Source organism: Nerophis lumbriciformis, linkage group LG32, assembly GCF_033978685.3.
Source record: "Nerophis lumbriciformis linkage group LG32, RoL_Nlum_v2.1, whole genome shotgun sequence".
Taxonomy (NCBI): Eukaryota; Metazoa; Chordata; class Actinopteri; order Syngnathiformes; family Syngnathidae; genus Nerophis; species Nerophis lumbriciformis.
The window spans coordinates 5,219,390-5,471,242 of NC_084579.2; the positions used below are offsets into that span (position 1 = coordinate 5,219,390).

General features: G+C 42.3%; 7 protein-coding genes across 13 annotated transcripts; 1 reads left to right on the forward strand and 6 right to left on the reverse strand.

Annotated features, from left to right (window-relative positions):
* Window positions 1-1,458: 1,458 nt before the first annotated feature.
* On the reverse strand, window positions 1,459-11,595 carry septin5b (septin 5b). 2 transcript variants are annotated; one of them, XM_061926678.2, is made up of 10 exons: window positions 11,509-11,595; window positions 11,306-11,392; window positions 9,183-9,306; window positions 5,475-5,609; window positions 2,395-2,512; window positions 2,224-2,319; window positions 2,072-2,168; window positions 1,870-2,005; window positions 1,717-1,813; window positions 1,459-1,648 (listed from the first exon to the last, which is right to left on the reverse strand). In XM_061926678.2, exons 1-10 carry the CDS (start codon window positions 11,516-11,518, stop codon window positions 1,586-1,588), a joined length of 963 nt encoding a protein of 320 aa, XP_061782662.2. In that variant the 5' UTR covers window positions 11,519-11,595; the 3' UTR covers window positions 1,459-1,585. The 2 variants fall into 2 exon arrangements, with proteins under 2 accessions (XP_061782662.2, XP_072768204.1); XM_072912103.1 differs by having other exon boundaries at window positions 1,870-2,168.
* A 39,805-nt stretch (window positions 11,596-51,400) lies between these two features.
* cldn5b (claudin 5b) lies at window positions 51,401-52,263 on the forward strand. Its single transcript, XM_061926933.1, has one exon. It carries the CDS (start codon window positions 51,462-51,464, stop codon window positions 52,080-52,082), a length of 621 nt encoding a protein of 206 aa, XP_061782917.1. The 5' UTR covers window positions 51,401-51,461; the 3' UTR covers window positions 52,083-52,263.
* On the reverse strand, window positions 52,223-67,762 carry acads (acyl-CoA dehydrogenase short chain). Of its 2 annotated transcripts, XM_061926931.2 has the most exons (10): window positions 67,502-67,762; window positions 63,601-63,761; window positions 63,356-63,505; window positions 63,175-63,286; window positions 59,083-59,234; window positions 58,841-59,011; window positions 58,633-58,770; window positions 52,971-53,066; window positions 52,855-52,911; window positions 52,223-52,763 (listed from the first exon to the last, which is right to left on the reverse strand). In XM_061926931.2, exons 1-10 carry the CDS (start codon window positions 67,527-67,529, stop codon window positions 52,611-52,613), a joined length of 1,218 nt encoding a protein of 405 aa, XP_061782915.1. In that variant the 5' UTR covers window positions 67,530-67,762; the 3' UTR covers window positions 52,223-52,610. The 2 variants fall into 2 exon arrangements, with proteins under 2 accessions (XP_061782915.1, XP_061782916.1); XM_061926932.1 differs by lacking the exon at window positions 67,502-67,762 and having other exon boundaries at window positions 63,356-63,521; window positions 63,601-63,747.
* A 1,884-nt stretch (window positions 67,763-69,646) lies between these two features.
* On the reverse strand, window positions 69,647-101,060 carry sez6l (seizure related 6 homolog (mouse)-like). Of its 3 annotated transcripts, none has more exons than XM_061926688.1 (17): window positions 100,867-101,060; window positions 91,505-91,759; window positions 91,292-91,431; window positions 88,044-88,239; window positions 84,997-85,182; window positions 84,761-84,932; window positions 84,529-84,695; window positions 84,252-84,446; window positions 83,998-84,136; window positions 81,706-81,902; window positions 74,608-74,802; window positions 74,340-74,531; window positions 72,389-72,583; window positions 72,280-72,315; window positions 72,108-72,222; window positions 71,937-72,042; window positions 69,647-70,201 (listed from the first exon to the last, which is right to left on the reverse strand). In XM_061926688.1, exons 1-17 carry the CDS (start codon window positions 100,946-100,948, stop codon window positions 70,172-70,174), a joined length of 2,598 nt encoding a protein of 865 aa, XP_061782672.1. In that variant the 5' UTR covers window positions 100,949-101,060; the 3' UTR covers window positions 69,647-70,171. The 3 variants fall into 3 exon arrangements, with proteins under 3 accessions (XP_061782672.1, XP_061782673.1, XP_061782671.1); XM_061926689.1 differs by having other exon boundaries at window positions 91,292-91,428; window positions 91,505-91,762; XM_061926687.1 differs by having other exon boundaries at window positions 91,505-91,762.
* Window positions 101,061-104,643: 3,583 nt separating this feature from the next.
* Window positions 104,644-152,091, reverse strand: LOC133574521 (unconventional myosin-XVIIIb-like). The gene is made up of 44 exons (XM_061926677.2): window positions 152,005-152,091; window positions 151,803-151,950; window positions 142,508-142,683; window positions 137,682-137,828; window positions 137,052-137,604; window positions 136,876-136,988; window positions 123,725-123,892; window positions 123,448-123,658; window positions 120,712-120,854; window positions 120,546-120,646; window positions 120,413-120,476; window positions 120,198-120,342; window positions 119,933-120,103; window positions 119,766-119,858; window positions 117,431-117,621; window positions 117,278-117,358; window positions 117,073-117,193; window positions 116,869-117,016; window positions 116,624-116,807; window positions 116,402-116,555; window positions 116,224-116,333; window positions 116,083-116,148; window positions 115,880-116,008; window positions 115,671-115,814; window positions 115,511-115,600; window positions 115,318-115,437; window positions 115,149-115,254; window positions 112,632-112,756; window positions 112,395-112,549; window positions 112,188-112,311; window positions 111,933-112,133; window positions 111,751-111,861; window positions 111,543-111,647; window positions 111,314-111,475; window positions 111,145-111,258; window positions 110,964-111,080; window positions 110,813-110,896; window positions 110,616-110,753; window positions 110,349-110,534; window positions 110,070-110,203; window positions 109,939-109,980; window positions 109,571-109,732; window positions 108,612-109,502; window positions 104,644-104,725 (listed from the first exon to the last, which is right to left on the reverse strand). Exons 1-43 carry the CDS (start codon window positions 152,089-152,091, stop codon window positions 108,623-108,625), a joined length of 6,804 nt encoding a protein of 2,267 aa, XP_061782661.1. The 3' UTR covers window positions 104,644-104,725; window positions 108,612-108,622.
* On the reverse strand, window positions 151,280-229,286 carry grk3 (G protein-coupled receptor kinase 3). 2 transcript variants are annotated; one of them, XM_061927358.2, is made up of 22 exons: window positions 227,921-229,286; window positions 220,106-220,182; window positions 181,331-181,404; window positions 181,131-181,232; window positions 175,919-175,993; window positions 175,787-175,848; window positions 175,673-175,724; window positions 175,513-175,604; window positions 175,335-175,434; window positions 175,173-175,251; window positions 171,513-171,643; window positions 166,835-166,929; window positions 160,276-160,383; window positions 160,013-160,079; window positions 155,678-155,778; window positions 155,503-155,569; window positions 155,330-155,425; window positions 155,105-155,267; window positions 154,885-155,021; window positions 154,692-154,730; window positions 152,605-152,718; window positions 151,280-152,521 (listed from the first exon to the last, which is right to left on the reverse strand). In XM_061927358.2, exons 1-22 carry the CDS (start codon window positions 228,031-228,033, stop codon window positions 152,360-152,362), a joined length of 2,106 nt encoding a protein of 701 aa, XP_061783342.1. In that variant the 5' UTR covers window positions 228,034-229,286; the 3' UTR covers window positions 151,280-152,359. The 2 variants fall into 2 exon arrangements, with proteins under 2 accessions (XP_061783342.1, XP_061783343.1); XM_061927359.2 differs by lacking the exon at window positions 154,692-154,730 and having other exon boundaries at window positions 227,921-229,285.
* Window positions 229,287-243,701: 14,415 nt separating this feature from the next.
* cryba4 (crystallin, beta A4) lies at window positions 243,702-247,488 on the reverse strand. 2 transcript variants are annotated; one of them, XM_061926816.1, is made up of 6 exons: window positions 247,375-247,488; window positions 247,133-247,176; window positions 246,927-247,045; window positions 244,189-244,330; window positions 243,972-244,114; window positions 243,702-243,903 (listed from the first exon to the last, which is right to left on the reverse strand). In XM_061926816.1, exons 2-6 carry the CDS (start codon window positions 247,169-247,171, stop codon window positions 243,756-243,758), a joined length of 591 nt encoding a protein of 196 aa, XP_061782800.1. In that variant the 5' UTR covers window positions 247,172-247,176; window positions 247,375-247,488; the 3' UTR covers window positions 243,702-243,755. The 2 variants fall into 2 exon arrangements, with proteins under 2 accessions (XP_061782800.1, XP_061782801.1); XM_061926817.2 differs by lacking the exon at window positions 247,375-247,488 and adding an exon at window positions 247,290-247,366.
* Between the last annotated feature and the right edge of the window lie 4,365 nt (window positions 247,489-251,853).

Sequence of the window (251,853 nt, forward strand, 5' to 3'; positions counted from 1 at the left end):
ACTACTCCGGTTTTCCCGTAATTAGTACGGTTTTCATCAACCTATTCCGGGTTACGGTTGCAGTGATAAAAAATACGGTTTTTCATTAATTATTTTTTTTAATTTTTTTTAAAGTTTTATTCACGAAATCGCGTAACAACAATGACAATCGACACTGCTTCCCGTAACTTCCTATCGAGCCATTCCGGATGCCATGCGCGAGGCTATTTATAGCACCGCTGCCAAGCAGTTGCCATTGTTTCCAAACGAGCGAACGATCATGGAATCAGCCGGAGAAAAATCGCAAACGAGTCTTAAACCGAAAAGAAAACTGCAGTCATTCCGTGAAGAATATTCAAAAGCCTATCCGGGAATAATTATCCGTTCCAAAAAGGGTGAAAACTACGCGAATTGCACCTTGTGCAGACAAGATTTTTCGATCGGACACGGAGGAATTAGCGATGTAAAAGACCACGTTGGGACAAAAAAACACAAGTCTAATGCCGTTGCTAGCGATACAAGTGGAAAACTTTCAACGTTTTTCGTCGCCCAAACAGATTCTTTGGATGTAATAAATGCCCAAGTTTTATTTACGGAGGCAATAATTGAGCATGAACTTCCAATCGCACTGGCATGATCACATCAATCTGATAGAATAAATTTGGATTTTAGCCAAAAAAAGGTAATGACACCAATGTTATCTATTGGAATTGTTTAGTACTGTTATACTGTTAAAAGTGTTTATACTATTTATGCTTTCAAGTCCAAGTTGAAGAAATCTTTGTAATTCCATGCTATTGACAGGACTATTAATTTTAATGAAGTTAGCTTACCATGTTTACAGTATGATAATTGTGATAGAAATGTGAATTTTAGGCACAGAATATTTTTTACAATTGAACAAGGCAGTAGATTATACAAGCTTGGACAGAAAGTTAATAATGACACCAATTTTTTTTTTAATGGAATTGTTTAGTACTGTTTTACCATTTGTTTACTGTAAAAAGTGTTTATACTGTTTATACTTTCAATTAACAAATTGAAGTCTTGTGAAAGGTTGACAGGATAACTGGCATTAACTGTCAAAATAATTTCAAACTATTGAAGTTAGCTTACAGAATAAACATGTCAATCAACCCATATGATTTTTGCTGTAATATTTTTGTTCTGAAAAGTCACTGTGACTGATAGAAAAGTGATGGTTTTAGCAACATTTTAACCTGTCGGAATGCTAATAATCATTTTGCGTCGGGGGGTGAAGGAACCCCCCACCAGGACTTTGTCCTGGACCTACCGGGTCCTTCGGCCCCTGGACCCTGGCTACTAGGTTTTTCTGATTTCAAAAGTTGGCAGGTATGCAATAGTACGTTCATGTTAAATCTTACTTGTGAAAAGTAATCCCCCCGATTCCTATTTTCAACAGTCCACTCATTTGAGCAGGAAAAGGCTGAACACCATCTTTGTTTTCTACCTGTCAACTGTCAGTTTAGGCTCCTCATCACCACTTCAAGATGGCGGCCCAATTTCTCGCATCACAGCAGCCAATGCTGCGTCCACTTGTAAGATGTCTGTGGTTTTACTGGGTGGTGTTGCTGGAGGTCAGAGGTCAGAGGTCCTGCTCGTGCATCTGCTGCTGCATCTTCTGAAGCATCTGCTGCATCCTCCTCAGCTGCACACAGCGAGCGCACCTGTTAGCGTCTCCGTCCATCCAACGCAAAAAAACCTCCCGTCACTCACCTGCTCGTCCTTCTTCTGGATGGCTTTGTCCGTCTCCGGGTCCAACGTGGCCGACGACGGGAGGGGGCTCTCCGCCCGCCGCTCCGCCGCCATCTTGCTGCAACGTGACCGAGCGTCAGCACGTCGAGCGGGCACTTCTCCCCGCCTGCTCACCTGCTCATGTTGCTGATGCGGCGTTCTCTGAAGGTCTCGTAGTGGAGGTCGGAGGTCAGGTCCTTCAGGTCATGCATGTGCGTCTGGATCAACATGCTCCTCAGCTGGACGAAGTCGCAGTGACGCGGGTTCTCCACTGCACAACAAACACGCCATGTCAATACGGGGGGCGGTCCTGGGTAATGTGTGGGCGTGGTCTGACCCTCCACGAAGCCCCAGGGGTACGTCCTCCCTCGTAGCCGCTGACCTTTGACCTCCACCATGGTGTTGCTGCCAATCACGGCGAAGGGCATGCTGTCCTACACACACACACAGGGTCAAAGGTGAAAGGTGATATTGAGGGCCGGGGCTCACCTTCAGGTCTTTCTGCCTGGAGTCGTCGCCGTCGTCCGAGTCGCCGTGGAGGAACTGGTAGACTCTGACGTCGTGCGCGTCCATCTCGTCCCTCAGCTGCGCTCGGGACAAAACCTCACATTAGCGTGCTAATGCGAGCGCGGGTCAGAGGACGGCGGCGGCGGCGCTCACCTTGCCCTTGAGCGCTTTGGTCTCGCTCGGCGTGAGGACGTCGGCCTTGGCGATCAGGGGGACCACGCTGACCTTCTCCTGCAGCGCCCTCATGAACGCCACGTCCACCGGGCGCAGCCTGCGGGACCGCCGCCACGTCACCCGAGGAAGAAGAAGTGGACGATCGTCGTCGAATTAAAGAAATACATCGGAAACATGACCCGAGCATTTCACTGCACCGTGTTTCATGAAAATATGGACGAGCTGCAGATGGTGTATTTGACAAAGAAACAGCTGAAAGGAGACACCGTGGAAGTACCACATTATTATTATAATAATACTCAAACTGTGGTATGTGTACCACCAGTGGTACGCCAAAAAAAAGCACCTGATTAAAGTACAGTGTTTTATTTTCCTATATTCAAACACAGTGTTACTGTTCAAACTGTGTGTAATGTTACAGTGGCCAAAATATCTAATAAACTTCCATCCATCCATCCATCTTCTTCCGCTTATCCGAGGTCGGGTCGCGGGGGCAGCAGCCTAAGCAGGGAAGCCCAGACTTCCCTCTCCCCAGCCACTTCGTCCAGCTCTTCCTGTGGGACCCCGAGGCGTTCCCAGGCCAGCCGGGAGACATAGTCTTCCCAACGTGTCCTGGGTCTTTCCCACGGCCTCCTACCGGTCGGACGTGCCCTAAACACCTCCCTAGGGAGGCGTTCGGGTGGCATCCTGACCAGATGCCCGAACCACCTCATCTGGCTCCTCTCGATGTGGAGGAGCAGCGGCTTTACTTTGAGCTCCTCCCGGATGGCAGAGCTTCTCACCCTATCTCTAAGGGAGAGCCCCGCCACCCGGCGGAGGAAACTCATTTCGGCCGCTTGTACCCGTGATCTTGTCCTTTCGGTCATAACCCAAAGCTCATGACCATAGGTGAGGATGGGAACGTAGATCGACCGGTAAATTGAGAGCTTTGCCTTCCGGCTCAGCTCCTTCTTCACCACAACGGATCGATACAGCGTCCGCATTACTGAAGACGCCGCACCGATCCGCCTGTCGATCTCACCATCCACTCTTCCCTCACTCGTGAACAAGACTCCGAGGTACTTAAACTCCTCTAATAAACTTGTTAAATAAAACTTCTGCCTTGTTTTTAATGAATACTTAGGCCTACTATGCTACTGTACTTTAATGGTGGTACTTGGAGAGGTACGTTTTTTTAAACATATTTGAGGATTAGAGTTAAAGTTAAAGTACCAATGATTGTCACACACACACTAGGTGTGGCGAAATGATTCTCTGCATTTAACCCATCACCCTTGTTCACCCCCTGGGAGGTGAGAGAAGCAGTGAGCAGCAGCGGTGGCCGCGCCCGGGAATAATTTTTGGTGATTTAACCCCCAATTCCAAACCCTTGATGCTGAGTGCCAAGCAGGGAGGTAATGGCTCCCATTTTTATAGTCTTTGGTACGACTCGGCCGAAGTTTGAACTCACGACCTACCCATCTCAGGGCGGACACTCTAACCAATAGGCCACTCAGTAGTTGTTTTATACAATATTATTATCTAAAAGTGTGTTTTTTATTTTTAAAAGGCAATGCTACATGTTGAAATTGTGTTGAGAATTTTTTTTTTTGTGGGTGGAGGAAGCACAAATTAAATTGATTCAAATTAATTTCAATGGGAATTGTTGATTTGAGATACAAGTGCTTTGAGGTAAGAGCCCCGTCACAGAACCATTTAAGCTCGTAAGTAGAGTAAGTATACTCATACTTGCCAACCTTGAGACCTCCAATTTCGGGAGGTGGGGGGTGGGTGCAGGGACGTGGTTGGGGGCGTGGTTAAGAGGGGAGGAGTATATTTACAGCTAGAATTCACCAAGTCAAGTATTTCATATATATATATATATATATATATATATATATATATATATATATATATATATATATATATATATATATATAAATATCCCCGCGACCCCGAAGGGAATAAGCGGTAGTAAATGGATGGATATATATATATATATATATATATATATATATATATATATATATATATATATATATATATATATATATATATATATATATATATATATATATAAAAGAAATAATTGACTTTCAGTGAATTCTAGCTATATATATATATATATATATATATATATATATATATATATATATATATATATATATATATATATATATATATATATAAATAAATAAAAGAAATACTTGAATTTCAGTGTTCATTTATTTACACATATACACACACACATAACACTCATCTACTCATTGTTGAGTTAAGGGTTCAATTGTCCATCCTTGTTCTATTCTCTGTCACTATCTTTCTAACCATGCTGAACACCCTCTCTGATGATGCATTGCTGTGTGGCACGCACAAAAGTGCTTTCATCAAATGCACTAGATGGCAGTATTGTCCTGTTTAAGAGTGTCACAACATTGCTGTTTACGGCAGACGAACTGCTTTACTGTAGACGTTCTTTATATTGTGGGAAAGCGAACTCAGGTCCGCATGGAGCTGGAGGGGGCGTGGCCTCCAGCTCCGCCTGAATTTCGGGAGATTTTCGGGAGAAACTTTGTCCTGGGAGGTTTTCGGGAGAGGCGCTGAATTTCGGGAGTCTCCCGGAAAATCCGGGAGGGTTGGCAAGTATGAGTATACTATGCACATAAATATGGTTTCTCGTTTGCCTTGTCAAAGTTGTTTATGATTTAGCATTTTCATTTTGACAACACAAAGTTTAGAACAAGCGTTATAATTCATGAAAAGTGTAAACACTGACATCTAGTGGTTAAAGATGACATCACAACAATCAATTCCCATGTAAGGAATTCCCCCAGAGAAAAAATATACTTGTCCAAATTCCAATACCTCCATTTTTTAAGAATTTGTTTAAATGTTAAAATAATATCTAAACGGGAGACATTTATCCACGAAAATATGAATAAGCTGCAGGTGGTGTGTTTGACGGAAGAAGCAGCTGAAAGGAGACGCCGCGCAAGTACCACTCTCGCGGCGCAAAAGATGTGCATTGTTATTCTAAAGCGTCTCCACGGCGACGCAAAAGCGAGGTGTGAGGTCGTTACCCGTGTCCGAAAGGAGGCAGGAAGTAGAGGCAGCAGTTCACGCGGTTGTCTTCAATCTTCTTCCTGTTCACGCCGCTCTCGTCACGGAAATACTGCTCGAACTGCTTGTCCACGTACTCGCACACCGGCTTCCAGCTACACACACACACACACACACACACGCACACACATTATACTAACAGTGCACACACGTTATCATGTGCTTGCATAATAAGTTAAAGGTAATAGCACCCCCTGTTGCCAGTAAACATCACTACAGGCTGACCTTATCTTACCTTACCTTACATCAGCGTTTCTCAAAGTGTGGGGCGCGCCCCACTGGTGGGGAATAGAGACATGACAGGTGGGGCGCGAGGAACGGCAGGAAATTTCACTTTAAATTTTTTTTTTTAATTATTATATTCTTAGATTATTTTTTTTACTATGCTTTCATTTTCTATACACACTGTAAATCACTTTGTGATTCTGTCTGTGAAATCCGCTATATAAATAAATGGAAATTACCGGTACTTATTTTTACTGTAGGCTTTATATTTCTCGGTACGAGCGAAAGTTTGACAGACATAGCAACAGTAACTAATGGGGGCGGGGCTAAGCGGAACAAACTTTCGCGCGGATGGGTAGCAGGCTAATGTGCTAATTACACAAATATATACATTTGTGACTCGCACCTCAAAGGTCGTCGAGCCAGAGCCAGCGCCTGCAGAGAAACAAAAATGTGACGGGCACACACTGTGTCATTCACCGGGAAGCACTCGCGTCAAGGCAGCTCAGCCCCGAACTCAATGAGGTTTTAACAGATGTTGTGAGCGCGGTAAATTTGATCAAAACACGACCACTGAAAGTGCGACTGTTCTCTGCACTGTGTGAGGAAATGGGAGCTGATCATACAGCCGTGCTGTTTCACAGTGAAGCAAGGTGGCTCTCCTGGGGCAAAGTGCTGTCACTTGCCCTGTCTTGCCAAATGCATAGCTCCTCCTTTTTTTTTTGCAAAGATTGCAAAGTGGCACTTTTATTGTATTTATTATTGAACTTGATGCAAGTTATTTGATTTATTAGTGAACTTGATGTAAGTTATAACACTTTTTTTGATTTATTATTGAACTTGATGCAAATTATAACACATTTTTGATTTATTATTGAACTTGATGCAAGTTATAACACTTTTGTTTTATTTATTATTGAACTTGATGCAAGTTAACACTTTTTTGATTTATTATTGAACTTGATGCAAGTTATAACACTTTTTTTGATTTATTATTGAACTTGATGCAAGTTATAACACTTTTGTTTTATTTATTATTGAACTTGATGCAAGTTATAACACTTTTTTTGATTTATTATTGAACTTGATGCAAGTTATAACACTTTTTTTTATTATTTATTATTGAACTTGATGCAAGTTATAACACTTTTTTTGATTTATTATTGAACTTGATGCAAGTTATAACACTTTTTTTTAATTATTATTGAACTTGATGCAAGTTATAACACTTTTGTTTTATTTATTATTGAACTTGATGCAAGTTATAACACTTTTTTTGATTTATTATTGAACTTGATGCAAGTTATTTGATTTATTATTGAACTTGATGCAAGTTATAACACTTTTTTTTATTTATTATTGAACGTGATGCAAGTTATAACACTTTTTGATTTACTATTGAACTTGATGCAAGTTATAACACTTTTTTTTTTTATTATTGAACTTGATGCAAGTTATAACCCTTTTTTGATTTATTATTGAACTTGATGCAAGTTATAACACTTTTTTTTATTTATTATTGAACTTGATGCAAGTTATAACACTTTTGTTTTATTTATTATTGAACTTGATGGAAGTTATTTTATTTATTATTGAACTTGATGCAAGTTATACCACAGCTGCACAGTTATTTTATTTATTATTGAACTTGATGTTATTTTATGTTATTGAGTTTGAATGTATACAACTTGATGTTCAATAAATTTGAAAACGTTAAAGCTTGGCATTAGCGCTCTGTTGGGGCGATGGGGGCAGGTGGGGCTCGAAAACTCCCCCTTGTCCAAAGTGGGGGATGACAAAAAAAGTTTGAGAACCACTGCCTTACATACATGCATAGACAAATGTAATGGGACACATCCAGTAAATGTCAAATAAAACCTGTCTTTTTGGCAACTAAGAAGTATTTTTGGCCACGGAAGAGTCGCCTTTCTATTCATCTACTGACAGGAGATTGTATGTCCCAATACTTTTGTCAAGGGGTGCCCAAAGTGAGGCCCGGGGGCCAAATTTGGCCCGCCGAGTCATTTGATTTGACCCCCCAAATGTAATACAAATTCCCACTGACCTTTTAAGCTGACTAGGAGTGTCCCCATCTGATATTGATATCACATTTCGGCCCATAATCATCATTAAAAAACAAGTATCAAACTACAACTAAACTTTACAATAAAAGTTTAACTACAAGCAGTCCTGCAGCGTGTTCACTTGTGCAAAGCTGGGCAGACAGTAAACATCTAAATGTCCTCCAATATGCACATAATGTTGGTCCTTTCTGGTATTTTACAGGTAAACATGGTAGGTAGTGACGGAGGCAGATAATTAGATATATCCATATTTGTGTGTTACTTCTTTTAAACCATAGTCACAGTACAAAACAGCTAGTGTCCTTTATTTGTTATCTTTTGGTTGTCTGCAAATTTGTGCCTACTTTTGAGATCTTCTCTGCTTCTCGTCTAAAACCGACTTTAGATAATAAACAAAAGGGTCCTGGAGTGAGCTGGGAGAAAGGGGGAGTAGTAATAAATCATTTCTCTTATCTTTCCCTTTGCCCAGCTGTGGAGAAAGGGACAAGGAGGGTGGGGGCAAGAGAGACGAGATAAAAGAAGAAGTTTTGCCGTATGAAAAGCTAGACCAATTTAGCTGTGCGAGTGAGCGCTTCTGTACGGGATTTGGTCTCAAGTTTATTTCCAAAGGCTTTGGAAATAAAATTACAAAATACCTATTCTGTCTCTGGTGGTTCTTCTACTCGGCTTTACGTGTCATAAAAGAGCTTGGGAGTGACCAGCAACTTGAATTCCCTGGGAGGAACAACCGGTCAAACGCAACAGTAGCTACGCAACAGCTAAGCACACAATAGCACACAAGCTAGATGTACGTGACAAGTGTCCTTACTAGGACAATATAGTAGTCTAAACAGCACATTTGTCAACATAAACAACTATTAAATATTTATCTTTGCACATACAAAGTCTCCAAGGCAGAAGCGTATTGAAAAGTATCCAGTAACAAACGTGTCCGCATCATTCAGTTTACTCTGCCATGAGCTCAATTTAATCACTTTTTGTGATCATTAAGACAGATTGCAGACGGTCAATAATAGGTTACTGTTTTTCCTGCTGATGTTGGGTCGGATCAATGTCAGTATCGTATCGGAAATGAAAAAGTTTGCTAGCTGGTTGCCATCCATCATTGTTATTGCTACTAAATATAGCAACTTTTGGCCTATTTCATGCTTAAAATTGCTGCACATTTTCACTTTGGCCCTTGGAGGCCAAAGGTTTGGTCCTGGTGGCTCCTGCAGCAACACGCTAATTAAAGTAGCATTAGTTTTAACCTGCTCGCCGGGGGGTGTGGCTTGCAGAATATTGTCCACTGTACATCCTACTGTACGTCATGCATATCTCCCGCCGGTAAACATGTGTCACATGCACGACCGCACGCACCAGTCAGTGTTGTTGACGGCGTCGCCAAAGCCTGGCGTGTCCACGATGGTGAGCCTCAGCTTCACGCCTTCCTCCTCGATGTCCACCGTGTGCTTGGTGATGTTCACCGTCTGATGGATGCGCTCTGCACACACACACAATATTTAAAATCGAAATAGTTCAAATCATCACAAAAAATTATTAAATTGAGCTTATGACAGACTAAACTGAATGATGCGGACACGTTTGTTACTGCACACTTTTTAATACATTTTCTGCCTTGGAGACTTTGTGCGTGCAAAGATAAATATTTAATAGTTGTTTGTATTGACAAATGTGCTGTTTAGACTACTATATTGTCCAAGTAAGGACCCTTGTTACGTACATTAGCTGTTGTGTAGCTGCTAGAGATGCGCGGATAGGCAATTATTTCATCCGCAACCGCATCAGAAAGTCGTCAACCATCCGCCATCCACCCGATGTAACATTTGATCAGAACCGCACCCGCCCGTTGTTATATATCTAATATAGACGATGCAAGGCATTAGTGAGGTTATAAAGCTTTTGCCTGTTAAAGAAAGGAGACTGATCCAATGCAGCACAGACATTCGCGTGCCACGCTGTCACGACCCAGACGCACACCAGTGCGCAATCATATGGGAGCCGCGCTGAGCGCACCTCCAAGCGCGTCTCGCTGCCGGCGACGGCCGGGTATGGGCCCGACGCTCCAGCGCCATCCATTTTCAGGGCTAGTTGATTCGGCAGGTGGGTTGTTACACACTCCTTAGCGGGTTCCGACTTCCATGGCCACCGTCCTGCTGTCTATATCAACCAGGGTGAGCCCGACCCCTTTCGTGAGCGCACTGCGCGCGGAGTGACCCCTGTTACGCGCCCCCGGCAACAGGGGTGGCGGGCAGGTAAGCTGCGCGGGCAGGTAAGCTGCGCGGGCGGAGCGCGCGGAGTGACCCCTGTTACGAGCCCCCGGCCACGGGGGTTGCGGGCAGGTAAGCTGCTTACCTGCTGCGCGTGACGCCGGCCGCGGCGAAGGCGGACGAGGCGGGGTGTCGGTGCGGTGGGCGCGGTGGTGACCCTGGACGTGCGTCGGGCCCTTCTCGCGGATCGCCTCAGCTACGGCTCCCGGTGGGGCCCTCTCGGGGGAAGGGGCCTCGGTCCCGGACCCCGGCGAGGCGTCCCTTCTCCGCTCCGTAAAAGTGTCCATCTCTTTTTTTTTTTTCTTCTGTTGTGGCATATGCTGCAGGTGCCTGCTCGTTTTTCGTATGTGGGTAACAACATTTAACTATGTATATATATTTCCAAATTGGTTTAACTGCCACCCGCAAAAAAATAAATAAAAAAAAAAAAATAATAAAAAAAAAAAAATCTAATTAATCCGCCCGACCCGACCCGCGCGCGGATAAAAAAATGTTTTTTTTTTTATTTCATCCGCCCGATCCGCGGATAATCCGCGGACTCCGCGGTTGTGCCCGCAATTCGGGCATCTCTAACACACACACAATATTTTAAATCGAAAAAAGTTCAAATCATCACAAAAAATTATTAAATTGAGCTTATGACTGACTAAACTGAATTATGCGGACACGTTTGTTACTGCATACTTTTTAATATATTTTCTGCCTTGGAGACTTTGTATGTGCAAAAATAAATATTTAATAGTTGTTTATATTGACAAATGTGCTGTTTAGACTACTATTTTGTCCAAGTAAGGACCCTTGTTACGTACATCTAGCTTGTGTGCTATTGTGTGCTTAGCTGTTGTGTAGCTGCCTACCATGTTTACCTGTAAAATACCAGAAAAGACCAACATTATGTGCATATTGGAGTACATTTATATGTTTACTGTCTGCCCAGCTTTGCACAAGTGAACATGCTGCAGGACAGTTTGTAGTCAAACTTTTATTGTAAAGTTTAGATGCAAGCCGATACTCATTTTTTAGTGATGATTATGGACCAAAATGTGATATCAATATCAGATGGGGTTACTTAGTCTGCTTAAAAGGTCAATGGGAATATATATTACATTTGGGAGGTCAAATCAAACGACTAGACGGGCCAAATTTGGGCGCCCCTTGACGAAAAGTATTGGGACAGTGACAGTAGTTCAAATCATGAAGTTATGGACTCACCTTCAGCATTGAGAAGTTTTCTGTCTTTGTGAAGATCAGTGAGGAACAAACTGTTAACCAGTGTGGATTTACCAAGACCTGATTCACCTAAAAAAAACACACACACACGCACACACGCACACGCACACACACACACACACGCACACACACGGAGGAGGAGGCGTATTAAAGGAGAACACTGAGTGGACAAGAAGAAGACTCACCAGCCACCATGAGTGTGAAGTCAAATCCTTTCTTCACAAATTTCCTGTTCAGCTGTTTGGGTAACGAGGCAAAACCTACATACTCTTTTTCCTACAAAAACACACACACACACACACACACACACACACATTAATATTACTGTATATTATTTATATCATTATTATATTGAGTACCGGTATATTGTTTAAATGACACAGTATCAAATAATGTCATAAATTACATGTGTAGTTATAAATATTACTGTATATAATTTATTTTACCATTATATTGAGTAGATTATTTGAAAAAAATACAGTATCAAATAATGTCAAAAAAATTACATAATGTATATATAGTATTTAAATAACACAGTATTAAATAATGTCATAAATTACATATTTATACTGTAGTTTTAAATATCAATTTATATTTGTATTATATTGAGTAAATTATTTGAATAGTACAGTATTAAATAATGTCATAAATTACATATTTATACTGCAGTTATAAATATTACTATATATCATTTATGTTATCATTATATTAAGTAGATAATTCAAATAATACAGTATGACATATGTCAAAAATTACATATTTATACTGCAGTTATAAATATTACTATATATCATTTATGTTATCATTATATTAAGTAGATAATTCAAATAATACAGTATGACATATGTCAAAAATTACATATTTATACTGCAGTTATAAATATTACTATATATCATTTATTTTATCATTATATTAAGTAGATAATTCAAATAATACAGTATGACATATGTCAAAAATTATATATTTATAATGTAGTCATAAATATTGATGTATATGTTAGCGCCGTGCATGGCAGCTCCCGCCATCAGTGTGTGAATGTGTGTGTGTGTGAATGGGTGAATGTGGAAATAGTGTCAAAGCGCTTTGAGTTCCTTAAAAAGGTAGAAAAGTGCTATACAAGTACGACCCATTTACCATTCACCATATAATTTATATCAATAATATATTGAGTATAATATTCATATAACACAGTATGAAATAATGTCATAATTTACATATTTATACTGTAGTTATAAATATAATTTTATATTATTATTATATTGAGTAAAATATTTGAATAATACAGTATTCAATAATGTCATAAATTACATATTTATATTGCAGTTATAAATATTACGGTATATAATTTATTTGATCATTATATTAAGTACATCATTCAAATAATACAGTATGACATAATGTCCAAAATTACATATTTATAATGTAGTTATAAATATTGATGTATATAATTTATATTATTATATTAAGTACATAATTTAAATAACACAGTATAAAATAATGTCATAAATTACATATTTATACTGTAGTCATAAATATTACTCAATACAATTATGACATTGTTATCAATTATTTAAATAACACAGTATCAAAGAATGTAAAAAATTACATATTTATACTGAAGTCATAAATATTACTGTTTATAATTTATTTTACCATTATAATGAGTAGATTACTTAAAAAATACAGTATCAAATAATGTCAAAAATTACATATTTAAGTTATAAATATTGATGTATATAATTTATATTATTATATGTTGAGAAGGTTATATAAATAACAGTATGAAATAATGTCATAAATTACATGTGTACTGTAGTTATAAATATTGATTCATATTATTATATTGAGTACAATTTTGAATAATACAGTGTTAAATAATGTCATAAATTACATATTTATACTGTAGTCATAAATATTACTCAATATATTTTTATTACAATTGAAATAACACAGTATCAAAGAATGTCATATATTACATTTTTATAAGTCATAAATATTACTCAATATAAGGTATGTTATTGTTAGAGATTTGAATAAAACAGTATCAAAGAATGTCAAAAATGACATACTTATACTGTAGGTACAAATATTGCCGCATATATTTCATATTGAGTAGATTATTTAAATAATACAGTATCAAATAATGTCAAAAATTGCATATTTAAGTTATAAATATTAATTTATATCCTTTATATTATTGTATTGAGTATATTTAAATAACACAGTATGAAATGTCATCAATTACATGTGTACTGTAGATATAAATATTCATTTATATTATTATATTGAGTACAATTTTGAATAATACAGTATTAAATAATGTCATAAATTACATATTTATAGTGTAGTCATTACAATTTAAATAACAGTATCAAAGAATGTCATATATTACATTTTTATAAGTCATAAATATTACTCAATATAAGGTATGTTATTGTTAGAGATTTGAATAAAACAGTATCAAAGAATGTCAAAAATTACATACTTATACTGTAGGTACAAATATTGCCGCATATATTTCATACTGAGTAGATTATTTAAATAATACAGTATTAAATGTCAAAAATTGCATATTTAAGTTATAAATATTAATTTATATTATTGTATTGAGTAAATTATTTGAATAATACAGTATTAAATAATGTCAAAAATTACATATTTAAGTTATAAATATGGATGTATATAATTTATATTATTATATATTGAGAAGGTTATATAAATAACAGTATGAAATAATGTCATAAATTACATGTGTACTGTAGTTATAAATATTGATTCATATTATTATATTGAGTAAAATTTTGAATAATACAATGTTAAATAATGTCATAAATTACATATTTATACTGTAGCCAAAAATATTACTCAATATATTTTTATTACAATTTAAATAACACAGTATCAAAGAATGTCATATATTACATTTTTATAAGTCATAAATATTACTCAATATAAGGTATGTTATTGTTATAGATTTGAATGAATAAAAAAATGACATACTTATACTGTAGGTACAAATATTGCCGCATATATTTCATATTGAGTAGATTATTTAAATAATACAGTATCAAATAATGTCAAAAATTGCATATTTAAGTTATAAATATTAATTTGTATAATTTATATTATTGTATTGAGTATATTTAAATAACACAGTATGAAATGTCATAAATTACATGTGTACTGTAGATATAAATATTCATTTATATTATTATATTGAGTAAATTATTTGAATAATACAGTATTAAATAATGTCAAAAATTACATATTTAAGTTATAAATATTGATGTATATAATTTATATTATTATATATTGAGAAGGTTATATAAATAACAGTATGAAATAATGTCATAAATTACATGTGTACTGTAGTTATAAATATTGATTCATATTATTATATTGAGTACAATTTTTAATAATACAGTGTCAAATATTGTCATAAATTACATATTTATACTGTAGTCAAAAATATTACTCAATATATTTTTATTACAATTTAAATAACACAGTATCAAAGAATGTCATATATTACATTTTTCCATCCATCCATCCATCCATCCATCTTCTTCCGCTTATCCGAGGTCGGGTCGCGGGGGCAGCAGCCTAAGCAGGGAAGCCCAGACTTCCCTCTCCCCAGCCACTTCGTCCAGCTCCTCCCGGGGGATCCCGAGGCGTTCCCAGGCCAGCCGGGAGACATAGTCTTCCCAGCGTGTCCTGGGTCTTCCCCGTGGCCTCCTACCGGTCGGACGTGCCCTAAACACCTCCCTAGGGAGGCGATCGGGTGGCATCCTGACCAGATGCCCGAACCACCTCATCTGGCTCCTCTCCATGTGGAGGAGCAGCGGCTTTACTTTGAGCTCCCCCGGATGACAGAGCTTCTCACCCTATCTCTAAGGGAGAGCCCTGCCACCCGGCGTAGGAAACTCATTTCGGCCGCTTGTACCCGTGATCTTGTCCTTTCGGTCATAACCCAAAGCTCATGACCATAGGTGAGGATGGGAACGTAGATCGACCGGTAAATTGAGAGCTATGCCTTCCGGCTCAGCTCCTTCTTCACCACAACGGATCGATACAGCGTCCGCATTACTGAAGATGCCGCACCGATCTGCCTGTCGATCTCACGATCCACTCTTCCCTCACTCGTGAACAAGACTCCGAGGTACTTGAACTCCTCCACTTGGGGCAGGGTCTCCTCCCCAACCCGAAGATGGCATTCCACCCTTTTCCGGGCGAGAACCATGGACTCGGACTTGGAGGTGCTGATTCTCATCCCAGTCGCTTCACACTCGGCTGCGAACCGATCCAGCGAGAGCTGAAGATCCTGGCCAGATGAAGCCATCAGGACCACATCATCTGCAAATAGCAGAGACCTAATCCTGCAGCCACCAAACCAGATCCCCTCAACGCCTTGACTGCGCCTAGATTTTCTGTCTATAAAAGTTATGAACAGAATGGGTGACAAAGGGCAGCCTTGGCGGAGTCCAACCCTCACTGGAAACGTGTCCGACTTACTGCCGGCAATGCGGACCAAGCTCTGACACTGATCATACAGGGAGCGGACCGCCAAAATCAGACAGTCCGATACCCCATACTCTCTGAGCACTCCCCACAGGACTTCCCGAGGGACACGGTCGAATGCCTTCTCCAAGTCCACAAAACACATGTAGACTGGTTGGGCAAACTCCCATGCACCCTCAAGGACCCTGCCGAGAGTATAGAGCTGGTCCACAGTTCCACGACCAGGACGAAAACCACACTGTTCCTCCTGAATCCGAGGTTCGACTATCCGGCGTAGCCTCCTCTCCAGTACACCTGAATAGACCTTACCGGGAAGGCTGAGGAGTGTGATCCCACGATAGTTAGAACACACCCTCCGGTTCCCCTTCTTAAAGAGAGGAACCACCACCCCGGTCTGCCAATCCAGAGGTACCGCCCCCGATGTCCACGCGATGCTGCAGAGTCTTGTCAACCAAGACAGCCCCACAGCATCCAGAGCCTTAAGGAACTCCGGGCAGATCTCATCCACCCCCGGGGCCTTGCCACCGAGGAGCTTTTTAACTACCTCAGCAACCTCAGCCCCAGAAATAGAAGAGCCCACCACAGACTCCCCAGGCACTGCTTCCTCATAGGAAGACGTGTTGGTGGGATTGAGGAGGTCTTCGAAGTATTCCCTCCACCGATCCACAACATCCGCAGTCGAGGTCAGCAGAACACCATCCTCACCATACACGGTGTTGATAGTGCACTGCTTCCCCTTCCTGAGGCGGCGGATGGTGGTCCAGAATCGAAAATTACATTTTTATAAGTCACAAATATTACTCAATATAAGGTATGTTATTGTTATAGATTTGAATAAAACAGTATCAAAGAATGTCAAAAAAACATACTTATACTGTAGGTACAAATATTGCCGCGTATATTTCATATTGAGTAGATTATTTAAATAATACAGTATCAAATAATGTCAAAAATTGCATATTTAAGTTATAAATATAAATTTATATTATTGTATTGAGTATATTTAAATAACACAGTATGAAATGTCATAAATTACATGTGTACTGTAGATATAAATATTCATTTATATTATTATATTGAGTAAGTTATTTGAATAATACAGTATTAAATAATGTCATAAATTACATATTTACACTGTAGTTATAAATATTACTCTATATAAATCATATTGAGTAAAATATTTAAATAACAAATATTTTTATACTGCAGTTATAAGTATTACTGTATATCATTCATATTGAGTACATTATTTAAATAACAAATATTGTCATTACTTACATATTTATACCGCAGTTATAACATGTTCGAGTGTTCCTAATTCATAAGCGTGACATACATCCAAATAAAGAGAGAAAAGAGAATTGTTCCCATCATGCATTGCAACAGCCTGAAGGGGAAAGTTTCTTGTTTGGATTATATATTGACTTTACTCTTTTTGTGTGCACACCCACTCTCACACACACACACACACACACACACACACACACACACACACACACACACACACACACACACACACACACACACACACACACACACACAAAGGATATACTGTAGTTGTGGGATGCTGGCGTCTAAATTTTTTATATTTTTTTATATTTTATAGATGTTTTTGAAATATTTTTTGTATCATATAAACGAAATGTTTGCTGACATGCTAACAGTGAGGATGCAAAACTAAGAAGAGAGCCAACATGTCTGCTATAGACGATGAAGACATATTTCTAATGGAGGAAACAAAGACGTTTGCACATTTTAAACACGAATAATGACACGCTCACACGGTCTTTACCTCAGTGTCTTGTTGGCCGGAACATTCAGTGACGTCAGCAGAAGACGTGAGAGGGGAAACAAAGAAGAGAAGCATCACAAAGGGGTCAATCACAGGTGGGGGGGAGGGGGAGGGCGTCTCACCTGTGCGCTGCACGTGGCTCCTCGTGCACCGGTTTGCCGCCATGCTGTGCGAGAACGACGGGGGGAAAGACGTGCGGGTGCGTGTGCTTCAACGCGCGCGCACGCGTCCCGTAAAGGTGCTGAAGAAAAGGTGACAAACAGGCGTGCAGGAATCAGACAGAAGCGGCCGTGATTTCCGCCACTGATGGGTCTTTGTGTGTGTGTGGGTGCACTTCTGATTCACACCAGCAGGGGGCGCCACCGTGACGCGTGAACATGATTTCCCATCAAATGGTTTCAAAAGTAAAATAAGTCAATCAGTAAGAGATCCGTCTTAAGTCCAATCATATTATATTATATTCACATGTGAATAATGCTGTATAATAGACTGTATTTATATTATTCACATGTGAATAATGCTGTATAATAGACTGTATTTATGTTATTCACATGTGAATAATGCTGTATAATAGACTGTATTTATGTTATTCACATGTGAATAATGCTGTATAATAGACTGTATTTGTTATTCACATGTGACTAATGCTGTATAATGGACTGTATTTATATTATTCACATGTGAATAATGCTGTATAATAGACTGTATTTGTTATTCACATGTGAATAATGCTGTATAATAGACTGTATTTATTTTATTCACATGTGAATAATGCTGTATAATAGACTGTATTTATGTTATTCACATGTGAATAATGCTGTATAATAGACTGTATTTATGTTATTCACATGTGAATAATGCTGTATAATAGACTGTATTTATGTTATTCACATGTGAATAATGCTGTATAATAGACTGTATTTATATTATATTCACATGTGAATAATGCTGTATAATAGACTGTATTTATATTATTCACATGTGAATAATGCTGTATAATAGACTGTATTTATATTATTCACATGTGAATAATGCTGTATAATAGACTGTATTTATGTTATTCACATGTGAAAAATGTTGTATAATACTGTATTTATGTTATTCACATGTGAAAAATGCTGTATAATAGACTGTATGTTATTCACATGTGAAAAATGCTGTATAATAGACTGTATTTGTTATTCACATGTGAATAATGTTGTATAAGACTATTTATGTTATTCACATGTGAATAATGCTGTATAATAGACTGTATTTGTTATTCACATGTGAATAATACTGTATAAGACTATGTTATTCACATGTGAATAATGCTGTATAATAGACTGTATTTGTTATTCACATGTGAATAATGCTGTATAATAGACTTTATTTATATTATTCACATGTGCATAATGCTGTGTAATAGACTATATTATTCACATGTGAATAATGCTGTATAATAGACTGTATTTGTTATTCACATGTGAATAATGCTGTATAATAGACTGTATTTGTTATTCACATGTGAATAATGCTGTATAATAGAATGTATTTATGTTATTCACATGTGAATAATGCTGTATAATGGACTGTATTTATATTATTCACATGTGAATAATGCTGTATAATAGACTATATTATTCACACGTTAATAATGCTGTATAATAGACTGCATTTATATTATTCACATGTGAATAATGCTGTATAATGGACTGTATTTCTATTATTCACATGTGAATAATGCTGTATAATAGACTGTATTTATGTTATTCACATGTGAATAATGCTGTATAATAGACTGTATTTATGTTATTCACATGTGAATAATGCTGTATAATGGACTGTATTTATATTATTCACATGTGAATAATGTTGTATAATAGACTGTATTTATATTATTTACATGTGAATAATGCTGTATAATAGACTATTTACATTATTCACATGTAAATAAAGCTGTATAATAGACTGTATTTATGTTATTCACATGTGAATAATGCTGTATAATAGACTGTATTTATGTTATTCACATGTGAATAATGCAGTATAATAGACTGTATTTATGTTATTCACATGTGAATAATGCTGTATAATATTGTATTTATGTTATTCACATGTGAATAATGCTGTATAATAGACTGTATTTATATTATTCACATGTGAATAATGCTGTATAATGGACTGTATTTCTATTATTCACATGTGAATAATGCTGTATAATAGACTGTATGTATGTTATTCACATGTGAATAATGCTGTATAATGGACTGTATTTATATTATTCACATGTGAATAATGCTGTATAATGGACTGTATTTATGTTATTCACATGTGAATAATGCTGTATAATGGACTGTATTTATATTATTCACATGTGGATAATGCTGTATAATAGACTGTATTTATGTTATTCACATGTGAATAATGCTGTATAATAGACTGTATTTATATTATTCACATGTGAATAATGCTGTATAATAGACTGTATTTATGTTATTCACATGTGAATACTGCTGTATAACAGACTGTATTTGTTATTCACATGTGAATAATGCTGTATAATAGACTGTATTTATATTAGTCACATGTGAATAATGCTGTATAATAGACTGTATTTATTTTATTAACATGTGAATAATGCTGTATAAGACTGTATTTATATTATTCACATGTGAATAATGCTGTATAATAGACTGTATTTATATTATTCACATGTGAATAATGCTGTATAATAGACTGTATTTATATTATTCACATGTGAATAATGGTGTATAATAGACTGTATTTATATTATTCACATGTGAATAATGCTGTATAATAGACTATTTGTTATTCACATGTGAATAATGCTGTATAAGACTATTTATGTTATTCACATGTGAATAATGCTGTATAATAGACTGTATTTGTTATTCACATGTGAATAATGCTGTATAATAGACTGTATTTATATTATTCACATGTGAATAATGCTGTATAATAGACTGTATTTATATTATTCACATGTGAATAATGCTGTATAATAGACTGTATTTATGTTATTCACATGTGAATAATGCTGTATAATAGACTGCATTTATGTTATTCACATGTGAATAATGCTGTATAATAGACTGTATTTATATTATTCACATGTGAATAATGCTGTATAATAGACTGTATTTATATTATTCACATGTGAATAATGCTGTGTAATAGACTATTTCTATTATTCACATGTGAATAATGCTGTATAATAGACTGTATTTATGTTATTCACATGTGAATAATGCTGTATAATAGACTGTATTTATATTATTCACATGTAAGTAATGCTGTATAATATTGTATTTATATTATTCACATGTGAATAATGCTGTATAATAGACTGTATTTATATTATTCACATGTGAATAATGCTGTATAGTAGACTGTATTTATATTATTCACATGTGAATGATGTTGTATAATAGACTATTTATATTATTCACATGTGAATAATGCGGTATAATAGATTATATTATTCACATGTGAATAATGCTGTATAATAGACTGTATTTATATTATTCACACGTGAATAATGCTGTATAATAGACTATATTATTCACATGTGAATAATACTGTATAATAGACTATATTATTCACATGTGAATAATGCTGTATAATAGACTATTTATATTATTCATATGTGAATAATGCTGTATAATAGACTGTATTTATGTTATTCACATGTGAAAAATGCTGTATAATAGACTGTATTTATGTTATTCACATGTGAAAAATGCTGTATAATAGACTTTATTTATGTTATTCACATGTGAAAAATGCTGTATAATAGACTGTATTTATGTTATTCACATGTGAAAAATGCTGTATAATAGACTTTATTTATGTTATTCACATGTGAAAAATGCTGTATAATAGACTGTATTTATGTTATTCACATGTGAATAATGCTGTATAATAGACTGCATTTATGTTATTCACATGTGAATAATGCTGTATAATAGACTGTATTTATATTATTCACATGTGAATAATGCTGTATAATAGACTGTATTTATATTATTCACATGTGAATAATGCTGTGTAATAGACTATTTCTATTATTCACATGTGAATAATGCTGTATAATAGACTGTATTTATGTTATTCACATGTGAATAATGCTGTATAATAGACTGTATTTATATTATTCACATGTAAGTAATGCTGTATAATATTGTATTTATATTATTCACATGTGAATAATGCTGTATAATAGACTGTATTTATATTATTCACATGTGAATAATGCTGTATAGTAGACTGTATTTATATTATTCACATGTGAATGATGTTGTATAATAGACTATTTATATTATTCACATGTGAATAATGCGGTATAATAGATTATATTATTCACATGTGAATAATGCTGTATAATAGACTGTATTTATATTATTCACACGTGAATAATGCTGTATAATAGACTATATTATTCACATGTGAATAATACTGTATAATAGACTATATTATTCACATGTGAATAATGCTGTATAATAGACTATTTATATTATTCATATGTGAATAATGCTGTATAATAGACTGTATTTATGTTATTCACATGTGAAAAATGCTGTATAATAGACTGTATTTATGTTATTCACATGTGAAAAATGCTGTATAATAGACTTTATTTATGTTATTCACATGTGAAAAATGCTGTATAATAGACTGTATTTATGTTATTCACATGTGAAAAATGCTGTATAATAGACTTTATTTATGTTATTCACATGTGAAAAATGCTGTATAATAGACTGTATTTATGTTATTCACATGTGAATAATGCTGTATAGGACTGTATTTACGTATGTTATTAAAGAATACCTAAGTGTTTATAGTCTATTGTGAGCGAACTGTGGTGCTGAATTTCCCCCAGGGATCAATAAAGTACTTTCTATTCTATTCTATTCGGTTAACGTGGTACGGCGACTTCATCCTCACCTGTGATGACGTCACACACTATGCACCTGATTGGCTGCCTGACAGAGAGAAAGCAATGAGCGAAAACAGAAGGATTTGCTGCTATCTACGACATTACCAGCAATGTATTCAATTCACGTGAGCGTCAACATGAAGTAGCGTTATATAGAGCAGTGTTTTTCAACCTTTTTTGAGCCAAGGCACATTTATTGCGTTGAACAAATGCGGAGGCACACCACCAGCAGAAATCATTAAAAAACTAAACTCAGTTGACAGTAAAAAATCGTTGTCTCAATTGTTGGATATGACTTTAAAGCATAACCAAGCATGCATCAATATAGCTCTTGTCTCAAAGTAGGTGTACTGTCACCACCTGTCACATCACACCCTGACTTATTTGGACTTTTTTGATGTTTTCCTGTGTGTAGTGTTTTACTTCTTGTCTTGCGCTCCTATTTTGGTGGCTTTTCCTGTTTTTTTTGGTATTTTCCTGTAGCAGTTTCAAGTCTTCCTTTGAGCGATATTTCCCGCATCTACTTTGTTTTAGCAATCAAGACTATTTCAGTTGTTTTTATCCTTTGTGGGGACATTGTTGATTGTCATGTCATGTTCGGATGTACATTGTGGACGCCGTCTTTGCTCCACAGTAAGTCTTTGCTGTCGTCCAGCATTCTGTTTTTGTTTACTTTGTAGCCGGTTCAGTTTTAGTTTCGTTCTGCATAGCCTTCCCTAAGCTTCAATGCCTTTTCTTAGGGGCACTCACCTTTTGTTTATTTTTGGTTTAAGCATTAAACACATTTTTACCTGCACACTGCCTCCCGCTGTTTCCTACATCTACAAAGCAATTAGCTACCGGCTGCCACCTACTGATATGGAAGAGTATTACACGGTTACTCTGCCGAGCTCTAGACAGCACAGACACTCAACAACAACACATCATTTGCAGACTATAATTACTGCTTTGCAAAAAATATTTTGAACCCAAATAGGTGAAATTAGATCATCTCTCACTATGCCGGAGTGTAATGTAGACTAAATTATACTACTAAGATGTTTATTTGAAATATAGTCTCTTCGTGTGGAATAGGAGCGAACGCCATGCTAGCTGCTAGGCTAACACCATGCTAGCTGCTAGGCATATGCATACCTGCCAACTTTTGAAATCAGAAAAACCTAGTAGCCAGGGTCCAAGGGCCGCAGGCCCCGGTAGGTCCAGGACAAAGTCCTGGTGGAGGGTTCAGGGCTTCGCCCCCCGACGCAAAATGATTATTAGCATTCAGACAGGTTAAAATGTTGCTAAAACCATCACTTTTCTATCAGTCACAGTGACTTTTCAAAACAAAAATATTACAGCAAAAATCATATGGGTTGATTGGCATGTTTATTCTGTAAGCTAACTTCAATAGTTTGAAATTATTTTGACAGTTAATGCCAGTTATCCTGTCAACCTTTCACAAGACTTCAATTTGTTAATTGAAAGTATAAACAGTATAAACACTTTTTACAGTAAACAAATGGTAAAACAGTACTAAACAATTCCATTAAAAACAAAATTGGTGTCATTATTAACTTTCTGTCCAAGCTTGTATAATCTACTGCCTTGTTCAATTGTAGAAAATATTCTGTGCCTAAAATTCACATTTCTATCACAATTATCATACTGTAAACATGGTAAGCTAACTTCATTAAAATTAATAGTCCTGTCAATAGCATGGAATTACAATTCAAATGTAGTTTTTTTGTAAGCCTTTCAAAAGAATTCAAAATATGAAAAATTAATGAAAATTAATTTAAGCCATCAGACACTTGAAAAGTGGCACATCACATCTCTAATGTAATCATTTTAACTTTTCAACAGAAATAGCACTGCAAAAATATTAAGGACATACTTCTGTATTTTGGTAGTTATGCTGTCAACATTTAACAAGATTTCTTCAACTTGGACTTGAAAGCATAAATAGTATAAACACTTTTAACTGTATGTCGTGCTGTGAAATACAGCCGACAGGATTGCGCACCAAACACGAAGCAAGGCCAAAGTGCATGCATGGTGCAGGAGAACAAAGGACTTCTTTCATTTAAGGTTTGTGATAAACCATCAAACTCATTCGTTAAAAGGACTCTATAGTAATATAAAGCGAATTTTTCTGGACATTATTATGCAAGAAAAGTTTATTTTTGGGACCGCGATCACCGCGTAATGATTTTTAAAGGTTGCATTACAAACATTTAACTGTCCCATGTGATCAGCCAGTGCGATTGGAAATCCATGCTCAATTACTGCCTCCGTAAATAAAACTTCCGCATTTATCACATCCAAAGAATCTGTTTGGGCGACGAAAAACGTTGAAAGTTTTCCACTTGTATCGCTAGCAACGGCATTAGACTTGTGTTTTTTTGTCCCAAACGTGGTCTTTTACATCGCTAATTCCTCCGTGTCCGATCGAAAAATCTTGTCTGCACAAGGCGCAATTCGCGTAGTTTTCACCCTTTTTTTTTTTTAATTAATGAAAAACCGTATTTTTTATCACTGCAACCGTAACCCGGAATAGGTTGATGAAAACCGTACGAATTACGGGAAAACCGGAGTAGTTGGCAGGTATGCATATGTCCCCTGAATGTAAATATTCAGTCTTTGCATGTCAAAATGGATATTTTGCGAGTAACAAAAGTGAGCTGTAACACACTGACCTTTGTGTGTGTGTACATGGAGGTGGTGGGAAGGAGGAAGGCACACAATGGCCGCCACATGTTGAGGTGGTGGGAAGGAGGAAGGCACACAATGGCCACCTACATGTGCTGGCTGTTGATCTATGGACTGATATGGCGGACGACGACATGGTGCGTTTGTTGTTGTTGTTGTTGTTTTGCTGCCGGGACAACAAGGACTCATAAAAAAAAACACAATGGATGAGTCTGCCATCGCCCTTCTTGTGCCAACAGGAAGCCGTGCGTCACACACAGGAAGTGGAAGTCCGAGCACAGAGGAGATAAGACAGGAAAAGAGAAATCAAATGAAGTCTGTGCTGATGTAAGCAAGTTGAACAGGAAGTTGTTCCTGCAATCGCACCAATCTTTGAACTTTGATTTCAAATTATCATGATTATATTTGTATATTGCTTTTAGAGATCAGAGAGGGAGAGAAGTGGTCAGACACTCTTGTCAACATGTACTTGCATCAACACAGAGACTTAAGAGGCTCTGGGTTGATGTCCCCCACATGTCACCTACGTGGACCGTGGGATGGACAAGAACCCAGAGCGCAAAGATCTTCCCCTTTTTTTTAAAACAGGGAACTTTCCTAAGGTCAGGGCGTGCTGCTGTTTAACTTGGATAGCGACTCCCTAATCCCGTCTAACTTCTTCTTTTTGGCCCAAAGTGTTTCGGCCTTGCTCCACTTCCTGTTATGCACCTCTTCTTTCCTCACGTTAGATTTTTAAGGATGGTTGAGTCAATCGAAAGGTCAGACAAAAACCTGGTATAAGATCAGTCAGCTTCATTTGCAGCTGCTAGACTTTTGACAAGAACAAGAAAGTTTGATCATATTACGCCTATACTGTATATACCTTATATACATATATATACACATATATCCATCCATCCATCTTCTTCCGCTTATCCGAGGTCGGGTCGCGGGGGCAGCAGCTTAAGCAGGGAAGCCCAGACTTCCCTCTCCCCAGCCACTTCGTCCAGCTCCTCCCGGGGGATCCCGAGGCGTTCCCAGGCCAGCCGGGAGAGATGGTCTTCCCAGCGTGTCCTGGGTCTTCCCCGTGGCCTCCTACCGGTCGGACGTGCCCGAAACACCTTCCTAGGGAGGCGTTCGGGTGGCATCCTGACCAGATGCTCGAACCACCTCATCTGGCTCCTCTCGATGTGGAGGAGCAGCGGCTTTACTTTGAGCTCCCCCCGGATGGCAGAGCTTCTCACCCTATCTCTAAGGGAGAGCCCCGCCACTCGGCGGAGGAAACTCATTTGGGCCGCTTGTACCCGTGATCTTGTCCTTTCGGTCATGACCCAAAGCTCATGACCATAGGTGAGGATGGGAACGTAGATCGACCGGTAAATCGAGAGCTTTGCCTTCCAGCTCAGCTCCTTCTTCACCACAACGGATCGATACAGCGTCCGCATTACTGAAGACGCCGCACCGATCCGCCTGTCGATCTCACGATCCACTCTTCCCCCACTCGTGAACAAGACTCCGAGGTACTTGAACTCCTCCACTTGGGGCAAGATCTCCTCCCCAACCCGGAGATGGCACTCCACCCTTTTCCGGGAGAGAACCATGGACTCGGACTTGGAGGTGCTGATTCCCATCCCAGTCGCTTCACACTCGGCTGCGAACCGATCCAGTGAGAGCTGAAGATCTTGGCCGGAGGAGGCCATCAGGACCACATCATCTGCAAAAAGCAGAGACCTAATCCTGCAGCCACCAAACCTGATCCCCTCAACGCCCTGACTGCGCCTAGAAATTCTGTCCATAAAGGTTATGAACAGAATCGGTGACAAAGGGCAGCCTTGGCGGAGTCCAACCCTCACTGGAAACGTGTCCGACTTACTACCGGCAATGCGGACCAAGCTCTGACACTGATTATACAGGGAGCGAACTGCCACAATAAGACAGTCCGTTACCCCATACTCTCTGAGCACTCCCCACAGGACTTCCCGGGGTACACGGTCGAATGCCTTCTCCAAGTCCACAAAGCACATGTAGACTGGTTGGGCAAACTCCCATGCACCCTCAAGGACCCTGCCGAGAGTATAGAGCTGGTCCACAGTTCCACGACCAGGACGAAAACCACACTGTTGCTCCTGAATCCGAGGTTCGACTATCCGGCGTAGCCTCCTCTCCAGTACACCTGAATAGACCTTACCGGGAAGGCTGAGGAGTGTGATCCCACGATAGTTGGAACACACCCTCCGGTTCCCCTTCTTAAAGAGAGGAACCACCACCCCGGTCTGCCAGTGCAGAGGTACTGCCCCCGATGTCCACGCGATGTTGCAGAGTATGTGTATATATATATATACACATATATATACATATATATACATATGTATATATGCAGGCGCACCTGCACTGGCTTCCTGTGCACTTACGATGTGACTTTAAGGTTTTACTATTTACGTATAAAATACTACACGGTCTAGCTCAGGGGTCGGCAAGCCGCGGCTCCGGAGCCGCACGGGCTCTTTGATCACTTTGATGCGGCTCAGCAGCTTACTTGCTGAACCCCCCAATTTTCCCGTGAGACTTCCGGATTTCGGTGCCTCTCGCGGAAACATTCACCGATTTTCACCTTTACAGTTATAATAAGGGCGTGCCATGATGGCACAACATTTGGCGCCCTCTACAATCTGTATTGACAGCGTGCCAGCTCAACACTTGTTATACAATATACATCTTCAAGGCATACTTGGTCAACAGCCACACAGGTTACACTGACGGTGACCATATAAAAACTTTAATACTCTTTACTAATAATGCGCCACACTTTGAACCAAACCCAAACAAGAATGACAAACACATTTCGGGAGAACATCTGCACCTTAACACAACATAAACACAACAGAACAAACACCCAGAATCCCATGCAGCCCTGACTCTTCCGGGCTACATTATACCATACCATACCATACCAACTTTATTTATAAAGCCCTTTAAAAACAAGCACAGTTGAAAAACAAAGGGCTGTACACCACAAAGAAATAGAGGCAAAGGACAGACTAAAAAAATAACATTTAAAACAGAAATAAAAATACACAATTTAAAAAGCAAATATAAATTACCCTAAGAACAGTTTGTTAGATAAAAACAGTTTAAAAGTTAAAAACAGTTCAAAAAGTTAAAAGCTAAAAAGAGTTCAAAGTCTCATGCTGGGTTAAAAGCCAGTGAATAAAAATGGGTTTTAAGAAGGGTCTTGAAAATAGCCAAAGAAGGGGCCTGTCTCACATGGAGAGGGAGATCATTCCAGAGTTTGGGACCCGCAACAGAAAAAGCTCTGTTGCGGGTCACCCCTGCTACCATCAAACCCCGCCCCCACCCCAACCCTGCTCCCTCACACATCTGTGCGTCCGTTGAGGTGGGCGGGGTTTGGTAGCGGGATGGGGGTGGGTGTATAATGTATCCCGGAAGAGTTAGGGCTGCATGGGATTCTGGGTATTTGTCCTGTTGTGTTTATGTTGTGTTATGGTGCAGATGTTCTCCCGAAATGTGTTTGTCATTCTTGTTTGGTGTGGGTTCAGTGTGGCGCATTATTAGTAAGAGTGTTAACGTTTTTTTTTATACCGCCACCTTCAGTGTGACCTGTGTGGTTGTTGACCAAGTATGCCTTGCTGTCACCCACATGAGCAAGCGGAAGCCCCATACAACGTGTGGCTGATCAGCCACGCTGGTTGTAGTGGGTGCTGTTTGCTGTACCATTACTGCACGTGCCGTTCATTTAAAACCCGCGTGCCGCAACAATTCCATATAAAGGTGTGGGCCGCGTGTCTGAGACCCCTGGATTATACATAGCACAAAGCAAAAAAAAAAACTTTGTATGCAGTGTTATTTCATTTAAAATTTCCAAAAAATTTTGCGGCTCCTATTGTTTTCTATAATTTATGAGACTGGTCAAAATGGCTCTTTGACTGGTAAAGGTTGCCGACCCCTGGTCTAGCTCCATCCTATCTTGCTGAGTGTATTGTACCACATGTCCCGGCAAGAAATCTGCGTTCAAAGAAGTGTTTGAGTTTATTTGAAACATGCATGCGTCACAATTTCCAGTTTCTCTATTCAACATGTTCGAAAAGGAGTAGGAAGAAACAGAGTTTATTTAATCCAATCCCTTTTGCTTTACATAGCCGTTGCTGACACTTGTTCACTGCCTGTTCTCAATGTATTTTACAATATACTCCATAAGTAATAACATTAAGTTATATTTCATATGGTGAGATTGAAAATGAATGGATGGATGAAATAAATTCAGAATGTTTATCATGGTTGTAAACACTCAGTTGGAAGAGTTTCTTGAATTGGATCATATTAGTACTAGGGCTGCGAATCTTTGGGTGTCTTACGATTCCATTCAATATCGATTCTTGGGGTCACGATTCGATTCAAAATCGATTTTTTTCGATTCAACGCGATTCTCGATTCAAAAACGACATTTTTCCGATTCAAAAGGATTCTCTATTCATTCAATACATATGATTTCAGCAGGATCTACCCCAGTCTGCTGACATGCAAGCAGAGTAAAAAGCTTTTATAATTGTAAAGGACAATGTTTTATCAACTGATTGCAATAATGTACATTTGTTTCGTCTATTAAATGAACCAAAAATATGACTTATTTTATCTTTGTGAAAATATTGGACACAGTGTGTTGTCAAGCTTATGAGATGCGATGCAAGTGTAAGCCACTGTGACACTATTGTTCTTTTTTTTTTTATAAATGTCTAATGATAATGTCAATGAGGGATTTTTAATCACTGCTATGTTGAAATTGTTACTAATATTGATATTGTTGTTGATAATTAGGGCCCGCATGGCCCATTGCAAAAGGACTCCCGAAGGGAGTCCTTATGCAATGGGACATAAGGACCTATTGTATTTGTAAGGTTTTATTCTTTATTCTTTATTCTTCCGCCGCCACATTAAACTGTAATTTGACCCACTTAACATGCTTCAAAACTCACCATATTTGACCCACACATCAGGACCTGTGAAAATTGCCTTTTTTAAAAAAAAAAAAAACCAAACCACAAAACTCAAAATTGCGCTCTAGCGCCCCCTAGGAAAAAAAAAAAACTAGACTGCCTGTAACTCCCACTAGGAAGGTCGGAGAGACATGAAACAAAAACCTCTATGTAGGTCTGACTTAGACTTACATTTCATACATTGTTGGGCTAAAATCAACAGGAAGTTGGCAATTCCCCCTTCAAGACAAAAAAGTACTAAAAACAGTAACTTTTCCCTCTTTGAGCTGTAATTTGACCCCCTTAACACGCTTCAAAACTCACCAAACTGAACGCACACATCAGGACTGGCAGAATTTGCGATCTAATAAAAAAAAAAACCTAACCCCAAATTTAAAAATTGCGCTCTAGAGCAATTTTTGAATAAAACGGAGAAAAAACTGCTCCTCGGAAGAACAAAATGACAAAACTGCCTGTAACTCCCACTGGGAAGGTCGGAGAGACATGAAACAAAAACCTCTATGTAGGTCTCACTTAGACCTACATTTCATAAATTGACAACCCCCAGCAAAAATCAACAGGAAGTTTGCTATTCCCCCTTCAAAACAATTTTTTTGTAAAAACCGGTCACCTTCCTTCAAAAACGAACTCCTCTGAGCGCGTTTGTCGTTTCGCCTTCAAACTAACACAGGAGAGAGATTGAACCCTTGTGATTACAATGACAGAAGCACTTTTTTTCTAACTGCTCCGGTTTTGATTTTATGACCCTTCAAAGACCCGCTGCGCTGATGCTGCTGCGCTGCTGTTTTTTTAAGATGACTGCTTAAAAGCAGGAAGCACCAACGTGCCCACACAATGCAGACAAGGTAGGTACACTAGACAAAAGTCTTGGGACACTTCACACTAAAAGTAGACAAAAGTATTGGGACACTTAGGACTATCACTGGACAAAAGTATTGGGACAGTTAGGACTAGCACCTGCCAAATACGCGGGCCCGACCAATGCTGCTTGCAGCTTTAATATTCATTTTGTTTCACTACTTTTGGTTTGTTTTGTGTCATGTTTGTGTCTCCTCTCCATACTTGCCAACCTTGAGACCTCCGATTTCGGGAGGTGGGGGTGGGGGGCGGGGGGCGTGGTTAATATATATATATATATATATATAAATATATATATATATATATAAGAAATACTTGACTTTCAGTGAATTCTAGATATATATATATATTTGTTTTATTATATATATTATATATATATATATATAAATAAATAAAAGAAATACTTGAATTTCAGTGTTCATTTATTTACACATATACACACACATAACACTCCTCCACTCATTGTTGAGTTAAGGGTTGAATTGTCCATCCTTGTTCTATTCTCTGTCACTATTTCAGAACTCACACATTATACAAATATACATTATAAAATCAATAAGAAAACGGGAGCTCTAATTTGGGAGTCTGAATTAGGATCAGAAGTTCCTATATAAACATTGCGCACTCACGTCGCCATTTTGTATTGATTACTGCAGCCGTGCACTGGATTCATTCACAAATACAAACTACAACTCACAAACACTTTAGAGTTAGGCTCCACCATCAGAATGTGTACTTAAACTTATAAAGATCACATGGATATTATTCAGTGAGTTGATTCACCAAAACTAACCTGTTATACAGGAGGAAAACGCACACAGGACGTTTCAATTGTTCACAGACTGGTCGCGCTCATCAGAATGACAAGACACTTCCGGTCTGCAGGTGATAGCATTCAATTGGGAAGAAACGCCCTACTGCCCCCTACTGACCAATGTGAATACTGATAAATGTGGAATGACAGCTCCAAAAACGAATTCAAACCACAAAATAAAATAAATAAATCAACACAAAAATGTGACACATTATGGGTGGGTCACATATGCATGTACAGTAGATGGCAGTATTGTCCTGTTTAAAAGTGTCACAACATTGCTGTTTACGGGAGACAAACTGCTTTACGGTAGACGAAAACTTGACTGCTGTTGTTGTGTGTTGTTACCGCGCTTGGAGGACGTTAATGAAACTGCCTAACAATAAACCCACATAAGAAACCAAGAGCTCGCCCATGATCATTCTACAGTTATAACGTGATTGGGCAAGCATGCTGTTTATATTGTGGGAAAGCAGACGTGAGAACAGGCTGTCAACACGTCACTCAGGTCCGCATGGAGTTGGAGGGGGCATGGCCTCCAGCTCCGCCTGAATTTTGGGAGATTTTCGGGAGAAAATTTGTCCCGGGAGGTTTTCGGGAGAGGCGCTGAATTTCGGGAGTCTCCCGGAAAATCCGGGAGGGTTGGCAAGTATGCTCCTCTCAATTGCTCTGTTTATTGCAGTTCTGAGTGTTGCTGGGTCGGGTTTGGTTTTGGAATTGGATTGCATTGTTATGGTATTGCTGTGTATTGTTTTGTTGGATTGATTACTTAAAAAAAAAAAAAATCAAAAAAAAAAAAAATCGATTTTTTAAAAATGAGAATCGATTCTGAATCGCACAACGTAAGAATCTCGATTCGAATTCGAATCGATTTTTTCCCACACCTCTAGTTAGTACATTGTTTGATTTCTTTGCTTAATCCATTCCATAATTTAATTCCACACACTGAAGGTCTTAAGTGTTGTACGTGCGTTAGAGATGCGTGGATAGGCAATTTATTTCATCCGCAACCGCATCAGAAAGTCGTCAACCATCCGCCATCCACCCGATGTAACGTTTGATCAGAACTGCACCCGCCCGCCATCCGCCCGCCCGATCTAATATAGATGATGCAAGGCATTAGTGAGCCTGCCAACTACTCCGGTTTTCCCGTAATTCTTACGGTTTTCATCAACCTATTCAGGGTTACGGTTGCAGTGATAAAAAATACGGTTTTTCATTAATTTAAAAAAAAAAAAGGGTGAAAACTACGCGAATTGCACCTTGTGCAGACAAGATTTTTCGATCGGACACGGAGGAATTAGCGATGTAAAAGACCACGTTGGGACAAAAAAACACAAGTCTAATGCCGTTGCTAGCGATACAAGTGGAAAACTTTCAACGTTTTTCTTCGCCCAAACAGATTCTTTGGATGTGATAAATGCCGAAGTTTTATTTACGGAGGCAATAATTGAGCATGGATTTCCGATCGCACTGGCTGATCACATGGGACAGTTAAATGTTTGTAATGCAACCTTTAAAAATCATTACGCGGTGATCGCGGTCCCAAAAATAAACTTTTCTTGCATGATAATGTCCAAAAAAATTCGCTTTATATTACTATAGAGTCCTTTTAACGAATGAGTTTGATGGTTTATCACAAACCTTAAATGAAAGAAGTCCTTTGTTCTCCTGCACCATGGCCTTGCTTCGTGTTTGGTGCGCAAGCTTTATAACCTCACTGAGGTTATAAAGCTTTTGCCTGTTAAAGAAAGGAGACTGATCCAATGCAGCACAGACTTTCGCGTGCCACGCTGTCACGACCCAGACGCACACCAGTGCGCAATCATATGGGAGCCGCGCTGAGCGCACCTCCAAGCGCGTCTCGCTGCCGGCGACGCCCGGGTATGAGCCCGACGCTCCAGCGCCATCCATTTTCAGGGCTAGTTGATTCGGCAGGTGGGTTGTTCCACACTCCTTAGCGGGTTCCGACTTCCATGGCCACCGTCCTGCTCTCTATATCAACCAGGGTGAGCCCCACCCCTTTCGTGAGCGCACTGCGCGCGGAGTGACCCCTGTTACGAGCCCCCGGCCACGGGGGTGGCGGGCAGGTAAGCTGCTTACCTGCTGCGCGTGACGCCGGCCGCGGCGAAGGCGGACGAGGCGGGGTGTCGGTGCGGTGGGCGCGGTGGTGACCCTGGACGTGCGTCGGGCCCTTCTCGCGGATCGCCTCAACTACGGCTCCCGGTGGGGCCCTCTCGGGGGAAGGGGCCTCGTCCCTTCTCCGCTCCGTAAAAGTGTCCATCTCTTTTCTTTTTTTTTCTTCTGTTGTGGCATATGCTGCAGGTGCCTGCTCGTTTTTCGTATGTGGGTAACAACATTTAACTATGTATGTATATTTCCAAATTGGTTTAACTGCCACCCGCAAAAAAAAAAAAAAAAAAAAATCTAATCAATCCGCCCGACCCGACCCGCGCGCGGATAAAATCTTATTTTTTTTAATTTCATCCGCACGGTTGTGTCCGCAAACCGCGCATCTCTAACGTGCGTGCAAATGTTTGAATTTACATTTTTCTCTCAGATGAGAATAATTGTTATATATTCTTGGGTAGCAGGTTATAGTTTACTTTGTGTATAATTTGAGCTGTTTGACCGAGGAGATATCATTACATGTTATGTACATCATAGAAAGAAAATATGACCCCTTTAAAAGCAATCTTAAGTGGTAGCAAGTGTCATGTGACTTGATTTAGGAGGACACGTAGTGATGGGGAAGAGGACAATGACAGGACGTGAGGACAGGACATCCTGACTTCCTGTCTGTTAACACCTGCAGCGACACACACACACACACACACACACACACACACACACACACACACACACACACACACACACACACACACACACACACACACACACACACACATTCTTGTATTTTCTACCTTCTTGAGACCTCAGAAAAATGCCTAGTATTATAATAAAAGTCGGAATTTTGCTCAACGCACGTCAAAATTTTACCAGAAAAACTGAACATTTGTGCGATATTATGACAAAAGTTGGAATTTTACTCCATAACAGTCGCACATTTACAAGAAAAGCTTCACATTTTGGCAATTTAATGAAAAGAGTCCACATTTGACTTGACAAGTCACAATTTTAATAGAAAACTTTAAAAATGTTGGCAATATTATAATAAGAATCGGTATTTTACTTGGCAAAATTATGACAAAAGTCATAATTTTACTCCAAAAATGTCACTATTTTACAAGAACAACAAAAACAATTGGCAATATTGTGATAAAAGTCGGAATTTGCATTAAAATAAATTATAATTTTACATTAAAAAGTAATCATTTTACGAGAAAATATTGCAATAATCCAGAAAGAGAAAGAATATGAGAAATTGTTCCCAATTTTATAAGAAAAAAAGTCGACAGTGAGAAAATTTGATTTTAGTTATTTTTTTAAATTTTTTGTTTGTATTTGGTTTTTAATCTTCATTATTTACTTGAAGTTATTACAGTATGTCTCTAAATACATATTTATTTTAATTAATTTTGGCCAAAGGGGGTTGCATTTCAATTTCTTACACACACTTGTTATTACATATGTTGGCCAGAGGGGGAGCACTTCAAATTTCTTTACACACACTTGTTATTTCATATGTTGACCAGAGGGGGAGCACTTCAACTTTTTTTCATGCACACTTGTTATTTCAAATGTTGACCAGAGGGGGAGCACTTTTAAAAGCGACACACAGTCAATTTGAAAAATCCCTCCTTTTTTGGGACCACCCTCATTTTGATATATTTCACCACCAGGGGGTGCAAATGAGACATTCTCTACTAGATGCAATGCTTTTCCGTATCGGGACCATGATTTATGTTCTAACTTGTTCACCGCTCCTCATATGGAAGGTAGTTTTCCTTGTTGATGTCTCGAGAAGGGTAGAAACACACACACACACACACACACACACACACACACACTCTTGTATTTTCTACCTTCTTGAGACCTCAGAAAAATGCCTAGTATTATAATAAAAGTCGGAATTTTGCTCAACGCACGTCAAAATTTTACCAGAAAAACTGAACATTTGTGCGATATTATGACAAAAGTTGGAATTTTACTCAATAACAGTCGCACATTTACAAGAAAAGCTTCACATTTTGGCAATTTAATGAAAAGAGTCCACATTTTACTTGACAAGTCACAATTTTATAAGAAAACTTGAAAAATGTTGGCAATATTATAATAAGAATCGGTATTTTACTTGGCAAAATGATGACAAAAGTCATAATTTTACTCCAAAAATGTCACTATTTTACAAGAACAACAAAAACAATTGGCAATATTGTGATAAAAGTCGGAATTTGCATTAAAAAAATATATAATTTTACATTAAAAAGTAATCATTTTACGAGAAAATATTGCAATAATTCAGAAAGAGAAAGAATATGAGAAATTGTTCCCAATTTTATAAGAAAAAAGTCGACACAGTGAGAAAATTTGATTTTAGTTATTTTTTTAAATTTTTTGTTTGTATTTGGTTTTTAATCTTCATTATTTACTTGAAGTTATTACAGTATGTCTCTAAATACATATTTATTTTAATTAATTTTGGCCAAAGGGGGGCGCATTTCAATTTCTTACACACACTTGTTATTACATATGTTTGCCAGAGGGGGAGCACTTCAAATTTCTTTACACACACTTGTTATTTCATATGTTGACCAGAGGGAGCACTTCAACTTTTTTTCACGCACACTTGTTATTTCATATGTTGACCAGAGGGGGAGCACTTTTAAAAGCGACACACAGTCAATTTGAAAAATCCCTTCCATTTTTGGGACCACCCTCATTTTGATATATTTCACCACCAGGGGGTGCAAATGAGACATTCTCTACTAGATGCAATGCTTTTCCGTATCGGGGCCATGATTTATGTTCTAACTTGTTCACCGCTCCTCATATGGAAGGTAGTTTTCCTTGTTGATGTCTCGAGAAGGGTAGAAATACAAGAACACACACACACACACACACACACACACACACACACACACACACACACACACACACACACACACACACACTTGTATTTTCTACCTTCTTGAGACCTCAGAAAAATGCCTAGTATTATAATAAAAGTCGGAATTTTGCTCAACGCACGTCAAAATTTTACCAGAAAAACTGAACATTTGTGCGATATTATGACAAAAGTTGGAATTGTACTCAATAACAGTCGCACATTTACAAGAAAAGCTTCACATTTTGGCAATTTAATGAAAAGAGTCCACATTTTACTTGACAAGTCACAATTTTATAAGAAAACTTTAAAAATGTTGGCAATATTATAATAAGAATCGGTATTTTACTTGGCAAAATGATGACAAAAGTCATCATTTTACTCCAAAAATGTCACTATTTTACAAGAACAACAAAAACAATTGGCAATATTGTGATAAAAGTCGGAATTTGCATTAAAAAAAATTATAATTTTACATTAAAAAGTAATCATTTTACGAGAAAATATTGCAATAATTCAGAAAGAGAAAGAATATGAGAAATTGTTCCCAATTTTATAAGAAAAAAGTCGACACATAGTGAGAAAATTTGATTTTAGTTATTTTTTTGTTTTTTTTTGTTTGTATTTGGTTTTTAATCTTCATTATTTACTTGAAGTTATTACAGTATGTCTCTAAATACATATTTATTTTAATTCATTTTGGCCAAAGGGGGCGCATTTCAATTTCTTACACACACTTGTTATTACATATGTTGGCCAGAGGGGGAGCACTTCAAATTTCTTTACACACACTTGTTATTTCATATGTTGACCAGAGGGAGCACTTCAACTTTTTTTTCACGCACACTTGTTATTTCATATGTTGACCAGAGGGGGGAGCACTTTTAAAAGCGACACACAGTCAATTTGAAAAATCCCTCCTTTTTTGGGACCACCCTCATTTTGATATATTTCACCACCAGGGGGTGCAAATGAGACATTCTCTACTAGATGCAATGCTTTTCCGTATCGGGACCATGATTGATGTTCTAACTTGTTCACCGCTCCTCATATGGAAGGTAGTTTTCCTTGTTGATGTCTCGAGAAGGGTAGAAATACAAGAACACACACACACACACACACACACACACACACACACACACACACACACACACACACACACACACACACACACACACACACACACATTCTTGTATTTTCTACCTTCTTGAGACCTCAGAAAAATGCCTAGTATTATAATAAAAGTCGGAATTTTGCTCAACGCACGTCAAAATTTTACCAGAAAAACTGAACATTTGTGCGATATTATGACAAAAGTTGGAATTTTACTCAATAACAGTCGCACATTTACAAGAAAAGCTTCACATTTTGGCAATTTAATGAAAAAAGAGTCCACATTTTACTTGACAAGTCACAATTTTATAAGAAAACTTTAAAAATGTTGGCAATATTATAATAAGAATCGGTATTTTACTTGGCAAAATGATGACAAAAGTCATAATTTTACTCCAAAAATGTCACTATTTTACAAGAACAACAAAAACAATTGGCAATATTGTGATAAAAGTCGGAATTTGCATTAAAAAAAATTATAATTTTACATTAAAAAGTAATCATTTTACGAGAAAATATTGCAATAATTCAGAAAGAGAAAGAATATGAAAAATTGTTCCCAATTTTATAAGAAAAAAGTCAACACACAGTGAGAAAATTTGATTTTAGTTATTTTTTTTAAATTTTTTTGTTTGTATTTGGTTTTTAATCTTCATTATTTACTTGAAGTTATTACAGTATGTCTCTAAATACATATTTATTTTAATTAATTTTGGCCAAAGGGGGGCGCATTTCAATTTCTTACACACACTTGTTATTACATATGTTGGCCAGAGGGGGAGCACTTCAAATTTCTTTACACACACTTGTTATTTCATATGTTGACCCGAGGGAGCACTTCAACTTTTTTTTCACGCACACTTGTTATTTCATATGTTGACCAGAGGGGGAACACTTTTAAAAGCGACACACAGTCAATTTGAAAAATCCCTTCCATTTTTGGGACCACCCTCATTTTGATATATTTCACCACCAGGGGGTGCAAATGAGACATTCTCTACTAGATGCAATGCTTTTCCGTATCGGGACCATGATTTATGTTCTAACTTGTTCACCGCTCCTCATATGGAAGGTAGTTTTCCTTGTTGATGTCTCGAGAAGGGTAGAAATACAAGAACGAACACACACACACGCACACACACATTCTTGTATTTTCTACCTTCTTGAGACCTCAGAAAAATGCCTAGTATTATAACAAAAGTCGGAATTTTGCTCAACGCACGTCAAAATTTTACCAGAAAAACTGAACATTTGTGCGATATTATGACAAAAGTTGGAATTTTACTCAATAACAGTCGCACATTTACAAGAAAAGCTTCACATTTTGGCAATTTAATGAAAAGAGTCCACATTTTACTTGACAAGTCACAATTTTATAAGAAAACTTGAAAAATGTTGGCAATATTATAATAAGAATCGGTATTTTACTTGGCAAAATTATGACAAAAGTCATAATTTTACTCCAAAAATGTCACTATTTTACAAGAACAACAAAAACAATTGGCAATATTGTGATAAAAGTCGGAATTTGCATTAAAAAAAATTATAATTTTACATTAAAAAGTAATCATTTTACGAGAAAATATTGCAATAATTCAGAAAGAGAAAGAATATGAGAAATTGTTCCCAATTTTATAAGAAAAAAGTCGACAGTGAGAAAATTTGATTTTAGTTATTTTTTAAATTTTTTTGTTTGTATTTGGTTTTTAATCTTCATTATTTACTTGAAGTTATTACAGTATGTCTCTAAATACATATTTATTTTAATTAATTTTGGCCAAAGGGGGGCGCATTTCAATTTCTTACACACACTTGTTATTACATATGTTGGCCAGAGGGGGAGCACTTCAAATTTCTTTACACACACTTGTTATTTCATATGTTGACCAGAGGGAGCACTTCAACTTTTTTTTCACGCACACTTGTTATTTCATATGTTGACCAGAGGGGGAGCACTTTTAAAAGCGACACACAGTCAATTTGAAAAATCCCTCCTTTTTTGGGACCACCCTCATTTTGATATATTTCACCACCAGAGGGTGCAAATGAGACATTCTCTACTAGATGCAATGCTTTTCCGTATCGGGACCATGATTTATGTTCTAACTTGTTCACCGCTCCTCATATGGAAGGTAGTTTTCCTTGTTGATGTCTCGAGAAGGGTAGAAATACAAGAACACACACACACACACACCTCTGATTTGGACTAAAATATAACACTTAAATACAATAATTGCAGTAACAGACGTTAAATGGTCACATTACTGGTGATGATGAATAAGTGAGATGACACATGGTGACCATGATGCGGAGAGAAGGAAACACCTGCACGCGCACTTTGGCTGACATTCGCCTCTGACGTCAGGATGCATTTACTTTGTGCGTAAACAACACACGTCTTTCTACATTGTATCAGTTAGCGTGAATATTTTTACAGCATTAAAATACTTGTTTGATTGGCAGCATCTAATCCATCACATAAAACCAACTTTAGCCAAAAACGTCTACTAGTTCGCCATCTAGAAGCCCCCCATTAGCAGTGATTAGCGCAGGTGTGGTCGCACACATGCCGATGAAGAGATTAAGTGTCATTAAGAAAGTCCAAGAACAGAAACAGGAAATGTTGATTACACTTCTTTGTTGGCAGGAAGTGGTGACTTTGCAAAATAAAAGTTGTAACAAGACTGAAGCTGGACTTACTTCCAACATGGGACGCCTTGTGAGAGTGTACACCGACAACACAGCAAATGAAAGGAAAGGTTCTAGAACAGGGGTGTCCGAGGTGCGGCCCGGGGGCCACAGTTGGTTTTCTACACATCTTAAAGCAGCGTTTCTCAAAGTGTGGGGAATAGAGACATGACAGGTGGGGCGCGAGGAACGGGAGGAAATTTCACTTAAAATGTTTTTTTTAATTATTATATTCTTAGATTTTTTTTTTTTTTTTTACTATGCTTTCACTTTGTGATTCTGTCTATGAAATCCGCTATATAAATAAATGGAAATTACCGGTACTTATTTTTACTGTAGGCTTTAAATTTCTCGGTAGGAGCGAAAGTTTGACAGACATAGCAACAGTAACTAATGGGGGCGGGGCTAAGCGGAACAAACTTTCGCGCGGATGGGTAGCAGGCTAATGTGTGGACCACAATTACACAAATATATACATTTGTGACTCGCACCTCAAAGGTCGTCGAGCCAGAGCCAGCGCCTGCAGAGAAACAAAAATGTGACGGGCACACACTGTGTCATTCACCGGGAAGCACTCGCGTCAAGGCAGCTCAGCCCCGAACTCAATGAGGTTTTAACAGATGTTGTGAGCGCGGTAAATTTGATCAAAACACGACCACTTAAAGCGCGACTGTTCTCTGCACTGTGTGAGGAAATGGGAGCTGATCATACAGCCGTGCTGTTTCACAGTGAAGCAAGGTGGCTCTCCCGGGGGAAAGTGCTGTCACTTGCCCTGTCTTGCCAAATGCATAGCTCCTCCTTTTTTTTTTTTGCAGAGATTGCAAAGTGGCACTTTTATTTTATTTATTATTGAACTTGATGCAAGTTATTTGATTTATTATTGAACTTGATGCAAGTTCTAACACTTTTATTTGATTTATTATTGAACTTGATGCAAGTTATAACACATTTTTGATTTATTATTGAACTTGATGCAAGTTATAACACTTTTGTTTTATTTATTATTGAACTTGATGCAAGTTATAACACTTTTTTGATTTATTATTGAACTTGATGCAAGTTATAACACTTTTTTTGATTTATTATTGAACTTGATGCAAGTTATTTGATTTATATTGAACTTGATGCAAGTTATAACACTTTTTTGATTTATTATTGAACTTGATGCAAGTTATAACACTTTTGTTTTATTTATTATTGAACTTGATGCAAGTTATTTGATTTATTATTGAAGTTGATGCAAGTTATAACACTTTTATTTAATTTATTATTGAAGTTGATGCAAGTTATAACACTTTTATTTGATTTATTATTGAACTTGATGCAAGTTATAACACTTTTTTTGATTTATTATTGAACTTGATGCAAGTTATAACACTTTTTTGATTTATTATTGAACTTGATGAAAGTTATAACACTTTTATTTGATTTTTTATTGAACTTGATGGAAGTTATAGCACTTTTTTGATTTATTATTGAACGTGATGCAAGTTAACACTTTTTTTTATTTATTATTGAACTTGATGCAAGTTATAACTTTTTTTGATTTATTATTGAACTTGATGCAAGTTATTTGATTTATTATTGAAGTTGATGCAAGTTATAACACTTTTATTTAATTTATTATTGAAGTTGATGCAAGTTATAACACTTTTATTTGATTTATTATTGAACTTGATGCAAGTTATAACACTTTTTTTGATTTATTATTGAACGTGATGCAAGTTATAACACTTTTTTTTTTTTATTATTGAACTTGATGCAAGTTATAACTTTTTGATTTATTATTGAACTTGATGCAAGTTATAACACTTTTTTTGATTTATTATTGAACGTGATGCAAGTTATAACACTTTTTTTGATTTATTATTGAACTTGATGCAAGTTATACCACAGCTGCACAGTTATTTTATTTATTATTGAACTTGATGCAAGTTATACCACAGCTGCACAGTTATTTTATTTATTATTGAACTTGATGTTATTTTATGTTATTGAGTTTGAATGTATACAACTTGATGTTCAATAAATTTGAAAATGTTAAAGCTTGGCATTAGCGCTCTGTTGGGGCGATGGGGGCAGGTGGGGCTTGAAAACTCCCCCTTGTCCAAAGTGGGTGATGACAAAAAAAGTTTGAGAACCACTGTCCTAAAGCCTTCAAAAAATGTAGTTGTAAAGATTTAGTAAAGAATAAACAAATGTAATATTGATTTACGCATTCACACATAATATTCTACACCAAAACACATTTATTATTTTCTTCTGTCATTTTGACAGAGCACTCAGTTTTAATCCAATCGGAACCAAATATCCCAGATTACCAGGAACTTCAGGTTTTTCCAGGACATTTTTTCCAATTGGAAATGAATGGGCCAATTCAAACTAGTACAACTCTCCCCTGATTCTAACTGTTCCACATTCAAGACATTTCCTCCATCCTGGAGATTCGAACTACCATTTTTCTAATTTAAAAAAAATTCCAGGAATTTCCAACACTATTTCTCCACTTTTTTTTCTCTTTTGTCTTCTCTTTCTACATTTTTCAACCATTCAAAACATTCCACTTGGTCGGGACATCGCACGTAACCATTTTGTTTGTCATAAAAATTCCCGGTTTCCCCAAAATTCCAGGAATTCCAAAATACCAACATTTCTCAACCGATTGTAAAAATTCCAACCCATTCATGTCATCTAGGAGAATTGTGATATTATCTATATTTTTTTTAATCCCCGTTTTTCCCGAAATCCTTACATTTCCACGAAATTCGCATTTAAATAAATGTTCTACTACTCCCAAATTTCTGACCGGATTCAAACGCTTCCAACATCCACACACTCCTTCCATCCTAAACATTAAAAAAAAAAAAATTATTTCCCAGTTCCAAAAAATTCCCAGATTAGCCGGAATTACCAGAAATGTTCCCCCATTCAAAATTGAATATGCCAATTTTTAACCCAGCACAATTCTCACCTGATTCGAACCGTTCCACATTCATTCTACATTTATGTTGCACGATTGCACCAAGAAAAATTCCTAGTTTGTGAACCCGTTCTCAAACAATGGCAATAAAACTATTCTGATTCTGAAGACATTTCATCCATCCTGGACATTCGAACTACCAGTTTCCAAATTCCAAAAAATTCCAGGAATTCCCAGATTTTCAAAACCCTATTTCTACACTTTTTTTTCTTCTTTTGGCTTCTCTTTATACATTTTTCAACCATTCCACTTGTTTAGGGCATCGCACGTACCCATTTTGTTTGTCGTAAAAATTCCCCTTTTCCCCAAAATTCCAGGAATTCCAAAATACCAATTGTTGCGTTAACTACATCAACATTTCTCAACCGATTGCAAAATTTACAACACCAACCCAATCATATCATCTAGGACAGGGGTCGGCAACCCGCGGCTCTAGAGCCGCATGCGGCTCTTTAGCGCCGCCCTAGTGGCTCTCTGGAGCTTTTTCAGAAATGTATGAAAAATGGAAAAAGATTAGGGGGAAAAAATCTATTTTTTGTTTTAATATGGTTTCTGTAGGAGGACAAACATGACACAAACCTCCCTAATTGTTATAAAGCACAATGTTTATATTAAACATGCTTCACTGATTCGAGTATTTGGCGAGCGCCGCTTTGTCCTACTAATTTTGGCGGTCCTTGAACTCACAGTAGTTTGTATACATGTATAACTTTCTCCGACTTTCTAGGACGTGTTTTATGCCACTTCTTTTTCCGTCTCATTTTGTCCACCAAACTTTTAAGGTTGTGCATGAAAGGTGAGTTTTGTTGATGTTATTGACTTGTGTGGAGTGCTAATCAGACATATTTGGTCACTGCATGACTGCAAGCTAATCGATGCTAACATGCTATTTAGGCTAGCTATATGTACATATTGCATCATAATGCCTCATTTGTAGGTATATTTGAGGTCATTTAGTTTCCTTTAAGTCATCTTAATTCAATTTATATCTCATGACACACTATCTGTATGTAATATGGCTTTTAATTTTTTGCGGCTCCAGACAGATTTTTTTTTTGTATTTTTGGTCCAATATGGCTCTTTCAACAATTTGGGTTGCCGACCCCTGATCTAGGACAATTGTGATAATATCCATATATATATATATATATATATATATATATATATATATATATACACACACACACACACACACACAGGTAAAAGCCAGTAAATTAGAATATTTTGAAAAACTAGATTTATTTCAGTAATTGCATTCAAAAGGTGTAACTTGTACATTATATTTATTCATTGCACACAGACTGATGCATTCAAATGTTTATTTCATTTAATTTTGATGATTTGAAGTGGCAACAAATGAAAATCCAAAATTCCGTGTGTCACAAAATTAGAATATTACTTAAGGCTAATACAAAAAAGGGATTTTTAGAAATGTTGGCCAACTGAAAAGTATGAAAATGAAAAATATGAGCATGTACAATACTCAATACTTGGTTGGAGCTCCTTTTGCCTCAATTACTGCGTTAATGCGGCATGGCATGGAGTCGATGAGTTTCTGGCACTGCTCAGGTGTTATGAGAGCCCAGGTTGCTCTGATAGTGGCCTTCAACTCTTCTGCGTTTTTGGGTCTGGCATTCTGCATCTTCCTTTTCACAATACCCCACAGATTTTCTATGGGGCTAAGGTCAGGGGAGTTGGCGGGCCAATTTAGAACAGAAATACCATGGTCCGTAAACCAGGCACGGGTAGATTTTGCGCTGTGTGCAGGCGCCAAGTCCTGTTGGAACTTGAAATCTCCATCTCCATAGAGCAGGTCAGCAGCAGGAAGCATGAAGTGCTCTAAAACTTGCTGGTAGACGGCTGCGTTGACCCTGGATCTCATGAAACAGAGTGGACCGACACCAGCAGATGACATGGCACCCCAAACCATCACTGATGGTGGAAACTTTACACTAGACTTCAGGCAACGTGGATCCTGTGCCTCTCCTGTCTTCCTCCAGACTCTGGGACCTCGATTTCCAAAGGAAATGCAAAATTTGCATGGTTGGGTGATGGTTTGGGGTGCCATGTCATCTGCTGGTGTCGGTCCACTCTGTTCCCTGAGATCCAGGGTCAACGCAGCCGTCTACCAGCAAGTTTTAGAGCACTTCATGCTTCCTGCTGCTGACCTGCTCTATGGAGATGGAGATTTCAAGTTCCAACAGGACTTGGCGCCTGCACACAGCGCAAAATCTACCCGTGCCTGGTTTACGGACCATGGTATTTCTGTTCTAAATTGGCCCGCCAACTCCCCTGACCTTAGCCCCATAGAAAATCTGTGGGGTATTGTGAAAAGGAAGATGCAGAATGCCAGACCCAAAAACGCAGAAGAGTTGAAGGCCACTATCAGAGCAACCTGGGCTCTCATAACACCTGAGCAGTGCCAGAAACTCATCGACTCCATGCCACGCCGCATTAACGCAGTAATTGAGGCAAAAGGAGCTCCAACCAAGTATTGAGTATTGTACATGCTCATATTTTTCATTTTCATACTTTTCAGTTGGCCAACATTTCTAAAAATCCCTTTTTTGTATTAGCCTTAAGTAATATTCTAATTTTGTGACACACGGAATTTTGGATTTTCATTTGTTGCCACTTCAAATCATCAAAATTAAATGAAATAAACATTTGAATGCATCAGTCTGTGTGCAATGAATAAATATAATGTACAAGTTACACCTTTTGAATGCAATTACTGAAATAAATCAAGTTTTTCAAAATATTCTAATTTACTGGCTTTTACCTGTATATATATATATATATATATATATATATATATTTTTTTTTTTTAAATCCCCGGTTTTCCCGAAATTCTCAAATTTCCAGGAAATTCCCATTTAAATGAATGAGGATTTTTAAAGTTCTACAACTTTCAAATTTCTGACCGGATTCAAACATTTCCAACATCCACACACTCCATCCATCCTAAACATAAAAAAAAAACGTATTTCCCAGTTCCAAAAATTCCCAGATTACCCGGAATTACCAGAAACGTTCCCCCATTGAAAATTGAATGTGCCAATTTTTAACCTAGCACAATTCTCACCTGATTCTAACCGTTCCACACTCAAGACATTTCATCCATCCTATACATTCGAACTACCATTTTCCAAATTCCAAAAAATTCCAGGAATTCCCAAATACAGCTCTTTGTGATTTTATCTGTGAAAAGCGCTTTATAAATAAAATGTACTTACTTACGCAAGACAATTCAATATCCTTTATGTACAGTTGTACAAAATTACGAGAAAGCAAATAAAATTAAAGCTGCAAGCAGCGTTGTTCGGGCCCGCGTATTTGGCAGGTGCTAGTCCTAAGTGTCCCAATACTTTTGTCTACTTTCAGTCTGAAGTGTCCCAAGACTTTTGTCTAGTGTACCTACCTTGTCTGCATTGTGTGGGCACGTTGGTGCTTCCTGCTTTTGAGCAGCCATCTTAAAAAAACAGCACCGCAGGAGCATCAGTGCAGCGGGTCTTTGAAGGGTCATAAAATCAAAACCGGAGCAGGTATCACAACTCTTTCACCAACTTTTAATCAGAAGGGTTCAATCTCTCTCCTGTGTTAGTTTGAAGCCGAAACAACAAACGCGCTCAGAGGAGATAATGTTTGAAGAAAGGTGACGGGTTTTTACAAAAATGTTGTGTTGAAGGGGGAATAGCAAACTTCCTGTATATTTTTGCTGGGGGTTGTCAATTTATGAAATGTAGGTCTAAGTGAGACCTACGGAGAGGTTTTCGTTTCATGTCTCTCCGACCTTCCCAGTGGGAGTTACAGGCAGTTTTGTCAGAGTTTTCATCCGAGGAGCAGTTCTTTGTGCGTTTTATTAAAAAATTGCTGTAGAGCAGAATTTTTAGATTTGGGGTTAGGTTTTTTAATTAGATCACAGTTTTAGCCAGTCCTGATGTGTGTGTTCAGTTTGGTGAGTTTTGAAGCATGTTAAAAGGGTCAAATTACAGCTCAAAGAGGCAAAAGTGACTGTTTTTAGTACTTTTTTGTCTTGAAGGGGGAATTGCCAACTTCCTGTTGATTTTAGCCCGAGGATATACAATTGTGAAATGTAGATCTAAGTCAGACCTACATAAAGGTTTTTGTTTCATGTCTCTCCGACCTTCCTAGTGGGAGTTACAGGCAGCGTAGTCTTTTCTTCTTCCTAGGGGGCGCTAGAGCGCAATTTTGAGTTTTGGGGTTTGGTTTTTTTATTAAAAGGCAATTTTCGCAGGTCCTGATGTGTGGGTCAAATATGGTGAGTTTTGAAGCATGTTAAGTGGGTCAAATTAGTGCTCAAAGAGGCGGCGGAAGAAGAAAGAAAGAATAATAAAACCTTAGAATAACAATAGGTCCTTATGTCCCATTGCATAAGGACTCCCGAAGGGAGTCCTTATGCAATGGGCCATTGCGGGCCCTAATAAAACCTTAGAATAACAGTAGGTCCTTATGTCCCATTGCGGGCCCTAATGATAAAAAAATCAAGTCATCATAAAATGATCTAATTTGCTCTCTTACCTAGAACACTAGACTAAGATGTACACTAGGGGTGCCGACAGGAAGGCGAGAAACACTTTTTATTTCAACAGACTCTCGCGCCGTACCTGCCGTCAAAACTCTAAAGACCTACTGCACAGTTCCTATTTTCACAATAAAAGCCCTGCTTTATCCTGCCTTCACTAACAAAATAAGAATCTCAGAACGCTAGCAGGCTACAGAGTTTGCCTGCCAATGTATTTCTTGTAAAGTATATGAAAAGGGACAAATAAGATGCCACTTTCATGTGGTATTGGACAGAAAGGAGGACTTTATTTCTCCTCCATTTGAAAATGTGGACGTTATCATCACTACTGTCTGATTACAATCAATGCGAGTCATCAGAATCAGGTAATACACCAACTTATATTCTTGTCTTCATGAAAGAAATTAATCTATATGTGTTAAACATGCTTGTATTATCATTAAACACCTTTAACTTGTTAACAAAAACCTCTCTTTCAGGTAATAAATATAAAAGATATACAGTATATGAATGAGGTAGATCCCCTCCACTTGGCATACTTGCCAACCCTCCCGAATTTCAGTGCCTCTCCTGAAAATCTCCCGGGACAACCATTCTCCCGATTTCCAGCCGGACTTAAGGCACGCCCCCTCCAGGTCCGTGCGGACCTGAGTGAGGACAGCCTGTCGTCATTGATTGATTGATTGAGACTTGTATTAGTAGATTGCACAGTACAGTACATATTCCGTACAATTGACCACTAAATGGTAACACCCCAATAAGTTTTTACACTTGTTTAAGTCGGGGTCCACTTAAATCAATTCACGTCCGCCCTGGCCAACCAAAAAGTAACCACAGCACACTACACCGTGTAGTGTGCTGTGGTTACTTTTTGGTTGGCCAACGGTTTACTTTGTATTGCGCACCCTCACGGCAAGTGTGGGAGTCGGTTCTGAAGTATGAAGTAAAGAGACGTAACTTCGTCACCTCGCCTGGTTATTGACTCTAACCCAGAATATTACACTGCCCATACCTATGCTCCTTCGAAGGCTGTGCTACTGGCTGCAAAGCATTGCACTTTCAAATACAACAATGACTAGAAGAGTGTTGTGTGTGTATATGTGTAAATAAATGAACATTGAAATTCAAGTATTTATTTTATATATATATATATATATATATATATGTATGTGTGGGGAAAAAAATCACAAGACTATTTCATCTCTACAGGCCTGTTTCATGAGGGGGGGTTCCCTCAATCATCAGGAGATTTTAAGTTTTTCTTTCAAGCATAGGTTGCATCTTTTATTACCACTATTGTAAGGTGTGCTGGATGCAAGAATTTGCCATGTTATTGAATATTCAACAAATTCTTGCATTCAATAACATGGCAAATTCTTGCATCCAGCACACCTTACAATAGTGGTAATAAAAGATGCAACCTATGCTTGAAAGAAAAACTGTTTATTATTTACCGTCCAGACCTGTCATCCCTCAACAAGCGCAGCGAAATTGTAACAGCATGCCGCCACAGACGGAAACACCTCCTAGGTAACACATGAGCCAATCACCACGCCCCTACACCAGCCTGTACCCACCCACTCTGTGCCCTATATAATCCATGGTATGTGAATGCTCCCATTAAAATCTCCTGATGATTGAGGGAACCCCCCCTCATGAAACAGGCCTGTAGAGATGAAATAGTCTTGTGATTTTTTTTCCCCACACATACATATATTGCGCTCTACTACGGTATCGAGCACTATTTTTTGGATAACCTTATTAAGACATATATATATATATATATATATATATATATATATAATAAAATACATATATATATATATATTTTTTTTTTTTAAATTATATATATACATATAAATATTTATTTTATTTATATGTATATATATATATAATAATAAAATACATATATATATATATGCATTTTATTATATATATATATATATATATATATATATGGGCTTCATGGTGGCAGAGGGGTTAGTGCATTTGCCTCACAATACGAAGGTCCTGAGTAGTCTTGGGTTCAATCCCGGGCTCGGGATCTTTCTGTGTGGAGTTTGCATGTTCTCCCCGTGACTGCGTGGGTTCCCTCCGGGTACTCCGGCTTCCTCCCACCTCCAAAGACATGCACCTGGGGATAAGTTGATTGGCAACACTAAATTGGCCCTAGTGTGTGGATGTGAGTGTGAATGTTGTCTGTCTATCTGTGTTGGCCCTGCGATGAGCTGGCGACTTGTCCAGGGTGTACCCCGCCTTCCGCCCGATTGTAGCTGAGATAGGCTCCAGCGCCCCCCCAAAAGGGAATAAGCGGTAGAAAATGGATGGATGGATGGATATATATATACATATAAATAAAATAAATACTTGACTTTCAGTGAATTCTAGCTATATATATATATATATATATATATATACACACACACACATATATACAGTATATAGCTAGAATTCACTGAAAGTCAAGTATTTATTTTATTTATACACATATATATATATATATATATATATAAGAAATACTTGAATTTTAGTGAATTCTAGCTATAAATATACTCCTCCCCCCCCTCCAAATCTCCCGAATTTGGAGGTCTCTAGGTTGGCAAGTATGCCACTTGGTCAATTGAAAAAAAGCTCGCCTGCAGAAAAAGAGTGGGCACCCCTGATATCGATGTTTTGTTGTCCTAGTTTAGCATATACTGACCTACGTTGTACTGGTTTTAGTATCTTTAATGTAAAAAATGGTCCTCATATCCTTCAATTGTTCTGTGTGAAGTCCTGTTGTAGAAGTTGTGACAATGTTGTGTTGTTTAAATGTGTCATAGTGCAATGGATGTTGCCTTGAAAAAAAAAAAAAAAAGAATGTTTCTTCAGCTGGACTGACAGGAAGCTGACGTTTCCCGTAGAAGCCCCGCCTCCCAGCAACATTATCAGATTACAGCACTAAAGTATTTGCCTTAATTGATGTTCTGAAATGATGACTAAAGTCGTGCACATAGACTCAGGAGGCGGACACAAACCCCCCCCTCATGGAGACAAAGAGATACTTCACTCTGATTGGTCCAAAGCGTGGCTGAGAGGCGTTGGCACGAGTCCTTAAAAGCGGCGTGCGGGCGGAGCGCATGCAAGGCTTCCACGCAGCGCCGTCCACAGAGGAGCCTCCACAGGAACATCACATCACAGCAGCGGCGACGGCGAAGATGCTGGCGGCTATCTTGGAGCCGCTGGGCCTGGGCCTGTGCACGTGGGGCTCAATGCTGGTGATGGTGGCGTGCGTGCTGCCCACGTGGAAAGTGACAGCCTTCTTGGACTCCAACATCGTGGTGGCGCAGACCATGTGGGACGGTCTGTGGATGTCGTGCGTGGTCCAGTCCACGGGTCAGATGCAGTGCAAGGTGCACGACTCCATGCTGAGTCTGCCGCGCGACCTGCAGACGGCCCGCGCCCTGACGGTGGTCTCGGTCGTGCTGGGCGTGCTGGCGCTGGCCGCCACGTTGGCGGGGGCGCAGTGCACCAACTGCATCCGCCAGGAGGTGCTCAAGGCCCGCGCCGTGTACGCCGGCGGCCTCGTCTACGTCGTCAGCGGCGTGCTCGTTCTGGTTCCGCTCTGCTGGATGGCCGGCAACATCATCACGGACTTCCACGATCCCAAGGTGCCTCCCTCCAAGAAGAGGGAGATCGGGGCCGCCATCTACATTGGCTGGGCCGCCGCCGCGCTCCTCCTGCTGGGGGGCGGACTCCTCTGCTGCTCTTTTGGCCGTGCGGCAAGAAACCCTTACCCCGTCGAGTACACACACAGCGAGAAGAAGCTCTATGTGTGAACCAAAACTGAACCAGAACCAACATTATTTTCAACTCATCAATACTCCTATTCATCGATGACTTGTGTGGACACTTGATTAGGTACACCCTCTAATGATTTTTACCTGTATGAAATGTAAATATGCAAATGAGGATCCACTTTTTGATGTTTTTGTACTTTTATAAAGCTCTTTAAATAAATGTTGACTGTTTATTTATTCAAATGACATCACTCGTCAAGTCCTTATCAGAACAATCAGGAAGTCTATAAGGACCCAACCCCCCCCCCCCTTGGGGCCTCGCACGTTCACCTCACTGATAAGAAGTGTTAAACATTCAAATATGTACACACACACACACACACACTGAAAATGGTCATGTGACATCCAAGGTCACCCCTGTTGCCAGGAGATTGAACATAAAGTGAAAGTCTGGAGGGGGTAAAAAAAAAAAAAAAAAAGGCACAGTAAGTGAACTCACGACCGCCATGATGTCTGCTGAGGGCGTAGCACTTCCTGTTGGGGGTCCAGCCAAGTGACAGTCGGGGTCTACACTTGGTACTCCTTGAGCAGCTGCCCCGCTATGACCAGTCTTTGGATCTCGCTGGTGCCCTCGTAGATCTCGGTGATGCGAGCGTCGCGATAGTGGCGCTCAGCTGGCATGTCCGTCACGTAACCCATCCCCCCCAGAACCTGGATGGCCTGAAGTGTGACCCACAAGACAAAACATTAGGAATGATTCTAACGACATTAAAAAAAAGGGGGGCGGGGGGGTCTGCCTCTGGCGCCTCACCTGGTGAGAGCAGAACGTGGCGGCCTCGGAGGCGGCGAGCTTGGCCATGGCTGCTTCCTGGAGAGGAGTTTTATTGTGAAAGGGTTGCCGATAGGTGGTAGGCGGGTGGATTATACCTTGGTGAAGGGTCTTTTAGCATCGCGAAGGAGAGAAGCTTTCCACGTGAGGAGGCGGGCGCTCTCAACGGCCACGGCCATGTCGGCGATCTTGAACTAAACAAGCAAAGAGCTGTGTGAAGTAACACTCACACGCCACTTGGAGGTAACTGGATGACAATACGTTGTTTAAAGTAGGGCTGCAACAACTAATCGATTGAATTGATTAAAATCGATTATCAAAATAGCTGGCGATTAATTTAGTCATCGATTCGTTGGATCTACTTTATCATTTTTTAATTTATTTTTTTATGAACCTTTATTTATAAACTGCAACATTTACAAACAGCTGAGAAACAATAACCAAAATTAAAGCTGCAAGCAGCATTGGTTGGGCCCGCGTATTTGGCAGGTGCTAGTCCTAAGTGTCCCAATACTTTTGTCAAGTTTTAGTCCCAAGTGTCCCAATACTTTTGTCCAGTGTAAGTGTCCCAATACTTTTGTCCAGTGGTAGTCCTAAATTTCCCAATACTGTTGTCTACTTTTAGTCGTAAGTGTCCCAATACTTTTGTCAAGTTGTAGTCCCAAGTGTCCCAATACTTTTGTCCAGTTTTCGGCTTAAGTGTCCCAATACTTTTGTCCAGTGATAGTCATAACTGTCCCAAGACTTTTGTCTAGTGTACCTACCTAGTCTGCATTGTGTGGGCACGCTGGTGCATCCTGCTTTTAAGCAGCCATCTTAAAAAAACAGCAGCGCAGCAGCATCAGCGGTTCTTTGAAGGGTCATAAAATCAAAACCGGAGCAGGTATCAAAACTCTTTCGCCAACTTTTAATCAGAAGGGTTCAATCTCTCTCCTGTGTTAGTTTGAAGCTGAAACAACAAACGCGCTCAGAGGAGATAATGTTTGAAGAAAGGTGACCGGTTTTTACAAAAATTTTGTTTTGAAGGGGGAATAGCAAACTTCCTGTTGATTTTTGCTGGGGGTTGTCAATTTATGAAATGCAGTTCTAAGTGAGACCGACATAGAGGTTTTTGTTTCATGTCTCTCCGACCTTCCCAGTGGGAGTTACAGGCAGTTTTGTCATTTTTTTCTTCCGAGGAGCAGTTTTTTCTGCGTTTTATTCAAAAATTGCGGTAGAGCGCAATTTTGAGATTTGGGGTTAGGTTTTTTTATTAGATCGCAATTTTTGCCAGTCCTGATGTGTGCGTTCAGTTTGGTGAGTTTTGAAGCATGTTAAGGGGGTCAAATTACAGATCAAAGAGGCAAAAGTGACTGTTTTTAGTACTTTTTTGTCTTGAAGGGGGAATTGCCAACTTCCTGTTGATTTTAGCCCGAGAATGTACTATTATAAAATCTAGGTCTGAGTCAGACCTACATAGAGGTTTTTGTTTCATGTCTCTCCGACCTTCCTAGTGGGAGTTACAGGCAGTCTAGTTTTTTTTTTTTTCCTAGGGGGCGCTAGAGCGCAATTTTGAGTTTTATGGTTCATTTTTTTTTTTTTAAAGGCAATTTTCGCAGGTCCTGATGTGTGGGTCAAATATGGTGAGTTTTGAAGCATGTTAAGTGGGTCAAATTACAGTTTAATGTGGCGGCGGAAGAATAAAGACTAAAGAATAATAAAACCTTACAAATTCAATAGGTCCTTATGTCCCATTGCATAAGGAGTCCTTATACAATGGGCCATGCGGGCCCTAATAAGTATGGTGCCAGTATGCTGGTTTTTCCCCGATAAAATACTGGAAAGGATAGAAATGTAGTTTGTCTCTTTTATTCGATTATTAATCGAAGTAATAATCGACAGATTAATCGATGATCAAATGAGTTGTTAGTTGCAGCCCTAGTTTAAAGTGTAACATGTCAGCTACTATGGCAATAGTATGCTAACTATTATTAACTTATGTATGACAATATTAGCAACATGATTTACCTTTATAGTTTAGCAACTTGACAATAACAACGCCGGAAATGTGTCCCGTGAAAAAGCGTCCGACCGGAACTCTAATAACTAAAAGGCGGTATAGCTCGGTTGGTAGAGTGGCCGTGCCAGCAACTTGAGGGTTGCAGGTTCAATCCCCACTTCTGCCATCCTAGTCACTGTCGTTGTGTCCTTAGGCAAGACACTTTACCCACCTGCTCCCAGTGCCACCCACACTGCTTTAAATGTAACTTAGGTATTAGGTTTCACTATGTAAAAGCGCTTTGAGTCACTAGAGAAAAGCGCTATATAAATATAATTCACTTCACTAAAGTTACTTGGGTGAATAATGTAAACTCACTACACCGGTATGTTTTAGTGCTTTCATGGTGAGTTTACTGACAGATATAAGTAAGAACTTTACACTACTTTATATTAGAAATGGCAACAGCAGAGGATGAATGCCCCATAACAAGAAGATAGAGAAAAAGAAGAAGCTTATCGACTACGGCGTCGGCACGGACTACACGCAGATTTTCAAGACTTATGCAGATCCCAAATACAGATCAGCGGGTACCAGAAGGTAAGAAAAGTTGCTTTTGCGTAATATTGCAAAACAAAACGCCATGTTATGTTTGTTGTCTTCTCCCTGCCTTCTCTATTGGTTTTTTCAGTTTCTTCCACAGTCTTTTGTCCCCAACGAGGCACACCTGCTGCTAATCATCTCCTGGTAGTATTTAAGTGCGTCTCCACCAGCTGGTCCCCGCCGGTTATTGTTCCTGAACTCAGCTCTGACATGTGCTACCTTGATTCTGCTTCCCTGGTATGTTGCCTTCGCATATTTCTGTTATATTGACTTTGTTGTGTTTTTGTTTTCCTAGCCACCTTGTTTTAGAGGACTAGTTTTTGCCACGCTGTGTGCGTCCTGACCTTCGCTCCGCCAACCTCTGAAAGAGACTACTTTTATTATATTTCCCATGGTGTGCACTTTGCCCCATCACCCTTAGTTACCATTTTGGACTTATTAAATATTTTCATTTGTTATCGCTTCCCTTGCCTCCATTCTCTGCATCCCGGGGTCCACCCTTGAACTCTATCTTAACACGCCAGATAATAAGTCTTACCTTATACACACACCATAATAATACTCCTATGTTGAAGCACAGTACAATCCATCAAGCGGTGCAGCTTCACAGCTTACCGAAGTCATACTAAAACATTTTGAGCGCCGTGTGTAATGTACTATATTTTCAATGGAACATATAACATTTTCGTGTTGTTTACTTAAGTCACATTGCAGTCTACACGTATCTCTTATGTGTGACTGCCATCTACTGGTCACACTTATTACACCATGTACCAAATAAAATTGCTATGAGGTCAATAAGCACAACCAAAATGATTCCGTACATAAGGACTACAAGGCGCACTGTTGATTTTTGAGAAAAACAAAGGATTTTAGGTGCGCCTTATAGTCCGAAAAATTTGGTAGATAGGAAGGCAAGACTTTGATTTAAAATTTTCGGGACTTCTGCACATCCCAAATACACATAAGCAGGTACCAAAAAGTGAGAAAAGTTGGTTTTGCATAATAGGGTCCCTTTAAATTGACTCGGCAGCACCACCTGTCGTTGCAAAGTGCGAATTACTGGTGCTCTAAGTGCAAGCGTGTGACTCTATAGAAGTTTTTTTTTGTTTTTTTACTTGCAAAACATTTTTTTATTAAATGAAATTGTTTTTATACTTGCGAATAGGGATGTCCGATAATATCGGACTGCCGATATTATCGCCCGTTAAATGCTTTAAAATTTTAATATTGGAAATTATCGGTATCTGTTTCAAAATTAGCGGTATCGGTTTCAAAAAGTAAAATGTATGACTTTTTAAAACGCCGCCGTGTACACGGACGTAGGTAGAAGTAAAGAGCGCCAATAAACCTTAAAAGGCACTTCCTTTGCGTGCCGGCCCAATCACATAATATCTACGGCTTTTCACACACACAAGTGAATGCAAGTCATACTTGGTCAACAGCCATACAGGTCACACTGAGGGTGGCCGTATAAACAACTTTAACACTGTTACAAATATGCGCAACACTGTGAACCCACACCAAACAAGAATGACTAACACATTTCGGGAAAACAGCCGCACCGTAACACAACAGAAACACAACAGAACAAATACCGTATTTTCCGCACCATAAGCCGCCCTGGGTTATAAGCCGCGCCTTCAATGAACGGCATATTTCAAAACTTTGTCCACCTATAAGCCGCCCCGTGTTATAAGCCGCATCTAACTGCGCTAAAGGGAATGTCAAAAAAACAGTCAGATAGGTCAGTCAAACTTTAATAATATATTAAAAACCAGCGTGATGTGGGCGCGCATGGAGTCGTATAGCAACATGGACGGAGCTGCTGAAAAAAGCCACCCGGCCTCTTCGCGTAAACTTACCTTAACCACTCGCTCATCTTTTCTTCATCCAGCCATCCCTTCGAGTTAGCTTTTATGATGACGCCGGCTGGAAAGGTCTCTTTTGGCAAGGTCTTCCTTTTGAATATCACCATGGGTGGAAGTTTCTGGCCATTAGCATGGCAAGCTAGAACCACAGTGAAGGACGACTTCTCATTCCCTGTGGTGCGAATATTCACCGTACGTGCTCCCGTTGTATCCACAGTGCGGTTCACAGGAATATCAAAAGTCAGTGGAACCTCGTCCATGTTGATAATGTTCTCTGGCCGGATCTTTTTTTCAGCTATCTTGTTTTTACAATATGCACGGAAAGTAGCCAGCTTTTCTTGAAAGTCTTTAGGCAGTTGCTGTGAAATAGTAGTCCGTGTGTGGATGGAGAGATTGCGTCTTTTCATGAACCGGATCCCTGTCGCTTAGTAGGAGCCATTTTGTGGTCTTTACAGATGTAAACACACAAAGGAAATGAAACGTACGGTATATCCGCGCGCTTTTTCTTCTTCTACGGGGGCGGGTGGTTGCTTACAGTAGAAGAAGAAGCGCTTCCTCTTCTATGGGGGCGGGTGCTTACCTTGGCGGTTGCTTGCCGTAGAAGAAGAAGCGCTTCCTGTTCTACGGGGAAAAAAGATGGCGGCTGTTTACCGTAGTTGCGAGACCTAAACTTTATGAAAATGAATCTTAATATTAATCCATATATAAAGCGCACCGGGTTATAAGCCGCACTGTCAGCTTTTGAGTAAATTTGTGGTTTTTAGGTGCGGCTAATAGTGCGGAAAATACGGTACCCAGAACCTCTTGCAGCACTAACTCTTCCGGGACGCTACAATATACAACCCCCCCTTCCCCCCCAACCTCAACCTCTTCATGCTCTCTCAGGGAGAGCATGTCCCAAATTCCAAGCTGCTGTTTTGAGGCATGTTAAAAAAAAGAATGCACTTTGTGACTTCGATAATAAATATGGCAGTGCCATGTTGGCATTTTCTTCCATAACTTGAGTTGATTTATTTTGGAAAACCTTGTTACATTGTTTAATGCATCCAGCGGGGCATCACAACAGAATTAGGCATAATAATGTGTTAATTCTACGACTGTATATATTGGTATCGGTTGATATCGGAATTGGTAATTAAGATTTGGACAATATCGGAATATCGGATATGGGCAAAAAAGCCATTATCGGACATCTCTACTTGTGAGTAAAAACATTTGTGTGTGTTTGGCAGTAATTTCACTACATGGTGATTCACTTTGGCTCAAGCTACAAAGGTCAGCATCACACGGAGCGCCGACGCGTGTCACCTGGATGGCTTGCAGCTTTCCGATGGGCGCTCCGAAAGCGCTGCGTTTGTGTGCGTAGTCTGCGGCGCAGTCCAGCGACGCCTGAGCGATGCCGAGCGCCTGAGCGGCAATGCCGATGCGTCCGCTGTCCAACGTTTGCTGAAGGGACGAAACGTCATATTCTAGCATGCGTTTGTCGAAGAGTGACGGGGGGAGAGCGGGTCCTTACCATGGCGATTTTGAAGCCGGCGCCGCGAGGACCCAGCATGTGGTCGAGCGGGATTCTGCAGTCCTCCAGGATGATGTTGGCGGTGGACGAGGCCTTGATGCCCAGCTTGTCCTCCTTCTTCCCCAGCGAGAGGCCCGGGTGGGGCATGGGGATCAGGAAGGCACTGATGCCCTGTGGGTCCATTCAGGAGACCAAAATCAGACTACAGTTAGACCATATTTCTGCAAGAGGGGACAGCATGCCTTGTGTTTGAGCTTCTTGTCGGTGGTGGCGAAGACGACGGTGGCCGAGGCGTCCCAGCTGTTGGTGATCCACGCTTTGGTCCCGTTCAGGACCCACTCGTCCCCGTCCTGATGGGCCACGGTGGATGCGGCGCCCGCGTCGCTGCCGTTCCCTTTGAGACATGAGAGTCAGGAATTGTGATGCTGTAATCCTCCGACATCAGCCTACAGCAGTGATTCTCAAACCGTGTGGTACGCCGGCTCCATCTAGTGCAGGGATGTCAAACTGAGGGCCACATCATAGTTAGAGCTGCCATCAGAGGGCCGCTTGTACTAACTAACATGATTTTTTTCCCCCCATGCATTTAAATAATAAATGTTTTTTTTCATATACACTGTATAAACATCTGGTGGTGACTTGTCCAGGTTGTACCCGCGCAGAGGTGGGTAGAGTAGCCAGAAATTGTACTCAAGTAAGAGTACTGTTACTTTAGAGATTTATTACTCAAGTAAAAGTAAGGAGTAGTCACCCAAATATTTACTTGAGTAAAAGTAAAAAGTATGTTGTAAAAAAACTACTCAAGTACTGAGTAACTGATGAGTAACATACACACACATATCATATATATATATATATATATATATACACACACACACACACACACACACACACATATACATATGTATATATATACACACACACATATATATATATATATTTATATATATACATACATTGATATATACAATATATAATTTATATATATTTTTTGCCGTTTTTGTTTACATGTTAATAGTGTTTTAATGAATATACATGCATGTTTAACACATATAGATTCCTTTCTTTCATGAAGACAAGAATATAAGTTGGTGTATTACCTGATTCTGATGACTTGCATTGATTGGAATCAGACAGTAGTGATGACAAACGTCCACGTTTTCAAATGGAAGAGAAAAAAAGTTCCTCCTTTCTGTCTAATACCACATGAAAGTGGTTGGTTTTTGGCATCTTATATGTCCAGCTTCCATATTCGTTTTTATACACTTTACAAGAAATACATTGGCGGCAAACTCCGTAGCTTGCTAGCTTGTTTGCGCAGGCTTTCGGAGACTCTTATTTTGAAAGCGCAGGCGCGATGGAGCGGCACTTTTATTGTGAAGACAGGAACTGTGCAGTCAGCCTATAGGCTTTTGACGGGGTGTTCGGTTGAAATAAAAATGGTCTTTTTTCCTTCACACTTTTGATTGATTGATTGGAACTTGTATTAGTAGATTGCACAGTACAGTACATATTCCGTACAATTGACCACTAAATGGTAACACCCCAATAAGTTTTTCAACTTGTTTAAGTCAGGTCATGTGACCCCTGGCTCTGTTTGATTGGTCCAACGTCACCAGTGACTGCATCTGATTGGTGGAACGGAGTGAACGTCACCAGTGACTGTATTTGTTGAAACGCAGGCACTACGAAGGTCTGTCTGACAGACCAAAACAAACAAAGCGTGCATTAACAGATCGATAAAAATTAGTAGCGAGCTGAATGTAGATAAAAGTAGCGGAGTAAAAGTAGCGTTTCTTCTCTATAAATATACTCAAGTAAAAGTAAAAGTATGTCGCATTAAAACTACTCTTAGAAGTACAATTTATCCCAAAAGTTACTCAAGTAGATGTAACGGAGTAAATGTAGCGCGTTACTACCCACCTCTGTACCCGCCTACCGCTCATGTGCAGCTGGGATAGGCTCCAGCAACCTCCGTGACCCTGAAAGGGACATGCTGTAGAAAATGGACGGATGGATAAAAATCTGTCCATTTTAAAGTAAAAAACTGACATTTAACTTATTTTTTTTACAACATAAAGTAATACAGTAAATGGAAGAGTACAAATGGGGTTTCTTTTTACGGTGTGTGGTTTTTTTTTGGTTTTTTTACAACATAGTGTAAATACAAAAACAGTAGCACTGTTTTTTTTTTTAATTCTGGCATCTGATCTGCCATTTTTTTTTTACTTTACTTTAACCTCTTAAGGCACAAGGTGTTGTTTTTTTTTACATGCTTTTTTTAATTTATCTTTGCTATTTGGGCTTATTGGACCCTAATTAGAATAAAAACTAAGAAATCATCTTTTGATAACGTGTACTTCATGTTTAGTGACATGCTAATTCTTATTTTTACACTTCTTTTTCCAAATTCCATTGTATGTTATACTCTTCTGACACCACCAGATGGCAGTATAAGTGTCCACATAAGACCCCAATTCAGTAGTGTACACAATTTTGGAAATAAGAGCTAAAAAGGTGCTGTCCACGCATGTGGCCACTAAGCCTTTAATAATTCCATTTACAGTAAGACACTGTAAAAACAACCATAGATTTTACGGTGTATATATATATATATATATATATATATATATTAGAGATGCGCGGTTTGCGGACACAACCGCGGAGTCCGCGGAGTCCGCGGAGTCCGCGGATTATCCGCGGTTCGGGCGGTTGAAATAAAAAAAATTAGATTTTATCCGCGGGTCGGGTCGGGCGGTTGAAATAAAAAAAAATTTGATTTTAAATAGATTCAGGCGGGTGGCAGTTAAACCAATTGGGAAATATATATACATAGTTAAATGTTGTTACCCACATACGAAAAACGAGCAGGCACCTGCAGCATATGCCACAACAGAAGAAGAAAAAAAAAAGAGAGATGGACACTTTTACGGAGCGGAGAAGGGACGCCTCGCCGGGGTCCGGGACTGAGGCCCCTTCCCCCGAGAGGGCCCCACCGGGAGCCGTAGCCGAGGTGATCCGCGAGAAGGGCCCGACGCACGTCCAGGGTCACCACCGCGCCCACCGCACCGACACCCCGCCTCGTCCGCCTTCGCCGCGGCCGGCGTCACGCGCAGCAGGTAAGCAGCTTACCTGCCCGCCACCGGCTCGTAACAGGGGTCACTCGATCCGCGCGCTCCGCCCGCGCAGCTTACCTGCCGCGACGAGTAGGATGGCCCCCGCGGTGCGCGAAGCCTCGGGCGCGAGCCCGGGGGGAGCCGCCGCGGGTGGAGGGACATCGCACCTCCACGCGCTTGGAGGTGCGCTCAGTGCGGCTCCCAGATGATTGCGAACTGGTGTGCGTCTGGGCCGTGACAGCGTGGCACGCATTGAATGTCTCTGCTGTAATTGGATCAGTCTCCTTTCTTTAACAGGCAAAAGCTTTATAACCTCACTAATGCCTTGCATCGTCTATATTAGATATATAACAACGGGCGGGTGCGGGCGGATGCGGTTTGATTAAATGTTAGATCGGGTGGATGGCGGATGGTTGACGACTTTTGTGATGCGGTTGCGGATGAAATAATTGCCTATCCGCGCATCTCTAATATATATATACACATATATACACACACATATATATATATATGCACACACACACACACACACACACACACACACACACACACACACACACACACACACACACACACACACACACACACACACACACACACACACACACACACACACACACACACACACACACACACACACACACACACACACACAGAAAAATGTAATGGATAACGTGCCTTGAAATCATAAATCAAGCAAAGTATTTGTTTGTTTGTATTTTGAAAAAAAAATGTTTGGAAAGCATGATAATATGATATTTGTTGCAGTGTTGGATACTACTGAAATTGAAAAGGTATGCAATCTAATTTTTTCTATCAAAATGGAAAAACCAAATCCATTTATAGGAAGATATAAGGTACTTTACTGACGCCAATTTTTTTCAGGTCTCCGCGGGCCACGTAAAATGATGTGGCGGGCCAGCTGTGGCCCCCGGCTGGGCCTTGAGTTTGACACAGGTGATCTTGTGGTACACCAAATAACCACTTAATAGTCAAACACAGTGTTACTGTTCAAACTTTGTGGCAAAAAATATTAAAGACTTGTTAAATAAAATGTCTGCCTTGTTTTAATGAATACTTAGGCCTACTATGCAAGTGTATTTTAATCTTGGTCATTATGGTGGTACTTGGAGGGCCAATTGTTTTCTGAAGCAGTACTTGGTGACAAAAGTTTGAGAATCACTGCTCTAGGGGACGGCCAAAGCCACCTCACCATACCTGGTTCACTCAGAGAGAAACAGCCCACTTTTTCTCCGCTGGTGAAAGGTGTGATCCATTTGTGTTTCTGTTCTTCAGTACCGAACTTGAGGACGGGTCCCAGGTAGAGAGACTGAAGAGGAAACACACAAGAGATACAGTAACGACGTCACTCGTCCCAAGCGAACAGAAAGCGACTCACGTTGTTGACAGAAACCACCACTCCAGTGCTGGCGCAGCCCCGGCTGATCTCCTCCATGGCGACGCTGTAAGCCAGGTAGTCCATCCCGGCTCCGCCCAGCTCCTCAGGGACCTCCATGGCCATCACCCCCATGGCTCCCAGCTCTAAAATCTGCATGTCAAGAACACTGATGACCCAGAGTTGAACACACCCTGCGTTGCTCGGCTAGTTAGCACAACAGAGGCTCAGTAGGCAGAAGTGTGCACCTGTTTGGCGGGGTAGAACTGCTCCTTGTCCAGCTTGGAGGCGATGGGGGTCAGCTCTCGGTCAGCAAAGTCTCTGCATGTCTGTCTGAGGATCTGATGGGTCTCCGGCAGCTCGGCCAGCTGCGACACACCCCGACAGCCCCTCAGACAACGGCCCAGAGCTGAGGACCAAATCAAATATTAGCTCTTAGGCTTGCTGCGTGAAGACCACATCAAACATTACGACATTATGACATCAGAGGTTCAGCTGTCTTTCAGAAGAAAAACATAAGAACGAGTTTAAAAAGTAGATGCTTGGATGATTCCTTAAAATGTTCCAGTTCCATTCACACATTTAAAAAAGATGGATGGATGGATGGATGGATAGATATTTATTGTCATTGCACAAGTACAACGAAACTTTGTTTTCAGCACAAACCCGTTCAAGATTAGACAAACAAACAGTGTACAGGGTTACAGAACAGGAACGCTGATGGGTCGCCACAAGGCAATCTAGACTGGGCTCCTAAGGGGGCCCAGTCTGGAGTGGGACAAAACCTCCATAGCAAAGCACATATACATACATATTACAACATACATCTCGAGATATCTAGCAACAGAGGGAAGGGAGTGCGGGGTAATGGTGGTAGGCCGCAGCCCTCGGCGCTGACCATCCTTTCATCACCCCTACGGGATTTGTGTCGAGGGCGTTGGGTTGGGGGGGAGGGGTATGTTTGGCGTATGTTTTTTTGGATGCATGTTTGTGTGTAAGCCTACAGTGTCTCCCCGTTCCGCGGCCTTGATCTTGCGCAGCCAATAAGTCCAAAGTCAACAACAACAGGTGTGTGTGTGTCCATGAGAGACAAGAAGGGAGTTTGTTGTGTCTTTGCCACACTGTCCTTCGGGAGAGTCTCGAAGCCAGGGAAACAATCCAAGTTAGAATGTTTTGTATACGAGTGAAAATAACATTTGCTTTTCACTCTAAATTGTCTATGACTGGTCCTAAAAAATCCTGTGGGGCAGACACACTTTAAGACCAATGTCTTGGAAAAAATATATCACTCTTGAATCAACACAGTAGTTAATAATATGATTAATGTTAATTACACACTAAATGTGGGATAGAAATAATAATGGAAGTATAATTGTTTGTATATAGTATATAATTGGTACAAAGATTTAACTAACACGTGTACAAGGATATTTCAACATGTCTTTACTGTGTATATAATTGAACAATGTTTATGTTGTGTACAAGGTGTATTTATAATATGTTGTGCAAAGGAAATTTCATAATTTTTGGAAGCTCATCTTGTAGGGCTGCGAATCTTTGGGTGTCCCACGATTCGATTCAATATCGATTCTTGGGGGTCACGATTCGATTATAAATCGATTTTTTTCGATACAGCGTGATTCTCGATTCAAAAAACGATATTCTTCCGATTCAAAAGGATTCTCTATTTATTCAATACATAGGATTTCAGCAGGATCTACCCCAGTCTGCTGACATGCAAGCAGAGTAGTAGATTTTTGTAAAAAGCTTTTATAATTGTAAAGGACAATGTTTTATCAACTGATTGCAATAATGTAAATTTGTTTTAACTATTAAATGAACCAAAAATATGACTTATTTTATCTTTGTGAAAATATTGGACACAGTGTGTTGTCAAGCTTATGAGATGCGATGCAAGTGTAAGTCACTGTGACACTATTGTTCTTTTTTTTTTATAAATGTCTAATGATAATGTCAATGAGGGATTTTTAATCACTGCTATGTTGAAATTGTTACTAATATTGATACTGTTGTTGATAATATTCATTTTTGTTTCACTACTTTTGGATTGTTCTGTGTCGTGTTTGTGTCTCCTCTCAATTGCTCTGTTTATTGCAGTTCTGAGTGTTGCTGGGTCGGGTTTGGTTTTGGAATTTGATTGCATTGTTATGGTATTACTGTGTATTGTTTTGTTGGATTGATTAATAAAAAAAATAAAAAAATAAAAATAAAAATAAAAAAACAAGAAAAAATCGATTTTTGAAAAATGAGAATCGATACTGAATCGCAGAGGTGGGTAGTAACGCGCTACATTTACTCCGTTACATCTACTTGAGTAACTTTTGGGATAAATTGTACTTCTAAGAGTAGTTTTAATGCAACATACTTTTACTTTTATTTAAGTATATTTATAGAGAAGGAACGCTACTTTTACTCCGCTACTTTTATCTACATTCAGCTCGCTACTCCCTACTAATTTTTATCGATCTGTTAATGCACGCTTTGTTTGTTTTGGTCTGTCAGACAGACCTTCAAAGTGCCTGCCTTACTGGTGACGTTTCACTTCGTTCCACCAATCAGATGCAGTCACTGGTGACGTGGGACCAATCAAACAGAGACAGTTGGTCACATGACCTGACTTAAACAAGTTGAAAAACTTATTGGGGTGTTACCATTTAGTGGTCAATTGTACGGAATATGTACTGTACTGTGCAATCTAATAATAAAAGTTCCAATCAATCAATCAAAAGTGTGAAGGAAAAAATATCCTTTTTTTATTTCAACCGTACATCCCGTCAAAAGCCTCAAGACTGACCGCACATGAGGACGTTCCTGTCTTCACAATAAAAGTGCCGCTCCATCGCGCCTGCGCTTTCAAAACAAGAGTCTCTGAAAGCCAGCGCAAACAAGCCAGCAAGCTACGGAGTTTGACGCCAATATATTTCTTGTAAAGTGTATAAAAACGAATATGGGAGCTGGACAAATAGGATGCCAAAAACCCACCACTTTCATGTGGTATTAGACAGAAAGGAGGAACTTTTCTTCTCCTCCATTTGAAAACGTGGACATTATCATCACTACTGTCTGATTCCAATCAATGCAAGTCATCAGAATCAGGTAATACACCAACTTATATTCTAGTCTTCATGAAAGAAAGGAATCTATATGTTAAACATGCATGTATATTCATTAAAACACCTTTAACATGTAAACAAAAACAGCAAAATAAATACATATAAATGATATACTGTATATATCAATGTATATGTATATATATATATATATGTGTGTGTGTGTGTGTGTATGTTACTCATCAGTTACTCAGTACTTGAGTAGTTTTTTCACAACATACTTTTTACTTTTACTCAAGTAAATATTTGGGTGACTACTCCTTACTTTTACTTGAGTAATAAATCTCTAAAGTAACAGTACTCTTACTTGAGTACAATTTCTGGCTACTCTACCCACCTCTGGTGAATCGTACAACGTGAGAATGGCGATTTGAATTTGAATCGATTTTTTTCCCACACCATCTTGTATTTGACATTGTTTATAGCGTTAGGCGCAATAAGTGTTCAACTTCAGCCTAAACCCTTTCAGTCTGCAACATTTTCAATTTATGAACGTACAACTTTTTGTTTATGTAAAACTTTTTGTTTATTTTGTTGACCACTGACCGAAGAAATAATCAACTAAAATAATAAACTAAACATAAGCTCACAAGCTAGCTGCATGCTAAGTAGGTGAAAGGTCGACCTCAGTTAATTTCGTCTCATAATTCAACTGAATGATCACAAATGAAACGTATGGAATCCTGCTACATAACCGGCTTTATTTTTTTTACACTTTTCACTAAAAACAGCTTATTTCTTTGATTTACCTCTACTTAGCTAACCTCGCTTAGGTGACTAACATGTCAACTAAACAAGACACAAATCACCTAGCGTGTTAAAATGAAATCTTTCGATGAGTTTAATTATTATAGTTAGGGATGTCAAAGCTTAAAAACATTAGCGAGGCTAACTTAACTGCACCGGCTAGCTAGGCTAACTGACTGTTTGGCGCAAACACAACCAGCAAGCAGCTCACGTCCGCGGGCAAAAGACGTTTTATTATTAATTTGATATACTTTTTGTCAAAAGTGCTCACCTTTCCTTGCAGTAAAAAGAGCAGCCATGGTTGATGTTCTCTCTGCTCAGTTAGCAGGTTACTTGTCGTGCAGCACGATGCTGCCTTCAGGAACCGTCAGATTTATTCCAAACGATAAACGCGCACCGACAAGTTTAAGTTTAACATGTTTGGCTGCGGCGTGAATTGTTAATAATTGCTAAAATGGTGGCCGTACGTCAATTTTAGATACAACTTTGGTCAAGCTGCACTATATGGGTTGATTATTATCATTTCCATTCGGGAATACTCGGAAAAGTTACGCATCTTTGGACGTGAAGGCAACACGTGACCTACGTTTTTTTTACGGTGGTGACGTTATCACGTTGAACGCTCTATTAAACTTTTGCTTGCTTGCTTAAAAAATATATTTTAACATGAAATGTTTTTTAGGTTGCATGTTTTAATACGTTGGTAATTGTTTATTTGTGAATTATAACGATAAAAATATGATTACACAATTTAAGATACCGGAAACAGAATCTTCCGGATGTTGTTTTTTGTCTTTAATTTAAATTTTTGGCGTTTGAATTTTGTAAAGTGACTCAAATAACGCTGACAGTTTCATTGAATAAAAAATTGTGGGCAAAATGTGTGTTTTAGAATTCCGTGTGTAAAAAAATTCATCGCAGAAAATGCTTTGCTTTAAAACTCAAGACTCATTTCCGGTATATCAAGAATGAATTGGGTTTTATCGCACCAAATATTTTTGCACTGAACTTTTAAACACTAATATTTTCTGCACTTAATTTTTTTAATACACATTTTTTTATCCTGAATTTTAAAACAGTGTCTTTTGACAAACTCAATTAATTAAAACACAAATATAATAAATTAATATAAATAAAAAATTGTATTCAATGAAATTGTTTGCTATTCAAACGCAAAAAAAAAAACAGTTACATAAAGCTCCTCTTAATTGTACAATAGTTACTTCCTTCTTTTTTTTTAAAACCTTTATTTATACATTTCAACATTTGAGAAATAATAATCAAATCTACTTCCTGTCACAGGGGCGTGGTGTTGTGTGACGTCACAACTTGTATACATAATAGAGATGCGCGGTTTGCGGGCACAACCGCGGAGTCCGCGGATTATCCGCGGATCGGGCGGATGAAATTTAAAAAAAATTAGATTTTATCCGCGGGTCGGGTCGGGTCGGGTGGTTGAAATAAAAAAAAATTTGATTTTAAATAGATTCAGGCGGGTGGCAGTTAAACCAATTCGGAAATATATATACATAGTTAAATGTTGTTACCCACATACGAAAAACGAGCAGGCACCTGCTGCATATGCCACAACAGAAGAAAAAAAAAAAGAGAGATGGACACTTTTACGGAGCGGAGAAGTGACGCCTCGCCGGGGTCCGGGACCGAGGCCCCTTCCCCCGAGAGGGCCCCACCGGGAGCCGTAGCTGAGGCGATCTGCGAGAAGGGCCCGACGCACGTCCAGGGTCACCACCGCCTCGTCCGCCTTCGCCGCGGCCGGCGTCACGCGCAGCAGGTAAGCAGCTTACCTGCCCGCCACCCCCGTGACCGGGGGCTCGTAACAGGGGTCACTCCGCGCGCTCCGCCCGCGCAGCTTACCTGCCCGCCACCCCTGTTGCCTGGGGCGCGTAACAGGGGTCACTCCGCGCGCAGTGCGCTCATGAAAGGGGTGGGGCTCACCCTGGTTGATATAGACAGCAGGACGGTGGCCATGGAAGTTGGAACCCGCTAAGGAGTGTGTAACAACCCCCCTGCCGAATCAACTAGCCCTGAAAATGGATGGCGCTGGAGCGTCGGGCCCATACCCGGCCGTCGCCGGCAGCGAGACGCGCTTGGAGGTGCGCTCAGCGCGGCTCCCATATGATTGCGCACTGGTGTGCGTCTGGGTCGTGACAGCGTGGCACGCGAATGTCTGTGCTGCATTGGATCAGTCTCCTTTCTTTAACAGGCAAAAGCTTTATAACCTCACTAATGCCTTGCATCGTCTATATTAGATATATAACAACGGGCGGGTGCGGTTCTGATCAAATGTTACATCGGGTGGATGGCGGATGGTTGACGACTTTCTGATGCGGTTGCGGATGAAATAATTGCCTATCCGCGCATCTCTAATACATAAAGCATATTCACAAACAAGTAACACGTACAGTACCATTTATTTAGGGCATCAAGAAAATGGTCAGACAACAGCACATGAATAAATAAAGACATAAAATACATAATTTATTTACATATTTACAAGATGAGGATGATGTTGTTGATCATTACTTGGAGTAAAAAACAAAAAACATTTTAGAGATAGGAAACATCACTAATAGCCAGCAGGTGGCGACCCTCCACGTAGGAGCTAACAATAGCTTAGCAGTCGTGCTAGCAAACTATACCCTGATCTTTGACTGACAGGTTTGTTGGGGTCAACAGACACAAAAAGACGTGTTTAAAATGTCAACATTCAACAAACATGCCTAAAGAAGTCTCCTGTCCATGAAAACATGGCTGCTCGTCTTTGTGCCATGAAGATGATGAAGACGTTGAAGATGAGCGCTGTTTTTCCGTAGCCCCGCCCAATCTCGCCTTCTTCCCGAGAAGGGGGCTGGACATCATTGAGCGTATTTACATCACCTCCCTCTGGGTGGCGAGGTGGGGGGGGGGACTGCAGCGTTCCTCAGATGGACACTTCGTATTCCCGAGTGTCCTGCAGACAAAGCAGACCGGGGGGGTGGTGGCGGTGCTAAACACGGTAACTCCTAGTGATGGGTTGATGAGGCGTCATGAAGCGTTTCGACACATTGCAAAACTGTATTGATACTGTGTCGATACTGTGTCACTAAATACTGACATCTGCTGGACATTAAAAATCCCTACAGGCAACCTATAGACCGACTCAACTGACACTGATTTTATGACCTAGTACAGTGGTTCTCAAATGGGGGTACGCGTACCCCTGGGGGTACTTGAAGGTATGCCAAGGGGTACGTGAGATTTTTTTTAAAATATTCTAAAAATAGCAACAATTCAAAAATCCTTTATAAATATATTTATTGAATAATACTTCAACAAAATATGAATGTAAGTTCATAAACTCAGTGAAGCACAAGCTCAGGTTTGTCACTAAAATGTCTGTCAAAAAGAAGTGTGAAAAGAAATGCAACAATGCAATATTCAGTGTTGACAGCTAGATTTTTTGTGGACATGTTCCATAAATATTGATGTTAAAGATTTTTTTTTTTTTGTGAAGAAATGTTTAGAATGAAGTTCATGAATCCAGATGGATCTCTAATACAATCCCCAAAGAGGGCACTTTAAGTTGATGATTACTTCTATGTGGAGAAATCTTTATTTATAATTGAATCACTTGTTTATTTTTCCAACAAGTTTTTAGTTCTTTTTATCTTTTTTTCCAAATAGTTCAAGAAAGACCACTACAAATGAGCAATATTTTTGCACTGTTATACAATTTAATAAATCAGAAACTGATGACATAGTGCTGTATTTTACTTCTTTATCTTTTTTTTTTTCAACCAAAAATGCTTTGCTCTGATTAGGGGGTACTTGAATTAAAAAAAAAAAAATCACAGGGGGTACATTGCTGAAAAAAGGTTGAGAACCACTGACCTAGTATATACAATAATATAAACCTAGTCATTGTATTTCATTTAGGATTATTTCATAACTTCATTTAAATAAAAACATATTTTTTGTCTTTTTTAGATACAGTCAATAAATAATGTGAACATAAAGTTAAAAGTTAAAGTACCAATGATTGTCACACACACACTAGGTGTGGCGAGATTATTCTCTGCATTTGACCCATCACCCTTGATCACCCCCTGGGAGGTGAGGGGAGAGCAGTGGGCAGCAGCGGTGGCCGCGACCGGGAATCATTTTTGGTGATTTAACCCCCAATTCCAACCCTTGATGCTGAGTGCCAAGCAGGGAGGTAATGGGTCCCATTTTTATAGTCTTTGGTATGACTCGGCCGGGATTTGAACTCACAACCTACCGATCTCAGGGCGGACACTCTAACCACTAGGCCACTGAGTAGTATGTATCATAACATGGAAATCTAAGAGAACGTGTTGTGAATGAGGATGCTTGTGGACCTGGAATTTTTTTATTTTTTTTTACACATTTTTATTTTTAAAAAAAACAGTTTTTCCAACGTATTCAATTTTGGACGCTTTCTCTTCTTAGTTATTATTTCTCCGGCTGTAGAAAAGACCCGCTCACAGGGCACAGAGGAGGCGACACAGTTGGCGTATCGGTCACGTGACCAAAACAGCTCATGATCGGTCACGTGACTTTCTAAAAGCGGTACGCGCACCGACACAGGGTTTCGCTCTATGAGCTCGACGCATGCGCCGATGCATCGGTGTTGCCGGACCCATCACGAGTAACTCCGCCTCTTACCGAGCCTGGCTTACACTCACCCCGCCCGCCTCGTAGAGTGGGTTGTCAAACTCCGCCTCCGCGGTGATCTGCCTGTACCGGTGGGGGTAGATGAGGGGCAGCCGCAGGTTGGACGGACGGCGGCACCTGACGGGAAGTGACAGGGATGTCACGCGCCGCCGTGACGTTTGGTCGGCGGGGTGATTTCCTACCGTGTGACGAGCACATAAACGCCTCCCAGCAGCGCAGACAGCAGGACGACCAGGAGGAAGACGGCTAATGCCACGTTACCGCCGTCCAGCACCGATCCGCTGCTGGCGTGCGCAACTGACACACACAAACAGTCATGGACACGCTCGCGCACACACCCGGGCACGCACTCACCTTCCAGGGCGTGGCTGCTGAAGCAGGCGTGGTCAGCTGCAAGACATCGATCGGTCACTTCCCGGTTTGTCACCGTCTTAGCCCCACCCCCTTTTCCTCCGGGTCTCACCTGTGCAGAGCGGGAGCGGACCGCTCCAAAACGACGGGTTTCCCTGGACGCACCTGATGGCCACCTCCCCGATGAGCTGGTAACCGTGGAAACAGACGAAGGCGAGCGTCTCGCCGGGCAGGTAGACCCGCTTGGACAGGATCTGGTAGCCGTTGTCGGGGACGCCCGGGTTCTCGCAGGACAGCAAATCCTCAGCTGAACACACGCCTCTCCACTCATTAGTCCAATCCAATCCAATCCACTTTATTTATATAGCACATTTAAACAACAAAATGTTTCCAAAGTGCTGCACAACAATATTAAACACAATTAAAAACAATATAAAATAAATGTGATTAAAAACAATTTCAAAGGGTAAAACCAATTAAAACAGTAAATAGAAAGCAAAAGCAAAATTTTAAAAACACAGAGGACAACAGAGGACCACACAACTCACGTAGTGTTAAAAGCCAGAGAATAAAAGTGGGTCTTAAGACGAGACTTAAAACACTCCACTGTGGGAGCAGTTCGAACATGGAGGGGCAGAGTGTTCCAGAGCTTAGGGCCGACCACAGAGAAGGCCCTGTCTCCCCTGGTTTTAAGTCTGGTCTTGGACACCACGAGCTGGAGCTGGCTCTCGGACCTCAGAGCGCGCGCAGGATTGTAAGTTTGGATGAGGTCCGAGATATACTGAGGTGCCAGTCCATGTAAAGCTTTAAAAACAAACAGCAAGGTTTTAAAATCAATTCTAAAATGAACAGGGAGCCAGTGCAAACTCTCAAGGATTGGGGTTATATGCTGGCGTCTCCTGGCCCCTGTTAAAAGTCGTGCTGCCGCATTCTGGACTAACTGCAACCGGGAGAGAGCTTTTTGGCTAATGCCAGCATAAAGTGCATTGCAGTAGTCCAGGCGACTTGAAATAAAAGCATGCACGACTTGTTCAAAAAGGTTAAAAGATAAAAACGGTTTTACCTTTGCTAAAAGACGAAGATGATAAAAACACGATTTTAAAACGCCATTGACTTGTTTGTCAAGTTTAAAATCGCTGTCTATAGTGACGCCAAGGCTGGTGACTTTGGGACGCACATAATTTTGCAATGGTCCCAAGTCAGTGAGGGCCGGACCAAACACTAAAATTTCCGTTTTTCCCTCATTCATTATTAAAAAATTCTGGGCTAACCAAGCCTTGACGTCGCATAGACAGTTGAGAAGGAGTGTCAGGGGGCCGTGGCCTTTTGAAATAGGCATATAAATTTGGCAGTCGTCTGCATAAAAGTGATAAAACACTCCATGCCTCTTAAAAATCTCTCCAAGAGGAAGAAGGTACAGTGCAAACAGGATGGGGCCTAGAATAGATCCCTGGGGGACACCACAGTAAAGCGGAGCAGAAGAAGAAGTGGCGTCCCCCAGCCTGACAGAGAAAGACCTTTCTGACAGGTAGGATCTAAACCACTCTAATGCAGTCCCCCTGACACCCACACAGTCTCTCAGGCGATCTAAAAGAATTGTGTGGTCGACTGTGTCAAAGGCAGCTGTAAGATCTAAAAGCACTAAAATGGCAGAGCTGCCAGAATCAGATATTAAAAGCAAATCATTAAAAACCTTTAAAAGTGCAGATTCAGTACTGTGCAAAGCTTTGTATCCAGACTGAAATGGATCTAAAGTGCTATTTTCATCTAAAAAAGGTTGTAGTTGCGCCAAAACACATTTCTCCAAAATTTTTGACACAAAAGGTAATTTAGAAATGGGCCGATAATTTGACAAACTTGTAGGATCAAGACCTGTTTTTTTGATCAAAGGCTCAACAACAGCTCCTTTACAAAAAGAGGGCACACTGCCAGAAATCAAGCTGCTGTTGATTAGCATCTCATTTGCATATCATCGCATCCAGATGATGTTTTCCTGACATGTGGTCGCCATGGAAACACGGCTCACATGGATCAGAACCAAACATTAGGACGGGGACTCTCACCAGCGCAGTGGGGGAGATGCGAGGTCCACACGGGGGTCCCTGGCTCGCGGCCGTAGCACGTGATGGTGGCGCCGCCCTGCAGGACGTAGCCGGGGTTGCAACGGTAGCGAATGGTGGCGCCCACCAGCAGCTTGGAGTCTGACAGGGAGCGGGTGGAGTGTTCCACGTGACCCGGGTCAGAACAGTACATGACTGGGCGGAAAAAGAAGACAGGACCTCGTTTAGCGTCAGCTGTGGGCACCCACAAGTCCTGAGCGAGTGAACAGACTCTTTTCACAAAATGGAGGCTGCGAGCTCCACGAGAGGTCCAGCTGGCAGCTGAGGGTCTCCCGGCCCACCAGGTCGTAGCCCGGGTCGCACTGGTAGGTGACGCGAGCGCCTCGGACCGGCGCCACGTGCGACCTCGTCTTCCAGCCGTTCTGAATCTCTGGCAGGTCGGGGCAGGAGTCGTTCCGAGACACCTCTGATGGAAGACACGAAGGAGGCGTGAGGGACATGAGAAACATGAGGGACACAAGTGAAGTCAGGGAGATGGGTGACAAGAGGGACATGACTGACATGAGGGACACAAGTGAAGTGAGGGAGATGGGTGACAAGAGGGACATGAGAAACATGAGGGACACGAGTGAAGTGAGGGAGATGGGCGACAAGAGGGACACAAGTGAAGTGAGGGAGATGGGTGACAAGAGGGACATGAGAAACATGAGGGACACAAGTGAAGTGAGGGAGATGGGCGACAAGAGGGACATGAGAAACATGAGGGACACAAGTGAAGTGAGGGAGATGGGTGACAAGAGGGACATGAGAAACACGAGGGACACAAGTGAAGTGAGGGAGATGGGTGACAAGAGGGACATGAGAAACATGAGGGAGACAAGTGAAGTGAGGGAGATGGTGACAAGATGGACTTGAGAAACATGAGGGACACAAGTGAAGTGAGGGAGATGGGTGACAAGAGGGACATGAGAAACACGAGGGACACAAGTGAAGTGAGGGAGATGGGTGACAAGAGGGACATGAGAAACACGAGAGACACAAGTGAAGTGAGGGAGATGAGTGACAAGAGGGACATGAGAAACACGAGGGACACAAGTGAAGTGAGGGAGATGGGTGACAAGAGGGACATGAGAAACACGAGGAACACAAGTGAAGTGAGGGAGATGGGTGACAAGAGGGACATGAGAAACACGAGGGACACAAGTGAAGTGAGGGAGATGGGTGACAAGAGGGACATGAGAAACATGAGGGACACAAGTGAAGTGAGGGAGATGGGTGACAAGAGGGACATGAGAAACACGAGGGACACAAGTGAAGTGAGGGAGATGGGTGACAAGAGGGACATGACTGACATGAGGGACATGACTGACATGAGGGGCATGAGAGACAGGAATGAGTGAAATGGGGGGCATGTGTGACATTAGAGGCATGACGGACATGAGGGGCACAAGATGCACGAGTGACATGAGAGACAGAGGTGCATGTGTGACATTAGAGGCATGTGGGACATTTGGGGGAATGAGGGACATGAGAGACAAATGAATGAGAGGCCCATGTGTGACATTAGAGGCAGAAGGGACATTAGGGGGATGAGGGACATGAGAGACACGAATGACGTGGGCAGCAATGAGAGACAGAGGAATGAGGGGCATGAGAAACAAAAGAATGAGTGACTAGAGGGGCGTGTGTGACATTACAGTAGCTGTATGAGGAACATGAAGGGGAATAAGGGAGATGAGAGACATTAGGTACATGACGGATATGAGGGGCATGAGAGACATAAGTGACATGAGGGGCATTAAGGGGATGAGGGACATGAGGGGGAAAGAGAGACATGAGAGTCACGGGTGACATGAGTGGCATTAGAGACATAAGTGACATGAGGGGCACGAGATGCACAAGTGACAGGGCATGAGAGAAATTAGGGGCATGTGGGACATTAAGGGGGATGAGGGACATGAGGGACACAAGTGACATGAGGGACACTAGTGACATGAAGGGCATGAGAGACATGGAATTAGTGGCATGGGGTGCATGTGTGACATTAGGGAGGATGAGGGACATGAGAGACATTAGAAGCATGAGAGACATGAATGAAAAGAGGGACATGAGAAGCATGTGACATACTGTATGAATGACTTTAGAGACATGAGTGAGGAGAGGGGCTTGTGTGGTCAATTTTAAATGTGCTCTATAAATAAAGTTGATTTGACTTGATTTGTGTGACATTAGCTGCAGGAAGGACTTTAAGGGGAATGAGGGACATGAGAGGCACGAGTGACATGACAGGTATGACTGACATTAGAGACATAAGTGACATGAGGGGCAACAGAGACATTAGGGGCATGTGGGACATTAAGGGGGATGAGGGACATGAGAGATATGAGTGACATGAGGGACACGAGTGACATGAGAGACATGGAATGAGTGACATGAGGTGCATGTGTGACATCAGAGGCATGTGGGACATGAGGGAGGATGAGGGACATGAGAGACAAATGAATGAGAGGCCCATGTGAGACATGAAGGGCATGGGAGACATTAGAAGTGTCGTGAGGGACATTAAGGGGGAAGAGGGGCATGAAAGACAAGAGGGGCATGAGGTACATGAGAGACATGAAAGACATGAATAACAAGAGGGGCATGAGGTACATGAGATGCACAAGTGACATGTGGGACATTAAGGGGGATGAGGGACATGAGTGACATGAGGGACACGAGTGACATGAGGGGCATGAGAGACATGGAATGAGTGACATGAGGTGCATGTGTGATATCAGAGGAATGTGGGACATGAGGGAGGATGAGGGACATGAGAGACAAATGATTGAGAGGCCCATGTGAGACATGAAGGGCATGGGAGACATTAGAAGTGTCTTTAGGGACATTAAGGGGGAAGAGGGGCATGAAAGACAAGAGGGGCATGAGGTACATGAGAGACATAAGTGACATGAAAGACATGAATAACAAGAGGGGCATGAGGGACATGAGGTACATGAGATATAAGTGACATGGATAACAAGAGGGGCATGAGGGACATGAGGTACATGAGACATAAGTGACATGAATGACAAGAGGGGCATGAGGTACATGAGCAACATGAGGGACATGAGATGCATGAGGTACATGAGCGACATGAGGGACATGAGGTACATGAGAGACATGAGGGACATGAGGTACATGAGAGACATGAGGGACATGAGATGCATGAGGTACATGAGCTACATGAGAGACATGAGGGACATGAGGTACATGAGAGACATAAGTGACATGAAAGACATGAATGACAAGAGGGGCATGAGGTACATGAGAGACATAAGTGACATGAAAGACATGAATAACAAGAGGGGCATGAGGGACATGAGGTACATGAGACATAAGTGACATGGATAACAAGAGGGGCATGAGGGACATGAGGTACATGAGACATAAGTGACATGAATGACAAGAGGGGCATGAGGTACATGAGCAACATGAGGGACATGAGATGCATGAGGTACATGAGTGACATGAGGGACATGAGGTACATGAGGTACATGAGGGACATGAGGTACATGAGGGACATGAGATGCATGAGCGACATGAGAGACATGAGGGACATGAGGTACATGAGAGACATAAGTGACATGAAAGACATGAATAACAAGAGGGGCATGAGGGACATGAGGTACATGAGACATAAGTGACATGGATAACAAGAGGGGCATGAGGTACATGAGACATAAGTGACATGAATGACAAGAGGGGCATGAGGTACATGAGCGACATGAGGGACATGAGATGCATGAGGTACATGAGCGACATGAGGGACATGAGGTACATGAGAGACATGAGGGACATGAGGTACATGAGCGACATGAGAGACATGAGGGACATGAGGTACATGAGAGACATAAGTGACATGAAAGACATGAATGACAAGAGGGGCATGAGGTACATGAGATGCATGGGAGACACAAGTGACATGAGGGACACGAGAGGCAGGAGTGACATGAGGGACATGAGGTAAAGGAGGGACGATGTCATGGAGGATGGTGGAGCTGCTTGCATGGTTCTGGTGTCAACTTAGCATAGCTCTTGTTTCTATGCACAATGAACACAATGTGATGAGATTTATAGTCTAATACTCCACACTCTAATCATCAACACTTGGATTAAAACACACACACACACACACACACACACACACACACACACACACACACACACACACACACACACACACACACACACACACACACACACACACACACACACACACACACACACACGGAGGCAGGCAGTGTTTCACGCTGCATTGAGTCCATTAAAGACACGTTGACAGGACTGAGTTAGTGTGACAGTGTACTTCCACACGTAGTGAGTGTAGGATCATGTAGAAACAAAGAAGAAGTGACTGAATGTCATCGTACTGCATGGACTACAGTAGATCCTCTGTATGAACGCACTTATTAAAGCACCAAAACTGCCTCCTTTGATAAAGCAGCATATAACATGCCTCTCACTGACAACCTCACACCGAGTCAGTGCAACTATTGGTGTCTCGGGGTTTTCACTCAGTCCTGTTACCCTGACAAAATGTGGAAGATTCCACAGGTCACATGGTCCACAGAAAGAGACATTATCGAGGTCCTCTGCGGGAACAATGAGATGTGTTCAAACCTGATTGGGAGGTTAACAACTCAGTCCTGTTACCAACAGTGTATTTGTTTCATGAAATGCTTGTTTTGTTGGATGACTGTAATGTTCTTGCTGTCAGCATTCTATAATAAATGGCATGCAGCTATATTTAATTCGTTAATTCTTTGCCAAAAACTCACTCCTGTTACTTTCAGCCCTTAAGAACCTTGTACAAAAAATAAATAAAGTTGCCTGAGATGGGCAAATACACATCTCTAGTAATTAAATATATGTATTATCATATTTAGAGTTGCCTCAGCCTTCCCGGTAAGGTCTATTCAGGTGTACTGGAGAGGCGGCTACGCCGGATAGTCGAACCTCGGATTCAGGAGGAACAGTGTGGTTTTCGTCCTGGTTGTGGAACTGTGAACCAGCTCTATACTCTCGGCAGGGTCCTTGAGGGTGCATGGGAGTTTGCCCAACCAGTCTACATGTGCTTTGTGGACTTGGAGAAGGCATTCGACCGTGTACCTCGGGAAGTCCTGTGGGGAGTGCTCAGAGAGTATGGGGTAACGGACTGTCTTATTGTGGCAGTTCGCTCCCTGTATAATCAGTGTCAGAGCTTGGTCCGCATTGCCGGCAGTAAGTCGGACACGTTTCCAGTGAGGGTTGGACTCCGCCAAGGCTGCCCTTTGTCACCGATTCTGTTCATAACCTTTATGGACAGAATTTCTAGGCGCAGTCAGGGCGTTGAGGGGATCTGGTTTGGTGGCTGCAGGATTAGGTCACTGCTATTTGCAGATGATGTGGTCCTGATGGCTTCCTCCGGCCAAGATCTTCAGCTCTCACTGGATCGGTTCGCAGCCGAGTGCGAAGCGACTGGGATGAGAATCAGCACCTCCAAGTCCGAGTCCATGGTTCTCTCCCGGAAAAGGGTAGAGTGCCATCTCCGGGTTGGGGAGGAGATCTTGCCCCAAGTGGAGGAGTTCAAGTACCTCGGAGTCTTGTTCACGAGTGGGGGAAGAGTGGATCGTGAGATCGACAGGCGGATCGGTGCGGCGTCTTCAGTAATGCGGACGCTGTATCGCTCCGTTGTGGTGAAGAAGGAGCTGAGCCATCCTCACCTATGGTCATGAGCTTTGGGTCATGACCGAAAGGACAAGATCATGGGTACAAGCGGCCGAAATTAGTTTCCTCCACCGAGTGGAGTATCTCCCTTAGAGATAGGGTGAGAAGCTCTGTCATTCGGGGGGAGCTCAAAGTAAAGCCGCTGCTCCTCCACTTCGAGAGGAGCCAGATGAGGTGGTTCGGGCATCTGGTCAGGATGCCACCCGAACGCCTCCCTAGGAAGGTGTTTCGGGCACGTCCGACCGGTAGGAGGCCACGGGGTAGACCCAGGACACGCTGGGAAGACTATCTCTCCCGGCTGGCCTGGGAACGCCTCGGGATCCCCCGGGAGGAGCTGGACGAAGTGGCTGGGGAGAGGGAAGTCTGGGCTTCCCTGCTTAAGCTGCTGCCCCCGCGACCCGACCTCGGATAAGCGGAAGAAGATGGATGGATGGATGGATGGATCATATTTAGAGAAAAAAAGGACTAACATGTATGATTATGGCCAGGATCTTCAGCTCTCACTGGATCGGTGAAGCGACTGGGATGAGAATCAGCACCTCCAAGACCGAGTCCATGGTTCTCGCCCGGAAAAGGGTGGAGTGCCATCTCTGGGTTGGGGAAGAGATCTTGCCAAGTGGAGGAGTTCAAGTACCTCGGAGTCTTGTTCATGAGTCAGGGAAGACTGGATCATAAGACCGACAGGCGGATCGATCTGTTGTGGTGAAGAAGGAGCTGAGCCGGAAGGCAAAGCTCTCGATTTACCGGTCGATCTACGTTCCCATCCTCACCTATGGTCATGAGCTTTGGGACAAGATCACGAGTACAAACGGCCGAAATTAGTTTCCTTCGTCAGGTGGCGAGGCTTTCCTTTAGAGATAGGGTGAGAAGCTCTGTCATCTGGGAGGACCTCAAAGTAAAGCCGCTGCTCCTCCACATGGAGAGGAGCCAGATTAGGTGGTTCGAGCATCTGGTCAGGATGCCACCTGGACGCCTCCCTAGGGAGGTGTTTCGTGCACGTCCGACCGGTAGGAGGCCACGGGGAAGACCCAGGACACGTTGGGAAGACTATGTCTCCCGGCTGGCCTGGGAATGCCTCGGGATCCCTTGACAGGAGCTGGACAAAGTGGCTGGGGAGAGGGAAGTCTGGGCTACTCTGCTTAGTGGTTACTCAGTGGCCTAGTGGTTAGAGTGTCCGCCCTAAGATCGGTAGGGTCGTGAGTTCAAACCCTGGCCGAGTCATACCAAAGACTGGCTGGGGAGAGGGAAGTCTGGGCTTCTCTGCTTAGACTGCTGCCCTCGCGACCCGACCTCGAATAAGCGGAAGAAGATGGATGGATGGATGGATGGATGATTATTTTGAGAGAAAACAAATGACACTGATTTGGTCAAATGTCCCAAAACATTTGAAATGTTGTTTTACACACCGAGAAACATTTACAAGCACACTGTATTCTGTGTTGTACTTACAAAATGTGCAGTTACACAACAACACATCTTGCGGATAACGCCATCAAACCACTTTTTCAGGTGCAATTCAAAAAAACAAGTTGAATCTACGAATACTTAGGGAAAGATGACGAACCACGAGTGGGCGGGGATCTACTGTACTGCAGGACTCTGATGTACTTTTAGATCTCACCCATATAGTTGATGATGAAGCCCTCTCCTTTGCCAAGAACCAGCCCAGCCGGGTCCGAGTGGAATGTGACGCTCAGGTCGGGGGTGCTGGAGAAGAGCTTGAAAGGGCTGCCGCCCCCCGGGTAGCGTCCTAGGACCTGGGCCACACCCTCATCACCGTCAGTGACAGTCAACACATCGCCATCGCTGATATTCAGGCTGGTGGAAGGAAGCAAAGAAAGTTAATAATAATAATATATTTTATTTGTAAAAAAGCACTTTACATTGAGCAAACAACCTCAAAGTGCTACAGTGTTATGAAAAATAATTTAAAAAAATAAAAAGATAATAAAAAATAGAACAGCCTAATAGTTAGAACTAGTATGCATATAAAAGAAGGGTTTTTAAGCCTTTTTTAAAAGCATCCACAGTCTGTGGTGCCCTCAGGTGGTCAGGGAGAGCATTCCACAGACTGGGAGCGGCGGAGCAGAAAGCCCGGTCTCCCATTGTTCGTAGCTTTGTCCTCCGAGGTTGGAGGAGGTTAGCCTGTCCGGAGCGGAGGTGTCGTGTGGAGGATTTGGGGGTGAGGCGTTCTTTGAGGTAGAGGGGGGCATTTCCATGGAGGCACTGGTGGGTTAGTAGGGAGACTTTGTATTCAATCCTGAGTGGAACAGGAAGCCAGTGAAGGGATTTGAGAATTGGTTCGCTTCCTTAACCACGATGCTAATGGTCATTTGGTGTATTGGAACTTCAGTACAAGTTCTAGTAATATCCATTAGAACCTCAGTATAAGTAATAATAAAACCCATCAGAATTTGAGTAGAAGTTTCAGTAATACCCCCTTAGAATGTTGAAGTTCTAGTGAAAACCCCTCAGAAACTCAGTAGAAGCTCCAATGACACCCCTTAGAACCTGAATAGAATTTCCAGTGACACTTCCTGAGAAATTCAGTAACAGTTCCAGTGTCACCCCTTGGAACCTGAGCAGAAGTTCCAGTGACACCTCATTAGAATTTCCAGCGACAGTCCCTGAGAAACTCAGTATAAGTTTCAGTGACACCCTTTAGAACCTGAAAAGAAGCTCTAGTCGCACCGCCTTGAAAACTCAGTAGATGTTCCAGTGAAAATCCTTAGAACCTGAGTAGAAGTTCCAGTGACACCCCTTTAAAATTCAGTTCACGTTTCAGTGACACCCCTTTGTAACCTGAGAAGAAGTTCCAGAGACAGTGCCTTAGAAATCTCAGAAGAAGTTCAAATGACACCTCTTAAACCCTGAGTAGAATTTCCAGTGACACTCCCTGAAAATCTCAGTAGACGTTCCAGTGACACCCCTTAGAACCTGAGTAGAAATTCCAGTGAAACCCCTTGAGAAACTTAGTAGATTTCCGGTGAAACTCCTTAGCACCTGAGTAGAAGTTCCAGTGACACCTCCTTAGAAACTCAATAGACCAGTCACACCCCCTTAGAATCCCAGTACAAATTACAGTGAAAGTCTTTCGAACCCGAGTAGAAGTTCCAGGGGCACCCCTTTAGAAACTCAGTACAAATTCCAGTGACACTACCTTGGAAACTCAGTAGACCAGTACTTAGGAACTGAGTACAAGCTCCACTGACACCCACTTAGGTCCCGATTAGAAGTTCCAGTGGCACCCCCTTACAAACCCAGTATATGTCCTAGTGAAACTCCTTAAAACCAGAGTAGAAGTTCCAGTTACATCCCCTTAGAAACTCAGTAGAAGTTCTAGTGAAAGTATTTAGAACCTGAGTAGACGTTTCAGTGGCACCCCTTTAAAACTCAGTACAAGTTCCAGTGACACTCCCTTGGAAACTCAGTAGACCAGTGACATCCCCCTCGGAACGGAGTACAAGTTCCAGTGACACCCCCTTAGGCCCCGATTAGAGGTTCCAGTGACATCCCATTAGAATCTGTCTATAAGTTTCAGGGACACTCCCTCACAAGTTCAGTAGAAGTTCTAGTCAAATTCCCTTACAACCTGAGTAAAAGTTCCAATGACTCCCCCACAGAACCTCAGTAGAAGTTTCATTGACACCCCCTTAGAACCTCAACATGGTGTGACAGGTTGACGTCCCTGTATAGCGTTGGCTTAATCATCTCATCGTCTTTTATTCCTTTAGGTCATTTTTTTATCTGTACTTTGGGGACACGGGAGGGTTTTGTGGGTCTTTTTTGCAGTCAATGTTGAGAATAAAATCCATTGACTTGAGCTTTGTTTCCTGTGTTCTATAGAATATGATTGACCCTCAGGTCTTAATAGTCATGAGTAGACGTTCATGTGAGTGCGTGAGAATCTCACAGCTGGATGTCGAGCAGCACTCGCTTGTCTTCGCCCACGTGGAGTCGCCAACTACAGTCCTCGCCTTCGCCGTACCACTCGGGCCAGTTGGGGGACAGAATCACCCCTCCGGGACCGCTCAGGTCGCCCCCGCACTGTGCTGAGACGAACCAGAACAAGGACAAGATCACAGCGGAGAGAAGATGCCATGTAGTTCTGCAAAGACTCTTTGTGGCTCGTGAGCATAACCCCACAGACCTGAGGTCCTGCCTTACCTTTACAGAGCGGTTCTGTGTCATTCCAGTACGGGTCCCTGGCACTGATGCATTCAATGACAGGCGGGCCTTGTTCTAGGGAGTGACCCGGGTCGCAGCTGAACTGAACCACCGCTCCCACGCCGTAGAGGGGGTCCGATGTAGTGAAGTTGCCGTTCTGAAGGTAAGGCTCGTAGCAGTGACCCCGCTCAAAGGCTGCAGGATGACACGTCACATGATCTTTGTCACATGACCAGAACCAGACAGGTCCAATGTGACAAAGTGGAAAAGCGCAGACCTTCGAAGCGGATGTTAAATCCTGTGTTCTGGCTGGGTTGCTCCGTGATGAACTGGACCCTTACCGCAGGACCCTCGCTGATTACACCCTCAAAAGGGACGTGTCCGCTTCGACCCGAGTCAAACAGAACCACGGAACCCGCGTCCAAGCCGCTCCACAGAACCAGCCTGCCAGCAAGGAAGACAACGCAATTATAAAGTTTAAGATGTCCTGTTGTCAGGTGACAGCCCACCTGTCAGAGGGTCCCAGCACCAAGCGCTCCAGGTGCAGGTGCAGCCTCTGGTCCTTGGGGGCCTCAAGGGACCAAGAACACGAGCGGTCCTGGGTGGCGTTGGGCCTGCGGTCAGGGGACGGGGACAGAACCCGTCCTACCGTAGCGTTCTTCACTGTGCCCCCGCAGAGTGCTGAAGAGAGGACGTCGCTATGGTGACCAGTTATGACTTCCGTTAGGGGCGGGGCCACACTCACCTCTGCAGACGGGCTCCTTGGTGCTCCACCTCGGCCGCGAGGCGTTGACACAGGTGAGCAGCGGCTCCCCCTGCAGGTGGTAGCCCATGTGGCAGTGGAAGCGGGCCGTGCCCCCTGGGAGGAGGTCCAGGACCGACACCTCCCCAAAGTGAGGCCTCTTGGGAAGTGAGCAGCTCAGCCTGAAAACTACAACACAGGAGTGTCACCTGGTAGGTAAGTAACTAGCAACATTTCATGGTTGCTAGGTAACCAGTAACCTCTGATGGTTGCTAAGTAACAAGCAACACGCTATGGTAACTCGGTAACAAGAAACATTTGATACATGCTAGGCAACAAAAATCGAATTGTAGCCAATTAAACAACATTTGATTGTTGCTAGGTAACCAGAAACATTTGATGGTTGCTCAGGAATAAGCTACATTTGATGGGTACTGAGTAACAAACAACATTTAATGGTTGCTAGGTAACAAAATCTGGTGGTCCATCCATCCATCCATCCATCTTCTTCCGCTTATCCGAGGTCGGGTCGCGGGGGCAGCAGCCTAAGCAGGGAAGCCCAGACTTCCCTCTCCCCAGCCACTTCGTCCAGCTCTTCCTGTGGGACCCCGAGGCGTTCCCAGGCCAGCCGGAAGACATAGTCTTCCCAACGTGTCCTGGGTCTTCCTCGCGGCCTCCTACCAGTCGGACGTGCCCTAAACACCTCCCTAGGGAGGCGTTCGGGTGGCATCCTGACCAGATCCCCGAACCACCTCATCTGGCTCCTCTCGATGTGGAGGAGCAGCGGCTTTACTTTGAGCTCCTCCCGGATGGCAGAGCTTCTCACCCTATCTCTAAGGGAGAGCCCCGCCACCCGGCGGAGGAAACTCATTTCGGTCGCTTGTACCCGTGATCTTGTCCTTTCGGTCATAACCCATAGCTCATGACCATAGGTGAGGATGGGAACGTAGATCCACCGGTAAATTGAGAGCTTTGCCTTCCGGCTCAGCTCCTTCTTCACCACAACGGACCGATACAGCGTCCGCATTACTGAAGACGCCGCACCGATCCGCCTGTCGATCTCACGATCCACTCTTCCCTCACTCGTGAACAAGACTCCGAGGTACTTGAACTCCTCCACTTGGGGCAAGATCTCCTCCCCAACCCGGAGATGGCACTCCACCCTTTTCCGGGCGAGAACCATGGACTCGGACTTGGAGGTGCTGATTCTCATCCCAGTCGCTTCACACTCAGCTGCGAACCGATCCAGTGAGAGCTGAAGATCCTGGCCAGATGAAGCCATCAGGACCACATCATCTGCAAAAAGCAGATACCTAATCCTGCAGCCACCAAACCAGATCCCCTCAACGCCTTGACTGCGCCTAGAAATTCTGTCCATAAAGGTTATGAACAGAATCGGTGACAAAGGGCAGCCTTGGCGGAGTCCAACCCTCACTGGAAACGTGTCCGACTTACTACCGGCAATGCGGACCAAGCTCTGGCACTGATCATACAGGGAGCGGACTGCCACAATCAGACAGTCCGATACCCCATACTCTCTGAGCACTCCCCACAGGACTTCCCGAGGGACACGGTCGAATGCTTTCTCCAAGTCCACAAAACACATGTAGACTGGTTGGGCAAACTCCCATGCACCCTCAAGGACCCTGCCGAGAGTATAGAGCTGGTCCACAGTTCCACGACCAGGACGAAAACCACACTGTTCCTCCTGAATCCGAGGTTCGACTATCCGGCGTAGCCTCCTCTCCAGTACACCTGAATAGACCTTACCGGGAAGGCTGAGGAGTGTGATCCCACGATAGTTAGAACACACCCTCCGGTTCCCCTTCTTAAAGAGAGGAACCACCACCCCGGTCTGCCAATCCAGTGGTACCGCCCCCGATGTCCACGCGATGCTGCAGAGTCTTGTCAACCAAGACAGCCCCACAGCATCCAGAGCCTTAAGGAACTCCGGGCGGTTCTCATCCACCCCCGGGGCCTTGCCACCGAGGAGCTTTTTAACTACCTCAGCAACCTCAGCCACAGAAATAGGAGGTCGCTAAGAAACCAAAATCTGATGGTTTTTAGGCAATCAGCAACACATCAAAGTTGTTAAAGAGCAAGCAACATTTGATGGTTGCTTAAGTAACAAGAACTAATTGATGGTTGCTAAGTAACAAGCAACATGTTATGGTAACTCAGTAACAAGAAACATTTGATGCATGCTAGGTAACACAAATCGAATGGTAGCCAAGTAACCAACATTTGATGGTTGCTAGGCAACCACAAACATCTGACAGTCGCTCAGTAACGAGCTACATTTGATGGGTACTAAGTAACAAGCAACATTTAATGGTTGCTAGGTAACAAAATCAAGGAACATTTGATGGTCGCGAGGTAACACAATCTGGTGGTCGCTAAGAAACCAAAATCTGATGGTTTTTAGGCAATCAGCAACATATCGTAGTTGCTAAGTAGCAAGCAACATTTGATGGTTACTTAAGTAACACGCAATAATTGATGGTTGCTAAGTAACAAGCAACATGTTATGGTAACTCAGTAACAAGAAACATTAGATAAATGCTTAGTAACACAAATCAAATGGTAGCCAAATAAGCCATTTTGGATGGTTGCTAGCTAACCAGAAACATTTGATGGTTGCTAGGTAACAACATCTGATGGTTTCTAGGCTATCAGCAACATCTCATAGTTGCTGAGTAGCAAGCAACATTTTTTGATGGCTACTTAAGTAACAAGCAATAGTTGATGGTTGCTAGGTAACCACAATCTAATGGTTGCTAGGTATCCAAAATCTAATGGTTGCTAGGTAACCAACACAGTTGTTAAAGGATGACGTGGACTGAAAGAAGCAATCAAAAAAACTTGATGTCTTGTTCCACACACACACACACACACTCTCACACTCACACACACACGCACACTCTCTTAACAAGTAGAGTCAATTGCTGAAGAGTCTAATGAGCTCGTTAAGATGAGCGATGTAATGATGTCATTAGCATGTTGTGTCAACACAAACGGCTCTTGGTGCTAATGAGTGTGTGTGCGCTCACTTTGGTAGTGCAGCAGGAACACGCCCACGTTTCCCTCCAGAGACGAGCAGTAGGACACGGACAAGGTGTTGCTGGGACTGCGGATCACCTGACCTTCCACCAGCAGCGTTTGATTGGCCAGGACCAGCCAGGCTCCGCCCTCGTCCACTCCCTTGATGGACAGCTGCTCACCGTCGGACAGGTTGACGCTTTTCACCTGATGACATAAACGGCTCAGATGGTGTGTTTGGTCTCACAAAAGACCTGTAAGTGATGTAGCAGTACCGCCATCCGCCACTAGGAGTGTGTTCTTGTATTTCTACCATTCTTGAGACGAGCGGTGAACAAGTTAGACTTAGACAAACTCAGTTACAAAGGATGGAAAGGATAATGATGGAAAGGATAATGCACACAAAGGCACAATAAGAGATAGTAAACAAAAGGTATAAAGTAGAATAAAAATGTACCATAGTAAAAATTGGTGGAAAGTGGGTAAAATTGAGTCCAAATAAGCATGATTAAAGTCACCCGAAATGAGAACGAGGGCATCGGGGTGTTTGGTCTGTTGCCTAGTGTCGGAGGAAGATATTTACATATATCCGAATTTAAGTTGTACTTCTTTTATTTCATAGTCATATTTGAAAACAGCTCGTGTTTTCCATTTCTTCTCTTGCTGCTTTGTCTGCAAGTAAACTGTGTGTGTTAACCTTGAGTTCTTTGGAATGTATTATGACTAGGGAGAGGGAAGAAAAGAGGGGGTTTTGGGGTTGGGAAGACAGACCATTTTAGCGGGGCCATCCGAATGTTCTATGCTGTTTCTGTGAAAGTATATTTGCAAAGCTTTGCCAATATATTACAAAATACCTATTCTGTCTCTGGTGGTTTTTCAACTCAGCTTTAAGTGTCGTAAAGAGCTTGGGAGCGACTTGTGACTTGAATTCCCTGGGAGGAACAACTGGTCCAAAACGCAACACTAGCAACAGCGGCATGAATGGTGTTGGGACCGAAACCGTGGTCCCAATACGGACCAATGCATCTGATAGAGAATGTCTCATTTGCACCCCTGCTGGTGAAATCTATCAAAACGAGGGTGGTCCCAAAAAGGAGGGAGTTTTCAAATTGACTGTGTATGCTCTCCCTTCTGTCCAACATATGAAATAACAAGTGTGTGTAAAAATTTGAAGTGCTCCCCCTTATGGTCAACACATGAAATAACAAGTGTGTGTAAAAATTTGAAGTGCTCCACCTCTGGTCAACATATGAAATGACAAGTGTGTGTAAAAATTTGAAGTGCTCCACCTCTGGTCAACATATGAAATAACAAGTGTGTGTAAGAAATTGAAATGCGCCCCCTTTGGCCACAATTCATAAAATTAAAAAATATATATATGTATATAGACATACAATAATAACTTGAAGTAAATAATGAAGATTAAAAACCAATTGAAAAAAATAAAAAATAAAAATTATTAACTAAAAACGTACCTTTTTTATATTTGCATTGTATGTACAGGTAAAAGCCAGTAAATTAGAATATTTTGAAAAACTTGATTTATTTCAGTAATTGCATTCAAAAGGTGTAACTTGTACATTATATTTATTCATTGCACACAGACTGATGCATTCAAATGTTTATTTCATTTAATTTTGATGATTTGAAGTGGCAACAAATGAAAATTCCATGTGTCACAAAATTAGAATATTACTTAAGGCTAATACAAAAAAGGGATTTTTAGAAATGTTGGCCAACTGAAAAGTATGAAAATGAAAAATATGAGCATGTACAATACTCAATACTTGGTTGGAGCTCCTTTTGCCTCAATTACTGCGTTAATGCGGCGTGGCATGGAGTCGATGAGTTTCTGGCACTGCTCAGGTGTTATGAGAGCCCAGGTTGCTCTGATAGTGGCCTTCAACTCTTCTGCGTTTTTGGGTCTGGCATTCTGCATCTTCCTTTTCACAATACCCCACAGATTTTCTATGGGGCTAAGGTCAGGGGAGTTGGCGGGCCAATTTAGAACAGAAATACCATGGTCCGTAAACCAGGCACGGGTAGATTTTGCGCTGTGTGCAGGCGCCAAGTCCTGTTGGAACTTGAAATCTCCATCTCCATAGAGCAGGTCAGCAGCAGGAAGCATGAAGTGCTCTAAAACTTGCTGGTAGACGGCTGCGTTGACCCTGGATCTCAGGAAACAGAGTGGACCGACACCAGCAGATGACATGGCACCCCAAACCATCACTGATGGTGGAAACTTTACACTAGACTTCAGGCAACGTGGATCCTGTGCCTCTCCTGTCTTCCTCCAGACTCTGGGACCTCGATTTCCAAAGGAAATGCAAAATTTGCATGGTTGGGTGATGGTTTGGGGTGCCATGTCATCTGCTGGTGTCGGTCCACTCTGTTTCCTGAGATCCAGGGTCAACGCAGCCGTCTACCAGCAAGTTTTAGAGCACTTCATGCTTCCTGCTGCTGACCTGCTCTATGGAGATGGAGATTTCAAGTTCCAACAGGACTTGGCGCCTGCACACAGCGCAAAATCTACCCGTGCCTGGTTTACGGACCATGGTATTTCTGTTCTAAATTGGCCCGCCAACTCCCCTGACCTTAGCCCCATAGAAAATCTGTGGGGTATTGTGAAAAGGAAGATGCAGAATGCCAGACCCAAAAACGCAGAAGAGTTGAAGGCCACTATCAGAGCAACCTGGGCTCTCATAACACCTGAGCAGTGCCAGAAACTCATCGACTCCATGCCACGCCGCATTAACGCAGTAATTGAGGCAAAAGGAGCTCCAACCAAGTATTGAGTGTTGTACATGCTCATATTTTTCATTTTCATACTTTTCAGTTGGCCAACATTTCTAAAAATCCCTTTTTTGTATTAGCCTTAAGTAATATTCTAATTTTGTGACACACGGAATTTTGGATTTTCATTTGTTGCCACTTCAAATCATCAAAATTAAATGAAATAAACATTTGAATGCATCAGTCTGTGTGCAATGAATAAATATAATGTACAAGTTACACCTTTTGAATGCAATTACTGAAATAAATCAAGTTTTTCAAAATATTCTAATTTACTGGCTTTTACCTGTATATATTATTAATGTTGTAAATACAAATCTTTATATATATAGAAAGGGTGGTCCTAAACAGGTAGGCATTTTTCGAAGGTCTCAAGAAGGTAACAAATACAAGAATACGTGTGTGTGTGTGTGTGTGTGTGTGTGTGTGTGTGTGTGAGTGTGTGTGTGTGTGTGTGTGTGCGTGCCTGCAGCTCCACGCCATAACCGGCGTACACGGTGACGATGTACGTGCAGCGTGCGACGGCGCCGCCGGACACAGGAAGTGGATCAGACGAGTCAATGTAACCTTCAGGCTGCGACAAGGTGATGAAGCAGCCGGAGTCTTCTAGAAGGACCACACACACACACACACATTTTAATCACCCGCTCACGTGCACCCTCACATGCGCTCTCCTCACCCCATGCACTTCCTGTCACGGAGGCCGCGGCCTCTGCGGCGAGCTCATCCGTTTGCTCGGACACGTGTGTCGGCGTGCGCGGGAGAGGAGCCCGCACTGTGCTGGGGGACGTGGGGACACCAGGGGCCACGGACCCCCCGGCTGCGGAGAGGGGGCTGACGCTGAGCGGCGAGCCCAGAGAGGAGAGCTTGTCCTGGGCCGCGGTGGGGGACACGACAGCCCCTGGAAGATCAACATGCTGCTCTTGTGCGCCCTCTGCTGGACACACACACACACACACACTCACTCACAGGCTGAAATCTACAGGTCACCTCCTAGTGGCCGAATGAGGCCATTACAAGACGGCCTCAAAGTTGTCTGTCCATTCACACACACATCTAGTGATGGGTTGATGAGGCGTCATGAAGCGTTTCGACACATTGCAAAACTGTATTGATACTGTGTCGATACTGTGTCACTAAATACTGACATCTGCTGGACATTAAAAATCCCTACAGGCAACCTATGGACCGACTCAACTGACACTGATTTTATGCCCTAGTACAGGGGTCACCAACCTTTTTGAAACCAAAAACTACTTCTTGGGTACTGATTAATGCGAAGGGCTACCAGTTTGATACACACTTAAATAAATAAATATATTGTCATTTGTAAGTTACACGTAAGTGTGATTTAAACAAGAATAGCTAAATAAATAAATTTATATATATAAAAAAATGGGTATTTCTGTCTGTCATTCCGTCGTACATTTTTTTCCCCTTTTACGGAAGGTTTTTTGTAGAGAATAAATGATGAAAAAAACACTTAATTGAACGGTTTAAAAGAGGAGAAAACACGAAAAAAATTTAAATAAAATTGTGAAACATAGTTTATCTTCAATTTCGACTCTTTAAAATTCAAAATTCAACTGACAAAAAGAAGAGAAAAACTAGCTAATTTGAATCTTTTTGAAAAAATTAAAAAAAGAATTTATGGAACATCATTAGTAATTTTTCCTGATTAAGATACATTTTAGAATTTTGATGACATGTTTTAAATTGGTTAAAATCCAATCTGCACTTTGTTACAATATATAACAAATTGGACCAAGCTATATTTCTAGCAAAGACAAATCAGTATTTCTTCTAGATTTTCCAGAACAACAATTTTAAAAGAAATTCAAAATACTTTGAAATAAGATTTAAATTTGATTCTACAGATTTTCTAGATTTGCCAGAATAATTTTTTTGAATTTTAATCATAGTAAGTTTGAAGAAATATTTCACAAATATTCTTCGTCGAAAAACCAGAAGCTAAAATATTTATTATTCTTTACAATAAAATTTTTTTTTTTTACTTGAACATTGATTTAAATTGTCAGGAAAGAAGAGGAAGAAATTTAAAAGGTAAAAAGGTATATTTGTTTAAAAATCCTAAAATCATTTTTAAGGTTGTATTTTTTCTCTAAAATTGTATTTCTAAAAGTAATAAGAAGCAACGTAAAAAATAAATGAATTTATTTAAACAAGTGAAGACCCATCCATCCATCCATTTTCTATCGCTTATTCCAAGTGAAGACCAAGTCTTTAAAATATTTTTTTGGATTTTCAAATTCTATTTGAGTTTTGTCTCTTTTAGAATTAAAAATGTCGAGCAAAGCGAGACCAGCTTGCTAGTAAATAAATACAATTTAAAAAATAGAGGCAGCTCACTGGTAAGTGCTGCTCTTTGAGCTATTTTTAGAACAGGCCAGCGGGCGACTGATCTGGTCCTTACGGGCTACCTGGTGACCGCGGGCACCGCGTTGGTGACCCCTGCCCTAGTATATACAATAATATAAACCAAGTCATTGTATTTCATTTAGGATTATTTCATATCTTCATTTAAATAAAAATATATTTGTATCTTTTTTAGATACAGTCAATAAATAATGTGAACATGTATCATAACATGGAAATCTAAGAGAACGTGTTGTGGATGATTGTGGACTGGGAATTTTTTTAATTTTATTTTTTTACACATTTTTATTTAAAAAAAAAAGTTTTTCCGACGTATTACATTTTAGACGATTTCTCTTCTTAGTTATTATTTCTCCGGCTGTAGAAAAGAGCCGCTCACAGGGCACAGAGGAGGCGTCAGTGCGACACAGTTGGCGTATCGGTCACGTGACCAAAACAGCTCATGATCGGTCACGTGACTTTCTAAAAGCGGTACGCGCACCGACACAGGGTTTCGCTCTATGAGCTCGACGCATGCGCCGATGCATCGGTGTTGCCGGACCCATCACTACACACATCTATTCAGTCTTAGGCGCCACCTTTGACCCCAACCTCATGCTCGTCTCCACGGTGACACTCGCTGAAGAAGTCGTCAGCTTGTCATCTCGCGATCGCCGCGGCGACCGGCGGCTCAGCGCGAGGAGATTTGGGAAGTAGTTTTACGTCGTCGAGCACTTCTGGCAAAGGTTTAATCCTCAAGAGGATTAAGCCTTCCCAAAACGAAGGAAGAGGGAAAATATTCCCGAGTCGTGAGCGTTTGACGTGAGATTAGCGAGGATTAAAAACAAAATGTCACTTTTTTTTTTGCGTGTTAGCTACACACTGACAGCCGCGAGACCCTCTTCAGACGCCCCGAATCCCTCACAGCAGGGGGCTTTCATGTCGTCAAAATATTATTTCCTTACTTTCGTTTCATTTTAAACCTGCGACAGCCTCCCAACCTAGCCTGACATGTGCTAATATGCTAGAGCTAGCCCCGCTGATGACACGCTAGTGAAGCCTTTCAAAGTCCCTGGTATTTTCAGCTTGGAAGAAGTTTTGTTTTTATCATGAATAAAAGATGTTCGCATCGTCTTCGCGGAAAGGCTTTTAGCGAGGGTTCGGAGGCGCATGAATAAAAAAACAACTTTTACAACTTTTAAAAGGCGACATGACAGCTTAGTCAGCTTAGCAGAAGTTTCCAGGAGAGCAAACCGGAAGCACAGAAGCTTAATCCGCATTCCTGAACGTGTCAGATAGACCAGAGATGTGAGGCAAACACAACTGCAGTCAATAGAAGTTAATCCCACCCTGTGACAGTCTGACATGTAACAGTGTGACATGTAACAGTGTGACATGTAACAGTGTGACATGTGACAGTGGGACATGTGACAGTGTGACATGTAACAGTCTGACATGTAACAGTGTGACATGTGACAGTGTGACATGTGACAGTCTGACATGTGACATGTAACAGTGTGACATGTAACAGTGTGACATGTAACAGTGTGACATGTGACAGTGTGACATGTAACAGTGTGACATGTAACAGTGTGACATGTAACAGTGTGACATGTGACAGTGTGACATGCAACAGTGTGACATGTAACAGTCTGACATGTGACAGTGTGACATGTAACAGTGTGACATGTGACAGTGTGACATGTAACAGTGTGACATGCAACAGTGTGACATGTAACAGTCTGACATGTGACAGTGTGACATGTGACAGTGTGACATGTGACAGTGTGACATGTAACAGTGTGACAGTGTGACATGTGACAGTCTGACATGTAACAGTGTGACATGTAACAGTGTGACATGTAACAGTCTGACGTGTGACATGTAACAGTGTGACATGTAACAGTGTGACATGTAACAGTGTGACATGTAACAGTCTGACATGTAACAGTCTGACATGTAACAGTCTGACATGTAACAGTGTGACATGTGACAGTGTGACATGCAACAGTGTGACATGTAACAGTGTGACATGTAACAGTGTGACATGTGACAGTGTGACATGTGACATGTGACAGTGTGACATGTAACAGTGTGACATGTAACAGTCTGACATGGAACAGTGTGACATGTAACAGTGTGACATGTGACAGTGTGACATGTGACAGTGTGACATGTGACAGTGTGACATGTAACAGTGTGACATGTAACAGTGTGACATGTAACAGTCTGACATGTAACAGTGTGACATGTAACAGTCTGACATGTGACAGTGTGACATGTGACAGGGTGACATGTGACAGTGTGACATGTAACAGTGTGACATGTACCAGTCTGACATGTAACAGTGTGACATGTGACAGTGTGACATGTGACAGTCTGACATGTAACAGTGTGACATGTAACAGTCTGACATGTAACAGTGTGACATGTGACAGTGTGACATGTAACAGTCTGACATGTGACATGTAACAGTGTGACATGTAACAGTGTGACATGTAACAGTGTGACATGTGACAGTGTGACATGTAACAGTGTGACATGTAACAGTGTGACATGTAACAGTGTGACATGTGACAGTGTGACATGCAACAGTGTGACATGTAACAGTCTGACATGTGACAGTGTGACATGTAACAGTGTGACATGTGACAGTGTGACATGTAACAGTGTGACATGCAACAGTGTGACATGTAACAGTCTGACATGTGACAGTGTGACATGTGACAGTGTGACATGTGACAGTGTGACATGTAACAGTGTGACAGTGTGACATGTGACAGTCTGACATGTAACAGTGTGACATGTAACAGTGTGACATGTAACAGTCTGACGTGTGACATGTAACAGTGTGACATGTAACAGTGTGACATGTAACAGTGTGACATGTAACAGTCTGACATGTAACAGTCTGACATGTAACAGTCTGACATGTAACAGTGTGACATGTGACAGTGTGACATGCAACAGTGTGACATGTAACAGTGTGACATGTAACAGTGTGACATGTGACAGTGTGACATGTGACATGTGACAGTGTGACATGTAACAGTGTGACATGTAACAGTCTGACATGGAACAGTGTGACATGTAACAGTGTGACATGTGACAGTGTGACATGTGACAGTGTGACATGTGACAGTGTGACATGTAACAGTGTGACATGTAACAGTGTGACATGTAACAGTCTGACATGTAACAGTGTGACATGTGACAGTGTGACATGTAACAGTCTGACATGTGACATGTAACAGTGTGACATGTAACAGTGTGACATGTAACAGTGTGACATGTGACAGTGTGACATGTAACAGTGTGACATGTAACAGTGTGACATGTAACAGTGTGACATGTGACAGTGTGACATGCAACAGTGTGACATGTAACAGTCTGACATGTGACAGTGTGACATGTAACAGTGTGACATGTGACAGTGTGACATGTAACAGTGTGACATGCAACAGTGTGACATGTAACAGTCTGACATGTGACAGTGTGACATGTGACAGTGTGACATGTGACAGTGTGACATGTAACAGTGTGACAGTGTGACATGTGACAGTCTGACATGTAACAGTGTGACATGTAACAGTGTGACATGTAACAGTCTGACGTGTGACATGTAACAGTGTGACATGTAACAGTGTGACATGTAACAGTGTGACATGTAACAGTCTGACATGTAACAGTCTGACATGTAACAGTCTGACATGTAACAGTCTGACATGTAACAGTGTGACATGTGACAGTGTGACATGCAACAGTGTGACATGTAACAGTGTGACATGTAACAGTGTGACATGTGACAGTGTGACATGTGACATGTGACAGTGTGACATGTAACAGTGTGACATGTAACAGTCTGACATGGAACAGTGTGACATGTAACAGTGTGACATGTGACAGTGTGACATGTGACAGTGTGACATGTGACAGTGTGACATGTAACAGTGTGACATGTAACAGTGTGACATGTAACAGTCTGACATGTAACAGTGTGACATGTAACAGTCTGACATGTGACAGTGTGACATGTGACAGGGTGACATGTGACAGTGTGACATGTAACAGTGTGACATGTACCAGTCTGACATGTAACAGTGTGACATGTGACAGTGTGACATGTGACAGTCTGACATGTAACAGTGTGACATGTAACAGTCTGACATGTAACAGTGTGACATGTGACAGTGTCACATGTCACACTGTTACATGTGACAGTGTGACATGTGACAGGGTGACGTGTGACAGTGTGACATGTAACAGTGTGACATGTAACAGTGTGACATGTGACAGTGTGACATGTAACAGTCTGACATGTAACAGTGTGACATGTAACAGTATGACATGTAACAGTGTGACATGTAACAGTCTGACATGTGACAGTGTGAAATGTGACAGTGTGACATGTGACAGTCTGACATGTAACAGTCTGACATGTAACAGTCTGACATGTGACAGTGTGACATGTGACAGTCTGACATGTAACAGTCTGACATGTAACAGTCTGACATGTGACAGTGTGACATGTGACAGTCTGACATGTGACAGTGTGACATGTGACAGTGTGACATGTGACAGTGTGACATGTAACAGTCTGACATGTGACAGTGTGACATGTAACAGTCTGACATGTAACAGTGTGACATGTGACAGTGTGACATGTAACAGTCTGACATGTGACATGTGACAGTGTGACATGTGACAGTCTGACATGTAACAGTCTGACATGTGACAGTGTGACATGTGACAGTGTGACATGTGACAGTCTGACATGTAACAGTCTGACATGTAACAGTGTGACATGTAACAGTGTGACATGTGACAGTGTGACATGTGACAGTGTGACATGTGACAGTCTGACATGTAACAGTCAGACATGTAACAGTCTGACATGTGACAGTGTGACATGTAACAGTCTTACATGTGACATGTGACAGTGTGACATGTGACAGTCTGACATGTAACAGTCTGACATGTGACAGTGTGACATGTGACAGTCTGACATGTAACAGTCTGACATGTAACAGTGTGACATGTAACAGTCTGACATGTGACAGTGTGACATGTGACAGTGTGACATGTGACAGTCTGACATGTAACAGTCAGACATGTAACAGTCTGACATGTGACAGTGTGACATGTAACAGTCTGACATGTGACATGTGACAGTGTGACATGTGACAGTCTGACATGTAACAGTCTGACATGTAACAGTCTGACATGTGACAGTGTGACATGTAACAGTCTGACATGTGACATGTGACAGTGTGACATGTGACAGTCTGACATGTAACAGTCAGACATGTAACAGTCTGACATGTGACAGTGTGACATGTGACAGTCTGACATGTAACAGTGTGACGTGTGACAGTGTGACATGTGACAGTCTGACATGTAACAGTGTGACGTGTAACAGTCTGACATGTGACAGTCTGACATGTGACAGTGTGACATGCGACAGTGTGACATGTAACAGTCTGACATGTGACAGTCTGACATGTGACAGTGTGACATGTGACAGTGTGACATGTAACAGTGTGACATGTAACAGTCTGACATGTGACAGTGTGACATGTGACAGTGTGACATGTGACAGTCTGACATGTAACAGTGTGACGTGTAACAGTGTGACGTGTAACAGTGTGACATGTGACAGTCTGACATGTGACATGTAACAGTCTGACATGTAACAGTCTGACATGTGACAGTCTGACATGTAACAGTGTGACATGTAACAGTCTGACATGTAACAGTCTGACATGTGACAGTGTGACATGTAACAGTCTGACATGTGACAGTGTGACATGTAACAGTCTGACATGTGACATGTGACAGTGTGACATGTGACAGTCTGACATGTAACAGTCTGACATGTAACAGTCTGACATGTGACAGTGTGACATGTAACAGTCTGACATGTGACATGTGACAGTGTGACATGTGACAGTCTGACATGTAACAGTCAGACATGTAACAGTCTGACATGTGACAGTGTGACATGTGACAGTCTGACATGTAACAGTGTGACGTGTGACAGTGTGACATGTGACAGTCTGACATGTAACAGTGTGACGTGTAACAGTCTGACATGTGACAGTCTGACATGTGACAGTGTGACATGCGACAGTGTGACATGTAACAGTCTGACATGTGACAGTCTGACATGTGACAGTGTGACATGTGACAGTGTGACATGTAACAGTGTGACATGTAACAGTCTGACATGTGACAGTGTGACATGTGACATGTGACAGTCTGACATGTAACAGTGTGACGTGTAACAGTGTGACGTGTAACAGTGTGACATGTGACAGTCTGACATGTGACATGTAACAGTCTGACATGTAACAGTCTGACATGTGACAGTCTGACATGTAACAGTGTGACATGTAACAGTCTGACATGTAACAGTCTGACATGTGACAGTGTGACATGTGACAGTCTGACATGTAACAGTGTGACATGTGACAGTGTAACAGTCGGACATGTAACAGTCGGACATGTGACAGTATGACATGTGACAGTGTGACGGGCATTGAACCCGCAACCTTTGAACACTTGCTGATGTCTCTCTCGGCACAGCTGTCACATTTCACAAACGGCATCTACTGAAGCACGCTATTGGTCTTCATTATGTTATCAGCGGTGTGATGCTAGCACTTAAGTTACGTTAGCTTCATTATGTTATCAGCGGCGTGATGCTAGCACTTAAGTTATGTTAGCTTCATTATGTTATCAGCGGCGTGATGCTAGCACTTAAGTTATGTTAGCTTCATTATGTTATCAGCGGTGTGATGCTAGCACTTAAGTTATGTTAGCTTCATTATGTTATCAGCGGTGTGATGCTAGCACTTAAGTTATGTTAGCTTCATTATGTTATCAGCGGTGTGATGCTAGCACTTAAGTTATGTTAGCTTCATTATGTTATCAGCGGTGTGATGCTAGCACTTAAGTTACGTTAGCTTCATAATGTTATCAGCGGTGTGATGTTAGCTGGCGCTTAAGTCACGTTAGCTTCATAATGTTATCAGCGGCGTGATGCTAGCTGGCGCTTAGGTCACGTTAGCTTCATAATGTTATCAGCGGTGTGATGCTAGCGAGCACTTAAGTCGCATTAGCTTCGAGTGATAGCGTCACCGCGGACTAGAAAATGATGCGATGTGAGCGCGTGTTCACTGGCGTCTTCATCACTGTCACATTCTAGAACTTTTCACAGAGTTCCTCTGTGTGTTGCGTAACGAGATCCTTCAAGCGTAAACGGTGTCCCGTCTTAGCCTGGATTAGATCTGGCAACTTTGACAACATACCAGCAATTGTTTTTAAAAAAAAAAAATCCAAAATAAGTGAAGGCAGCGCCCCCCTGTGGCCAAAAGAAAAAGTGTACAAACTTAGGTGTCCACTTAATTAGACCTGCTGGTAAACATGTGGACGGTGTCCCTAATGAAGTGTCCCTCGTCACACAGAAACTAACTTGATGGAATCCCCGCGTGCACGCGCCTCTCACTGCAGCACGTATATAGCCTCGCACGCACTGGCGTGGGCAGCGTGCACGCGTGCTGCGGTATAAGCACGCCGCCAAGCATCCGGGCTGGGATGAGGGGGGGCTCACAAAAACACCGCATGATCACCGCAAGTCAAAACACGCACACGAGTGGGTCTTACCTGCACGCGCCGTCACGCAGCTGCACGTCATCATCATCACCATCAACAATAACGTGCACGCCGTGCACGCGGACGGAGACATGGCGACACCCGCCGGTGGTCCACGCGAGGGGGCGGGGCGGTAGGGGGGGGGGTCAGTGCGTCCGTCCTGCGTGGGTCTTCACGCACGAGCAGCGGACGAGCGGAATCGAGTGGATCTTTCTTCCCGCCTTCTCTCTCTCTCTCTCTCTCTCTCTCTCTCCATCTGCCCTCGAAAGACATCAAAGTTTGCTCTCCCGCGTCACTTGATTGCTCCACGTCACGGCCACAAAACACGCCCTCTTTCTCCCCCCCCCCCCCCCCCCCCACCCCCCCCCCACCCCCACCAAGCAGCAGAGCCGTAACAGAGGCGGGACGATTACTTTCCGTGACGTCACGTCGGGTTGCCGCTTTCGCGATATATTATTTATTTGTCACTCGAATGATGATAAAACCATGAAAAAAAAACCCTGCTCCTAACAGACTTTTCCCGAAATTTCCAGGAAGTTCCCATCGAAATGAATGTTAGCATGCTAATTTTAGCATGTTTATGTTAGCATGCTAATGCTTTATGCTAGCATTTTTACCTAGTTTCCTATTTTTTCACCTAATAAAACATGTATTTCAATACTTGCCTCCATCTTAGGCGTATGTTAGCGCTTCATGTGTTAGCATGCTAATGTTAGCAAGCTAATCATTTTTTACAATAATTTTAGCAAATATCGTACATTGTAAACCTAATAATCATGTATTTCGTTGCTTGTTAATATTTTAGCATGTTAATATTAGCACGCTAACACTTTATGCTAGCATTTTAGCAAATTTCTTACTTTTTAACATAAGTATGCTAGCTAACTGTTTCACTGTTACCTCACTAATGTTAGCGGGTTAATGGTTTATGCTAGCAGTTTCGTATTTTTTAACCTAATAAACATGTATTTCAATACTTGCCTCCATCTTAGACGTATGTTAGCGCTTCATGTGTTAGCATGCTAATGTTAGCAAGCTAACAATTTTTTACAATAATTTGAGCAAATATCGTACATTGTAAACCTAATAATCATGTATTTCGTTGCTTGTTAATATTTTAGCATGTTAATATTAGCACGCTAACACTTTATGCTAGCATTTTAGCTAATTTCTTACTTTTTAACATAATAGCCATGGATTCCGTCACTTGGTGCCATATCAAAAGTATGCTAGCTAGCTGTTTCACTGTTACCTCACTAATGTTAGCGGGTTAATGGTTTATGCTAGCAGTTTCGTATTTTTTTTAACCTAATAAACATGTATTTCAATACTTGCCTCCATCTTAGACGCATGTTAGCGCCTCCATCTTAGGCGTATGTTAGCGCTTCATGTGTTAGCATGCTAATGTTAGCAAGCTAACAATTTTTTACAATCATTTGAGCAAATATCGTACATTGTAAACCTAATAATCATGTATTTCGTTGCTTGTTAATATTTTAGCATGTTAATATTAGCACGCTAACACTTTATGCTAGCATTTTAGCTAATTTCTTACTTTTTAACATAATAGCCATGGATTCCGTCACTTGGTGCCATATCAAAAGTATGCTAGCTAGCTGTTTCACTGTTACCTCACTAATGTTAGCGGGTTAATGGTTTATGCTAGCAGTTTCGTATTTTTTTTAACCTAATAAACATGTATTTCAATACTTGCCTCCATCTTAGACGCATGTTAGCGCCTCCATCTTAGGCGTATGTTAGCGCTTCATGTGTTAGCATGCTAATGTTAGCAAGCTAACAATTTTTTACAATCATTTGAGCAAATATCGTACATTGTAAACCTAATAATCATGTATTTCGTTGCTTGTTAATATTTTAGCATGTTAATATTAGCACGCTAACACTTTATGCTAGCATTTTAGCTAATTTCTTACTTTTTAACATAATAGCCATGGATTCCGTCACTTGGTGCCATATCAAAAGTATGCTAGCTAGCTGTTTCACTGTTACCTCACTAATGTTAGCGGGTTAATGGTTTATGCTAGCAGTTTCATATTTTTTAACCTAATAAACATGTATTTCAATACTTGCCTCCATCTTAGACGCATGTTAACGCCTCCATCTTAGGCGTATGTTGGCTCTTCATGTGTTAGCATGCTACTGTTAGCATGTTAATGTTAGCCCGTGCGTCGGTTGAGGTGGGCGGAGTTTGGTGGTAGTAGTAACCCGGAAGAGTTAGGGCTGCAAGGTGTTCTGGGTATTTGTTTTGTTGTGTTTATGTTGTGTTACGGTGGATGTTCTCCCGAAATGTGTTTGTCATTCTTGTTTGGTGTGGGTTCACAGTGTGGCGCATATTTGTAACAGTGTTAAAGTTGTTTATAGGGCCACCCTCAGTGTGACCTGTATGGCCGTTGATCAAGTATGCCTTGCAGTCACTTACGTGTGTCTGCAGAAGCCTCATACAACATGTGACTGGGCCGGCACGCTGTTTGTATGGTGTAAAAGCGGACGCGATGACAGTTTCGTTTAAGGCAGTGCTATCATGGCACGCCCTTAATATTGTTGTCCGGGTGAAAATTGGGACAAATTCAGGAGAATGGTTGCCCCGGGAGATTTTCGGGAGAGGCACTGAAATTCGGGAGTCTCCCAGAAAAATCGGGAGGGTTGGCAAGTATGTTGCTAGGGCGGGATTGTCAGGACTTGATCTTGGGTGTTTGCTTTTCCGGGATGCAACGGAAAGTTGGCACGGGCGAGACGGGAATGAAGGTACATGATTTATTTATTAACTATAAATACAAAAAAAAAGGATCAAACAAAAAGCGCGCACAGTGGCGGAGAATAAACTATGAACAATTAAACAAAACTTGCAAACTATGGCTTGAATAAAGAAAACTTACTTGGCATGGACAAAAAAGGAGCAGCGTGAACATGGACATGAAAAAATGGACAGAGCATAAATGTGGTGAGGTCGTCAGGACGAACAACAGAAAATGAATGAACTTAAATACTATGGACATGATTAGTGAAAGCAGGTGCGTGACTCAAAACGTGAAACAGGTGCGTGACGTGACATGTGAAAACTAATGGTTGCTATGGTGACAAACAAGAGTGCACAATGAGTCCAAACGTGGAACAGGTGAAACTAATGGGGTAATCATGGAAACAAGACAAGGGAGTGAAAAGACAGAAACTAAAGAGTCCTATAACTAAACAAAACATGACTTAAAACAAAACATGATTACACAGACATGACAGGGATAGCCATTCAAAGAATGTGAATTCATTAAAAAGTGCACGTTAGATTTTTTTTAACAAATCTTTTCTTGCGGCCCAGTTTCTGCATCCAGTGGCCCCCAGGTAAATTGAGTTTGAGACCCCTGTGCTAGATCCACTCAACGTCCATTGCACTAGTCGCCCGGGGGGTTCCTTGCCCTGATGTGGGATCTGAGCCGATGATGTCGTTGTGGCTTGTGCAGCCCTTTGAGACACTTGTGATTTAGGGCTATATAAGTAAACATTGATTGATTGATTGATTGATGCAACAGTAAAACATGACGTGTGTGTACCCATAATGCATTCCCCCGGAAACTAACCCTGACTCCCCGACCCCCCCACCATCTGCTTGTCATCCTTTAATCTCTTTGATCTCTGTCGCTTCATCACAAGAGGCGGGGCTTTGCAAGGGGCGGGGCTAGATCCACATCTGACTGATTAAGACCTTGATAAGTGTGTGCATTGCATAGATTCAATGTTAACAAACAAATACAAAAGTGTTTAATCGTATTTTTGCTTCTTTATTCCAAAACAACGTGACAGATGTGCTTGTTGGCGAACGACGGCGCTCCACTTGATCTTCATCATGATAACTACGCTATTGAGGAAGAAGAAACGGAAAGTCAGAAGGTAATGTAGCTACACGGCTAATGTTGCTAGTAGCTAATGAGACTAATGCGTAATTATGTTAATAATGATAACATAGCTGATGGGGTTAATGTAGCTAATGATGCTAACAAGGCTATTGTGGGTAATGTAGAGGCTAGTAGGTAATGAGACTAATGCATAATTATGTTAATAATGATAACCTAGCTGATGGGGTTAATGTAGCTAATGATGCTAACAAGGTTATTGTGGGTAATGTAGATGCTAGTAGCTAATGAGACTAATGCGTAATTATGTTAATAATGATAACATAGCTGATGGGGTTAATGTAGCTAATGATGCTAACAAGGTTATTGTGGGTAATGTAGAGGCTAGTAGTTAATGAGACTAATGCGTAATTATGTTAATAATGATAACATAGCTGATGGGGTTAATGTAGCTAATGATGCTAACAAGGTTATTGTGGGTAATGTAGAGGCTAGTAGCTAATGAGACTAATGCATAATTATGTTAATAATGATAACATAGCTGATGGGGTTAATGTAGCTAATGATGCTAACAAGGTTATTGTGGGTAATGTGAGCCATTTAGATGCTAGTAGGTAATGAGACTAATGCATAATTATGTTAATAATGATAAAGTAGCTAACATAGCTGATGAGGTTAATGTAGCTAATGATGCTAACAAGGCTATTGTGGGTAATGTAGAGGCTAGTAGCTAATGAGACTAATGCGTAATTATGTTAATAATGATAACATAGCTGATGGGGTTAATGTAGCTAATGATGCTAACAAGGTTATTGTGGGTAATGTAGATGCTAGTAAGTAATGAGACTAATGCGTAATTATGTTAATAATGATAACATAGCTGATGGGGTTAATGTAGCTAATGATGCTAACAAGGTTATTGTGGGTAATGTGAGCCATTTAGATGCTAGTAGGTAATGAGACTAATGCATAATTATGTTAATAATGATAAAGTAGCTAACATAGCTGATGAGGTTAATGTAGCTAATGATGCTAACAAGGCTATTGTGGGTAATGTAGAGGCTAGTAGCTAATGAGACTAATGCGTAATTATGTTAATAATGATAACATAGCTGATGGGGTTAATGTAGCTAATGATGCTAACAAGGTTATTGTGGGTAATGTGAGCCATTTAGATGCTAGTAGGTAATGAGACTAATGCATAATTATGTTAATAATGATAAAGTAGCTAACATAGCTGATGAGGTTAATGTAGCTAATAATGCTAACAAGGCTATTGTGGGTAATGTGAGCCATGTAGAGGCTAGTAGCTAATGAGACAAATGCATAATGATGTTAATATAGCTAAAGTAGCAAACAAATTTAATGCCGCTAGCGTAACTAATGATGCGTTTTGATTGATTGATTGAGACTTTTATTAGTAGATTGCACAGTACAGTACATATTCCGTACAATTGACCACTAAATGGTAACACCCCAATAAGTTTTTCAATTTGTTTAAGTTGGGGTCCACGTTAATCAATTCATGGTAACTCATGAGGTTAATTTGGTGAATATAACTAATGTGAGTAATGTAAAAAATGTAAGGGACTATGCTAATGCACCTAATAAGGCTAACGAAGTTAATTTTGCCAATGTGAGTAATGCAAATATTACAGGTAATGTCAATGCATCTAGCATAGCTAGATGTTGCTAACGTAACTAGTAATGCTAATGATGTCGATTGTAGCCAATGTGAATAATGAAAATAATACAGGTAATGATGTAATGGGCGGCATGGCTCAGTTGGTAGAGCGGCCGTGCCAGCAACTTGCGGGTTGCAGGTTTGATCTCGGCTTCCGCCATCCAAGTCACTGCCCTTGTGTTCTTGGGCAAGATACTTCACCCGCCCACACTGGTTTAAATGTAACTTAGTTAATGGGTTTCACTATGTAAAGCCCTTTATTATAAATATAATTCACTTCACTTCGCTAATGTATCCAATGATGCTAATGCCGGTAGCATAGCTAATGATGCTAATGTAACTCATGAGGTGACTGTAACCAATGGGAGTCATGTAAAAGATGTAGGTAACGATTCTAATGTAACTAACGATGCTAATGAGGTTCATGTTGCTAATGTGAATAATGTGTAATAATGCTAATGACGCTAATGCAGATAGCATAACTAATGATGCTAATGTAACTGCTGTTGTAATTGTAACATAACTAATGCTAATGAGGTAACTAATGATGCTATTGTAACTAAGGATGCTAACAAGGTTAATGTAATGTGAGCAATGTAAATTACGTCGGTTATGATGCAAATGTAGCTAATGACGCGCGCAGTTGGCGTAACTAATGATGCTAATGTAACTCGTGAGGTTAATTTGGTAAATGTAACTAATTAGACTTAGACTTCCTTTTATTGTCATTCAAATTTGAACTTTACAGTACAGCTAAGAACGAAATTTCAATGTGAGTAATGCATACTTGCCAACCTTGAGACCTCCGATTTCGGGAGGTGGGTGGGGGCGGGGGCGTGGACGGGGGTGGGGCGGGGGGCGTGGTTGGGGGCGTGGTTAAGATATATATATATATATATATATATATATATATATATATATATATATATATATATATATATATATATATATATATATATATATATATATAAGAAATACTTGACTTTCAGTGAATTCTAGCTATATATATATATATATATATATATATATATATATATATATATATATATATATATATATATATATATATATATATATATATATATATATAAATAAAATAAATACTTGAATTTCAGTGTTCATTTACAAACTACAACTCACAAACACTTTAGAGTTAGGCTCCACCATCAGAATGTGTACTTAAACTTATAAAGATCACATGGATATTATTCAGTGAGTTGATTCACCAAAACTAACCTGTTATACAGGAGGAAAAAGCACACAGGACGTTTCAATTGTTCACAGACTGGTCGCGCTCATCAGAATGACAAGACACTTCCGGTCTGCAGGCGATAGCTTTCAATTGGGAAGAAACGCCCTACTGCCCCCTACTGACCAATGTGAATACTGATAAATGTGTAATGACAGCTCCAAAAACGAATTCAAACCACAAAATAAAATAAATAAATCAACATAAAAATGTGACACATTATGGGTGGGTCACATATGCATGTACAGTAGATGGCAGTATTGTCCTGTTTAAAAGTGTCACAACATTGCTGTTTACGGCAGACGAACTGCTTTACGGTAGACACTGTTGTTGTGTGTTGTCAACACGTCACTCAGGTCCGCCTGAATTTCGGGAGTTTTTCGGGAGAAAATTTGTCCCGGGAGGTTTTCGGGAGAGGCGCTGAATTTCGGGAGTCTCCCGGAAAATCCGGGAGAGTTGGCAAGTATGGAGTAATGTAAAAAATGTAGGTAATGGTCCTAATGTAACTTAACGATGTTAATGTTGCTAATGTGAGTAATGCCTAGAATGTAGGTAATAATATGAATGATGCTAATGCAGATAGCGTAACTAATGATGCTAATGCAGCTAGTGTAACTAATGATGCTAATGAGGTCTTTTTGATTGATTGATTGAGACTTTTATTAGTAGATTGCACAGAACAGTACATATTCCGTACAATTGACCACTAAATGGTAACACACCATTACGTTTTTCAACTTGTTTAAGTCGGGGTCCACGTTAATCAATTCATGGTAATGGTCAATGTAGCTAATGTGAATAATGCAAACAATATAGATAATGATGTTAATGTAGCTAATGATGCTAATGCAGCTGGCGTAGCTAATGATAAGTAAGTAATGAGGTTACTGAGGTAATGTAACTAATACTAATGGGCCTAATGAGGTTAATGTAACTAATGATGCATGTGATGTGTCACCTGGCGCCGCTTCAGTCCACTTCCTTCCTGAGGTACTTCCTCATGACGGAGGACACGTCTCCGCACTCGCTGCCCTCAGCTTCCAGTCGTTCTCCTTGCGGTCGCTCCGATCGCCTTCTGGGCCGCGTGGCCTCTGAACTTCCTGAACCGCCTGAGCTGGACGACTCGGTTTCAGAGCTGCGTTGGCGGGTGGAGGGAGGAAGCTCTCCAAAATGGACGCTCAGCGCTCTCCTGCCTCCCCGCACGGAGCCGGCCAGGCTGCTGGCGGATTGAGATCTGCGGACGGCGGGAAGGATGTCGGACGTGTCGTCCCACTCGCCAACCAGGCGGCGGTTCTGGAAGACAACGGGCTCCGAGCCCAGGTGGCCTTCGCCCGGGTCCTCTGAGACGAGGTTAGATAGTGCACAGCGGCGAGCCGCCTGCGGGGAGCGCCGTAAAGTCGCGACAGAGCGCGAAGGGTCTTGCGTGTAGTCCTCCTCTGGGATGGACAAGGAGGGGAGGCGCTCGTGGACGGCGTGTGAGGACGCCAAGGACGAGAGGCGTGGCAACGGGGGGAGGGACGTCGAAAACTCGCAGGAGTTGAAGCGAGGCGTCGTCGTCAGCGAGTCGCCAGCGGCACGAGGAAGAAGCGGCGAGGGCGGCTTGAGGATGCTGGGTCGAATTTCCGGGAGGTCATCGGGCGCGAGAGAGAGCGCCGATGCTCGACGGCGCAGCGCGGAAGCTGCCGTTGTTTGGTAAACAGGAAGTGACATGGTGCTGCCCGCCTCCGCTTCGCCGCCCGCTCGTCGCTTTCGCAGTCCTTCCAGAAGCTCCGACAGTGCCGAGGAGGACGGCGCCCGTCCCAAACCTCGAGAGCTTCCCGCCTCCGCGTTGTCTTCATCCGCGCAGGAGCTGAGCAGAACAGAACCTCCTAAGACCTGAATCACAGTCACGCCGGTCAAAGTCTAGTCGTGGCTTACCGGAAACTGTACGTGCTGCTGGTGTCCGCTGCCGACTGGCGCCCCTCCTGGCCGCTAAAGGTACTGCTGCCATAAGGAGATCCTTTGCCACGAGAGCTTCCTCGAGAAACTCCACGTATGCCCTCGCCGACGTCTTCCGTGCCGAGGCTGGACGCAGAGTCTCTGTGAGGACAACGATCGTTACTAAGCAGCGTGGAATGATCTGGAAGGTTCATGGACGTGCGGCAACGCAGCTGATGTCACTGCGTTAGTGAGCGTGCACGCCACTGCTCGCATATCACCATAGCAACACGATGACAGGTGATCATTCTAGAACCGTACTACACGTGCATGGCCAAGGCGAGCACGCACGGCGCACACATTCTTACGGATCTTTCTTTGTCGAGGACGACGTCGCGGCCGCACGAACGCTGGAGTGAACAACGCATGGTCAGCATGCTCGGGAGTGGGGGGGAGGAACCAATCATGTGATCTCTCCTTGGGGGAGGGGCCTTGTTACCTCTCAGAGTCGCTGTCATCGCTTGACTCCACCTCCTCCAGGGCGGCCTGCAGATCAACGATGCGTCTGATGGAAGTTTCCAGGTCGGCTTGTAATGTCTGCCTGATGGCCGTCAGCTCCTCCACCTGCATTGTCTGTAAACAAAGATGGCATCACTTCCTGTTGTGGTCCTGACACACAAGCGGCGTCAAAGACAAGAGGAGCGTGTGGTTGGCTGATGCCCTGAAGGGGGCGTGGCTACTAGACAAGTCATGTTTGGATCGGCTGATTGCCTCTCACCAGCTCCATGCGGCGCCGGCTGCTGTCCTGCTCGCGCTGACTCAGCTCGTCCATCTCCACGCGGACGTCCTGCAGACGCTGCTGGAAGTAGCGAGCGTTGTCACGCTCCCGAGCCTCCGCCTGTGCGCTCTGCTCGAGCTCCTCGCCGAGACGAACCACGCTGTCCCGCAAACGCAGCACCAGGACCTTTTGGAAGATGCAGACGTTGTGGGACTGTGATGTCATCAGGAAGGTCCCACTATCCTCCAGCAGTGGACTTTGTCTCACCTCAAACCTCTTGACTTGTCCTCTTTGGAACTCCAGTTTGTTTTCTAGGTCACACACGCGCGCTTCCTGTTTGCTGACGATGCTCCGCCCCACGGTGGACGACTCCAGGAACTGCAACCTGGACGCTTGCTGCTGGAGCTGCACGGCGCGAGGAAGAGGACGTGATGGAGGGAAGAACAAATGTCGGTGCATCTTACCTCTTCCCGGAGGGCGTGTCTCTCCTTCTTGACCTCTTCAAGCTCCGCCTCCAGTTCTTTGATGCGACAGATGTCATTGGACGACTGTCCACGAGGCAGACACAATGAGGTGGGGGCGGGGCGGCACCGCGGAGGACGGACATGTACTAACCTGCTGAATCAGCGCTTTGTGCTTCCTCATGAGCTCCTCCAGGTCCTCCTGGTCCTCCTCCAAGCGCTTCAGCAGGTCCACCTTCTCATGCTGGAGGAGGGACAGCTGCTCGTCCAACTGCGCATGCAAAGTCCGCACGTTTGATTCCCTCTCTAAACAACATCTGCCGTGGCGGTCTTACCAGACTCTTCTGCTTGCACATGTTGTCCACTTCCATCTGCGTGTCCTCCAGCTGCTGCGTCAAGGTGGTCAGGGCGCTGTCCGCCTCACGCCGCTGTGTCTCGCTGTCCTCCAGCTGACAAACACACGTCAATAGATGGCGGCGCAGTGGGGACGGTGGAGAGCCGCACCTGCCAGTGAAGACGTTCCAGCTGGTCCTTGCCGGCGTCTGCGGGGCTCCGCCCTTCACTTTGAAGTGTGGCCAGCAGCAGCTGGGCATCGGCCAGGAGCGCGTGCGTCCTCTTCAAGTCCCGCCTCAGTTTTTTCTCCACGTCAAAGTCTCGGTGGCCCACCTGCAAGCCGCCCCACGCTGACTACGGCTAACGTGCTGACATGCTAACAGGCGAGGTGTGTGCGTACCTGGTCACACAGTGTGGCGACGAGTCCCTCGAGGTCATGTTTGTCGTGGATCACCATCTGCTTCTCCTCGTATTCCTGCTCCAGCTGCATCTCCAGCTGCCGCAGCTGCATCATCATCGTTGCCACGGCAACCGAGAAAACACATCATCATCATTTGCCCTGCTAGCATGTCGCTAACATGAAACTATTTCTTCCTGAGACCACCTACCCTCCTCTGAGAAGACTTGTGTACGTCCTCTAGCTCCTCGTCTTTGTCCTCCAGCTCCTTCTGGTGGATCTGCTTCATGCGCTCCAACTCCAGCTCCAGGCGCACCTGCACCTGTAGAGGGAGGGCCACATAGGGGGGGGTTACACGTGCCCCGCGCTCACCTGCAAGCATATCGTCGTCACCTGTTGCTGCTGTTGGACTCTGGCGGTCAGCTGGGACACCTCGTCGGCCCGCTCGCCCGCCACGCCCTCCAGGAGGCGGAGCTGTCTCTTCAGGTCAGGGAGGGAGTCCCTGGCCAGATTCACGGGAACGCTGAGGTCACGGATCTGAGCGCACAACTCGTCCTTCTGCTTCTGTAAGCGACCTGCCTCCGCCTGGCTCTCCTACACACACACACGGCATTAACGAGGGCATCAATGCGACCACCAGGACCTCACCTGTAGGTGGCGGCGCAGCGTGAATAGCTCCATCCCCAGTGTGGCGTTCTCTTGCATAGCTTTGTCCTTTAGCTCTCGCTCGTCGTCGGCTTCCTCCAGCGCCTGCGTCAGCTTGCTGTCGAAGCTGGCGGCGGCGAAGCGAGGGAGGGAAGACATGGCGGTGAGCGTGCGGGAGCATTTTTCAGCAACATCAGAAAGTACAAACACCGTCTCTGCTTGCGGTCCAGTTCGTGCGTTCGGTTCTGCAGGCTGTCATTGAGGACTCGCGCGTCCTGGAGGTCGGAGGTCATGCGTCGGCAGTGTCGTTTGAGTTCGATCACGCTCTTCTTGGACTGGTCCAGCTGGGCCTGCAGCGTTGCCACCTGCATGCCACACACCCACACACACACACACACACACACGTCACTATACCAACAAACATCCTCGTCCTGGTCTTTGTCTCACTTTGTTGTCCAGCTGCTGGCGCGTCTCACGCTCCGCCTCCACCTTGTCCTCCGTCTGCTTCAACCGTCGGCGGACAAACTCCACCTCTGTCTGGCAACATTCCAGCTGCATGGCCAGCTCGCTCTCTGCGGGGGGCGGACAGGAAACCCACTGGGTTGTTTCTCCAGCCGATCAATCGACCAATTCAAGATCAGGTTTTGTGGAGCTGAGTTATCAACATTTGGTGTTTTGCTGCGAACCATCGGATAAAAGTTTGGCGCCATGCCACGCCCACATATAGTCACAATTTATTATCGCCCATCAGTTCCGTATCCATCACTGATCACCTGATGTGCAGAAATGACAGTTTGATTGGTGACGGCGAAGAGCAGTTTTTGCCGCCAGGCTCCGCCCACTACAAATAGGTAGTGTTTTGGCCCACTTACAATGACAATAACCTATTGTTTTTCATGAGCTAAAGACTAGTATTGTATGTCTGGGTGGGAGTCCTGCTTTGGAAATAATTTGTGCCCCTTTCAGATATCGCGTTTAGTTCCCATTATAACGTTCACATGTTGCACAATGAGATGTAAACATGGGATAAAGTGTACATTGCTGTAACTTTCTGTTTGTAAAATATATATTTCTTTAATATAATAACAGCATTTCATGATTAATGTTTATAAATTAAGATTCTTAATAAATGACACTAGAATAAGCACACGTTTGATTGGTAAATCATAGTGTAACGACCTGGAATTACACTTTATGTGCGGTGTTGGAGTTGTCCGACTTTTTGAGTGGCTGTAAACGCATCACTGGCTATTATGGCATTATGGGCCTGCTGCTTTGCAAAGGCCCATTCACATGCTGCTAAGCAGCAGTGATACACCTTAGAGTCATATACATTTCTATGTGACACATGCTAACTATTAGCATGCTAAGGTTAGCATGTTGACATGCTAACTTTTTAAGCTTTTTTCTCTAATTCTTCAGCCATACACCCTAGAGTCATACAACTTGGCATGTGACACATGCTAACTGTTAATATGCTAAGGTTAGCATGTTAGCATGCCAACTTTTTAAGCTTTTTTCTCAAATTCTTCAGCCATACACCCTACAGTCATACAACTTGGTATGTGACACATGCTAATTGTTAGCATGCTAAGGTTAGCATGCTAACTTTTTAAGCTTTTTTCTCTAATTTTTCAGCCATCCACCCTACAATCATACAACTTGGCATGTGACACATGTTAACAGTTAGCATACTAATATTAACTTGCTAGCATGCTACCTTTATGGGCTACTTTTGCAACCGTTTGCCCCAGCGTCATATAACTTGCTATGCAGCACTCGTTAACGTTTAGCATGCTAGCTAAAAATGGCATGCTGACATTTTCCACTATTTTCCCACTTTTTTTCTTTACTCCCGCAGCCATACACCTTAAAGTCATAAAACTACATGCTAACTGTTAGCATGCCAACGTTAACACAAATGCTAAGTGTTAGCAATTTAGTGTTAGCATGCTAACGTTTTAGGCTAGCTTTGTTGCTCATTTTGTACGTTTCCACCTAAAACTCACAGATTCAGACACTCTGCACCATCCTAAAAGTATGACTTGCGACCCCCCGGCCAGAGGTCCAGGGCACGGATAGCAGGCCCATCAAAATTGTCATTTTCTAGTTTTAACCGCGACTCACTCCGTCAAAGTGCCTAGGAGGAGTCCGTTGGAGTACGACACCTGTTTTTGGCCTAAAAATGGCCGACTGAAACCAAGATGATTTGTTTACAGACATGGCTTCTTGAGACACATACTTGCCAACCCTCCCGGATTTTCCGGGAGACTCCCGAAATTCAGCGCCTCTCCCGAAAACCTCCCGGGACAAATTTTCTCCCGAAAAACTCCCGAAATTCAGGCGGACCTGAGTGACGTGTTGACAACACACAACAACAGTGTCTGCCGTAAAGCGGTTCGTCTGCCGTAAACAGCAATGTTGTGACACTTTTAAACAGGACAATACTGCCATCTACTGTACATGCATATGTGACCCACCCATAATGTGTCACATTTTTGTGTTGATTTATTTATTTTATTTTGTGGTTTGAATTCATTTTTGGAGCTGTCATTACACATTTATCAGTATTCACATTGGTCAGTAGGGGGCAGTAGGGTGTTTCTTCCCAATTGAATGCTATCACCTGCAGACCGGAAGTGTCTTGTCATTCTGATGAGCGCGACCAGTCTGTGAACAATTAAAACGTCCTGTGTGCTTTTTCCTCCTGTATAACAGGTTAGTTTTGGTGAATCAACTCACTGAATAATATCCATGTGATCTTTATAAGTTTAAGTACACATTCTGATGGTGGAGCCTAACTCTAAAGTGTTTGTGAGTTGTAGTTTGTAAATGAACACTGAAATTCAAGTATTTATATATATATATATATATATATATATATATATATATATATATATATATATATATATATATATATAAATACTTGAATTTCAAACTCCTTGTTTGGAAGTACACGCCCACCTGTCCCCGCCGCTCGTTGGCTCTCCAAGTTGCGATACTTCTGCCGCTCCTCCTCCAGCTGTTTCTCCAGCGTCTCCATGGCGACCTTGCACTGGTCCAGGCGCGCCTGAACAAACCAACAGGAAGTCAAGAGGAGTGGTAAACGAGGCAGGCGAGATGGCCGCCTCACCTGCAGCCCCTTGTTCTCCTTGCTCAGACGAAGTCTCTCCGCTCGCTCCACGTCGAGAGCCTGACCCACCGCGTCACCACGGAAACGCTCATCGCTCAGCTCAGAGGTCACCGCCGTCAGCTACACACACACACACACTACGTCAGTGTGTGTGTGTGTGAATAAAGGCGTAAGTGTGTGTTGCGGGACAAACTTTGGTGTTGCAGGCGTCCACCGTCCGTCTCAACTCGTTCCTTTCCTTCTCCGACTTGTCCAGACGCCGTTTGAGCACCGACATTTCATCCTGACCAGACACCTCCTCTTTAACCACCAAGTGTGTGTGTGTGTGTGTGTGTGTGTGTGTGTGTGTGTACCTCTTTGGTGCGCAGCCTCTCGTTGTCCATGTTGACGTCCAGCAGGGGGCGCACGCGGCAGAAGAGCTTCCACCAGTGCCATTCCGCCGCTAAATGCAACACCCGAAGGTTCCTCTGAAGACAGCGCACGGCCATGTGCCGCACCTGCACACACACGAGGCTTCGATGTACGTTTCTATGGCAACGGACGCTAACGCGGCGGCGCTGACCTTGAGCGTGCGGTACTTCTGGCGGGCCAGGTGTCCCACGCAGGCGGCCTGCAGGTGGACCAGCCAGCCGCTGACCTGCAGGTCGCGTTGACTCTCCAGGTGTCGGAGCACGCCGCGCCTCATGAACACCTGACAGGAAACAGGAAGTTGCCAGAGGCGGCGCAGGATGGACTTTCTCCACACTCAGGAGGAGGCGTTCTCACCCGACCGGCGCCGACCACGATGCTCTTGGGGTCCAGGTCCAGGTCGGCCAGAAGCTCGTCCACGGCCTGAGACAAAGACGAGCGAGACGGCGTTCAGTTGAAGTCCAGAGGCGTTAAACGAGGGCGAGTCACGTGACCCACCTTCCTCTCATCATGGCGGACAAACATGGAGGCGTAGCGCTTCATGATGGGCGGGCACAAAGCCTGGAAATGACGCCTGAAGTCGCTTAGGGTCATGTGATCAGGGTAGCCTGCCATGACAGCAGAGGTCAGCATCCTGGCGAGTGTCATGTGACCTGTGGCGGTGATGGGCACTGACCTGTGCGGTAGAGCTGCAGTGCCGACAGCGTCTGCGCCGACAGAAGCTGCGCTCGCAGTGTCGCCACGTTGGGCGCGCCGCCGGCGTCCATCTTGGCGCTAATGCACTGCAAGAAAACGGGCCGAGCGCGCCGGATCACGTTGACCAGGGCGTCCTGAGGGGGCGGAGACATACAAAGTCGGACGTGGACGTGGTTCAGGAGGCGGCGGTGGCGACACTCACGGCCTGCAGTTTGATGGCGATGCACGGCGAGTGCCTGCGCAAAGCCGCCGCCCCCCCGCTGAGTGTCTTCCTGATGGTGGCGCTCCTCTGCAGCGAGCGCTGACTGGCGCCTTCCAGCCCGCTCAGGCCGCGGCACAGCGGCGGCACGTTCACGGCGGGCGAGAACATTGCCTTCACTGACGCTCTGAGGACGACACGCCGCGTCACCGCCTGACCACGCCCCCAACATGTGACCTCGCACTCACACGGACGAGTTCTGGAGAAGTCCGACGGCGTTGAGAGCAGACGGATTGTTCTGGACCAGCGAGAACCATCCCGTCAGATCGTAGCGTACCGGGTCGCAGCCCGCCAGGTGTCCCACCTCCAACTGCAGCGGCTGCTCGCACTGACGCACTGAAGGAAGGTCACATGATCATCGGCATCATAATCATCGCTGGAGGCGGAGTCACCTGTCTGATTGTAGTACTGGCACACGCGCTCCACGGCGGCGCCCTCGTTGGACGCCGGCGTTGTCATCTCTTCGTCCAGGACCCACAGAAGACCCCTGAGGGCGCTCTCTGCCGCTCGCACCTCCAAGAGGCATCACATGTTTGTCACAATTGGCCACGCCCCCTATGCGAGCCGCACTGTTAGCGTATTAACGTGCTAGCGTACCTGCGGAGGCGGCTGGTCGATGGCGGCCACCACGTCAGCAGGGTCCATCTCTGGACACTCGAACGCCACCGGGACCTTCTCCTGGACACACGCACGGAGTCACATGACCGGCGGCGGGACGTGGGAGCCATTCAGGACGTGAGTGTGCGTCACCTGTGTGTAGCGCTCCAAGGTGTGTGTGAAGGTGTGTGTGTGGTGATGTTCCAGAAGGCGCTCTTGCAGGTAGTTGTGACAAAACTCGCTCCAGTTGGCCGCTCGCTCCTCGGACGCGTGGCGAGGGTTCCTCAGGCCGGGCGTGTCCACCACCGTCACGGACGCTAGCGCCAACTGCTGGCCGCTCAGAGCTCTGCGTGGATAACGATGGTGTCGTCATGTCGCACACACACACTCCCACACCCATCCATCTTCTTCCGCTTATTAAAGTACCAATGATTGTCACACACACACTAGGTGTGGCGAAATTATTCTCTGCATTTGACCCATCACCCTTGATCACCCCCTGGGAGGTGAGGGGAGCAGTGAGCAGCAGCGGTGGCCGTGCCCGGGAGTCATTTTTGGTGATTTAACCCCCAATTCCAACCCTTGATGCTGAGTGCCAAGCAGGGAGGTAATGGGTCCCAATTTTATAGTCTTTGGTATGACTCGGCCGGGGTTTGAACTCACAACCTACCGATCTAAATGTAACATGTCTATGTGTGCATTACATAGACCACTAGGCCACTGAGTAACCACTAAGCAGAGAAGCCCAGACTCCTCTCACCCCAGCCACTTGGTCCAGCTCCTCCCGGGGGATCTTGAGGCGTTCCCAAGCCTGCCGAGAGACATAGTCTTCCCAACGTGTCCTGGGTCTTCCCCATGGCCTCCTACCGGTCGGACGTGCCCTAAACACCTCCCTAGGGAGGCGTTCGGGTGGCATCCTGACCAGATACCTAAACCACGTCAGCCGCTTGTACCCGTGATCTTGTCCTTTCGGTCATAACCCAAAGCTCATGACCATAGGTGAGGATGGGAACGTAGATCGACCGGTAAATTGAGAGCTTTGCCTTCCGGCTCAGCTCCTTCTTCACCACAACGGATCGATACAGCGTCCGCATTACTGAAGACGCCGCACCGATCCGCCTGTCGATCTCACTATCCACTCTTCCCTCACTCGTGAACAAGACTCCGAGGTACTTGAACTTCTCCACATGGGTCAAGATCTCTTCCTTAAGCCACCTCCCACATACACCTGTTAATAAGGGAGACGATGGTGCCGAAGAGTTCTTCGTAGAGGCCGGCCGCCATCCCGTCTACGCACTGAGCCGCCGTCAGCCGAGGGCCTGCGGGTCATGAGCGAGCTTTTTTATAGCTCCCATTTTTATAGTCTTTGGTATGACTCGGCCGGGGTTTGAACTCACAACCTACCCATCTCAGGGCGGACACTCTAACCACTAGTCCACTGAGTAACCACTAAGCAGGGAAGCCCAGACTTCCCTCTCTTCAGCCACGCCCAGCTGCTCCCGAGGTTCTCCCAAGCCAGCCGAGAGACATAGTCTTCCCAACATGTCCTGGGTCTTCCCAATGGCCTCCTACTGGTCGGACGTGCCCTAAACATCTCCCTCGGGAGGCATTCTGACCTGAACCACCTCAGGCCACTGAGTAGGTCCTCATGGGGAACATGTGGTCTTCTGCGAATATAATGGACGAATTGTTCGGGCTTGTCCGAACTCAAAGAGCAGTACGCCGTGTGCAGTGCGCCGCACCGATTTGCCTGTCGATCTCACGATCCACTCTTCCCTCACTCGTGAACAAGACTCCGAGGTACTTGAACTCCTCCACTTGGGGAAGGGTCTCCTCCCCATCCCAACTCCCACACACACCTGTTAATAAGGGAGACGATGGTGCCGAAGAGTTCTTCGTAGAGGCCGGCCGCCATCCCGTCTACGCACTGAGCCGCCGTCAGCCGAGGGCCTGCGGGTCATGAGCGAGCTTTTTTATAGCTCCCATTTTTATAGTCTTTGGTATGACTCGGCCGGGGTTTGAACTCACAACCTACCCATCTCAGGGCGGACACTCTAACCACTAGTCCACTGAGTAACCACTAAGCAGGGAAGCCCAGACTTCCCTCTCTTCAGCCACGCCCAGCTGCTCCCGAGGTTCTCCCAAGCCAGCCGAGAGACATAGTCTTCCCAACATGTCCTGGGTCTTCCCCGTGGCCTCCTACTGGTCGGACGTGCCCTAAACATCTCCCTCGGGAGGCATTCTGACCTGAACCACCTCAGGCCACTGAGTAGGTTCTCATGGGGAACATGTGGTCTTCTGCGAATATAATGGACGAATTGTTCGGGCTTGTCCGAACTCAATGAGCAGTACGCCGTGTGCAGTGCGCCGCACCGATTTGCCTGTCGATCTCACGATCCACTCTTCCCTCACTCGTGAACAAGACTCCGAGGTACTTGAACTCCTCCACATGGGGCAGGGTTTCCTCCCCATCCCAACTCCCACACACACCTGTTAATAAGGGAGACGATGGTGCCGAAGAGTTCTTCGTAGAGGCCGGCCGCCATCCCGTCTACGCACTGAGCCGCCGTCAGCCGAGGGCCTGCGGGTCATGAGCGAGCTTGTAACGTGCTACCGCTCATTAAGTTAGCATGCTAGTATGTTTGCTAGCCTCACCTTCCTCGGGCTCGCCGGCTGTGCCGCGCTCTCTGCCGCACCCGGTGGCTTTCTGCAGCAGCTGCCGCAGGTGATGTTTGAAGACGGCAGTGTTAAGCTCCTCCCCCTCGCAGCCCAGCACGCCGCTGGCCGCCTGGGCGCTCTCGAAGTTCACGAACTGTTTCCTCCCCACTGACACACGCACACAACGAGGTCAGATGCCGCCCGCTGGAAACTTTCTTCCTCCGCTTCTCCGTATGACGACGACGACGATGACGGCCTTTACCTTTGCAAGCCCCCGCCGCCCCCAGGTGGTAGATGGCGGCGAGGACGTGCCAGATGGCCTTCTGCTCAGTGGCGGTGAAGCCCAGCGTTTCCATGGCGACCAGCAGCTTGGTGAAACCGACGGACGCTCGCTGCTTCTCCTCCACCTGAGAGGAAGAAGAACGCTGAGGAAGCGTTCGGGTGAAGCCCCGCCCACCCGTGATCCCCGCACTCTACCTTGGTGGGAGGAGTCATCCCAAAGGAGTGGAATTCTGCAAGATGATGGAGCTGCAGCTCCGTCCTGACAAGGAAGGGAAGGAAGATGGTCAGCTGACATCATGGAGGTCTGCACACGTGCACAAGCGCTCACCTCATGTCTACGCTGAGGCCCGCTAGCATCTGGGAGAACACCAGGAAGTTACTCTCGCCGCCGGTCATGTGACATACTCGCCATTTATCCAGCATCATCGTCTGAGGGCGGGACCAAGCCTTGTCATTCATTATCGCTTTCAAAGCGTGTGTGTGTGTGTCATTACCTGAAGGTGTCCGGCAGCAGCGCGTCCTGCGTGGTTGAAGTCCACCGAGAACATCATGGCGAAGCGAGAGGAGGAGTCACTGTGTGGAGAAGTCACGCAGCCGAACGCCCTCAACACGCTGAACATGGCCTGAACACGCTCCGCTGGAAGAACACACACTTCCTGTTTGCCGTCAATTTTTGCTGTAATACTTCCTGTTTGTCATCAATACTTCCTTCATGTTTGTCATCAGTTGTTTTTTTTAATTTTTTTTATACAAATGTAAAGTGCGTTACAAATATAATTCATTATTATTAGGGCCCGCATGGCCCATTGTAAAAGGAATCCCAACGGGAGTCCTTTTACAATGGGACATAAGGACCTATTGTTTTTCTAAGGTTTTATTATTATTCCGCCGCCTCTTTTAGCACTAATTTGACCCACTTAACATGCTTCAAAACTCACCATATTTGACCCACACATCAGGACCTGCGAAAATTGTCTTTTAATAAAAAAAAAACCGAACCCCAAAACTCAAAATTGCGCTCTAGCGCCCCCTAGAAAGAAAACTGCTTATAACTCCCAGTACGAATGTTGTAGAGACATGAAACAAAAACCTCTATGTAGGGCTCACTTAGCCCTACTTTTCATTAATTAATTTCCCCGGGCAAAAATCAACAGGAAGTTGGCAATTCCCCCTTCAAGACAAAAATGTACTAAAAACAGTCACTTTTGCCTCTTTGAGCTGTAATTTGACCCCCTTAACATGCTTCAAAACTCACCGAACTGAACACAGACATCAGGACTGGCAAAAATTGCGCTCTAGCGCAATTTTTGAATAAAACGCAGAAAAAACTGCTCCTCGGAAGAAAAAAATGACAAAACTGCCTGTAACTCCCACTGGGAAGGTTGGAGAGACATGAAACCTCTATGTAGGTCTCACTTAGACCTACATTTCATAAATTGACAACCCCCAGCAAAAATCAACAGGAAGTTTGCTATTCCCCCTTCAAAACAAACTTTTTGTAAAAACCGGTCACCTTTCTTCAAAATCCATCTCCTCTGAGCGCGTTTGTCGTTTCGGCTTCAAACTAACACAGGAGAGGGATTAAACCCTTGTGATTAACAGTATAGATGGGCTTTTTAATAACTGCTCCGGTTTTGATTTTATGACCCTTCAAAGACCCGCTGCGCTGATGCTGCTGCGCTGCTGTTTTTTTTAAGATGGCTGCTTAAAAGCAGGAAGCATCAGCGTGCCCACACAATGCAGACAAGGTAGGTACACTAGACAAAAGTCTTGGGACAATTCTGACTAAAAGTAGACAAAAGTTTTGGGACACTTATGACTACCAATGGACAAAGGTATTGGGACAGTTAGGACTAAAAGTAGACAACAGTATTGGGAAACTTAGGACTACCACTGGACAAAAGTATTGGGACACCTACACTGGCCAAAAGTATTGGGACACTTAGGACTACAACTTGACAAAAGTATTGGGACACTTAGGACTAAAACTGGACAATTGTATTGGGACACTTAGGACTAGTTATTATTATTATCAGCACTTCCTGTTTTTCATCTGCACTTCCTTACTGTTTGTTATCATCGCTTCCTGTTTATCCTCAACACTTCCTGTTTGCCGTCAACACTTCCTCTTTTTCATCAGTTTCCTGTTTGACATCAACACTTACTGTTTTCTGTAAACACTTATTGTTTTTCCATCAATATCTACTTCCTGTTTGTCATGAATACTTCCTGTTTGCTGTAAACACTACTGTTTTTGCATTAATACCTCCTCTTTTTAATCAGTGCTTCCTGTTTGTCATGAATGCTTCCTGTTTGCTGTAAACACTTCCTGTTTTTTTTTCCATCAATACCTACTTCCTGTTTGTCATGAATACTTCCTGATATTTATCAATACTTCCTGTTTGGGGTCAACCCTTGAAGCCCGGACTCCTCTCACCCCAGCCACTTGGTCCAGCTCCTCCCGGGGGGATCTTGAGGCGTTCCCAAGCCTGCCGTGAGACATAGTCTTCCCAATGTGTCCTGGGTCTTCCCCATGGCCTCCTACCGGTCGGACGTGCCCTAAACACCTCCCTAGGGAGGCGTCCGGGTGGCATCCTGACCAGATGCCCGAACCACCTCATCTGGCTCCTCTCCATGTGGAGGAGCAGCGGCTTTACTTTGAGCTCCCCCCGGATGACAGAGCTTCTCACCCTATCTCTAAGGGAGAGACCCGCCACCCGGCGGAGGAAACTCATTTGGGCCGCTTGTACCCGTGATCTTGTCCTTTCAGTCATAACCCAAAGCTCATGACCATAGGTGAGGATGGGAACGTAGATCGACCGGTAAATTGAGAGCTTTGCCTTCCGGCTCAGCTCCTTCTTCACCACAACGGATCGATACAGCGTCCGCATTACTGAAGACGCCGCACCGATCCGCCAGTCGATCTCACCATCCACTCTTCCCTCTCTCAATACTTCCTGTTTGGGGTTCCTTTCTGTTTTTCACCAGTACTTCCTTCTTGTTTGTCAGCAACACTTCCTGTTCGACATCAGCACTTCCCGTTTGTCGTCAACACTTCCGTTTTTTCGTCAATATTTCATTTGTGTTATTCAACAGTACTTCTTTGTTTTTCATTGACACTTCCTGTTTGCTGTCAATACTTCCTGTTTGACATCAACACTTTTTGTTTGCTGTAAACTCTCCCAGTTCTTTTGTCAATATATCCTTCCTGTTTGCCGGTTAGCGCTCACCGCTCATGTTGGGTCCGGCGGTCCCGGCCTGTCCGAGCAGGGCGAGGGTGAAGGCTTGACACGTGGTGGTCTTCCCGGTCCCACTGCGGCCCACGGCGCACACACAGTGGTCCCGTCTGGTTCCGACCACGGACACGTAGACCTGTTTGACCATCCGGGTCAAAGCCGGAGGAGCCTCCCACGCGGACTCCCCCCGACGCGACCTCGGCGTCTGAGAGCGTAGAAAGTGAAGGTGAGCACAAGGTGGCGCTCTCCTCATATGTTGTGATGACGTCACCTTGCTGTGCGTCTGCAACGGCGGCCACAGGTTGACCAGGTTGGGTCCGGCGTGCGTTAGCGGCATGCTGGCTTTGGCGCGGCTGATCAGCGTGTGCAGGACGCCGCTTTCGTTGACACTCTGGAGGTCACTGAGGTCGTCGCACAGGTCCAGGTGGGCGGGGTTACACTGCCGGGGAGGAAACAACGTCTTAGAAACAGACAACACCCGCAGAAACTGCGTGGAGGCTTCCTTCACACAAAAGATTACAGTTGGTACAAAATGCGGCTGCTAGACTTTTGACAAGAACTAGAAAGTTTGATCATATTACGCCTATACTGTATATACACTATATACATATAAACTTATATATATATATATATACCTATAGTGGCTCACCTGCACTGGCTTCCTGTGCACTTAAGATGTGACTTCAAGGTTTTACTACTTACGTATAAAATACTACACGGTCTAGCTCCGTCCTATCTTGCTGATTGCATTGTGCCATATGTCCCGGACACAAATCTGCCTTCAAAGAACTCCAGCTTATTAGTGATTCCCAGAGTCCAAATAAAGTCTGCAGGCTGTAGAGCGTTTTCTATTGGGGCTCCAGTACTATGGAATGTTCTAGCAGTAAGAGTTAGAGATGCTACCTCAGTAGAAGCATTTAAGTCCCATCTTAAAACTCATTTGTATACTCTAGCCTTTAAATAGACCCCCCTTTTTAGATCAGTTGATCTTCCCCCCCTATCCCTCGTGGAGGTTGGGGGGCACAGGTTTGGTGGCCACAGATGAAGTGCTGGCTGTCCAAAGTCGGGACCCGGGGTGGACCACTCGTCTGTGCATCAGTTGGGGATGTCTCTGCACTGCTGACCTGTCTCCACTCGGGATGGTCTCCTGCTGGCCCTACTATGGACTGGACTCTCACTATTATGTTAGATCCACTATGGACTGGACTCTCACTATTATGTTAGATCCACTATGGACTGGGCTCTCACTATTATATTAGATCCACTATGGACTGGACTCTCACTATTATGTTAGATCCACTATGGACTGGACTCTCACTATTATGTTAGATACACTATGGACTGGACTCTCACTATTATGTAAGATCCACTATAGACTGGACTCACTATTTTGTGAGATCCACTATGGACTGGACTCTCACTATTATGTTAGATCCACTATGGACTGGGCTCTCACTATTATATTAGATCCACTATGGACTGGACTCTCACTATTATGTTAGATCCACTATGGACTGGACTCTCACTATTATGTTAGATCCACTATGGACTGGACTCTCACTATTATGTTAGATCCACTATGGACTGGACTCTCTCTATTATATTAGATCCACTATGGACTGGACTCTCACACTATTATGTTAGATCCACTATGGACTGGACTCTCACTATTATATTAGATCCACTATGGACTGGACTCTCACACTATTATGTTAGATCCACTATGGACTGGACTCTCACTATTATGTTAGATACACTATGGACTGGACTCTCACTATTATGTAAGATCCACTATAGACTGGACTCACTATTTTGTGAGATCCACTATGGACTGGACTCTCACTAATATATTAGATACACTATGGACTGGACTCTCACTAATATATTAGATACACTATGGACTGGACTCTCACTATTATGTTAGATCCACTATGGACTGGACTCTCACTATTATGTTAGATCCACTATAGACTGGACTCTCACTATTATATTAGATCCACTATGGACTGGACTGTCACTATTATGTTAGATCCACTATGGACTGGACTCTCACACTATTATGTTAGATCCACTATGGACTGGACTCTCACTATTATGTTAGATCCACTATGGACTGGACTCTCACTATTATGTTAGATCCACTATGGACTGGACTCTCACACTATTATGTTAGATCCACTATGGACTGGACTCTCACACTATTATGTTAGATCCACTATGGACTGGACTCTCACTATTATGTTAGATCCACTATGGACTGGACTCTCACTATTATGTTAGATCCACTATGGACTGGACTCTCACTATTATATTAGATCCACTATGGACTGGACTCTCACACTATTATGTTAGATCCACTATGGACTGGACTCACACTATTATGTTAGATACACTATGGACTGGACTCTCACAATATTATGCTAGATCCACTATGGACTGGACTCACACTATTATGTTAGATACACTATGGACTGGACTCTCACTATTATGTTAGATACACTATGGACTGGACTCTCACTCTTATATTAGATCCACTATGGACTGGACTCTCACTATTAAATTAGATCCACTATGGACTGGACTCTCACTATTATGTTAGATCCACTATGGACTGGACTCTCACTATTATATTAGACCCACTATGGACTGGACTCTCACACTATTATGTTAGATCCACTATGGACTGGACTCTCACCATTATATTAGATCCACTATGGACTGGACTCTCACACTATTATGTTAGATCCACTATGGACTGGACTCTCACTATTATGTTAGATCCACTATGGACTGGACTCTCACTATTATGTTAGATCCACTATGGACTGGACTCTCACTATTATGTTAGATCCACTATGGACTGGACTCTCACACTATTATGTTAGATCCACTATGGACTGGACTCTCACTATTATGTTAGATCCACTATGGACTGGACTCTCACACTATTATGTTAGATCCACTATGGACTGGACTCTCACCATTATATTAGATCCACTATGGACTGGACTCTCACACTATTATGTTAGATCCACTATGGACTGGACTCTCACTATTATGTTAGATCCACTATGGACTGGACTCTCACTATTATGTTAGATCCACTATGGACTGGACTCTCACTATTATGTTAGATCCACTATGGACTGGACTCTCACTATTATGTTAGATCCACTATGGACTGGACTCTCACTATTATGTTAGGTCCACTATGGACTGGACTCTCACTATTTTGTGAGATCCACTATGGACTGGACTCTCACTATTATGTTGGATCCACTATGGACTGGACTCTCACTATTATGTTAGATCCACTATGGACTGGACTCTCACTATTATGTTGGATCCACTATGGACTGGACTCTCACTATTATGTTAGATCCACTATGGACTGGACTCTCACTATTATGTAAGATCCACTATGGACTGGACTCTCACTATTTTGTGAGATCCACTATGGACTGGACTCTCACTATTATGTTAGATCCACTATGGACTGGACTCTCACTGTTATGTTAGATACACTATGGACTGGACTCTCACTATTATATTAGATCCACTATGGACTGGACTCTCACACTATTATATTAGATCCACTATGGACTGGACTCTCACACTATTATGTTAGATCCACTATGGACTGGACTCTCACCATTATATTAGATCCACTATGGACTGGACTCTCACACTATTATGTTAGATGCACTATGGACTGGACTGTCACTATTATATTAGATCCACTATGGACTGGACTCTCACTATTATGTAAGATCCACTATAGACTGGACTCTCACTATTTTTTGAGATCCACTATGGACTGGACTCTCACTAATATGTTAGATCCACTATGGACTGGACTCTCACTATTATGTTAGTTCCACTATGGCCTGGACTCTCACTATTATGTAAGATCCACTATAGACTGGACTCTCACTATTTTGTGAGATCCACTATGGACTGGACTCTCACTAATATGTTAGATCCACTATGGACTGGACTCTCACTATTATGTTAGATCCACTATGGACTGGACTCTCACACTATTATGTTAGATCCACTATGGACTGGACTCTCACTATTATGTTAGATCCACTATGGACTGGACTCTCACACTATAATGTTAGATGCACTATGGACTGGACTCTCACACTATTATGTTAGATCCACTATGGACTGGACTCTCACTATTATATTAGATCCACTATGGACTGGACTCTCACACTATAATGTTAGATGCACTATGGACTGGACTCTCACACTATTATGTTAGATCCACTATGGACTGGACTCTCACTATTATGTTAGATCCACTATAGACTGGACTCTCACTATTATATTAGATCCACTATGGACTGGGCTGTCACTATTATGTTAGATCCACTATGGACTGGACTCTCACTATTATGTTAGATCCACTATGGACTGGACTCTCACTATTATGTTAGATCCACTATGGACTGGGCTCTCACTATTATATTAGATCCACTATGGACTGGACTCTCACTATTATATTAGATCCACTATGGACTGGACTCTCACTATTATGTTAGATCCACTATGGACTGGACTCTCACTATTATGTTAGATCCACTATGGACTGGACTCTCACACTATTATGTTAGATCCACTATGGACTGGACTCTCACTATTATGTAAGATCCACTATAGACTGGACTCACTATTTTGTGAGATCCACTATGGACTGGACTCTCACTAATATATTAGATACACTATGGACTGGACTCTCACTATTATGTTAGATCCACTATGGACTGGACTCTCACTATTATGTTAGATACACTATGGACTGGACTCTCACTATTATGTAAGATCCACTATAGACTGGACTCACTATTTTGTGAGATCCACTATGGACTGGACTCTCACTATTATGTTAGATCCACTATGGACTGGGCTCTCACTATTATATTAGATCCACTATGGACTGGACTCTCACTATTATGTTAGATCCACTATGGACTGGACTCTCACTATTATGTTAGATCCACTATGGACTGGACTCTCACTATTATGTTAGATCCACTATGGACTGGACTCTCTCTATTATATTAGATCCACTATGGACTGGACTCTCACACTATTATGTTAGATCCACTATGGACTGGACTCTCACTATTATATTAGATCCACTATGGACTGGACTCTCACACTATTATGTTAGATCCACTATGGACTGGACTCTCACTATTATGTTAGATCCACTATGGACTGGACTCTCACTATTATGTTAGATACACTATGGACTGGACTCTCACTATTATGTAAGATCCACTATAGACTGGACTCACTATTTTGTGAGATCCACTATGGACTGGACTCTCACTAATATATTAGATACACTATGGACTGGACTCTCACTAATATATTAGATACACTATGGACTGGACTCTCACTATTATGTTAGATCCACTATGGACTGGACTCTCACTATTATGTTAGATCCACTATAGACTGGACTCTCACTATTATATTAGATCCACTATGGACTGGACTGTCACTATTATGTTAGATCCACTATGGACTGGACTCTCACACTATTATGTTAGATCCACTATGGACTGGACTCTCACTATTATGTTAGATCCACTATGGACTGGACTCTCACTATTATGTTAGATCCACTATGGACTGGACTCTCACACTATTATGTTAGATCCACTATGGACTGGACTCTCACACTATTATGTTAGATCCACTATGGACTGGACTCTCACTATTATGTTAGATCCACTATGGACTGGACTCTCACTATTATGTTAGATCCACTATGGACTGGACTCTCACTATTATATTAGATCCACTATGGACTGGACTCTCACACTATTATGTTAGATCCACTATGGACTGGACTCACACTATTATGTTAGATACACTATGGACTGGACTCTCACAATATTATGCTAGATCCACTATGGACTGGACTCTCACTATTATGTTAGATCCACTATGGACTGGACTCTCACTATTATGTTAGATCCACTATGGACTGGACTCTCACTATTATATTAGACCCACTATGGACTGGACTCTCACACTATTATGTTAGATCCACTATGGACTGGACTCTCACCATTATATTAGATCCACTATGGACTGGACTCTCACACTATTATGTTAGATCCACTATGGACTGGACTCTCACTATTATGTTAGATCCACTATGGACTGGACTCTCACTATTATGTTAGATCCACTATGGACTGGACTCTCACTATTATGTTAGATCCACTATGGACTGGACTCTCACACTATTATGTTAGATCCACTATGGACTGGACTCTCACTATTATGTTAGATCCACTATGGACTGGACTCTCACACTATTATGTTAGATCCACTATGGACTGGACTCTCACCATTATATTAGATCCACTATGGACTGGACTCTCACACTATTATGTTAGATCCACTATGGACTGGACTCTCACTATTATGTTAGATCCACTATGGACTGGACTCTCACTATTATGTTAGATCCACTATGGACTGGACTCTCACTATTATGTTAGATCCACTATGGACTGGACTCTCACTATTATGTTAGATCCACTATGGACTGGACTCTCACTATTATGTTAGGTCCACTATGGACTGGACTCTCACTATTTTGTGAGATCCACTATGGACTGGACTCTCACTATTATGTTGGATCCACTATGGACTGGACTCTCACTATTATGTTAGATCCACTATGGACTGGACTCTCACTATTATGTTGGATCCACTATGGACTGGACTCTCACTATTATGTTAGATCCACTATGGACTGGACTCTCACTGTTATGTTAGATACACTATGGACTGGACTCTCACTATTATATTAGATCCACTATGGACTGGACTCTCACACTATTATATTAGATCCACTATGGACTGGACTCTCACACTATTATGTTAGATCCACTATGGACTGGACTCTCACCATTATATTAGATCCACTATGGACTGGACTCTCACTATTATGTAAGATCCACTATAGACTGGATTCTCACTATTTTTTGAGATCCACTATGGACTGGACTCTCACTAATATGTTAGATCCACTATGGACTGGACTCTCACTATTATGTTAGTTCCACTATGGCCTGGACTCTCACTATTATGTAAGATCCACTATAGACTGGACTCTCACTATTTTGTGAGATCCACTATGGACTGGACTCTCACTAATATGTTAGATCCACTATGGACTGGACTCTCACTATTATGTTAGATCCACTATGGACTGGACTCTCACACTATTATGTTAGATCCACTATGGACTGGACTCTCACTATTATGTTAGATCCACTATGGACTGGACTCTCACACTATAATGTTAGATGCACTATGGACTGGACTCTCACACTATTATGTTAGATCCACTATGGACTGGACTCTCACTATTATATTAGATCCACTATGGACTGGACTCTCACACTATAATGTTAGATGCACTATGGACTGGACTCTCACACTATTATGTTAGATCCACTATGGACTGGACTCTCACTATTATGTTAGATCCACTATAGACTGGACTCTCACTATTATATTAGATCCACTATGGACTGGACTGTCACTATTATGTTAGATCCACTATGGACTGGACTCTCACTATTATGTTAGATCCACTATGGACTGGACTCTCACTATTATGTTAGATCCACTATGGACTGGGCTCTCACTATTATATTAGATCCACTATGGACTGGACTCTCACTATTATATTAGATCCACTATGGACTGGACTCTCACTATTATGTTAGATCCACTATGGACTGGACTCTCACTATTATGTTAGATCCACTATGGACTGGACTCTCACACTATTATGTTAGATCCACTATGGACTGGACTCTCACTATTATGTAAGATCCACTATAGACTGGACTCACTATTTTGTGAGATCCACTATGGACTGGACTCTCACTAATATATTAGATACACTATGGACTGGACTCTCACTATTATGTTAGATCCACTATGGACTGGACTCTCACTATTATGTTAGATACACTATGGACTGGACTCTCACTATTATGTAAGATCCACTATAGACTGGACTCACTATTTTGTGAGATCCACTATGGACTGGACTCTCACTATTATGTTAGATCCACTATGGACTGGGCTCTCACTATTATATTAGATCCACTATGGACTGGACTCTCACTATTATGTTAGATCCACTATGGACTGGACTCTCACTATTATGTTAGATCCACTATGGACTGGACTCTCACTATTATGTTAGATCCACTATGGACTGGACTCTCTCTATTATATTAGATCCACTATGGACTGGACTCTCACACTATTATGTTAGATCCACTATGGACTGGACTCTCACTATTATATTAGATCCACTATGGACTGGACTCTCACACTATTATGTTAGATCCACTATGGACTGGACTCTCACTATTATGTTAGATCCACTATGGACTGGACTCTCACTATTATGTTAGATACACTATGGACTGGACTCTCACTATTATGTAAGATCCACTATAGACTGGACTCACTATTTTGTGAGATCCACTATGGACTGGACTCTCACTAATATATTAGATACACTATGGACTGGACTCTCACTAATATATTAGATACACTATGGACTGGACTCTCACTATTATGTTAGATCCACTATGGACTGGACTCTCACTATTATGTTAGATCCACTATAGACTGGACTCTCACTATTATATTAGATCCACTATGGACTGGACTGTCACTATTATGTTAGATCCACTATGGACTGGACTCTCACACTATTATGTTAGATCCACTATGGACTGGACTCTCACTATTATGTTAGATCCACTATGGACTGGACTCTCACTATTATGTTAGATCCACTATGGACTGGACTCTCACACTATTATGTTAGATCCACTATGGACTGGACTCTCACACTATTATGTTAGATCCACTATGGACTGGACTCTCACTATTATGTTAGATCCACTATGGACTGGACTCTCACTATTATGTTAGATCCACTATGGACTGGACTCTCACTATTATATTAGATCCACTATGGACTGGACTCTCACACTATTATGTTAGATCCACTATGGACTGGACTCACACTATTATGTTAGATACACTATGGACTGGACTCTCACAATATTATGCTAGATCCACTATGGACTGGACTCACACTATTATGTTAGATCCACTATGGACTGGACTCTCACTATTATGTTAGATACACTATGGACTGGACTCTCACTATTATGTTAGATACACTATGGACTGGACTCTCACTCTTATATTAGATCCACTATGGACTGGACTCTCACTATTATATTAGATCCACTATGGACTGGACTCTCACTATTATGTTAGATCCACTATGGACTGGACTCTCACTATTATATTAGACCCACTATGGACTGGACTCTCACACTATTATGTTAGATCCACTATGGACTGGACTCTCACCATTATATTAGATCCACTATGGACTGGACTCTCACACTATTATGTTAGATCCACTATGGACTGGACTCTCACTATTATGTTAGATCCACTATGGACTGGACTCTCACTATTATGTTAGATCCACTATGGACTGGACTCTCACTATTATGTTAGATCCACTATGGACTGGACTCTCACACTATTATGTTAGATCCACTATGGACTGGACTCTCACTATTATGTTAGATCCACTATGGACTGGACTCTCACACTATTATGTTAGATCCACTATGGACTGGACTCTCACCATTATATTAGATCCACTATGGACTGGACTCTCACACTATTATGTTAGATCCACTATGGACTGGACTCTCACTATTATGTTAGATCCACTATGGACTGGACTCTCACTATTATGTTAGATCCACTATGGACTGGACTCTCACTATTATGTTAGATCCACTATGGACTGGACTCTCACTATTATGTTAGATCCACTATGGACTGGACTCTCACTATTATGTTAGGTCCACTATGGACTGGACTCTCACTATTTTGTGAGATCCACTATGGACTGGACTCTCACTATTATGTTGGATCCACTATGGACTGGACTCTCACTATTATGTTAGATCCACTATGGACTGGACTCTCACTATTATGTTGGATCCACTATGGACTGGACTCTCACTATTATGTTAGATCCACTATGGACTGGACTCTCACTATTATGTAAGATCCACTATGGACTGGACTCTCACTATTTTGTGAGATCCACTATGGACTGGACTCTCACTATTATGTTAGATCCACTATGGACTGGACTCTCACTGTTATGTTAGATACACTATGGACTGGACTCTCACTATTATATTAGATCCACTATGGACTGGACTCTCACACTATTATATTAGATCCACTATGGACTGGACTCTCACACTATTATGTTAGATCCACTATGGACTGGACTCTCACCATTATATTAGATCTACTATGGACTGGACTCTCACACTATTATGTTAGATGCACTATGGACTGGACTCTCACTATTATATTAGATCCACTATGGACTGGACTCTCACTATTATGTAAGATCCACTATAGACTGGACTCTCACTATTTTTTGAGATCCACTATGGACTGGACTCTCACTAATATGTTAGATCCACTATGGACTGGACTCTCACTATTATGTTAGTTCCACTATGGCCTGGACTCTCACTATTATGTAAGATCCACTATAGACTGGACTCTCACTATTTTGTGAGATCCACTATGGACTGGACTCTCACTAATATGTTAGATCCACTATGGACTGGACTCTCACTATTATGTTAGATCCACTATGGACTGGACTCTCACACTATTATGTTAGATCCACTATGGACTGGACTCTCACTATTATGTTAGATCCACTATGGACTGGACTCTCACACTATAATGTTAGATGCACTATGGACTGGACTCTCACACTATTATGTTAGATCCACTATGGACTGGACTCTCACTATTATATTAGATCCACTATGGACTGGACTCTCACACTATAATGTTAGATGCACTATGGACTGGACTCTCACACTATTATGTTAGATCCACTATGGACTGGACTCTCACTATTATGTTAGATCCACTATAGACTGGACTCTCACTATTATATTAGATCCACTATGGACTGGACTGTCACTATTATGTTAGATCCACTATGGACTGGACTCTCACTATTATGTTAGATCCACTATGGACTGGACTCTCACTATTATGTTAGATCCACTATGGACTGGGCTCTCACTATTATATTAGATCCACTATGGACTGGACTCTCACTATTATATTAGATCCACTATGGACTGGACTCTCACTATTATGTTAGATCCACTATGGACTGGACTCTCACTATTATGTTAGATCCACTATGGACTGGACTCTCACACTATTATGTTAGATCCACTATGGACTGGACTCTCACTATTATGTAAGATCCACTATAGACTGGACTCACTATTTTGTGAGATCCACTATGGACTGGACTCTCACTAATATATTAGATACACTATGGACTGGACTCTCACTATTATGTTAGATCCACTATGGACTGGACTCTCACTATTATGTTAGATCCACTATAGACTGGACTCTCACTATTATATTAGATCCACTATGGACTGGACTGTCACTATTATGTTAGATCCACTATGGACTGGACTCTCACACTATTATGTTAGATCCACTATGGACTGGACTCACACTATTATGTTAGATCCACTATGGACTGGACTCTCACTATTATGTTAGATCCACTATGGACTGGACTCTCACTATTATGTTAGATCCACTATGGACTGGACTCTCACTATTATGTTAGATCCACTATGGACTGGGCTCTCACTATTATATTAGATCCACTATGGACTGGACTCTCACTATTATGTTAGATCCACTATGGACTGGACTCTCACTATTATGTTAGATACACTATGGACTGGACTCTCACTATTATGTAAGATCCACTATAGACTGGACTCACTATTTTGTGAGATCCACTATGGACTGGACTCTCACTAATATATTAGATACACTATGGACTGGACTCTCACTATTATGTTAGATCCACTATGGACTGGACTCTCACTATTATGTTAGATCCACTATAGACTGGACTCTCACTATTATATTAGATCCACTATGGACTGGACTGTCACTATTATGTTAGATCCACTATGGACTGGACTCTCACACTATTATGTTAGATCCACTATGGATTGGACTCACACTATTATGTTAGATCCACTATGGACTGGACTCTCACTATTATGTTAGATCCACTATGGACTGGACTCTCACACTATTATGTTAGATCCACTATGGACTGGACTCTCACTATTATGTTGTATCCACTATGGACTGGACTCTCACTATTATGTTAGATCCACTATGGACTGGACTCTCACTATTATGTTAGATCCACTATAGACTGGACTCTCACTATTATATTAGATCCACTATGGACTGGACTGTCACTATTATGTTAGATCCACTATGGACTGGACTCTCACACTATTATGTTAGATCCACTATGGACTGGACTCACACTATTATGTTAGATCCACTATGGACTGGACTCTCACTATTATGTTAGATCCACTATGGACTGGACTCTCACTATTATGTTAGATCCACTATGGACTGGACTCTCACACTATTATGTTAGATCCACTATGGACTGGACTCTCACTATAATGTTAGATCCACTATGGACTGGACTCACACTATTATGTTAGATACACTATGGACTGGACTCTCACTATTATATTAGATCCACTATGGACTGGACTCTCACACTATTATGTTAGATCCACTATGGACTGGACTCTCACTATTATGCTAGATCCACTATGGACTGGTCTCTCACTATTATGTTAGATCCACTATGGACTGGACTCTCACTATTATGTTAGATGCACTATGGACTGGACTCTCACTATTATGTTAGATCCACTATGGACTGGACTCTCACACTATTATGTTAGATCCACTATGGACTGGACTCTCACTATTATGTTAGATACACTATGGACTGGACTCTCACTATTATATTAGATCCACTATGGACTGGACTCTCACTATTATATTAGATCCACTATGGACTGGACTTTCACTATTATGTTAGATCCACTATGGACTGGACTCTCACTATTATGTTAGATCCACTATGGACTGGACTCTCACTATTATGTTAGACCCACTATGGACTGGACTCTCACACTATTATGTTAGATCCACTATGGACTGGACTCTCACAATATTATGCTAGATCCACTCGACGTCCATTGTACCGGTCGCCCTGGATGGGGGTCTCACTGTCCCATTGGGTTGAGTTTTTCCTTGCCCTGATGTGGGATCTGAACCGAGGATGTCGTTGTGGCTTGTGCAGCCCTTTGAGACACTTGTGATTTAGGGCTATATAAGTAAACAAAGATTGATACACACCTGCTCCATTTCGTCTTCGCTGACGTCCAGCAGCGAGCCGTCTGCGTGGAGGCGGACTCTGACTCGACCCGGCGGGAGTTCTGGCGTTCCTTCGTCCGGCTTCAGCTGAGTGGCTGGAAGGTGGCAACCAATCAGGCGACAGTTTGCAACCCGGCTCAAGAAGGTTCCGGTCTTACCGAGCGCGAAGCCGTCCTTGTGCACGTACCAAACCACCCCGGCCTCGTACCAAACGTCCTGCACCTGCGCCGAAGACTCCTCGCTGCTCTGGTCCGTTGAGAGCCTCGGACTTTGGACGCGTACTTCTGTCACGGCGACGTTCGCTGGTTTTCCTTCTGGCTCCTGACGCTCCTCCTTCACTTCCTGCTTCACTTTCACTTCCTGCTTCACCTTGTTTCTCATTTGCTGTTTTGCTTCCTGCTTTGCGTTTTCTTTCACTTCCTGCTTCACCTTTCTACCTTTCTTCTCCTGCTCCGCTTCCTCCGACCTCGCCCTCTTTGGCTCCGCCCCCTCGCCCGCATCCGCAGTCTTCTTCGGCAGCGCCAGTGTGACTTCCTGCCGGCCTTCCGCGTTCCTCTGGGCATGTCTTTGGGCCGAGGACAAGTGCGGGGGGGCGTGGCCGTTGCTGACCGCGTGCTCGGCTCGCAGTAACATCTCGGCCTCCAGGATGGGCGGAGTCTGGTCCGGGAGCAAGAACTGCTGCACCAGGTCGTCGCTCAGCTTGCGGGGCTGCTGTCAAAATAGAAAGAGCGTCTTTGAGCGAGCGAGCTGGTCTAACCACGCTAAGCTAGCGTGCTAACGACACTCACTATCTTCTCCTCTTTGACTTCCGGCTCCTTCTGTTTGGTCTCCTTTTCGGAATCTCGGACCAGCTGTTTCAGGAGTCCTCCGGGAAGCGTGGAGAGCGGCTGCGGCGGCGGGACGGCAGCGACCACCAGCTGATTCTCCTCTTTGATCTGTGGTCACATGACCGGTCACATGACAACCAGCAACATATTTGATGTTCAAACTCATAAACTTTATTTTTTTTTTGCAAATAATAATTAACTTAGAATTTCATGGATGCAACACGTGACAAAGTAGTTGGGAAAGGGCATGTTCACCACTGTGTTACATGGCCTTTCCTTTTAACAACACTCAGTAAACGTTTGTGAACTGAGGAAACTAATTGTTGAAGCTTTGAAAGTGGAATTCTTTCCCATTCTTGTTTTATGTAGAGCTTCAGTCGTTCAACAGTCCGGGGGTCTCCGTTGTGCTATTTTAGGCTTCATAATGCACCACACATTTTCAATGGGAGACAGGTCTGGACTGCAGGCGGGCCAGTCTAGTACCCGCACTCTTTTACTACGAAGCCACGCTGTTGTAACACGTGGCTTGGCATTGTCTTGCTGAAATAAGCAGGGGCTTCCATGGTAACGTTGCTTGGATGGCAACATATGTTGCTCCAAAACCTGTATGTACCTTTCAGTATTAATGGTGCCTTCACAGATGTGTAAGTTACCCATGTCTTGGGCACTAATACACCCCCATACCATCACACATGCTGCCTTTTACACTTTGCGCCTACAACAATCCGGATGGTTCTTTTCCTCTTTGGTCCGGAGGACACGACGTCCACAGTTTTTTTGAAATGTGGACTCGTCAGACCACAGAACACTTTTCCACTTTGTATCAGTCCATCTTAGATGAGCTCAGGCCCAGCGAAGCCGACGGCGTTTCTGGGTGTTGTTGATAAACGGTTTTCGCCTTGCATAGGAGAGTTTTAACTTGCACTTACAGATGTAGCGACCAACTGTAGTTACTGACAGTGGGTTTCTGAAGTGTTCCTGAGCCCAAGTGGTGATATCCTTTACACACTGATGTTGCTTGTTGATGCGGTACAGCCTGAGGGATCGAAGGTCACGGGCTTAGCTGCTTACGTGCAGTGATTTCTCCAGATTCTCTGAACCCTTCGATGATATTACGGAGCGTAGATGGTGAAACCCTTAAATTCCTTGCGATAGCTGGTTGAGAAAGGTTTTTCTTAAACTGTTCAAATATTTGCTCACGCATTTGTTGACAAAGTGGTGACCCTCGCCCCATCCTTGTTTGTGAATGACTGAGCATTTCATGGAATCTACTTTTATACCCAATCATGGCACCCACCTGTTCCCAATTTGCCTGCACACCTGTGGGATGTTCCAAATAAGTGTTTGATGAGCATTCCTCAACTTTATCAGTATTTATTGCCACCTTTCCCAACTTCTTTGTCACATGTTGCTGGCATCAAATTCTAAAGTTAATGATTATTTGCAAAAACTGATAAACTTTATCTTTTTTTTTGCAAATAATAATTAACTTAGAATTTCATGGCTGCAACACGTGACAAAGTAGTTGGGAAAGGGCATGTTCACCACTGTGTTACATGGCCTTTCCTTTTAACAACACTCAGTAAACGTTTGGGAACTGAGGAGACACATTTTTGAAGCTTCTCAGGTGGAATTCTTTCCCATTCTTGCTTGATGTACAGCTTAAGTTGTTCAACAGTCCGGGGGTCTCCGTTGTGGTATTTTAGGCTTCATAATGCGCCACACATTTTCAATGGGAGACAGGTCTGGACTGCAGGCGGACCAGTCTAGTACCCGCACTCTTTTACTATGAAGCCACGTTGATGTAACACGTGGCTTGGCATTGTCTTGCTGAAATAAGCAGGGGCGTCCATGGTAACGTTGCTTGGATGGCAACATATGTTGCTCCAAAACCTGTATGTACCTTTCAGCATTAATGGTGCCTTCACAGATGTGTAAGTTACCCATGTCTTGGGCACTAATACACCCCCATACCATCGCACATGCTGCCTTTTACACTTTGCGCCTATAACAATCCGGATGGTTCTTTTCCTCTTTGGTCCGGAAGACACGACGTCCACAGTTTCCAAAAACAATTTGAAATGTGGACTCGTCAGACCACAGAACACTTTTCCACTTTGTATCAGTCCATCTTACATAATAATAATAATAATAATAACTGGGATTTATATAGCGCTTTTCTAAGTACCCAAAGTCGCTTTACATGTAGAACCCATCAATCATTCACACCTGGTGGTGGTAAGCTACTTTCATAGCCACAGCTGCCCTGGGGTAGACTGACGGAAGCGTGGCTGCAATTTGCGCCGACCACCACCTATCATTCATCATTCGATTCACCGGTGTGAGTGGCACCGGGGGCAAAGGGTGAAGTGTCCCGCCCAAGGACACAACGGCAGCGGTTTTTGGATGGTAGGAAGCGGGGAGCGAACCTGCAACCCTCAGGTTTCTGGCACGGTTGCTCTACCCACTACGCCATGCCCCCCACCTACTCAGTGGCCTAGTGGTTAGAGTGTCCGCCCTGAGATCGGTAGGTTGTGAGTTCAAACCCCGGCCGAGTCATACCAAAGACTATAAAAAAATGGGACCCATTACCTCCCTGCTTGGCACTCAGCATCAAGGGTTGGAATTGGGGGTTAAATCACCAAAATGATTCCCGGGCGCGGCCACCGCTGCTGCCCACTGCTCCCCTCACCTCCCAGGGGGTGATCAAGGGTGATGGGTCAAATGCAGAGAATAATCTCGCCACACCTAGTGTGTGTGTGACAATCATTGGTACTTTAACTTTAACTTTTTAACTTTAGGCCCAGCGAAGCCGACGGTGTTTCTGGGTGTTGTTGATAAACGTTTTTTTGCCTTGCATAGGAGAGTTTTAACTTGCACTTACAGATGTAGCGACCAACTGTAGTTACTGACAGTGGGTTTCTGAAGTGTTCCTGAGCCCAAGTGGTGATATCCTTTACACACCGATGTCGCTTGTTGATGCGGTACAGCCTGAGGGATCGAAGGTCCCGGGCTTAGCTGCTTACGTGCAGTGATTTCTCCAGATTCTCTGAACCCTTTGATGATGATGGTGAAATCCCTAAATTCCTTGCAATAGCTGGTTGAGAAAGGTTTTTCTTAAACTGTTCAAAAATTTTCTCATGCATTTGTTGACAAAGTGGTGACCCTCGCCCCGTCCTTGTTTGTGAATGACTGAGCATTTCATGGAATCTACTTTTATACCCAATCATGGCACCCACCTGTTCCCAATTAGCGTGCACACCTGTGGGATGTTCCAAATAAGTGTTTGACGAGCATTCCTCAACTTTATCAGTATTTATTGCCACCTTTCCCAACGTCTTTGTCACGTGTTGCTGGCATCAAATTCTAAAATTAATGATTATTTGCAAAAACTGATAAACTTTATCTTTTTTTTGCAAATAATAATGAACTTAGAATTTCATGGCTGCAACACGTGCCAAAGTAGTTGGGAAAGGGCATGTTCACCACTGTGTTACATGGCCTTTCCTTTTAACAACACTCAGTAAACGTTTGGGAACTGAGGAGACACATTTTTTAAGCTTCTCAGGTGGAATTCTTTCCCATTCTTGCTTGATGTACAGCTTAAGTTGTTCAACAGTCCGGGGGTCTCCGCTGTCGTATTTTAGGCTTCATAATGCGCCACACATTTTCCATGGGAGACAGGTCTGGACTGCAGGCGGGCCAGTCTAGTACCCGCACTCTTTTACTATGAAGCCACGTTGATGTAACACGTGGCTTGGCATTGTCTTGCTGAAATAAGCAGGGGCGTCCATGATAACGTTGCTTGGATGACAACATATGTTGCTCCAAAACCTGTATGTACCTTTCAGCATTAATGGCGCCTTCACAGATGTGTAAGTTACCCATGTCTTGGGCACTAATACACCCCCATACCATCACAGATGCTGCCTTTTCAACTTTGCGCCTATAACAATCCGGATGGTTCTTTTCCTCTTTGGTCCGGAGGACACGACGTCCACAGTTTCCAAAAACAATTTGAAATGTGGACTCGTCAGACCACAGAACACTTTTCCACTTTGCATCAGTCCATCTTAGATGAGCTCAGGCCCAGCGAAGCCGACGGCGTTTCTGGGTGTTGTTGATAAACGGTTTTCGCCTTGCATAGGAGAGTTTTAACTTGCACTTACAGATGTCGCGACCAACTGTAGTTACTGACAGTGGGTTTCTGAAGTGTTCCTGAGCCCATGTGGTGATATCCTTTACACACTGATGTTGCTTGTTGATGCGGTACAGCCTGAGGGATCGAAGGTCACGGGCTTAGCTGCTTACGTGCAGTGATTTCTCCACATTCTCTGAACCCTTTGATGATGATGGTGAAATCCCTAAATTCCTTGCAATAGCTGGTTGAGAAAGGTTTTTCTTAAACTGTTCAACAATTTGCTCACGCATTTGTTGACAAAGTGGCGACCCTCGCCCCGTCCTTGTTTGTGAATGACTGAGCATTTCATGGAATCTACTTTTATACCCAATCATGGCACCCACCTGTTCCCAATTAGCCTGCACACCTGTGGGATGTTCCAAATAAGTGTTTGATGAGCATTCCTCAACTTTATCAGTATTTATTGCCACCTTTCCCAACTTCTTTGTCACGTGTTGCTGGCATCAAATTCTAAAATTAATGATTATTTGCAACAACAAAAAAAATGTCAACCTCGATGGAACAAAACACGACAAATAGGAGCGGCGTCCCCGTGTTCACTTCCTGTTTGACGGCGTGAAACAGGAACCTCTGCCCCGAGGCTCACATGAGCATTAGCATGCGTCGTGCACGTGCATGACGCGGCGACGACGACACCTGCCTTCTGCTCCCACAGTTTTAAGCGTGACGACAGCGCCATGATGCGTGGTGGGAGGGGCTGAGGGTTGTGGGGGCGGGGGGCGGGGTCAGAGTGACGTCGGCCAGGTGTGATGTCAGAGCGACCTGATGAGGGGGGACACACGTTACCATGGACACACACACGCGTGCACGCAGGATGATATCATCGCCGCCGCAGCGTACTCAAGTTTCAGTCGACAACACAAAAGTCCTACCGGACCTCGAACGTCACACAAGAACCTCTTTGGTCCGTCTGTCTTGGGGGGGGGCAAGCAGAAGTCCACACAGTCCAAAGTCTTTGAAAGATTCTGCTGGCGGGTCAAAATCTCCTGAAATCACCGCGATTCCGCCTCTTTCCTTTTTGCGCTACCGGAACCAGAACCGGAACCAACTGAGGTCCGAAGGAAGACAAAAAAAAGAAAGAGTACCTTAAAGGAGGACCGGAGACATGAAGGACTGTGCTGGACTGGACTTGTGTGACACTGACAAGCAACAGACGTCTTCTATTAATAGATACCTGGGGGGGTTTTTTTGGGGGCGGGGGGCACTCAGAAAGGCTGCTGGGAATGTGTGTGTGTGTGAGTGTGTGTGTGTCACCACGTCTAAACAGAACAGTGACCAAGGTTCTGGAATGTTCTATGGAAGTACTTGCTGTGGTCACTTTTCACTTCAACACTTTTTTTCTTTTGGTATTCATTTATACTCGAGGGGGGCCGCCATGTTTGGATGGGGGGAGGGGGCGCATGTGCTCAACGACCCCCCCCCCACTGTAGTTTGATTGACAGCTGCAGCTGAGGACTGCGGGGAGGGGCGGAGTCTCACGGGAGAGGGCGGGGCCATGTAAGGTGCCACACACGCACACGTACAGGACTACAGCCTATGGTGGTTAGCATGTGTGTGTGTGTGTGTGTGTGTGTGTGTGTGTGTGTGTGTGTGTGTGTGTACCGGCTCCCATTCCAAAACAGTCATTAATAATTGGAGACTGTAAACTGCTGTGAAAGCTTGTTTGTGTGTTTGCGCATTGTGATTGGCCGAGGATGAGGAAATGAAGTTACAAATTAGTGAATAATTAAAATTTAATTATCCATCCAATTTTCTACCCCTTTAATAAAAATGTATCAATAATTTTATTCAAATAACTTGTCAATTAACCAATAAATCATGATAAGGTGAGGTACTGAAAATATAATAAATGATTGACACAGTAGCATTGGCGTTGTTAGGCCTATTTTGGGGGGGCTCAAGCCCCCCTAAAATATTCTTAAGCCCCCCTAAATAATTTGGTGTTAAATTTATCATTATTATTATTATTTATTTTTTTACAAATACATGCCGAAATATTTATTATAAAGTGGCCCAAATATGAGTTTAAATAAATAATCATATATCGTAAGGTAGAGAGCCCCTTTAGTGCGTCGGTATCCAATCCATTCCACTTGTTCATATAGAAAATGCCCACATCACTCAAAATCCAGTCCGCATTTTCTCTGCGACCTTGCTTGCGGTCCTTGGACTTGTTCATATAGAAAATGCCCACATCACTCAAAATCCAGTCCGCATTTTCTCTGCGACCTTGCTTGCGGTCCTTGGACTTGTTCATATAGAAAATGCCCACATCACTCAAAGTCCAGTCCGCATTTTCTCTGCCACCTTGCTTGCGGTCCTTGGACTTGTTCATATAGAAAATGCCCACATCACTCAAAATCCAGTCCGCATTTTCTCTGCGACCTTGCTTGCGGTCCTTGGACTTGTTCATATAGAAAATGCCCACATCACTCAAAGTCCAGTCCGCATTTTCTCTGCGACCTTGCTTGCGGTCCTGCAGGTGTACGAAGCACATTAAGCACACAGCACTGCAGAACAAGAACGTGAACGGATGCAAAATGGACATAATAAAAGTTTTTCAAGAAAGTAAGTATTCATCACTGCTTGTAGTAAAATGTATTAGCTCCACTTTACACCAGGTCTGTGTTTGACAAAAAGTTACATTCCCGCTCTAAAACAATGCTGCCACTTAGTTAGCTAGTTAGCCTGAAATGCATCATGAAGGTCCTGGTTATTTATAAAGTTAAATGTGCAAATCTTTTTTTTATCATTTGCTATCTTTGGGGTTACTTCCTTCTGGAGCATCAGCTGTGTTTCTCACTTTACACATGGAGGAGAACAGGAGCTGAGCTCATTCACGTATGACTATCATCAGTAGATAATAATAATAATAATCACTCCACAACCCCTATTGACCTGTAGGAGTCAGGGCAGAGGAGCACAGAACGTGAGAGGGGAGAGGCCTCTACTGGAAAGGTGAGTAGGAGAATAATGATACATATAAATAAATATTAAAACATTTTTTTTTTTAAATGGCTTATCAATAAGCCATTTGTTTTATTTATTTCTGGGTGGATCATGTTGACTATTGGTCCTCCTAATTGTCAATCATTCTGGTGATGTTACGTACGGACATATATACAGTATGTATATATATATACAGGTAAAAGCCAGTAAATTAGAATATTTTGAAAAACTTGATTTATTTCAGTAATTGCATTCAAAAGGTGTAACTTGTACATTATATTTATTCATTGCACACAGACTGATGCATTCAAATGTTTATTTCATTTAATTTTGATGATTTGAAGTGGCAACAAATGAAAATCCAAAATTCCGTGTGTCACAAAATTAGAATATTACTTAAGGCTAATACAAAAAAGGGATTTTTAGAAATGTTGGCCAACTGAAAAGTATGAAAATGAAAAATATGAGCATGTGCAATACTCAATACTTGGTCGGAGCTCCTTTTGCCTCAATTACTGCGTTAATGCGGCGTGGCATGGAGTCGATGAGTTTCTGGCACTGCTCAGGTGTTATGAGAGCCCAGGTTGCTCTGATAGTGGCCTTCAACTCTTCTGCGTTTTTGGGTCTGGCATTCTGCATCTTCCTTTTCACAATACCCCACAGATTTTCTATGGGGCTAAGGTCAGGGGAGTTGGCGGGCCAATTTAGAACAGAAATACCATGGTCCGTAAACCAGGCACGGGTAGATTTTGCGCTGTGTGCAGGCGCCAAGTCCTGTTGGAACTTGAAATCTCCATCTCCATAGAGCAGGTCAGCAGCAGGAAGCATGAAGTGCTCTAAAACTTGCTGGTAGACGGCTGCGTTGACCCTGGATCTCAGGAAACAGAGTGGACCGACACCAGCAGATGACATGGCACCCCAAACCATCACCCAACCATGCAAATTTTGCATTTCCTTTGGAAATCGAGGTCCCAGAGTCTGGAGGAAGACAGGAGAGGCACAGGATCCACGTTGCCTGAAGTCTAGTGTAAAGTTTCCACCATCAGTGATGGTTTGGGGTGCCATGTCATCTGCTGGTGTCGGTCCACTCTGTTTCCTGAGATCCAGGGTCAACGCAGCTGTCAACCAGAAAGTTTTAGAGCACTTCATGCTTCCTGCTGCTGACCTGCTCTATGGAGATGGAGATTTCAAGTTCCAACAGGACTTGGCGCCTGCACACAGCGCAAAATCTACCCGTGCCTGGTTTACGGACCATGGTATTTCTGTTCTAAATTGGCCCGCCAACTCCCCTGACCTTAGCCCCATAGAAAATCTGTGGGGTATTGTGAAAAGGAAGATGCAGAATGCCAGACCCAAAAACGCAGAAGAGTTGAAGGCCACTATCAGAGCAACCTGGGCTCTCATAACACCTGAGCAGTGCCAGAAACTCATCGACTCCATGCCACGCCGCATTAACGCAGTAATTGAGGCAAAAGGAGCTCCAACCAAGTATTGAGTATTGTACATGCTCATATTTTTCATTTTCATACTTTTCAGTTGGCCAACATTTCTAAAAATCCCTTTTTTGTATTAGCCTTAAGTAATATTCTAATTTTGTGACACACGGAATTTTGGATTTTCATTTGTTGCCACTTCAAATCATCAAAATTAAATGAAATAAACATTTGAATGCATCAGTCTGTGTGCAATGAATAAATATAATGTACAAGTTACACCTTTTGAATGCAATTACTGAAATAAATCAAGTTTTTCAAAATATTCTAATTTACTGGCTTTTACCTGTATATATACACGACGGTGGGGCATCAAAATTAATACAATAACAAGATTTCGGGGATGTAAATCTAATTCTAAAACGCGCATATCCCGGCTGAACTACTGTTATCAGTTCGTTACAGCCACCGGCCGTTATGTCTTTGTTTGGTATGTGTGGGCATTACTTTTTGTTCAGAGTGAGTTATTGGCTCTGTAAGGATCTTTCCCCCTCTCCAGGACAGGAAAAGAGTAGTTGTTGGCAGTTATGGCAAAGACACGGATCAAGGTTTTAACACACATTGTAGGTCAGAAAAAAACGATAAATATTTTTTACAGAGTTAAAAAAGACGGATTTCCGACGATAAACGGAAAAAATCCCATGCCTGATACTAGTATATGATCAACAGTGTAGTCAATGGATGGACAGATTTGAATACAAATGATTAATAATTCTGCTAAATACCAGTTATTAACTAATAATACTTTCTAAATAATTTATACGACCTATTATAGGCGACTGTGCCAGCAACTTGAGGGTTCCAGGTTCGATCCTCGCTTCTGCCATCCTAGTCACTGCCGTTGCGTCCTTGGGCAAGACACTTGACCCACCTGCTCCCAGTGCCACCCACACTGGTGTAAATGTCACTTAGATCATGGCTTTCACTGTGTAAAGTGCTATATAAATGTAATTCACATTAATAATCAATATAATCCATGATAGAGACTTAGACAAACATTATTGATCAGTTACAAAGGATGGAAAGGGTAAATATGAAAAGGATAAAGTAGACTAAAGATGTACCATAGTAGCAATATACAATATAACATATGTAATATTGTCACGTTCAAACACTGAGGACATCTATTAAACAAGACAAAAGGCAAGGAATCAAACAGAGACAGAATTCAATTTGGACTCAATATTGAGGAGAGACATGGCCACTGCACTCTCTGCACAGTCCTGCACCACGCTCTGACGAAGAAGGTTTTCGTCTCCTCTTTTATTAGATATTCAATGTTCACGCAGCAACACATGTCACAGCAGGAATGGGAAGTATGTAAAACAGTCATTGTTTTTCGGTCGCTTTGAAGACCAAGAAGAGGATTTCTCGGGCTTGGGCTCTTCCTGGATCCAGCTGGGGCAGGTGTTGGAGGACAATGGATAACCCCTCCCGTCTCCTGACCACAGCGACTTCAAGAGGGCAGTGGGTCGTAAATAGCGTTGACCTCGGTTACCAAGTAGTTGGAAGAGAGTTTGTGAAATACTTCAGAGAGAGTTCGTTTAACACTTCAAAGAGAGTTCCTCTGGAAGTTGAGCAGATCCTGCCATCTGTCCGTGTTGAAATCACAGTGGCGTTTCACGAGCCTTCTTCCTCTTGTTAGGCCTCGAAAGACAGCATTCATAATACAACGTTTCTTTTGTGATAACTTACAAACAATTATTCCAACAAATATTTACATATTATATATACAGTACATATTATATACTGATATATTATATTTTTATATAATATATACAGGATATATAACAACTACCATGTACAATATTACAGTATATGTAACAGCTGCAGCATAAAGTAGAGAGTAGATCCATCAGAAAATATACATTATAAACAAAGAGAGGTAGCTAACATAGAAGTGGTCAGGTAATAGACAGATATCATCTATTGCTGTATGGAGTGCGGAATGAAGGCGCTGAAGGGATGCATACAGCGGCACTGCATGCACCTTTTGAATTAGCATACAGTAGGTCCAGAGTTGTATTGTCCCGTGTTGCACAGTGCACATATTGGTGGAAAGTGGGTAAAATTGAGTCCAAAGAAGCATGACTAAAGTCCCCCGAAATGAGGACGATGGCATCAGGGTGTTTGGTCTGTTGCCTATCAACAGCGGCATGAATTGTGTCACAAGCAGCAGCCTCGCCTGAGGAAGGAGGGATGTACACTCCGATGAGGATAACAGAAGTAAACTCCCTTGGCAAATAATATGGTCGAATTCCAACAGCCAGAAGTTGGATGTCCGGCATACAAACACACTCCTTTACAGTCACATGTCCAGGGTTACACCACCTTTGATTGATTGAGACTTTTATTAGTAGATTGCACAGTACAGTACATATTCCGTACAATTGACCACTAAATGGTAACACCCGAATACGTTTTTCAACTTGTTTAAGTCGGAGTCCACATCCTCTCCTTCATCAAGATGGCAATGCCACCGCCTCTCTTCTTACCGCTCAGGACTGTGTCTCTATCCGCCCGTGAGGTTGTGAAGCCGGGTAGAGATGCGCTGTGGTCCGGGAAGTCCGCGAGTAGTCAAGTCTCCGTAAAGCACAAGCTACTGCACACGGCGTACTGCTTTTTGAGTTCGGACGAGCCCGAACAATTCGTCCATTTTATTCGCAGAAGACCGCACGTTCCCCATGAGGACCTACTCAGTGGCCTGAGGTGGTTCAGGTATCTGGTCAGAATGCCTCCCGAGGGAGGTGTTTAGGGCACGTCCGACCGGTAGGAAGCCACGGGGAAGACCCAGGACACGTTGGGAAGACTATGTCTCTCGGCTGACTTGGGAGAACCTCGGGATCCCCCGGGAGGAGCTGGACGTGGCTGGGGAGAGGAAAGTCTGGGCTTCCCTGCTTAGTGGTTACTCAGTGGACTAAAAAAAGCTCGCTCATGACCCGCAGGCCCTCGGCTGACGGCGGCTCAGTGTGTAGACGGGATGGCGGCCGGCCTCTACGAAGAACTCTTCGGCACCATCGTCTCCCTTATTAACAGGTGTGTGTGGGAGGTGGCTTGGGGAAGAGATCTTGACCCATGTGGAGAAGTTCAAGTACCTCTGAGTCTTGTTCACGAGTGAGGGAAGAGTGGATTGTGAGATCGACAGGCAAATCGGTGCGGCGTCTTCAGTAATGCGGACGCTGTATCGATCTGTTGTGGTGAAGAAGGAGCTGAGCCGGAAGGCAAAGCTCTCAATTTACCGGTCGATCTACGTTCCCATCCTCACCTATGGTCATGAGCTTTGGGTTTTGACCCAAAGGACAAGATCACGGGTACAAGGAGCTTTCCACCGATCACCACAATCTAGGTCCCTATCCTCACCTATGGTCATGAGCTTTGGGTTATGACCGAAAGGACAAGATCACGGGTACAAGGAGCTTTCCACCGATCACCACAATCTAGGTCCCTATCCTCACCTATGGTCATGAGCTGTGGGTTATGACTGAAAGGACAAGATCACGGGTACAAGGAGCTTTCCACCGATCACCACGATCTAGGTCCCTATCCTCACCTATGGTCATGAGCTTTGGGTTATGACCGAAAGGACAAGATCACGGGTACAAGGAGCTTTCCACCGATCACCACGATCTAGGTCCCTATCTTCACCTATGGTCATGAGCTGTGGGTTATGACTGAAAGGACAAGATCACGGGTACAAGGAGCTTTCAACCGATCACCACGATCTAGGTCCCTATCCTCACCTATGGTCATGAGCTTTGGGTTATGACCGAAAGGACAAGATCACGGGTACAAGGAGCTTTCCACCGATCACCACGATCTAGGTCCCTATCCTCACCTATGGTCATGAGCTTTGGGTTATGACCGAAAGGACAAGATCACGGGTACAAGGAGCTTTCCACCGATCACCACGATCTAGGTCCCTATCCTCACCTATGGTCATGAGCTGTGGGTTATGACTGAAAGGACAAGATCACAGGTACAAGGAGCTTTCCACCGATCACCACGATCTAGGTCCCTATCCTCACCTATGGTCATGAGCTGTGGGTTATGACCGAAAGGACAAGATCACGGGTACAAGGAGCTTTCCACCGATCACCACGATCTAGGTCCCTATCCTCACCTATGGTCATGAGCTGTGGGTTATGACCGAAAGGACAAGATCACGAGTACAAGCGGCTGACGTGGTTTGGGCATCTGGTCAGGATGCCGCCCGAACGCCTCCCTAGGCAGGTGTTTAGGGCACGTCCGACCGGTAGGAGGCCACGAAGAAGACACAGGACACGTCTTCCCAGGACACGTTGGGAAGACTATGTCTCTCGGCTGGCCTGGGAACGCCTCGGGATCCCCCAGGAGGAGCTGGACGAAGTGGCTGGGGAGAGGGAAGTCTGGGCTTCTCTGCTTAGTGGTTACTCAGTGGACTAGTGGTTAGAGTGCCCGCCCTGAGATGGGTAGGTTGTGAGTTCAAACCCCGGCCGAGTCGTACCAAAGACTATAAAAATGGGACTCATTACCTCCCTGCTTGGCACTCAGCATCAAGGGTTGGAATTGGGGGTTAAATCACCAAAAATGATTCCCGGCAGAGAATAATTTTGCCACACCTAATGTGTGTGTGACAATCATTGGTACTTTAACTTTAGGACAGAGAGAATTGCAGGCTTACATTTCCTTCTCCACTTCATCTTTGTGCCGGCACCGCATCCAGGGCGCTTTTTCCAAAGTCCTGCAGGAATGTGCGGCCAGCATCCTCATAGCGCTGGCAAGGAGAGCGCAAACAGCTCCTGGTGTGTGTAAACAACTGCTCAACAGATCAAAGCCAAACACAAAAAGAAAAAGAAAAAGTAACACAAACACAGAAAAGTGCCTAACAAGCATCATTAGTGGTTTAAGGAAAATAATAATTCGACCCAAAGAAGTGATTCGTTTTTTTCAAGTCTTTATGTGCAAGATTGTTCACCACAAACAACTGAAAATAATGACAATAAAATCCCCAAAGTTGTTTTCTACATCTTTTAAATAAAGCTAAAGCTGGGTGTCTTCTTATACACATATATTTCTCTTATATTTCTCATATACTTCATGGCGAGCGTGCACGTCTCTTTAGCTCACAGTTTTCTTCCCTTCCGCCGCCGCGACACGGCCGCAAGTAAGGCGTCCGCTGGCTCCGCCCCCCTCTCGGCAACAGTTGTTTGGCACATTGAGACTAGCGAGTAACACATGGCGCTGGAAAAGGTGCAAGAACCCACGCAAATGAAAAGAATAAAAAAATAAAAGACACCTGGAAACGGTGACCACATTTCTCTAAGAGACCACGCCCCTTTGCCGAAAGGCTACGGACAAACAATGAAGCACACTAACGCTGATCCCCCGGTACTAGCCCCTCCCCTCTCTGTGATGGCGGAATGTTCTAGAAGCTTGCAGAGCGGCGTGCGCGTCACTCACAGACAACCGCGCAAAGCTCGCACTTCCTGTGCGAAGCCACGCCTCCGAGTGATGCGGGCGACGTTGCCACGGGGGCCGACTGACTTCCTGCCTTAGCCCCGCCCCCTTTTCCTCCCTCCCTCCCTCCCAGGCGGCCATGATGCAAACACTAAAACACAAACAATATGTACAACCCCCCGCACACTCGGAGAAGACTGGTTGCCATAGCGACCGGCTGGTCCGCCAATGGAATGTCAGTCTCTATGCCGACCGGCTGCGGCAGCCAATCAGAGGAGTCCGTGCGCTTCATGTTCCTCGACTGGAGTAAACGTCGGCGTTGGCACTTTAGCACGTCCGTTCCACACTGAGGGAGGGGGGGGGAGGGGGAGTTAGCATTCCTCGCTAACGAGCGCTTTGAGTCCTTAGAGCGCCCCCCTCAGGTTCATGCAGGTCACATGCTGCTTCCTGTCCATGACTGGCAAGGTCCCATGGCGGGAAAAACTAGGATTGGTCATAATGTGTGTGTGTGTGTGTGTGTGTACGTGTGTGTGTGTGTGTGTATGCATGTGTGTGTGTGTTCACAGGCCGTTGCTGTTGCGGTGCGTGAGGGGGGGTTTGGAGAGCTCCACCACGCCAGTGCGACTCTTCCCGATGACCTTGGGTGCACGACGCAGTAATTTCTGAGCTTCAGTGAATGCATCGGTCAACTCCTTTTTCCACTGCACCAACTCTGGATCGCTCTGATGACAACAACCACACGGTTACCACAACAACGTGTGTGTGTGTGTGTGTATGTGTGTGTGTGCATGTGTGCGTGTGTTACCTCGCACTGCAGCACAAACTGTTTCCCCCCTTTGATGCGCAGCAGGATGCATTTCTTGTCTTTAATCTGCGTTTCCTCCACAGACACGATCTGCTCCATGGTCAGCAGGTTTTGCTGAGGCGCACACAGAGCGGAGGTCAGAGGTCAGAGGTCAGAGGTCAGAGACGCTGCTCTCAAAAGGCCTGAGCACACAAGCCATTCGTTCTTCCCTTCTTCTTACACTTACGACACGCCTAGAAGAACTTTAACCACAGTTTGACCCCGGAACAGACTACTCAGTCTTGAGATCGACCGATTGTCGGCGCCGATAATTGGCATTTTGACGTATATCGTATCGGCCTTTCTTTTTTTTTATCGGTATCGGACCTTTTTTTATTTTTTACAACAGAACTCCATCAGCAGACGTAATATGGACACTAGTTTTGATTGATTGATTGATTGAGACTTTTATTAGTAGGTTGCACAGTACCTATTCCACTAAATGGTAACACCCCAAAAAGGTTTTCAACTTGTTTAAGTCGGGGGCCACGTTAATCGATTCATGGTACAGATATATACTATCATATATACTATCATCACTCAAGATGATCATCAGGGTGTATACATTGAATTATTTACAATCCGGGGTGCGGAGGGTAGGTTTGGTTGATATCATCAACAATTGAGAACAGAGAAATGGATATTGAAACAGTGTAGGTCTGACTTGGTAGGATATGTACAGCAAGTAGTAGTAGTAGTAGCAGTAGTAGTAGTAGTAGTAGTAGTAGTAGTAGTAGTAAAAGAGAGAGAGAGAGAGAGAGAGAGAGAGAGAGAGAGAGAGAGAGAGAGAGAGAGAGATCAGAAGGCATAAGAAAAAGTATCTGCATTTGATTGTTTACATTTGATTATTAAGAATCCGGGGAGGGTGTTAGTTTAGGGTTGAAGTTGCCTGGAGGTGTCCTTTTAATGCGGTTTTGAAGGAGGATAGAGATGCACTTTCTTTTACACCTGTTGGGAGTGCATTCCACATTGATGTGGCATAGAAAGAGAATGAGTTAAGACCTTTGTTAGATCGGAATCTGGGTTTAACGTGGTTAGTGGAGCTCCCCCTGGTGTTGTGGTTACGGCGGTCATTAAGGAAGTAGTTTGACATGTACTTGGGTATCAGGGAGGTGTAGCGGATTTTATAGACCAGGCTCAGTGCAAGTTGTTTTACTCTGTCCTCCACCCTGAGCCAGCCCACTTTGGAGAAGTGGGTAGGAGTGAGGTGGGATCTGGGGTGGAGGTCTAGAAGTAATTTGGAGGTGCTAGGGTACCAGGAGGTGCATGCGTAATGGAAAAAGGGTTGAATAAGAGTTCCCGCCAGAATCTTCATGGTGCTTTTGTTGACCAGAGAGGAGATTCTATAGATATATATTTATATATATATACATACATACATACATACATACATATATATATATATATATATATATATATATATATATATATATATATATATATATATATATATATATATATATATATATATATATATATACACCGACTCGGTTTCAGCTCTGTATTATAGGGTATATTATAATGAATTACTAGTTGGAGGTTTTTCCCAATAAATACACATTTTTTGGTAATTTTTCTTACATTTCTACTGTTGTTTTTGTACTCCTGTAAGAACAGAATAAAAATATTAATGATGTGATTGTGTAACGGCATAATCTCGTGTGTCAAAACTTCTGCCTGTATGAAAATATTAATAATTAATAACATTTGACAGTGTTTATTATGGTTGTTTTCATTTTCTTAAATTAATTCATCGAGTTAATAGGATTTTTGTATTCATTGAATAATGAAACTTTGTTTATATTTTTTGTATTTTGAAAGCTTCTATTTTCAATTTTAAATAGCCTTTACAGCAAATGAATATTGGCTCCAAATATCCGTTATCGGCCTTGAAAAAAAAATCGGTCAATCTCTAATTCACTGTTCGGTCAATGAGGAGGGGGGGGGCAACAAGGTCAAAGGGTGACGTCACTTCAAGGCCTCACGGGGTGCTTCTTCAACTAGTGACAGTAAAGGGGGCGGAGCCAACACGTCTATGAGACACTCACCGCGTCTTTGTGCTGCTTCAAGCGACTGAGCCATGTTTCCTTGGCGTGTTGAAGACACACACACAGTGAGGTAACACACACACACACACACACACACACACACACACACACACACACACACACACACACGCACACACACACGCACACACACACACACACACACACACACACACAGCAGACAAGGTGCACTCACCCGTGACTCCCCCTCCCCCCTCCACTCCACTCTGTTGGGGAAGAGGTAGAAGTAGCGGCGCTGCCATTGTGTGAGGAAGGGGTTGCCCAGCTTCAGCATGTATCCGTGCATGATGCAATCCTTCCCCAGGGCGTAGTCTGAGCACGTGCACGGCAGAGAAAGCGGGCGGTGAGCGCGCACGTGGGCGACAAGGAGGCTGAGATCAGGGGGGGGGTCTCACCTTCCTCGTGGCCCAGCTGCTTGTTCTTGGCCCTCTTGCGAGCCTCGTTCTTGTCCGTGTCCGAGTTGACGGCCTCGTAGACGGTCTCCGCCACTTCCTGCTGCCAGCGCTCGGAGATGACCAGAGGGAAGTTCTTGTAGAGTTCCTGGTCGCTGTCTAGTAGCTGCGGGAGCAGACGCCATTCAGCGGGTACGCTGCTTTGTGCTGATTGGACGCCGGTCTTACCTTGATGCCCTTGGTGTCCTCCTCGTCAAAAGAACCGATGTCGAAGGCGTCGGCGGCGTTGACCTCCCCTCTGGGCGGGATTAAAGGCGGCGAGTACTGAAGCACAAAAGACAACTTTGAGGTTTCCTCCGACAGGCCGGGATTTGTTCATAGAGGAGGGGGCGGGGCCTCACCTTCTGCAGGTACACCTGCTGCCAATCAATACCCTTGAAGAAAGGATGCTCCTTCACCTCTGACGCTCTGCTTGACACACACGCCATGTTACTCCTCATGTGGCCACAGGGGGCGCTGTTGGCCATAGGATAGCATGGCGGCGGGGGGGGGGGGGGGGGGGGGGGCGTGTCTTACCCTCGGCCCTGGCAGCCCAGCCTCTTGGACACGTCACGCTGCAGGAGACCTTCCAGAAGTTCTTTCAGTTCCGCCGTGAAGGAGTCGGGCAGCTCCACGTTCTAGAAGGGAGAGCCACGTAGAATGTGTCATTTGTCAGCAGGATGTAGCGTGTATACAAGCGGACCGTTCATCATGTGGCCGCCATTGAGACAGCTATTTATATCCTCCCCCTTCCCCTTCCTGTGGGAGGATTAAAGGATCAAGTAGCTGGATTAAATCCTAATCTGGAATTAAATTGATAGCAAACATCACACTTTCTCTCTTTGGACTTTACATCACTTTCTCTCTCACTCACTCACTCACTCACTCACGCACGCACGCACGCACGCACGCACGCACGCACGCACGCACGCACGCACGCACGCACGCACGCACGCACGCACGCACGCACGCACGCACGCACGCACGCACGCACGCATGCTACACTTGTGTCACTTCAAAACTTAACTTCCTGATTGTAACGCACTTAAAAAACTAAGTTTAAGTATGCAAGTCTTATGCATTTAAAAAACGACTAGTGCGCAAGTGCAACACACTTATGCACTTGAAAGACTTAGTACAGGTATGTAAGTGTCATGCACTTAAAGGTGTAAGTACACAGGTGTAACAGATTCATGCCCTCAAAATACTAAGTGTAAGTACGCAAAATAATGCACTTAAAGGACAAAGTGTGAGTATGTAAGCGTTCTGCACTTAAAGGACTGAGTGTACGTACACAGGTGTAACAGATTCATGCACTCAATAGACTAAGTGCAAGTATGTAAGTGTCCATCCATCCATCCATTTTCTACCGCTTGTCCCTTTCGGGGTCGCGGGGGGGTGCTGGAGCCTGTCATGCACTCATAAACTAAGTGTAAGTATGCAAATATAATAGACCTAAAGGACTAAGTCTAAGGAGGCAAGTGTTATGCACTCAAAAGACAGAGTGTAAGTATGCAAATATATTGCACTTGTAAGGACTAAGTGTAAGTATGCAAGTGTTATGCACTCAACAGACTGAGTTTAAGTATGCAAATATGACACACCTAAATGACTAAGTTTAAGTTTGCATGTCATATGCACTTAAAAGATTAAGATTAAGTGTGCAAGTACAACACATTATTGCACTCGAAAGACTGAATGGAAGTATACAGAGCTAATGCACTCAAAAAACTGAGTGTAAGTACACAAGTGTAACAGACTCATGCACTCAAAAGACTAGAACAGAGGTGTACCACATTAATGCACTCAAAAGACTAAGTAAGTATGCAAAATAATGAACTTAAAGGACAAAGTGTAAATATGTAAGCGTTCTGCACTTAAAGGTCTAAGTGTAAGTACACAGGTGTAACAGATTCATGCACTCAAAAGACTAAGTGCAAGTATGTAAGTGTCATGCACCTAAAGGACTAAGGCTATGTATTCAAGTGTTATGCACTCAAAAGACAAGAGTGTAAGTATGCAAATATAATGCACTTGTAAGGACTAAGTGTAAGCATGCAAGTGTTATGCACATAAAAACTAAGTGTAAGTATGCAAATATAATGCACTTGTAAGGACTAAGTGTAAGTATGCAAGAGTTATGCACTCAACAGACCGAGTGCAATTATGCAAATATAATGCACTTGTAAGGACTAAGTGTAAGTATGCAAGTGTTATGCACTCAACAGACTGAGTGTAAATATGCAAGTGTTATGCACCAAAGGGACTAAGTGTAAGTATGTAAGTGTTATGCATTAAAAAACTAAGTGTAAGTATGCAAATATATTGCACATGTAAGGACTAAGTGTAAGTATGCAAGTGTTATGCACTCAACAGACTGAGTTTAAGTATGCAAATATGACACACCCAAAGGACTAAGTTTAAGTTTGCATGTCATATGCACTTAAAAGATTAAGATTAAGTGTGCAAGTACAACACATTATTGCACTCGAAAGACTGAATGGAAGTATACAGAGCTAATGCACTCAAAAAACTGAGTGTAAGTACACAAGTGTAACAGACTCATGCACTCAAAAGACTAGAACAGAGGTGTACCACATTAATGCACTCAAAAGACTAAGTAAGTATGCAAAATAATGAACTTAAAGGACAAAGTGTAAATATGTAAGCGTTCTGCACTTAAAGGTCTAAGTGTAAGTACACAGGTGTAACAGATTCATGCACTCAAAAGACTAAGTGCAAGTATGTAAGTGTCATGCACCTAAAGGACTAAGGCTAAGTATTCAAGTGTTATGCACTCAAAAGACAGAGTGTAAGTATACAAATATAATGCACTTGTAAGGACTAAGTGTAAGTATGCAAGTGTTATGCACTTGTAAGGACTAAGTGTAAGTATGCAAATATAATGCACCTAAAGGGCTAAGTGTAAGTATGCAAGTGTTATGCACTCAACAGACCGAGTGCAATTATGCAAATATAATGCACTTGTAAGGACTAAGTGTAAGTATGCAAGTGTTATGCACTCAACAGACTGAGTGTAAGTATGCAAATGTTATGCGCCAAAGGGACTAAGTATACGTATGTACGTGTTATGCACTCAAAAATTAAGTGTAAGTATGCAAATATAATGCACTTGTAAGGACTAAGTCTAAGTATGCAAGTGTTATGCACTCAAAAGACTGAGTGTAAATATGCAAGTGTTATGCACCAAAGGGACTAAGTATGTATGTAAGTGTTATGCACTCAAAAACTAAGTGTAAGTATGCAAATATAATGCACTTGTAAGGACTAAGTCTAAGTATGCAAGTGTTATGCACTCAAAAGACTGAGTGTAAATATGCAAGTGTTATGCACCAAAGGGACTAAGTGTAAGTATGTAAGTGTTATGCACTCAAAAACTAAGTGTAAGTATGCAAATATAATGCACTTGTAAGGACTAAGTGTAAGTATGCATTCAACAGACTGAGTGTAAATATGCAAGTGTTACGCACCAAAGAGACTAAGTGTAAGTATGTAAGTGTTATGCATTAAAAAACTAAGTGTAAGTATGCAAATATAATGCACTTGTAAGGACTAAGTCTAAGTATGCAAGTGTTATGCACTCAAAAGACAGAGTGTAAGTATACAAATATAATGCACTTGTAAGGACTAAGTGTAAGCATGCAAGTGTTATGCACTTAAAAACTACCGGTAAGTGTAAGTATGCAAATATAATGCACCTAAAGGGCTAAGTGTAAGTATGCAAGTGTTATGCACTCAACAGACTGAGTGTAAGTATGCAAATGTTATGCACCAAAGGGACTAAGTATAAGTATGTAAGTGTTATGCACTCAAAAATTAAGTGTAAGTATGCAAATATAATGCACTTGTAAGGACTAAGTCTAAGTATGCAAGTGTTATGCACTCAAAAGACCGAGTGCAATTATGCAAATATAATACACTTGTAAGGACTAAGTGTAAGTATGCAAGTGTTATGCACTCAACAGACTGAGTGTAAATATGCAAGTGTTATGCACCAAAGGGACTAAGTGTAAGTATGTAAGTGTTATGCATTAAAAAACTAAGTGTAAGTATGCAAATATAATGCACTTGTAAGGACTAAGTGTAAGTATGCATTCAACAAACTGAGTGTAAATATGCAAGTGTTATGCACCAAAGGGACTAAGTAAGTATGTAAGTGTTATGCACTCAAAAACTAAGTGTAAGTATGCAAATATAATGCACTTGTAAGGACTAAGTGTAAGTATGCATTCAACAAACTGAGTGTAAATATGCAAGTGTTATGCACCAAAGGGACTAAGTAAGTATGTAAGTGTTATGCACTCAAAAACTAAGTGTAAGTATGCAAATATAATGCACTTGTAAGGACTAAGTGTAAGTATGCATTCAACAGACTGAGTGTAAATATGCAAGTGTTACGCACCAAAGGGACTAAGTGTAAGTATTATGCACTCAACAACTAAGTGTAAGTATGCAAATATAATGCACCTAAAAGATTAAGTCTAAGTATACAAGTGTTATGCACTCAAAAGAGCGAGTGTAAGTATGCAAATATAATGCACTTGTAAGGACTAAGTTTAAGTACGCACGTTTAAACAGTTGTATGAATTTAATGCTTTTCAATGCCATATAAGGCCTGCGTTTTTGCAAAATCCATTTAATGCTGTGGATTAAACAAGTGTAAAGGTGTTATTTGTCTTTGATAAAAATATAAGTTAAAATGAACACCAAAAAAGGTGTTAAACAGGAGTTTTTTTACGCTTTAGCTATGAAAAAATGTAAAATGTATAATTCATTGTTCCTTCTTTGTGACCCATGCTGCTGCTTGACATAAAACAATGTTGTGTATTTAATGGTTCCGACAGATCTTACCATGGTGAGAGTCATCCTGTCAATCTCGTGTTTGTCTTTGGTCTTGTGCTGTCTGAAGGGGCTGTGCCTGCAGGGGGCAGCAACACATCATTTGTTACTGTGCCAAGCAGACACACGCACACCTCCTTTCTGACCCACTGGGCTCAGACATGTGGTCTTTCCACACATCAAACACACAAACCCAGATGAAGAGGGGGACAGGAAAGGATGGTCGGTGGCGGTCAGAGAAGAGGGTTCGGGTAGCAGACAGGAAGTGGCGTTACCCTCGGAGGAGCTTGAACAGCATGCATCCTAAAGAGAACCAGTCGGCGCTGCTGTCGTACGCCGTCCCTTTCTGCAGCACCTCTGGAGCCATGTAGCCGTGAGTACCACTGCAAGCACAACGGAAAAAAACAACCGGCTTGACATGCAGCTTGCAGCGATAACAAACAAGATGGCTGCCTTCTCCCTGATGTCAAAGTTTTTACTTTTTATTGCCTTTAATTTCACCATTATTTAGTGCAGTGTTTTTCAACCTTTTTTGAGCCAAGGCACATTTTTTTCATTGAAAAAATGCGGAGGCACACCACCAGCAGAAATCATCAAAAAACGAAACTCTGTTGACAGTAAAAAGTCGTCGTCGCAATTGTTGGATATGACTTTAAAGCATAACCAAGCATGCATCACTATAGCTCTTGTCTCAAAGTAGGTGTACTGTCACCACCTGTCACATCACACTAGGGATGTCCCGATCCGATATTTGGATCGGATCGGCTGCCGATATTTGCCAAAAATTGCGTATCGGCAAGGCATGGGAAAATGCCGATCCAGATCCAGTTTTAAAAAAAACTCCGGTCCGTGTTTTCCAACGCACCGATTTAAATAATACATTCCACTTTTCTGCTGCTCCGTAATTTCCGTTCCGCATATTCCAGCACATCTTTAACACATCCACAGGCACGCAGTTGCTTTTAGCTGCTGGCATTACACGACAGGCTCTTCTCACTCTTTCCTGTGTCTCCCTCTCACAGACAGCAAGCGCACCTTCTTACACACGTCACATACTGTCACGTCATACGTCACATACGTATACGTCCTCCCCGAGTAGAGAGGTAGCAGCATGGCTAACGTTAGCTGTGATGCTAGCGCAGCCGTGCGAGCAACGCTCCCTCTAAGGTGCTCGCTTGTGCAATTTAGTTTAAGCGTCCTCTGCGCATAGCAAATCTATGCCACGCACAAAATCTAATAAAAAAATAAGCGCATAACAATTTTCGACACACGGACACGACAGAGAAAACAGTTTTTGTCATCATTGTTCAAATATTGTGACGTCTGTCGAGACGCTTATCTCCATTCGGTGCCACACGTCCACACCATCAAAATGCTGAGGCAAAAATTTCCACATCAACACCGTCTGAAAAAATTAGTGATTTTTTTAGTTGTGATTTCCTTCTCTGCATGAAAGTTTAAAAGTAGCATATATTAATGCAGTATGAAGAAGAATGTTTTAATGTAGACATGCAAGCATTGAAAGAAAATTTTGAAAATCAAGACTACATTTCCTGCAAATGGGTGCATTTCTACCCTATATTTTAACTTTAGATTTATTCTCATATCAAACTCTTTTGGCTGTCTTTTTGACACTTACATCCGGCGCCCCCCTCCACACCCTGGATTATAAATATTGTAAATAATTCAATGTGATTATCTTGTGTGATGACTGTATTATGATGATAGTATATATCTGATAGTATATATCTGTATCATGAATCAATTTAAGTGGACCCCGACTTAAACAAGTTGAAAAACTTATTGGGGTGTTACCATTTAGTGGTCAATTGTACGGAATATGTACTTCACTGTGCAACCTACTAATAAAAGTCTCAATCAATCAATCAAAACATAGAATCATCATACTGCTGTGATTATATGCATCAAGTGTTCATTCAAGGCTAAGGCAAAATATCGAGATATATATTGTGTATCGCAATATGGCCTTAAAATATCGCAATATTAAAAAAAGGCCATATCGCCCAGCCCTAGTTCAATGATGCCATTTCTGTTTGTCATGTATAATTTTGTCTATTTTGTGTTTATCCTTGAATAAACAGGTCAGTTTCTTGTTACCAACCATTGTGTATTATTCAAACTCCCCTAATTCCGCTGGCTAGTTGTTATCAAGAGTACTAAAACCCTTTTCAACATGATTCTGACAACTAAGTAGGCTAAATAACTTTAAACTTTAATACATGCTCGGATAGGCCAGTATCGGTATTGGTCAGTATCGGTATCGGATCGGAAATGCAAAAACAATATCGGTATCGGATCGGAAGTGCAAAAACCTGGATCGGGACATCCCTACATCACACCCTCACTTATTTGGACTTTTTTGATGTTTTCCTGAGTGTTTTACTTCTTATCTTGCGCTCCTATTTTGGTGGCTTTTTCTATTTATTTGGTATTTTCCTTTAGCAGTTTCATGTCTTCCTTGACCGCTATTCCCCACACCTGCTTTGTTTTAGCAATCAAGAATATTTCAGTTGTTTTTACTAGGGATTAGAGATGCGCGGTTTGCGGACACAACCGCGGAGTCCGCGGATTATCCGCGGATCGGGCGGTTGAAATAAAAAAAAATTAGATTTTATCCGCGGGTCGGGTCGGGCGGTTGAAATAAAAAGAAATTAGATTTTAAATAGATTCAGGCGGGTGGCAGTTAAACCAATTGGGAAATATATATACATAGTTAAATGTTGTTACCCACATACGAAAAACGAGCAGGCACCTGCAGCATATGCCACAACAGAAGAAAAAAAAAAAAAGAGATGGACACTTTTACGGAGCGGAGAAGGGACGCCTCGCCGGGGTCCGGGACCGAGGCCCCTTCCCCCGAGAGGGCCCCACCGGGAGCCGTAGCTGAGGCGATCCGCGAGAAGGGCCCGACGCACGTCCAGGGTCACCACCGCGCCCACCGCACGACACCCCGCCTCGTCTGCCTTCGCCGCGGCAGGCGTCACGCGCAGCAGGTAAGCAGCTTACCTGCCCGCCACCCCCGTGGCCGGGGGTTTGTAACAGGGGTCACTCCGCGCGCTCCGCCCGCGCAGCTTACCTGCCCGCCACCCCCGTTGCCGGGGGCGCGTAACAGGGGTCACTCCGCGCGCAGTGCGCTCACGAAAGGGGTGGGGCTCACCCTGGTGAGCAGAGTGTGAGCAGAGAGTGATGAGCAGAACTGGCGCTGCGGGATGAACCGAACGCCGGGTTAAGGCGCCCGATGCCGACGCTCATCAGACCCCAGAAAAGGTGTTGGTTGATATAGACAGCAGGACGGTGGCCATGGAAGTCGGAACCCGTTAAGGAGTGTGTAACAACCCACCTGCCGAATCAACTAGCCCTGAAAATGGATGGCGCTGGAGCGTCGGGCCCATACCGACTGTCACCGGCAGCGAGAGCGACGAGGAGGATGGCCGCGACGAGTAGGATGGCCGGCGCGGTGAAGCCTCGGGCGCGAGCCCGGGTGGAGCCGCCGCTGGTGCGAGGGACATCGCACCTCCACGCGCTTGGAGGTGCGCTCAGCGCGGCTCCCAGATGATTGAGCACTGGTGTGCGTCTGGGCCGTGACAGCGTGGCACGCATTGAATGTCTCTGCATCAGTCTCCTTTCTTTAACAGGCAAAAGCTTTATAACCTCACTAATGCCTTGCATCGTCTATATTAGATATATAACAACGGGCGGGTGCGGTATTGATTAAATGTTAAATTCGGGTGGATGCGGATGGTTGACGACTTTTGTGATGCGGTTGCGGATGAAATAATTGCCTATCCGCGCATCTCTACTAGGGATGTCCGATAACGGCTTTTTTGCCGATATCCGATATTGTCCAACTCTTAATTACCGATACTGATATCAACCGATACCGATGTATACAGTCGTGGAATTAACAAATTATTATGCCTAATTTGGACAACCAGGAATGGTGAAGATAAGGTCCTTTTTAAAAAATTTATAAAATAAGATACATACATTAAAAACATTTTCTTGAATAAAAAAGAAAGTAAAACAATATAAAAACAGTTACATAGAAACTAGTAATTACTGAAAATGAGTAAAATTAACTGTTAAAGCGTGGGTGTCAAACTCTTAAATTTGACCCGCCGTGTAATTTCACTTGGCCCTTAAGGCGATATCAAATTAACACTAGAGCTGGCCCGCCGATTATATTCAGCGGCGGCGGCACCGCATTCACCGCTAATTCTCATACTTGCCAACCGGGAGACTCTCAAATTTCAGTGCCCCTCCCAAAAATCGTCACGTCCAGTCCAGCAAATGCTGGCCCAGTCACATAATATGTGCGGCTTCAGCACGCACACACATGTGAATGCAAAGCATACTTGACCAACAGCGATACAGGTTACACTGACGGTGCTCGTATAAATAACTTTAACACTGTTAGAAATATGCGCCACACTGTGAATCCACACCAAACAAGAATGACAAACACATTTCGGGAGAACATCCGCACCGTAACACAACATAAACACAACAGAACAAATACCCAGAATCCCATGCAGCCCTAAATCTTCCGGGCTGCAATATACACCCCCGCTAGCGGCGGTGTATATTGCAGCCCAGAAAATGTAATGCCTGTGTGTGTGCTAGCGAGCTGATGTTCCACCTGTCAACAGTAGGTGTCAGCGTCCTTAAGCTAATCCTCTTGTGGGTGCTTGTGGTCATCAATTATTAACACGCTGCAGTGAAACCAGTAGCAAAACACATCTTATTGCCGCTAATATCTTCAAAGCACCTTTAAACAGAGCACAAAAGCCAGTATGGACCAAATCGTGCGCTTCGTGAAGTACGGTAAACACCCTCACTCCAGGTTAGCATGTGACCAAAAGTCACATGTTAGCGCCGTGTTAGCATAGACTCACAATGCCGCGAGCACGCCTCGCAGCCATGTTTACTTATGCCATCGCCACCGTTGACTCGAGCGATTAGCAAGATGAGAGTCTACGCCCTTGGGGGCGCGCGCACACACACACACACACACACACACACACACACACACACACACACACACACACACACACACACACACACACACACACACACACACACACACCGCACACACACACAGGTTATCATTTGGAATGGGGAGCAAGTTTTTGATAATGACTTGTGGGGACCAGCCTTTCTACAGTTGTGGAGGCATAAAAAAAAAATGGTGTAAAATGTCCACTGCCCAGTTAGCTCATACACGTCTTTAAATCTCTGGATTGATGAAGTAATGTGCTGATCATTCTTACTGGGGACCCTGGGGAAAAAGACTTAATATGGTTCATGGGGACCAAATTGAAATCATTTTGCATAATTCACACAAATTTGTACGTGATTACTGAAGACTAGAGATGCGCGGATAGGCAATTATTTCATCCACAACCGCATCAGAAAGTCGTCAACCATCCGCCATCCACCCGATCTAACATTTGATCATAACCGCACCCGCCCGTTGTTATATATCTAATATAGACGATGTAAGGCATTAGTGAGGTTATAAAGCTTTTGCCTGTTTAAGAAAGGAGAATGATCCAATGCAGCACCGACATTCGTGTGCCACGTTGTCACGACCCAGACGCACACCAGTGCGCAATCATATGGGAGCCGCGCTCAGCGCACCTCCAAGCGCGTCTCGCTGCCGGCGACGGCCGGGTATGGGCCCGACGCTCCAGCGCCATCCATTTTCAGGGCTAGTTGATTCGGCAGGTGGGTTGTTACACACTCCTTAGCGGGTTCCGACTTCCATGGCCACCGTCCTGCTGTCTATATCAACCAGGGTGAGCCCCACCCCTTTCGTGAGCGCACTGCGCGCGGAGTGACCCCTGTTACGCGCCCCCGGCAACAGGGGTGGCGGGCAAGTAAGCTGCGCGGGCGGAGCGCGCGGAGTGACCCCTGTTACGAGCCCCCGGCCACGGGGGTGGCGGGCAGGTAAGCTGCTTACCTGCTGCGCGTGACGCTGGCCGCGGCGAAGGCGGACGAGGCGGGGTGTCGGTGCGGTGGTGACCCTGGACGTGCGTCGGGCCCTTCTCGCGGATCGCCTCAGCTACGGCTCCCGGTGGGGCCCTCTCGGGGGAAGGGGCCTCGGTCCCGGACCCCGGCGAGGCGTCCCTTCTCCGCTCCGTAAAAGTGTCCATCTCTTTTCTTTTTTCTTCTTCTGTTGTGGCATATGCAGCAGGTGCCTGCTCGTTTTTCGTATGTGGGTAACAACATTTAACTATGTATATATATTTCCGAATTGGTTTAACTGCCACCCGCCTGAATCTATTTAAAATCTTTTTTTTTTTTATTTCAACCGCCCGACCCGACCCGCGGATAAAATCTAATTTTTTTTTTATTTCATCCGCCCGATCCGCGGATAATCCGCGGACTCCGCGGTTGTGCCCGCAAACCGCGCATCTCTACTGAAGACCATTTAAAAAAAAAAAAAAAAAGTTGAAAGTAAATATGACATGATGGTCAGAATACATCACTACAGCTGTCCTTATAGGAAGTTTCACCACTTAAATGTTAAAGCAAATCCTGCATCTTCTGTGACTTTACTGAAAACTGCTATTTAGCAGTAATGAAGTTGTCTGCAACTCCAACTACCATAAATAGAAGGATGGAACATTCTGAATGTGAATCATACTTTAAGGTAATAATGTTTTATAATCATGCTGTATGAAAATGTCATCCTAAAGAACACTAAACCAGATTTTGTTTTTGGAAAAATATATGAGTTTTAACTAAGGATGGATACCACGCACGCACGCACACACACACACACACACACACAAAAGCAGGTGAACTTACACGCTGGCGTGAGGTTTCTTCTTGGAGAAGTCGCAGGCCAGGCCCAGGTCGGAGATCCGAACGTGGCCGTGCTCGTCCAACAGGATATTAGCTGGCTGAGAGAGGAAGCGCACTTAAGATTAAAAACAGGCGAACTCATTGGCTGTGTCTCAAATGGAATGCTCGCACCAGTGCACTTCAGTAAGCACACTGTGTTAAAAAAACAAAAAAAAACCTCTTCTTATAAAACTAGAATTATTTTCTATAAAATATGGTAAATGGGTTATACTTGTATAGCGCTTTTCTACCTTTAAGGTACTCAAAGCGCTTTGACACTATTTCCACATTCACACACTAATGGCGGGAGTTACCATGCAAGGTGCTAACCACCACCCATCAGGTGCAGTGTTGGGTTAGTTACTGAAAACCAGTAACTAGCTACAGTTACTAGTTACTTTATTTCAAAAGTAACTCAGTTACTAACACCAAAAAGTAATGCGTTACTGTGAAAAGTAACTATTTAGTTCTATTTTTTATTTTTTTTGAGGCTCCCATTAATGCCCTTTTAGCCTTCATTTCAGTACTGTTATTGCAGTGGAGAATAATACAATCTGTTGATCAACTTGACATGCATTTGCATCACTGAACTCTGCTAAGCAATGTGGTCTACATACAACACACAAAGACAAAGATATGTTTCAAAGGGCCAATTTATTTTGGGCCAGAACAAATAGACAAAACCATTTTAAATAGCTGCAACATAACATACATAAGTAACAAACAGCATAATGACAACATAGCTGTAAACCTGCCTTCACCCAAGGACGGCACACATGACATGATTACCGTATATGTCATGTCACTATACAGCACACATACTGCTAAACACACAAAGCCTAACCAGGCGTTTTTTTCTCTCAAGGAATTGTGAAATAAAATCATGTATTCAGGAGATCAACACTGTACTGAAGCCTAGAACACGCTACGCATTTCCCCCAGTTTTAGTTTCGAGAAAAGGAAAGATTGGCCTGGCCCACTAGGATCCCTCTTTATGTTTCTGAACTTTATAGTCTATACATTTAGAGTGATGTGATAATCAAACACTCTGAAGTCTAGAATGAAAGAGTATATAAGATAATTGACAGAGTGTGTACCATTCAGTGCTGAATTATGAGCAGAGGCAGTTTGGAGTGTCTTCTTTAGCTTGCTTTCCATTTTTATGTGCTCACTGTCCACTGTGTCCAGGAACTTGGAAAATGTTTTCATGCCATTTGCCGTTTGACACCCGCTATCATGCTAATTAGCTGCCTGAAAGCGGGTGACCCCACTGTAGAAATAGCCTGCATGTCTTCTAGCACATACGCTGCAATGGTTCTATCAATGTTGTCCTGGCTAGCAGTCCCTTCGTTAAAATCCTTAGGTGGTGGTGGGGGTGGAGGTGAAGTGGCATCGGAGTCTGTCTCTCTTTACTAGCTTCATCGAAGCATGTTGCTTTTGTAGCTGTTTCAGCAGATTTGAATTGCTGTTTTGGGCAGTAGATGGGATCTTTGATCCAAGACAAAACTTACATATAACTAAAATGTTCTTTTCTTTGTGCTCGACAAAAGAAAATTAGTGAGAATATCTCCATGTTAAGAAACTCGGCTTCGGCTCCGCCATGATGTCTTGTTAGTAAACACAGACACGCCCCCCGCCCCGCACACACCCACACACAGCGCGCCTCTTCTCTTCCTTGTGACACAGAAAGAATCAGAAGGACGACACCGCAGCTCTCCAATAAAACACACTCCGATCTTCTCAGTTTCTAGCCGATACTATATAAAAAAATAACGTAAAATAACGCAGTACCGCATTATGTAGTAACGGTAACTGAGTTCCTGAATATAAAAAATAACGCGTTAGACTACGTACTTGTTACAGCCGAAAATAACGAAAATACTTTGTAATGCGTTAGTCCCAACACTGATCAGGAGAAAGGGTGAAGTGTCTTGCTCAAGGACACAACGGATGTTGGTAGAAGGTGGGGATTGAACCAGGATGGCCACCATGTCGGGTGGCAAGGGTCCATCACCACTTTTAGACAACATCCGGATACTGGCAGTGTACTGCATTTTAACGTGCTTCTCACTTACGCACTCAAAAGACTAAGTGAAAATACACAAATGCACCAAATGACACACAGCTATTGACTCATCACGCAAGATGTCATTTCTCTCCCAGCACAACCAACATTTGACCAGTGAGTAGGGCTGGACAATTAATCGAATTTGGATTTGGATTGTGGCTTCTCGCGATTATGAAAATGTAATAATATAAAAAAAAAGATTAACAGCTTGTGACAGTGAAACAAGAGCACGTCTATCAAAGCTTAGCATCTCACCACTTGCTACTTTTTATTCGACACAGCACTACTTGGGGCGGTATAGCTCGGTTGGTAGAGCGGCCGTGCCAGCAACTTTGAGGGTTCCAGGTTCAATTCCCGCTTCTGCCATCCTAGTCACTGCCGTTGTGTCCTTGGGCAAGACACTTTACCCACCTGCTCCCAGTGCCACCCACACTGGTTTAAATGTAACTTAGATATTGGGTTTCACAATGTAAAGCGCTTTGAGTCAGTAGAGAAAAGTGCTATATAAATATAATTCACTTCACTAATAGGCCTAATCAATAATAACTCAACTCAACAAATAAAGTAAGGCATATGATTTCCATGAACAAAGTCACATAATTGGCCAATAAAAGGAAATCTGTTGTTAAATGCAGAGAATATCAGGGAAATTGACATCAATGTGAGTGAAATGTTGTCATTGTGAGGAGAAGGAACATTTGTTTGGGAAAATAATGTGTCATTCATGCCCGACACAGTCAACAATGTCGATACGGCCCTTTGAAGTAAAGCTAGCGAGAACGATCCATACACCCACAACGCATCTCATATGCGTGTGTAGTTGTGAACGACATCATCCATGTAAGATCAATGTAAAAAACTGTGGTCGCAGCTCGAGAGGCTCTCTTTTTGTAAAGCCTCAAATTGAGAACAACAGCACAGCACAATTCCCGCCCCCTTCACAATAATAGCGCGGTGTGAACATCAAGTCTGACTGCGCTAACAAAACAAAGGTTTCAAAAAAGTACACAAGCATAATGTACTTTGTTTATGATGCTTTGATCTAAAATACTGGTCAAAATTGTCCAAAGATGTATTGCCAGAGGTGGGTAGTAACGCGCTACATTTACTCCGTTACATCTACTTGAGTAACTTTTGGGATAAATTGTACTTCTATGAGTAGTTTTAATGCAACATACTTTTACTTTTACTTAAGAATATTTATAGAGAAGGAACGCTACTTTTACTCCGCTACTTTTATTTACATTCAGCTCGCTACTCGCTACTAATTTTTATCGATCTGTTAATGCACGCTTTGTTTGTTTTGGTCTGTCAGACAGACCTTCAAAGTGCCTGCCTTACTGGTGACGTTTCACTTCGTTCCACCAATCAGATGCAGTCACTGGTGACGTTGGACCAATCAAACAGAGCCAGGTGGTCACATGACCTGACTTAAACAAGTTGAAAAACTTATTGGGGTGTTACCATTTAGTGGTCAATTGTACGGAATATGTACTGTACTGTGCAATCTAATAATAAAAGTTCCAATCAATCAATCAAAAGTGTGAAGGAAAAAAGATACTTTTTTATTTCAACCGTACATCCCGTCAAAAGCCTAAAGACTGACCGCACATGAGGACGTTCCTGTCTTCACAATAAAAGTGCCGCTCCATCGTGCCTGCGCTTTCAAAACAAGAGTCTCCGAAAGCCAGCGCAAACAAGCTAGCAAGCTACGGAGTTTGACGCCAATATATTTCTTGTAAAGTGTATAAAAACGAATATGGAAGCTGGACAAATAAGATGCCAAAAACCCACCACTTTCATGTGGTATTAGACAGAAAGGAGGAACTTTTCTTCTCCTCCATTTGAAAACGTGGACGTTACAATCAACGCAAGTCATCAGAATCAGGTAATACACCAACTTATATTCTAGTCTTCATGAAAGAAAGGAATCTATATGTTAAACATGCATGTATATTCATTAAAACACCTTTAACATGTAAACAAAAACTGCAAAATAAATACATATAAATTATATACTGTATATATATATATATACAGTATATATATATATATATATGATATGAGTGTGTGTATATATATATATATATATATATATATATATATATAAATGATATGAGTGTGTGTGTGTATATATATATATATATATATATATATATATATATATATATGATATGAGTGTGTAATATATATATATATATATATATATATATATATATATATATATATATATGATATGAGTGTGTATGTTACTCATCAGTTACTCAGTACTTGAGTAGTTTTTTCACAACATACTTTTTACTTTTACTCAAGTAAATATTTGGGTGACTACTCATTACTTTTACTTGAGTAATAAATCTCTAAAGTAACAGTACTCTTACTTGAGTACAATTTCTGGCTACTCTACCCACCTCTGTGTATTGCACCAATAAACGTGAAGATTTAATTAACAATACTTATGTGAATAATGGTGTAATTAACCGTAATTACAATAACAATCAAAATAATGGGGATTATTATTTTTGCCACAATGGTTCAGTGAGTGTGTGTAGGAAGGCGTGGTGAAAGTCGTACCTTGAGGTCTCTGTACACCACAAAGCGGTTGTGCATGTGTTCCAGGCCCAGTATAATCTCTGCAGCGTAGAAGCGCATCTCCTTCTCGCTGAAGACGCCATGCTGGGACAAGTGGTAGTGCAGGTCGCCGCCTAGACGCACACACAGTCAGTGTTAACATCAATTGGCTGCGCTAATTATCTCTTGGGTGTAAACAATAATCAATTCCAGGACTTGACGGCCTACACATGTGTGTGTACGTAGGGGTTTGTGTGTGTTTCAGTGCAAATGACCTCCACCAGGTGAGTAGTCATGTTAGCATGATTACATGAATAACACTAGGTTGTGTTCACCTGACGTCAGTCACGTCCGGCTCATTAACTATGCGAGGCTCGATGTGGTGGCCAAGCCAGCGTTTGTTTTGCCATTTTGCCTTGCTGGAAGAAAAACGCCCTACGCTTGCGTTGTTTTAGGCTGTTGGAACCGTTCAAATAGCAGGCATTTGAACTTAATGAAAAAGACTGAAAATAAGCCGGGGGTCTGGTGGCATGTTCAATTTTTGCAATTGAACACACAAAAATTAGCACACAAAAAAAGCACCATTTCAAGATGTTTTAGTGTTTAAAGAATTGAAAAATTAAAATGAATGTGTTGGCCATTGTTTTATCCAGACACATACATTTGTCCAAATGTGGCCAAGTAGACACATTGTGGGTTTCCTGGACGTGGTCTACATCGCTTAAAGAAACATGTAAGGAAGAAAATCCCTCTGTCATCTTCCACTAGTTTTTTAATATATAAATCACCTTCTTGAATATTCCCTCTTCTCTTCTCCGACTCTCTCCCCCTCATTTGGGATGTCTGTTGTGATTTCACTTCCTGCTTCCATGATCTTGCCTCTGATTGGCCTGTCCCTAATGTTTTGCCCTAATCTTAACCAATCGTGACTCATCATTGTAAACAACAACCAATCATGGATGTTCTTATACGTAAACCAACCAATCATCATTGATGTTTCCCGTTTATGTTGTCCCCACCTGTGGAGTTGCTTCGCTACATAGCTTTGTTTTTTAAGTTAATAATTATTAATGGGAAACCAGTTTTTATTAACTTGACTTGTAGTTCGCTGAGCTCAACACAAGGGTCTGGGCTCGAAGGCATTGCAAACTCCTTCCAGATAGCAAAAAATAATGAACCAATGAGAGATCGCCGGGCGGGATTTCATAGATGTGACGTAGCGGAGTCGTGTGCTGACATTGATTCTGCTATTGCAACTGTTTTGCGACATCGATCGAATATTAATTATTTAAAAGATGAACAGAGAACGGTTTTGAAGGCATTTATTGGTGGCAAGGATGTTTTGGCTCTTCTTCCGACCGGGTTTGGATTTCCCAGCGTCACGAGTTGATTTGGATGTGAGTGGTTGAAGTAGCACGTCATTCAAGATAACGGACAAGTGGTTTATCCAATCACATACAATACATTGTTTTACAAGGCCCCGCCTTCTGAAATACATCTCCTATTGATTCATGTGTGGAGCTCAGTGAACGACAAGGATCTGGCGAGAGTCAGGTTAAGTTTTTACCACTGTCCATCCATCCATCTTCTTCCGCTTATCCGAGGTCGGGTCGCGGGAGCAGCAGCCTAAGCAGGGAAGCCCAGACTTCCCTCTCCCCAGCCACTTCGTCCAGCTCTTCCTGTGGGACCCCGAGGCGTTCCCAGGCCAGCCGGGAGACATAGTCTTCCCAACGTGTCCTGGGTCTTCCCCGCGGCCTCCTACCGGTCGGACGTGCCCTAAACACCTCCCTAGGGAGGCGTTCGGGTGGCATCCTGACCAGATGCCCGAACCACCTCATCTGGCTCCTCTCGATGTGGAGGAGCAGCGGCTTTACTTTGAGCTCCCCCCGGATGGCAGAGCTTCTCACCCTATCTCTAAGGGAGAGCCCCGCCACCCGGCGGAGGAAACTCATTTCGGCCGCTTGTACCCGTGATCTTGTCCTTTCGGTCATAACCCAAAGCTCATGACCATAGGTGAGGATGGGAACGTAGATCGACCGGTAAATTGAGAGCTTTGCCTTCCGGCTCAGCTCCTTCTTCACCACAACGGATCGATACAGCGTCCGCATTACTGAAGACGCCGCACCGATCCGCCTGTCGATCTCACGATCCACTCTTCCCTCACTCGTGAACAAGACTCCGAGGTACTTGAACTCCTCCACTTGGGGCAAGATCTCCTCCCCAACCCGGAGATGGCACTCCACCCTTTTCCGGGCGAGAACCATGGACTCGGACTTGGAGGTGCTGATTCTCATCCCAGTCGCTTCACACTCGGCTGCGAACCGATCCAGTGAGAGCTGAAGATCCTGGCCAGATGAAGCCATCAGGACCACATCATCTGCAAAAAGCAGAGACCTAATCCTGCAGCCACCAAACCAGATCCCCTCAACGCCTTGACTGCGCCTAAAAATTCTGTCCATAAAGGTTATGAACAGAATCGGTGACAAAGGGCAGCCTTGGCGGAGTCCAACCCTCACTGGAAACGTGTCCGACTTACTGCCGGCAATGCGGACCAAGCTCTGGCACTGAGCATACAGGGAGCGGACTGCCACAATCAGACAGTCCGTTACCCCATACTCTCTGAGCACTCCCCACAGGACTTCCCGAGGGACACGGTCGAATGCCTTCTCCAAGTCCACAAAACACATGTAGACTGGTTGGGCAAACTCCCATGCACCCTCAAGGACCCTGCCGAGAGTATAGAGCTGGTCCACAGTTCCACGACCAGAGTTTTTACCACTGGATTATCAAAAACCATACTCATTACAGGAAAAGTGTAGTTGTTGTCAGGTATGGCAAAGAGACGGATCAAGATTTTAACACACATTGTAGGTCAGGAAAAACGAAGAAAAACAGAAAATATTTGTTCATATTTTTACAGAGATAAAAAAGACGGATTTCCAACGAGACACAGAAAAATCACATGCCTGAAATTGCGCTAAGGATACAAGTTTCTTCAGAGTTCCTTCGAGAGGGCATCAAGAAGGGTGAAAGACGTCAAGAAAAGTGTCACAAACTCCAGTCCAAGAGAGCAGAGTGGAAGAATGCACGAGTTTGTAGTAAACACTTTGTCAAAGGTTTGTGTGATGTCCGCTAACTTCTTGCAACTTAACACTAAGAAAACGGAAATGCTGATTATTGGTCCTGCTAAACACCGACATTTATTTGATAATACCACCTTAACATTTGACAACCAAACAATTACACAAAGCGAATCAGTAAAGAATCTGGGTATTATCTTCCACCCAACTCTCTCCTTTGAGTCACACATTAAGAGTGTTACTAAAACGGCCTTCTTTCATCTCCGTAATATCGCTAAAATTCGTTCTATTTTATCCACTAGCGACGCTGAGATCATTATTCATGCGTTCGTTACGTCTCGTCTCGATTACTGTAACGTTTTATTTTCGGGTCCCCCTATGTCTAGCATTAAAAGATTACAGTTGGTACAAAATGCGGCTCGGAGGGGCAGTGACCCGTCAGATCCAGCAGATGGAGCAGTGGTTGTTTCTAATGTACTTTGCTGCCACCTACAGGATCGGAGCATTGTTGGACCTTGGCGAAGGTATGCGCTCTACTGAGGAGGACCACTAGCTGTGGGCTGCAGAGCGAGTGTGTGGTTACCGTTCATGAGGTCCAGGATGAAGCAGAGCTTGTCGGGGGTGTGGAAGGCGTACGTCATACACACGATGAAGGGACAGTCCTGCAGACATAGGTCACATTGCGTCAGCTTCTTAAACACCTCAAAGCCCCTCCCCGCTCCTCTCAAACGGCGGCTCGACTCACCCCCGTGCTGACGAGCGACAGCATGATCCTCTCGTTGAGCGCCAGCGTCTCGCCCTGCTTCATCTTGATCCTCTTCTTGTCCAGACACTTCATGGCGTACCTGCAGGGGTTCCAAAGACACACGTGACTACGGGCTCGCGGCGCCACTGGGGTCCGGCGAGAGGCGGCGCGTGCTCACATCTTGCCCGTATCGGCCTTCCTGCAGCCGTACACCTCGCCGAAGCCGCCGCGGCCGATGATGCGGTGCACGCTGAAGTCGTTCATGGTCAGCTGGAGAAGGAACACGAAAGTTGTTATTGTCCAGTCCACGCATGTTATCACGGCGGCGGCGTACTCACGTGTATGTTGAGCTCCACGTTCTTCCACTGGCAAAAGCGAGTGAACTTATCGCTGCAAAGGAGAGGACAGCGGGGTGAGGTTAGCCGACAAATCGCTGCGTCCCTTCGTCTCACCTCTCGATGAACTTGAGGAAGATCTTCCCTCTCAGGCTGTCGCATATCTCCAGGATGTAAGGCTGCGGCGACACGTTAAAACAAGTTGCATCATTTGTGATGGTGATGTGAGGGAGGGAGGGAGGGGTCTACCTGGAAGAGGGTCGGGGGCACCAGCTTCTTGGCCAAATGACTCTGCACGTGGTCCACAGCTTTTTTGGAGAACGGCTGTGAGCGACACAAAAGACAAAGACGTCAACGCCATCAGCGACTGGTAAACACTTTTGAGTTTATTTCGAACATAAATACGATGCATCATATTGCTGATTATCGGTCCTGCTAAACACCGACATTTATTTAATAATACCACCTTAACATTTGACAACCAAACAATTACACAAGGCGAATCAGTAAAGAATCTGGGTATTATCTTCCACCCAACTCTCTCCTTTGAATCACACATTAAGAGTGTTACTAAAACGGCCTTCTTTCATCTCCGTAATATCGCTAAAATTCGTTCTATTTTATCCACTAGCGACGCTGAGATCATTATTCATGCGTTCGTTACGTCTCGTCTCCTGTAACGTATTATTTTCGGGTCTCCCTATGTCTAGCATTAAAAGACTACAATTGGTACAAAATGCGGCTGCTAGACTTTTGACAAGAACAAGAAAGTTTGATCAAATTACGCCTATACTGGCTCACCTGCACTGGCTTCCTGTGCACTTAAGATGTGACTTTAAGGTTTTACTACTTACGTATAAAATACTACACGGTCTAGCTCCGTCCTATCTTGTCGATTGCATTGTACCATATGTCCCGGCAAGAAATCTGCGTTCAAAGAACTCCGGCTTATTAGTGATTCCCAGAGCCCAAAAAAAGTCTGCGGGCTATAGAGCGTTTTCTATTGGGGCTCCAGTACTATGGAATGCCCTCCCGGTAACAATTAGAGATGCTACCTCAGTAGAAGCATTTAAGTCCCATCTTAAAACTCATTTGTATACTCTAGCCTTTAAATAGCCCCCCTGTTAGACCAGTTGATCTGCCGTTTCTTTTCTTTTCTCCTCTGCTCCCCTTTTCCTTGTGGAGGGGGGGGCACAGGTCCGGTGGCCATGGATGAAGTGCTGGCTGTCCAGAGTCGGGACCCGGGGTGGACCGCTCGCCTGTGCATCGGCTGGGAACATCTCTGCGCTGCTGACCCGTCTCCGCTCGGGATGGTGTCCTGCTGGCCCCACTATGGACTGGACTCTTACTATTATGTTGGATCCACTATGGACTGGACTCTCACAATATTATGTCAGACCCACTCGACATCCATTGCTTTCGGTCTCCCCTAGAGGGGGGGGGGGGGGGTTACCCACATATGCGGTCCTCTCCAAGGTTTCTCATAGTCATTCACATCGACGTCCCACTGCGGTGAGTTTTTCCTTGCCCTTATGTGGGCTTTGTACCGAGGATGTCGTTGTGGCTTGTGCAGCCCTTTGAGACACTTGTGATTTAGGGCTATATAAATAAACATTGATTGATTGATTGATATCATTCTCTTTACAAAATGTCCGAAAAGGAGTAGGAAGAAGCAAAGCTTATTTAAACCTACCTCCTTTCCACTTCAGAGCCCTCACTAACACATATTTCCACTTACTCACTACAATGAATATACAAAACCCAAAACTAGTAAAGTAAATGGTATATAAAAACAGAATACAATGACTTGCAAATTCTTTTCAACCTATTTTCAATTGAATAGACGGCAAAGACAAGATATTTAACATTTGAACTAGTAAACTTTGTTAGCTCATTTGGAATTTGATGCCTGCAACATGTTTCAAAAAAGCTGGCACAAGTGGCAAAAAAGAATGCTCATCAAACACTTATTTGGAACATCCCACAGGTGAACAGGCTAATTGGGAACAGGTGGGTGCCATGATTGGGTATAAAAGCAGCTTCCATGAAATGCTCAGTCATTCACAAACAAGGACGGGGCGAGGCCCACCACTTTGTCAATAAATGCGTGAACAAATTGTTTAAGAACAACATTTCTCAACCAGCTATTGCAAGGAATTTAGGGATTTCACCATCTACGCTCCGTAATATCATCAAAAGGTTCAGAGAATCTGGAGAAATTACTGCATGTAAGCGGCAAGGCCGAAAACCAACATTGAATGCCTGTGATCTTCGATCCCTCAGTCGGTACTGCATCAAAAAGCGACAACATTGTGTAAAGGATATCACCACATGGGCTCAGGAACACTCCATAAAACCACTGTCAGTAACTACAGTTTGTCGCTACATCTGTACGTGCAAGTTAAAACTCTACTATGCAAACTAAGGCTGAAACGACGTCATCGATTACGTAAATACGTCGACGTCGTTTTTGTGCGTCGACGCGTCGCATACTTGAATAGCCGCCAGGGCGCTAATTAATTTAAAACCTCTTCTCACTCCTGCGCTTACTAAAAGGCGTGGGGTAAATTTAGGCCAGCGCTTATAAATTTGAGTGATGTAAGGATACCATCATGAAAAGCACATTTAATACAAAAAACGTTATTATGGTCTTACCTTTACTTATGAGTCCATGCGCAGCTGCTTCTGATCAAAAGCATCGATAACTTGTTTATAGAAGTCCTCCTTATCTTTCTTCAGTTTTAAAAGTCTCTCTGTCTCGATGGAGATATTCCTTTAAGTATTACCTCCTGCTTCGATTGAAAGTCCAGTTTAGAAAACTGTTTTATTTTAGATATGTAATCCTCCATGTTAAAAGTGCAAGCAAAACGATCGCTGCTCACTCTTGTGGCTTGTTGTCTTCTTCTGCAGCACCGGTCTTCTGCAGTACCGGTAGTCGCAAGAAGGATCACTAGCGCCCTCTACCACCAGGAGGCGGGAGTCATTTAATGACTCATATTTGACACACGCAGCTACGGTATATTAATAAAACATAGCTGCTCACTGTTCTTTTTAGCATATTCAAAAGCTTGGACCTTAAATCTTTCTGAATAACTCTTAATCTTCTTCCCTTTATGCGATTTCAAATGATTGAAATCAGCCTCCTTCATTTTGAAAATGATGACAGGTGAAGTGTCACTCATGACGTGACGAGTTTGACCCGGCGGAAGTTCTAGACATATGCTAATTATTTTGCGAAACAAGTTTGACCCGGCGAAAATTCCAGACATGCGCTAATAAAATTAATTTTTTGCGAAACGAGTTTGATTCTGCGTTAATCCTGAGCCGGCGGTAAGGCCAAGCATGCGCTAATTATTTTGCGAAACGAGTTTGACCCGGCAGTAATTCGAGGCGCCAATTCAAGGAAATAATGTTTATCTTTATTTTTGCACATTTTAAAGCAAAATAAGCAATACTTTTACTTTTGAAATGCTTATACTATTGCAGAATATTAAGATTTGCACTGTATGTTTATTTTATATTTGCACATTAAAAAGCAAATACGCTACTTTCAATTTTGTTAAATATTAAAAGTTTTAAATGTTTACATTGTTACAGAATATTTTGTCATGTTGTTGTCAATGTTGACTGAGTGGCCATACTTTTTTTTTTTTTGTAAATAAAAGCCATGCCTTTTGAAAAAACTGGCCTACATTTATTTTTTCATCTTCTTTTTAAATAAAAAAAATAATCGGTTAAAGGAAAAATAATCTATAGATTAATCGAAAAAAATAATCTATAGATTAACCGATTACTGTATTTTCCGCACTATAAGGCGCACCTAAAAACCACAAATTTTCTCAAAAGCTGACAGTGCGCCTTATAACCCGGTGCGCTTTATATATGGATAAATATTAAGATTAATTTTTATAAAGTTTCGGTCTCGCAACTACGGTAAACAGCCGCCATCTTTTTTCCCCGTAGAAGAGGAAGTGCTTCTTCTTCTACGCAAGCAACCGCCAAGGTAAGCACCCGCCCCCATAGAACAGGAAGCGCTTCTTCTTCTACTGTAAGCAACCACCCGCCCCCATAGAAGAAGAAGAAGTGCGCGGATATTACGTTTCATTTCCTTTGTGTGTTTACATCTGTAAAGACCACAAAATGGCTCCTACTAAGCGACAGGTTTCCGGTTCATGAAAAGACGCAATCTCTCCATCCGCACACGGACTACTATTTCACAGCAACTGCCTAAAGACTTTCAAGAAAAGCTGGCTACTTTCCGTGCATATTGTAAAAACAAGATAGCTGAAAAAAAGATCCGGCCAGAGAACATTATCAACATGGACGAGGTTCCACTGACTTTTGATATTCCTGTGAACCGCACTGTGGATACAACGGGAGCACGTACGGTGAATATTCGCACCACAGGGAATGAGAAGTCATCCTTCACTGTGGTTCTAGCTTGCCATGCTAATGGCCAGAAACTTCCACCCATGGTGATATTCAAAAGGAAGACCTTGCCAAAAGAGACCTTTCCAGCCGGCGTCATCATAAAAGCTAACTCGAAGGGATGGATGGATGAAGAAAAGATGAGCGAGTGGTTAAGGTAAGTTTACGCGAAGAGGCCGGGTGGCTTTTTTCACGCAGCTCCGTCCATGTTGATATACGACTCCGTGCGCGCCCACATCACGCTGGTTTTTAATATATTATTAAAGTTTGACTGACCTATCTGACTGTTTTTTTGACATTCCTTTAGCGCAGTTAGATGCGGCTTATAACACGGGCGTCTTATAGGTGGACAAAGTTTTGAAATATGCCGTTCATTGAAGGCGCGGCTTATAACCCAGGGCGCCTTATGGTGCGGAAAATACGGTAATCGAAAAAATAATCTATAGATTAATCGATAGAAAAATAATCGTTAGCTGCAGCCTTAATGCAAACCAAAAGCCATTAATCAACAACACCCAGAAACGCCGCTGGCTTCGCTGGGCTCGAGCTCATCTAGGCATGGGCATGGGTACCTTAAACATCTGTGAAGTCACCATTAATGCTGAAAGGTACATACAGGTTTTATTCAGTCATTGGTGGAGCTAAGGATAATATTTGAATATTTTTTTAATATTGTTGTGCAGCACTTTGGAAAACATTTTGTTGTTTAAATGTGCTATGCAAATAAAGTGGATTGGATTGGATTGTTCCTAATAATAAATATACCATCCCCCAGACACTTTTTTTTCTCTAAATTTGGCCCCTCAAGTCAAAATAATTGCCCAGGCCTGCTTTAGCTGATGTTCTTGCAGGTAATTGCATGTGTATTGACAACAGCCCGGCAGTTACCAAAGGATGGCACATGAATAAAATGGTCAAGTAAGGGGGTCTGGTGGTTTTAAAAGGTAAACTTCCCATCACTGAAGATCTAAACATCTAAAACATTATGGCTAGAAGGCCAGTGAGTGAGCGTGTGCTTCTGAGGCGTCCTCACATGCGAGCAGGACAGCAGCTCCTTCATGATGTAGCCGTCGTAGATCTGCCGACTGCGACTCAGCCTCTCCTCCTCAGAGTCCAGCTTCTCGTAATCTTTAATCTGAAAGGAGACGCCAGCGGAAAAAAAAATCACCTCCCGCTCGACGTTGGGGATTAGGGACGGGCGACAGCGGCTGACCCCCGAACGAGGACGCTTACTTCTTCGTAGAACTTGAGCTGCGGCACGGCCTCGTCGATCTCGTTCATGCAGAAGTCCTTGAAGAGCAGGAAGCCTGAGGAGGTGAGAGAAGATGACGGACCACCTTTGATAAACAGGAAGGTTCATGTTGCCACCTTTAACACACACGTCTTAACACGGTTTATTCCTCTTGTTACTCAACACGCTTCTTGCAGGTCTTGAGATTGACAGCGCTCGTGCACGCCCACAACCACATGCACTCCAGTAATTGAGACTATGCACCACTAATCAAGACACACCCACATGCAGTTCAACAACAATGCAGCTGGATGCATGTGTGCATACACACACACACACACACACACACACACACACACACACACGTATAAAAGTGCAGCCCCATTCCATGAATAATGCTGCTTGTTACACACACGCACTCGCGCGATGGTGATGAAACATGATCCAGCAAAGGGGGTGGAGCTAATAAAAAAGATCACACATAGCTGACAGAGATGAGACGTGCTGTTGCCAGGGTAACTGTCTCCATGACAACAGGGAGGGTGTGTACAAAGAGATGTACAGTGTTAGCGTGCCACAAGGCCGCCGAGTCACATGACCCCTCGCCTCGCACCACTTTCGTGAAAATGTGACGGGCAAACCCTTGAAATTTGCGCAGATGCTGGACGAAGGAGCGGGCCCTCGTCTCTCGCCCGCTGACACGCGAGGTCGCTTTCAGCTGATTAGCATCAGGTGTTAAACGAAAATAGCCCCCTCTAACGAGATCTGGAGCTGCGCGCGGGTCATGACGAGTCCGGCCGGAGGACATTCTCAGGCGGTTTGCTGAACAAAACATTAAAAAGGTTGCGTGTTTTGGTATTTTACGTCTTTGAGCGAGTCGTATCTTACAGCTTGTCAGTGTTGACTCAATACAAATTCAATATTGATCCAGGACTTTCGAAAAGTCTATTTACTTACAGAAACACTCCATCTTCTCACACTTGTCAAGGATTTCAACTTGCTGAGTTACATCATATTAAATTATATATATATATATGTGTGTGTGTGTACATTAATATAGAATAGTCATTGGCCATGTCTGCACATTAAAGTGTGGCACAGTCACTATGCTGTCCCCACTTGATCCTTGCATATTTCATCATCAGGAAACGAGTGTGTTGTGCAATTCTTTGCAGATTTGCTACTTTTCCAGAGAGTCAACTCTTGACTAACTAGTAAGGGTGTAACGGTACACAAAAATTTCGGTTCGGTGCGTACCTCGGTTTAGAGGTCACGGTTCGGTTCATTTTCGGTACAGTAAGAAAACAACAAAATATAAATGTTTTGGTTATTTATTTACCAAATTTGTAAACAATGGCATAACATACATATACACACAGGGTCCATTGACAGGGTTAATGTGGTCAACATATATAAAATAAAAACTAAATAAGATAAGGCTCAGAATGGTTTCTTAAAGGGGAACATTATCACCAGACCTATGTAAGCGTCAATATATACCTTGATGTTGCAGAAAAAAGACCATATATTTTTTTAACCGATTTCCGAACTCTAAATGGGTGAATTTTGGCGAAATAAACGCCTTTCTAATATTCGCTCTCGGAGCGATGACGTCACAATGTGACGTCACATCGGGAAGCAATCCGCCATTTTCTCAAACACCGAGTCAAATCAGCTCTGTTATTTTCCGTTTTTTCGACTGTTTTCCGTACCTTGGAGACATCATGCCTCGTCGGTGTGTTGTCGGAGGGTGTAACAACACCAACAGGGACGGATTCAAGTTGCACCAGTGGCCCAAAGATGCGAAAGTGGCAAGAAATTGGACGTTTGTTTCCGCACACTTTACCGACGAAAGCTATGCTACGACAGAGATGGCAAGAATGTGTGGATATCCTGCGACACTCAAAGCAGATGCATTTCCAACGATAAAGTCAAAGAAATCTGCCGCCAGACCCCCATTGAATCTGCCGGAGTGTGTGAGCAATTCAGGGACAAAGGACCTCGGTAGCACGGCAAGCAATGGCGGCAGTTTGTTCCCGCAGACGAGCGAGCTAAACCCCCTGGATGTCTTGGCTCACACCGTCCCGAAGATGATCAAGAGAAGAATATTGACCCTAGATTCCCTGGCCTGCTGACATGAGGGTATGTCTCCAGAATATATTAATTGATGAAAACTGGGCTGTCTGCACTCTCAAAGTGCATGTTGTTGCCAAATGTATTTCATATGCTGTAAACCTAGTTCATAGTTGTTAGTTTCCTTTAATGCCAAACAAACACATACCACTCGTTGGTTAGAAGGCGATCGCCGAATTCGTCCTCGCTTTCTCCCGTGTCGCTGGCTGTCGTGTCGTTTTCGTCGGCTTCGCTTGCATACGGTTCAAACCGATATGGCTCAATAGCTTCAGTTTCTTCTTCAATTTCGTTTTCGCTACCTGCCTCCACACTACAACCATCCGTTTCAATACATTCGTAATCTGTTGAATCGCTTAGGCCGCTGAAATCCGAGTCTGAATCCGAGCTAATGTCGCTATAGCTTGCTGTTCTTTCCGCCATGTTTGTTTGTGTTGGCTTCACTATGTGACGTCACAGGAAAATGGACGGGTGGTTAAAATCAGGCACTTTGAAGCTTTCTTTAGGGTAAAATTTTGAAAAAAACTTCGAAAAATATAATAAGCCACTGGGAACTGATTTTTAATGGTTTTAACAATTCTGAAATTGTGATAATGTTCCCCTTTAACAAAACCTTTCTACATATAAAGTGCTTTTTTGATTGATTGATTGAGACTTTTATTAGTAGATTGCACAGTACAGTACATATTCCGTACAATTGACCACTAAATGGTAACACCCCAATAAGTTTTTCAACTTGTTTAAGTCGGGGTCCATGTTAATCAACATTAAACTGCCTCAAGTTGTTGCTCAGATTAAATAAAATGACAAAACTTTTCTTCTACATATAAAAAGTGCAACAATAAACAGTTTCAAGTCAACTCAGCCTCAGATTAACTCCCCCCCCCCTCCCCCAGCCTGGCTAACTTGGCAATAAGAGGATATGTGGGCTCATTGTTCTTCCACCATAGAAGGGGGTCAAAATCTAGTTTTTAATGCAATATGGTCTTAAATCTGCTGCTATAAAAACATTTGTTATTGCTTTAGCCCTGTCTGACTCGCCGAGGAGAGGCTGCTTGAATGCGGTGGCCAACTGTTTGCTCGTCTTTCTCTTCGTTGAAGCGATGTTCACTTGGGGGTGGTGACGCTTCAAATGGGTTAGCATGTTTGACCTGTTGGCAGAAGCATACCCTACCGCTGCTAAACAATAGCGGCAAACCTCCGTCCTCCATTGTTGTATCGCATCGCAAAGCCGTAGTGTTCCCAAACGGGTGATTTTGTTTTTGGTAATAGAATCTATTTTTTTTTATTGCGACATGTTAAAATAAGTTGATTATTACAACTGCTGTCCTACATCGTGTTTCATTAGGACATTTCTGAGTCTCATTTGCAAGTATAGTATAACACAAAGTTGCAATTGCAGTTGTGAGTCCAAGATGTCAGATGGCATCAGTGTATAGTTTATGGTGTGTTGGTCAGTTCAGTCTTTGCTGTCTGTTGTGACCTACAAAGTGTTAATACCATAATTATTGCACCAATTATGCACCAGCTGTTCGATTGTGACATGCATCTTACTTGTAGTTTTCTATAATAATTTTGAGGTTTTAAAATTACCATGTAAAATCGCTAACACTAATCAGTAGCATGTCAATATTGGGAGAAATGTAATTTAAAACATTTGGATGCACGTACAACACTTAAGACCTTCAGTATATCAGTATGTGGAATTAAATTATGGAATGGATTAAGCAAAGCAATCAAACAATGTACTAATATGATCCACTTCAAGAAACTCTTCAAACTTAAAGTGTTTACAAAGTACAAAGAAGAAGAACCATGATAAACATTCTGAATTTATTTAACTCATCCATTCTTTCATTCTTTCACTCACAAAATAATCTTACTTATCTCAACATATGAAATGTAACTTACTTCACCAATTATCATTTATTTACTTATTTTATTGTGATTACTTATGGAGTATATTGTGAATAAATTGAGAACAGGAAGTGAACAAAAGCTTTAGCAACTGTTATGTAAAAGAAAAGGGGTAGGATTAAATAAGCTCTGCTTCTTCCTACTCCTTTTTGAACATGTTGAAAAGAGAAACTGGAGATTGTGATGTATCATGTTGTATACTTGCATGTTCGAAATAAACTCAAACTCAAACTCAATAGCAAAGCCAATGCATATTAGCATTAAGATAGCAATTGTAAGAAAAGTGGCGCCTTACTTAACTTCAAGGATGTGAGCACCCTTTGAGAAAAAAACATTTCTATCTGTACAAAGCGCTGCCATGCAAACCGCAAAATAAAATCAAAACTACATTTCCTGAATTTGGGTGCATTGTTAGACTATTATTTTTTACCTTAAAACTTATTCTCATGTATGAACCTCTTTTGGCTGTCTTTTAGACACTTACATGTCCGATGTAATGTAATCACACAATTTTTAGTACCGATAATTTACTAACACTATTATCATTGAAAAATGTAATGTCAAATTCTATAACATGCATGCAAAGAACTCATACCATGTTTTCCTTTTGGTAACTGCTGTTTACATCTGTCACGTCAAACATATACTACCTTCTCGCTGGCTACCAATAAAAACTCATAAACTACAACTGGCTCGGAACTAACAGTGTTTGGATTGACAAACACTGATCGCAAACACACCGTCCGTGCCTGAAAGCGTATTGGTGGGAAATGAGGAAGTGTTGTGTGAGAGAGAGACGAAAGTGTTTGCACGGGAGGTAAAACTTGTTGGAATTGGGCAGGCTGTTACCATACGATTGGCAATAAAAGTTAAAAATACGGTCAGACTTTCTGTGACTTCTTTTGGAGGCTACAATACATTATATTACTTAATTTGTTATCACGTAAATAGATGCTCACTTTCAAGGTGTGGCGGCTATAAATTTGACGTGGCGGTGCGCCACATTCAGTTAGATTAAGGGGAAACCCTGTATAATCATTTCAGCCATCTATAGTGGACTGAAAGAAACGTAGTGAACACTCTTGTCAGTCATCCACTGTTTAAAAAGTGTACAATAACAGGAATTTTTGGCAGCAGTACACTGTTAACATTTACACACTTAGCAACTAAGGACATACATATTGAAGTGTACTGATGCAAGTATTCCCTTTGAGACATTTGTTTAGGCACACTTAGCAAGTAAGTACATACATATTGAACTGTACTGATGCAAGTATTCCCTATGAGACATTTGTTTAGGCACACTTAGCAACTAAGTACATACATTATGAAGTGTACTGATGCAAGTATTCCCTTTGAGACATTTGTTTAGGCACACTGAGCAACTAAGTACATACATATTGAAGTGTACCGATGCAAGTATTCCCTTTGAGACATTTGTTTAGGCCAGTGTATCTTAACCATAGGGCCGCAAGCCGTAACTAGAAGGCAGTCAAAAAATATAATTTTCTCAGCAGTTCTACTCGGTTGTAAATACAATTTTCCACTACTTGTGGCAGTAATGATAATCTCAAGCAAACAAGAAGGCAAAAGCTAAAGCTATAGAGAATTTCTTAAGAGCAAAAATTATAACTATAGTGGTGAAGCTGTATTTTCATTTGCACTGTAATTTTGAATGTTTTTTAAGAAACATTCATCATTATTATTTATTAAAAATCCATTTATTTTAGCATTGTGTAATTGTACGTACCGTATTTTCCGCACTATAAGGCGCACCTAAAAACCACAAATTTTCTCAAAAGCTGACAGTGCGCCTTATAACCCGGTGCGCTTTATATATGGATAAATATTAAGATTCATTTTCATAAAGTTTCGGTCTCGCAACTTCGGTAAACAGCCGCCATCTTTTTCCCCGGTAGAACAGGAAGCGCTTCTTCTTCTACGCAAGCAACCGCCAAGGTAAGCACCCGCCCCCATAGAACAGGAAGCGCTTCTTCTTCTACTGTAAGCAACCACCCGCCCGCGTAGAAGAAGAAAAAGCGCGCGGATATCACCGTACGTTTCATTTCCTTTGTGTGTTTACATCTGTAAAGACCACAAAATGGCTCCTACTAAGCGACAGGGATCCGGTTCATGAAAAGACGCAATCTCTCCATCCGCACACGGATTACTATTTCACAGCAACTGATATTCCTGTGAACCGCACTGTGGATACAACGGGAGCACATACGGTGAATATTCGCACCACAGGGAATGAGAAGTCATCCTTCACTGTGGTTCTAGCTTGCCATGCTAATGGCCAGAAACTTCCACCCATGGTGATATTCAAAAGGAAGACCTTGCCAAAAGAGACCTTTCCAGCCGGCGTCATCATAAAAGCTAACTCGAAGGGATGGATGAAGAAAAGATGAGCGAGTGGTTAAGGTAAGTTTAAGTTTACGCGAAAAGGCCGGGTGGCTTTTTTCACGCAGCTCTGTCCATGTTGATATACGTATGTTTGTGATTGCACATTTGCGTACATTTTGGGAGTGATCAGAGTTGTTAGAACGCTGGTTTTTAATATATTATTAAAGTTTGACTGACCTATCTGACTGTTTTTTTGACATTCCTTTAGCGCAGTTAGATGCGGCTTACAACACGGGGCGGCTTATAGGTGGACAAAGTTTTGAAATATGCCGTTCATTGAAGGCGCGGCTTATAACCCAGGGCGCCTTATGGTGCGGAAAATACGGTACATTTATTTTTCATCAGTCCCTTCTTTTGCTGCATATTTGATAAGTACTTATTTTTAGTAATAAGCCTTGGTAATAATCTTTTGACAAGGTTTAACTGTAAGTGGGTTGAATATAATTATTGATTCCAAAAAAATCAAGAGTAAAATGACAAATTCAGCGTTAATAATTGAGTGGGCCCCGAGGTCAAAAAAGTTGAGAACCACTGGTTTAAGCCATAGGACCTCCTTCAGCCGTCCTATCAGTCGTTACCCTTCGCTGGTTTATGTCAGAGACAGACGCTCGGCATTATTTCCTCCAAGCGATCACACGAGTGTGTACTGGCCTTGTTTGCCACACAGCACTGGACTTAAACACCACAAACTAAGTCCTGCTTTTGGTCGTTCTTCAAGAATACACTGAAAGAGACATTGTAAGGCAGCGGGGTCCATCCTATCTGCCTAACACGTGCATCCTCAGTCCTACTACCAACCTCCTTCTATCTACCCCTGGACCAACACCTGCCATCTTCATCGAGCACGGTCGTCATTTTTCAGTCACGCAGGTGACCAAGAAGACGTTCCAGTCGAACATTGACAGAATAAGAGTTGATCCTCTTCTACTTTACTATGTTTACCTTACAGAGATATCCACACCACATATTTTTATGCTGGCTTGATTTAGACAAAATGTTCAAAAATAACAAAAATAAAGATTATAAATTGTATTAGAGTGAGTTAAATATTGATTTAATCCCAATGCAAACCCTGCTTTAGTCATACTTGCCAACCTTGAGACCTCCGATTTCGGGAGGTGGGGGCTGGGGCGTGGTCGGGGGCGTGTTTGGGGGCGTGGTTAAGATATATATATATATATATATATATATATATATATATATATATATATATATATATATATATATATATATATATATATATATATATATATATAAGAAATACTTGACTTTCAGTGAATTCTAGTTATATATATATATATATATATATATATATATATATATATATAAATAAAATAAATACTTGAATTTCAGTGTTCATTTACAAACTACAACTCACAAACACTTTAGAGTTAGGCTCCACCATCAGAATGTGTACTTAAACTTATAAAGATCACATGGATATTATTGAGTGAGTTGATTCACCAAAACTAACCTGTTATAGAGGAGCAAAAAGCACACAGGACGTTTCAATTGTTCACAGACTGGTCGCGCTCATCAGAATGACAAGACACTTCCGGTCTGCAGGCGATAGCATTCAATTGGGAAGAAACGCCCTACTGCCCCCTACTGACCAATGTGAATACTGATAAATGTGTAATGACAGCTCCAAAAACGAATTCAAACCACAAAATAAAATAAATAAATCAACACAAAAATGTGACACATTATGGGTGGGTCACATATGCATGTACAGTAGATGGCAGTATTGTCCTGTTTAAAAGTGTCACAACATTGCTGTTTACGGCAGACGAACTGCTTTATGGTAGACACTGTTGTTGTGTGTTGTCAACACGTCACTCAGGTCCGCCTGAATTTCGGGAGTTTTTCGGGAGAAAATTTGTCCCGGGAGGTTTTCGGGAGAGGCGCTGAATTTCGGGAGTCTCCCGGAAAATCCGGGAGGGTTGGCAAGTATGGTTAAAGAGGACGTGGCGGACCCTCAAATATACACAACCAAGACAATAAATAAAATGACTAAATAAAGTTATTGTAACCAAAATTATTACGGAGGTATTGTTGAATCTTCTAAAAAAGTACTTATATACACTAAAATATTGTAACCAAGTTGTATTTTCTTTTTTTAATAACTAAAATAAATAGACACACAATTTAATTTCTTGGCAGAGGAAACAATAAATATTGTTCTGGCTACATAAAATACATTATTTTGATAATTTAGCGCGCCTGAATGTAAACAAATGCCATGGGTGGATTTACACCTGACATCCACTGTAATGATATAAAGTACAATAGCGTACCTAGTCGATACTTTACATCAATATTTTTTATTGTCACAAAATCTTTTTTCTGTTTTTAAAAAAAATTCATATTATATTCACAAACTCTGGAAATACGTCCCTGGACACATGAGAACTTAAATTATGACCAATGTATGACCCTGTAACTACTTGGTGTCGGCAAGATACCTAAATTTGTGGTATCATCCAAAACTAAAGTAAAGTATCCAAACAACAGAAGAATAAGTGATTATTACATTTTAACAGAAGTGTAGATGGAACATGTTGAAACAGAAAATAAGAAGATAATAACAGTAAATGAACAAGTCAATTAATAATAAATTTTTACAGTTTGTCATTGATTATGTAGACAAAATAATAGGTAGATAAATGACACAATATGTTACTGCATACGTCTGCAGACTAATTAGGAGCCTTTGTTTGTTTACTTACTACTAAAAGACAAGTTGTTCACTATTTTATTTAAGGACTAAATTGTTCTTCAATTGCAATAAGAAACAGATGTTTAATGTACCCTAAGATGTTTTGTTACAATAAAGCCAATAATGCCATTTTTGTCGTCTCCTTTATTTAGAAAAGTATTGAAATACATTTTGGTGCCGGTACCAAAATATTGGTATCGAGACAACCCATAGTACCAACACATAAAAAAAGTTTGATGATTATTTCAGGAACAAAATATTTTTTTTAATACCGGTACACAAAAAAACAAACAAAAAGAACACAAAGTGTCTGTCTGCAGAGGTTTTAGTTTTAGTACATGTTATATCAGAGGTTGTGGAATATTTGCAGACACATAAAAAGTCTGCATTTTCTGATTCAATTAGTGGGTGTGTTGATTCTCCCAGTCGGGACCAATACAGTCACATAGATGTTCTGAGTGCCTGCAAGTCCGCATTCAGGGCAGGATTACTTGAAACGCAGCAGATAGTGAAAGTAAAGTGTGTCACTAAAGTCACTGCTCCTTTTAAATGTTGTGTTTCAACTTCATATTTCTTTATTTTGTTCTTCACGGACATACTTTCACACAAACACATGCAAACGTACACAAACGCATTCACGGACACACACAGGATCACGGTCAATAATGGTAGAATGTTCCGTGCAGGATAATATCGAGCAATGTTGCTTCCTTACTGTTTACTTCTGCGGTAACTTCTAACAGACATTTCCGCCACGTTTGATCACCGTGATTGAACTCAAATTAATCGTGAGCAACGATCACGATCATATTATTGCCCAGCCCTAGGTCATCATTTGTTTCACTTCCGGTTTATGTGACATCACGCAATTTCACTTCCTGTTAAAGACACCTCCCGCGTGTTTCAACTCGAAACTGTCACGTTTAAATCAAACACTTAGTGCAAAGACAGTCTTAGTTGTTTAGACAGCAATGTGTTTATACTGGGGTTGTCCAGATACTAATAATTTGGTACCGGTACGAAAATGTATATCGATACTTTTCCAAGTAAAGGGAACTACGAAAAAATGTCAATTTTACAATACAATAAACATAGGTTTCATATTGCACTCAAAGAACAATTTTAGAAGGTTAAAATTTAAATTAAAGGGCATTAAACACATTGTGTTTTTCTTGTTGCACTCAAAAAACAATTTGCAATTTTCCATAATCAATAATTAGGTTAGAATATAGTAAAAAAAAAAAAAACTTTATTAACAGAATATTAAATTATTTACGATTTATGGTTGCCAATCCTGGTCTGAGCTTTAAGAAAAATACAATTACATACCTGCCAACTTTTGAAATCAGAAAAACCTAGTAGCCAGGGTCCAAGGGCCGCAGGCCCCGGTAGGTCCAGGACAAAGTCCTGGTGGGGGGTTCAGGTTCGCCCCCCGACGCAAAATGATTATTAGCATTCAGACAGGTTAAAATGTTGCTAAAACCATCACTTTTCTATCAGTCACAGTGACTTTTCAGAACAAAAATATTACAGCAAAAATCATATGGGTTGATTGACATGTTTATTCTGTAAGCTAACTTCAATAGTTTGAAATTATCTTGACAGTTAATGCCAGTTATCCTGTCAACCTTTCACAAGACTTCAATTTGTTAATTGAAAGTATAAACAGTATAAACACTTTTTACAGTAAACAAATGGTAAAACAGTACTAAACAATTCCATTAAAAAAAAAACTGGTGTCATTATTAACTTTCTGTCCAAGCTTGTATAATCTACTGCCTTGTTCAATTGTAAAAAATATTCTGTGCCTAAAATTCACATTTCTATCACAATTATCATACTGTAAACATGGTAAGCTAACTTCATTAAAATTAATAGTCCTGTCAATAGCATGGAATTACAATTCAAATGTAGTTTTTTTGTAAGCCTTTCAAAAGAACTCAAAATATGAAAAATTAATGAAAATTAATTTAAGCCATCAGACACTTGAAAAGTGGCACATCACATCTCTAATGTAATCATTTGAACTTTTCAACAGAAATAGCACTGCAAAAATATTAAGGACATACTTGTAATGTGGTACAGTTTTACATCGTCATAATCGGTGCTGCCGTCAGTCGACATGCTAAATGGTTCCGTCTTCATGACATCGGCGATACTTTTTGAGGATTCTGTTCCAAGACACTAAATAATAATAATAATTTGCGTAGTTTTCACCCTTTTTGGAACGGATAATTATTCCCGGATAGGCTTTTGAATATTCTTCACGGAATGACTGCAGTTTTCTTTTCGGTTTAAGACTCGTTTGCGATTTTTCTCCGGCTGATTCCATGATCATTCGCTCGTTTGGAAACAATGGCAACTGGTGCCTCGTGCTTGGCAGCGGTGCTATAAATAGCCTCGCGTATGGCATTCGGAATGGCTCGATAGGAAGTTACGGGAAGCAGTGTCGATTGTCAGTTGTTACGCGATTTCGTAAATAAAACTTTTTTTAAATATTTTTTTTAAATTAATGAAAAACCGTATTTTTTATCACTGCAACCGTAACCCGGAATAGGTTGATGAAAACCGTACTAATTACGGGAAAACCGGAGTAGTTGGCAGGTATGCAATTATGAGTAAGTACTAAAAACAAAACTGTGGATAAATGTACACAGATAAGCCATGTAGTAGGTAAAACACATGTTTGTTAAAGATAAAACACAAATTGTAGCAATTTGTTACCAAATTCAGTCATTTTACTTGCACTAGTTGACCTTAGATGGGCAGTCCTAACTTCGCTAATATTTGGCATCAATTCAAGCAGCCGTGTGCGCATCTACATTAAGGATGTCCGATAATATCGGATTGCCGATATTATCGGCCGATAAATGCTTTAAAATATAATATCGGAAATGATCGGTATCGGTTTCAAAAAGTAAAATGTATGACTTTTTAAAACGCCACTGTGTACACGGACGTAAGGAGAAGTACAGAGCGCCAATAAACCTTAAAGGCACTTCCTTTGCGTGCCGGCCCAGTCACATAATATCTACGGCTTTTCACACACACACAAGTGAATGCAAAGCATACTTGATCAACAGCCATACAGGTCACACTGAGGGTGGCCGTATAAACAACTTTAACACTGTTACAAATATGCGCCAAACTGTGAACCCACACCAAACAAAAATGACAAACACATTTCGGGAGAACATCCGCAACGTAACACAACATAAACACAACATAACAAATACCCAGAACCCCTTGCAGCACTAACTCTTCCGGGACACTACAATATACACCCCCGCTACCCCTGCGCCCCCCACCTCAACCTCCTCATGCTCTCTCAGGGAGAGCATGTCCTAAATTCCAAGCTGCTGTTTTGATGCATGTTAAAAAAAAAAAATGCACTTTGTGACTTCAATAATAAATATGGCAGTGCCATGTTGGCATTTTTTTTCCATAACTTGAGTTGATTTATTTTGGAAAACCTTGTTACATTGTTTAATGTAAGGCTGAAACGACGCGTCGACGTAGTCGACGTCATCGGTTACGTAAATACGTCGACGCCGTTTTTGTGCGTCGGCGCGTCGCATATTTACGTCACACTACTTTACTGTCATGGCGGAGCGCAAAGCAGACGATGCGAGCGAGGGGAAAAAAGCACGCCAAAAGTCGTCAAAAGTGTGGGAGTATTTCAATAAACGGCCTAATAATGTTGTTGTATGCACACTGTGTCGAGCGGAAATGGCCTATCATAGCAGCACAACGGCTATGAACGAACATTTGAAAAGAAAACCCCCGACAGCGTTCTTGCCATCACCATCAACAAGTCAATCGTCCGCGTGCGTATACGTTGTCATTATTACACAAAAACATGAATGTGTCATTTGTATCTGCGTTGTAAATTCATAAACTAAAGCACCGTTTCGCTCTGAGAGGCGCGTTTGGCGTGCCTGTTCAGTGTTTACAAAGACGCGCTCCTCTTTAACGCTGTGGAGAGGCGGCGGCGGCAAGTGAGCGGTGAGGCGGGGCGCACCGGGAGCGACGCCGCAATCGTGCCCAGGTGCGCGATCCGCGCAGTTGGAAGAGAAAAGACTTTGTGTAAAATTAAAAGATTGTAAACCTGGCAAAGCCGTCTGGCGTTCAGTCTGTCGGTCCTGAAAGAACCCCACGGCACAAGACGTGTCACAAACGCTAACGTTAATTAGTTGTGCAAATACCTTTTACAACATTAACAGTTACATATACTATGTACAAACCAACAATTAACTTTCACTTTAATCATACTATCATTGTTGTGTTATTAAGCAAAATAAGCAATACTTTTACTTTTGTTGAAATGTTTACACTGTACACTTTTTTGTATTGGATGTTTAGCTTTATTTTTGCACATTTTAGCAAATAAGCAATACTTTTACTTTTGTTGAAATGTTTACACTTGTTACAGAATATTTCCGTTTTGCACTTTTTTGTATTGGATGTTTATCTTTATTTTTGCACATTTTAAAGCAAAATAAGCAATACTTTTACTTTTGAAATGCTTATACTATTCCAGAATATTAAGATTTGCACTGGATGTTTACTTTTATATTTGCACATTAAAAAGCAAATAAGCTACTTTTAATTTTGTTAAATGTTAAAAGTTTTAAATGTTTACATTGTTACAGAATATTTTGTCATGTTGTTGTCAATGTTGACTGACTAGTGGCCATACTTTTTTTTTTGTAAATAAAAGCCATGCCTTTTGAAAAAACTGGCCTACATTTATTTTTTCCTCTTCATTTTAAATTTAAAAAAAAATCGGTAAAAGGAAAAATAATCTATAGATTAATCGAAAAAATAATCTATAGATTAACCGATTAATCGAAAAAAAATAATCTATAGATTAATCGATAGAAAAATAATCGTTAGCTGCAGCCCTAGTTTAATGCATCACAACAAAATTAGGCATAATAATGTGTTAATTCCACAACTGTATATATCGGTATCGGTTGATATCGGAATCTGTAATTAAGAGTTGGACAACATCGGAATATCGGATATCGGCAAAAAAGCCATTATCGGACATCTCTAATCTACATGTTATGTATCTACATGTTATGTATATCCATGTTATTTATCTACATGAGCCCAGCAGAGGAGCTGGTTAACTTATGAGAGTTTATTAGTACCGGTATACCGTACAACCCTAGTTTATACATGTTTAGATTGGAGTAGGATGTTTTTTAACAAGGAAATATGTTAATATCTCTTGTTTTTGTGTTAGCATTAACGCTAGTCATTCATGGTTTTATCAACATGTAGGTATTTACATTTTTTCGATCATTTTTAATAGGGTAATACTCACAGCGGTTATCATTAACACCGTTTATAAGCATGTAGTACAAACGCCCGCAGCTGCTACAAAGAGTGACGGGCATGCACACGGCGGTTATCGAGTCCTTTTTCGTTTATCGTTCCGTTGATTGACTTATCGAATATCGGCCCAGGTCTATTCATAACCTTTACCGTATTTTCCGCACTATTAGCCGCACCTAAAAACCACAAATTTACTCAAAAGCTGACAGTGCGGCTTTTAACCCGGTGCGCTTTATATATGGATTAATATTAAGATTCATTTTCATAAAGTTTAGGTCTCGCAACTACGGTAAACAGCCGCCATCTTTTTTCCCCGTAGAAGAGGAAGTGCTTCTTCTTCTACGGTAAGCAACCGCCAAGGTAAGCACCCGCCCCCATAGAAGAAGAAGCGCGCGGGTATTACGTTTCATTTCCTTTGTGTGTTTACATCTGTAAAGACCACAAAATGGCTCCTACTAAGCGACACACTGTGGTTCTAGCTTGCCATGCTAATGGCCAGAAACTTCCACCCATGGTGATATTCAAAAGGAAGACCTTGCCAAAAGAGAACTTTCCAGCCGGCGTCATCATAAAAGCTAACTCGAAGGGATGGATGGATGAAGAAAAGATGAGCGAGTGATTAAGGGAAGTTTACGCGAAGAGGCCGGGTGGCTTTTTTCACGCAGCTCCGTCCATGTTGATATACGACTCCATGCGCGCCCACATCACAGATGGTGTCAAAAAACAAGTGAAGCACACAAATACAACACTCGCCGTCATTCCGGGTGGATTAACCAAAGAACTCCAACCGCTCGATATTGGTGTCAACAAGGCATTTAAAGCATGACTGCGAACGGCGTGGGAACAATGGATGACCGAAGGCGAACACACATTCACTAAGACAGGGAGACAGCGCCGGACGACATACGCCAACATCTGCCAGTGGATCGTAAATGCCTGGGCGGATATTTCGGTCTCAACTGTGGTCCGAGCTTTCCGGAAGGCAGGATTCACGGAACTGCTGGAAAAACAACAGCGACACTGACTCTGATGACTTCGCCGGCCATTTTGGATCCCGTAATTCGCCCAACTTTTTAATTCGGACACCGTAGGAGAAGAATTCGAGGGATTTATGAATGACGAATAACTTCAGAAAGTGAGTGTTATGTTTATTTTGTGTGTTGTGACATTAACGTTCGAGCAACATTAAGTTATTGCTATTGCTCTGCACTATTTTGAATTTTACTATGTTTGTGATTGCACATTTGCACATTACCGTACATTTTGGGAGTGAACAGAGTTGTTAGAACGCTGGTTTTTAATATATTATTAAAGTTTAACTGACCTATCTGACTGTTTTTTTGACATTCCCTGTAGCGCAGTTAGATGCGGCTTACAACACCGGGCGGCTTATAGGTGGACAAAGTTTTGAAATATGCCGTTCATTGAAGGCGCGGCTTATAACACGGGGCGGCTTATGGTGCGGAAAATACGGTATTTACTTTTTCCATTCAGTCTCTGTTCTATAAAAAAAAGGATTTATTCTTCTTATCTACATCAGACTGTCTAAATGTCAGCACCTCTTGCCGACTGATTCACAAAAGACTGTAGAAATAAAAAGCACTTTTGGTTGGCATCGTCTTCAGCTCCCATTGTGCCAACTGATTTGGGTCAATATTCAAAGAATTCCCTTGAGGCAGCAAGAATGGGTCAGATGAAGAGAAACATGATGCTTGTGGATAAAAACGGATTTTTGTTGTTTGTTTGTGCTTCAAAGCAAAGCTACAGAAGCAGCACAATGGACTGTTTGCTGTCCCAAAAAAAAAGACGCCTCTGATTGTAGAATTTGTGTTGCATTATACATACGCTAACCTTTACTGGCCTGCATGTGAGCGTTTGTGTGTGTCAGCGCAACAGCTCTTCCTTCAAAAGCAAACAGTGTTAAGCCTTCCTGCCATCGCTTGCTAACATTGCAGAGTGCGCGTCAACACACGTCCATCCGGTAGATCCATATCTAGCTCGGAATAAGCCAGCTAGCACCACGAGAAGCCAGATGTTAGCCTGTAAGCGGGTCAGACGTCCTTGATGGCGGTCCAGCTGAACGCCGCTCCGCTTGGGAACCCGCTTTGAGGCCTTTAGCGAGCACTCATCACCGCAGGATGTTTGAGAAAGTTCAACAAATGACAGAGCGGATGTCTCATCCTGGAACGAGCGCAGTGTTTGCTCAACGCCTGCAAACCGGCACACGCTCCCCTTGCACGTCAAAGTCGTCGCACCACAGCTCCACAACTGTCCTAAGCCCTCCACACTTTTACCACTGAGTAAGTCCATGACAACATGAATGCCGTTTTAAAATGTCAGAATGTAGTAACCATTGAGATCACTTTTTCAGGCCAACAATTCGGAAACAGGGTGATTTTACTGTTATTAAAGCTGATCGTGAGCCGGGCGTATGCCTTTTCAAGTCAATATTTATTTATATAATCATGTAAATGGTGGTATATAAAGTGGTTATTGCAGGGTTTCCCCTACATGTAAACGATTGTGGCGCAAGCAAGATTACTGCTGCCACACCTTCAAAATACCGTATTTTCCGCACTATTAGCCGCACCTAAAAACCACAAATTTACTCAAAAGCTGACAGTGCGGCTTTTAACCCGGTGCGCTTTATATATGGATTAATATTACGATTCATTTTCATAAAGTTTCGATCTCGCAACTTCGGTAAACAGCCGCCATCTTTTTTCCCGGTAGAACAGGAAGCGCTTCTTCTACGCAAGCAACCGCCAAGGTAAGCACCCGCCCCCATAGAACAGGAAGCGCTTCTTCTTCTACTGTAAGCAACCACCCGCCCGCGTAGAAGAAGAAAAAGCGCGCGGATATACCGTACGTTTCATTTCCTTTGTGTTTTTACATCTGTAAAGACCACAAAATGGCTCCTACTAAGCGTCAGGGATCCGGTTCATGAAAAGACGCAATCTCTCCATCCGCACACGGATTACTATTTCACAGCAACTGATATTCCTGTGAACCGCACTGTGGATACAACGGGAGCACGTACGGTGAATATTCGCACCACAGGGAATGAGAAGTCATCCTTCACTGTGGTTCTAGCTTGCCATGCTAATGGCCAGAAACTTCCACCCATGGTGATATTCAAAAGGAAGACCTTGCCAAAAGAGACCTTTCCAGCCGGCGTCATCATAAAAGCTAACTCGAAGGGATGGATGAAGAAAAGATGAGCGAGTGGTTAAGGTAAGTTTAAGTTTACGCGAAGAGGCCGGGTGGCTTTTTTCACGCAGCTCTGTCCATGTTGATATACGTATGTTTGTGATTGCACATTTGCGTACATTTTGGGAGTGAACAGAGTTGTTAGAACGCTGGTTTTTAATATATTATTAAAGTTTGACTGACCTATCTGACTGTTTTTTTGACATTCCTTTAGCGCAGTTAGATGCGGCTTACAACACGGGGCGGCTTATAGGTGGACAAAGTTTTGAAATATGCCGTTCATTGAAGGCGCGGCTTTTAACCCAGGGCGCCTTATGGTGCGGAAAATACGGTAAATGTTTTCTATATTTTTTTCCCCTCGAAAACATTTTTCTAACATGTAAACACATTTAGGTGATGTATTGTACGAAACCCAAAACCAGTGAAGTTGGTACGTTGTGTAAATGGTAAATAAAAACGGAATACAATGATTTGCAAATCCTTTTCAACTTATATTCAATTGAATAGACTGCAAAGACAAGGTATTTAACGTTCGAACTGGTAAACTTTGTTATTTTTTGCAAATATTAGCTCATTTGGAATTTGATGCCTGCAACATCATACCTGCCAACTTTTGAAATCAGAAAAACCTAGTAGCCAGGGTCCAGGGGCCGCAGGCCCCGGTAGGTCCAGGACAAAGTCCTGGTGGGGGGTTCAGGGTCGCCCCCCGACGCAAAATGATTATTAGCATTCAGACAGGTTAAAATGTTGCTAAAACCATCACTTTTCTATCAGTCACAGTGACTTTTCAAAACAAAAATATTACAGCAAAAATCATATGGGTTGATTGACATGTTTATTCTGTAAGCTAACTTCAATAGTTTGAAATTATTTTGACAGTTAATGCCAGTTATCCTGTCAACCTTTCACAAGACTTCAATTTGTTAATTGAAAGTATAAACACTTTTTACAGTAAACAAATGGTAAAACAGTACTAAACAATTCCATTAAAAAAAAAATTGGTGTCATTATTAACTTTCTGTCCAAGCTTGTATAATCTACTGCCTTGTTCAATTGTAAAAAATATTCTGTGCCTAAAATTCACATTTCTATCACAATGATCATACTGTAAACATGGTAAGCTAACTTCATTAAAATTAATAGTCCTGTCAATAGCATGGAATTACAATTCAAATGTAGTTTTTTTGTAAGCCTTTCAAAAGAATTCCAAATATGAAAAATGAATGAAAATTAATTTAAGCCATCAGACACTTGAAAAGTGGCACATCACATCTCTAATGTAATCATTTGAACTTTTCAACAGAAATAGCACTGCAAAAATATTAAGGACATACTTCTGTATTTTGGTAGTTATGCTGTCAACATTTAACAGGATTTCTTCAACTTGGACTTGAAAGCATAAATAGTATAAACACTTTGAACAGTATAACAGTACTAAACAATTCCAATAGATAACATTGGTGTCATTACCTTTTTGTGGCTAAAATCCAAATTTATTCTATCAGATTGATCATGTGGATGTGAGTGTGAATGTTGTCTGTCTATCTGTGTTGGCCCTGCGATGAGGTGGCGACTTGTCCAGGGTGTACCCCGCCTTCCGCCCGATTGTAGCTGAGATAGGCTCCAGCGCCCCCCGCGACCCCAAAGGGAATAAGCGGTAGAAAATGGATGGATGGATGGATGGATGGATTGATCATACTGCAAAAATGATATGGTAACTTTATGATAAGTTTACTTCATTAAAATGTAATTCAATAGCATCATTAGCATGGAACAACAATTCAATTGCAGTTTTCTGTAAGCCTTTCAAAAGAATTGAAGAAGAATTAATGAAAATGAATTTTAGCAATCAAGACAGTTGTAAATGCAGCACATCACATCTTCCATGGTCACATCACAGTCAATCATTGTGACAAAGCTTTGTTATTGACGAAAAACGTTGAAAGTTTTCCACTTGTATCGCTAGCAACGGCATTAGACTTGTGTTTTTTTGTCCCAACGTGGTCTTTTACATCGCTAATTCCTCCGTGTCCGATCGAAAAATCTTGTCTGCACAAGGTGCAATTCGCGTAGTTTTCACCCTTTTTTGGAACGGATAATTATTCCCGGATAGGCTTTTGAATATTCTTCACGGAATGACTGCGGTTTTCTTTTCGGTTTAAGACTCGTTTGCCATTTTTCTCCGGCTGATTCCATGATCGTTCGCTCGTTTGGAAACAATGGGCAACAGGTGCCTCGTGCTTGGCAGCGGTGCTATAAATAGCCTCGCGCATGGCATTCGGAATGGCTCGATAGGAAGTTAGGGGAAGCAGTGTCGATTGTCATTGTTGTTACGCGATTTCGTGAATAAAACTTAAAAAAAAATTTTTTTTAAATGAATGAAAAACCGTATTTTTTATCACTGCAACAGTAACCCGGAATAGGTTGATGAAAACCGTACTAATTACGGGAAAACCGGAGTAGTTGGCAGGTATGCAACATGTTTAAAAAAAGCTGGCACAAGTGGCAAAAAAGACTGAGAAAGTTGAGGAATGCCCATCAAACACTTATTTGGAACATCCCACAGGTGAACAGGCTAATTGGGTACAGGTGGGTGCCATGATTGGGTATAAAAGCAGCTTCCATGAAAGGCTCAGTCATTCACAAACAAGGATGGGTCAACACTTTGTCAACAAATGCCTGAGCAAATTGTCAAACAGTTTAAGAACAACATTTCTCAACCAGCTATTGCAAGGGATTTAGGTATGTCACCATCTACGGTCTGTAATATCATCAAAAATTTCAGAGAAACTGGAAACCAAATTGAATACCCGTGACCTTCGATCCCTCCAGCAGTACTGCATCAAAAAGCGATATATCAGTTTGTAAAGGATATCACCACATGGGCTCAGGAACACTCCAGAAAACCACTGTCAGTAACTACAGTTGGTCGCTACATCTGTAAGTGCAAGTTAAAACTCTACTATGCAAAGCGAAAGCCATTTATCAACAACACCCAGAAACGCCGCCGGCTTTGCTGGGCCCGAACTCATCTAAGATGGACTGATGCAAAGTGGAAAAGTGTTCTGTGGTCTGACGAGTCCACATTTCAAATTGTTTTTGGAAACTGTGGACGTCGTGTCCCCCAGAACAAAGAAGAAAAGAACCATCCAGACTGTTATAGGGGCAAAGTGTAAAAGCCAGCATCTGTGATGGTATGGGGGTGTATTAGTGTCCATGGCATGGGTAACTTACACAACTGTGAAGGCACCATTAATGCTGAAAGGTACATACAGGTTTTGGAGCAACATATGTTGCCATGCAAGCAACGTGATCATGGACGCCCCTGCTTATTTCAGCAAGACAATGCCAAGCCACGTGTTACAACAGCGTGGCTTCATAGTAAAAGAGTGCGGGTACTAGACTGGCCTGCCTGTAGTCCAGACCTGTCTCCCATTGAAAATGTGTGGCGCATTATGAAGCCTAAAATACCACAACGGAGACCCCCGGACTGTTGAACAACTTAAGCTGTGCATCAAGCAAGAATGGGAAATAATTCCACATGAAAAGCTTAAAAAATGTGTCTCCTCATTTCCCAAACGTTTACTGAGTGTTGTTAAAAGGAAAGGCCATGTAACACAGTGGTAAAGATGCCCCTGTGCCAACTTTTTTTTGCAATGTGTTGCTGCCATTAAATTCTAAGTTAATAATTATTTGGCAAACAAAGGAAGTTTCTCAGTGTGAACATTAAATATCTTGTCTTTGCATTCTATTTTATTTGAATACAAGTTGAAAAGGATTTGCAAATCATTGTATTCTGTTTTTATTTACACAACCTGCCAACATCACTGGTTTTGGGTTTTGTACATTGCGAGAATCGGTTTTAATAGAGAATTGTGTCGGGGGGGGAGAATCCATTTCGAATTAAATCGTCACCCCGAGAATCGAAATCAGATCAAATAGTAAGATGCCCAAGAGTCCCACTTCTAAACCTTCTCTTGAAATACTTCAATGTTATGAAGTGCATCCATCAACACTAATATTTCTATAGCAGGATCTAATACACTTCAAAAAGACGTACAATTGTTGATAATATTCATACAAATAATGTTGTTACAACATGTCAAAACTAAGGCTGAAACGACGCGTCGACGTCATCGGTTACGTAAATGCGTCGACGCCGTTTTTGTGCGTCGGCGCGTCGCATATTTACGTCACACTACTTTACTGTCATGGCGCAGCGCAAAGCAGACGATGCGAGCGAGTGGAAAAAAGCACGCCAAAAGTCGTCAAAAGTGTGGGAGTATTTCAATAAACGGCCTAATAATGTTGTTGTATGCAGACTGTGTCGAGCGGAAATGGCCTATCATAGCAGCACAACGGCTATGAACGAACATTTGAAAAGAAAACCCCCGACAGCGTTCTTGCCATCACCATCAACAAGTCAATCGTCCGCGTGCGTATACGTTGTCATTATTACACAAAAACATGAATGTGTCATTTGTATCTGCGTTGTAAATTCATAAACTAAAGCACCGTTTCGCTCTGAGAGGCGCGTTTGGCGTGCCTGTTCAGTGTTTCAAAAGACGCGCTCCTCTTTAACGCTGTGGAGAGGCGGCGGCGGCGAGCGAGCGGCGAGGCGGGGCGCGCCGGGAGCGACGCCGCAATCGTGCCCAGGTGCGCGATCCGCGCAGTTGGAAGAGAAAAGACTTTGTGTAAAATTAAAAGATTGTAAACCTGGCAAAGCCGTCTGGCGTTCAGTCTGTCGGTCCTGAAAGAACCCCACGGCACAAGACGTGTCACAAACGCTAACGTTAATTAGTTGTGCAAATACCTTTTACAACATTAACAGTTACATATACTATGTACAAACCAACAATTAACTTTCACTTTAATCATACTATCATTGTTGTGTTATTAAGCAAAATAAGCAATACTTTTACTTTTGTTGAAATGTTTACACTGTACACTTTTTTGTATTGGATGTTTAGCTTTATTTTTGCACATTTTAGCAAATAAGCAATACTTTTACTTTTGTTGAAATGTTTACACTTGTTACAGAATATTTCCGTTTTGCACTTTTTTGTATTGGATGTTTATCTTTATTTTTGCACATTTTAAAGCAAAATAAGCAATACTTTTACTTTTGAAATGCTTATACTATTCCAGAATATTAAGATTTGCACTGGATGTTTACTTTTATATTTGCACATTAAAAAGCAAATAAGCTACTTTTAATTTTGTTAAATGTTAAAAGTTTTAAATGTTTACATTGTTACAGAATATTTTGTCATGTTGTTGTCAATGTTGACTGAGTGGCCATACTTTTTTTTTTGTAAATAAAAGCCATGCCTTTTGAAAAAACTGGCCTACATTTATTTTTTCCTCTTCATTTTAAATTAAAAAAAAATCGGTAAAAGGAAAAATAATCTATAGATTAATCGAAAAAAATAATCTATAGATTAACCGATTAATCGAAAAAATAATCTATAGATTAATCGATAGAAAAATAATCGTTAGCTGCAGCCCTAGTCAAAACTACAAGCTTTTGTCTCTTTGGTGTAAAAAAGTTTGTCATATCAGCATGTATACTGTATGGTCATTTGCAGCCATTTGATTGGATGACAGGATGCAATTCTTTTTTCCCCCTGCTCGGACAGACAAACGTGTTCTTTTGGAGTCCAGTTGGTCGGACGTGAAGACATGCGATGGCTGAACAGACACGAGCAGCACTGGAGGCGTGGACAGTCTGTCGTCATGCACATCCTGGCCTCCGGGAGGAATAATGCATTGTGGGATAGAAGAAGGGGGGGGGAAAAAAGGAATGTCTGGCCTCTATTCTGTGCACTGCCTCGTGCCCTCGCCACCTTCACTCCTCAACACCTCTTTTATTTGTCTTTTAATCCATTTCATTTCTCCCCATCCACACGCTAATGCAGCAGTTCTGCTGAGGTTTCCATGGCAACCGCAGTTGCTAGGCAACAACACAACTCTCCATCATCCATTCCAGAAGTCTGACAGATGGAGAGGGAGAATGCCAAGGCAGAGTGAGAAAGAGGAGGACATGAAGAAGAGCTGGGTAGGAACGAGACGGCACCAGGACCGAAAGGTTGGCAGCTGGTATTGATCCAATATTCCAATACTGATCAGTGTGCCTTCAAATTAGGGCTGCACCAAACCATTATTTCTTTAGAATAATATGCCCATTTTATACTTCTTTGTGTATCTAACTTTTTTAGTTTTTAAGAATGATTCCCCATAACCAGCAACAATTGTTTTGTATGCCGAAACTTTAAATGCATGTTGTTTTGTCTGGGATACAAAATACAATTATTTGAAGAGCCATTTTACTTCCTCTGCCATCCTGGAAAGTCGCCTTTGATGCCTTTTTAAGTGCTCGTGCATGACAGTGTGCTGCTGTGAAAAGTCATTTCTAATTTGCAGTTAACAAAGCACCTCATTTTCTACAGTAGCATCTTATCTAAGGGTGTTCTTATCAGGGTTTTATGCTGCCAACCCTGATACCGATCATTCATACGTGAGATCAGCTAACATGTATTAACTGTTGTGTGAGCGCTATTTACTCAACAAACTGAAAAGGGAGCCATAAAATCACCACACATTTTGGAAAGTGAACTAGTAGTGAGTAGGGCTGGGCGATATATCGAGTTTGTAAGATACATCGATATATTTTTTAACATTTCTTAATGAATTAAGAAAATATCGTCATTTTTTTCCACGTTAAAATGACTAAACCCCGCTTATTTGTTGTGCTCCTTGTTCTCCCCCCGCAACACTCCATGAGCTATTAAACCCCTTCCCTTCCCCCCACCCCCCTGCACTGACCCACAACAACAACACACAAGCAAATATGACTGTGCCACCAGCAGTGACCAACTAGCAAGTAAAACGCCAACTTCTGCATACCTGCCAACAACTACGGTTTTCCTGTAATGAGTACGGTTTTTGATCATCCATTCTGGTTTACGACTGCACTGGTAAAAAAAATACGGTTTTCAAATTGAAAAATAATTAACTTAAAAATCAAAGCTACATAGCTTAATTGCATTTTCCAGTAGCTTGGCGGTAGCGATTTCCGTAGCTTAGCTATTTTTAAACCCATGTAGCGTTTAGCTAAGCTACATGCTACAAAAGAAGAGAAAGAGAGAACTAGACTAGTGCAACTCCACAGGCAGGGCACGACATATACGGGAAAGATCAATGATTTGTTGGTTTATGTTAGTGTTGTCCATCCATCCATCCATCCATCCATCTTCTTCCGCTTATCCGAGGTCGGGTCGCGGGGGCAGCAGCCTAAGCAGGGAAGCCCAGACTTCCCTCTCCCCAGCCACTTCGTCCAGCTCCTCCCGGGGGATCCCGAGGCGTTCCCAGGCTAGCCGGGAGAGATAGTCTTCCCAGCGTGTCCTGGGTCTTCCTCGTGGCCTCCTACCGGTCGGACGTGCCCGAAACACCTTCCTAGGGAGGCGTTCGGGTGGCATCTTGACCAGATGCCCGAACCACCTCATCTGGCTCCTCTCGATGTGAAGGAGCAGCGGCTTTACTTTGAGCTCCCCCCGAATGACAGAGCTTCTCACCCTATCTCTAAGGGAGAGCCCCGCCACTCGGCGGAGGAAACTCATTTCGGCCGCTTGTACCCGTGATCTTGTCCTTTCGGTCATGACCCAAAGCTCATGACCATAGGTGAGGATGGGAACGTAGATCGACCGGTAAATCGAGAGCTTTGCCTTCCGGCTCAGCTCCTTCTTCACCACAACGGATCGATACAGCGTCCGCATTACTGAAGACGCCGCACCGATCCGCCTGTCGATCTCACGATCCACTCTTCCCCCACTCGTGAACAAGACTCCGAGGTACTTGAACTCCTCCACTTGGGGCAATATCTCCTCCCCAACCCGGAGATGGCACTCCACCCTTTTCTGGGAGAGAACCATGGACTCGGATTTGGAGGTGCTGATTCCCATCCCAGTCGCTTCACACTCGGCTGCGAACCGATCCAGTGAGAGCTGAAGATCTTGGCCGGAGGAAGCCATCAGGACCACATCATCTGCAAATAGCAGAGACCTAATCCTGCAGCCACCAAACCAGATACCCTCAACGCCCTGACTGCGCCTAGAAATTCTGTCCATAAAGGTTATGAACAGAATCGGTGACAAAGGGCAGCCTTGGCGGAGTCCAACCCTCACTGGAAACGTGTCCGACTTACTGTCGGCAATGCGGACCAAGCTCTGACACTGATTATACAGGGAGCGAACTGCCACAATAAGACAGTCCGTTACCCCATACTCTCTGAGCACTCCCCACAGGACTTCCCGGGGTACACGGTCGAATGCCTTCTCCAAGTCCACAAAGCACATGTAGACTGGTTGGGCAAACTCCCATGCACCCTCAAGGACCCTGCCGAGAGTATAGAGCTGGTCCACAGTTCCACGACCAGGACGAAAAACCACACTGTTCCTCCTGAATCCGAGGTTCGACTATCCGGCGTAGCCTCCTCTCCAGTACACCTGAATAGACCTTACCGGGAAGGCTGAGGAGTGTGATCCCACGATAGTTGGAGTTAGTGTTGTCCCGATACCAAAATTATTTCGGTACTTTCCGATACTATTTTTATATATAAAGGGGACCACAAAAAATGGCATTATTGGCTTTATTCTAACACAAAATCTTACAGTACATTAAACATATGTTTCTTATTGCAATTTAGTCCTTAAATAAAATAGTGAACATGGCATTGGTGTGATTAACCAATATAAAGTCAAAATCCACCCGTTTACTTTGATTTATTCGCTGAATTTTAAAAATAACCCGATGGATTTTGTGAAAATACAATATGGATGTAAAAATCACTAGTATCAATCATATACTGCTACTATGGATCGACCCACCTTCCTCTGTCACAGCAACAAAGCACAAGAGCACTCTGTTGCTTTAATACCGGTACTATCCTCTATTCTGGGCTTTTATTAATCTACTTGTTAATATCTGCTTACTCTCTGCTGTAACGTGGTACCATCTACACTTCTTCAACTTTATAAAGCACTTTTTTTTTCTGTTGTTTCAAGCTAGTTTACAATGTCCCTATAAACCTATGTCTAGCATTAAAAGACTACAATTGGTACAAAATGCGGCTGCTAGACTTTTGACAAGAACAAGAAAGTTTGATCATATTACGCCTATACTGTATATACCTTTATATACATATTTACCTATATATCTATACCTATACTGGCTCACCTGCACTGGCTTCCTGTGCACTTAAGATATGACTTTAAGGTTTTACTACTTACGTATAAAATACTACACGGTCTAGCTCCGTCCTATCTTGTCGATTGCATTATACCATATGTCTCGGCAAGAAATCTGCGTTCAAAGAACTCCGGCTTATTAGTGAGTCCCAGAGCCCAAAGAAAAAGTGTGCGGGCTATAGAGCGTTTTCTATTCGGGCTCCAGTACTATGGAATGCCCTCCCGGTAACAATTAGAGATGCTACCTCAGTAGAAGCATTTTAGTCCCATCTTAAAACTCATTTGTATACTCTAGCCTTTAAATAGCCCCCCTGTTAGACCAGTTGATCTGCCGTTTCTTTTCTTTTCTCCTCTGCTCCCCTCTTCCTGTGAAGGGGGTGGGGGGCACAGGTCCGGTGGCCATGGATGAAGTGCTGGCTGTCCAGAGTCGGGACCCGGGGTCGACCGCTCGCCTGTGCATCGGTTGGGAACATCTCTGCGCTGCTGACCCGTCTCCGCTCGGGATGGTGTCCTGCTGGCCCCACTATGGACTAAACTCTTACTATTATGTTGGATCCACTATGGACTGGACTCTCACAATATTATGTCAGACCCACTCGACATCCATTGCTTTCGGTCTCCCCTAGAGGGGGTGGGTTACCCACATATGCGGTCCTCTCCAAGGTTTCTCATAGTCATTCACATCGACGTCCCACTGGGGTGAGTTTTTCCTTGCCCTTATGTGGGCTTTGTACCGAGGATGTCGTTGTGGCTTGTGCAGCCCTTTGAGACACTTGTGATTTAGGGCTATATAAATAAACATTGATTGATTGATAGTTTAGCATTAGCCTGTTTACTGGTCGCCTTGATTGATTGAGACTTTTATTAGTAGATTGCACAATACAGTACATATTCCGTACAATTGACCACTAAATGGTAACACCCAAATAAGTTTTTCAACTTGTTTAAGTCAGGGTCCACGTTAATGGTGTTAATGGTCATGGTGCTCTCTTGCTTGATGTGTCGCATTTTTAGCCCTTTTCTCCATTTCCGCACTGATAATACAGTTTATTATCCAGAAAGGAAGACCACTCTGCAGTGTATGGACATAAACACAGTTAGCAGTAGCTTATAGCAGTAGCATACCTGCCAACTTTTGAAATCAGAAAAACCTAGTAGCCAGGGTCCAGGGGCCGCAAGACAAAGTCCTGGTGGAGGGTTCGCCCCCCCGACGCAAAATGATTATTAGCATTCAGACAGGTTAAAATGTTGCTAAAATCATCACTTTTCTATCAGTCACAGTGACTTTTCAAAACAAAAATATTACAGCAAAAATCATATGGGTTGGTTGACATGTTTATTCTGTAAACTAACTTCAATAGTTTGAAATTATTTTGACAGTTAATGCCAGTCAACCTTTCACAAGACTTCAATTTGTTAATTGAAAGTATAAACAGTATAAACACTTTTTACAGTAAACAAATGGTAAAACAGTACTAAACAATTCCATTAAAAAAAAAATTGGTGTCATTATTAACTTTCTGTCCAAGCTTGTATAATCTACTGCCTTGTTCAATTGTAAAAAATATTCTGTGCCTAAAATTCACATTTCTATCACAATTATCATACTGTAAACATGGTAAGCTAACTTCATTAAAATTAATAGTCCTGTCAATAGCATGGAATTACAATTCAAATGTAGTTTTTTTGTAAGCCTTTCAGAAGAATTCAAAATATGAAAAATTAATGAAAATTAATTTAAGCCATCAGACACTTGAAAAGTGGCACATCACATCTCTAATGTAATCATTTGAACTTTTCAACAGAAATAGCACTGCAAAAATATTAAGGACATACTTCTGTATTTTGGTAGTTATGCTGTCAACATTTAACAAGATTTCTTCAACTTGGACTTGAAAGCATAAATAGTATAAACACTTTTAACAGTATAACAGTACTAAACAATTCCAATAGATAACATTGGTGTCATTACCTTTTTGTGACTAAAATCCAAATTTACGTTGAAAGTTTTCCACTTGTATCGCTAGCAACGGCATTAGACTTGTGTTTTTTTGTCCCAACGTGGTCTTTTACATCGCTAATTCCTCCGTGTCCGATCGAAAAATCTTGTCTGCACAAGGTGCAATTCGCGTAGTTTTCACCCTTTTTGGAACGGATAATTATTCCCGGATAGGCTTTTGAATATTCTTCACGGAATGACTGCAGTTTTCTTTTCGGTTTAAGACTCGTTTGCGATTTTTCTCCGGCTGATTCCATGATCATTCGCTCGTTTGGAAACAATGGCAACTGGTGCCTCGTGCTTGGCAGCGATGCTATAAATAGCCTCGCGCATGGCATTCGGAATGGCTCGATAGGAAGTTACGGGAAGCAGTGTCGATTGTCATTGTTACGCGATTTCGTGAATAAAACTTTCAAAATGTTTTATTTTTTTTTATTAATGAAAAACCGTATTTTTTATCACTGCAACCGTAACCCGGAATAGGTTGATGAAAACCGTACTAATTACGGGAAAACCGGAGTAGTTGGCAGGTATGCGGTCATAGCCGCAAGGTACATGATGTTGACTTATTTTCGTCATCGATGACGTCGACTAAATCGACGTATCGTCCCTGCCTTATTTTGAATAATTGCTCAGTGTGCTGAGCCTCAATGATATTGTGTGTGTGTGTTAGCAAACACCTGAATGTGTTGCTACACAATTACACACATTTACAACCAGTGTTCGCTGTAACGGTATTGTATAAAAACGATACTACTAAGCCTGTTACTTTTACTAGTAACGAGTAATGTGATTATTTACTTTTATATACAGTACAGGCCAAAAGTTTGGACACACCTTCTCATTCAAAGTGTTTTCTTTATTTTCATGACTATTGTAGATAGTCACATCAAAACCATCAATGAACACATGTGGAGTTATGTATTTAGCCTTCAGTGACATTCTACAATGTAAATAGTCATGAAAATAAAGAAAACGTATTGAAATAAGAAGGCGTGTCCAAACATTTGGCTTGTACTGTACGTTATAAGGCCGCTAGCGATACGTTTGATGTAACTTGGAACGCTACTTTTGAAGTGGTTGTATGTCAACATGACAGCGGTTCAGTGCAAGAAATACGGCTTGAAAGGCCACGTAATTATGCAATGCATTGTGGGGTGGGTCGGCACACTTGTTGGATAAAGGCTTTGTTTTACAAAGTGAAAGCAATGGAACAATGGATCGTACATATATTTTTACCAATGAAAGCAACAAACACTACACTAAAATAAACCTAATATCAAGGAGGAGGAGGAAATATCACACAGCAAACAAGGTGTAAGCACACACACACATACACACTACTACAAACCCCGTTTCCATGAGTTGGGAAATTGTGTTAGATGTAAATATAAACGGAATACAATGATTTGCAAATCCTTTTCAACCCATATTCAATTGAATATGCTACAAAGACAAAATATGTTATGTTCAAACTCATAAACTTTTTGCAAATAATAATTAACTTAGAATTTCTTGGCTGCAACACGTGCCAAAGTAGTTGGGAGAGGGCATGTTCACCACTGTGTTACATGGCCTTTCCTTTTAACCACACTCAGTAAACGTTTGGGAACTGAGGAGACACATTTTTGAAGCTTCTCAGGTGGAATTCTTTCCCATTCTTGCTTGATGTACAGCTTAAATTGTTCAACAGTCCGGGGGTCTCCGTTGTGGTATTTTAGGCTTCATAATGCGCCACACATTTTCAATGGGAGACAGGTCTGGACTACAGGCAGGCCAGTCTAGTACCCGCACTCTTTTACTATGAAACCACGTTGATGTAACACGTGGCTTGGCATTGTCTTGCTGAAATAAGCAGGGGCGTCCATGGTAACGTTGCTTGGATGGCAACATATGTTGCTCCAAAACCTGTATGTACCTTTCAGCATTAATGGCGCCTTCACAGATGTGTAAGTTACCCATGGGGCACTAATACACCCCCATACCATCACACATGCTGGATTTTCAACTTTGCGCCTATAACAATCCGGATGGTTCTTTTCCTCTTTGGTCCTGAGGACACGACGTCCACAGTTTCCAAAAACAATTTTGAAATGTGGACTCGTCAGACCACAGAACACTTTTCCACATTGTATCAGTCCATCTTAGATGTGCTCAGGCCCAGCGAAGCCGACAGCATTTCTGGGTGTTGTTGATAAACGGTTTTCGCCTTGCATAGTAGACTTTTAACTTGCACTTACAGATGTCGCGACCAACTGTAGTTACTGACAGTGGTTTTCTGGAGTGTTCCTGAGCCCATGTGGTGATATCCATTACACACTGATGTCGCTTGTTGATGCAGTACAGCCTGAGGGATCGAAAGTCACGGGCTTAGCTGCTTACGTGCAGTGATTTCTCCAGATTCTCTGAACCCTTTGATGATATTACGGACCGTAGATGGTGAAATCCCTAAATTCCTTGCAATAGCTGGTTGAGAAAGGTTTTTCTTAAACTGTTCAACAATTTGCTCAGGCATTTGTTGACAAAGTGGTGACCCCTCGCCCCATCCTTGTTTGTGAATGACTGAGCATTTCATGGAATCTACTTTTATACCCAATCATGACACCCACCTGTCCACCTGTGGGATGTTCCAAATAAGTGTTTGATGAGCATTCCTCAACTTTATCAGTATTTATTGCCACCTTTCCCAACGTCTTTGTCACATGTTGCTGTCATCAAATTCTAAAGTTAATGATTATTTGCAAACAACAAAATGTTTATCAGTTTGAACATCAAATATGTTGTCTTTGTAGTGCATTCAACTGAATATGGGTTGAAAATGATTTGCAAATCATTGTATTCCGTTTATATTTGCATCTAACACAATTTCCCAACTCATATGGAAACGGGGTTTGTACTACGAGGGTGTAATGAACAACAAATCAATGACTGAAGTGACAAGCTTGCCAGCCTAAATACCCAGTTTGTAGACAGGAAGACATGACAGCCAATCTCTTTATTAGCCAGAGGTAACACAAACCAGTGAAAAGATTCAACAGAGCTGCCGTCACTGCCAGCAAACTGCCTCTGCTAAGCTATCAAACACATCTGAGCTAAAATCTTGCTCGGAGCACGCTCTCGCTGACGTAAACATGGCAACAGGCATCGTCTTTTAAAGGCACGCACAGACGCAAACTCGGCTCTCATGAAACGTTTCAACTGGAGGTGGGGGAAATCGATTTAGATGCACTGTAATTTCAACATGGTGATTGTAAAATCAATTATTTATTCATTGTAAATAAAGTAATGATCGCAGTGAGCCACCTCAGAGATCCAACCTGCTTCTTTATTTTAGGGCAGTTTTGCACACATTTCCATTAATTTAAGGAATGCAAAGGGAATTAATTCAACTATTTCTTATTACAAATGTAAGACTGTATTAATATAAAGTACAAGCCAAAAGATTGGACACTTTCTCATTCAATGGGTTGTCTTTATTCTTTTCATGACTATTTACATTGTAGATTGTCACATCAAAACTATCAATGAACACATGTGGAGTTATATACCGTATATTACCAAATAAACGCCCTTGGGCAAATAACCGCCCATGTCCTAATAGCCGCCCGGGGTCTGACCCCATTTTGTGAATTAACCGCCTCTTCCTAATAACCGCCTATGTCCAAATAGCCGCCCATGGGCTGTTATTTGCATACCGTATTTTCCGCACCATAAGCCGCCCTGGGTTATAAGCCGCGCCTTCAATGAACGGCATATTTCAAAACTTTGTCCACCTATAAGCCGCCCCGTGTTATAAGCCGCATATAACTGCGCTAAAGGGAATGTCAAAAAAACAGTCAGATAGGTCAGTCAAACTTTAATAATATATTAAAAACCAGCGTGATGTGGGCGTGCATGGAGTCGTATATCAACATGGACGGAGCTGCGTGAAAAAAGCCACCCGGCCTCTTCGCGTAAACTTCCCTTAACCACTCGCTCATCTTTTCTTCATCCATCCATCCCTTCGAGTTAGCTTTTATGATGACGCCGGCTGGAAAGGTCTCTTTTGGCAAGGTCTTCCTTTTGAATATCACCATGGGTGGAAGTTTCTGGCCATTAGCATGGCAAGCTAGAACCACAGTGAAGGATGACTTCTCATTCCCTGTGGTGCGAATATTCACCGTACGTGCTCCCGTTGTATCCACAGTGCGGTTCACAGGAATATCAAAAGTCAGTGGAACCTCGTCCATGTTGATAATGTTCTCTGGCCGGATCTTTTTTTCAGCTATCTTTCAATATGCACGGAAAGTAGCCAGCTTTTCTTGAAAGTCTTTAGGTAGTTGCTGTGAAATAGTAGTCCGTGTGCGGATGGAGAGATTGCGTCTTTTCATGAACCGGAAACCTGTCGCTTAGTAGGAGCCATTTTGTGGTCTTTACAGATGTAAACACACAAAGGAAATGAAACGTAATATCCGCGCGCTTCTTCTTCTTCTTCTTCTTCTACAGGGGCGGGTGGTTGCTTACAGTAGAAGAAGAAGCGCTTCCTCTTCTATGGGGGCGGGTGCTTACCTTGGCGGTTGCTTGCGTAGAAGAAGAAGCACTTCCTCTTCTACGGGGAAAAAAGATGGCGGCTGTTTACCGTAGTTGCGAGACCTAAACTTTATGAAAATGAATCTTAATATTAATCCATATATAAAGCGCACCGGGTTATAAGCCGCACTGTCAGCTTTTGAGTAAATTTGTGGTTTTTAGGTGCGGCTAATAGTGCGGAAAATACGGTAATTTAGATTAAAATGCTACTGGGGTTGCGTTTGCAGCAGTATTATTGTTTTGATGGTTTTGTAGTGTACTTGGTACCATAATAGTATTTTTCCTGTATGCTGCTTTATTTAAAACTTGGAGTACTGTAGCCTTTATTTTATTTAAGTGACAGCATTATTGTTCTGTTTTGATGGTGGGTTTTATACTTGAGTACTTGGTACCATAATTTTATTTTTCCTGGTAGGCTGCTTTATTTAAAAAGTTTATTTATTTTTAGTATTGGTATTCTATATGACAATTGTTGCACCACTGCCATGTTGAGTCCTTGTTGATCTCTTGTCTTTTGATAGCCTACCTCATGTTGGTCTCTTGTTTTTTTGTTTGTATGTTTACAATAGCTTTTACATTTAAAGTTTTTTGTACGAAAAAAAATACTGGACAGTAACCATTGTATCCAAATAATGGCTTGGTGCAGGCTGGTGCAACAATAAATAAAAGCCTTGTGCAAATAACCGCCTGCTTCTTTTAAACGCCTGTCTCCAAAATCGATTTTGTGAAATAAACGCCTGGGCTACTACCGTATTTTCCGCACTATAAGGCGCACCGGATTATTAGCCGCACCTTCTATGAATTACATATTTCATAATTTTGTCCACCAATAAGCCGCCCCGGACTATAAGCCGCGCCTACGCTGCGCTAAAGTGAATGTCAAAAAAACGCTGCGCTAAAGTGAATGTCAAAAAAACAGTCAGATAGTTCAGTCAAACTTTAATAATATATTGAAAACCAGCGTTCTAACAACTCTGTCCCAAAATGTACGCAAATGTGCAATCACAAACATAGTAAAATTCAAAATGGTGTAGAGCAATAAATAGCAACATAATGTTGCTCGAACGTTAATGTCACAACACACAAAATAAACATAGCGCTCACCTTCTGAAGTTATTCTTCATTCGTAAATCCTTCGAATTCTTCGTCTTCGGTGTCCGAATTGAAAAGTTGCGCAAGCGTGGGATCCAAAAATGGCCGGCTCCGCCTCGTCGAAGTCATCGGATTCAGTGTCGCTGTTGTTGTGCAGCAGTTCTGTGAATCCTGCCTTCCGGAAAGCTCGGACCACAGTTGTGACCGAAACTATCTGCCCAGGCATTTACGATCCACTGGCAGATGTTGGCGTATGTCGACCGGCGCTATCTGCCCGTCTTAGTGAAGGTGTGTTCGCCTTCGGAGCTGTGTGAAAAAAGCCACCCGGCCTCTTCGCGTAAACTTCCCTTAACCACTCGCTCATCTTTTCTTCATCCATCCATCCCTTCGAGTTAGCTTTTATGATGACGCCGGCTGGAAAGGTCTCTTTTGGCAAGGTCTTCCTTTTGAATATCATCATGGGTGGAAGTTAGCATGGCAAGCTAGAACCACAGTGAAGGATGACTTCTCATTCCCTGTGGTGCGAATATTCACCGTACGTGCTCCCGTTCCACAGTGCGGTTCACAGGAATATCAGCTGTGAAATACGGTAGTAATCCGTGTGCGGATGGAGAGATTGCGTCTTTTTATGAACCGGATCGCTTAGTAGGAGCCATTTTGTGGTCTTTACAGATGTAAACAGGAAATGAAACGTACGGTGATATCCGCGCGTTTTTTCTTCTTCTTCCGGGGGCGGGTGAAGCGCTTCCTGTTCTATGGGGGCGGGTGCTTTCCTTGGCGGTTGCTTGCGTAGAAGAAGAAGCGCTTCCTGTTCTACCGGGAAAAAAGATGGCGGCTGTTTACCGAAGTTGCGAGACCGAAACTTTATGAAAATGAATCGTGATAAAGCGCACCGGGTTATAAGGCGCACTGTCAGCTTTTGAGAAAAATTGTGGTTTTTAGGTGCGCCTTATAGTGCGGAAAATACGGTATTTGGTAATATACGGTAATTAACAAAAAAGGGTGAAATAACATAAAACATGTTTTATATTCTAGTTTCTTCAAAATAGCCACCCTTTGCTTTGCTCTGATTACTGCTTTGCACACTCTTGGCATTCTCTCCAAGTGGTAGTCACCTGAAATGTTTTTTCACTTCACAGGTGTGCTTGAAGCTCATCGAGAGAATACCAAGCAAAGCAGTAATCAGAGCAAAGGGTGGCTATTTTGAAGAAACTACAATATAAAACATGTTTTCAGTTATTTCACCTTTTGTTGTTAAGTACATAACTCCACATGTGTTCATTCATAGTTTTGATGCCTTCAATGACAATCTGCAATGTAAATAGTCATGAAAATAAAGAAAACACATTGAATGAGGAGAAGGTGTGTCCAAACTTTTGGCCTGTACCGTATATAAATTAAAAATACATCAATAATAGATTTTTAATTGAATCGTAGCTCCTGAATGGTAGTCATAAAGTGGTCAAAGACTCCCACCTATAGTCTCAATTGCATAAGTCAGATATTAGAAGTTTTGTTTTTTTAAGTAATGCAGTAATTACTTTCCCTAGTAATTAATAACATTTATTAAAGAGTAATTCAATTACTTTTTTGGGGAAGTTAAGAGTAACTGTAATTATTTACTGTTACAATCCAACTAAACCCTTCTGGAAAAAAGTCGCACAGTACTTTGGACTTTGTTTCTTTCGCAACACTGTTAGCGTCAACAAGGAGTGCGGAGAGCAGAAGAATAGAAACAGGAAGTCAGTCGAATGTGTTCGCCTCCACTTGTTAACACTTCTTTTTACACTTACCAAAAACCACCAAGATAACCTTTTGCTGTTTTCTCACCGGCATTGAAAGTAAACAGGTTTTTAAAAGGAAAGTAACATTTTATCTGAGTCTGTAAATTAGTTTGCTTGTTGATGATTTTTGTTTGGTTCTGTATTGTGTAGTTATATTTATATGGTGATTATTATTCTGTGACTGTAAATTGTTTGCTTGTTGATGCTTTTATTTGTTTCTGTATTGTGTAGTTATAATTATGTACCGGTAAGTAAGTAAGTAAGTAAAGTTTATTCTTCGGTCAATGGTCAACAAAATAAACAAACAGTTGTACATTCATAGATTGAAAATGAAAATGTTGCAGACCGAAAGGGTTTAGGCTGAAGTTGAACACTTATAGCGCCTAACCCTATAAACAATGTCAAGTACAAGATGAACTTCCGAAAATTATGAAATGTCTTTTGTACAACATATTATAAATACACATTATACACAATATGAACACTGTTCAATTATATACACAGTAAAGGCATGTGAAATATCCTTATACGCGTGTTAAACCTTTGTACCATTTTATATACTATATACAAACAATTATACTTCCATTATTATTTATATCCCACATTTAGTATTTTAATTAACATTGATCATAGTATTAACTACTGTGTTGATTCAAGAGTGATATATTTTTCCAAGACATTGGTCTTAAAGTGTTTTTTAAATGTGTGAATGGAACTGGAACATTTTAAGGAATCATCCAAGCTGTTCCACAGTTGAACCCCCCTGACAGAAACACATCTACTTTTTAAGCTTGTTCTTATCTTAGCTTTCTGGAAGACCGCTGAACCTCTGAGGTCATAGGGATTATCTCTGGGTATGAACCTCTCCTGTAGACACTGAGGCAGCATGTGGTTATGAGCTTTGTACGTCACAATAGCAGTGTTGAGGTCAACAAGATCATGCAGTTTTAATGTTTTTAATTTAATAAACGGAGCATTGGTATGGTCATGATAATCTGCATAATTTACAATTCTAATCACTTTCTTTTGAAGTAAGAATATAGAGTTGATGTTTGCTTCGTAATTGTTACCCCAGATTTCAACACAATAATTAAGATAAGGGAGTACGAAAGAATTATATAACATATTAAGAGCCTTTTGATTTACGGAGTTTTTGATTTTATGTAACATAGCAATATTTTTTGCCATCTTTGTCTTAAGTATATTTATGTACAGTTTCCAATTTAATTTATCATCTATATAGATTCCCCAAAATGTTGTTGAATACACCCTTTCTATCTCCATATCATCAATTCTTATATGACACTGTATGTTATTTTCTCCTATTTCCAAAAATGATATATTTTGTTTTATTTAGGTTGATTGACAGTTTATTGGCATCAAACCATTGCTTTAGTATGTGGAGTTCGCTCTCTACAGTCTCTAAGAGTTGGCCAAGGTCTTGCCCAGAACAGTACAGACTTGTATCGTCAGCAAAGAGAATACAATTGAGTTTTTTTAAAGATTTTGCAGATATCATTAATATACAATAAAAACAATTTTGGTCCCAGTACAGAACCTTGGGGCACTCCATGTGTTATAATCTTTTTATCTGAATCTACATTGTTCATATGCACATACTGTTCTCTACCACCAAGATAACTTTTCATGTGCTTTTACTTGTAATTGTATTGAGTTTGTGGACCCCAGGAAGACTAGTGGGTTGTTGTGGCAACCAGCTAATGGGGATCCTTAATACAAATCAAAAAATTAAACCTCCACACTCACACAAAGCTTTGTTGTCTTATCAAGAAGAACACAGGCAGGGACTAACCACTGTGGAACTAGCAGCCTCGCTAACTTTACACTTCTGGTTTGCACTCCTGGTCATCAAGTCAACCTTACACATACTTCTGTTTTCCCAAGGACAACAATTGTGGGCTTCTAAATGCTGCAGTTTCAGTTGGTGCGACACGCATCACTTCCTGTTGGGCTGTCATAACGAGATCGAGTACAAAGGCGGAAGATCTCGCCCACGCACAGAGCGAGCGAAAGTTAAGAGGACAATGAGTGCAAAACAAGAAAGAGACACTTGGAGGCGAGGCAGTGACAATTAAGGCTGTCTACTCTCGCGGGACTGAGGGAGGGTTTAGAGTAAGTAATGCTGATGAAGCCTGCGGGCCAGCTGTGCTCCCCTGGCACACTTCCTGTCTGAAGAGGAGCTTCAGCTTCCTCAAGGCCAACGCCAACATCATCAGCTGAAGTGGACCTGCTCAAAGTCCCCCCCATGCAAACTCCTGCCTGGCGAGCACGTGCACAGGGCCCTGCGCGCACGTGAGCACCGACTTCCTGTCGCGGCAAAAGACCTCGTTAGTGCGACTCACCGATCTTCTGGTTGAAAATCTTGTCGAACGCTAGCTCTTCGCGCTCCTCCAGGTACTTCTGCATCACGCTGCGGATGCTGTGGACGCAAAAGCAGGAAGTGGTTAATCACACGCCGCCATCGCGCAAACACAAGACTCGCAGCACGCTCGCTCGGCGCCACCTGTCCCCTGACACAGGAGGCCCGCGGGAGGGAGAGCGGGACAGACGGGCGGCACGAGGCACCGCAGGGTGAGATGCAGGCCCCCCCTCTGGGAACAGGTGTTAATGAGGGAGGCAGCGGGCACAATGAATCAATTAGCACCCCCCCCCCCCCCCTCCCCCCTCCCAGGCCTGTTAGCACCACACAACCTGACGTAGACCACTTCTGAGCATCATCACACTACTCTACTTTGACTGTTGTGTACCAGCAACACACTATCAGTGAATGATATCATAACCAAATGTTAATATACATGTAGAATCCTTGAGTCATCACAACACAAATAAAGCCCGACTCGTTTCACAGTCACTGGCGAGCTTCCTCTTCCGCGGGCCTAGATTGTCGCCATGGGAACATGGCGCCCGCCCCGAGCCGGCGACGCGGTTTTTGATGGACAGAGTGCGGGGCTGAGGGGGTCACGTGACCGCGAGCGAGTGGGCGGGGCGTGGAAACAGAAGCTGGCTAAATAAACACTTCCTCTTTGTGTGTTTGAGTCATCAGCAGACAACACATCACATTATCTGATGAACTTTGACCTGCTTTTTAGGAAGTGGCCAAGTGTGAGCGATGGGGAACACACACACACACGCACACGCAAGTAGTGTTTTTGAATAGCAATGTCCTGGTTATAAAATATTTTGATCATGTTTAAAGGATAACCACATATACAGTGAGGCAAAAAAGTATTTAGTCAATACAATACAGTCTCCAGACCTTAATAGCTGTATATGCCATTGAACTAAACTCTCCACCTCTCTTGTCTCCTCATATATATACAGCCATTACCTGTATTAATGGCTGTATATATATATATATATATATATATATATATATATATACATATATACAGTGAGCCAAAATAGAACTTTTTGGTATAGACTCAACTCGTCGTGTTTGGAGGAAGAAGAATACCGTATTTTCCGCACTATTAGCCGCACCTAAAAACCACAAATTTACTCAAAAGCTGACAGTGCGGCTTATAACCCGGTGCGCTTTATATATGGATTAATATTAAGATTCATTTTCATAAAGTTTCGGTCTCGCAACTACGGTAAACAGCCGCCATCTTTTTTCCCCGTAGAAGAGGAAGTGCTTCTTCTTCTACGCAAGCAACCGCCAAGGTAAGCACCCGCCCCCATAGAACAGGAAGCGCTTCTTCTTCTACTGTAAGCAACCACCCGCCCGCGTAGAAGAAGAAGAAGCGCGCGGATATTACGTTTCATTTCCTTTGTGTGTTTACATCTGTAAAGACCACAAAATGGCTCCTACTAAGCGACAGGTTTCCGGTTCATGAAAAGACGCAATCTCTCCATCCGCACACGGACTACTATTTCACAGCAACTGCCTAAAGACTTTCAAGAAAAGCTGGCTACTTTCCGTGCATATTGTAAAAACAAGATAGCTGAAAAAAAGATCCGGCCAGAGAACATTATCAACATGGACGAGGTTCCACTGACTTTTGATATTCCTGTGAACCGCACTGTGGATACAACGGGAGCACGTACGGTGAATATTCGCACCACAGGGAATGAGAAGTCATCCTTCACTGTGGTTCTAGCTTGCCATGCTAATGGCCAGAAACTTCCACCCATGGTGATATTCAAAAGGAAGACCTTGCCAAAAGAGACCTTTCCAGCCGGCGTCATCATAAAAGCTAACTCGAAGGGATGGATGGATGAAGAAAAGATGAGCGAGTGGTTAAGGTAAGTTTACGCGAAGAGGCCGGGTGGCTTTTTTCACGCAGCTCCGTCCATGTTGATATACGACTCCATGCGCGCCCACATCACGCTGGTTTTAATATATTATTAAAGTTTGACTGACTGTACCGATCTGACTGTTTTTTTGACATTCCTTTAGCGCAGTTAGATGCGGCTTATAACACGGGGCGGCTTATAGGTGGACAAAGTTTTGAAATATGCCGTTCATTGAAGGCGCAGCTTATAACCCAGGGCGGCTTATGGTGCGGAAAATACTACTGAGTTGCATCCCAAGAACACCATAACTACTGTGAAGCATGGGGGTTGAAACATCATGCATTGGGGCTGTTTTTCTGCTAAGGGGACAGGCCGACTGATCTGTGTTAAGGAAAGAATGAATGGGGCCGTGTATCGTGAGATTTTGAGCCAAAACCTTTCTTCCATCAGTGAGAGTTTTGAAGATGAAACGTGGCTGGGTCTTCCAGCATGACAATGATCCCAAACACACCGCCCGGGCAACGAAGGAGTGGCTCCGTAAGAAGCATTTGAAAGTCCTGGAGTGGCCTAGCCAGTCTCCAGACCTCAACCCCATAGAAAATCTGTGGAGGGAGTTGAAAGTCCGTGTTGCTCGGCGACAGCCCCAAAACATCACTGCTCTCGAGAAGATCTGCATGGAGGAATGGGCCAAAATACCAGCTACTGTGTGTGCAAACCTGGTAAAGACCTATAGTAATCGTTTGACCTCTGTTATTGCCAACAAAGGTTATATTACAAAGTATTGAGTTGAATTTTTGTTATTGACCAAATACTTATTTTCCACCATAATTTACAAATAAATTCTTTAAAAATCCTACAATGTGAATTCCTGGATTTTTTTTTCACATTCTGTCTCTCACAGTTGAACTGTACCTATGATGAAAATTACAGACCTCTGTCATCATTTTAAGTGGGAGAACTTGCACAATTGGTGGCTGACTAAATACTTTTTTGCCCCTCTGTAACTACAAAGAGAGCACAGACCTCCTAATAGTAAACAATGCTTGAAAAAAATCCTGAATCCCGACGGTTATCCAGACCACCCCCAAAATCTAGTCACTTGTTCCTTTTCCCATGAATATTTCCTTAAAGGTTTAATCAAAATCTGCTATAAACGTTATGTTTCTAACTAACTAACTGAACGAAAAGCAAATACACAAACTCCTGGCCGCGAGCCACACAGCGCAGGGATACCAGTTGATGTGTCAACTATTACATAATGAACAAATAATTAACTAATTAATCATGTGGTCGCTCCAAAAGAGCTTCAATATTTACTTAATCATCACTTTCTCACACACGGTCCCAGGAACCACCTTCAACACGCTGCTCGTCCACATCATCAATATCTTACAGTTTATGGGCAACCCGCTGTCAATCTTTGTTGTATGAATACTACAAGCATGATCTGTGCAGCGTGGAAGAACAATTATTCCAGTTTGTCTAGGATAGTATGCATGTAATCACTCTTTGACTGTTTGTCTTCATGACTTGCACTATTTGGACCGTGTCAGCATGCGGCGGCTGTTAGCACGCTAGCCTCAGCTTGCCGTAGGAACGTGGCGACCTGCGGCGAAGCGGAGCAGGTTCACAGTGGCGCGCTCAGCGACGACGACAAACATCTCACCTCCCCGCGAGAGAACGAAGCCTTGGCCCGCCGAGAATGTGGCAGCAGCGTGCGACCTTGGGGGGGGGCCACGTTTAACTGTGGCCCTGGGGGGCTCACACGAGCGCGGATTCAAACGGTGGCGCACGTGTCCACTACGCCTGATATGTCTTTACCACCTGGGCAATTTCCTCACTACTGATTTTGACCATCGTCTGGGCATACGGGTGCCTAAACCCGGCACTGGAAACAGGAATTACCGTATTTTCCGGATTATAAGGGCACTTAAAATCCTTTTTTTCCTCAAAACTTGACAGTGCACCTTTTAACCCGATGCGCCTAATGTACGGAATAATTCTGGTTTTGTTACCGACCTCGAAGCTATTTTATTTGGTACATGGTGAAATGATACGTGTGACCAGTACATGGCAGTCAAACATAGAAGACTGCAATATGACTCAAGTAAACAACACCAACATTTTATATGTTCCACTGAAAATATAGAACATTACACACGCGCTCAAAAATCTATTAAAATGTTTTAGTACGACTTTGGTAATCTATGAAGCCGCACCGCTTGATGGATTGTACTGTGCTTCAACATAGGAGTATTATTATGGTGTGTGTATAAAGTACCGGTAAGACATTATCTGAAGTTTTTTTTTACAATATTATTCAAAAGCAACTTTTCTTACCTTCTGGTACCTGCTGATCTGTATTTGGGATCTGCATAAGTCTTGAAAATTTGCGTGTAGTCCGTGCCGACGCCGTAATCGATAAGCTTCTTCATTTTCTCTATCTTCTTGTTATGGGACATTCATCCTCCGCTGTTGCCATTTCTAATATAAAGTAGTGTAAAGTTCTTACTTATATCTGTCAGTAAACTCGCCATGAAAGTGCTAAAACATACCGGTGTAGTGACTTTACATTATTCACCCAAGGAACTTTAGTTATTTAGAGAGTTCCGGTCGGACGGTTTTTCACGGGACACATTTCCGGCGTTGATGTTGCACTAGTGAGCGGCAAATGAGGAGACGCTGCTCCGTTATTGATTGAAGTAAAATCTGAATGTCATTAAAACAGTTAGCTCCATCTTTTGACACTTCTTCCATTCCAGCTACAACAAAGATGACGGAGAAAAGACGCTGCGGATGGTGAGCCACGTAAATAAGACCGCCCACAAAACGGCGTATCCGGAAGGGATTGCCAGAAAGCGGCTTGAAGATGATCTGTAAAACATCATCTATGCAACATTTTGACCAAAGAACCACAATTACATGTTATGTAGACCACAAGGAAGTGTTTTACATTTAGAAAAAAAAGAAATAATATGACTCCTATAAAGCGCCCTATAATCCAGTGCGCCTTATATATGAAAAAAAGATCGAAAATAGACCATTATAATCCGGTGCACCCTATGGTCCGGTAAACGAGAAGAGAACAGTTATAGTCAATGCCAGTCTTAATACCCAACAAGAGCGCTGGAAAGTTGATATTTTCATGTTATTCATTTTGTGTTCCGACGCTGAACATCAATAATCAAGCTTTGATGTGTATTTGGGTTGCTTGTTCTCCTGCACGTGCTAGGGTTGTTCACACTTCCTGCTTTTGGGCCGCTAACGCGCTAATCAGCCTTGTAATCTCAGCATGCGACGACAAAGCCGCATGCTGGCTCGGTCTCACGCTTTCCAATCCCGGGATTGGACGTCGCCAATCCCAGGATTAACCTGCGGCGTCAGTGTTTGCCCGCCCGGGGGTCAATTAGCATCGCTGCTGTCAAACATTCCTAGCCGGGTGACGTCGTCAGACAAACATCCTGATCTGGCTGCACGTCACCACGATGATCAAGGTGGGATTCAACCAAGCGATACAAGGCTTGTCCAATCAATGCGTGATTGGATCAAGCATCATTGATTTGTGTGCCCAGACTGTATTTGGAAATCCCTGACGTTCACACACTAAAGGTGTTAATGTACTTCCAATTATAACATTAATTTTGGTACAAACCTGTACGGATATCCCACTCAGTACATATTATAAGCGCCATAGGGCCAGTGAGGATCCTGGACATAAAACCCTTTTCCATACTTCCATCGAACACTTGGCACTCCCGGTAAAATATGTCAACAAATACAAAAGCAGGTGCCGCCATTGTAGAAGTGTTATAATAAACTTTACTCAAATAAAATAATTTTTGAAACGTTATAAACTCCTATTGTATATTTTCTTTTGTATTTCGATTTGAGAATTTTTCAAGAAAAAAGTGGGAATAGAACAAATGAAGTCATTTTACGAGAAAAAAAAAGTTGCAATTTTAGGACAAGACATTGGTACCAATATTAAGAATATTGTAAGATAAAATAGTTAAGATTTACTTTTATCTTTTTTAAATAAAACGGAATATTAGAAGATACATTTACAAGTAATGTGCAATTTTATAAGAAATAAAAGCAGTTTTACACGATCAAAGTTGTCTTGTTATGGGAATAAAATCGTAATAGTATGACATTTTTTTTTTTTTTTTTACAAAATTATCAATTTAATGAGGAAAAAGTTGGTAATATTATTGTTGGTGATAAGATTGTATTTATTGAGAACAAAATCATAATATTACAAAGAAAAACATTGATGTTGCAATTGCAGGAGATAAAAATTGTAATATTAATATCAGTAATAAGATTGCATTTATTGAGAATAAAATCGTAATAATATGAAGAAAAACATTTATGTTCCAATTGCAGGAGATTATTAAAAATAGTAATATTAATATCGGTAATAAGATTGTATTTATTGAGAATTAAATGGTAACAATACGAAGAAAACATTTTATTTTGCAAGAAAAAAGTTGCAATTGCAGGAGACAAAAATAGTAATATTAGTACTGGTTATAAGTTTGTATTTAATGATAATAAAAACATAATGAGAGGAAAAGTATACACTTTATGAGAGAAAAGTTGCAATAACAGTAGATAAAAAATAGTAATATTAGTATCGGTAATAAGATTGTATTTATTGAGAATACAACCTTAAAAAATACAAAGAAAACATTTTATTTTGCAAGAAAAAAGTTGCAATCGCAGGAAATAAAAATAGTAATATTAGTATTGGTGATAAGATTGTATTTATTGAGAATCAAATCGCAATATTACAAAGAAAAACCTTGATGTTGCGATTGCAGGAGATAAAAATAGTAATAGCATCGGTAATAAGATTGTATTTATTGAGAATAAAATCGTAATAATATGAATAAAATATTTTATTTTGCAAGAAAAAAGTTGGAATTGCTGTAGATAAAAATAGTAATTGGTAATAAAATTGTATTTGAGAATGAAATCGCAATATTATGACAAAACATTTTAGTTTGCTAGAAATTGCAGGATATACAAAGTGTAATATTAGTTTTGTTAATAAGGTTGTAATATTTGGAATAAAATTGTAATAATATAAGGAAAATATTGAATTTTGGACAAAAAAAAGTTGCAATTGCAGTAGATAAAACTAGTAATAGTATTTGTAATAAAATGGTATTTATGGAAAATAAAATGGTAATAATACAAGGAAACAATAATCATGCGAGAAAAATGTGCAATTACAGGAAATATAAATAGTAATATTAGTATCGGTGATAATATTGTGTTTATTTAGTATTAGCTGAAGGCGTAGGTTGCACTTCCAGTTTCCACGACTTGACGAACAAGATTAGATTGTTTGTTCTTGGAGGTTCCGACACTGCAACATCCACACAATGCGGACATCTACACCTCCCGCTGCCTCAACAGAGCCAGTGCCATCATCAAGGACAGCACCCACCCTGGCTCTGACCTGTTCCACCTGCTGCCCTCTGGGAAGCGCTACAGGTGCATTTAAACCAAAACAAACAGGCTAAAGAACAGCTTCTTCCCCAGGGCCATAACCATCCTGAACGGACTGCCCCATTGTCCCTCATAACTGCCTTCTCTTCGGTGCAATAACCCATTCCACCAACCACCCTGTTTTTGTTTTTTTCATGTATATATTCATTTCACACCATATTCATTGCACTTCTACATTTTTTATATTTTTATATATTTGCACATTGTTTTTCTAGCATGCACACATCGCACTGTATGGAATGGCCTCAATCTGCGTAATGACAATAAAGCTGATTCTGATTCATTTAGTGTGTAGTTGTTGTTGTTTCTGTGCGACTATGTGAAGAGTTGAAAGGGTGACCACCACCATGCACTTCTTGCACCATCACCCTGAAGACTATTCGAATCCCGTGCAAGTGTGTTACCTGGGCTCGGGCAGGATGATCTTCTTGCTGGCTCTGGCTGCAGGCGTGGACTTGCTCTTCTCCATCGCCATCAAGTAGCTGACATCAGCCAGCACTGCCTCCAGGTCCGCCATCTTTCTCAGCGGCTGCGAACGGGCTTCAAAAACACGGAGGTCCTCCGCCAGATGTGACCACCATCAATGTCCCGGGGTGGGGGGGCGCAGGGTGGGTGCTGGGGGGGGGAGGCAGTGTCCTCAGACTGTCATCGTTGTGTTTAATGCAAGAGAGAACAGTTCAATGGTGCCCTTTTAATCCCATTTAATCAAAGATTCAACGGTGGTCTTCTAATCCCATTTAAAAAGGCAGCAGTCGTGCGCGCTCCCTCGGACGGCCTGTCGCCCCGATGCAGCATCCGTCCCTGGGAACAATGTCAACGAGGGCGGCAAAGGTGTCCCCGGCAGGTGAGACTAATCCTCCGGCAAAAGTGTCCTGGTGTGTGCGAGCGACGCAAATGTCTTCCAAGCTAGCGAGCCTCCTTTTTGCATGCCACGCAGACCGCCGAGCGAGCTGCCTTGCCGCCACTAACGGTGTGGTGTTGTGTGCTCCCGGACTGAGGAGCACCGGAGGCAAAGTCCCTCTGCGACGCGACGCGAGATCACGTCAGAAGGCGAACGTCGATGTTTGCTTTGCTAGCTAGCATGCGGCTAGCTGCTGAGCTAACAGGCTAGCGAGCTAGCTGCTAGCCGGCAGCTCGGAGTCAGGTTGCGGCTGCCCACTACCGAAAAAAAAAAAAAAAAAAAACACTGGCCCTTTCAAGTGTCTTAAAAGTGTCCCCCGCAGCTTCCACCGCTGCTCGCCGAGCTAGGCCGAGCGTTCGGGGAGCTTCGTCGCCGGGGCAGCCAGCGCGAAGGGCTGCCTGGGGGCTGCCAGTGACGCTGAAGGAGGAGGAGGAGGGGGGAGGGGAGGGGGCGCCAGCAGCACTCGGAACTTTGGAGCCAAATGGCGGACAAACTAAGCAAAAATAAAACAAAACACGAACTAAGGCAGGGAACGGCGGGGAGGTCGCGCCGGATGTGGCGCTTAAGTGTCCCGCGCCGACAGCACTGAGCTCCACAAACAGACTAGGGGGTTCGGGTCGTCGTGCTCCGCCAGCTCCGGGCGACTCCTTCCTGCAAGGCTAGCCGGGCTGGTGCAGCCGCCTCAGTGTCCGGGTGTCGCTGCGAGTGCTGGGTGGGGGGAGTCTGTCCTCTCTATGGGGCTCACGATGTCCGGTACTGTGCTTGTCCCCTGGTAGCCCCGCTTCTTCGTGTTTTTCTCTTGTTTTCGTTAACGCGGCTGTGAGCTCGCCCTGTGGCTCAACTTCCTCCCACTGCGGCGGGAGAGCCTTCAAAAACCCGGAGCGGCCCACAGCTGGGAGCCGGACCGCCGGTTCCGCTCAACTCGGCTCGGCTCGAATTGGATCACGCCGACCATGATGCGTCTAAAATGTTTGAGACCAGTGGTTGTCAAACTTTTTTCACTAAGTGCCACCATGATGAACAACAATGACATACAGTATTGTGTAGTAGGCCTAAGTATGCATTAAAAACAAGGCATATGTTTTATTTAACATTTATATTTACATACAAAAAGTGCTAAATAATCTCCCCCACATAAATTTAAATAAATCACCTACATATTAATGACTTTTTGTAATATTTTGACTCTTTGGAGAGCCTTCTAAAACCCGGAGCGGCTCGCGGCCGGGAGCCGGACCGCCGGTTCCGCTCAACTCGGCTCGGCTCGAATTGGATCACGCCGACCATGATGCGCCTAAAATGTTTGAGACCAGTGGTTGTCAAACTTTTTTCACTAAGTGCCACCATAATGAACAACAATGACATACAGTATTGTGTAGTAGGCCTAAGTATGCATTAAAAACAAGGCATATGTTTTATTTAACATTTATATTTACATACAAAAAGTGCTAAATAATCTCCCCCACATAAATTTAAATAAATCACCTACATATTAATGACTTTTTGTAATATTTTGACTCTTTGGAGAGCCTTCTAAAACCCGGAGCGGCTCGCGGCCGGGAGCCGGACCGCCGGTTCCGCTCAACTCGGCTCGGCTCAATTGGATCACGCCAACATTGATGCATCTAAAATGTTTGAGACCAGTGGTTGTCAAACTTTTTTCACTAAGTGCCACCATAATGAACAACAATGAAATACAGTATTGTGTAGTAGGCTTAAGTATGCATTAAAAACAAGGCATAGGTTTTATTTAACATTTATATTTACATACAAAAAGTGCTAAATAATCTCCCCCACACAAATTTAAATAAATCACCTACATATTAATGACTTTTTGTAATATTTTGACTCTTTGTTTGTTAAATGTAAGTGAGTTCGCCCTGTGGCTCAACTTCCTCCCACTGCGGCGGGAGAGCCTTCAAAAACCCGGAGCGGCTCGCGGCCTGGAGCCGGACCGCCGGTTCCGCTCAACTCGGCTCGGCTCGAATTGGATCACGCCGACCATGATGCGTCTAAAATGTTTGAGACCAGTGGTTGTCAAACTTTTTTCACTAAGTGCCACCATAATGAACAACAATGGCATACAGTATTGTGTAGTAGGTCTAAGCAGGGGCCAAAAAGGGGGGTAAAGGCAGGCCCGGCCCTAACCAATCTGGCGCCCTAAGCAAGATTTTAGGTGGCGCCCCCCCACATCGGCAGTGAAGTGTATATACTCACAAGAACCCGAATAGCTTTGTCTTTGACCTTTTTTTTTTTTTTTACTTACAACTATACCTAATATATAAAGGGGTGGAAAAGTGACTATTACCTGCAGGGCAAACATTAGCTAACCAGAAGGCAATAACAATGTAAACAAAAAACACCTGCTTAAAAGATCTAATACAAATGTCCCTGAGGAATGTAAGGTGGGAGTACTGTAATTAATTACCTAACGTTACATTATTATTTTCCATAACAATTTAGCCCCCTCCACAATATTAACCCGACGTTAAAACAGAACTAGCTATTTATTGATTAGCAATTGCCGAATCATGTAACATTAGCTTAATGCTAAAAAGCCAGGTTACTATCACATTCTGTAACAGACAAATAATTTCATGTAGGCTAACGTTACCTACCTGCTACCTCTGTCTTTTCTCGTTTCTCCTCCTCTTCTTTTCTCTTTTTTCTTCCCTGGGCACCTGACAGTTTTGGCCGTTTTGACATCTTGTGTTGATTTTTTGATGTGGTGACTTCCAAAAAGAGTCATGATACGGGAAGGGAGGGGGCGTAATGTTGTAACAAATAATATTTCTATTAAATAGGCTTTACTTTGCATTTTAATTAACGTGAGATTATTTTTTGTATTTAGAAATAATAGTAACAACTTTTTTTTCTTTTTTTTTTTTCTCCAACATTTGTGGCACTGGCATGGCGCCCCCTGATGGACGGCGCCCTTAGCATTTGCCTATACGGCCTATGCCACGGGCCGGCCCTGACGCCGACCATGATGCGTCTAAAATGTTTGAGACCGGTGGTTGTCAAACTTTTTTCACTAAGTGCCACCATAATGAACAACAATGAAATACAGTATTGTGTAGTAGGCTTAAGTATGCATTAAAAACAAGGCATAGGTTTTATTTAACATTTACATTTACATACAAAAAGTGCTAAATAATCTCCCCCACACAAATTTAAATAAATCACCTACATATTAATGACTTTTTGTAATATTTTGACTCTTTGGAGAGCCTTCTAAAACCCGGAGCGGCTCGCGGCCGGGAGCCGGACCGCCGGTTCCGCTCAACTCGGCTCGGCTCGAATTGGATCACGCCGACCATGATGCGCCTAAAATGTTTGAGACCAGTGGTTGTCAAACTTTTTTCACTAAGTGCCACCATAATGAACAACAATGACATACAGTATTGTGTAGTAGGCCTAAGTATGCATTAAAAACAAGGCATATGTTTTATTTAACATTTATATTTACATACAAAAAGTGCTAAATAATCTCCCCCACATAAATTTAAATAAATCACCTACATATTAATGACTTTTTGTAATATTTTGACTCTTTGGAGAGCCTTCTAAAACCCGGAGCGGCTCGCGGCCGGGAGCCGGACCGCCGGTTCCGCTCAACTCGGCTCGGCTCAATTGGATCACGCCAACATTGATGCATCTAAAATGTTTGAGACCAGTGGTTGTCAAACTTTTTTCACTAAGTGCCACCATAATGAACAACAATGAAATACAGTATTGTGTAGTAGGCTTAAGTATGCATTAAAAACAAGGCATAGGTTTTATTTAACATTTATATTTACATACAAAAAGTGCTAAATAATCTCCCCCACACAAATTTAAATAAATCACCTACATATTAATGACTTTTTGTAATATTTTGACTCTTTGTTTGTTAAATGTAAGTGAGTTCGCCCTGTGGCTCAACTTCCTCCCACTGCGGCGGGAGAGCCTTCAAAAACCCGGAGCGGCTCGCGGCCTGGAGCCGGACCGCCGGTTCCGCTCAACTCGGCTCGGCTCGAATTGGATCACGCCGACCATGATGCGTCTAAAATGTTTGAGACCAGTGGTTGTCAAACTTTTTTCACTAAGTGCCACCATAATGAACAACAATGGCATACAGTATTGTGTAGTAGGTCTAAGCAGGGGCCAAAAAGGGGGGTAAAGGCAGGCCCGGCCCTAACCAATCTGGCGCCCTAAGCAAGATTTTAGGTGGCGCCCCCCCACATCGGCAGTGAAGTGTATATACTCACAAGAACCCGAATAGCTTTGTCTTTGACCTTTTTTTTTTTTTTTACTTACAACTATACCTAATATATAAAGGGGTGGAAAAGTGACTATTACCTGCAGGGCAAACATTAGCTAACCAGAAGGCAATAACAATGTAAACAAAAAACACCTGCTTAAAAGATCTAATACAAATGTCCCTGAGGAATGTAAGGTGGGAGTACTGTAATTAATTACCTAACGTTACATTATTATTTTCCATAACAATTTAGCCCCCTCCACAATATTAACCCGACGTTAAAACAGAACTAGCTATTTATTGATTAGCAATTGCCGAATCATGTAACATTAGCTTAATGCTAAAAAGCCAGGTTACTATCACATTCTGTAACAGACAAATAATTTCATGTAGGCTAACGTTACCTACCTGCTACCTCTGTCTTTTCTCGTTTCTCCTCCTCTTCTTTTCTCTTTTTTCTTCCCTGGGCACCTGACAGTTTTGGCCGTTTTGACATCTTGTGTTGATTTTTTGATGTGGTGACTTCCAAAAAGAGTCATGATACGGGAAGGGAGGGGGCGTAATGTTGTAACAAATAATATTTCTATTAAATAGGCTTTACTTTGCATTTTAATTAACGTGAGATTATTTTTTGTATTTAGAAATAATAGTAACAACTTTTTTTTCTTTTTTTTTTTTCTCCAACATTTGTGGCACTGGCATGGCGCCCCCTGATGGACGGCGCCCTTAGCATTTGCCTATACGGCCTATGCCACGGGCCGGCCCTGACGCCGACCATGATGCGTCTAAAATGTTTGAGACCGGTGGTTGTCAAACTTTTTTCACTAAGTGCCACCATAATGAACAACAATGAAATACAGTATTGTGTAGTAGGCTTAAGTATGCATTAAAAACAAGGCATAGGTTTTATTTAACATTTACATTTACATACAAAAAGTGCTAAATAATCTCCCCCACACAAATTTAAATAAATCACCTACATATTAATGACTTTTTGTAATATTTTGACTCTTTGGAGAGCCTTCTAAAACCCGGAGCGGCTCGCGGCCGGGAGCCGGACCGCCGGTTCCGCTCAACTCGGCTCGGCTCGAATTGGATCACGCCGACCATGATGCGCCTAAAATGTTTGAGACCAGTGGTTGTCAAACTTTTTTCACTAAGTGCCACCATAATGAACAACAATGACATACAGTATTGTGTAGTAGGCCTAAGTATGCATTAAAAACAAGGCATATGTTTTATTTAACATTTATATTTACATACAAAAAGTGCTAAATAATCTCCCCCACATAAATTTAAATAAATCACCTACATATTAATGACTTTTTGTAATATTTTGACTCTTTGGAGAGCCTTCTAAAACCCGGAGCGGCCCACGGCTGGGAGCCGGACCGCCGGTTCCGCTCAACTCGGCTCGGCCCGATTGGATCACGCCAACATTGATGCATCTAAAATGTTTGAGACCAGTGGTTGTCAAACTTTTTTCACTAAGTGCCACCACAACAATAAAATACAGTATTGTGTAGTAGGCCTAAGTATTCATTAAAAACAAGGCATAGGTTTTATTTAACATTTATATTTACATACAAAAAGTGCTAAATAATCTCCCCCACACAAATTTAAATAAATCACCTACATATTAATGACTTTTTGTAATATTTTGACTCTTTGTTTGTTAAATGTAAGTGAGTTAAATTGCCTGGCGACTTGTCCAGGGTGTACGCCGCCTTCCGCCCGATTGTAGCTGAGATATAGGCTCCAGCGCACCCCGCGACCCCGAAGGGAATAAGCGGTAGTAAATGGATGGATGGATGGAGCTCGCCCTCCCACTGCGACGGGAGAGCCTTCTAAAACCCGGAGCGGCTCGCGGCCTGGAGCCGGACCGCCGGTTCCGCTCAACTCGGCTCGGCTCGAATTGGATCACGCCGACCATGATGCGTCTAAAATGTTTGAGACCAGTGGTTGTCAAACTTTTTTCACTAAGTGCCACCATGATGAACAACAATGACATACAGTATTGTGTAGTAGGCCTAAGTATGCATTAAAAACAAGGCATAGGTTTTATTTAACATTTATATTTACATACAAAAAGTGCTAAATAATCTCCCCCACATAAATTTAAATAAATCACCTACATATTAATGACTTTTTGTAATATTTTGACTCTTTGGAGAGCCTTCTAAAACCCGGAGCGGCTCGCGGCCGGGAGCCGGACCGCCGGTTCCGCTCAACTCGGCTCGGCTCGATTGGATCACGCCAACATTGATGCATCTAAAATGTTTGAGACCGGTGGTTGTCAAACTTTTTTCACTAAGTGCCACCACAACAATAAAATACAGTATTGTGTAGTAGGCCTAAGTATTCATTAAAAACAAGGCATAGGTTTTATTTAACATTTATATTTACATACAAAAAGTGCTAAATAATCTCCCCCACACAAATTTAAATAAATCACCTACATATTAATGACTTTTTGTAATATTTTGACTCTTTGTTCATTAAATGTAAGTGAGTTAAATTGCCTGGCGACTTGTCCAGGGTGTACCCCGCCTTCCGCCCGATTGTAGCTGAAATAGGCTCCAGCGCCCCCCCGCGACTCCGAAGGGAATAAGCGGTAGTAAATGGATGGATGGATGGATGGAGCTCGCCCTCCCACTGCGACGGGAGAGCCTTCTAAAACCCGGAGCGGCTCGCGGCCGGGAGCCGGACCGCCGGTTCCGCTCAACTCGGCTCGGCTCGAATTGGATCACGCCAACCATGATGCGTCTAAAATGTTTGAGACCAGTGGTTGTCAAACTTTTTTCACTAAGTGCCACCATAATGAACAACAATGGCATACAGTATTGTGTAGTAGGTCTAAGCAGGGGCCGAAAAGGGGGGTAAAGGCAGATGTGGTGACTTCCAAAAATTGGATCCCGGCCCTAACCAATCTGGCGCCCTAGGCAAGATTTTAGGTGGCGCCCCCCCACATCGGCAGTGAAGTGTATATACTCACAAGAACCCGAATAGCTTTGTCTTTGAACTTTTTTTTTTTACTTACAACTAAATGATAAATGATAATGATAAATGGGTTGTACTTGTATAGCGCTTTTCTACCTTCAAGGTACTCAAAGCGCTTTGACACTACTTCCACATTTACCCATTCACACACACATTCACACACTGATGGAGGGAGCTGCCATGCAAGGCGGTACCAGCACCCATCAGGAGCAAGGGTGAAGTGTCTTGCTCAGGACACAACGGACATGACGAGGTTGGTACTAGGTGGGGATTGAACCAGGGACCCTCGGGTCGCGCACGGCCACTCTTCCACTGCGCCACGCCGTCCCAACTATACCTAATATATAAAGGGGTGGAAAAGTGACTATTACCTGCAGGGCAAACATTAGCTAACCAGAAGGCAATAACAATGTAAACAAAAAACCCCTGCTTAAAAGATCTAATACAAATGTCCCTGAGGAATGTAAGGTGGGAGTACTGTAATTAATTACCTAACGTTACATTATTATTTTCCATAACAATTTAGCCCCCTCCACAATATTAACCCGACGTTAAAACAGAACTAGCTATGTATTGATTAGCAATTGCCGAATCATGTAACATTAGCTTAATGCTAAAAAGCCAGGTTACTATCACATTCTGTAACAGACAAATAATTTCATGTAGGCTAACGTTACCTACCTGCTACCTCTGTCTTTTCTCGTTTCTCCTCCTCTTCTTTTCTCTTTTTTCTTCCCTGGGCACCTGACAGTTTTGGCCGTTTTGACATCTTGTGTTGATTTTTTGATGTGGTGACGTCCAAAAAGAGTCATGATACGGGAAGGGAGGGGGCGCACCGTGCGGGGGGAGGAGGGGGGGGGGGGGGGGGCGTAATGTTGTAACAAATAATATTTCTATTAAATAGGCTTTACTTTGCATTTTAATTAACGTGAGATTATTTTTTGTATTTAGAAATAATAGTAACAACTTTTTCTTTTCTTTTTTTTTCTCCAACATTTGTGGCACTGGCATGGCGCCCCCTGATGGACGGCGCCCTTAGCATTTGCCTATACGGCCTATGCCACGGGCCGGCACTGACGCCGACCATGATGCATCTAAAATGTTTGAGACCAGTGGTTGTCAAACTTTTTTCACTAAGTGCCACCATAATGAACAACAATGAAATACAGTATTGTGTAGTAGGCTTAAGTATGCATTAAAAACAAGGCATAGGTTTTATTTAACATTTATATTTACATACAAAAAGTGCTAAATAATCTCCCCCACATAAATTTAAATAAATCACCTACATATTAATGACTTTTTGTAATATTTTGACTCTTTGGAGAGCCTTCTAAAACCCGGAGCGGCTCGCAGCCGGGAGCCGGACCGCCGGTTCCGCTCAACTCGGCTCGGCTCGAATTGGATCACGCCGACCATGATGCGCCTAAAATGTTTGAGACCAGTGGTTGTCAAACTTTTTTTCACTAAGTGCCACCATAATGAACAACAATGGCATACAGTATTGTGTAGTAGGTCTAAGCAGGGGCCGAAAAGGGGGGTAAAGGAGACGGATTCTAGGGGCCCATGATGGAGGGGGGCCCAGAGAGGCCCCTAATAATGATGAAATTATAATACAGAAAAAATAATGACACTGTGTTGGGGGCCCTGTAAAGATTCTTTTCATGGGGCCCAAAATAACTAGCGGCGCCCCTGGGTCTAAGTGTTTATTCTTTATTCTTTATTCTTCCGCCGCCACATTAAACTGTAATTTGACCCACTTAACATGCTTCAAAACTCACCATATTTGACCCACACATCAGGACCTGCGAAAATTGCCTTTAAAAAAAAAAACGAACCACAAAACTCAAAATTGCGCTCTAGCGCCCCCTAGAGAAGAAAAACTAGACTGCCTGTAACTCCCACTAGGAAGGTCGGAGAGACATGAAACAAAAACCTCTATGTAGGTCTGACTTAGACCTACATTTCATAATGGTACATTGTCGGGCTAAAATCAACAGGAAGTTGGCAATTCCCCCTTCAAGACAAAAAAGTACTAAAAACAGTAACTTTTGCGTCTTTGAGCTGTAATTTGACCCCCATAACACGCTTCAAAACTCACTAAACTGAACGCACACATCAGGACTGTCAAAAATTGTGATCTTATAAAAAAACCTAACCCCAAATCTAAAACGCAGAAAAACTGTTCCTCGGAAGAAAAAAATGACAAAACTGCCTGTAACTCCCACTGGGAAGGTCGGAGAGACATGAAACAAAAACCTCTATGTAGGTCTAACTTAGACCTACATTTCATAAATTGACAACCCCCAGCAAAAATCAACAGGAAGTTTTCTATTCCCCCTTCAAAACAAAATTTTTGTAAAAACCGGTCACCTTTCTTCAAACATTATCTCCTCTGAGCGCGTTTGTTGTTTCGGCTTCAAACTAACACAGGAGAGAGATTGAACTCTTCTGATTAAAAGTTGGCGAAAGAGTTTTGATACCTGCTCCGGTTTTGATTTTATGACCCTTCAAAGAACCTCTGCGCTGATGCTGCTGTTTTTTCAAGATGGCTGCTTAAAAGCAGCCAGCACCAGCGTGCCCACACAATGCAGACAAGGTAGGTACACTAGACAAAAGTATTGGGACAATTTGGACTAAAAGTAGACAAAAGTATTGGGACACTTATGACTACCACTGGACAAAAGTATTGGGACACATAGCACGAAAACTGGACAAAAGTATTGGGACACTTGGGACTACAACTTGACAAAAGTATTGGGACACTTATGACTACCACTGGACAAAAGTATTGGGACACTTATGACCAAAACTGGACAAAAGTATTGGGACACTTACACTGCACAAAAGTATTGGGACACTTAGGAATACCACTGGACAAAAGTATTGGGACACTTAGGACTAAAACTGGACAAAAGTATTGGGACACTTGGGACTACAACTTGACAAAAGTATTGGGACACTTATGACTACCACTGGACAAAAGTATTGGGACACTTATGACCAAAACTGGACAAAAGTATTGGGACACTTACACTGCACAAAAGTATTGGGACACTTAGGAATACCACTGGACAAAAGTATTGGGACACTTAGGACTAAAACTGGACAAAAGTATTGGGACACTTGGGACGAAAACTGGACAAAAGCATTGGGACACTTAGGACTAGCACCTGCCAAATACGTGGGCCCGACCAACGCTGCTTGCAGCTTTAATTTAACATTTATATTTACTTACAAAAAGTGCAAAATAATCTCCCCCACACAAATTTAAATCAATCACGTACAAATTAATGACTTTTTGTAATAGTTTGACTCTCTGTTTGTTAAATGTAAATGACCAAACAACCAATAAAGGATTGGAGTTGTGTTAACTAACATAAAAATAATGACATCTTTAGCAGCGCAGTCAAAACAAACTTTACTCAAGTTAAACACTGTGTACACTTTGTAGGCCCTTGAGGGTTCAAATGTTCTATTCTTCTTCAAATACATTTAAAGCAAACGATATTCAAATGTATTTCTAATGTATATACTTGTTCTTATGCTATCTGAACTCACGATGTTCTCTGCTCGCTGTACATATCCTCCCAAGTCAGAATGTCCATATCTCTGGTGATGAAATTGTTGATGACTGAAGTGCTGTTATCAACCAAACCCTCCTCATCCCACCCCCGGATTGTAAATAATGTAAATAATTCAATGTATATACTATATAACTTGTGGGATGACTGTATTATGCTGAGAGTATATATTTGTACCATGAATTGATTAACGTGGACCCCGACTTAAAGAAGTTGAAAAACTTATTCGGGTGTTGCCATTTCGTGGTCAATTGTACGGAATATGTACTGTACTGTGCAATCTACTAATAAAAGTTTCAATCAATCAATCAAAAATGAACTAAGATGCCATAGTCATTAGCTTCAGGCTAATCAGTCCCTCCAGGAATTTGCGATGCCGCCCTCGCACCATTTCACGGTTCTTGGCCCTGCATTCTTTAGTATTTACATGCTGCCGCTAGGCGACATCATACGCAAATACGGTGTTAGCTTTCATTGTTATGCTGATGACACCCAACTCTACATGCCCCTAAAGCTGACCAACACGCCGGATTGTAGTCAGCTGGAGGCGTGTCTTAATGAAATTAAACAATGAATGTCCGCTAACTTCTTGCAACTCAACGCCAAGAAAACGGAAATGCTGATTATCGGTCCTGCTAAACACCGACATTTATTTAATAATACCACCTTAACTTTTGACAACCAAACAATTACACAAGGCGAATCAGTAAAGAATCTGGGTATTATTTTCGACCCAACTCTCTCCTTTGAGTCACACATTAAGAGTGTTACTAAAACGGCCTTCTTTCATCTCCGTAATATCGCTAAAATTCGTTCTATTTTATCCACTAGCGACGCTGAGATCATTATTCATGCGTTCGTTACGTCTCGTCTCGACTACTGTAACGTATTATTTTCGGGTCTCCCTATGTCTAGCATTAAAAGACTACAATTGGTACAAAATGCGGCTGCTAGACTTTTGACAAGAACAAGAAAGTTTGATCATATTACGCCTATACTGGCTCACCTGCACTGGCTTCCTGTGCACTTAAGATGTGACTTTAAGGTTTTACTACTTACGTATAAAATACTACACGGTCTAGCTCCGTCCTATCTTGTCGATTGCATTGTACCATATGTCCCGGCAAGAAATCTGCGTTCAAAGAACTCTGGCTTATTAGTGATTCCCAGAGCCCAAAAAAAGTCTGCGGGCTATAGAGCGTTTTCTATTGGGGCTCCAGTACTATGGAATGCCCTCCCGGTAACAATTAGAGATGCTACCTCAGTAGAAGCATTTAAGTCCCATCTTAAAACTCATTTGTATACTGTAGCCTTTAAATAGACCCCCTTTAGACCAGTTGATCTGCCGTTTCTTTTCTTTTCTCCTCTGCTCCCCTTTTCCTTGTGGAGGGGGTGGGGGCACAGGTCCGGTGGCCATGGATGAAGTGCTGGCTGTCCAGAGTCGGGACCCGGGGTGGACCGCTCGCCTGTGCATCGGCTGGGAACATCTCTGCGCTGCTGACCCGTCTCCGCTCGGGATGGTGTCCTGCTGGCTCCACTATGGACTGGACTCTTACTATTATGTTGGATCCACTATGGACTGGACTCTCACAATATTATGTCAGACCCACTCGACATCCATTGCTTTCGGTCTTCCCTAGAGGGGGGGGTTACCCACATATGCGGTCCTCTCCAAGGTTTCTCATAGTCATTCACATCGACGTCCCACTGGGGTGAGTTTTTCCTTGCCCTTATGTGGGCTTTGTACCGAGGATGTCGTTGTGGCTTGTGCAGCCCTTTGAGACACTTGTGATTTAGGGCTATATAAATAAACATTGATTGATTGATTGATTGAAATTCAACAAATCTCCGCTAATGCAACTTCCCGGCATATTTTGGCCAATGAGCCCCATTTTTGCCCATTGAATTTGCCTCTAAGTGGCACTAAACTGTTTGTTTCCTGTGCAGACCAAGTGGAAACAAGGTGCAACAACATATCCACCCTTTCTACTTCCTGTTCCTGTCTACAGCGCTAAGCCTTCTGGGTACTGTTAGATCCATACACCGGCGTCTTCACTTTCTAATTTACATGTATATTTATATATTTTTTTTAACCTATTTTTTTTATCCAGGTTAAGACAATTACAAACATTTTCACCTTTGCAATGCTGACCTGGCAAAGAGGGAGTATTTACATGTTAGAGATGTTGAAGTGTGATGATAATCTCTCATTTGATAACAAAAATTGCTCCCAACAACGGCGAATGTCAGCATCTTGTTTATAAGAAAAGCTTTGGTGGTTATAACTATAATGCATTACTACTATTATTAGTATCTGGCCCAAGACCAGACTTAAAACTAGGGGAGGCAGGGCCTTTTCTGTGGTCGGCCCTAAACTCTGGAACAATCTGCCCCTCCATGTTCGAACTGCTCCCACAGTGGAGTGTTTTAAGTCTCGTTTTAAGACCCGATTTTATTCTCTGGCTTTTAACACTACGTGAGTTGTGTGGTCCTCTGTTGTCCTCTGTGTTTTTAAAATTTGGATTTATATTTACTGTTTTAATTGGTTTTACCCTTTGAAATCGTTTTTAATTATATATATTTTATATCCTATTTCTGGGGCTGAGGTTGCTGAGGTAGTTAAAAAGCTCCTCGGTGGCAAGGCCCCGGGGGTGGATGAGATCCGCCCGGAGTTCCTTAAGGCTCTGGATGCTGTGGGGCTGTCTTGGTTGACAAGACTCTGCAGCATCGCGTGGACATCGGGGGCGGTACCTCTGGATTGGCAGACCGGGGTGGTGGTTCCTCTCTTTAAGAAGGGGAACCGGAGGGTATGCTCTAACTATCGTGGGATCACACTCCTCAGCCTTCCCGGTAAGGTCTATTCAGGTGTACTGGAGAGGAGGCTACGCCGGATAGTCGAACCTCGGATTCAGGAGGAACAGTGTGGTTTTCGTCCTGGTCGTGGAACTGCGGACCAGCTCTATACTCTCGGCAGGGTCCTTGAGGGTGCATGGGAGTTTGCCCAACCAGTCTACATGTGTTTTGTGGACTTGGAGAAGGCATTCGACCGTGTCCCTCGGGAAGTCCTGTGGGGAGTGCTCAGAGAGTATGACGTATCGGACTGTCTGATTGTGGCAGTCCGCTCCCTGTATGCTCAGTGCCAGAGCTTGGTCCGCATTGCCGGCAGTAAGTCGGACACGTTTCCAGTGAGGGTTGGACTCCGCCAAGGCTGCCCTTTGTCACCGATTCTGTTCATAACTTTTATGGACAGAATTTCTAGGCGCAGTCAAGGCGTTGAGGGGATCTGGTTTGGTGGCTGCAGGATTAGGTCTCTGCTTTTTGCAGATGATGTGGTCCTGATGGCTTCATCTGGCCAGGATCTTCAGCTCTCACTGGATCGGTTCGCAGCCGAGTGTGAAGCGACTGGGATGAGAATCAGCACCAAGTCCGAGTCCATGGTTCTCTCCCGGAAAAGGGTGGAGTGCCATCTCCGGGTTGGGGAGGAGATCTTGCCCCAAGTGGAGGAGTTCAAGTACCTCGGAGTCTTGTTCACGAGTGAGGGAAGAGTGGATGGTGAGATCGACAGGCGGATCGGTGCGGCGTCTTCAGTAATGCGGACGCTGTATCGATCCGTTGTGGTGAAGAAGGAGCTGAGCCGGAAGGCAAAGCTCTCAATTTACCGGTCGATCTACGTTCCCATCCTCACCTATGGTCATGAGCTTTGGGTTATGACCGAAAGGACAAGATCACGGGTACAAGCGGCCGAAATGAGTTTCCTCCGCCGGGTGGCGGGGCTCTCCCTTAGAGATAGGGTGAGAAGCTCTGCCATCCGGGGGGAGCTCAAAGTAAAGCCGCTGCTCCTCCACATCGAGAGGAGCCAGATGAGGTGGTTCGGGCATCTGGTCAGGATGCCACCCGAACGCCTCCCTAGGGAGGTGTTTAGGGCACGTCCGACCGGTAGGAGGCCGCGGGGAAGACCCAGGACATGTTGGGAAGACTATGTCTCCCGGCTGGCCTGGGAACGCCTCGAGATCCCCCGGGAGGAGCTGGACGAAGTGGCTGGGGAGAGGGAAGTCTGGGCTTCCCTGCTTAGGCTGCTGCCCCCGCGACCCGACCTCGGATAAGCGGAAGAAGATGGATGGATATTTTATATTGTTTTTATATTGGTTTTATATGTATTTATTTTTTGTTTTTATTCAGTCATTGGTGGAGCTAAGGATAATATTTGAATATTGTTTTTAATATTGTTGTGCAGCACTTTGGACACATTTTGTTGTTTAAATGTGCTATATATATAAAGTAGATTGGATTGGATTAGTAGATTAATGAAAACTGTCATTTGTATGATTAATGAAAACTGTAATTTGTAGGTGCTGCCATGTGATGTCCACTTTGAAGTCTGTGTGGTATAAATGGAGTAAAACATCAAGACAGTATTTATAGTTCAATGAGATGAAATGAAAGAAATGTCTCTGATGTTTAGGAAAAACAGTTTATTCAGCTGGGAAGCAGCGGGGGTCAAAGGTGAAGGGTCACTGTTGGATGCGGCGGATGGACTGGACCTGGGGGGTCTGGCTGTGGGAGCCGAACTCCTTGAAGTGTTTGTACTCGCCGCAGTGACGGTCGCACTCCATGATGTACTGGTAACCACGGTAACCGGGGTACTGGTAGCACACGAAGCTGTTGAGAGACGGGCGGGTGTCAGAAAGCGCGGCGCTAGGACAGGCGAGGGGTTAGAGGTCACTCACGATCCCGACTGGACCCGCAGAGAGCCCACTTCGTTGTTGCACCAGCCCATGGCCTGCAGGGAGGGGTAGTCGTCGCTCAGCTCGCCTTTACGACCCAGGAAGTTCTCCCGCTCAAAGATGGTCATGCGACACTCTCGGTGGTTCTGCGGGGGACAAAAAGGAGACGCTCAGGTGGACTCAGGAAGGTTCCGTGGTTCTCCGCGTGGACCCCACTCACGGCGCATGCGATGGGCCGGAAGGAGGTCAACCTCTCAATGTGGTAGGCGTTGCTTCCGCCGAAGGCGTCGCACTGCGGGTACTCGCCGCGCTCAAGAACCAACTGCTGGCCCTGGAAGGAGGCGTGCTCGTAACCCACCCAGCTGCAAGGAACAGACCCCAGGACATTGTTGTTACACATTGTTGTTACACACTGTTAGACCTGTTTAGACATTGTTGTTACACACTGTTAGACCTGTTTAGACATTGTTGTTACACACTGCTAGACCTGTTTAGACATTGTTGTTACACACTGTTAGACCTGCTTAGACATTGTTGTTACACACTGTTAGACCTGTTTAGACATTGTTGTTAGACATTGTTGTCAGACATTGTTGTTGTTAGACATTGTTGTTACACACTGTTAGACCTGTTTAGACATTGTTGTTACACACTGTTAGACCTGTTTAGACATTGTTGTTACACACTGTTAGACCTGTTAAGACATTGTTGTTAGACATTGTTGTCAGACATTGTTGTTGTTAGACAATGTTGCTACACACTGTTAGACCTGTTTAGACATTGTTGTTACACACTGTTAGACCTGTTTAGACATTGTTGTTACACACTGTTAGACCTGTTTAGACATTGTTGTTAGACATTGTTGTCAGACATTGTTGTTGTTAGAAATTGTTGTTACACACTGTTAGACCTGTTTAGACATTGTTGTTAGTAACAACAATGTCTAAACAGGTCCAACAGTGTGTAACAACAATGTATAAACAGGTCTAACAGTGTGTAACAACTTGTTACACACTGTTAGACCTGTTTATACATTGTTGTTACACACTGTTAGACCTATTTAGACATTGTTGTTAGACATTGTTGTCAGACATTGTTGTTGTTAGACATTGTTGTTACACACTGTTAGACCTGTTTAGACATTGCTGTTAGACATTGTTGTCAGACATTGTTGTTGTTAGACATTGTTGTTACACACTGTTAGACCTGTTTCGACATTGTTGTTACATACTGTTAGACCTGTTTAGACATTGTTGTTAGACATTGTTGTCAGACACTGTTGTTGTTAGACATTGTTGTCAGACATTGTTGTTGTTAGACATTGTTGTCAAACATTGTTGTTAGACATTGTTGTTGTTAGACATTGTTTTTAGACATTGTTGTCAAACATTGTTGTTAGACATTGTTGTTGTTAGACATTTTTTTTAGACATTGTTGTTGTTAGACATTGTTGTCAAACATTGTTGCCAAACATTATTGTTAGAAATTGTTGTCAAACATTGTTGTTAGACATTTTTAAACATTGTTGGACATTGCTACACAATGTTGTTACACATTGTGAGACCTGTTTAAACATTGTTGGGTATTGCCAGACATTGTTGTTAAACATTGGCGTTAGACATTTTTAAAACATTGTTAGACATTGTGACACAATTTAAACATTATTGGACATTTTTGTCAAATATTTTAAACATTTTTGTTAAACACTGTTGGACATTGTCATTGTTAAACATTGTTAGACATTTTAAACATTATCACACATTGTTGTTAGACATTGTTACACGTTTTTAAACATTGTTGTCAAACATTGATACATTTTGTTAGACATTTTTGAACATTGTTGGGAATTTGTACACATTTTTGTGAGACAGTGTTAGACATCTTTAAACATGGTTACACACTGTTAGACATGGTTACACATTGTTAGGCATTGTTGTTAGACATTGGACATTGTTGTTAGACATTTTTGTTGGACATTGTTACACACTGTTAGACATGGTTACACATTGTTAGGCATTGTTGTTAGACATTGGACATTGTTGTTAGACATTGTTGCCAGACTTTGTTACACAATGTTTTAACATTGTTACACATTGTTAGACATTGGACATTGTTGTTAGACATTGTTGCCAGACTTTGTTACACAATGTTTTAACATTGTTACACATTGTTAGACATTGGACATTGTTGTTAGACATTGTTGCCAGACTTTGTTACAAATTGTTACGACATTTTTAAACATTGTTACACATTGTTGGACATTGTTAGACATTGTTGCCAGACATTGTTAAGCTATTTTTAAAGATTGTAACACATTGTTGGGCATTGTTAGACATTGTTGTTACACATTGTTGCCAGACATTGTTACACATTAAGACATTTTTAAACATTGTTACACATTATTGTTGGACATTGTTATACACTATTCTACATGGTTACAAATTGATGGGCATTGTTACACATTGTCAGACATTGTTACACATTGTCTGACAATGTGTAACATGTGTCTTAGACATTGTTGTTAGACATAGTTAAACACTGTTACACATTATTGTTGGACATTGTTATACACCGTTAGACATAGTTTGGCATTATTAGACATGATTAAAAATTGTAAGACATTGTTGGACATCGTTACACATTGCTGGACATTGTTACACATTATTAGACATGTTGTTTGGCATTGTTAGATATTATCACCTATTGTTGTTAGACATGAAACATTGTTGTTGGACATAGTTAAACATTGTTACACATTATTGTTAGACATTGTTAGACAACGTTAAGACATGGTTACACATAGTTTGGCATTGTTAGACATGATTCAAACATTGTAAGACATTGTTGGATATTGTTGTTTGGCATTGTTGTTAGATATTATCAGCCATTGTAGTTGGACATTGGTAAACATTGTTACACATTGTTGTTGGACATTGTTAGACATTGTTGGACACTCACGCTCCACTCTCCACCCGCAGGGAGCGCACGGTCTCGAAGCCCAACTCCATCACGTTGCTGCACTCGGACGTGAACTCATGGCGGCGGCCCTGGAAGCACTCCTCGTCGAACACGATGATCTACACCAGAGAGGTCCCAGAGTTAGAGCGTCCTGGTCATTGCTGTTCCTAATGAAGTGGCCATAGAGTGTGGCGCTCTTCACCCACCTTCCAGTGTCCAGAGAACTTGGTGCAGTGGTGAGTCATGATGTCTGCAAGCAGAGACACGGGTCAGAACCAGGAAGCCACGTTAGAAAAGTTCTAAAGAAGCACAACTATCCCAACCAGACTGTCAGGGTCTGTTTGCATTGGGGCCCATCTTCACCTGCATGGGAGCTTCATTTTTGACCCCACGCTGGGGGTCCAGGCACTGCTGAATGAGGGGGTCTGGGCGGGCGATGGGCACTCACCTTGCTCTGATGCTCTTTGCTGCTGAGAGTGAGAGCAGCCTGGCGCCCCCTCCCTTTTAAAGCCTCCCCTGGCAGGAGGCCATCCTGAAAGGCCCGCTCAGCAGAGGGGCGGGGCCTTGCCTCCTTTGTGGCCCCCCAACAAAGGTGGCTTTAATCCGTGGACCACTAGAAGTGCAGACGCCACATTATCAGATGGGAAGGGGACGCCGACCTGGCACCTGAGGACCGCCGCGTGGACGATGATGAAGATCTAGCATGCAAATGAGCTCATTAGAAGGTAAAGGTCAGAGATCGCTGGCCATGTGAAAATACAGCATCTACCTCAATTACAATACAAAATATTAAAACTGAAAAAGCAAATATATTATCATAATAAATGTATCAATTTAATATACTTTCAATAAAAATCATCATGACATCAAATATCCATATAAATACATAAAGAACATGAAGTAGAGTAAATGGAGTACATGGGGGGGAAAAATGTACATAAAACATCTAATTAAATACATAAAGTACATGAAATAGAGAAATGGATTACATGAAAATAAAAATCAACATGACATAAAATATCCAAATAAATACATAAAGCACATAAAATATAGTAAATGGAGTACATGAAAAAAAAATCAACATGACATAAAATATCCAAATAAGTACATAAAGTAAACGGAGTACATGACAATAAAAAGCAACATGACATAAAATATCCAAATAATACATAAGGTACATGACGTAGAGTAAACGGAGTACATGAACATCAAAATCGACATCAAATATCCAAATAAATACATAAAGTAGAGTAAATAGAGTACATGAAAATAAAAATCAACATGACATAAAATATCCAAATAATACATAGAGTACATGAATTAGAGTAAATGGAGTACATGAACATAAAAATCGACATAAAATGTCCAAATAAATACATAAAGTAGAGTAAATAGAGTACATGAAAATAAAAATCAACATGACAAAAAATATCCAAATAAATACATAAAAGTACATAAAATGGAGTACATGAAAAAAAAAATCAACATGACATAAAATGTCCAAATAAATACATAAAGTAGAGTAAATGGAGTACATGAAAATAAAAATCAACATGACATAAAATATCCAAATAATACATAAGGTACATGACGTAGAGTAAACGGAGTACATGAACATCAAAATCGACATCAAATATCCAAATAAATACATAAAGTAGAGTAAATAGAGTTCATGAAAATAAAAATCAACATGACATAAAATATTCAAATAAATACATAAAGTACATAAAGTAGAGTAAACGGAGTACATGAAAATAAAAATCAACATGACATAAAATATCCAAATAAATACATAAAGTACATAAAGTAAACGGAGTACATGAAAATAGAAAGCAACATGACATAAAATATCCAAATAATACATAGAGTACATGAAGTAGAGTAAATGGAATACATGAACATAAAAATCGACATAAAATATCCAAATAAATACATAAAATAGAGTAAATGGAGTACATGAAAATAAAAATCAACATGACATAAAATATCCAAATAAATACATAAAGTAGAGTAAACAGTGACATAAATATGACATAAAATATCCAAATAAGTACATAAAGTAAACGGAGTACATGAAAATAAAAAGCAACATGACATAAAATATCCAAATAATACATAGAGTACATGAAGTAGAGTAAATGGAATACATGAACATAAAAATCGACATAAAATATCCAAATAAATACATAAAATAGAGTAAATGGAGTACATGAAAATAAAAATCAACATGACATAAAATATCCAAATAAATACATAAAGTAGAGTAAACAGTGACATAAATATGACATAAAATATCCAAATAAGTACATAAAGTAAACGGAGTACATGAAAATAAAAAGCAACATGACATAAAATATCCAAATAAATACATAAAGTACATAAAATGGAGTACATGAAAATAAAAATCAACATGACATAAAATATCCAAATAATACATAAGGTACATGACGTAGAGTAAACGGAGTACATGAATATCAAAATCGACATCAAATATTCAAATAAGTACATAAAGTAGAGTAAATAGAGTACATGAAAATAAAAATCAACATGACAAAAAATATCCAAATAAATACATAAAGTACATAAAGTAAACGGAGTACATGAAAATAAAAAGCAACATGACATAAAATATCTAAATAATACATAGAGTACATGAAGTACAGTAAATGGAGTACATGAACATAAAAATCGACATAAAATATCCAAATAAATACATAAAGTACATAAAGTAGAGTAAACATGCACAAATGACTGAGACGGTTCATTTTTTTCTGATGTTGTGTGAGATCCAGCAGGATTAGTGGTGATAATCTGTACGTATGAAACATGTTAATCCTTCTTCTATAGCACAAATAATCACATTTGACGGGATTTAAACCCAAAACAATCCGTCTGTAATCCATGTATTAGTAAGTAGTAGCTAGCTTCTCTCTAGCCACTGAACACTTAGCATATTAGCCAGTTTATTGGAACATCAGTCAGTGTGTTAGCACATTAGCATGGTATGATACTAGTTACCATATTAGCTGGTTAGTTAGCATGTGAGCCAGTTAGTTAGCATATGCGCCAGCTATTTAGCATATGAGCTTTTTAGTTATCACATCAGTTACTATTTAGTTATTAGTCCATTAGCTGGGTAATTACCATATGAACCAGTTAGATAGTATGTGGAAGTTAATTAGCATATAAGTAAGTTAGCACATGAGTGAGTTTGCACCTCAGTCTCTTAATTAGCATGCAAGCCAGATAGTTAATATAAGTAACATATCAGACAGTGAGTTAGCACATCTGTCAGTTATCACATTAGCCAGGTAGTTAACATATTAACTAGTTAGTTAACACAACAATTAGTGGTTTAGCGCATTAGTCAATGAGCTAGCACTTCAGTTAGTTGACTAGTTTATTAACATGTAAGCCAGTTAGTTAATATATAACCCAGTTTGTTGGCATGTGAGCCAATTTAGTTACGTTTAGTAGGCAACTTAGCACATTAGACAAGTAGTTAGCATGTGTTTCGGGTAGTTAGTATATTACCTAGTTAGTTAGCACATCAGTAAGTTAGTTAACACTATAGCCATTTAGTTAGCATATCAGTAAGTTAGTTAGCACATTAGCTGGGTAATTAGCATATGAACAATTAGATAGTATATAAGACAGTTAATTAGCATATAGAATAGCTAGTTAATATATGAGCCAGCTAGTTATAACATTAGTGAGATAGTTAGCATATGAGCCGGTTATGTAGCATATAAGTTAGCACAACAATTAGTGGTTTAGCGCATTAGTCAATGAGCTAGCACTTCAGTTAGTTGATTAGTTTATTAACATGTAAGCCAGTTAGTTAATATATAACCCAGTTTGTTGGAATGTGAGACAATTTAGTTAAGTTTAGTAGGCAACTTAGCACATTAGACAAGTAGTTAGCATGTGTGTCGGGTAGTTAGTATATTACCTAGTTAGTTAGCACATCAGTAAGTTAGTTAACACTATAGACATTTAGTTAGCATATCAGTAAGTTAGTTAACACATTAGCTGGGTAATTAGCATATGAACAATTAGTTAGTATATAAGACAGTTAATTAGCATATAAAATAGCTAGTTAATATATGAGCCAGCTAGTTATAACATTAGTGAGATAGTTAGCATATGAGCCGGTTATTTAGCATATAAGTTAGCACAACAATTAGTGGTTTAGCGCATTAGTCAATGAGCTAGAACTTCAGTTAGTTGACTAGTTTATTAATATATAAGCCAGTTAGTTAATATATAACCCAGTTTGTTGGAATGTGAGCCAATTTAGTTAAGTTTAGTAGGCAACTTAGCACATTAGACAAGTAGTTAGCATGTGTGTCGGGTAGTTAGTATATTACCTAGTTAGTTAGCACATCAGTAAGTTAGTTAACACTATAGCCATTTAGTTAGCATATCAGTAAGTTAGTTAGCACATTAGCTGGGTAATTAGCATATGAACAATTAGATAGTATATAAGACAGTTAATTAGCATATAAAATAGCTAGTTAATATATGAGCCAGCTAGTTATAACATTAGTGAGATAGTTAGCATATGAGCCGGTGATTTAGCATATAAGTTAGCACAACAATTAGTGGTTTAGCGCATTAGTCAATGAGCTAGCACTTCAGTTAGTTGACTAGTTTATTAACATGTAAGCCAGTTAGTTAATATATAACCCAGTTTGTTGGAATGTGAGCCAATTTAGTTAAGTTTAGTAGGCAACTTAGCACATTAGACAAGTAGTTAGCATGTGTGTCGGGTAGTTAGTACATTACCTAGTTAGTTAGCACATCAGTAAGTTAGTTAACACTATAGCCATTTAGTCAGCATATCAGTAAGTTAGTTAGCACATTAGCTGGGTAATTAGCATATGATCAATTAGATAGTAAATAAGACAGTTAATTAGCATATAAA

What these genes read in the sequence shown, in the direction of transcription:
- septin5b (XM_072912103.1), bottom strand. An exon ending in GCCGTCAACAACACTGACTG is followed by an intron (nt 5,610 to 9,182) that starts GTGCGTGCGGTC and finishes GTGTGTGTGTAG; the next exon opens with CTGGAAGCCGGTGTGCGAGT. An exon ending in CCAAAGCGCTCAAGGGCAAG is followed by an intron (nt 2,320 to 2,394) that starts GTGAGCGCCGCC and finishes TCCCGAGCGCAG; the next exon opens with CTGAGGGACGAGATGGACGC.
- LOC133574521 (XM_061926677.2), bottom strand. Translation starts at nt 152,091, where the DNA reads ATGAAGCGCACGGACTCCTCTGATTGGCTGCCGCAGCCGGTCGGCATA. An exon ending in CAAGGACGGCTTCGCGCTCG is followed by an intron (nt 136,989 to 137,051) that starts GTAAGACCGGAA and finishes GCCACCTTCCAG; the next exon opens with CCACTCAGCTGAAGCCGGAC. An exon ending in GGCGGCGGGGGCTTGCAAAG is followed by an intron (nt 120,104 to 120,197) that starts GTAAAGGCCGTC and finishes TGCGTGTGTCAG; the next exon opens with TGGGGAGGAAACAGTTCGTG.
- cldn5b (XM_061926933.1), top strand. Translation starts at nt 51,462, where the DNA reads ATGCTGGCGGCTATCTTGGAGCCGCTGGGCCTGGGCCTGTGCACGTGG.
- cryba4 (XM_061926816.1), bottom strand. Translation starts at nt 247,171, where the DNA reads ATGACTCACCACTGCACCAAGTTCTCTGGACACTGGAAG. An exon ending in AGTTCTCTGGACACTGGAAG is followed by an intron (nt 247,046 to 247,132) that starts GTGGGTGAAGAG and finishes TCTCTGGTGTAG; the next exon opens with ATCATCGTGTTCGACGAGGA. An exon ending in TCCGGCCCATCGCATGCGCC is followed by an intron (nt 244,115 to 244,188) that starts GTGAGTGGGGTC and finishes TGTCCCCCGCAG; the next exon opens with AACCACCGAGAGTGTCGCAT.
- sez6l (XM_061926687.1), bottom strand. Translation starts at nt 100,948, where the DNA reads ATGTCTCCGTCCGCGTGCACGGCGTGCACGTTATTGTTGATGGTGATG. An exon ending in CGTGACAGGAAGTGCATGGG is followed by an intron (nt 91,432 to 91,504) that starts GTGAGGAGAGCG and finishes TGGTCCTTCTAG; the next exon opens with AAGACTCCGGCTGCTTCATC. An exon ending in GTGCTGCTCGACATCCAGCT is followed by an intron (nt 81,903 to 83,997) that starts GTGAGATTCTCA and finishes TCCTTCCACCAG; the next exon opens with CCTGAATATCAGCGATGGCG.
- acads (XM_061926931.2), bottom strand. Translation starts at nt 67,529, where the DNA reads ATGGCTGCTCTTTTTACTGCAAGGAAAG. An exon ending in AGTTCTACCCCGCCAAACAG is followed by an intron (nt 63,506 to 63,600) that starts GTGCACACTTCT and finishes CTTGACATGCAG; the next exon opens with ATTTTAGAGCTGGGAGCCAT. An exon ending in TTTCTCTCTGAGTGAACCAG is followed by an intron (nt 59,235 to 63,174) that starts GTATGGTGAGGT and finishes CATGTCTCAAAG; the next exon opens with GGAACGGCAGCGACGCGGGC.
- grk3 (XM_061927358.2), bottom strand. Translation starts at nt 228,033, where the DNA reads ATGGCGGACCTGGAGGCAGTGCTGGCTGATGTCAGCTACTTGATGGCG. An exon ending in AGCTCAAGTTCTACGAAGAA is followed by an intron (nt 181,233 to 181,330) that starts GTAAGCGTCCTC and finishes GTCTCCTTTCAG; the next exon opens with ATTAAAGATTACGAGAAGCT. An exon ending in AGCTGCTGTCCTGCTCGCAT is followed by an intron (nt 175,994 to 181,130) that starts GTGAGGACGCCT and finishes TGTCGCTCACAG; the next exon opens with CCGTTCTCCAAAAAAGCTGT.